Here is a 254618-nt window from a genome sequence, read left to right as displayed (position 1 = left end):
AGATAGATAGATAGATAGATAGATAGATAGATAGATAGATAGATAGATAGATAGATAGATAGATAGATAGATAGATAGATAGATAGATAGATAGATAGATAGATAGATAGATAGATAGATAGATAGATAGATAGATAGATAGATAGATAGATAGATAGATAGATAGATAGATAGATAGATAGGTAGGTAGGTAGATAGATTTTAGCATATAAACGAGAAATTCGACCCTATTCTGCGCGGCGTGTGACGAAAGACGACTAATCTCACCTCACTCTACGTGACTTTTCTCACCCAATTCTGAAGAGTCACTTCGTGTGACGCCCATTTAACCGCAATGGGGAATCTCACCTCACCCGAGTCGACTCTCAGAATAGGGTGAGAAAAGTCACGTAAAGTGAGGTGAGATTAGTCGTCTCACGTCACACGCCGCGGAGAATAGGGCCGATTGAGAATGCGAAAAAACTACACGTAATATAAATAATCAACACATTGAGATGGATTTAAGCAAAATAAATCTCATAAACACAAAAACGCAAAAAATATAGCATTAAGCTTGCGGTCGTTGCAATCAAACCTTCTTCGTGCATGTTTTTGATTTGATTTATTCTATACTCGATAGAAGTAATAATTTCTAAGAAGAACCTTCCCTGGAAGGTGCCCCTATTTTCACCCAGAAGCCCAAAACCTTTCTCTCTTGTTCTTTTCGTTTTAGTGCAATGACGATTGCAAACGCTATCGTCAGGTGCTATGCCAAGATCACCGAGGCAAGGAAAGTAGCGAATGCCCACAGAACCAGAAACCACCCGAAGTGGAATCGTGTTGCCATTTCAGATGGAGGATTACTAACTGGAAGCCTGTAATTATTCTTTTTTGCCTATTTTTCACTCTCGATTTTTGTCCCCCCCACCTCCTCCATACCATCCAGTGTCGCACCAAACCTAATCGCTTACCCGTTTGTTCTCTCGTGTCCACATTTTCTCTTGTTCCCGCTTTTTAGTGTAACGTGACGTGCGGTGGGGGCGACGACCGGCGAGCGCGTCTGTATGCGTTTATTCCCGAAATCCATCGACAATCCGCATCCGGTGAAGACCGGCCGCAAGGTTGATGCCAAAAACTGTGCTCTCGTGAAGATCCCATCGGCCAAGAAGCTTGTACGCAAATGCAGGCCCTGTCAGTTCCGTTGGGAGGTATCCCCGTGGTCAAAGGTGGGCACCGTTTTATTGTTTGATTACTATTGTTAATTCCCTCGTTTTTTATGACTGCCCCCTTTGTGCACCCATACCGGATATTTTAAATATTTGAATATTCTGAAGCAATGCTAATTCTGTTTTTCTCCTTTTTGCCTCTCATATGCCCAAAAATCACTCGAATTCGCCATTTCATCTTTCACCCAATCATTCATATTTTTGTATCATTTAAATGTTATCATGTCGCGGTCACATTCGCGTCCGCACCCACCTGCTGATGCTTCTATGCTGTTGATGCTGATGCTGCTGCTGCCACTACTACCATTTTGTCTGTCCACCGTATAAAACTATTGGCGGCCATTTCCGTCCCCACGCAGTGTTCGGTCGGCTGCGGTTCAGGACTGGCGACTCGCAATGTCACCTGTAGCAACGGTCGAAGCACGGCCAACGTTTGCGACGTGAAGCACAAGCCAAGTAACGTGAAACCATGCGAAACGCACAGTTTCTGCCGCTGGAGCACCGGACGATGGAACAGAGTAGGTTGACCGTATTCAACGTGGTGTCAATTGTGATCGTTATACCTCTGTACCACAGCTATCTTTTGTCTAACAACCTGCCCGGTATTGAACTAACCCAAACTTCCTACATTGCAGTGTAAATGCGACGGCTTCCAGCGACGCAGCGTCAAGTGCTACGACGAGCTGACCAAGACCGAATCGAACCGATGTCCCGAGCCTAGACCACCGCAGAAGAAAAAGTGCTTTCCTACGCCAAACTGTCGGCCGCGGTATAGCAAATCGATCAGTTTCACCTGTCAGGATGTACAGCGAAACCGGCGAACGAGGATGGATGGAGAGTACATGTTGCACGTGAAGGACAGACCGGTAACCATCTACTGTCACAATATGACGTCGCACGCGCCAACCGAGTATCTCACGCTGAAGTCAGGTATGTTCTTATATTTGTAGTTTTTATAACTGTTCGCTCACGAGGCGACAGGACACACGCCACAAAAAAATATTCACTATGGATTTTGTTCTACCTTTACCAACGCGGCAACAGAAACAGCATAGTGAATATTTTTTGTTGCTTGTGTCCTGTCGTGTCCTGTGTCCTCGTGAGCGAACAGCTTAATACTGGACACAGCTTTGATACCATTAAAATGAAAATAAACAATATGACATCGTATCAATCACATGGAGTGACAATTTATTTTCTGTGTTCGCTCGAATAACCAATAACTTTGCCAACACCGCCCGGATCTTTTTCTCGAGCTCGACCTATGTCATTAGCCACCAATATCTGAGGTCTTCTGCTACCTCGGCGACAGTTTACGCGAGTGTAATGCTCGGTCGCCCGATAAGTAGTGCAAAACCCATATGCCTCGTATCTCGTTTTCCGACGTGTCTCCTCCACCCCGAGAGAGGGCAAAACCGGCATCATAGTGCCGACCGTCGACGATTTGCAAACGGCGAAATTTTATGGGAAAAGATTCGAATCGGGTAATCGGTGCACTTCTTGTCACAAGCAGGAACCCATGCCATAGCGTGTGTCTCCCTCTCGAAGGATGAGTTGTGCCTTTCAGGCCAGAGCTAATAGATATAAGATTTTATGGTCACCGCAACATATTTATTTCATGGACTTGTTGACTTTTCTCGGTGAAAATGAAAACTCCAAATTTTCCCATTACCACACGTAACGTTTCGGCTTACGATGGCTGAAGAGCAGTAAGCCGAAACGTTACGTGTGGTAATGGGAAAATTTGGAGTTTTCATTTTCACCGAGAAAAGTTAACAAGTCCATGAAATAAACAGAGCTAATAGAGTCTAAAATCAGTATAGTTCGCCAGCGAACAAGGTACGTCCCCCTACTCCCTCTTTTTGGCCTACCTTTCGTTCTTGGAAAAAAAGTACATATCCTTCCGAATAGAAGAGTTGAATCTCCCAAAGGCCACCAGTCATCGCCAACCAGTCCATCGATCCAGCATAATGCCACAACCTCTTTCTCCGTTCTGGAAACTGAAAACCCCATTTAGTAGATCACTCCCCGGATACATGAATTCCTGGGACCGTATAGACCAGCCTATCCTATTATTGAGAGCTGATTGCGAGTCAGGAACAACGCCTCCCCATCGATCCCTTCCCTTGCCCTGAAATCGACACAGACAGTGCTTGATACAGATTCAAGAAACCTGGTGAGCGCAAAAAGGAACAAAGGAGTCCAGATATGTATTGAGAAGCCAGTACTTGTATATCCTTACAGAAGTTGGACCAACTCATAGGCGGTTAAATGGTGGAGATCATCATCCACCCAACCATCAACATAGTGCAGAGCGTCATCTACGACCATTGCACAAAAGATGCAGAAGAAGCTAGACTCCTGCAAGAGGTGAAGACTCAGAGGGTTCGTGCATACCGTATACCAAAAAATCCCCTTTTCCCGCGCCGCCATCGACTTGAGAAGTGCCGGAGACACCCGATGAGTCCTCGACAGTTGCTGGAGCGGAGAACTCGGGGCCTCCCCGGGTAAGTTCCATCAACCCCCACAACCCGACTGGACCCATTCATCGCACTCTACCGCCGGTAGAGTCTACGGTACAAAATCAGCCGCATCAACGAAAAACTCCAGCGTCAACAACGAAACTATCAGATTCCAATCTGCCTGCCTTACTCACCATGTGTTAAAAAACCCACTTCACTGCGTCGCCCCCTATTCAAGAGGAGCCGGAGACATACAACGAGTCCTCAATGTGTAGTTGCTGACGCGGTGAACCCGTGTCTCTCCCGGGTAACTTCCCATCTTCTTAGAATCCACCAGGACTCTATTCTTGCCTCTACCCTTTCTAGAGAAGCACCAGCAACAGGCTAAAGGTACATCCACGGTAGAACCCGCAACCCGTCCTACCAACTTCTACAATATCCACCGTAATGGGTTCCAGCAGCAGACCTGAATGGAACAGTTGCTCCATCTCTAGCCCAGATGCACCACCCGACGGAATAAACTGCACACTGGCCATCCAACGGCCTGAGAGAAAACCTAGGTGACCTCCAATGTATGATGACCCGCCTCTGCCTTGCCATCTAATAGACACACATAAAAAGCAATACGAATCCATCACCGTGGTTCGGTCACCAACACACTTGGGAGTCCGCCAAAGCGTCAGAACCTGTACCAGACGATCCGCCTAGAAACCAAAACTGACTTGCCATCTGAATCGGTGATATTGAACACCGACCTGATTGTGGTCGCCAGAAAGATCAACTGTCCCGTAAGATACACGGTGGAATTTCTATATATCCCCCTGTAAGCAATGTCGGAAAAAAAAATTGCGGAAATGAGCTACAGACCTAGTTCAACCCCATCACACAGCGTTGGGTTGAAGAAGGTGTTACCACCGCGGTAACACCATCATTGAGGTAGTTGAAGACAGCAATGCGGTGACGCTACATGACGGTAGTATAACTTATAAACGAGGTCGACAGACATCCACCTCAGACTTACCCATATATTTTAGCTCCATCGCCAGAGCCTGCTGATGGTCAGTTGTACACCGACTATGAAAACAACGATCACTTCTCCATTATAATCTCTCATAATCGGATGCCACCATTGCCCTCCACGGCATCATCGTTGGGTTTACGATCGGGCGGATTAGCTCACCTGCGAAGATAACGGTTTAGATGCCCTCGATCGAAATCGCGATCAGTCGCCGGAAGAGCTTGTAGAAGTCATGAACCAAGCTGTAGAACATACACCTTTCACTAGCGGTGACTACCGGCGGATCCCGGATCTTTGAGCTCTTAAAAGCTAGTCTCTTGATCACAATCGATGAAATGAGAGATCGGCGGATTTTTCCCGTCTCAAGAATCAGACAGGGAGCTTCCTTCCTTGGAGCTTGGAATACGTTCCGCTTCGTAGACTACGGAACTGTGAAGAAGGGTGAACGCTCCAAGCGACAAAAGAAAACAAAACGAATTTACATTATCGCTCAGAGGATCCACGATAGTTGAGTCAGCCGAAATTGCAGATGAAATCGCCTTCTTCAAACTGAAGAGGACCGACGACGAAAACGAACCCAGATTAAAACAGACCTTTTTCCGGCGTGGAAATCGCCATTGCGCTAAGTACAGAACAGGGCAATTCTGCGGGGGTGGAAACCGTTGACTATCCTTTGTTATAGCATCTACCCCCTGGTAGATGGCGGGCCTCAGATAACTGAAGAACTGCCCTCACGATCCCCATCCCGAAGAAATGTACCGGAATTTGCAGTCCGAATGATTCTCGACCACAGTCCCCTCTATTGCATAGGGAAAACGATGGAAGAGATGATAAACGGATACCTGATGACCCTCCTCGTGGTACAAGATCTTCTCCATCATCGTTAGTTTTTTTTTATTTTATTAACAGATTAAGGCCGAAGTGGCCTGTGCCGTATACAAAAGATTCCTCCATTCCACTAGGAGGCCAGGGCTAGGAGTTACTGGGCAGGAAGCTAAGGACCGCAAGTGGGGTCTATTTTATGCCTTCAGGTACAAGAGGCTTACGCACTGCCCAGTCATTGTCGACCATATCATCGTTAGTTCGCATTTCTAAATGAACTCGGTACACCTAAGCTACTTCGGCGCAATAGTACGCGGAGTAATAGCCAACGGTTTGCATGCGGACATCGCCATTCTAGATCTCACTAGTGCCTACAACACGGTATGGCACGAAGAAGTGCCCCAAAGTTTCAAGATAGGTATAGGAAAAAACCAATCAGACCTATTTTGAGAAGCTAACGGGGTCTCCCAAGCCACATTGCTGGCAGTCACACTTGGTTGGCCCCTCTTCGCCACGGTTTGGAAAGGCATATTCGCCGACGATATAATACTTATGTTGGAAAAACAACCGCTCATACAACACTGAAGCTGCAGGCCGCCGTAAATGCCGTTGGCCGGTGAGGTGACTCTTTGTTATCAAGGCACTAGAAATAGGGGAGTCCAAGCATCATTACGCCCAAGCCATCGAGCAATCCTGTGATCCCTTGACCACCATATGCTGGGTTCCCGTGAATAGCGGAATTCGATGCTGTGACGAGGTCCCGTCATCCGGCATTCTAAAGGTATTCAAGGCGAAGGTCTCTGAGCACTTTGCCACTTACTGGAGGAACCTCAAAACTACCCTCGGAAGGTAAAAGGAGATCTCGAAATGTGAACAGACCATGAAAACCGAATAAAACAAAGAGCCCCCTCCCGCCTCCTTAGACTCACACCATCACCCGCTTCGAATGTGCACGACTTGTGACACAAGACTCACGGTGGATCCCTTATTTCCAAGCGGCCGGGACTTGGAAAACCTGCGACGACACCATAACCTGCCGTCCTCGTTTCGGGACTCAGTACACGAAGAGGCACTACTCACTGAAGATGCCAATCTTCTCTAATCCAGACAAGGCTGATTGCGAGTGTGTTGACCTCAAACCATCGCTCAGCAGGCCCTCGATCATACCCAGACCGAGCTGTTGTTGTTTATTAGCGACACATTACTTGTGGACAAGTTTGGCATTTTCAAGAATACATTAACAGTAAGAAGTATGTTCAGAATAGTTTCGCTTGAAAAACCTAATCAATATCAATACCCCAGTAGAGATATTTACAGGGTCAATGAAATTGAAGATGGAAAATGATTGAGCAGCAGGGCTGTTTGAAAAAATGATGCAACTAACAACTGCGGTTTGAACAAAGGAGCGCATGATTTGAAATTTAGCAGCTCTTGTTGTATGATGTTGGCGCATGTTTGATTGCGAACGCTTCTGCCGCGAAGACTCTGCATTGCGTTGGAAGACCAACCGATTGTTGAAGATATCCTCCAAATACTTCCGTGCCTATTGCATTGTAGCCTTACAAGCCATCCGTGTAGACGATTGTTGATCTGATGAAACGGCTTGCCAGGGCCCAGGAGAACCTGAACAGCAGACCGAACAATTTCTCCATCTTCTCCATCTTTCAAACGTTTCTTGATGTCACACACTATTTGGGGCTTGGATTCATAGCATCTTCGTGCAGATCAACGCGTACGAGTGGAAATGTTTGGAAGAGTGATTCCGACCACCTTGTGCGGAAGCTCGATTGACCAAAGGAAGGTCGGCATTATCGCTGCTTTTTTCCTGCATACGAATAGACAATCGGACTATAGTTTGAAGAACGAGTATATCAAACGGTAAGGTCTCTGCTTCTGCCAATATAGCTAGGATTAGACTCGTGGCGTATGCACCGTATGCAAACCTTACTGTATGCAGCTACAATAGTTTGGACGACGGCATCTCCTCCTCTGCCTACGAGTCCCATGCCGTAGAGAAGTCGCGAATTAACAATTGCGTACCCGATTTGTAATATAGAAGCGCGTTGCTTGTAGCTTGATACCGATCACATCATCTTCAAGATATACAATCTAGATTTACATGCCTTCTTCGTCCACTGCAGTACACTGTGAAGTTGAGTGATCAGTCAAGAGTAACTTCGAAGATTTTGTAGTCATGTTTGTGTTGGAACGGCTACACCATCTACCTTTATCGCCTGCATGGGCTCACGGTGAGTGGAAGGGCTGCAATAGAAGATGCTGGAACACATTCCGACCACTTAACGACGGCTTTTACTGCGGACTAAGTTTTCGATGGAACGACTGGTCTTTCTTCCTCCTATACTAGCAGGATATCATCGGAATTCAGGACTACGCGGAAGATAGGTTGAATAGCCACGAGAAACAGCGTACCTAAGAGCGCTGGGCCCTGTGGCATACCAGCTTCCAGCGTATGCGCGGGTGATACATCCCCCTTCGTAATATCCTGAAATCTTCGTTCTCTGAGAAAACTGTTCAGTATGTTGATCATCTACCACGTATCTTCCATTGCTGCAGTGTTCGTAGATTGCCTTATCTCCAGGGGGTGTCGTAAGCCCTGAACATGTCAAGCGAAGCACTGTCGCTCCAACTCCGCAAAGTACACACCAAAAAAATCTGAATTTTATCGTTGACACAATTCAACAAACCGTAATTTACGAAATGACGGAACATTGCCGTATTCCGTTTAATTTTACATGAAACATATACTTTACATGCGCAATGACATAAAATTACACTTCCTACCATTCAGAACAAACGCTGTATGACGAGTAAAATTACATGATTTACGAAATTAAACGTCATGTAAAATTAAAATCAAACGTAAAACTAAAACATTTTTGATGCTCGTATATGTCAGGGTCAGGAGACGTAAATTTACACTATATTTTCTAGGTGTGTATGTGTCAGTAATTCGACCAGATCTTATGGCATGTTGTCGTTTGTCGAGACATCCATTTGATTCTAGTTCGGTGGTCAACTGTTGGTTGACTATTCGTCGAAACCCTTCGCCATAGAGCTCGTTAAGATGATAGGGCGAAATGTAGCTGGACCCGCGTCACTCCAGTTTGTCTTTAGAATTAGTACGACGATTTTCAACATGGTAATTTTTAACTGTCAATGGCAGACGCTGAAACATTGGATAACTGATACAGTCCGGACCTGAAGAGTCATTTCATCCTCTTTCGAGTGCCCACAGCAACTCATTCAGAGTAAAGTTGAATTGACTGTGTAGCGCCATTTGCGTCGTCGACCGTCGTTTGGGATCAGGTAGGACGTGCTGCGACTTTACCGCGACAGTTTGCTGCACTTAATTCCGTGCTGATCTTTGTGCCTGCCTTCGCGCGGACGAGTGTTTCACCCCTACACTGCTCGAACCTCTTTTGTCGAGTAACAGGACCGCGCTTTCGCTGCTTGGAAAATGTCAAATTCACGTCGCGCGATTTCACACGGGACCTGATTGCATCAGTTTGCCACTTTTTCGTCGACGCGACCTCGCGGTTTCACTCCTCCGGACCCTTTTTTACGGATCGAATTGCGGACTATATACTCGCACAGCCCGGAATTGTGAAGCGCAGGTTGCGCAGTTTCACGCCGGGACCTGGTTGCACCAACGGGCAATTTAAGTCTCTTTTTTGTCGACCCAGCCAACCGGTTTCACTCCCGATACCTTATTTTTCACGGATCGTGTTGCGGACACGTCCGCACTCTCGCACAGCCAGGAAAGAAGGAAAGAGAAGCTTTCAACGAACACGCGGTTCTTTTTTGATTTTTTTCCCGTCTCTTTCGTTGACGTTTTCGAACCATTGTTGCCAAACATTGACTTTTGCGCGCAATGTGCATTTGCCTTCAGTCATGATTTCTATGGCACGTTCTCTTTAAATACCTCATATTGCACCAAATTTAACTTAAATAATTATTAACGTACCATAGTCTTCAGCAGCAGGATGTAGGTGTTGCCGACAAAATCTGTTGGAAATACTCGATTGTCCACTTTTGTGGCGCTATTAGGCTCGATCCATACTCAGTGATCAGCTGTTTAAACTCGATGATGTTGGTTCGAAGTCCCCGAATTGAAGTGCGAAAAATCTGCTGTATTACCTTACTTGCCGTTCAGGCTAGAGCCTTGTTGTCTCTTGCTGTATGCTTCTGCCGTCTCCACTCCATTCGGTCCATTGTTGCTTGTCGCCAGTCTCGCAGTCTTCGAAGGGTCCGCAGGACGCCCTCTATCTGGTCGATCTATCGTGCTCGCTGTGTGCCCGTCTCCTTGTTCCTGTAGGATCGCCCTCAAGAACCATCTTCACCAGGTCATCGTCCGACATTCATACGACGTGTCCAGCCCACCGTAAACGTCCTATCCTGCTGGCTTTAGCTTTCAGTCTGAGGTACGATTGCGACATCGCCTCAAAGTTCCATGCCATTATGTCAATCTCGTCGGCGAAGCTAAGAAGCGGGACGGACTTCCTGAAGATCGTGCCACTCGTGTATATCCCCACTCTCCTTATTACACCTTCTAACGCAACGTTGAACAGCAGGCACGATAGACCATCCCCTTGCCATAACCCTCTTCGAGATTCAAAGGGACTCGAGAGTGTCCCTGATACTCGAACAACGCACATGACTAGATCCATCGTCGCTTTGACTAATCGTGGTAGCTTATCCGGAAAACCGTACTCGTGCATTATCTGCCATAGCTGATCTCGATCGATTGTGTCATACGTCGATTTGAAATCGATGAACAAATGATTTGTGGGGGCACGTTGTATTCGCGGCCCTTCTGCAGAACCTGCCGAATCGCGAATATTTGGTCCGTGTTGGCGCGGGAACCCATGAATCCCGCTTGGTAGTGCCCCACGAACTAGGGAGAGGACTTTGCAGACGGCACTAAGTAGTACGATCGCGTGGTAGTTGCAGCAATCTAACTTGTCACCCTTTTTGTAGATTGGACAAACGACACCCTCCATTCACTCCTCCGGAAGTCTCCTCTTCCCAAATTTTGGCGATTACCCAGTGCAGCGCTCTAGTCAGTGTTTCACCATTTTTTTTGTAATAACTCGCTGGGTAGTTGATCTACACCGGCAGCTTTGTTGTTTTACAGCCGACCGATCTCCTCCTTGACTTCTTGTAGACCAGGGGCCGGCAGCCTATCGTCTTCTGCGCGTGCTCCAAGATCCGTTGCCATACCGCCTTCGTCCTCTACTGCTTCACCGTTAAGGTGCTCGTCATAGTACTGCTTCCACCTCTCAATCACCTCACACTCGTTCGTAAAAAGGTTGCCGTCTAAGTCCCTGCTTGCGGAACGTAGCCTTTGCGCAAACTATTCAGCTTCTCGTAGAACTTCCGTGTGTCGTTTACGCGCTTCGCGATCTCGTTCCTCCTGTTGGCGCTTCTTTCTCCGGAGAACCGAGGTTTGCATGTTCAGTGCTTGTTTATATCGCTCCATTGTCTCATTTCGTGCTGCAGCATCCTCCCCCGTGCTGCATTCTTCTCCTCTATTAACTGCTTACATTCGTCATCGAACCAGTCATTTCCTCGATTCGGAATCGTTGTACCTGGTGCCGCTATAGCAGTACTTCCTATGGCGGAACGGATCTCTCTCCAGCCATCTTCAAGAGTAGCTGCGCCCAGCTATTCTTCCGTAGGTTGTGCTGTTTCCAGTCGCTGTGCGTAGGCTTGGGCTACCCCGGCGTCCCGAAGTTGCGCGATGTTGGGCCTTGGCGTCTGACTAAGACGAGTGTTGTACACCGTCGAGAGTTTTGAGCGCATGCATCTGCAACTAGGTAATGGTCCGAATTCACACTGCGATAGGTACGAACGTTGGTGATATCAGAGAAGAATCGCCCGTGATCGATTTGGTTTGGTCAGGTGATCTCCAGGTGGCTTTGTGGATATCTTTGCGGGGGAACAAGGTACTTCGGACTACCATGCCATGGGAGGCTGCGAAGTTCACGCATCGTTGGCCGTTGTCATTTGATACGGTATGCAAGCTGTTTGGCCCGATTACCGGTCTAAACATTATCTCTCGTTCCACCTGAGCGTTCATATCACCGATGACGATTGTCACGTCCCGTTGCGAACAGCCGTCGTACACCTCCTCCAGCTTCGTATAGAACGCTTCGTGCTCGTCGTCAGGTCTCCAATCGTGTGGGCAGTGTACGTTGATGATGCTGTAGTTGAAGAAACGGCCTGTGATCCTCAACTTACACATCATTGCGTTGATCGGAGTTCATTCAATCACGCGTTGACGTTTCCTACCCAGCACTACAAAGCCGGTTCCCAGCTCGTTGGTGGTGCCACAGCTCTGTCAGAAAGTAGCCGCCCGATGCCCGCTTCTCCATACCTTTTTTCCTGTCAAGCAAAGTTCCTGCAGTGCTACGACTTCAAAGTTGCGTGGTTGGAGTTCGTCGTAGATTATTCTGTCGAAAACTGGAAAGCAGAGTGACCTGCAGTTCCATGTTCCGAGTTTCCAGTCGTAGTTTTTATTTCGTCGCGTAGGTCTTTGCCGATTGTTCCGATTCGTATTTTCTTCTGCATTGTTCGTAACGGTTAGTATTCCAGAGCGGCTTGTTGGAGCTTCCCCAACCTCCTGCCTCGCCGGAGGACCATCGTGTCAGCTCTGTTTAGAGTCCCACGCTGACACGAGGACGATACATCAGCCGCCCCTTACATGGAGAACAGACGTTTGCAAAAGTGGAAACGTCATCTGTAAGAGAACTGTATTAGATATAATCATCTAATGACAGTGAGCTAGTAACAAACGATCAATTCATAAATTGATCGTTTCATAATAGATTATGTTATAATATTGATAGTATAGAAAACTGTCCGCAATCCATTTTCCATTCCGTTATCTGAATAAAACTCCAGTTGTTATACATATCAACCATAGTTATAATAGTGTTATTGTTTTGTTATGCTTTTCTGATCGGGTTGCCCAGTCATTTACCAATCCTGGAAGACACCGCAGTGTGATTCCCAGGCAGTGCGGATATTCCACTTCTCTGCTCTTCCTGTTTGCTGTGTTGGAAGGTAATACTCGTTTGACCTATTCCCCACAGCGAGAGTGGCTGGTGCTTTTGTATTAGTTGCGATTGGCCGGGGAAGTGAAATTCCCTACAAAACCGCTACAAGAGTAAAAAAAATTACAGCGTAACGTGAACGGCTCTGTACAGTGGTGCGCATTATCATTGCAAATCTAGCCAAACATGTCAAATGGTCCTAAGTGAAAATAACAGTTTCTCTTTGTTTTCTTTCTCTTTCGCTAATAACTCGTCCATTTATACGTTTGTTCATTAACTCTTAGCATAATATGCTAGTCGAAATCCGCGTTCTTGATATATCCTGAAACAATATTGAAAAGTTTTATGCTGACGACATAATAATCGAAAGAGAAAGTAAACAAAGAGAGGCTCTCATTTGCACTTAGGACCATTTTACATGTTTGTCGATAAATGTGAGTTTATTTTGGTAATATTCCAATCAACCAGCGCTGAATTGATACCCTGACTAGTTTCAGAAGGAATCACTTTTAACTCATTGGGTAATAAAAAGCGATATATGTCGAGCAATCGCTTTGATTCACATTTCAATTTGATTCCTGCGAATAGTCATATGTTCCTTGAAGTCTACTACCAGGTCATTAAAAATCTCAGGGTCAAACGCTAGCCAGAGGTGGTTACCCTACAAGTCTGCACCCGTGAACTACCATTGTACGCAAGTTTGCACACAAGGCTATAGATAATGCTGGCCGATTGAAGCGTCGGCTAGTAGCAAGTTACTATTTGCTTATGTCATTTCAAAATACGTTATAATTCTTGGACACATTGAAAACTTTACTTATGTCGTTTTCGTTTTTGACTGTGCACTATACCGGTGTAGTCGGTGCTACACTCATTCAAACTTGGGTGAAATCAGTCTGTCTCTTTTTTTGCACTACACCGGTTTAGCACCAGGAAAAAACGAAAACGCCATTAGTTTTCAGTGTTATAAGCTAGAAAGTTTTTTTTTCGAAGAACATGTAAATATTCAAATGAAATAATGGGAGATAATAGATTGAAATGAAGCCTCATAAACTCAATTACTCATTGAATTCGGACTTACAGGTCCGATCGAGAACTACGCCGTCTACATCAACAAGCGAGCCTCGAATGCTGGCATCTGTTCGCCCTCCTCGTCGGACTGGGACGACGACAGTATAAGCTACGGAGCGACACACTACCGCAGGATTCGGTTAAACATTCACACACTGCAGGTGCTGACGGATGACAATCGATTCACGGAACGTTCCGGGAAACCCCAACCGTATGGTTCGGCTGGCGATTGCTATAGTAACACCGGCCGCTGTCCACAAGGCGACCTGTCGATCAACCTGGAGAACACCCCGTTCCGAATACGTCCCCGAACACAGTGGGAAACAAAAGGCGTGAACGCGGTAATTCATTTCCTAATACCGGTAAGTAGAATCTCAGAATAGTAAGATTGTAGGAACTAATTCTTTATTTATTATTTTCAGTTGGAAGCACCGTACAAAAAAGTGCGAGCGCGATGTGGTGGTTACTGTGGTACCTGCTCGGTATCCAGAAGTAGTGGACTGTTCCTAGAATTGGTATAAGATACTATACGCAAATTGCGCGTGCCAGTCAAATGTTTCATCCTCCTTATTATATTGCATCATTTACCACAACACATTGCGAAACGAAGATTCTATTATACAAATGCATTTTATTTTAATTGAAACAACACATTAAAACGACGATCAGAGCTGCCACTGACAAAACACACTATCTAGTGCCAACATACACACACACTTCATTATAAGCAAGAAAGAGTATTTATTGAAGTTGTTTTGGACATCAGCATTAATTGTGCATTAGATTTAAGGAACATGCTTTTTCAAAGTTTGATACTTTTGAAAAAGTTTTTACTGTGCTGAAAAGCGAAACAGCGCGTCAGACATTTTACGCGTTGCGCAGGACCAACGCAGGTGATCAATGTGGTTTGAAAATGAGCAAAGGCAGTGCTGCCAGCCGAATAGCAACTAAAGACTGACGGAAGGTTGGAGCTTATTTAAACGAGTAATTTACTACGGCTGCGGTAGTGGCGACGGCTAGCTAACATTTGCTCCACCAGTTGATTTCCGCGAGATCCGCACAAAACTGCCTGTTTCATTGCTCTGTTTTATCGAGCAAATTGTGACAGAGCGGACGCTTTTGATATTATTATACCAGTAAGAGTTAGTGTAACCCGTCTTATTTAGTCATCAATTTTTGTGTGCTTCCGTGTTAGTTTAGTCGACCGCTTGCGAAACGAACATTATCCAGGTTCTCTTTGAAAACAGTTGTGTCAAAATGTGCCTCAGAACGAAATGAAAAAAGTGCAATCGAGCCGTTTAGGAGTTCACCAAAGTACAAAATTTTTGGAATCTCAATGCGAGTCTTCTGGAAGACTTAAACTACGAACGAAAAATACTCAACTATAGCATTAAACAAACCGAGAAAATTCGCAACCTACAACTAATTCAACCAATCTCAAATTAATAGTATTATAACAACCTCCTAAATGTGGTGCGTTATTTTTTTTAAACTTGTACTAGAATAGAGCAATCAATTCAGAAAGTGTTCAATCGAAAACAAAGCATTGAATGAGCCACTTTGTGTGGATAATCGGACCCCTTGGATCAGAAAAGTTGGCTAATGTTCTAAAAAAGCTATCAAGTTTTTTGTCCTAGAAACCAGCACAAATTGTTTAGGGAATCGGACCTAGGTTTAGTGAAACAAGTCGACAATCTGCCGCCGCGTCAACGTTAACAATTTGAAAGAAGAAAAAAACATCTACAAGGAAGCATCAAACTGCCATATTTAGGTGTAATGTTACATCCCACTTAGCCCCTCATCCCAACTCAATTTTTAGATGTCGTAATATTGTAAACATAAAAATGCCACCGCCGAAAGTAATTGAAACTATGTTGTTACTAAGATAAAGCTATATACTAAAACTATTTTAGCGTGTAAGTAAACGGAGGAAAACCAACTAAGCAGTGTTAAAATAAGCTATAAAAAGGGATTATAACCACTAGAGGGCACATACCTTTGACTTTGACATTAATTACCCCAGGTACACGTATGTCAAAGTAATTGGTAACAATACGCAAGAGTGAGAGCACACTAGTAGTTATAATCTCTTCTTACGTAGACGATGAAAATTGATTATTTTTATCCAGTCGTCTTGGTAAGAGATTATTTTGCAAGCGAACTCAGAAGTCGTTGTTCAAAAATGTAATGCGATATGAATAAATTTGAACGCATGTTCTTACATTGTACAAATCCCAATACTGGGCAAAAGTATCATGAAGCAAACTCAGCATGTCCATTATTGATTAGAGCTAACTCACATCTTCAACAACAACGCCTAATGCCGGGATCAAACTATTAGAGCAGCTGAGTAGATAGCTTTACTTTCGTGTATGTATTTGATAAAAAAGCGAAAAACTCCGCTGTGTTAGTAAACTGTACCCTGTAACTGTAACTGTAAATAAAACAAATAATATGATGTAATCGGAGACACGCTTAGTAAGTTCTGTTTCATTTCACAAAAAAGGGCAAACCCCAGAATATCGATAATCCCATGATGTGAAACTGCCCCCTAGTGTTGCGCGAAAGCGACCGAGCACAAAATTCAACTGTGAAAAATCAATGGTATTTTTGTTGAAACAAATTGTTTAGGCGAAATATTTATTTATTGATAAATTACAAACTAGATAATGTTAGCTAATAAATAGTAGCACACTTGACGGTGCTTTTGTGTAATTGTTTGCCATACATTTTTTTTAAAAAAAAGGAAAATGCTACACCACTGCTATATTTGCATTGTAAGGCGTATTTACCTATAAGCATTACGCTTTTTTGTCGAATGATTACGACTTACAATCTGCAGAAAACAGATTAAACAAAATAAGTAAAGAGAAGAAAAAGTATAGCCCAACTCCTCCTACGGTAATGTTAAATGTTATGGAAATTTGAGAAAAAAATAAATACTGTCAATACAACGTCAAGTGTTTTATTTTGTGCAATCCGAATCCGAGCAGCTCTCTATTTTAGTTTGGGCTTCCAGCAAGTGATACCAAACAGCAATCCGTTTTTCAGTCAAATAAAGCTGAACAGATAAACTTGTCAATCTGGTAGCCCTGCTTTTACACTGCAAATAATCTGCACATTGAACTTTAAAACACTTAATTTTCCCGCAATTGGTTTTACACTTAGATTTCAAGTGTCAGACACTTAACAACACACTTCTTTGACAGCACATTAATTCCAACAGATACCACAGTTAAGTTTTGAATGGAGCATTCGAATCAAGTGTTTAGCAAATGGTTATTGAATGTAATCCACATAATAATCAAGTTTGTTTTAACTTGAATGCTATAAAATTCTTTTTAAAAGGCATATGAATAAATGTTAGTTTTCAACTGGGAACATCTTTATTATGTATGGTTGATATGAGGCCTGATACATTAAAGAGTTTACAGATTGATTCAATATTTTTCATTTGAATACCATCGTGCGGGGCTACTTTGGATATGTGGGGCTACTTTGCACACTTTAGTTGTTCAATATAACAAACTAACAGACGTGCTTTTATTAGTTTCATTATTCTTTCGACATTTGAGCCATGTCTTTTAACTATGTTGCATATGCCTTTTGTCATTTTTCTTAACATTGTTTAACAAACAAACAAAGCACTTCAAGGGTCTTTAAAAGTGATTGGAGGCTCATAAAGTCTCATTTTACCTTTTTTATCTCGACAAAATAGAAAATCTTAAGTGTTCTGTCTGAGACCACATACTGATTTTCGGAAAGAAGACAAAAATGTTGAAAAATGGCGTTTCCGTTTATTTCTAGTACGTCAGGATCGGTTTTTATGAGCATTTTAATGTTTTTGTGCCTTTAAAAAAGTTGTTTTTAACCCTAGAACGTTGCTCTTGCGTTTTCCACCCTAGAACGTTGCACTGGGGTACAAACGTACCCCACGCGTTTGATCGCAATTTTCGTAGGTAAAAATGCAAGAAAAATAAATGTATAATACATTATTTTCCTTGTTTTTTAATCGCGAAAACAGTTATGTAAGCGAAAGTACAGAATTTATTGAATCAATGACACATAAATTGGTTTGTACAAAAAAAACCAATTTAATCCACCTAGCAGTGAGATGAGACATTTCTTACACATATCACTGTTGGATCATTCATTAGTTTACAGAACTCATGCGAAGTAGTAAATCAAAATTATAAAATACACGAATCAAATTATATTAGCTTAATTAATGAAAATTTAGACTATATTTAGAAATAAGTATAAAATTAATAGAATGAATTGACTCAAACTAACAAATTGAATGAAATAAATAAATGGAATGACTGAACCTGAAATGAATAAAATTAAAGATATGAACAAAATGAATTAAATGAATCAATTTAATTTAAGGGTTCAAATTAATAAAATGAATGGAATGAACAAAGAAAATAAAATGAATAAAAAATAAATTAAATGAATAAATGAAACAAACGAACCAAATAAACAAAATGAAGTGAATTGACAAAATGAATAAAAAAGAAGAAAATGTATTGATTGAAATGATGAATTAATCGATGTTGTAAGGTTATACATTAATAGAAAAAATAAATTGCGTCAAAAGAATTATTTGGATGAAATGAACAAAACTGAAAAAATAGTCAGGTTAATAAAATGTTCTTCATTTTAAACAAAATGTATGAACTGGGAAAATGAATAGAATGCATTGAATGAAAACAGTGAATAAAATAAGTGAAATGAATGATATGACTAAAATGCACGAAATGAATAAACTGATCAGAGTGAATCCAAATGATGAAACGAATAAAGTAGATTAAATGAACGCAGATGAACAAAATTTCTAGGGCTTCTATCCTTTTTTTGTTTTAGTCTTTTCGTTTTCACGCTTCTTTACTTGACGGCGTCGTGATTATTTAGTGTTTCAACATTATTGATAGACCTTAATTAGTTATCAGAAACCTGGAACGTTCAATTTGCTTTGGAAATCAAAGTTAACTTTTTGGTCATATATTCCCGAAAAATATTGTGCAGAATAGAATTTGCTGGTCCAGTAATTTAACGCGCAATTGAATATAGTAAAGTGAGACAAGGTCACATGACACATTCTTTCGTGACGTTTACAACGATTTGACGAATCTTCATTCGACAAATATGTCATAACTTTATCAAATGAACGCCTACATCAAAACTTATTACAGATTCGGAAAGTAGACAAAATCTCACGAAAGCCCTTTGAACATAGAGCAAAAGATGGAGAATGCGATTCATAAAAGAGACAAGTAGATATTTCAAAGTTTTCATTTGAACTAAAATAAAGACTGTGAAGTGTCTAGGCTATGCCGATAGCATAAAAGGCGTGCATTCAGTAGATTATAATGCAGTCTCTTTCCAGTCATCCTTATAGTTTGCGTATTGTTTCGTTCGGAATTCTCGTTCAGGCAATATGGATAAATAAGCCCTGGACAATCCATTACTGTGAAAAAGAAATGGTTCAAACTGTCCGGATGGCAAAAATGTAGTCAGATCAACTATCTGTCCAATGCATAAACTCTGATTGTAATCCTCGTTAATTTACTTGTACAATATGGAAAACTCGAACGAAACGTGTGCTGAATTATCCAATGCCTCACTACTAATTGTGACTTCCATTGAAATTTCAATTGAAGTGTACTCAGTATAGAGCAGATATGGACGACGATAAGTTAGAAGACACCTTGTACTTGCATCCCCCATTGAGAGTGGGGACTTTGGGAGACTTCTTTTCCCGGATCTAATTCGTGGATATTTTTGGGCTTTGGTCCGTTATTTTTCATGAAAGTTCATACCAATATAATGTATGTGCATTTTCAATAATAACATCACAAAAAGGTGTTCTTAGTTTTCACATGACATATTTGAGCATATGTTTTATTCAAAATTCAATAGAGATACGAAGAGTTGAAATATCGCACGTGGAATGTCCCACCTCCCATTCAAGTCACATATTTTTCTGAGATAACCATGAATTTCCTTTATTATAGTGTTTATACAAGCTTTGAATAGAACTGAATTAAATTTGAGTTGATGTAGTTTTCGATGGTCACCTGTCTACCCATAGTGCAACGTTTCGAAATACCAATATCACCTTGAAAATAGTTATAGTTTTCCCATAAGGCAAATATTTTGCAAATTTTCTCGGACTACAAATATTTTATTTGACATGTAGGATGTATTATTAAACTTGTTTCCGCGAGTCTCTTTTACACTAAAATGCAAAGAAAATAATAGGGTAACAGACAAAAAATAGTTTTGTTTTCTCAAACCTTCACAATTACATCGCACACATGAAATCAGCTTGAATATTAATAAAGATTAGCAGAGAATCTTATCACACAACTTAGAAATGGATAGAGAAATAGCAAGATAGATGTGGTTCGTGAAAGTTGTCACCAACATGAAGAAAGAGAGAGAGAGAGAGAGAGAGAGAGAGAGAGAGAGGGAGAGAAAGAGAGAGTGAGATAGAGATGGGGAGGGCATGTGAGGCCATGCCAGACCTTATTTTTATAGGTATATTATGCGATATATTGATTCCTTACATCCTTATTAGAAATAATGTAAGTAGTAATTTTTGCACCATAACCAATATAATCTAAATTTTGCAAAGAGCTAAATTTTTGCTAGACTTTTGGGATTCAAAAATACAGTTTCTTTCGGTGATGCCACGAGTATAATTGTATGAGAAGTCTTATCTCATTACTAGGTGAATTACTTGATGAACTGTATAATTATATACCATCCAATATTTACTTCACGATTGAACGCAACGCTTAATCCAAGGGATAAATACATGAACTTAGAACTCTAGAAAAAAAATCACTATGAACGCATTATTTTGTTTTTGAAGTGAACTTACATATTGCTTTTTGAGAAATAGTTCAATTATTATATAGGTAATTCACAAAATGCTTTCATAATCGAATTCCTTGAATCACGTAGATGTGTTTTCATACCCCGATGTTCAAAATCGGTTTAGTTTTACCCCTAAAACACCAGTAAAGAAATACTCTGTACTTAACGATCTCGTTTTCAGTTGGTGAAAATTGATAAGCGAGGAATAAAAACACAAAATGTTTAATATCTCCGCCGTTTGAAAACGGATTTTGACAATCTATAGCTTGTTGGAAAGGTCATTTCATAAGCTTTTCGTTTCTGTTTAGTTTGTGCGATATAATTGCCTTGTTCAAAAGTTATTCGCTTCAAGCCAGCCCTGTTTTGACAAAACTACCCATATCTCAGAAAGTAAACAACATATCGAAAAACAAAAATAATAGTGTCAAATGGGAGCGTTAGGCCTTTCATTTGAAACTAGTTTTATTAAGATCGGTTCAGCCATTGCTGAGATAATTACATGACATTTTGTACATACATACATACATACACACATACACACACACATATATATACAGACATTGTCTCAATTTGTCGAACTGAGTCAATTGGTATATGAAACTCGGCCCTCCGGGCCTCGGAAAAAGTTTTCAAAGTTTGAGCGAATCCTATACATTTCTTTTGTAAGAAATGTAAAAAAGTGAAAAAATTGCGGTTTTAACTTTTTTTTACAAAAATTACTATAATTTTGCGAATTTTCAACCGATTTGAAAAAAATTAAGTGATTCTAAAAGTTGAAAGAATGGTATAGAAACGGTATAAAATGGAATTTCGATATTTTTGAAAAAGCGCAATTATTTGGAAGAGTGAAATATAAAAAAATGTAAAAATGCAAACAAAATAAATGAATAATACACTAGGGGCAGATCACTTGTGATGCATTTTTAAAAATCAGCGAAATTAAGTGCATTTATTTCCATCAAAATAGAAATTCATAATGCATTTTGCGTTGCTTGCAATGTCTTTTGAGTTGCGTGTAAGACGTCAAAACCCTACGAAAAAACTAGCCCTACATTCCACAAAGCGTCGAACTGCAAATTTACTATAATTTTGCGAATTTTCAACCGATTTGAAAAAAATTAAATGATTCTAAAAGTTGAAAGAATGATATAGAAACGACATAAAGTGGAATTTCGACAATTTTGAAAAGGTGCAATTATTTGGAAGAATGAAAGTAAAAACATCGGGGTGGAAATTGAAATGATAAAAATATTTCTGACCAGTAATACCTTGGTAACACACAACGTTACGGTTACAGCAGTTACTGTGGGCTATACTTGTGAGCCATTGTTTTAAAAAATTTAACAATAAAACAATAAAAATTAGCAAAAATGATAATGATTTTTTTCTACTTCATAATTAAATTAAATAAATGATTAAAAACGAATTTATAATACTAATTGTTACTTACGTAGTAAAACAACCCGTATTTAAACTGGTATTGTCACGAGTCACATTTCCACTGACAGCACGAAACCTGACGAAACGCTAACGGCAACCGTACACTGGGGTACAAATGTACCCCACGCCAACTTTGACACATGCTTCCACGAAGGCTATAAGCAAACTGGCTCTACCACCTTTTCCTACTCTTACTAGGAACTCTATATTGAATATTGGTTAGGATCCCAGGTCGGTAAATGCCGAATTCTCGTCTTCACACGGCTCCAAAGCAGGCATGGGGTACATTTGTACCCCAGTGCAACGTTCTAGGATTAAAATTGAGTAATAAGAAGAAAAAAAATATTACTCTATGGTGTATTGATTCATTCATTACTCATGAACATGATTTTTTTAGAAAACCAATTACTTATAATTTTGACTTTCAAACAAAAAGAATAATAAAATATAGCTTATTAATGGATTGATCTATACAAAATCATTTACCGTCTAATACTTTTTTATTAACTTAACTTGTAATGCAAAAATGTCAAAATCATTTTGATCGGGTTTCATGCTTTAAACGATTCACTGTGGCATAATCTCAAAAAGCACAGTGGCGAAAGTTTTTGCAAAGTTTACCAAAGCTGCCAATTGTACAGCAATGGCGCTCCCATCACAAAGCAAACTAACTGTTATACACAAAGCATGCTAACTGATATAAATCGCACTATATGTTCGCTTATGAATGTTCGAATCCAAACTACTGTTTCGTGATTGCAGCGATGTTCAAGTGAGCACGGCCAATAGAAGAATCTACTCGAAGCTTCTGTGGCTGCGACGCACAGTGGGACCAATCCAAAAAAGATGGGACAAAACCTATTTAAGGCCTTAGATGTTATTTTAGAGCCAGCATTTCTTTGTAGGATATATTCAAAATATTATCCTGCAACTTTTAAAAAGAAAATTTTTTGGTTGGACTAAAGTAGAATACCCGAGCAAAAAAAAATTTCAAGAAATTTTCATAGAGGGTCGATGTACTCGACAAAGTTGTAGAACATTATGTTTTGAATAACTTCTTCTAAGATACCACAGACATCAGACCTCATTTTTGAGGTAAAATTGTTGTTTTTTGTAAATATGACCAAAAAATCAATTTCTCGACTTTTTCATGCTAAAAACCTCAACTGATTGATTTAATACTTTCTATAAACTTGCTGGTATCACTAAAATAGAACTTTTTGTTGAAGGAACTAATAACGTAAAATCAATTTTTTGGCTTCTAAAACTATTTTTCATATGAATTTGCTGTTTTTTCATCAAAGATTTTTGTTTTTTTTGTGCACTTTTGTGCAGCCAAAATTTGGCTATTCCGATACTATATTATTCCTAGAATACATTTAATACTTTTTGCATGGAAAAGTCGAAAAACTGAGTTTTTAGTCATATTTACAAAAAACAACAATTTTGCCTCAAAAATGAGGTCTGATGTCTGTGGTATCTTAGAAGAAGTTATTCAAAACATAATGTTCTACAACTTTGTCGAAGACATCGACCCTCAAAAAAAAAAATTTGAAAAATTTTTTTGCTCGGGTGCTCAAAAATTTTATATTTAAAAAGTTGCAGAATAATATTGTGAACATATCCTAAGAAGAAATGCTGGCTCTAAAATGACATCTAAGGCCTCAAATAGGTTTTGTCCCACCTTTTTTGGATTGGTCCCACTGTGCGACGCTACTGTGCATGCTAGCAAGGAACTGACCAATATATATATACACTAAAGGCGCTGAATCCCTCTGGATAAAGACTCGCCATCTCTATCTTATTCTTTATCAGTAAGTGTCATTCCAATCGAGCACGAGACCTGTCATAAGCCCTCATTCCGAAGAAAATCGCTTCGAATCCTTCTGGAACGAGGGCCATTGACAGATCTCGTGCTCGAGTGGAACGACACTGACAGATAAATGGTAAACAAACGATTGGCGTGTCGAGTCTTTATCCAGAGGGATTCAGCGTCGTTAATATACACTAAGAAACAAAAATATGCATAGTTAGCATACTTTCTCTTCCCTTCTCTTTTCTTCTGCTGTGATTTTTATGCATTTTCATGCATATACTTCTAGTAAGCATTCAATGAGTGGATAGACCAAATATGTCCAATGCATAAAATTTACAGCAGAACAAACGAGAGGCAGATAGAAAAGTATGCTATCGATGCATAAATAAAATTCTGCGTGTACACCTAACGACACTAAATCCCTCTGGATAAAGACTCGACACGTCTATCGTTTGTTTAGCATTTCTAGAGAAAATTTTCAATAGGACGTAAGTAACATTTGTTTACTTTCTCTTTCATTTATTACCACGTCATTACCACACTTTACACTTATTTTCCAGTACATATCGATAGCCGTCGGTTTTTACTAGAATATTATGCAAAGAGTAGAGTAGTAAATGTTGAAATAGCCGAGTAATGAACAGAAAAGAAAGACCCCAAAGAGAATCTATCATTATTACTTACGTCCTATTTTAAATTTTCTCTAGATTTATCTGTCAGTGTCATTCCAATCGAGCATGAGACCTGTCAATGGCCCTCGTTCCAGAAGGATTCGAAGCGATTTTCTTCGGGTTGAGGGTAGGGGTAGGCTGTGGTTATCAAATCACATATATTTTTCTCGTACCCAACATCTCGCCTCAGTCCAGCACTTTGGAGCCCGTTTTTTGGATACTTCGCTCCAAAAAGAGAATATAGGGTAAGCGGTTACGCATGTCTCGTGTACTAGTCGTTGGCATATTTGTAAAAGGCATTATGTATTGCTGTTTACCCGTGATAATCAGGTCCGGTCCAGCTGATGTTGGGTACGAAATACTTGCTAGACAGCGTCCCCCTGATTGAGGGCTATTAACAGATCTCGTGCTGGATTGGAATGACACTTACAGATAAATAATATGAATAAGATAGAGATGGCGAGTCTTTATCCAGAGGGCTTCAGCGTCTTTATATACACTCAGAAAATCTTGTATCGATGATCGAACTTTTTTGGTTGTCTTAAGGTAGGGTTACCAAATAGACTGAGAGCAAATTAAGGACATCCCTGCCAAATGTTATGCCAGTGACTAATTTTTCAGCGGTTGAACTGGGATGTTGAATTTCAATCGAGATCTAAATAATTTAATACAGGGTGATTCGTCGTTTTTTTAATCTAGTAAAAAAATTGAAAATTGAGTGAATCGCGGATTGTTTATTTGTCAATCGAAAGAACATTTTTTGCCATTTATTGTTTGAAAACAATTTCTTTTAAATGTTGACCATGTTGGCGCTTCAGATAGTCCATTCGACTGGTCCAGTTTTTGATGACGGATTCGAGTATTTCAAGTATCTGGTTAATTACTCGAGTAATGTTGGTTTTCAATGCTTGGAGATGTCACCGCCGCTATGTTTTCTTCATTGCGTGCTAGATGTGGTCGATTTGTTCCAATGACAAGCACTACAACGCTTACTTTTTGGTTATATAGCGAATAGTTGAGTCAGTTGGCCGATGATGTCGACCATACTATGGTCGGAGTTCACTAAACACATTTCCCACAGATCGCTGATTTTCGAAATATAGTTGAAGTATAGTAATTTGAATATGGTGAGCCAGTGTAAGTCGTTCTATTAGGAAATGGCAAGCAATGCTATACTATAATAGCATGATAGTTTGCAGTAAGTACCCGTTAACTACTAGAAAATGCCCTGTTAAAAAACTTCATGTTGCACAACCCTGTATATGCCAAGGTTCGAGACTAAAATTAAGGACATTTGAAGTAAAATAAGGACGCTTTCCAAAAACCTCGGAAATAAGGACATGTGCTTTAAAATAAGGACGGTTGGTAACCCTACTTAAGGGGTTACACCACTGTAGAACACGAAAATATTGACATATTTCGGAATTTTTCTAGACGCTATAAAGAGGTGAATCGGAACGTTGCAATATGGGATTTATAGAACTAGTTGTGAAGTACATGCAAAGAACATATATTTTTCAAGCAGGCATTGTAATTCTCTCTCACTCACGCGAGAAGTAGCTTATCCGATGTCCAACTTTTCCGAGATAAGATGAGTCGCAAAATTCTCCGTCTCCACAAATAGCGTGAGAATGATTTTCCGGATAAAATTTATTTGACTTTTTCCTTCTCACCGGAGAAGGTGATAAATTTTTAATTTCGTGGAAATCAATTAAAACGTCAAAAAATACATTTAATTACAAAGAAAAGCGGCAAAGAAGTATGATAAACTTGTTTTTTCGTGTTTTGGAATAACGACAGCAAAGCAGCGAACGCAAAAAGGATACTGTGATAAACTCATTCACTCATTCTCCGGCTGTTTTATTTATCCGGAGAAATAACAAGTTGTATTTATCCGGAGAAGTTGTGTGAGTGCCAATAACTTTTCGTGTGAAAATGTGAGTTTTTATTGTCGCAGTAGCAAACTATCCGGGCGCATGTACTCATATGAGCGATAAATACAATGCCTGTTTTCAAGTGATTTCGTCACAAGATCTCCCGTAACTTTTTACCTAGTGCTTAAAACTAAAGTTTTTGCGGTTCCTTAACAACCTTAATAACAATACAAGGCGACGTACGTAGGATTTTTTCAATAATTTATTTTTTTGCGAAATGGCACGGTTTTACATTTCTTATAAAAGAAATGTATAGAATTCGCTCAAACTTTCAAGATTTTTTTAGTAAAAAATCGTTTAAAATGTCATAAAAATTGAAGAGTTGTGTACATGATACAACCACGGTGACATTGAAAATGCATTTTTTTCAAGAGCGTCCGTATCTTCAGTAAAAACAGGTTACGGTACATGCTAACTTACCGCCGATTCCATATGTAAACCCAATCCCGTAAACATAATTTATTAGTTTCCCTCCAACAATAGCAAAATCATAAATTCTAGTACAACACCATGCTCTCTGCTATGCTTTTAATCCAATCGATTATTTCAATTAATCAATTATCTCTTAGAATTAATCGATTACAATTAGCAACCTTGTGAAATATAATCGTTTCACTCAGTGCTCTACTGAGGATAAACACACGCTTTCTGAATTCAATTTTTGGTTTTGCAACGAATAAGAAATATTTGGCTACCAAAGATTACTTTAATTTAACCTTTTTAAAACAAAAATTCTAAAACTGTTCTAACGTAAACCGCCGTTCACCCACCAACATCTTCAACACACTCCCGTATTTCCGTTGACGCAAACCCAATTAAGTTTGCCCGTGTTTTAAACTTACAGAAACGTGCCGATGCCTTAGTGCCAAAAACACATCACGCATATCCGAAATATAAAACGTGTGTACCAATAGTATCATTGCCCTACGGACGCACCAAATACCAAAGACATTTGACGTCTCATTAACCGAACACGCGCACAATCAAAAATAATTTGTCTCCGTTGTCCCAGTCCCAACGCAAACTCACAAGCGATATACAAACACGTCGCCCCCTACAGTATTCAAACCAAAGGTCACCCTACCCACCCACATTGCAAATCATCGTGTATACACGACTCGAACTTATCGCACCCATTTCTTTACTGTGTTCAATTGCGCAATTGCGTGTATCGCGTGCTTTTCACCGTGCTGTGCGATTTGAAACTTTGTGTACACGAATTAGTTCGTCTATGCAAAGTTTGATATGCCATCACTGCCATTTCCTTATCGAATCGTCCGGACATTATTGTCGAAGTCCTGCTCGTGCGAAAATCGAGCAACGACTGACGCAAACGAACACGCGGTACCTCTATAAATAGTCTCCAGTATCTGATTGAGTTGCTTAGGTGCTCCCTATTGACGGCTCTGCCCGGGATAGATTGACTGATGTATGGGAGTTTTCACGTTTTCTGAGATATATTCATTTTTGCTTGTTTTTCAATAGTGTGCTATTGAAATACTAAAAACAATATAGCAATAAAACATAATTTCAGTTAATTCCGAATTGTTTGGTAATAAACAGACGGAAATCCGTTCATAAATAACAAAGTTATTAGCGTTCAAAATAGTGACGCAAAAAACGTGACATAGTTTGATTTTAGATTTTAGAAAGACACCTTGCCCCAGATAGTGCAGTAAGACATTTTCAATGTCAAAATCGACACGAAATTATTATTTAGAAAACACGAAACTACTGTAAAAATTTCAAAAGGATAGAAAATCAATTGACCGAGTTACCTTTCCGGCCTGCTCCAAGAATGTGGTTTCGAGAAAAATGCTGTTAAAGTTTTCAGTGCGCTCGGAATATATATAGGCGGCATTGCGGCAGAATTGAAAATTAGAACATTTAGCTATTATCATCGCCTGCGGTTTTTTGTTATATTGTTTTCAAGACCCTAAAGTACATTTTGGACCAATAAAAAAATTTTGATTTTTTTTTAAATTCTACAGTGTCAAACTTCAGTAAAGATCTGTTTATATCACGCCCCTTGGTGAATTTTAGGCTGATAAAACGGGGACATTGACAAAATCGGGACATATATTTTTCTTTCTTTTTAAGAAACCAAAGCTCTTAAAATATTTTTCTTTGCTCCCTAGATATAGCCTCATAACCTTTCCTAACAATTTAGCTTAAAATTTCCTTAAGGGGGTATGACAGTGCAAAATCTAAAGAAATTTTTTTTTTTTTGATATTTCGGATCTCTAGGATAAGAAAAATATGCTCAAGAAAGGATTGGTTGGGTGGTTCGTCTGCTAGAACCCATCAAACTACCAACTATCAATTTTCATATGGGCTGATAAAATCGTTTCAAAAAGCTGATAAAATCGGGTAGGATAAAATCGGGTTTTCATCGTAGTAGTAATGACCATGAAATTAGTAATACTAACTCCTGCATCGTAAAATATACTTCTTTTATTTTGATTTTAGAATCCTGATTGGTGAAAATGGGTTCAGTCATCACCGAATGACCGATGTGGGGCTCTATTCTCATAGTCACGTTCACGTCACCTAGTGACTAGAAGAAAATTTCCGTCGCACTAAAATATGAAGTTCAAACGATCGAAAGCAGATTAATTTATCTATAATTAAATGTTACAACATATTGATGCGCTATAACAGCAGATATTTGTGAACGCATCTCTGATATTTAATGAGAAATTAATTTGTTTCTTGTAATTCGAAAACTGGCTTAATTTAATTTTTTTTGCGTCATTTTCAGATTCAGTGCACGATTTTAAATCGGAAGCGGAGGCCTTAGAAAGGGGTAATTATCACACGAGCATCATTAACTCTGGTCACTAATGGCTAATATTTAATATTCATTCCACCTCGGTATAATCACATCGATTCCTCTCTCCCTGCGAATCAAACACTCGGTCCGCGTGCATTTCGCGAGAGCTAACAACAGCCACTTACTGGCGAAATATTCACACAACCAGCGATGCCAACCTTCCAGTTTAAACTGGATTCTTCCAGTTTTTTTTACAACATCCAGTCAAACAGACAATCGGAAAAATCTTCCAGTTTTTTGAAATTTTAGCCAGTTTTATCCAGTTTTTTTAATATTCATTTATTTTGTTTTCTTTCTAACAAATTGTAACTCGATTCACAGAATTTTCAAGCAAGCGATGGGATGATGCAGAGTGCCGCAGAATAAGATTTAAATCCACCGTGACCTGAACTCTTTTTATACTACTTGTGAGTAAAACGGTACAAGAATGTACATTTTGATACGATTTCAAATGAATTTTACTCAAACATAAAGGTGGCAGTACATTGTGTCAAATATTTACATGAACATTTGTTGTATTCGCAGCTAGTTGCTATACTATCGTAAGAAAGGATTAAGCGCATTCTCAAGTTTAGTAAAGGGTCTTAAATTTACGATTTTGTGGATTTTGTGTAGATTGAAAATCTTCAAAACAGTAAAATTCGACTGTAACTATTAGAATTACATTCAAATTCAGATGTTTTAATATTTTTTAAAATTTGGACAACAATATCAAAAACTGACTCAAATTTTCAATAAAAGGTTTGGAACATACGTGTTTACTTAAAATTACGTTCATTGAATCGTTGACTTAAACATAACAAGAGTATAGTAGGTTTTTTCGAGCATCCAGTTTTTTTTTCCAGTTTTTTTTCTAGAAAGGTTCCAGTTTTTTTGAAAAAAATGTTGGCAACGCTGCACACAACCATCGCGAGTGCTCGCAGTCTCACCAGCTAAATTAGTATCGGTCAGTCGCAGGCGCACTCCCGTTCGAATAGCATGTTAGACCGATCAGTACGCGTTCGTTGAAATGCGGTGTGAAAGCTCACGAGTTGCAAAGGTTTTATTTATAAGTGCCATACTATAACTATCGACCCATTTCATACGGTCATTCCTGTCACATGCGAGAAAAATTTAACCGGAATATTAAGTGAATTTTAATGGGCTGCTTCGGAATTCGCAACATTGTTGTAGTGACCTTTAGGAGAGAACGAAAATAAACCTCAAACTGTCAGTGTGTAAAAAATTGTGTAACAAACCCAGAATAAAACATAGAAATTTCGTCTCAACGAAATGATGTTTGTAACTAGAATGACCCGTCATGTTTCACTAAAACGAAACCAAAAAAACTGAGGATCAATTTTACGAGTTTAACCTCAAATTCGTCGTCGAGTGCCATGGACGCCGCAATTTCATCAGCTGTGGTGGTCTGATAGTGATTCAGTGTGTGTTTTGTGTATGGTTTCCGAAGTTTCACTACACCTGCCTTCATACTCAGACGTTCCGTCAATCAGCTTATTTTGATTGCGTACGTCGCGACGCCAGAATAGTATCGTCACCATCAAAACGGGGGAGGTCCAAGCGTAGTCCCGTTCGACACACAGTTTGCGAAACGATCCGTTACATAACTTGAATTACACGGTGCAAGTGCTGTATGGTAAGTTGCTGCTCAATTAGAAAATCGATTGGTTTCTATTCAAAAGTAAGTTCTTATCGATTTTCACGGTCAAATCGCATGATATCACAAGCTTGCACGATACGGCGTCGTCATCGTAGGAGCGCACGCGACGAAGTGACGAGAGAAAGCGCGAGAGTGAATAAATCGATATAGGTGTAGTAATGAATTGTGCTCTCGTCTAACGCCTGAGTGTGAGGAGATATGAATGGGATCACACTCGGGCTAATAGGGGTAAAATGTTTGTTTTTATTGCAATTCACTTTCGGTAGTCACTTTGAGATATATCATGCCCGAATAGAAACTAACAAAAGTATTATTTTAAAAGTTTATATTATATTGAAATAAATTACTGTAGATGAATTAAAAAACTTTTTACATTTCTTATAAAAGAAATGTATAGAATTCGCTCAAACTTTCAAGATTTTTTCCGAGGCCCGGAGAGCCGAGTCTTATATACCAATCGACTCAGCTCGACGATTTGGGACAATGTCTCTGTGTGTGTGTGTGTATGTAACGGACAAATTCTCATTCGTGTTTCTCAGCAATGGCTGAACCGATCTTATCCAAACCAACTTTAAACGAAAGAACTAAAAAACAGTATGAACGCTATTAATTTGTTTTTGATTCTGGTGTTTAGTTTCCAAGATATGAATGTTTGAATGCGTAAAAATGGCGTTTTTTGCAGTTTTTTTAAATTATCTGCCGAAATTGACAATATAGATAACCAATTTATATGTTTTTAGATAGCTTCAACGAACACCTTTCGAACAAGCTATAGATTGTTGAAATCGGACTATTATCAAAAGAGATATTTAACATTAAATGCGGACGAAAGATTTTTATCATTTCCCATTGCCAGAAATATGACCAAAAACATGTAATCTATTATTAACGCCAAAACGGCTTATTTTAGGTCAATAATATCTTCGGAGAATTTAATGGAGGTAATATGCCCTTTCTTTTGGTATTGTGCTTTTGCTGATTAATCCCCCTATGAGTGAGATATTTTCACAAATTTTCTTGGAAGTGATTATATCGAAATTATGTCTTCAGCAAATTTGTAGCTCTTACTTTTGCGAATAACTTTACTAAAGACTTTAAATATCTATTTTGAATACTTTAAAAGTTATGGCTTGTTGTTTGTTGATTACTCTTTGTCGCCTATTTATTGTTCAATATAGTAATAATCCATTGAAATAAGCTAAACATTATTTCGATAAAACGAATTTTGTATTTCATTTTTCTATCAACAACCGCTAGAAATAATCACCGAACACTTCCAAGTTGTCTGGAAGGAACTTGATAACTTATCAGTGCAAAAATGTTCATTTGTGCGAACCTTCTGACTGCAATTTTTCTAACTTATGACCATCGGATCGATCTGAAACATATCGGAAAATGAAAAGCGAAATAAATAACTCCAAGCAACGGCGTAGCCAAGAGAAGGTTTTGGGGTTTAACACCATACAACCCCCCCCCCCTCACCACACCCAAAAAAATATTGGATTGAAGTTGAAAATTTATTGATGCTGACTGATTTAATTCAATATTACAATAACAATTATCTGATATGTAGATTGATAACCTGTTGTTGTAAACGTCATGAGGACTTTTGATAAATTGTCGGAATGGGGTCCTGATATGTAACTGATCTATTGGTCTTGATTTCAGAGTTGTCTAATAGCATCAATATCAAATTCCTGCCTGAAAACATTCCAATAGAAAATTCCAGAGTTCATAATCCTCAGATTTATTTTCAAATTGAGCTCGTTTTTGTAGAAATGTACTGTAATAAGGGTCTTTATTTAATAGGAAGCGAAGTTGAAATTGATTTAATGTCTATGAAACATAGAACTGCTCACCAAAAAAATGCATAACTTTCAACATTTGCTAAAAATGTTTTTGCCTTTCTCATTCACTCTAAAATCGTCAATCTAATCCCGACCCGAAGAGCCGAGTGTCATATGCCAATCGAATGAGATCGTCGAGATCGGAAAATGTCTGTGTGTATGTGGAAAAAAATGTGACCTCTGTTTCTCAGAGATGGTTTGACCGAGTTGCACAAATCAAATGAAAGGTACTACCTTCCCATCAGCTGCTATTGAATTTTTTATTGATTGGACTTCCGGTTCCGGAGTTACGAGTTGAAGAGTGCAATCACACAGCAAATTCCCATATAAACTGAAATGAAAAATTTTCAAAATCAAATTTGTATTTTTGATGCCAAATGACTAAAATGCATGAAACATTGAGAAGTTTGACAAAAATTTACTTCTTTGGACTTTGGTACATTTTTGCCTTTCTCATATAGAAAGGTTATGCAATCACTCTAAAAAGCGACAATCATACCGGCCCGGAGGGAGTATGCAGTGAGGGGTTGCTACTTTAAAATTAAAACTAGTTTAAAATTTCTTAACAAGTTGAAAATTTTCCGCAGGACCTGGACCTCCCGGACCTTTCTCCATGATCCGCCGCTGGTTTCAAGCGATGTTTCAGTATCACATAGTATCTCAAGATCGTGGCTGTCGATCCATTGTATGTATGTGCAAATCGTACTGAACATGTAATATTCATTTCCACCATTGTATTGAACATAACCAGCCATGGAATCGTATTCTGGACAAGTGAGACGAGCACAATTGCACCACTAGGTGGATTAGGACAGGTTTTTTTGGGAATGCGTCGAGTTGAGACGAAAACGTATTATGATTAATAACGAGGACAACACTTTGCGAATGCAGAGAGAAATTTATGAAAAAAAACGATTTCCATTCGATTCTAGCAGGTTCTGATCGATTTTGATGAGCATTTGATTTTTGTTGTATGACCAATCATATGTATAGGTCAAATGTTTAAAAACAGTAATTTAAGGTCAAGATAGCATCATTTTGAAACCGCCAATTTCGGAGGTTTAGTATCTTCAATGAGTTTTACAAACGTTAAACAGCGCATCTTTTGATAAAATAATAATATATCGTCCAAGAAGTATTTATGGTGAATTTTCTCAGGTTAATATTCATGACTACAATAAAGTCTCAACAAATTCGCTAAAGACACGAACTCTGCTACTATTTTCTGAAAAATTAATTCTGCATAATTTTAAAACTTCAAAAATTACGGTTTCGTAATTATGCCGTTTGGATAGTATGATCGATTTTCACCAAACCGCCACCAAACCGAATTTCTGGCTACGCCGCTGACTTCAAGTAAGTAGAAACAAAGTCGTTCTACACTCGTTCACAAGAAACTTCTTCGAATGCTGAATATCTATTATAATACATTAAAACCCCGATTTTATCAGCCAAATATGAACATATGTTTGATGGGCTCTAGCGGACGAACAAGACTGAATTCGAGTAAATCCTTTCTTGAGCATGTTTTCCTTATTATGAAGATGGAATTATGCAAAAATAAAAAGTTCATCCTAATCAGAAATAGTTATCAGACTGCATCAAGGGACGGGAAGAATATTTTAACAGCTTCTGTTTATTATAAAGAAAAAAAATTGCCCTCTTTAGTCAATGTCCCCATTTTGTCAGCCTAAAATACGCCACGAGACTGATAAAAATGGGTCTTTATGGTATGTATTATTCACTGTGTTTCATATTAATAGGTACATTTCATTTTTGGAGATTTTTTTATTGCATCGAACTACAACAATTTTTAGGTAGTTTTCGAAGGGGTTATTTTATAGACTTCTTCCAAAATTTGGCGAACCTATTCCAATTCGTATACCAATTAATTGGTATACTTAAGGGTTTATATGTTGCAGATAGAGAAAATACTGAAATTTTCAACTTTTTTCCTACACAATATTACGAAAGCTTATTAAACCATTTTTTCTAATAAGTTTGTGAAAATTATAAACTATTTGAATTTTTTTAATAGTTTTATTTTTTATTTAACCGTGATTTTTTAATAAATAGTGACCATCGCTTCACAACGTAGTCTATTTTTCATGGCTTGCGGTGAACACGATCGAATTGCTGAACTGAAAATTATGGAACAGAAATTAATTTTTAGTATTTTTTACAGATTTAACTCGCCGCGCAGATAGCTCTGAATTAGACCCGCTGGTGCCCTAAGACGATTTCGCTAGATTTTCAGACCACTGTTCACCCAGTGCATTAACGCAAGTGACGAAAGGTTTTCGAAAAGTTTCGTGAAAATGAAACTTCCAGTAATGATGATGATTTTCCCAAATGGTTTGTTTTCTAGAGGTTTTTATTTGTTCTTTGGCATTAGGATGGTTCACTTGATAGAAAATGATCATAGTTTCGATCTATCAAAAGCCAAAATACTCGAGCATGATAACAGAATCCAAGCACTTCAGATTCTGGAAATGTGCCACATTTTATGCGACGGCTCAACAATTAATTTCAGAACCGACACAAATAATTTGAATGCAGCATATTCTGGTGTACTGCACTCGCTCTCACATCAAACATAGCCATCACTCACTCTCTCACTGTTGGTGGTTTCGCATCTATCAAACCTTATTCGTTTCTACTTCCATCTGTTCCGTATTGAGATAATGTATACAACACACACTTTTGGCCTTTTGAAACATTTCACTACTCAGTCTGCTTGGGATGTGCGCGGGGTTCTTCTGTGTAAGTTTTCAGCAAATCGTAGAAAATTACCGTTTAAAATTGAATTTCAAATCAAATCAAATTTCTGATCATGCAGTGTAGATTTGCGTTCTGTGTTTCCTGTTTAAATGTCCAAAATAACTTGACTAAGATAATACTGTTACCGTTGTAATTTGTGTAAAATGTGAATATTGGATGTTTTTGTAATGATTGTCAAATATTGTAGTTTTGCCCTGAAGATGAAGGCGTAGACCTTCGAAACGTTGGTATTTGACGAAATATAGATATTGTCGTATGAAAACCGTGACCAAAAGCCATCTCTTCATATTAGGAATAGCGATAATAATTCAAATCAAGGATACTACTGGGAAGTCACCTTTAGAAAAAGTCGATGTTGAAGTAAAATTTGAAACTATGCACGCATGCACTTCAGAGATAGCGCTAGCAGTTTAGAGGCGAAACTGTTATTTTCGTATTTTTTAGGATTATCAAGCTGATATCAGCTGTAAATAGTAACAATGATCGCTATTGAAAAAACACGGACGAAATCGGTGGTGTAGAACGGTAGATATTGTAAAAAACGTAAGGGCGATACTTCAATGCTGATAGGTGGGACCGAAAAAGTAAACAATCGCCAAAGGGGTGATACTATCATTTTGTCAATTTCAATAGCAAAAACATTTTAATTTAATAATTACATAATAATACAAATACTTTATGAAATTTTGGGTTTCGATCACTGAATCATGTAATCTAGGATGTAAAAAACACAATAGTTCTTAAATAGGAAATAAAACCAAGTCTGGAAATATTCACTGTAGATTTTCTTTGAATGGTGTCACTGCTAGTATAGCTTTTTTTCAAGAAAAAACGTTGATTTCTTAGTTCTCAGTCGCGTTGGAAATTTGAGTAAAGTATAAACTTCAAATCGATTCAAAAAAAAAATTTGATTTTTTTGGCTCAGTACAATATACATAACCCCTTTAGGAAAATTCAGTTTTCCCACCACACTGCATTGATTGAGGAATTTAGATATTTTATTAACAGAGCATTAGCAATAATTCGTTTGTATGTCTATTTTATGGGCCATTCTTTTCGCTTTCCCATTGATTTGCTTTGAGATTTCTAGCACTGATGTTGTCCTATGCTGATTTGAGCGATTCTCTGAGTCCTGCCACTATCCCATGTAGTATGTGTTATCAAAAACATCGCGAAGCATCAAGTTCTAAATGTTCTCAAACGATGTAATATCCGAAGAGAGTGATAAGAGTTATAAGAAATGTCTCATCACACTGTTAGGTGGATTAAAAGCGTTTTTTCTATATTGTAGCGTATCAGACTACAAATTACTGTACCGCCACAGTGAAAATTAATTATGGTATTGTCATTGTACATTTCTATTCGGGTGACCATGAGCATGATAACCATACAATTTGTAGTTACTACTCCGCTATTGACCAGAAAAAGCGAAGTTGGCCAGAGCAGTGATTCTCAACCTGAGGTCTGCGGACCCCTAGGGGGCGCGAAGTCGTCGATAGCAGTCCGCGAAGAAAAATATATTTTCCAAGTGGATATAGAAATTTCAAGTCTTGCTTCCTAACAGACTGAAAATAATATATTGATAGCATATAAAATCGATGTTTTACGATGTTTTTTGGGTCCGTGGTACGAGAAAGGTTGAGAACCACTGGGCCAGAGAATCAACGAATGGAGCCGTGTGCCCGTATCAAGAGATTTATACATCTGAAACCAATAACGGTGACAGACACGTCCTTACACTCGTTGGGGAAGGAAAGGAATGTTAGTGTGGCAACCTTTGTCATTCATTCATTTATTTAGTTCAACATCAATTTCATGATAACACTGAATCAACAATTTGCAATATTCGATTTGTAGCTGCAGCCCTCCAACGTCGGTCACGCCCAACACACGCCAAATCACGTTCCACCTGGTCCGCCCATCGCGCTCTCTGCGCTCCTCACCTTCTTCTACCAACCGCATCATTAGCGAACACCATCTTTGCAGCATTGTTGTCCGGCATTCTTGCAACATGCCCTGCCCACCGCATCCTTCCAGTTTTGGCCAACTTTTGGATACTGGGATCGCCATGGAGTGCAGCAAGCTCTTGGTTCGTCCTTCGCCGTCACACACCGTTCTCCTGCACACCACCGAATATCGTCCTTAGCACCCGTCGCTCTAAAACTCGTAGCGCTTGCAGGTCCTCCTCGAGCATGGTCCAAGTCTCGTACCCGTAGAGAACCACCGGTCTTATAAGCGTTTTGTACATGGTGCATTTGATGCGGGGGTGAATCTTTCTTGACCGCAGTTTCTTCTGGAGCCCATAGTAGGCCCGACTTCCACTGATGATGCGTCTTCGGATTTCACGGCTCACGTTATTGTCGGCCGTTAATAAGGATCTTAGGTAGACAAAATCCTCTACTACCTCGAGGGTATCCCCGTCGATCGTAACGCTGTTTCCCATCCGGATCCTGTCGTTTTCGGTTCCGCCTACCAACATATACTATGTCTTGGACGCATTTACCACCAGTCCGAATTTCGCTGCTTCGCGTTTCAGGCGGGTGTATAGGTCTGCCACCGTTTCGAATGTTCGGGCGATAATGTCCAATGTCGTCAGCGAAGCACACAAATTGGCCGGATTTCGTGAAGACCGTGCTCCGGCTGTTAAGCCCGGCTCGTCGCATCACACCTTCCAGAGCGATGTTGAATAGTCGACACGAGAGTCCATCACCTTGTCTCAGTCCCCGTCGAGATTCGAATGGACTGGAAAGTTCACCCGAAATCCTTACGCTGTTTTGTACACCGTCCATCGTTGCTTTGATCAGTTGAGTCAGCTTCCCGACAGTAAGTGTCTCTTACCACGTTAATGCGGAGCTCTGGCGTGGCGGACCTATTTTCTCGCGCAACTCGTAGGTCTTAATATGAGTCTTTGCAATAATAATAATAAAAAAGTATGCGATAAGGAGGCGGAAGCGTTTACGGCGCTGAACCCCTTTGCCAAAGGGGGTCTGGCGAGGTCTCCCCCAACAGGGGCTGGCAACGGAGCGAAGGTGGCCGCAAATAACGGCACCGAAGGTGAAATGGATGTGGTAGGAGATAATACCACCAGCACGCTTGGCGGACCACTACCTGCGATGCAGGAAGTGGTCAAGCAGCTGGATAGTATTATCGAATTCACAAGCGGGAGGAGTAACATCAGCAAGGAACTAAAACAGAACCTGCTGATGCTTCGTCAGGCTGTTCGAGTCGCAAGACAAGAACAAGTAGCCTACATGAAGAGGTTGACGGAAAGAGAGAAGGCCGATCGCGGTATCCAAACCGAGGCCTTCTCCTTCCACGGCGGAGCGACGATGGCGCAGGAGGCGATAGATTTCGCCTTATCGGCCACCAAACGCTTAATGGAGGGGGAGACTGCGAAGCGGCCTAGGCCTAATGTAGGCACGCGCAGCAATGCCAAACGACGGGCAACCAACAAGGCCAAACGTCGCTTGGGAGGTGCGGATCCGGGTGCGAAGGATGTGACCAGCCATTAATACCGACTAAACTCCATTGGGCTCCGCCATCCATCCCCAGGAACTACCTTTCGGCATTACTTCTGGGGGGATGGCCGTACTTAGCGTACACTCTCACTCGTGCCTTACATTCTCGCACACTCGCTCCCATCTCGGCATGGGTAGACCATACCTTCGTCTATCATCCGCCAATTCACTCACTCTAACTCCTCGCCTGCTGCTCGGCGCTCCATGCTCTCTGCAGCCGGCAGGCAATCTGAGTGGTGGCAGTCGAAACTGCGTTCCACTTCTCTACCGCTTGGCACATCCCCTGTACAAGGGTATCAGGGGTTGTGTCCAAGCCGCAGACGCCTAGCATAGCGCCTCTTTCGACGTCAAAGCGGGGACATACGAATAGTACGTGCTCCGCAGTTTCGTCGACACCTGGGCTGTCTGGGCAGACTGGGGCCTCAGCGTGCCCAAACCTGTGGAGGTACTGTCGGAAACAGCCATGGCCTGACAGGAATTGTGTCAGATGGAAGTGAACTTCCCCATGGGGTCTTCCCACCCAGCTAGATATGTTGGGTATCAGCCGGTGGGTCCACCTACCTCTCGACGAGTTGTCCCATTCGCGTTGCCATCTGACGACCGAGGTCACCCTGGCACGCTCACGGACTCCCCTATTGCCACGCAATTCGAAACAATCTTCGTCTTCCCGGATGACCAGCCCGACTGGCATCATACCCGCTATCACGCAGGATGCATCATGTGATACCGTGCGGTAGGCAGATATCACTCTAAGACACATCAAGCGATAGGTGCTCTCCAATTTGCGACGGTAACTGGTTACTCCCAGTGCCCTCGCCCAGGACGGTCCACCGTACCTAAGAATAGATACGGCGACACCGGCCAGTAGCCTGCGTCTACTGGCGCACACCTTGGAGCTGTTGGACGCCGATGGGTCGCCAGGCGGCTTCCCGGCCTTCGGCAACAGTACCAGCTTCTGCCTTTTCCATCTATCCGGAAAACGGCACTCGTCAAGGCATCTCTGCATAGCCAACCTGAACATGTTCGGGTTCGCCATGATTGCTGACTTGAGAGCGCTGTTTGGAACTCCATCAGGCCCTGGAGCTTTATTCACCGCTAGAGAATTAGCAACTGCAAGTAGCTTTTCGTTCGTCACCGGGGCCACCATGTCGTCCGTACCCGCCGTGCCTTGCGGCGCTGGGGGCCAGGGACTTATGGTTCGGGACGGGAAGAGTACTTCGATAATTCTCGCCAACCGTTCTGGCGACCGTTCAGGAGGTGAGGAGCCCCCTTTGGTCTTTGCCATCACGATCCTGTAGGCATCGCCCCACGGATTCACGTTGGCCTCCTCGCACAATTTGTCAAAACACGCTCTCTTGCTGCGCTTGATGGCCTTGTTAAGGGCCGATTTCGCAGCACGAAACACTTCACGTCGTTCCACTCTACCCTCCTCAGTGCGGGCTCGCTGCATCCTACGTCTAGCTTGTAGGCAAGCTGACCGTAGGGCTGCGATCTCAGCACTCCACCAATATACCGAGCGTCTGCCATTTCTTGGCAGGGTCTTCCTCGGCATAGTGGCGTCGCACGCGCGTGATAGAACAGCTACCAGCGCATCCCCGCTTAGACTGTCGGTGTTGGCCTCCAGTTCCAGGGCCGCGGTGAAAACTTCGCTGTCGAAGTGATTGGTCTTCCACCCGCGTACCTGACAGGGATTACCCGCCCTAGAATGCTGCACACCAAAGTTGATCCTGAAGCGTATTGCTAGGTGATCACTATGGGTGTAGCCTTCGTCTACCCTCCAGTCCATGTCTGGGACCAAACTTGGACTGGCAAACGTTACGTCAATCCACGACTCGACCCCATTCCTACGGAATGTGCTAGCGGAACCATCATTGACTAGCACTGCGTCGAGTTTCGCAAGCGCCTCCAGAAGTGCTTGGCCCCTACCATTTGTATAGCGGCTGCCCCACTCCACCGCCCAAGCGTTGAAGTCACCCGCTATGACAAACGGCTTTCGTCCCACCATGTCAGACGAGAGCCTATCGATCATCTGGTTGAACTGTTCTATTGGCCACATAGGTGGGGCATAGCAGCTACAATAGAACACACCATTGATCTTGGTAATCGCGACACCCTCCGCAGAGGACTGTACTACCTCCTGGACCGGGAACCGACCCGTTGCACAGATTGCCGCCATTCCAGACCCGTCCGCCACCCAGTTGCCGTTGTCGGCAGGGACGTTGTACGGGTCGGATAGAAGGGCGACATCTGTCCCCGACTCCAATATCGACTGCCACAGTAACTGCTGTTTGTATCGTTCCACATTCTGTCGGGTTCCATGCTGCAGCATGACCGCTCGCGCTGCATTCTTCTCCTCCAAAACCGCTCTGCACTCCTCGTCGAACCAATCGTTCCGTCGTCTCCGTTCCTCATACCCGACAATGTCCTCAGTTACGTTGTTGATGGCTGCTTTTACTGTTATCCAGCAGTCCTCTAGAGAGGCCACGTCGAGCTCTCCCTCGTCCGGCAACGCTGCCTCGAGGTGCTGTGCGTATGCAGTGGCGACATCTGGTTGCTTCAGTCGCTCCAGATCGTACCGAGGCGGCCGTCGGTACCGTACATGATTAATGACGGATAGTTTTGGGCGCAATTTAACCATCACCAGGTAGTGGTCAGTGTCGATGTTAGCGCCACGATAGGTCCTGACGTCGATAATGTCGGAGAAGTGCCGTCCATTGATCAGGACGTGGTCGATTTGCGATACCGTCTGTAGCGGTGATCTCCAGGTGTAACGATAAGGAAGGCTGTGCTGGAAGAAGGTGCAACGAATGGCCATGTTCTTGGAGGCGGCGAAATCAATAAGTCGAAGGCCGTTCTCATTCGTCAGCTGGTGAGCGCTGAACTTTCCAATCGTCGGTCTGAATTCGTCCTCCTGGCCTACCTGAGCGTTTAAGTCCCCAATGATGATCTTGATGTCGTGGCTTGGGCAGCGGTCGTATTCTCGTTCGAGCTACGCGTAGAAACCGTCTTTGTCATCATATCGGTGCTTCCGGAGTTTATTATGCTGATGTTGAAGAAACGGCCCTTGATCCTCAACCTGCACATTCTTTCGTCGATCGGCCACCAACCGATCACGCGCCTTTGCATATCGCCCATCACAATAAAAGCTGTCCCTAGCTCATGTGTTTTGTCGCAGCTCTGGTAGATGGTATGATTACCTCTAAACGTTCGCACCATGGATCCTGTCCAACACACCTCCTGCAGCGCTACGATTTCGAACCCGCGGTCTTTGAGAACATCGGCGAGTACGCGGATGCTCCCGATGGAGTTGAGAGATCTGCAGTTCCACGTTCCGAGCTTCCAATCGCTAGTCCCTTTTCGTCGCAGTGGTCGTCGCCATTCTTATCTTGTTGACTTTTCGCTGCAATTGGTTTTTTTTTGCGACTGGCTCGCAGGGCCTGACACCAACCCCCTAACTTTCCGGAGTGGACCATAGTGCACAGTTGAGCTTAGAGTCGTTCACTGGCACTCGGACGATGATCAGCCGCCCCTAACATGGAGAACAACGCTGTTTTGAGCCGCTGTTCCTAGAGATCAGTCGCTCAGGCGCACAGGCTTGCAGCAGCAAGCCCCCCCCCCCCCCCCCCCTTCCCTGTGAGCCTACGACCAAAGTTCCGCCCGGGGTTGGCAACCATTGTCATGAAGACCTAAAATATACGTCATGTTTGCCACGGGAAGGAATTTTTGTCGATCGGATTGGGTAAAAAGTGGATAAGTGAGATGATCTACACAACTCTCATAAGTGGTTTCATGTGTTTAATGCTCTAGGCAGCCGGCTGCCGATAATTTATGATAGATTAATGCCTTACAAAGCTACAAAATCAACGAACATTTCAAATGTCATGTGACAAAACTGCGCAATTTTGAAAATAATAAAATGTAGACTACTATTTATTTGCAATAGAATACGATCAGAGAAAATAGTTGCATAATTTTCCTTTGTTTTGATAACTTATAACAAATCTAAATCTATTTCTTTCTCTAGCCACAGTGATGTTTTGAAGATTTGACAACGAAATCAATTCATGAAAAATTATTTATTGTTTTACTATTACATATCTTTCGAGCAACCCTAATACAACCAATCTAAGTTCGGAGTCAACAAGCAAGTTCAAGAACGCAATACATTAAACAGTTAATCAACCTAGCGTGGTAAGTGCGCGGACGGGATGTTGGTGAAAGTATTCTGTTTGTTTCTTGTTATTCAACGACATTTGCCTATGTGTGTATACATAACTAGGAACACCGCGAAAGATTGCCTGTTGAAGGAACCGCGACACTCGATTATTTTCATACCCGATAGAAAATCGAAACCAAACTTATTTGAAAAAAAAAATTAAAACAAACTATTTGTTTGGAACTGACTACCGACAATCGCTAAAACGTACTGGCTCTCAATACTTGAAAAGTATGGAAGTTGTCTAGAGAGTCCAATCAATTTTGAGATACACTATCAAAAAAGCCCAACATAGCACTAGTAACACGAACATCTATTAATTTTTATGAACTAAGCTTGTAATCGAAAACAAATAAGTGACCTTTAGGTGTATTTTTAATTGAGAAGTTATCGAAAAATAAATGCTGGCGTGAAAAATCCCACGACTAAATAAGCTCTCAGATCAGTGGCTTTGCGTTAAGCAATTTTAAACCTTCCGTTTCGAGACAATGCCGGTTCAGTACCATTCATTTCATGTAAGCGATCTCATACTTATCCGGCACAGTGCCTGAATGTTGGCACCCGTGCACGATACTGAAGCAGTGTAAATAGTGCTTAACACAGGCCTGTTATTCTTCGATTCGTTTTATACAAATGTATTTCCCATTAAACTTTTTTGTTTACGGGGTCAACGGACAGCACAGCGAATTGCAAATTCGATTTTTGGTTTGGTTGCGAGATAAACTGTGCCAAAATTGGACAACCAACACACATTTCAGACAAATCAACGTCGGTTCTAGGGAGGAGAGGATTGCATTTTGTACACGTTTGGATTGAAGAGTGTGTTTGTCATTACCTCTTTTACACTCTATAAATCGTATTTATTTTATCAGGTTGAAAGCAGCGTCGACTCAACTAAACCGCTTCTGAGTAGCTCTGAATAATAGTATATATCATAATCATAATAATAAAAAAAAGTTAAAAGAAATTACTTCAAGCAGTGGAAATTATTTTAACCACATCCGTTCCATCGACTCATTCGTTAATATTTAGCCAGCGACTCAAAAAAATATTCAGTCTAGCTAGTTACTCAAAAAAATATTCAAAAACTATCTATAATTTATGGGTGCCCGACGTTTGGCATAATTACGTTAGGCATGAGTGCGTTGGTCATATATATGGTAGGCATAAGTACGTTAGGCATAATGGACGTTTGACATAATGTACGTTAGGCATAATGGACGATAGGCATAATTCACAAAAATATAAAAATAATCGCAAGGCTTTCGTTATTACAGAGATTTCAACCTTACGCTTGTTTTTTTCGTGTTAGAAAAAAGAGAGGCTCTAAAATGAAAAATGCCATGCGAGATATGTATCCCTTTGTATTTGTATTTGTATTTGTCATATATACACCAACAGGCAATTCAAAGCCCCAATGATGTCTTAATGCTAAACTTATGGCTAACAGTCAAATCGTTACAAACTTAATAAAAAAATAATACAGTAAAAATAATAACAATACAGTGAAAAAATATAAAAAACAGCAATGAAGGAATCAGCCGAAATTAACGGGTCCGTTAAAGGTTTTGGAAAATCGTAGACGTAGAGTTGGGCGAGACAAATTAAAGTCGAAAGCCGATGCGACTCGGTTGAAGATCCGTTGTAGACCAGTAATGGCTCCGTGCATGCTATAATTAGTGCGTCGAAATGGCAATCTGAGCATAAGGTTGTTACGCGTTGTTCGAGGTGCGACATTTATATTAATTTGTTCCAAGATGGTTGGGCAATCCAGATGACCTCGCAAAGTATCAGCAACGAGCAAAGCCCTTGCTGTATTCCTTCGAACAAGCAGGGGTTCCAAACTAATCAGCTGGCACCGGTTTTCGTAACTTGGCAGACGGATGGGGTCTCTCCACGGCAACCTACGAAGCGCAAAACGTAAAAAGCGTCGTTGCACGGACTCAATTCTGTCGACACCGTTGTTATAGTTTGGGCTCCAAACTTCGCAACAGTACTCCAGGATTGACCGCGACAAAGAGCAGTACAGCGATTTGAGACAATAAATGTCCGTAAATTTTTTCGCAATCCTGAAGATGCATCCCAGCATTCGAGATGCTTTGCTAACTGTATATGAGACATGTTGTTTAAACGTGAGTTGCGAATCTAGTATCACTCCTAGATCCTTCACCTAACTAACGCGTTCGATTTCAGTATCCAGTAGACGGTAATTAAAACAAACCGGGTCTTTTTTTTCGTGAGAACGATATCACCGAGCACTTCTTTGGATTTACACATATACGGTTCGTGTTACACCAGTCAGCGAAGGTTTCAAACTGTCGTTGCAGTAATCGACAATCTTAAGTAGAGCGGATGAGAAGAAACATCTTGAGATCGTCTGCGAAGGACAGGCGTGGAGTCTTCAGAACTAGATGGACGTCGTTGAAGTAAAGCAGAAACCTCAGCGGTCCCAAGTGACTTCCCTGGGGTACTCCTGACGTAGAAGTAAATGTGGGTGCCTGACAATCTCCAATGACAACCACTATTTCTCGACCTGAAAGGTAGGATCGAAATAACTGCAACAAACTACCGTTAATTCCAAATCTCTCCATTTTAGCGATTGTTATGTCATGGTTCACTTTGTCAAAAGCGGCAGATAGGTCTGTGTAGATAACATCGGTTTGAGCGCGACGTTCCATACTCTCTGTTATGTATGATGTTAGGCAAAGCAGGTTGGTTGTTGTCGAACGCCCAGACGTGAAGCCATGTTGATCGTCACTTAGGTACTGCTTGTAGTGCGCCTGAAGAGGTTCCATAATCACCAGCTCGAACAACTTCGAGACAGCACTCAATGAAGTAATTCCACGGTAATTATTGACGTCTCGCTTATTACCCTTTTTATGGACTGGGAACATGTTCGCGGACTTCCAGCAGGATGGAAAAATGCCATCGGCAATAGATGCTCTAAAGATGCGAAGAAGAGGAGTCGCTAAAACGTCAATGTGCCTTTTCAAAAGTACTGAAGGGAAGCCATCGGGTCCCGGATTGAAAGACGATTTTAACCGAGAACAAGCTCTGGTAATCATTGTTTCATTGACATCGATAGCACTTAGAGTTTGGCTCACGACCGGAACTTGACTAACAGCAAGTTCAATTTAATCAACTGTTAAGGCCTCATCTGTGAACACATTCGCGAATTTCTCCGAGAAAAGTCTGCACATATCTTGGGATGTGGTAGCTGTGCGGCCGTTGAAAGTCATAGATGACGGCAATCCGGATTCCTTGCGCTGCTCATTCACATATTTCCAGAAACGTTTTGGGTGCGACTTGAGATTACGCTGAATGTTTTGCTGATATCGAAAGAAACAATCTTGACTAGATCGTTTATAAGCATGGTTGAGACTGGCGTAATAGTTTCTAAGTGAGATTGTGCGATACTTGGTAAACCTCCACAGAGCAGCTCTCTTAAGCAAAGATCAAGGTGGCGGTTATTCTCGTTGGCAATAGGATTAATTTGTAGCAACGTGGCTGAGCTGTAGCTGTCAAGAAGCCTCGCCGCCCCTGAGTGAAGAACGGAGTGATCGGAGTCCGGGTAAAGAAATCCATTGCGGGAAGATTTCCACGAAATGCTGGGGAGATTGAAATCTCCTAGTATGATGATCTCATTAACCGATTTAGCGTCTTCGAGGATGGTAAAAACTGAGCTGCAGTGTGCGTCAACATATTCGATATCACGGACTCGGTCGGGTGGGACGTACAACGCACACAAGTACAACTTACGGTCACCAAGCTCGATTATCGTCCAGACCTGCTCGAGGCAATCTCAGCAAGTCTTCTCAACAACTCGTGCTTTCAAGCTGCGATGAACGGCTACTAATACACCACCTCCAGTAGATTTACGGCTATTTCTAAGGTTCCGATCGCAACGAAAAACCTCATATCCAGTACCGAACACCTGACTGGAAAGTGTGTCATCGTTTAACCACGTTTCGACGAAGACGATGAAGGGCTCGACTGTGATGGGGGGACTAAGGGCTTCCTCAGGACTGGTGGCAAGTGTGCGTCCCGGTGACCGGGAAAACGGGAAACCGAGGGTTGTACTCAATGCAGTAGGGCTAGGTACCACTCGCGAACGGCAGCGGGTCGCTGGCATGAAAGGCGGCGTCTGATACCGATAGGAGCTTTGGGCAATTGACGGTCAGTTGCCGCAGTATGAAGTTTGGAAGACCCTTTTTCCACTCCCGCACACAGGGTAGTTTTTTTTCTATTTCGTCGCTGTTGTGCTATCTTATGACAAACGCCATTTAGGGGTTAACTGAGTTAGATATGCCACATTACTTGTCTAAAAAATCTCTACAAAGTGGCGTTTACAGAATTTTGACATTCTGCTTGGTTACTGAGATATAGCGAGAAACGTACTGAGAAATTTTTAATTTTTTGCTTCAAATGACTGTGTCTGGGGATTGGCTCTAATTATCTTTATGTATGAGATGTTTTTATAAGTAAAACTATCTGATAAACACAATGGCATAATCATTTTCGAAACAAAAATGCACGAACTGTGAGAAAAATGCAATTTAAGTTTTAAACTAGAAATATAGCATATTTGGCAACACTGTAACCAAAAATAGCTATTTTTTCTAGATGCCCTGACTCATTTCCTTCAAAATGCATCACACCGATTGTTTATAGACCAAATGAAGCCAAAGATATGAATAAAAGTTAATAATTGATGATTTTTTTCTATGTTAAATTTTCCATGCACGATTATGACATGCCATACAAATTTTGTCATCACCTATGACACGTGTGAGACCGACTTTTGTTTACATTTTTAAAGAAAACTCGCAATGTAGTTAACCGATTTTCGTAATATTTGAGAGATTCTTTGAATTGTTTATACCATTTATAAGTTTCAAGATATTCAATCTCAAACTTTAAAAATCGTTTTTCTCGAAATGTACAAAATGGCGCTTGTCATAAGATAGCACAACAGCGACGATTTTCCTTGCGAGTGTAGTTTTTTTCCTATTTTTCCGTGGACGAAATGAAGAAAGTATCCCTTCATTTAAGTGAACAGTTTTGGTACAAGCACATTTCAAGCATCCTAGGGCCGATTTGTTCACCCTCGCTTAACGCTTAAGCCAGTTTTACGGGTACTGGTGATCCTGGTTTAAAAGTTAAGTGAAGGTGAAGAAATCGGCGCTTAAATGTATTACCAACACAGTTGTAACCAAATATTTAAAAAAGCAAAATAATGAACAAACATTAAGTTTTGGAACCAATGAAAATTATGTGCAACATCAGCATTAGGGTATGGATTTTATGTTTGTGATGATACTACCCTTTTCGTCACAGTACACGAAAAAACTCTCCCTCATAGCATAAAGTTTCCGTAGTAAATCTTCAGAACTAAATTTCAGATCTTGAAACAAAATAACAGTGTTCAATGCGGGCGGTTATTTTGAAACTAATTTGGTGAAGATCGGTCCAGCCATTCCTTTGAAAAACGACTGAGTTTAGACAGATGTTATCCTAAGTCGTCAAACTGAGATGATGGGTATATAAGACACATCTTTCTGGGCCTTGGAAAAGTTCTTCAATGTTTGAAGAAATTCTATACCTTTCTTTAATAAGAAAGGTAAACACACGATGAAATGCAAGATCTAATAATCTCGAGATTGACAATACAAAAATCTTAAATTTTCCACCACCACTCAAAGTCCACTTATCAGCAGACAGTTTCTCCCGTCACTATCAGTGCTGTTTGATATTGAAAACAAAAGCGTGATCGCAATCTCCGGAAACAGCAGACGAGAACCGAAAGTCCAACTCGGCGGCAATAAAATGTTAATTGATGGAAAGTGGCAATTCATCCTCATCAACAGGCAATCTAGTTTGCGTACTGTTTTGGCGCCGAGCCTCTGCCAACGTTGCTCAACTTTGAAATAGTTTGTAGACATTTGTAAAATATGCTGCCTGCCAGTGCCAAAAGATTTTATGCCTCGTTGAGGTTGGACATTTGTCAAGTTGATGCCGTTTAATGAATGGTAATTTATAATATCTAGTTGTTCAAATATTTTCATGTTTGGCTCGAGCAAAGGTTATTCTGCGTGCAAGGGAGTTCTTACGCCACACCTTCATGACAATGACATGTTACGTAGCGTTCTATCTGACTCATCCTCCCCCATATGTCACATGTCACAATCTGTCATACCCCCTCTCCCCTAAAAGTGGTACGTAATTTGTAGATGGTCCCATACACGAAAAAGGCAGAACAGAGGTATTTTTGTGCTATTTTGGAATTAACATTGCTGCTCACCTGTCTATTTCTTCGCGGCTTTTCAGATGACACTTTGTGCCGAACTTGCTTATTTATTCACTTAATGGTCATACAATTAATCACAGATAACAGTCTAAGGGAGGAAGTGACGCGTATGCCTCAGGCTAATGTAGTTATGGAGATATAATTAAACATATAGAATCAAAAGATGATACGACGACAGATTACATTCGCACACAATTAGCTGATAAGAGTTTTAAAGATGAACTACAAGGACATTTTCATTCTTTCCGCCTATTTGCATTGATGCAATTCACGATTTAGTATTGATTCATAATAGAATGGAGTGCGAATATATAGGTTTTTGGCAATTCTATTTTTATGCTTCGTTATTTAACTGACCCTATAGTAAAGTGACATTTAAGGACTTGCATAAATTTTCAAAAGAAATTAAAAAGGAAATAAAAATACATTTCAACACTAAAAATTGAGCTTTAAAACTAAAAATCGTTTTGCAAAAAATGAAGTTGACAACTTTTTATCTCAAAATAGACAGTTCATTTAACATCAAATCGCCTGTGAGCATTTGGGTAACATTAAGAAGGAAAAAATGTTGACCTTCCGTCCATATTTTTTCATTTTTCCATTTCTAAAATGTAAACTCAGACAATGATCTACGTGTCAATTTCTGTGGCAGGTCTTACCATTATTCAGTTATATACGTATTTCACGTGATTTCACTGAAACTGTTTGGGTGTCGTCCAATCATCATACAATTAATCACAGATAACATCCCAGGAGATGATGTAGCATGAATTCTTCAGTCTATTGTAGATGTTACAGATATAATTATATATATATTCAAGAGATGGTGGGATTGCAGGTAACATTCGTGCACACATTGCTGATAAGGATTTTATTGATGACCTACAAGACCATTTTCCTTGTTTGTATGTACACACAATTAGTCAATCCACGATTCAAGAGGCTGTAGTTTACTATAAACCTGATAACACGTTTAGGGATCATTTATAGATTATGTAACGCTGTTGTGGGAGGACAGGGTCTAGCAAATTGTGGCATATGGGAGAGGGCCGTAAGCTAGATCGTAATATATTTATACTGAAGAAAAAATCAAAGGTACTAAGTGGAAGAAATTTATAATAAATAAATGACACGAAGCGGTCAATTTTGAGCAAATTCGTGTAAATTCTGTAACATCCCTTATCTGTATCAAGTTTCTGGTTAAAGCCAAGAATCGAGCCAGCCGCGAATACAGATAGGGCAGCTGACCCAATAGTTGTGATAGTGATGAAAATTTGTTGTTTTTAATCATATAAATAACGTTAGGACAGCAATATCAGTTTATAAAATTCATATTTCTAATATTACTTAGAATACTACAAGAATTTATGCAGTAATAGTATCAAATATCTGCATAAAATGCTTTTTCTTTGCGGACTACATAACGACGGTAGCGCGCTATTTCTAGCTAGCAGTAGTAGTTTTTTCTAAGCGTATAACTAAGTGAAAACAAAACCGAACGTGTATATTTTTACATATACTTTCTAACAAGAAGTTAAACTGTACTTTCCAATATCATACGGTATTGTTTTGACTATTCTTTCACACAGAAACGTGTATTACAACTATTGGGTCAAGATAACCTACCATGTCGGTATAGTTGTAATAGTAGAGCCAGTGTTTTACTAAGTACATAACTAAGTGAAAACAAAACCCACAATGCATATTTTTACGTATGCATTATAATACTAAGCTAAACTGTGTTTTCTAATATCAAAAAGTATAGTTTTGGCTATTTTTTCCCATAAAACGTGTATTACAACTATTGGGCCAATACGGTCTGCCATGTCGGTACAGTTGTAATAGTAGTAGTTTTATTTCTAACTGCAAAACTAAGTAAAAACAAAACACAACATGTATATTTTTACATATGCATATTAATAAGTTAAACTGAACTTTCCAGTATAAAAAATAGCTTTGGCAATTTGTTCTCATAAAAACGCGCAACTATTGGGTCAAATCAGCCATGTTGTCATGTTGGTATAGTTGTGTTACCTGTTGCATTAGTTGTTCTACCATTTCCGTTCATCTCTCACTCCAACTACCACTGATATGAGAATGAAATTAACTTGACACTTGTGTTTCTTTCTATTTCCACATACATACATAGTTTGGGAGTATGCAACATCTTTTTTTCATCCAATATATTGGGGTCGTTTTAACGAGTTTGACAACTTCAAAGTGACAAGTGAAAATGAAACTGATGAATTCACTTGGTTCCCGGGAATTCAGATTTCTCCCCCGGTTCCGGTATGGGGACACTAGTTATGAAATTCAATGGAATACTGGCCAAATTGGTATAAAAATTGTTGCAATTGTTACAAAAATCTGTTACTCATCGCTATGGGACCATATGATACTTTAACCTCGGAGCGGCCACCTACGGCCCCATGGGAACCTACTCCGGAATGTCCGTTTCGGGCTCAAATCATTAAATGATTTCAGGACCCTAAGATGCGGTCCTCTGAGGCAATTCCATGGATTTTGATATGCCAGTATTCCATTGAAATTCACAAATGATATTCCAATACTGGAACATCCCTCCAAAAATTCTACATCCCGGCAACCATATCAATTTATTCGGTTCATTTTCACAGAGTCTAAAAGTAGATGGGTTCCTGAATCCAAAGCATCTAAAATAGTCAAAATCGGTTAGAAAATGTCTTAGTTATGATCATTTCAGTTTTGTAGGTACCCAGGAACCCTTGTCGGCCTGTTACGGGGTAAAAAAAATCTAGAAGTCCTTCCTCAGGCCCCCGTTTTCCGCAATTATTCCCCAAAAAACTAAGCTTGGGGACATTCTAAGATTTCACTAAATACCAATCCCCAGCTTGGAGAAGAACACTGGAATTTCATGGATTGAAATATGAAAAGGTATCCGTGTACCCTGTCGGACACATTACTGTAAAACCAGAAATCTGAAAATAAATTTATAATTTGTTATACTATTTATACTATTATACTATTAAAATTTTATAATGTTTAATGTTCGAATCATTATATTTTTTTTAAAATGGTACGAACTAACTCATGTAGATAAGCGAAAACAGATATTACAACTATAGGAACACAGACTTACAATTTTAGGAACACTATCACAACTATGGAGTCTTACACAGCGTTTCCTTTTGTTTAATATTTTGCAAAAAGTAGAGGTTTAACTTACATGTATGGATTTTCTTTAACTGTAGAATTGAAAACTCTTTAATATAAATACAAATACAGAGCATATATAAGTAAATTTGAGTTAGTTTACTTTTAAAATTACATAGGCATTGGCATAGTTCATCCACTATTGGGTCATCTCCCCTAATGCGTTTTATTGCCTACTCTGTTAAGCAATTATTGCCTGGTAAACAGGCATCTAGAAACTCCGAACACCTTAAATCTCGCACGAATACCAGTGCAGATTTGAGTAATGCTTTCTATCCCTTGTGACACTTGTGGAGTCCGCTGTCATCTTGTATTTCATCACAGGCAGTCCGTATTATCGGTGGAATGATCCCCATCTATGGGCGGAAGGAGACCAGGGGGATACGGAAAACACCGTATCCTGCTGCCATTTGGCCCAGCATTCGACGGAATAAAGAAGATGGTCTCACAGACTCATACCAGTTCTTTTGACCCGAATATGTAGGGGGCATGGAGAAGTACCATTCTGCCCGACGCAGTTCTTATCATAGTTATTTAAAACAGAACTATCATCGGTCCAGACACGCGAAATACCCGCTTTGTCCGGAGTGCGTAAATGTCGAGGAAACAACGAAGCATGTTGTCCTTGTCTGTCCTAGATTTGTAGCAGAACGGAGAGAGAAACCTTCGGTTAGCGTAGAGAATATCATGATTGAGATGCGTCCAGATAAGCGCACATGGGAAGCCGTCAGCAGAGCAGTGACACTAATACTGTCGGAACGTCAAGGACAGTAGCGAAACGAACAGCAAGTTAGCAACGCCAACTAGCAGGAGAATATGATCAAGTAAGTACCGCGTCGGTGAAAAAAAAACTGCGAGGGTGGCTGTGAAGCGATGTAAGTCAAGTTGGTCGGCATCTTCGGATCGGTTCACGTCTCGAAATGTTCCGGCATTAGCAATTAGGTGTCTGAAAAAGATCGCACTCGAGGAACTCTCCATCGAAGTAGGGTAGATCGACCGCCACGGGCTACCAGGGTAAATTGCGACTAAGCTGAGATAAAAAAAAGCAAAACCGTGATACTACATTCCGTTGCGGAACTTGACCTGTTATCTTGACAAACTTCGTAGCCGATTCTTAATGTTCAGGATAATTGCAGGGCTATTGCTACGATCCTGCACTAAATATTCTGAGCACCAGTATGGAGAGCTGGAAGCTAAAAGGTTTAAATAAACGGACATCCGTATCGGGAGAAATTTGGCCGGGGAACTCTCAGAGGGATTAGGGTAGATTTACTGCCGAGGACTACTCGAATAGATCGTGACAAAGCAAGGAGCTAAATGATTCAAAGAAACAGACCGATGGCTCAACGAACGCAAAAGGGCCAAGGAGTTCTAGGGAAGAAGAGGAGCAAAAGTACTCCGTTATCGATCTGACTAGCTGAAGTTGTACAGGGAATCAGTAGATGATTACCCGATCAGAAGGAAATAACACAATTATAACTCATGCTGATATTTTGTTACGAAAAAATTCCTATCAAATTTTGTTATAAAGTAGAAACCGTTAGGTGTTAAAATAACAAAAATTCTAACAAAAAATTCTCTACGAATATCACATTTATAACAAACGTTGATAGCAATATAACACGATCATAACAACTTGAGATAGCCTAATTAAACCCAACATAGGGTATTACTTATTGTATAATTTCAACGATTTTAGCGTTCACATCTAAAAATAGAATACGAGAAAAATAAAGCATACATTAGGGCGCTTTTTGCTTGGGAGCAAAAAGCTTCATGCACCAAAAGCTTTTATAGCATTGCCAAATGATTGCATACTTGCTGGCTGATTTGTATAGTGAATATATGACACGCAGATTATTTATTTGTCGATATTGCCGCTTTGAACCTGGGTATTCCGAGTTTGATGGGAAAATTTCCTGTATGAACCAACGACGTTGTTTTCGGCTGATGTTTAATGTTAGCATAATATTCCACGCATCCGTCTAGGGCAAAACGATTATAGATGTATAGGACGTTTCCAGAACGCACACATTGAACTTTGCCCAAGCCTAAGTGCTGATTGTTTTCCTGAGTGTCATACGCTTTGTTTTTATTCAGTTTTACTCACTAATACAGCTGCCTATATGATGATAGAGTGAATAGCTTTATAATATCTTTTCAGATTAGGAAAGAGGAGCTGTTTTTAGATTCTAAATAGTGCGCTTTGGCGCTTCTCTTGTACGTTAACGTGTTTTACATGGTTTTACATTTCTTACAAAAGAAATGTATAGGATTTTTAGAAATAATGTCGATGCGACATGGTAACATTGAGCGGATATTTTACGTACATTACTTTACGGAGCATACGACAAATCTTTTTTAGGATTCCGCATAGATTCAAAGCAACAAATGAGTTTTGAGGTTTCAAAATAAGTCTCTTTTGGGGATTTGTTATTGGCATTTTTGATATGGGGAAGACTAAACAAAACAGTATAATTATCTCGCACCTAATAAATTGCTAGAAATGCAAATCATTCACGGAAGTTATATTTATCAACTGCAAATATAACAGATACATGAGAAAATTCGAGAAATTGTAGATGCTTCTTCGATGGGACCAATTCTTGAATATTTCATGTTTTTTTTCTGTTACACATTTTCTTCCAAATCTGATTAAATTTTAAGGAGGAAATTAACAAAAATTTTGCATTGAAGTTTTTAGATATTTACAGGATTATCGAAAACGCATTCAAATCACTTGTTAGTGCAACCATTAAATATCAAACTCATCTTACGGGTAATGAAAAGATTTAATACTCAAGTAAACTCAAACACTTTTTATGCGGAGGATTAAATAAAAAAGTCACGATAGTTTAGAAATTTAAAAAACGCACGAACTAAAAACCCACAAACTGGATAAGTTTGGAGTGTTCAAAAAAACCCGTCATCTTTTAATCCAACTGCAACCAAGTAAGTCAATCAAACACATTGCTGACACGTTCTCCGACCACTTGCATCTAAAACTATCTATACTCAATACGCGGAATTTTGAAAATCCATGTGGAAAACGCAAATCAAAAATCAAAACCTTCGAAAATTCGTTTTAAAAAGTTGAATTACGATGCATAAAAAGAGACTTCAGTGTATAAGCAAATAGACTGTCATTTGTGTAACCGTTAGTGTTCAAAGATAATTGTGAAAGAATATATAACTTACTGTAATATCATCGTGGTATGCGTACATAAATATCATATTATTAATTCAATGATAGCACCAGAAGATATAATCTTGATATAAGTTTTCTTGCATTCCTGATCGGTATATCATAAAGATAACACAGAGAGTAATAAATATCAACATGAGATATAAATTTGATAGCTTTCTGTTATGATGTTCTGATCGGGTATGCTTAGGAATAGTGAAACACCTTTCAATGTGAAACTCCTGGTAATCCTACAGTGCTTTTATTGATCAATACCGGCACCGACCAGGCCCGAACGTAGATCGCGGAAAGAAAGGGAAGGAATGTTAGTCCGATACTTGCTTTTGCTAGAGGCCGTACATACTACTGCGCACTCCACAAGTATCACGGGAGGAGGAGATATTTGTTAGTAAGTATAGATGTTGGATTTTACATCTTCTTTACCGACGCCAGAGAGGTAACTCCACTATCTGGACTAGATGTCGATCCATCAACTCATGGACCGGGGACCACCGGCTTTACTTCCCTTCCGAAGGAAGACGTGATCACGGATTTTTTCACCTCAGACCAATATCAACGACCTTGGTTGGGATTGAACTCGGACCAACTGGAATGAGTGGCGGTCATGCTTACCACTCAACTATCGGCGCCGTCCCTTTTAATAGATGATAGACAAACAGAGACAAAAAGCCGATTTTTTCGAAATAACATCAAATTTCAACGTTTCATGCATTTTAACCCTTGTGGAGGCAAACTGAAATCCTAACGTTCAATGGTTTTTCGAGTGTTTTTAAAGCTAAGACTAAAAATGATGTCTTGTCACGTTGAGAAACGTTTTATGGCATTTTATAGCAAAAATAATAATTTTCAATGTGTATTATGACAATTTACGATTTTGAGAGATTACGCACAGGTGCAAATGAAATGACGAGCAAAGTTTTGCTCCTATAAACGCATGTTTCAATCTATTTTTACTTTGTCATATTTCAATATTTTCAGATGGAAATTACAGCTTCATGTGCTGATATATTGACACTATATGACACATTGATAGCTGGCTATGTTATAAAACATTATGCAATTAAGTGTTAATTGGACATAGTACAAAAATTTGCAATTCTGTTCTTAAATGTAATTTTATGCGAAGCAAAACTATGAGGATATGTTTGATTGAACTACTCATAACTTAGCGAGCAGGCGTGCCCTGTTCTGCGTTTGCTCGGGAAAAAATATATGATGCAGACTCTACCGTTCGTCTGCATGTATGTGGTTTAAACAATATAGAATATAAATTAGTCAAAACTATCTGAAAATATCTGAAAACACTGAAATGTATTCATCAAAACTAATTTTTGTATGCAAATTAAGACAATTATTTGCATTACAGTATGCACGATTGATAGTAAAATACACAGCTAGCCTGATAGGCCCACCTTGCTTTTTTGTAAGTAAAAAAATACTGTTCATATATGATATTTCCATAATACCCTATTTTCCAGTGCATTTTAAAGTCAGTTAAAGAAATTTTCATGCACAAGCCTTCACTAAATACACAGCTTTTTATAACTAAAAATCGTTAGCCGCCGGGCCTGGGAGACCCGCTTGCCTTTTTTAAGGGTTAAAAGATTAAAAGATCACTACAATAACATTTCCAAAACTTCTTAAAAGGAGATAAGGTATCATCATTAGGTTCTTTACTGACACAGTTAACCTCACTTTTCTTAACGGTTCACTAGTACTGTTTACACATGGACTTAGAAAATTTATGTGGACTTGATTCGATAAAAGAAAATGGCAAATTCAATGTAAACAGTACAAGCGAACTGTCAAAAATGAACACACGAGTTCATTTGGGACGTCACCGTAAAGTATTCAATTGATTGATCTTCAAGTTGCTCACGTCACTTAAGGTTACAAATCGTACTGAATATTTTTAGATTGAACGTCACATGGTATAGTTGAAGTTTCATATATTGAATACTTCACAGTGACGTCACAAATGAACTCAGTGTTCATTTTTGACAGTTTACTTGTACTGTTTACATGGACTTAGAAAAATTCTTTGCTGTTTGCTTTGAGCGAATCTAGTCCTCCACAAAAATTTTTTAAGTCCTTGTAAACAGTACTAGTCAACTGCCAAGAAAAGTGAGGTTAACTATATCAGTAAAGAACCTAATTATTAGTGTGCCCGTATGGATACCCGCTATTGATGCATACGAAAAGAAAGAAAGAATATCTCCAACATAAAGATCTCTATTTCAGGGATAGCGACGCTAAGAATCCTTTCTGATTGGGGCTTGAACACACAAATATTGGTTAATGAGATCGGTATCTTACATTCTGTAGTGAAACAACAGGACATTTGCAATGCATTCACATCATAGAGTATAGAAGTCTAAATAAAAATCCGTTCCATTTAGGACATCTATCGTAGTGAAAAACGAATTCCTGCTTTTTGACCCGGATGGATTGTTTATTTAGTGTGTGAATAGTTCAATAGCCAATACGAGAGACGTGAAAAAATTCTGCTCACTCACATTTAAAACCTTACGTGCTCAAATGGAATGAACCATGGAATAAAGAATTCCTTCTTATCAACACGAAAAGCGTCATTAGTATATCAAGCCGACAGTTGGAGATGCTACAGAAATTGAAAAGAAACGGCCAATTTCTAAGTAAACGGAACAGGCTGTTTTAAAAAAGATTTTATTTTAATTGACGGGTGCTTTCATTGTCAATGGATCATAAATGGATTTTCATCTTAAAATAAAGGGGTTTTGCTATACATATTTGCAAGCTGATTCTGATCACTATAGAAATAGAGGAAGTAGCGGATATTTCAAGAAGGTAGTTTTATTTTAACTAAAAGTGTTTACCGCTATTATTGAACGAATGTGTTATTATTTCGTCGCTGTTGTGCTATCTTATGACAAACGCCATTTTGGGGGTAAACTGAGTTAGATATGCCACATAACTTGTTTGAAAAATCTCTACAAAGTGGCGTTTTCAGAATTTTGAAATTCTACTTTATGACTTAGATATAGCGAGAAACATGATGAGAAATTGTGAGTTTTTTGCTTCAAATAACTGTATCTAGGGATTTGCTCAAGTTATATTAAAGTTTTAGATGTTTTTATGTGTGAAAATGTCTGAGGAACACAATGGCATAAACATTTTTAAAAGAAAATTACACGAGTTGTTAGAAAAACACAGTTTCAGTTTTAAACTGGAAATAAAGGATATTTGGCAACACTGTAACCAAAAATATTGCTTTTGTGAAAGTGAATATGGTAACTTGTGTGAAAGAGTGCGTAAACATCAATCGGTTAAATCGTGTGAAATACTTTACTTTTCGTTGAAAACTTTGTGGGCGCCTATTGCTAATCGAAATATCATTCAGATAAGTATAGTGTGTAGTCATACAGACTATTATTGCTCTGTGATTTTCAGATTTCATTTCGCTGCGGCTGGCTTTATAAGCTTGCCCGCAGTGGAAGACGCAGTGTTATATTGTTCTTTGGTATTGTCCCGCTTCCCCAGCTGTAGTTTAATTTGCCTATAATGAGCGGCCTGTGTGCAAAGTGTACGAGCACGGTGAGTCTCGCCGAAGGCCTGGTTGTATGTCTTTTTGGCGGTGATAAATATCATCAAAAATGTTCCGGGCTAACAAAGGCCATGGTAAATTGGGTGGCTGATAATGCAAGTCTTTGCTACAAGTGTGCGAAGTGTTTATCAGATCAGTCTTCTGGTGTGCAGGATGTTAGTTCGATATCCATTGAGTTGAATAAGAAGATGGAACAATTCGCTTCCATTTTTGAGTCTCTCACTGATGCCCGAAAAAACATCGATGCACAGATAAAAATCGCAGTAGAAAACGGAATAGAAAAACTGATCAGGTCTTTCAACAACTCTCTCGAGAGTAAATTGGCTAGCTTGGAAAACAGTGTTGCCAAAAAGTTGGAAGATTTGAAAAGTTGTTTAAATGAAAATGTTAAGCGTGAAATTGAATTAGTTGGAATGAACAGAAAGAGGAATTTTAGTAATAGGAAGGTTCATTCTGAATCTGACGGGAATCCCAGTAGAAAACGAAAAATTTTGACGAATAAAGAAGATGAACCGATGTTAATTGAAATAGACGATGATGGAAATAATGACGAGGTTTTTGATAAAAATAGTAGAATTACTTACGCGAATGTTTTGTCGAGAGCTACTGGGACGAATAAAATTAGAACTAGAAGTCAAACGAAACGTAAGGCTCGCCCGGTCATTGTGATTAAACCAGTCGAGCCGTTGCAATCGAGTGACGACACGAGGAATGAATTAAAAAATAAATTAGATCCAAAGGTGCACAAAATTAGCAACTTTAAAAACGGTAAAGATGGCTCGATTATTGTGGAGTGTGCAACTCGGGATAATATTGAATCGGTGAAAGAAAACATTGTAAGCAATCTGGGTGAAAAGTATAATGCTGTTATACCGATACCCGGTAAACCGAAGTTGAAAATAATGGGGATGAGTGATCGATACTCTGAGGAAGTTTTCGTTGACTTATTAAAGAATCAGAATGAGGGCATTCCGGTCGATTTTGTTAAAGTTGTTGCCAATTTTGAAAATCCACGCTTCAAATATAACAAATACAATGTTATAATTGAAGTTGATAAGAACACTTATAGCGGCCTGATGTCAGCCCGTACGGTGAACATTGGTTGGGATAGGTGTTCTGTTTTAGAGGCCTTTAACGTGCTGCGCTGCTTCAACTGTGGAGAATTTGGTCATAAGAGTACGGGATGCGTTAATAAAGAAACGTGCTCCAGATGTAATGGAGCACATAGAACATCTGAATGCTCGTCAACTGATTTTAAATGTGTAAATTGTATAAAAAAGAATAGTGAACGCAAAATGAATTTGGACGTAAACCATGCGGCATTTAGTAAGCAGTGTTCAGTATATCGGAGACTGCTAGAATCGAAAAAAAGCAACATTTTGTTGAGTGAATAGCAACTAACAAACGGGAGGCTGTCTGAAATATTATGTTTAAATATAGCTGGGTTGTCTACAAACTTTGTTGCAATGCGACATCTTGTAGAAAACAAACGTCCATTGTTGGTTTTTCTATCAGAAACACATGTTGTTAATGCTGATGCATTTGATCAGTATAGCATTCCGGGTTATAAAGTTGCTTTTTGCCTATCTCATTCCAGACATACCGGTGGAGTTGCTATTTACGCCAAAGAATCGATTAAATTCAACGTTCGGTTAAACGAAGCAGTTGATAATAATTGGTTCTTGGGTATATCAGTTGAAAGAGGCATGTAGATGGGAAACTTTGCAGTAGTATACCATTCTCCTAGTTCTAGCGATCGACGATTTTTAGAAATTTTAGAAAACTGGTGGGAGAATTTCGTTGATTTAAGCAAACTTAATGTAATTTCGGGCGATTTCAATATTGATTGGCTCAACGATCAAAATTCGAATCAGTTGAAGCAGTTGGCAGAGTTTTTCAATTTCAAGCAAACGGTTAGTGAGTTTACAAGAATTTCCAGACACAGTAGAACATTGATAGATCACGTGTATTCCAATTTTGATGGGGTTCATTCGTATGTAGAGGCCGATTGTAAAATTTCAGATCATGAGACAATTTCAATTTTGCTGGAGAGTGAACCCAACCGTGAGGAGGATAAAGTTAAAATTAAGTGCTGGAAAAGATATTCGAAACAAGCCATGTCTCAACTGGTTTCGAGAAGCCTGGATTTTACGGAATTGAATGGAAATTTGGATAACAAGGCAGCTGTTCTAACTAATGTGTTAAAAGAGTGTACAAATAGTTTAGTTTCTCAAAAGTATATTAATTTAAATAACTCGAACAGCTGGTACTCTTTAGATCTTTTGCGCCTGAAACGTAAAAGGGATAAAAAGTACAAGAAATTTTGCAGAATTAATAGTGAACGTCTTTGGAATCAGTACACACACGCGCGAAATATTTATTCACGAGCTTTGAAAAAGACCAAATGTGAGTACATTCAAAGGAAGATCGATCAACATCAAAACAACAGCAAAGAGTTATGGAAAGTCCTAAAGAATTTAATTAAACCTAAACCTAGTTCCTCGCAGTCCATAACTTTTAACGGGGTAGAAGAACAATCTGAGCAAATAATAGCTGAAAAATTGAACAGTTATTTCGTTAACAGTGTGCAACTGATCAATCAAAGTATTGAGCTGGTCAGTGAACCTGCGGAAATAACACAGCCGATTAATATTAACTGTAGATTTGATGGATTTCACCCAATCACTTTTGAACAATTGAAAGATATTTGTTTTTCTTTGGGAAAATCGGCTGGTATCGATAATGTCAATGCAAAAGTGATACAGGATTGCTTTCATGTCATCGGACACGATCTGCTGGACCTTGTAAATGAATCGCTACAAACTGGGCACGTGCCGACAGTTTGGAAGGAATCACTTGTGATTCCTATTCCCAAAGTTACTGGGACGGATAAAGCCGAAGAGTACCGCCCCATTAACATGTTGCACACATTAGAGAAAATTTTAGAACTTGTTGTTAAGGGCCAGCTGATGAGTTATTTGAATAATAATAATTTGCTAATTCCGGAGCAATCGGGATACCGAGAGGGACACTCTTGCGAAACCGCTTTGAATCTAGTGTTAGCAAAATGGAAAGAGAAAATCGAGGTTAAAGAGACTATTTTTGCTGTATTTTTGGATTTGAAACGCGCTTTTGAGACAATTTCGAGACCATTACTTTTGAAAACTTTAGAGCGATTGGGTATCGGAGGGATAGCGCATAAGTGGTTTGAAAATTATTTATGTGATAGAACTCAGAAAACTAGTTTTAACGATTTTGTATCTAGTCCTCTCGGCAATCCTCTTGGAGTGCCGCAAGGTAGTGTCTTAGGTCCTATTTTATTTATTATGTATATAAATGACATGAGGCGAGTTTTACGATTTTGTGACTTAAATTTGTTTGCTGACGACACTGTTCTGTTCATTGCAGCTAAGGATATAGATGAAGCCGTGGCGCATTTGAACGAAGATTTGCATTCCCTTGCTCGTTGGTTAAAATTTAAACAATTAAAGTTAAATGTTGCTAAAACAAAATATATGATCATCTCTTCGGCTAATACTAGGCCTGACGTTAACGTTGAAATAAATGGTGAGACTATTGATCGCGTTAGTGAATTAAAATATCTTGGAATAATCATTGATGACAAGTTAACCTTTAAGTCTCACATCGACAATGTCATCAAAAAGATTGCTAAAAAGTATGGTATATTGTGTCGTCTGAAAAATGATTTAACAATTAGTAGTAAAATTTTATTATATAAATCTATTGTTTCACCACATATTGACTTCTGCCCATCCATTTTGTTTCTTGCCAATCAAACACAAATATTGAGGTTACAGCGATTGCAAAATAGAATCATGCGATTAATATTAAAATGTAACAGATACACTTCCTCTAGTTTCATGCTAAGCGCATTACAATGGCTCTCTGTGAAGCAAAGAATTTATTACTTGACAATGGTGTTCATTTTTAAAATTATTAATGGAATGCTGCCTCGATATTTGTGTGATCGAATTGAAAGAGGAAGTGATGTGCATAGGTACAACACTAGAAACGCGTCGGATCCAAGAACACCAAACTTTTTATTTAGTAGATCACAGAACTCCTTGTTGTACAAAGGAATAAGTTTTTTCAATTCGATGCCTAGGCATATTAAACGTGCAGCAACATTAGCGGAGTTCAAAACACTATGTATTTCACACGTAAAATCTGCTTTGTAGACAGATTTTTTGAATTTTTATATTTTGGAGTTATTTGAATAACTATGTAATACCACGAAGATTGTATTTTTTTTCTCTTCTATTATTTGCATTTAGTCACACTAAGTTATTATATTCGCTATGATGATGATGGATTTTTGTTACTTGTTTATTAAAGTTATTAAAAAATAATGAGATGTCTACAAAAGTCTGAGCCACGCGCGCGCTAAGCAGACAGAGACTAACTTGAAATCGAACATGGTGACCAGCACTAAAAGCTCATCGGGTTGAATCGAAGCTTTTAGACTTTTGTTGTGATCAGGGTCTGATTTGATGATGGAGTTGTGTTGACTTTGCTCGACAATAGAGTTAAGTTCGGTTATTGCTGCGATAGTGGTAATAACGGAGTTAGCTCGTTGAGTATGGGGCTTGATGACTCCTTCTGATAACTACTAGATATCAGGTTCAATTCCTGATCAATCAAGGATGTTCTCTGATAGGAGTATCCCTTGATTGCCTTGGGTTAATGGTAGGAAACTTTCAATAAAGGGGTCTGATGTGGATGATATAACTCGACCGGACTCTGCACTGCCACTAGGCTCGTCACTGCTCACCTTAGCAGGTGGTAGTACCGATGTCTTGGTCAGGCGGGAGGAGTCTTACAGAGCATTATCGGAAATGGAAGCTATTGGGTTCAATTCCCGATTCTATCAATTATCTTCCCGGAATGGAAATTTTCTTGATGGACCCTGGTTGTTGGCGGAATATTCGAAATGTATCTGGTTACGTTCTTTTGAAGGAAAGCTATGTCTGCAAATTGAACCAGTCCGTTTCTTTTTGTTAACTGGTTTTGTTATGGATCAAAATATTAATTATCTTTTAGATAAATCGTTCAGCTCACACCTTTGTGGGGGTATGAGGTGGGACCATCATCATCATCATCATCATCAATAACAATTTTTTCTAGATTCCCTGACTCATTTCCTTCAAAATGCATTTCACCGATTGTTTATAGACCATATGAATGCAAAGATATGAATAAAAGTTAAAAATTGATGCTTTTTTTCTATGGAAAATTTTCCATGCACAATTATGACACGCCATACAAATTTTGCCATCACTACACGCCTACGACACATGTGAGTGCGACTTTTGTTTACATTTATAGTGAAAACTCGCAACATAGTCAACCGATCTTCGTAATATTTGAGAGATTAATGCAGAATAGATAGAAGCATCAATTGTCTTCTTAGGATTGTTTATACCATTTATAAGTTTCAAGATATTCAATCTCAAACTTAAAAAATCGTTTTTCTCGAAATGTGCTAAATGGCGCTTGTCATAAGATAGCACAACAGCGACGATTTAGTGTATAAAAAAACCTGGTACAATCACTGCATAACTGTGTTGACAAACTTCATATTACCATTATCTTATATTCTTCATTCAAAATCAAGAGGTGCGATATATGTTGAGAATAGACTCTGCTGCTAAAATAGGCACAACATCCTATAAAACTGACACTAGAATGTAGCAATTCAGAAGAGCAAATAATATCAGCTGCAAATAAATTGAACATGGAATGTGAATGTTACCTGCACTCAAACTAGAAACAACTTTATTGTGTTCCGTGTTGCCGAAAACAACTGAAATCTGTTTATATGAACCGTATGCCAGCCACAAAAATACAAAAAGCATCAACATTATTCAAAGTAGGTTGAACACGGACGAAACAAAACCACCCCCGCACCTTAATTACTGGAAGCAAAAATAGATTTGTCGGCCCTACAGTTTGGCGTGCTTCGTTCGCTTACGATTCGGAAGTTTCTGAATATTATAGGGTAAAGTAACTATTTTCACCATATTAGGGAAGGTGCCTCACTGTTTTCTTCATTACTCGTTTTCCAATCGATGGATGGGTATAAATTAGCATCAACAGCTTTGCTTAGTTGTTAGGAACCAATATAAAAACACTCACAATACAATAATGGTCAGTAAAATGATCGTGTTTGAGCGCAACGAAAACCCGAATCGAGTGCCCGAATTATCGCTATACCATTTGACCCGATGCGTTGAACAAAGATGGCCGACACTGCTCTAACCAAGGGCTTCAAATAGATAGGGTGATATAAACATGGCGAAAATAAGCTCATTACTCTACCACGGAACAGGTCGCCAACACACACGTGTGTACCTATTTAACAAAATGTTTTAATTTGGAATCTGCATAGCTTTTGACTAGTGCTAGTGTTCGTTAACTACCTTGCGGGCGATCTCTATATTGACAATTTTCTTCGCCAACCCAATATCTCCGTGAGATTTGACGATAGTTGTTTTGTTCAATCGAACTTCAAATCATCGTATCATAGTTTCGTTTAACGAAAAATAAAAGTAGCATAGCGTTGTTGGCAAAATGATTGCCTTGTACGCAGCTCATCTGGGTTTAATACCCAAACCCACACAAAGGGTTAAAGACTCGAAAAAAGCGATGAATGACATTAAAAAAAATAAAAACTTTTAACACTACAGTGAAATCTGACATCTGAGTTGATATAAGACAACCGTTAAATATTTCCATTTCGATGTATCATCTTTCCCAGATAATAACGATAAGTGGAATGTCCAATTCGGACTGATCTATGATCAACAGACAGGCAGCGGATTATTTCAGCCGCGCAACACGTGAAATTTGTGTCAACAGTCACCAGGGCATTAAGCGGCTATCTTCACGTCAATATGTACATCAATACTTGTCTCATTGCATGTCTAGCAATTTGCAATAAGACCATGATAAGACGTCCTTTGTTTTCACCCAACGAACTTATCCACGCTGTCGTTGCCAAGCCGTCCTTCAGTGATGAACTTTTTCGGGGAGCTCCGGCCATGCTCCGAGTGAAAAGTTGCGAATTAGTCGATTGGAAGCTATAGTAAAGAACACAAATTGGAAACCAATTAATTTGTCTCTGTATTTTTTTCTCTCAATTCCAGACAACCGGCAAACATGGCTTCGTTCGGCGTGTGGGACTACGCGGTGCTTGTCGTCGTGCTGCTAGTATCCGCCGGCATCGGCGTGTACTACAGGTTCTCCGGTGGAAAACAGAAAACTACTACGGTAAGCGTTTTCGATGTTTTCTGATTGTTCAAAATTTTGCACCCGATTAAACGTGTGTACCCTCGATCAAAATCAAGCGCATGCTGCTTCAGTTTATTGGGTTGTAATTGTTTTTGCATCAATAAATCAACATTCCGTGGTGAGTTCGCCGAAATACCACCGCAATCATGCAACGAAGAGTAAAGTTGGACCGAAATGTGCTCGAAGGGGGTCATTTGTGGTGCCGTTTCGTTTTTGGTTGTTTTCTTTTGTGAAACTGATTCGCTAAACACGTATGACTCGGAACGATGAGAAACTAAGGAAATAGAAATATCGGCTGATGATCGCGTGATATCTGAACCCCACCTTTAATTATAAGCATCGTTTTTTTTTGCCTGGGCCGTCTTTGGACTTTGGAGCCCCTGGAATTGAAACATTTTACGGCTAGGTAGTGATGCTTTTCAGTGAATTTCTGAATATCGAAGTCAAACCAATATATTTCAAGTTTTTTAGTTTTTCTATTTACATTTTATTTTGGAGGTTTCAAACCGTTAAATTTACATTATAGGACAAAATTTAAAATTTTCAAATTGTATCATATTTCAATTATGATAAAGATTGGAAGAAAGCGTTGGTTTTCTATGCTGAGCTGTGTTGCAAAATGAACTGAAAAGTGACTAACTATGAGTAGAAAATGCAAGTATTAAGAAAATTAGATGTGAAGTTTATCGCACATAAAAAAACTTTCTAATACAGTAATGTTTCGATTATATCACGGTCGTTCTGTATTTTAGCGTGATATATTTGAAGCGTGATATATTCAAAACAAAACAAAAAATCATATCATTGATTGGAAGAAATATATGATGTCATTGGTAAAATGCCATAATTCCCTGATGTGGGCCATATTTTGTACCCGTTTGTGGACCGCCTTGAAAAATTAGTATTTAAAATTGTCATTATGCGCAACAGTTATTTCCCATGTGTCCATTGTGGAGCTGACTTGGATATGTCAGATGATTGAAATCTTGGATGATTCATCTAGTGCCAAATTTCTGTTTATCAGAGAGTCAGATAATAAAGGATCATAAACTGGGAATCTGCAGAGGGATCACTATTCCTTTGTCGCCCTCGATCCTAACCTCAATCGTGTGTCGTTCTGCTAAATGAGTTTCCGGTCGTTATTTACAACCAAACTACTCTTCCAAAGACTCTATACCTCTTTATTTCCTTCGCAAAACTGTCCAAACGTGACTTTAAGGTGAAGCGATGCCAAAATCACAACAAAGATTCGGTTATGGTCGGCTATGTCCGGGTTACGTTCAGCACATGTGTGCGGCTAGAACATACTATACCGATAGGAGATGGCACGTACACAAGCGTATTGTTCAGCAATCAGCTGACTGATTTTTGTACCACGTGTTTAATTTGTTTAGAAAAATAAAAAGGTGCAAATTTCCCAAACGAATCAAAGTTCCGTGAAGAGAATCTATTCATCTGCATGTGCTAACATGCTTACATGCAGTGATACAATTTCTATCCAATCTGAGATAAGATACCTATTTAAGTTACAAGCGATTTTGTCTTGTGAGCCAATGCAATGTTTTGATTTTGACGATGAAATAAAAAGAAGAAGAAGCAGAAACGACAGCAGCCATTTTAGCTGCCACCTTGTGACTCTATTCAGTATGTCCTTAACTTCTTCTATCAAAAAACCTTCTTCGCCTTCCTCTATTTACTTCTCGATAAACATATGATTACGGCGTAAAAGCCAACTGTCAAAATTCTATTTAAGGAGAAATTCCAAAAAAAATCGTTACTGGTCGAACACCGTTCATAGCACTAAATGCAAGAAAAAACTTTTCTCTTTTTTACTCCCAACATCTGTTATTGGCGAGCGACCGTTTGTCAGGAATTTTCATTCAAAGTGAATTTTGACAGTTGGCTTTTACGCCGTTATCATATGTTGGTCGAGACTTTTACTAATCTGACATCTTCAAATTTTCTTCAAATCATCTATCTCTTCCAAGAGGGTGACGTGACGTCATATTTTCGTAGCCAACATAAGAACTTTGCTTGTAACGAAATTAATTCTAAATACGAACGAGGAGCACTTTAGTTTACATCAAATCAGTTAACGTGTTCATTGTTTTCTTTTGTTTACTGCTACTATTGTTTGTTGATGACATTTTAAGCGATTTTGACGTTGTCAAACTGACCCCCATCGATCGGTGGAAAAACGATGTTGCCTATTGTCAAACTCTGTATGTAGAGATAGGGATGCCAGTTACCTGATCTCTTCCCTTCAGAGAGAAAGATGGGAACATTTGACACTTTTGAGTGTATTAGTATTATACTTGCAAAATTAAGCATGGCGGTCGGGTCCTTGAAGTAAACATCAACATCCGAACGAGCATCATGATTCTTTGGCGCACGATGAAGAGGGAGAAAAGGCCGAGCTTCACTTCGGATCTATCGATTAGAAAACTTATGGACACTTTTTACCTCGAAAAAAACGATGAAATTAACTATTGCCGAACCGAAACGAAACTTATGGCAATAGAAGGGCCCGCTACGTCAACTGTTTGTGCTTTTCTTCTTCATATCCTCTTGTTTTTTAGGCTTCATCAAAGAAAAATGACAACCGCACTCACACACAGAAAAAAATGTGCACACCTGTATCCATCTTGATCATGACCTCCCAGTAATGTTCAGCCGGAAATGAACTGGAATTCTGGCTGGTTCCAGTTCGTCCACGGGCTCCAGTGACACAACCGATTCTAACTAGAATCGGTCGTGTCACTGGAGCCGGAATACGAACTGGAACCAGCCAGAATTCCGGTTCATTTCCGGCTGAGCTTAACTGGGCTATATCGTTCACTTGTGGCCGTGCTGCCAGAGTAGGGGAAAGAGACTAACAGTGGAACTATGAAAACGTATTGTTTTCATAGTTCCACTGTTACCCTCTTTCCCCTACACCCAAAACGTACCCGGTAAGATTCGCTTACATTAATGCAATAAATACGAGCGAAAATTGCTAGCGTTCTGGTAATGTGCGAAAATTGCAAGAAGCTTTCTTGCATGCAATGCAAGAAACAGAAAATGCGAATTTTGCCTATGTATTAGCGATGTATGTGTATTGGTGACCAATATGAGTTAGAAAAAAGACTGTTGGCATTGAAAAATGAACCCCGCACAAACAGATCGCTAAGCAATGCTTTATCCACCCAACCATACTATCAGATAGTAATAAGTGGATAAAAATCATATATAAACTATTGGATGATTTCGCGATTAATGAAAAAAGTAAAACACGCAGCCAGATTTGAGAACTCACGTCCTTGCGCATCATAGCGCTAACTATAAGCACTGATCTGTCCTTACACATAAGAACAAGACGTTAAAACTCGTACAATTGTCACATCCGCAATTTGATGCCGTCTCGTGTGTAATGAATAAATTACAAAACTGCGTTTGATGATGTTGGTGAGGAATGAATAAAAAGTAGACGGAAAATAAAAACTCGCCGTGCGTTGCTATACCAACCAGCATAGGCATGTGAATGTGGTGGTAATCCTTTGACAGTGTGTTTGAAGAAACGTATGTACGTAAAGCGAGAGATGAAGTGATTTTATATGCTTGCAACAATTGCAAGCGTCTTTAACTGCAAAATTGCAAGCGATGCTAACATTATTTGCAAGTGATTGTCGCTTGCAATTATTGCAAGAGATTTTTGTTTTGGGTGTACTTTGCGGTGCTGTTCCCAACACTACGGTTAATACCTCCATAATCAAAGTAAAAAATCTCTGCTCTTATTTGAGTACTATGGCTCTGGAAATTTCTTTCAGTTTACCAGTGAATATAAAAAATAAGATAAGTGGTATACTTTTTTAATTGGAGCTAGTATGAAAACAAATGAGATAAAAATATCCAAATTCAATAAACCAAACACATAGGAATAAGAAGAGATAAGTGTATGACGTCAAAGAACTAACTAAAACGTTCAAATCACAGAGAACAGACGCCCATCTTCATCATCCATCTTGTGTAAAATTCCCTAACGGTTTCGAAGGTAGTTGGGATACTTCCACCAGGTGCGCTACTGTCGTCATGTTTTTAGTGGCTAGTTTGACTGAATTGACAGCGGTTAAACCTTTACCTAGTCAAACCAATCTGGAACCGATTCGGACTTCTGAACGGATTCAGTGTGGCTTCCATCTCAAATGCATCAACCGATTGAGTCGGAATCGGTTGTTTTCTTTTAGACAGAACCCATTCAGGAAATCGAACCGGTTCCGGAATGGATTTGACGGATAGTTGGGATAAGTTGGTATGGCGGCGCTAGTGTTTTAACGTATATTCATTCAAAGCTTTACACACATTTTATTAACATATATGTTCGATCATGGATGTCTGTTCTCTATGTTCAAATGAATAATCTGAATAATTAAGATGATGAATATTTAAGTTTTTGAGAAATTATCAAAAACTCGATGAAAACGCAAATTTCAAAACACTTCACTTCCGAAAGGTTACTAAAACTCGTTAACTGAATGATACAAGCACTTCGTTCAATTAATAAAATTCTCGCATTTCCACTGGAAATAAAAGATTGGAAATACAAAATATACGATTTTGATTAAGGGCTATTTAAGACAAACAAGTTGTTCACAGAAAAAGTTCAATAACTCTGTAACGGTTGAGATGCGATGGACGTAACTGTGCACAATTTTTTTCTATTTCTTTTCCTGTACCATGAATATCTCGCAATCACGTTACATTAATATTGAATTAAAAATACACCAAGCGCCTTAAAATTTTTGCATATCTGATCACGGGAAATGCCGCCACGAGTTCCTGATTGTAGTCCACTAGGACGTGACAACAGTCTTTTATCTTTCTCCTGACAAAACACAAGTCTAGAGGCCGTGCGGCATCCAGCAAATTGAAGTATCTCGGCCAAGAATTGATCCAATGGGTTCCTGCTCCCATGTCGTAAGAGGCGAATGGAAACAGAGACCCTCAACGAAAGTTATTTCTCCGTGCCGAGAACTGAATGGCTGTCAGAACTATAATATGCCAGTTTCACACAGAGTATTATTGGTCCAACCCTTATTGTGTCAAGAGAATCTCTGACTCAGTGGACGTGTTCTTCGCAAATCGTGGGATTCAATGGATGGTCATGTCCCTAATACTTCGCTAATTCGCTATGGTATCTTCTAATTGCTGTACAATATGTGCTGGTGATGAAATACGTAATACTCTGATCGAAAATGTTTAGAGTATGTAAGTAGGAGTTTGCCCACTACTTGGGTTCTAATCTTACCTGCCTGGCAGACTCTTGGTGACAGGGCGGCCTAGATGCTTCTACCAAGAACTTCGAATTTTTGTACCACGAACAAAAGTTGGTGGGGCTGCTCCAGCAGCGACCCTCGACTATAAGGTAGGGAGATGAGCTTAGTTTTCTGTTAATTGGAAACGGAACGTTGGAACGTTTACGAAGAATCAACAGAATCAATCTTGCTTCCCGCAAGGAATCCTAGAAGACACCCCAGGATGTTTCCCAGGCGGAGCTGTTGTCTTGTCCTATCTGCTTACCTTTTCGTTGGGTGTCAGCTGTGGAGGAGAGCAAGGCTCGTTCTGCTGATCCTCTACAGCGAGAGGGGAGGGTGCGGCGGATCATTGACGGTTAGCCGGGGAAGCCTTTTTATTAAGCCACCCCGATGGCGATCCAGCACGACACAGCACTTGTCTAACAACTAAGTTCTGAACTGTAGCGGGTAATCTTTCTTCCGCTCGACACTAAAATGCACTTTCACGAAATCAATATTAATTCGAAAAAAAGGTCACGACAAACAAAACACGCCTTACCGGTGGTCTCCTACTATCTAATATCTCGAAGTCCGCCTTCCACAAGGGTTAAACAAACCAACTCGTCTTCCATCACTGTCTCCGCCGATGCTTTTTGAGTAACGAATTCAGCGCTCGTTTTCGGCAGCAGGAGGAAAATTATGGCTTAACTAAACCCTAACATTAGTTCACAAACAACCCATAAAAACTACACCTATCTAAGCCAGAGTGTATGTAAGGAGAGTGAAGACAACTGTCATGATTATCCGTCAGTGAAATTCCAAACGAACAAACGACCTGTCAAAATACATGAATTTGACTCGTTTGGAATGACACTGACAAATAATAATTGTTCCAATTTTGACAGTGTCGTCACTCTCCTTATGCACTCAGATCTAAGCCTACAAAATCGTTCACAAACACAAATACCTGCAAAGTTCCAGAGAGAATAGGGAGAGAGGCGAATAGTGAAAATCAGTCAAAACGGCAACACTCCCGTTATGATGATTTCAACAATAGCATTTTGGCAACAGCTTCCACAGTCAGCACAATGACTCCCTATAATATTTCGGAAAGAAATCGTATGGTGATCGTTGGATTTGATTTGCAAATGATGTCCATTTCGAATCAAAGAGGTAAAATAATTGTAAAGCTTTACCAAAATACATATACTCTAGAATGCATCTTATAATCACAATTTGACTGAATTCTGACGAAAAGTTATGTTTCTTTTTTGATGGATGTACAATACTTATCTCCTCCAACTCAGGCATGAGTAATGTTTATTTACTTTGCACTTCTTCTTCTTCGCTTCTGTTTGGCTTGTTTGTGAAACAAAGCCCAAAATGGCACAGCATATAAAGCTATATTGCCAGTTAATTTTCGTTTATAGTCCAATGGACTTTACTTTCTGTGACTAACCGACGATAAACTCGCAGCGCCACAAAATTGGTCCACCACAGCACGAGTAATTCGCCCAATCAAGGTGGAAAAAGCGAATTATCTAGCACTCAGTGAAAACCAACATGTCGACACGTTGAAATTTTCACCGGAAGTGATTTACTTTGCACGATTGGTCTACACCTAAGAGAAGAGACGACAACAGGCTTCTTGCTCTTCTTAATTTTATCTACCAGGCCCTGTCCACGGCTCACAGAAAGCAGGCTTGCAATTCCGCGAATTGACAGTTTTCGGTGACGTCAGAGAAATCGTTGAGATAAACAAACGGATTTCTCGAAAGTTGTTAATTGACAATATTTGAGCTCTTACGGTGGAAAAAATAGTGTGCAATGGATTTTTGACAATTTTTGACGTTAATTACGCCATAATTACACTAGACACAGTGGATAATCAGTGCATCTATGTGCTTATTAGCGTAAATCGGGAATTTGGATGCATGCCATAGAAAACATATCCCACCGTAATTTTATGATCATAGCAAAGGTTTTGGACATCCGCATAGCTTCCTTGTGATTTACCAGGTGCCGATCATTCGTTAGCAGCAAACAATATATCCATATTAAATTTGCAAAAGGGCGAATAAGATTTGTAAACAAACTTTTATTTTGATGATTTCTCTTAATTTACTATAATTTCAAAGCAGAAAACAATTGAAATTACTTCTACGAACGGTAAAAATTTACATTAACGCATATTTTTCATAAAATTCCACTCTGCAGCAGACTAATGAGCGAAACAAGTTTGTTTACAAAAACAGTTTCGCCCTTTTGACGAATTAGTATTGATATGAGTATCATGTAATTGTTTTCGCCGACGATTTCTATGACGCGCTCGTCAAATGTTTACACTCTAACGAGCTAGCCTAGTATATGTAAGCCGTGGCCTTGTCATAATTCCAAAGACAACAAGCATCCATCGTTGCCAGATTCCATTTGCATGTTTTTTCACAATTGCTGAAAATAATTGTACCTCAAATATCGACCATCTGTCAAGAATTCACAATACTAGCTACATTTAAAAATTGAATTTTATATTTACTCGTGTCTCTCTTAACAATAGACGTAGTTATATCGTCATTCAGAGTATTTATTCAATTTGCATGAAATGTTCATGTGTTTCATACACAGTAGCCAAAATAGATTCAGCAGCACTGTTTTTCATTCCGTTTGAAAATATTATGAACGCTCTTGACTGGCAAAACGACCAATCAGAAGCTGGTTCAATATTGAGGTTAGGACTGGATCAAATTGGCTACGCGATTGTCTTCTCTTCTCTTAGGTCTACACAATAAGGTATTTTTGGCTTCACACTATTCGTCTCTTTCTCTATTCTCTTTGCAAAGTTCTACGAAAATTTGTGAACGAACAAAGCACGACGTTTGGTGTTTATGTTGTCCTAGCACTACACTGTGAAGTGAGTGTAATCAAAATTAGGTATTTTCCCACCCAGTGCTAAATTGTCACCCTAACGGGTCACAAATAGCAAACATTAATCTTCAACGTGAAATGACCCGTGCATGTATACTTGCGAATAATGCAATTGACGCGTTTTATCACCGACCTCACAACTTGCGATATTTGTGCTGTCACATGTAATATGACAGTTATACGTCATAAACAAGAAATACGTCTGTTCAGCATTTTTACCGCGTTATGAATCATCACCGTCTCATGATTTCAAACCAGTTGTATGATACTGCGACAGAAATTGGTTTCCACTCATAATCGGCAGCGATGCAAATGCCCATCACAAAATTTTGGCAGCTCAAATATCAAGTTAAGAAGGAATGACGGAATACTCAAGCAGCACAAATCTTCATATACTCAATGTATGGAATCGGTCAACATTTACACGATCTGGCAGAGAAAAGGTTTTAGACATGACTCTCCGCTCTGACAGTATTACATGAGTTGGCAAGCTCACTGTACGTGTTCGAACCATCGTTATCTGACCATAAACACATCATATGTGATCATATAAACATCTCCCTAGATATCGTCACATATCGTTATCCCAGATCTACGAACTGGAGACTCTACGAAAAGGGATTCGAGACTAGGTTGTAAATCTCCAAGTCTCAAGTCCAACCAAGGCTAGTAGATTAAATAATTTACTTTCGAGATCGAAAGACTTTAGTCAGCTTCAATTTTGGACACACACACTTTCCCAGCTGTTCGGATCCATCACCGAAGACTGCCCCTGAGTTTTTTCAGGTAGTCCTGATTCTTAAGCATTTACTCATAAAATTGTGACAACCAAATCGATCAAATGGGCATCCGTAGCAGTCACTGTGAAAAGATGGAATCATTCCAATTTTACTATTCCAGATGGAAACATTCCAGGTCCACAACATTGTAAGCGATTTTTCGCAAAAGCAATTAAGAATAGGAGTTTTTCTTGACATTGAAGTTGCTTGTGACAACGTGTCTTTCGTATTCATTTTGGAAGCAGTACGAGGTCATGGAGTACCTTCATATATCACGAACTGGATACACGCAATGCTTAGCAACCGACGCATGTGCTCATCGTTAAGACATGTAGATATTAGGAAACTGAATGCTTGCTGATGTCCCCAAGGTGGTGTACTGTCACCACTTTTGAGGAAGCTTATCGCCAGTGGCTTGTTGAAGAAACTTGAAGAGCTTAAGTTTCCGACATAGGGTTTCACCGATGATTATCACATAAAGGGCGAACACGAAATTATTGCGACACATTCAACAGGGCATAACTTTTTTACCATTTGGTAAAAATCAACCAAATTTTGCACACTTTCTCATTGATGTATATTGTTTACATGCTGTCAAACCCGAGGTCGTGTTTTTCATTTCAAAGAAAATGGAGGCGAACCAACGCGAGTCGAGAGAACAAATTCTTTCCAAACACCTGGAATTTCCTGACCTGTCGCATCGGCAGTTGGGAAAAATGTTGAACATTCACCATTCAACCGTCTCCAGAGTGTTAAAGCGGTTCCAGGAGCGGTTGACGTTGGACCACGGCAAAGGAGCTGGAAGACCGGGACCGGAGAACAAAAAGACGGAGGGAAAGGTGAAGCGGATGATTAAAGCAAATCCCAACGTCTCAAGCCGTGATTTGGCTAAAAAGATCGACATGTCGCAGAGCTACGTCCAGAATGCAAAGAAGAGAGCTGGACTACATACATACAAGGTACAGAACTTCCCAAGCCGCGATGAGCGGCAACAATCGACGGCTAAAACTCGGGCACGGAAGCTCTACGAGAAGATGCTGGCAAAATATGGCTGCTGTGTGATGGACGACGAAACGTATATAAAAGCCGATTTTAAGCAAATTCCGGGGTTGGAGTTTTTCACCGGTAAGAGCAAGTTCTATGTGGACGACAAATTTAAGAAGAAGAAAATTTCGAAGTTCGCCTCCAAATATATCATTTGGCAGGCCATCTGCTCTTGCGGACTGAGGGGTGAGCCTTTCGTGACAAAGGGCACAGTATATGGCGAGATCTACAGTTCTGAGTGCCTCGAGAAGCGCCTTTTGCCGTTCTTGCAGCAGCACGACGAAGCTCCGCTATTTTGGCCAGTTTTGGCATCATGCCACTATTCTAAACGTGTCCTGGAGTGGTATGAGGCCAATTTTGTCCATTTTGTTCCAAAGAACATGAATCCGCCAAACTGTCCGGAGCTGCGCCCGGTAGAGCAGTACTGGGCAATGATGAAGCGGAAACTTCGGAAGAGCAAAAAGACAGTCAAAGACGAGAAGGACATGTAAAGAAAATGGAAAACAAACTGAGAAACTGGTACCGGATGACATTGTAAAGACTTTGATGGAGGGCATCAAGCGAAAATGCGTACAATTTTACACTCAAGGCTCCATTGATTAACTTTTCTTTTGATTTTTGAAGTAAATATATGTATAAAACTACCCTAAAATTTTGGTTTGATTTTAAACATTATAAAAAAATTGGCATGACATTTTCGGTGCCGCAATAATTTCGTGTTCGCACTTTAGTGATCACCGGCAGTATTTGCATTAACACATTTTTGATTGGATACAACAAGCCTTATTTATTATTGACTAATGGTGTCTTCATGTTGGACTACAAATTAATCCAAATAAAAAATCAAGAGTGCTTTTCACGCAACGAAGGATTACAACCGAAGGTCGTCCGTTGCGGTTTTTGACTCTGGAATTACTATTCCAGATGATGTTAAGTACGTTGGGGTAATTCTTGAATCAAAACTCAGTTCGTCTGCTCTCATTGATTTCATAATCAAGAGTGCTTGTTTGGTCTTCGGTCAATGCAGACAGGCTTTCAGAAAATCATGAGGACTCAAATCCAATCCCATTTATTGAATCTACACGACAACTCTTAGACCAGTACTAGCATATTTACGAATGCTTTGTGTGGTGGCAAAATGGAGAGGGTACCACAATGTTTGTTGAAGGGTATAGCTGGTGCTGATATCTACTGTCGTGAAATGAGATTAGACCAATTCCGTTCGTTTGGTAGATACTGTACCGTATTCCAAGTAGAAATTTTCGCCATTCTGCATGGCTTACAAGTACCATTTCAACAGGAAATTTGCGATAAAAGGATTTATTTTTGCTCTGACAGTCAGGCTGCTTTCGAAGCACTTAGTTCGGTAGATTCAAGATCGAAGTTAGTAATCGCATGTCGAACTCAAATCGAAGAACTTAGCATTTCAAAAGCTATCTACCTTCCATAAGTCCCGTGTCATTCCGGTATTACTATTATTAATAATCAGGGTTGCTCATTCATCACCGACATTGACCGACATTAAATTCGACATACCGAATTACTTTAGCGATTTCAGTCTGCTTCCTCATCTCGTACAGATCAGAAGCCAAAAAGCGACCTGCTTGCGAACAGCACACAAACAAAAAATACTACCCGCGCCGCGCCGCTCTAACGTGTACGTGTAGCATATAGACACAGGAAAGTTCCGTTGCAGCTAACTGCGAGTGAAATGAGTGAACAACAAAATAAATTTCGCCCATTACGGGAGAACACAATCGCGATTGATTTTTCGCAAACCCGTCTTAGACCTTCAGTGCGCGAGGTGGAACAATTGGTCAAGGTGAAAATGGAACTTGATCTTACAGAGATATCACACGTCCAGCTTCACCACACCAGGAATGTAGTACTAATAACGTTCAACTCCTCAGCCGAGGCAGAAAGGTTCGTAGCAAAGAACAACATGCAACATGACGTCGAATATGAAAACGTCAAAACCAAGATCCCCGTGTATATGGACCTTGATCTAACGGAAATTCGCCTCCATGATCTGGCACCTCGTACTAGCACGGATTATATTAAAAGATTCATGTCGAAGTATGGAGAAGTGGAATCCGTCTCTAACGACACTTGGAGAAACTTTTTCCCTGGCATTCTCAACGGTGTTCGGGTTGTGCGAATGCGGCTGTACCAACCTATACCATCTTACTTGACTTTCGAGGGCAGATCATCTCAAGGTGTTAACTACATACAAAGAACCCTATGCACATACCCTGGGCAGGTGCCCACGTGTCAGTTCTGTAATCAGACTGCACACTACGGTAAGCCATGCGCCAAAACAACTAAAAAAAACTCATCTTCAGCCACCACTACCAAACAGCCTTCAACATTTGCTGATACACAACAAACAGCCGGCCAACAAATGAATGTCGGACCAACAATATTCCACGGCATCCCAAAGCCAATACTCACCGTACGCAGGGATGAAATAAACAAGAAAGAAGACGGCTATATCAAAGTCACTCGAAAACACAAAAAGCACCAAAAATCTAACAGCGACAACCATTCTAGTGATGACGATATGGACACAAACACAAGCGAGGGGGAAGGCAGACAGACTGATCAGCAAGCAGCAGAAGGTACACCCGACCATCGCTCACCACCGAGAAAGAAAGTCAACACAAGAAACGGAAAGCAGTGCACCCAGGATAGTCGACAAAAATAATGTTCGATGGTTTATATATATTTTGATATCTATTTTGAATGAAATTTTGAATTTGTAATTTTTGAAATGTACATTATTTTCAAAAAGGCGAATGACCCTCGAGGTTAAAGCCTTAATAAATAAACAAACAAACAAACTTTAGCGATTTTCTTTTAATTTCTACTTTTCAGGAATATCTCCTAGCCGATCGGAACATGTCCATCTGGCCCGTATCCTTCAGCTTGATGGCGAGCTTCATGTCAGCCATCACCTTACTGGGAGTGTCCAACGAAAACTACCAATTCGGAACTCAGTTTGTGGTGATCAATATATCGTACGGTTTGGCTACCCCGATTGCAGCCTACCTGTTTCTACCGGTGTTCTTCAAGCTGGAAGCGAGTAGTGCCTATGAGGTATGTTTACCCAGCTCTGTTTCGTTAAAGTTATGCTATATGTTACCTCAATTATTTTGCAGTATCTGGAGTTACGTTTCGGCAAGAAGACTCGACTGGTGGCCTCGTTTGCGTATCTACTGCAAATGATCCTATATATGGGTATCGCGGTGTATGCCCCGGCGCTGGCGCTCGAAGCAGTCACCGGATTGCCCCAAACCTACTCTATCCTGACGATCGGAATCATATGCACATTCTACTCGACAATAGGCGGTATGAAGGCAGTACTTTTCACCGATCTGTTCCAGTCGTTTTTAATGTTTGCCGCGATCTTCGCGGTAATAATCTGCGCAGGGATCGATGCCGGTGGGTTGGGGAAAATTTGGGAAACTGCGGAAAGGGATGGTCGGCTGGAATTTTGGAAGTGAGTATAGTAAACACTAGTCATCTTCAATTACCCTTCAATTGTTTTGCAGTTTTGATCCAGATCCAACGACCCGTCACACTTGGTGGTCTCTAACTATCGGTGGTATGTTCACCTACCTGTCACTGTACGCAGTCAATCAGACTCAAGTTCAGCGACTAAAAACCGTCAAGGATCTTAAAACAGCCCAGCGCGCACTATGGCTGAACTGGCCAATACTCTCGTTGCTGAGTTTGACAACCTCTTTTAGTGGCCTTGCTATTTACTACTACTACAGTACCTGTGACCCACTGAAGCAGGGTCGAATAACGGTACGGGACCAAACAATGCCCCTTTTCGTGGTGGATGCCATGGGAAACATTCCTGGCCTACCGGGACTTTTTGTATCGGGAATTTTTTCCGCTAGTTTATCGACCGTTTCGGCCGCCCTCAACTCACTGGCCGCGGTAACTCTGGAGGACTATCTGAAACCGATTTATGCAAAGGTCATGAAACGTTCGCTGCCCGACATGCAGTCCAGTTTCCCGACCAAGGTAATGGCCGCAATATACGGAGTTGTATGTTTAGCAGTCGCTTTCATCGCCCAGTTCATGGGTGGCGTTCTACAGGCTTCGTTGACAATCTTCGGCGTCGTTGGTGGACCGCTGTTTGCTCTGTTCACCATGGGGATGTTTACCAAGCGGGCGAATCAAAGAGTAAAACAACAAGATCAATTATATCTTCTCGAATACTATCATTCGAATTTTCACAGGGAGTCATCACTGGACTACTGATAGGTATTTCGTTTTCACTCTGGATCGGATTTGGCCAACCGAAACCACCTCTCAAGATGTTAGACTTTTCGGTAGAAGACTGCAGCCGTTTCGGTGGCTATAATTCCACCACGATCTCACCCATGGTAATGGCACAGCGAGTAGACCGATCTGATGATTCAGACTATTTCTACTTATACCGTTTGTCGTACCTGTGGTCGGTTGTTCTGGGTTACATAGTAACGTTCGTAGTCGGCTATAGCACTAGTTTACTACTGCGATGGCTCGGTCACCAAGGAGCGGAACGGATCTACCTAGACAACGATAAAATCTACATCAATACGGATCTATTCTCGCCTCCGGTGGCGAAACGCATGAAGCGAACACTCGCGAAACACATTGAGAATGGAGGCGACGTAATGATTAACACACATAACCGCGTACAATTGAAAACACCTCTCATTTCTTTTTTTTGTTCAATTCCAGATCGAAATCACCAAACGAAACGGCAACACAAAATCTGAGTTCAGTCGCCTTTAAAAGCAACATTGACCAGTTGTGATCGGGTCATAACAAATCGTTTCAAAGCATGTATTCAACGAAAACGAATGACTGGTGCATTTGTGTGTGATCTCCATTCAGCCTCTCATCATCCCCTTTCACATCGATATCAGCTCAATGTCGGCACGCAACTTAAAGTGAATTTACAAATATGTGCAGCAGTTTAAGCGCCAACCAGCGAAAGCTACGATAAGGATCAAACTAATGTCTTCCAGAAAAGTAGTTACAATAAAATTTGCCAGAGTTATTGTTAGTTATAGGCACAAACTGAAGTTTACTTAAGGGTTTTCCTAGGATATAATGGTTTCTAATTTGTTGTTACTATATGATATTAGTTGCCAATAGACACAAGTGAGAGAGCTTATTCTATAATTAGCTCAGTCAGCTTTGTTTAAGAAAGTGATGTAGGTATATTGAAAAGAGCAAAGATAATAAATATTGGATATACATGTGAAAAACATATGTAGTTTAATTTAAAATCAGTGTAGCAACTTTGCTAGATTTAGCCGATAAGTCCAGAGACCTCGAAGCTGAGTCTGATTTCAAGTAGTAGTTCGTAGATTTTTGAAAGAAATTGTGGTTAAAACCTCGCCTTCTTGAGAATAATTCACGCTTCAAAAATACAAATCCATTTACAATTCAATATAGATAAATAAATAAATTATCGAATATTATATCTATCGACTATCCTGGGCGCACTGCTTTTCGCTTCTTGTGTTAATTTTCTTTCTTGATGGTGAGCAATGGCCAAGTTTACCCTCTTTCATTTGCTGATCACTCCGTCTGCCTTCTCCCTCTGTTGTGTTTGTGTCCATGTCGACGTTTTCACTTTTCGAGGTGCACCCTCACACTACATGCTACGACTCACGAATTCCGATGGCCTGCGACGACTAGTGGTTCACTCCCTGACGGCCACGCCGTTCAAACTTTCCAACGTTATATTTCTCCGTCTGAGCCAACGTGCTTCCACCGCTCCTAGCGGTTACTCGTCGGATGCCCGAGTCTGATCGTCGACATTGCTTCCTACCCAGTGGAACTTGAACCAAAGCGATCCACCAACAAAACCCTCTGGTGAGGGTTTTTAGGTGCTTAGTTTCTGGTTACCGCCTCTCGTGGCCTTGATGTAAAGCCACGCGTACTGTGAATACTCGCGTCCCATCCCGGATTTGTGTCGCGTGTTCGCCGTTCTTGTCCTGCGTTCAGCAACTGTGACTACACGGTGTGCTATTGGTTGCCGTGAGCCGTCTTTGAGTCGGTCAACGCTTTGCAGCTTTTTCGTCTGTATCTATGCTCTCACCGGCGCTAGCATTCCGACGGAGTTTTACTGACGAGTGTTCTCTGGCCTTCGCTGGGTGTCGTTTTGGCCGCTTTTCCGGTTTTAAATTTGACGAGTACAATTATGCAGCACCTTCTTTAGTGCTCGAAAACCTACAGTGTCCGTCGATTGGGTTTAATGCCAGTTCCCAGCGGATTCGATACTGGAAGGTGTCCGTGGTGAACCACGCGATACTTAACCCCACTTTTAAGTCGCTCGCAAAACTTGCTCTTTTTTTTCTTCTGTCCGTCTCTCCAACGGAAGCGCGGTTTTAACAGCTTTTGCAAGCAATTTTGTGGCAAGCGGAATGTTTTCAAGCTATTTTTCGTGTTGTGCTGATATCGGTTAGCTCTATTTTACACACTTAACGTATACTGACTAATTTAATGCATACTGCGGGGAAATTAATAGCCTAAGCGACGTTTGCCCAATACAAATGTAACAACGGGTCTGTCAAAAGTCAACCGCAATTGTGTTCTCCCGTAATGGGCGAATTTTATTTTGTTGTTCATTCATTTCACTCCCAGTTAAGGGTAACGGAACTTTGTTGTGTCTATATGCTGTGTTTTATGTTTGCATGCTTTTCGCAAGCGATGCGTTTTCTAATATGTACGAGATGAGACTATAGGCAAACTGACCTAAAATGGTCTTGCTGTTGAGATGAACAGAAATGGATCTGCAATAGATTTAAAATGAACATGAAAGTCTTGAAATATACCTTAAATGGACAAAACTGGACCTTAAATGGACATGCAATGGATCACGAGTGGAACCCTGCATAAATGCATACCATATGCCAACTATTGCATCAAACGTTTCAAAAACATTTTCAATATGGTTCGTTCAACAATAGAATAACCATTGCCTGGTGTAATATCGAACATAACCAGTGTCGACCATACAAACTACGGGTTGTTAAGAACGTTCACCATGCCAAAACGTGCTGTTTTCCATATAAATTTTGACAACATTCCATTCAAGAACCATACAGAATATGGTGACAGGAATATTTTAGATCTAGCGATGCATAAAATATTAGCTGGAAAAAAACTTCTTCCCTTCGCATTTCAATTCTATCGATTGATGAAAGTTTTGTTTCGTTACACGCCATCTTCTTAAGAAAGCTTCGTTGACACTAAGTGGACTGACGCTTTATCCAATTAAGCTATCGCCGTAACATTGTAAGACAGGGATTTTTTACCATTTTAAACTACAGATTTTTGGAGCAGCGAAAATAGATATACGAATAACAAAGTCCACCAGAGCAATATTAACCACTTGCACAAAAGTAAAATGTAGTATAAAAATCTCCAATATAGGATACACGGAAGGTATTGGGAATGGTAACTAAATTGAGTATGGTAGTATAATAATTCTAGTATAATGGTGGAATATATCAGTAGTATTCCCAATATGGTGAGTATTATATGAATAGCTTGGAAATGGTTCCAAAGATTTCTGGAATGGTATTTATTTATACGGGACAGAGTTGGTCTTAAAATGGATCTGAAAAGAAATTGAGTTAGAGCATGACGCTGGTTATGAGGCTTTTTGTTTGAAAGCAACGAACAACGCGGAGGAATTTGGCCCAGTTATGCCTTTTTGAACCGTTTTCTTCACCCACGCTAAACTTCAAATTAAAATGTAGGCGTGCAAATCGGCCCTTAATATGTGTTCGAACACAACTTTTCGCCAGCTTCAACGATCTATTAAAATATATACTTTAGTTTAATGGTATAGTCACCGCATATGGCGCCATCGATTTACGCGCAAAGTATGTCCCCCACCACAGTTGAAAATTTGTTCCCGAGCAATAAGTATAGCCTACTTGCAAATGAGTGTTTTGGCACCGTATAAACAATGGAGTTGGTGTTCTGGTAAAACGAACGGAACAAAACATAAAGAGATTTCTTCATATGTCTAGTCTGTTTGACTACTGTTAGTTTGCAATTAATACTTTCTACCTTATCAAGAATAATAATCAAAATGAAAATTTCACCACAGATTACAGACATTCTATGCTACTGTTTGCTACACAAGTTTGATAGTCGCACTCCACCTGCATTGCATTGATCACAGGTTCAATATTTCTATTACAGGTTCAATATTTCGATTCGAAACTGCAACCGGTTTATATGACTATGACGGCTATATTGAAATCTTTATATGATCAGCTGTCAATTCAGCCAAGCTCAGTGACGTATCTGATGGTGTTATTCCAATACCCCGGATACGGTCGTTTTAACGCGTCATCAACACTCGGGATGGACGTCTATCCTCCGCACTATTGCTTTTTTCGCAGATTACAAATTCAAAAAGAATATATTTTCTCTGGGAGTCCTGTACAAATTTAAACAACTGAGAAGAAATTTTTCTTCACAGAGGTGTTCTGGAAGGTATTGTTGATTTTACTACTCGGTTTACCAACTTTGACTTGATTTATGGAAACGGCTTCGCAATCTAAATGTATGAAAAAGGATAATTGCACTGATTAATATCAACTTCACACAAGAACGATCAAAAAATTCGTGAAATCCACTAAATCTAAGTCGCATCGGAAAAAACATCAGAACATCCATCATGCACTCAAACACTGCCATTGAGCGTTTAGTCACCCACTTATAATTTATTTCGAATGAGAGTGTATGAATTATGCTTCCGCCGATCTACACTACAAGAGCCTCTATAACATAAACATTCAAATAAAGTAAACACGACGGCTAGCATAGCTCTAGCTACAGGTGATATCTTCAGAAGTGCATTTGTCCTCTAATCGTAAGTTTTCGGTCTATATTAGACTTATTAGAACAATAAAATCTTCTTTTTTCAGCCATGGGAAATAAACAAGTAAAACAACACTTCGAAAATGCGCAAAAAACCGGAGTGCTAAAAATTTCTCAAATGCGACTCAATGAGTTCCCATCTGCTTTGAAGTCATTTCCGAACCCCAATGTAATGAGGACATTGGATCTTTCGGAGAATCGTTTCGTTGAGCTGCCTGATGACATCGGAAAATTCATCAATTTGAAACATCTAAACGTAAGCGGAAACAAACTAGTCTCATTGTCAGACATGCTCGGAGTGCTCGAAAAATTGGAAACCTTTAATGCGATGAACAACTTCATTGAAAGGTTGCCTGCCCAGCTGGGTCAATGTAAAAACATGAAGCAAGTCATTCTTAGTAATAATCAAATTTGTGAATTCCCCACAATGCTTTGTGGTTTGAAACATTTGGATTTATTGGATTTGTCACGAAATAAAATTACAACTATACCCGCGGCTGTAAGCAGCCTGCAAGTGACGGAATTGAACGTAAACCAGAATCAAATTTCCGACGTTTCTGACAGTATCGCGCTGTGTCCTAGGTTAAAAACGTTACGGATCGAGGAAAATTGTTTACAAGCGAACGCTGCTCTATCAAAGATTTTAAAAGAGTCACAGATATGTAATTTATCTGTAGATGGCAATCTATTCGGTCCGAAAGCATTCGCTGAACTGGATGGCTACGAGGCTTATATGGAGCGTTATACAGCAGCTAGAAAGAAAATTTGTTAAAGTTGTAATTTGTTCATTGAGGGCTTTAAACTGGTGGTCATTCGCCCGCCGATTTTGAGATTAAGGTATTGAATAAATAAATTATTGTAACCCAAGGTCGCTATAAATAAGTTCCTAGCATGCGTCAAAATTTAGTGATAGTGAACAGATCCTATAAAACGTGGTAATGCTAAGACCTTATACGGGCTTTGATTGTAATCTAGTTTTTTTTTTGTTTTCTGTGCATATTTCACAAATACAATCAGCCACACTAGTCGCTCTGGAAATTTAAATATTTAAGAAAATACAAGATACATTATTTTGCTTATAATTTTAGGTGTCCAGTTGATTTCTAGAAGTTTCGAAGGTCTTCGGTCTAAACCATGCAAAGTTTATTGTTCCATACAAGTTGGCCAACTTAGATAAGGGATCATTCCAAGCTTATGTCACGCAAAAATTACGGAGCCAGTGTAATGTTTTTTTTTCTTTTATGGGCAACTAGGGCCGAGGATGGTGCCTAGCGAATTTTATACATCCTTAACCTGATAGACAAGACTATAGAACCTTGAACACAAGCCACTAAATGATAGGTTCTGCGTTTGAAATGTGGGCCCTATACTCACAGTCACGTCACCTAGTGATTAGAAGGAAATTTCCTTACACCAAGTGACGTGACTGTGAGAATAGGGCCCGTAGTTCCCCGGTTGCCAGACGACTACCTGTAAATATTGCATGCAACTTTGTATGTATAATTGTATGTCCTAATGTGTCGTGTGTACGTGGAAGGTGTGGGTTTTAGCGTTCGAGTCAAGAGGTGCTTATCTGTCAGAGTGGGTGTGGGTGTTCACTATTTGCATAATAGCGTGTGGATGTCTTTTTCGCGATTTTAATTGTGTTTGGACCTGATTCACGAGGTCTTTTGGGTGATTTATTATGAGTGCGTATAGTTGTGTGTATGAGTCATTTTTTATTGTATAGTTTTTTAGGGTTCCTATGTGCCAGAGCATTTGTACTATTACGTATTTTTGCATGTTCATACGTGCGCATGTGTGTACTTTTGTTAACAGCAGTAATAGAGTTAACACTATGCCATATATCTTCTTAAAGGAGAGAAAACTTAACTGAAAACTATCTTTTATCCACTAAGAAGAAAATAATTTTAAACAACAGTTTTGCGTTGAGGACACAAAACCTATAACTAAATTAGTCGAACCGCAAATTCCATTACCAATTTAATAATAATAATAATAATAATTACTAGTATGTAAATGGGTTGATTAAGGGTAATTATAGTATGCTGGTATAAGCTGCTTTGTGTACAAAAGACATGTAATAATTGGAACTTCAATTTTAAAGTTATGTTTTGAGATTTGATCTACTGGTTCTACTAGAGCTATGGAGCTGGATTCTGAGAAAGACTTCTTGTCAAAATCCCTCACTACAATTGCAGACGGGGTGGGAAATGTCACCTACTAAAACACTGCTTAAGGGGTTACATACCTTTTTGTGCGAAAAATGTCAAGAAAGTTTGAATTTACCTAAAGGCGTAAAGCAATGATTTCATTACATCAACCCTATAGTATTTTGATAGTACATTTTTCAGTAAAAAAAACAAGCATAAGTTTATAAAAATATATTGATAATTTGTGGAGTTATGGCGTTTTCCTCGAAACCCTTTTTTATTTAAGAGGTTTGTGATGATCAAAATAGAAGACCAATAGATCAACTAAAATCCCAAAATTCAAAAAAAATCATTAGTATACTGCCGTAATACACATAACAGTCCCACCTGCATAGGAAATCCATAGCAAATGGGACTGTTATGCGGATCACGGCAGCATAGGACTGTTTCTCGTACCTTAACGATTAGTTCAATAAATAATAATTTTTTCCTGCCATCGGGAACGATTTTCCAAGAAAATCGGTGGTTTAAGCTCTGGCTGCTACTCCGTTATCGATCGAGTCTAGCTGAAGTTGCACAGAGAATAAGTAGATAATTATGCTTGGGAGTAGCGAAACATCTTTCAATGTGCAACTCCTGGTAATCCTAAAGTGTTTTTGATCAATACCGGCGCCGGCCAGGCCCGAACGTAGATCGCGGAAGGAAAGGGAAGGAATGGTTAGTCCGATACTTGCTTTTGCTACACTGAGAAACAAAAATATGCAAAGTTAGCATATTTTTTATTCCTGTCTCTTTTCTTCTGCTGTGATTTTTATGCATTTTCATGCTTATACTTCTAGTAAGCATTCAATGAGTGGATAGACCGAATATGTCCAATGCATAAAATTTACAGCAGAAGAAACGAGAGGCAGATAGATAAGTATGCTAACGATGCATAAAATAAAATTCTGCGTGTAGAGGCCCGTATATACTACTGCGCACTCCACAAGTATCACGGGTGGAGGATATTTTTGTTAGTAAGAGAGTATAGAAGTTGGATCTACTTCTTCTTTACCGACGTCAGAGAGGTGATCCCACTACCTGAACTAGATATCGATCCACCAATTTCATGAACCGGGGACCAACGGCTTTACTTCCCTTCCGAAGCAAGACGTGACCACAGATTTTTTCACCTCAGAAAAATCTCAACGACCTCGGCTGGAATTGAACCCAGGCCAACTGGAATGAGTGGCGGTCACGCTTACCACTCAACCACCGGAGCTGTCAGTGGTTTAAGCACTGAGAACTGACATACAAGTAGAGTTTTCAACTTGTGTAAGAAATTAAACTGTCGCTTTGAAATGACAACAGCAAGTAGCCACTTTCCACTGGTCGGCGCTTCGATCGGCCAGCAATCGCTATACGGGACTTGTATGCAAACTTGGATACAACGGTGACTCACGCATGCAAACCTGTATACGATGGTGATTTTCAACGCATTTTCATTTGATTTTTTACACAGGTTTTTCGGAAAAGTTTCTTCTAGCTTATATGTCTGTTCTCTGTGGTTTAAGCTCTAAAAATTGTATTGAAAAATTCTCATCTACGAAACAAAAATTTATGCATAAAAAAGGAATCGTTAAGATGCGAGAAAAATTCATTACGATCAATTGAAAAAACAATTGAAGAAAATCGGTTGAGTGGTTTTCGGTAATAGTGATCACGGAAAACCTATTTTTGGAAAAACGACATTTCGAGATAATCGAGTTTAAAATTTCAAGTTGCCACTGCTCTTGGTAGACGAAGCGCGTTTGGAACGGCTGTAACTTTCAATCTATTTCTCGGATCTCTATTAAAATTTGGGAAAATATTCTCAAAGAGTTGTACTTCCAGATAAAGTAATAAAAATTTCCACGATTTTTTGAAAAATAAAAAGGTATGTAACACCTTCAAGCCAATTGCAGCGGACCATTAATCCGAATGTGATATTGAGCGTACGGTTTAGATGTGCGGGTCTAAGGACTTCACGATTGCTTGTATCATCACGACGGACACGAGCTTTTGTATGTTAACATGTTCGATCCCGTGGGTCGCGTGGACGTTAATATGTCGCGTGAGCCACCGTGTATGTAACTTCGCGAGTATGAATTCTATTTTACAACCGTGTCCCCATTCGCATATACGCGTGTACTCCTGAATGATCGCATGGACTAATATTGTAGAAGAAAACAACAAATGTAAAATGAGATCGAAGTACTTGAACTCGCCTAGGATATTAAAAAACACATTAGAATGCCATCAAATAAATTTTGTCGGATTATGCTGACCGGGAATGGAAGATTTACGTGCGTCGGTTAATTAATCGAAACTTCCCGAATGAATCGAATCAGATGCTCTAATTGAACACCGGAAAAAGTGACCTGAGTCCTAGGGAGGATAAAACTGCACGCGAGACTATAAATTACCCACAATTTCATCATATATGCCAGTTGTACACCCATTTCCTGACTCAGTTTTAACAACATTATCATACGTATCGACAATGGAGAGAGAGAACCAAATCAAACGTACCGCCCTGCACCAACTCGCACCAGCTCACTACAAACACTCGCGTTATCGTGCTCGTCCAGGTCGTCATTGGCAACGTTTTCTTGCTACTCGCAGTCAGATATTCTGGTTCTTTTGGGTAGCTATTGTGCATCAGTCTTCTTCGGTGTTCACTTCATTGTTAATTGTACTGGTTATTGGTTTGCAGGTTAAAGGTGCGATCATTGCAGAATATTTGTTACTGTCAGATCCGCAGATAATGGTTTTCAGGCCCCTTTTTTGTTCTAGTAGATGTACTTAGCTGCGTCTGCGTAAAACGTTTCGTAGTGTAGCCTCCAACTGCGGAATTGACACGTAGGAATCTGCCCTGGGTACGTGACTAGCGTTGTCTGATTACACATCCCGTTTTCGGTTGATCAGCATAAAATGGTTATGTACAAAGGGATTGGTTTGATCCGACGCTTCCTAGCCAAATCTGGCCAAAATAGCGAAGCTTCGTCGTGCTGCTGCAAGAACGGCAAAAGGCGCTTCTCGAGGCACTCAGATTTGTAGATCTCGTCATTTACTGTGCCCTTTGTCACGAAAGGCTCACTCCTCAGTCCGCAAGAGCAGATGGCCTGCCAAATGAGATATTTGGAGGCGAACTTCGACATTTTCTTCTTCTTAAATTTGTCGTCCACATAGAACTTGCTCTTGCCGGTGAAAAACTCCAACCCCGGAATTTGCTTAAAATCGGCTTTTATATACGTTTCGTCGTCCATCACACAGCAGCCATATTTTGTCAGCATCTTCTCGTAGAGCTTCCGTGCCCGAGTTTTAGTCGTCGATTGTTGCCGCTCATCGCGGTTTGGGATATTCTGTACCTTGTATGTATGTAGTCCAGCTCTCTTCTTTGCATTCTGCGACATGCCGATCTTTTTAGCCAATCACGGCTTGAGACGTTGGGATTTGCTTTAATCATCCGCTTCACCTTTCGCTCCGTCTTTTTGTTCTCCGGTCCCGGTTTTCTTCCAGCTCCTTTGCAGTGGTCCAACGTCAACCGCTCCTGGAACCGCTTCAACACTCTGGAGACGGTTGAATGGTGAATGTTCAACATTTTTCCCAACGGCCGGTGCGACAGGTCAGGAAATTTCAGGTGTTTGGAAAGAATTTGTTCTCTCGACTCGCGTTGGTTCACCTCCATTTTCGTTGAATCGAAAAACACGACTTCGAGTTTGACAGCATGTAAACAATACACATCAATGAGAAAGTGTGCAGAATTTGGTTGATTTTTACCCAATGGTAAAAAAGTTATGCCCTGTTGAATGTGTCGCAATAATTTCGTGTTCGCCCTTTATTAACCGAAAAAGGCGGAAAAAGACTATCTATACGCATCTAACCATTGCTATGCTTCGTGAATATGAAGAAGAGAGGGTATACATCAGCAAGTGGGTAATTCTTCGGCAAAGCTGATCATCGAGCTGTTAACCATTACGATCTCGGGTGCATTTTTCTTGTGTCGCGCCCCTCGCACGAACACTGTTATGAACACCCGGAAAGAAGTTCCACCAAATATCAGCCAGCTGTCACGGAGTCGACTTCTCCGTCTTTTGACATGTATTTACTTTTCACGATGTGAGGGGTGTACGATTCCCACCAACTATTGATTTTTGTGAGTTAATGGTTAGATTTAGCTGAATAGTATGTTCAGAAGAATTGTAGTACATAATACGAGTTATATTTTGGTTAGAAAATTTTAGTTCCACCAGTTACCGCATAGAGGGCGCCAACACTAACTTGTCAACGAAAAGAGATAGAATATCGAGATGTTCGGAAGAATTACTGAAAAATGTTTGTTCTACAACTTTGTAGAAGACATCTAATTTCTATCTCTTTCCGTTGAAAAGTTAGTGTTGGCGCCCTCTATGCGGTCACAGGTGGAACTAAAATTTTCTAACCAAAACATAACTCGTATCACATACTACAATTCTTCTGAACATACTATTCAGCTAAATCTAACCATTAACTCACAAAAATCAATAGTTGGTGGGAATCGAGTACCGATACACAACCATGCACTGCTAGGCCCCATGCAAAACTGACTCAGACATCACTTCGTTAAAAGTTTAATAACTTTTCTAACAAAGCCGGATTGACTAGCACTCTTCGACAAAGTTGGAGACAATTAAATTATTTTTCTTATTTTCACTTACAGTGACAATGCGATGCATACAGTGCCACCTAGCGGCGAAAATGCGCGCTAGTGGGTTTTCTGCATGTAAACTGTCGAAAACTCCCATAGAAACTTCGGACACGTTGGTCCAGTAGCTAGACTTGTCCGATTTGCTTCAAATTTGGAGCAAGTACTCCTGGTGGGACTAGGAATCGACTCAGGGGTGGGCCGATAGGGGTCATTTTTTTCTTGTCACTCTAACCTACATGCGCGGCGTAGTAGCCCTTTCTCAACAGATGGCGGATTCGGTCAACAGGAATCTGCAGACCGGCACCAAACGAACGGCATTTTGGTTTCCCCTTCGCCTTTCCTCCTTTATCGCATGCAGACCTAGCGAGCGTATGTGTGTATGTAGCCAGCATGAATGTAACATACGAATGATACCGCACTTGCAAATGACCCCCGGTTTGGAACTTGGTTCAGTTTACGTTCGAAGCCAAATGGGCTGGCCATCGAAAGAAATCAGATTACTTCCATCGCCAAAGAGGTGAAGCTTTGAACAAAAACTGTTGAAGATTTACGGCTCAGTGCATGAAATCAGCGGGAACCTATCAGGAATGCGCTTCAGTCAGAAAATTTAAACTTGGTTTTCCCGTGTATGTGTGTGTATGCTAAACCTGACTCGGAGGAGTTGGATGTATATCGCCCCTCAAAGTTTCTGCCATTTTCGTAATGAAGCATATTCGCATCAACGATTTCATTTTCCACTTCTTCCTTAGGTGAAAGATCGTCATATAAGCTGTGGGAGAACTCAAATTCATTTATTTCTAAACTGATGGGTCGCCACGATTTTTCGGCATACGAGTCCGTGGCACTACTTTCCCTTTCAACGAAAGATTCGCTTCTGAGCGCATCTTTAGTTTTCATAGCCCTTTCACCCCCCCCCCACCGTTGAATTTCTCCATCAGTTCCGTGGTCCGACGAATTCGAACCCATTTCATACCTTCGGTTAGATTCGATACACCAAATCGTTTAAATTGGTGAGTTCCTAAAATGTAGCTACTCACCAATCGGCGTCGTGTCACTTTTTTTCGATAAAACCAATAAAACAGAAAAATACGAACAAGAAGAACAAATAAATGACGCTATCCTGTTGCCATAAGTTTTGTTTCGGTTTAGTCATAATTATTTTTTAACGATGGTCGATATAAAGTGTCCCTACGTGATAGAATCGGAAGATCCGAGGTGAAGCTCAGCCTTTTCTCTCGTCGTGCGCCAAAGAATCAGGATGCGCGTCTAGATACCTATGGTGGCACTAAAAACTGGATTCTAACCGCACTACGCATTTACTATTTTCCTTTAAAATACTTCTCATAGGCATAGTTCAACTGGTCTATCTGTGACAGTACCATCTCTATCACTTGAAGTACATGTTTTTTGACAGCTCGCAGTTTTAGGATCACTCGCACTTTGAAAGTGCGGAGTCCAGGCTAGTGGGAAGTGCGCCATTTCCTTCTTGGTATTGTACTGCCCTTTGAGAAGATGCTTCAATCGCTCTAAACAGCTCGATGATAATGAAACAAATCTGTAGCGGATCTATATTTAAAACTTTTCATCATTTAAGTGCTCGGGTGGTGCACCATATTGACGGCTCTGACCGAGATGAGCTAAAAAATTTCACAATTTCCGAGTAGTTTTCGAAAGATGTTTCAAAACAGTTTTTCGTTATTAATGCATGTCGTACATACTCCAAAATTTAATTCAACGTTGCTGAACATATTTTTGACAAAATGATGAAGCCATTAATTCATTCCATACAATACAGCAAATGATATAAACGTTCCAAACCATACACGACATTTCTTCCGACACTTTCCACTCTTGTCCACGATTAGGCTCAAAAATGTAGTTGTTTGTGTCTACGTGGTATATGAATGACCTCTAGAGAGAAAGCGGATTAATTGACACTCAGGCAGTAGTTGGCAATGTAGACAATGGTTCTCTAGCAAGAGAGTTCACGCGCAATAAAAATCGTGTGCACAAGATGCAACGGCCACAATCTAAATACAGTGAAGACCCGTTTTTATCAGCCCCTTGGTGAATTTTAAGCTGATAAAACGGGGACATTGACAAAATCGGGACATATATTTTTCTTTCTTTTTAAAAAAACCGAAGCTCTTAAAATATTCTTCTTTAGTCCCCAACCCTCCCGCAACTTGACGTTTAGCCTAAGTTGCTTGAAACCACCGTGTTTCGAATGATGTCGCCACCATAGAACGCCGTCCACTAATTGCGATACTGTAAATTTCTATGCCAGAAAATAATTTCGTGACGTCTTTTACGAACTTGTTTTCTTTATTTACATTCGGAAGAGATAATCAAGATGATCATTTCAAAACAGTGTAATGATTTAAGATAAATACAAACAAGTTAAGGATTACAAATTGTGCCGAATGTAAAATATAAAACGCCTGATTTGATTTGAGTGCGCTTCTAGTGTGAACTTTTTCCTCTCCCATTGCCCTTGAAATATCTTTCGCATATGACAATTCTCGAAAGTTTGTCGTTAAATTTTTTTTAAATACATTTAGCTTTGTGATTATCATTTTTCACTTCGCATTTAACAAAGGCAGGATTGACTTTGACTGTTTATTTCTGACAGTATAGCATCTAACTGATAGGTGCTGCGACATGTACGATGCAAAGGTTTCCACGAAATTCAGAAGTGATGACAGTTCATTTTTTATCGGAGAGGGAGCAAAACAGTCCAGTATCATTGTGTGTGTTTTTTACATCGCAATACAAATATTACTACCTAATATCATAAGACTATTTTTTTATTTCAATTATAGAGGTTTTAACCTTAAGGTCATTCGCCTCTTCGGGTTAGAAAAATTTCTTAGGAAAAATTTCTAACCCTATGTGCGGGGTCGGGACTCGAACCCAGGTGCGCTGCGTACAAGGCAATCGATTTACCAATACGCTACGCCCATTCCCCTTATCTTAAGACTAAATAAAGGTGCTCACTAACTAGTATAAGCGCCGCTTGTTTGTATGCTGATGATTCCAAAAAATCATGAATCATTTAAAAATAATGCATCGGAATAAAGATGCATTTTTATAACAAAACAACACCAAACGCCCAAAAAGTCTTCAAAAAATGAATTATCGAAAGTAAAAAAAAATTGAACAAGAAAATTTTCACTGTGAACAAGTTTACGCTTTTTTTAGAAATTGTTCTTGAATAAAAATTGATCCGCCATTTTAGACCCACAGACCCAAATAAAGTGGTTTCAACGATTTGTATACGAGCTGTCAAGTTGTTCCCCCTCTGTTAGTCCCTAAACCTTTCCTGATTATCAAGGTTAAATTTCCCTTAAGGGGGTCTGACAGTGCAAAATTCAAAAAAAATTGCAAATTTCGGAAAAATAAAAAAAAATATGCTCAAGAAAGGATTCACTCGAATTCAGCTTGGTTCGTCTGCTAGAGCTCATCAAACGACCAACTATCAATTTTCATATGAGGCTGATAAAATCGGGTCTTCACTATAATTGTTTTTCTGCGAAGACTGTAAATTCAACAACTTCTATTTCGATAGACTGCGTTGACGAATGTTGAGGAATGCTAATGTGTAATGTAATTGAAAAACTTTATATTAGAATAGGAAAGGTCAGATCAGGTGCCCTCTCTCTTTCTTCTAGTTGAAACCAACCATTCATATTTCAGACACAATCTGATCGGCAAATATTTTCTAATTTACAAACAAATCACATTCCCGAATTTAAATATAACTAAATTAGCATTCGATCCCAAAATTGTTCCCTTTATGAATCATTGAACCTCTATTTCGCAGATAAGTATGTAGGTTGCAGGCAGACGGAATGACTTCGCACGCAAGAATTCAACAGTAGAATGTGTAAAGAACTTGAATATTGGAATAAAGAAAACACAATAATGGGTCTCCACCCATCTCGGTCGACCCGCCAGACACAGCGGAAACAAGTGGCAAGAATTGTCCCGCGAATACGCAACCAGGTGCCAGTCAATAGACACTTATATGTATACGAAAAACGTGCTTTCATTAGCGCCTATACTGTTTAGTTCACATTGCATTATTCACGAAAAAACGCGTCGTTCCTTCCCACCCCGCGGATGAATTGCAAAAAGATGACCCGATAGCGGCGTTTAGTTCTAATCGATCGAATTGATTCATGTGCAAGACGAAACGGAACGGGGGCTCAAAAAGAACAACGCCGTGGATGTTATAAAACATGTTTGGCGATACTGAAACTTGTTAGTCTGTCGCGATTTTAAGACGCGCGTGGTGTGTGACGTCCTTAAGACGGTTGTAAAATCGCTTACAACTCCAGTAAAGGTCCGATTACAATGCCGACGTTTAGACGCTGCCTTCTAGTGGCTGTGGTATCATCTTGGTCGCTGGTCTTTGGGCAGTTTTACAGTATAAATTTAGGCCCGGATGAAGACACGCTACTGGCTCAACCCGTACCATCGCCCCCGACCGGTGGACCCGTGCAGGAAGTGAGACCTAAAATCACACCGTTGGACGCGATGATCGATAAAACGAACCATCTCGGATTCCGCGTTTTGTATTTACACTCGAAGGGGAATAAGAACAACATTGCCTTCTCGCCATGTGCTTTGGCTAGTATTTTGGTTGCGCTGTACGAGGGTGCCGATGGGAAGAGTGCCTCCGAAATACACGAGAATCTAGTGCTGCCGTATGATAAGGACATTCTACGGGTAGGCTATCGGGACATTCATCGCAGGTTGAGGAGTTATTTCTATCGAAAGGAAAACCTGCTCAGCGGGCTTAGTTTGAGCAGTGAAAATATTACCATACGGTAAGTGCACTTTATATTCATCTCACTTAGAATAATTCGATATTTTAAGGAATTGTAATCAAAGACAGAAGAAGATATTATTAAATATATCAAAGTAAAACAATCATTTTTATGTGAAATTTGATACAATCCTACGTACACTATCTCAATTATCAATCCGTTCAAAATTGTAATTTTGTTTTGGCTGAATGATATTTTTTCATGTTATTAGTTCTTTAACTTTTGAAGTTTATAAAATTGAACATTTTTCAGTCTCTGATAACTCGGAAACGATTCAATGTATCGAAAAAAATATTAAATAAAAATAGTTGCGGAAATCGTTTACATATAATAATGTTTTTTGAGGTTGTGCAATATCTTATTCATTCGTTTAGCTACAAGCGCAGACGAAGTTTGCTAAAATTTTACTGGAAGTTTTTAGTTTTAATTAAATCCAAAAATATTCCCCCTTTAAATGTTGAGCAGACACCTTAAAGTGTATCGAAATGCTTCGAATTACCAGCTAAATCATTGCAAGTAAATAAATTCTGCTTGGGCAATAATAATGTTTGATCTGAATGTGATATAAATAAAATAGCGAACAAGTGGAAGAAAGGAATAATATTACTCAATTTATTATAATAAATTTGTGATACTACGATTTTTCAGTAAATAACATATATCACTGGAAACACATACATTTTCGAAATAGTTATAAGTATAGAGCTAGGGCTCCCCATCAGAAGCACTCACTATTCTCTATTCGGTTCAGATATGTGCAGGCGTAGGGACTTCACCATCGCGGGTATTGTCGTGAAATGCTCGAGCGTTTATGTATAGGCGTTTATATGTCGCGTTTGCTAGCGTGAATGTAACTTCACGTGTATAAAATCGATTTTATAATTGTGTGTCAATTCGCATATTCGCGTGTGTTCTGCGCGAATCTGATACTTAATTTTCGATGTACGGTTCAGATGTTGGAAAAGAGTGAGTTCTTCCACATCACTAGATTTACAATTTTGTATTGGTCCCACTGAAGGAATGGACCTAGGCTGCTGAGACCGAAATAAGAGATTTCCGGACGTGACCGAGGCATTATCGCGCGAACATGGCCTTTTGTTAGTTCCCGTTAGAAATTGCGTTTATAAATTTATTAGCACTAAGCCATTCACTTAATCACCGGGGTGTTTTCAAGTTTTCGAGATCACGGGCGTATGTGTGCGTGAATGATCGCGAAGATCTTAAACGTTTGTATGTTAACGTGCTGAAAGCTAGAAGAGTAAGATTCCTCATATCACTAAAGTTCCCGGTCATGTCGCCATGAAACGTGTTGTTTAGCGGGTATGAGCCTCATTTTTCAATTGGTACAACTGAAGACATGGACATTTGCTACTAGAGCTGAGGGTAAGCTAGTTTCGGACGTGGCCGATTTATGATCGCGCGAACGCACGAGTTTGTAGGTCCACGCTATGAGTTTATAAGTGCTAAAATGTTCACTCATACACCGGTTTGTTTTCATGTTTGTGAGATCGCGGGCGTAGTTTTGCGTGGACGAAGCTCAAGTGTTCGTATGATAACGTGCTTGTCGCGTCTGCTAGCGTGTATGTAACTTCGAGTAGTTAACCCATTCATGCCCATGTTATTTGTGGACAACAACGTTTTTAAACAGCTATAACTTTTGATTGAGGCAAGATTTGCTCACAAAAACAAGTAAAGCTAATAAATGTGATTATTGTCTTTCATTTGAGTACTAACAGGTTACAAGGATCAGCTCTAACCCAGTAAACGAAATGGCGGCTAGGCGTGTTAAAATATATGCTGGCGAGCGGTAGGCTATTGAAACATTGTTCTAGGCAACCCGCCGTAACTCGCCAGCAACCCACCCTGATAGTGTGGGAAAACTGAAGTTATTGCAGTTAGTCTGATTGCATTCCATAGGAGCAGTGCTGCCAGGGACAGTTTACGTTGACGACGAAAAATGAATTTTTCATATATCTTCGTTTTGTTGCAATATTATTGAAAACTGACGAAACTTATCAATTTAGAGTGCCTTTGGCTACGTTTTCCCCACAAGTGGAGTATTGTAAATATTCTAGGAGAATTGTATTGAGCATTGGAAGGTAAAAATTGAGCAGCTTCTAGCACTGCGAGGGAAGCATCTATCCTTATAAAAAATGGCTTTTCGTGTTTCTTGACCACACCGTTTTCGAGGAAAACTAGTTTTAAAATCCTACATGCACTAGAAAAAAGTTGGGCATGAAAGGGTTAAATTCGATTTTTTAATCGTGTGGGAATTCGCCAGTGCTAGTTAGTGAAGAGATAAATTTGAAGCACAAAAACGCAAAACTTAAGTTAGGTTTTGTGCACTTAATGCGTAAAATGGTTCAATAAAATTTTCTCTTTTGGGAATATATTGCATAACACCCGGCGTTTGGATATTCAACCAAAAGACAAAAGTTCGTTTTTGCTATTTCGTCAGCCAAACAGAGCTTCTATATTTGCTTCCCGGGACATCACACGGGACAAGTTGCTTTAGGCGTTCACATATGTCATGTGAACTGTTTAGATTTGTTTTTGTGTCCAACTAGTGCAAATTTGTGTACTAGTTAAGATATATCGTCTAACTAGACACGCTGATGGTGCTAGTCACTGACGAGATGAATTCGAAACACAAAAAAGCAAAACTTAATTTAAGTTAGGTCTTGTGCGCAAAAAGTTTAATGCAATCATCCCTTTCAGGAAGATATTGCATGTGTGGATAATTGCAATTGCCTGTTCGCGTTTGTGATCAGGTTAGTGTTATCGCGAAGGCCATGGGCGTTTATACGTTTTAGCATGAGAGTGATTGTGAGTGTATATGAGAGAATATCGTCGCTGTTGTGCTATCTTATGACAAGCGCGATTTTGGGGTAAACTGAATTAGTTATTCCACATTACTTGTCTATAAAATCTCTACACAGTGGCGTTTTCAAAATTTTCACATTCTGCTTGGTTACTGAGATATTGCTGGGAAATTTTTAATGTTTTGCTTCAAATCACTGTGTCTGGGGATTGGCTCAAATTATCTTGATGTATATAATATATAATGTGCAAAACTATCTGAGAAACACAATGGCATAATCATTTTCAAAACAAAAATGCACGAAATGTGAACAAAATGCAATTTAAGTTTTAAACAGGAAATATACCATATTTGGCAGCACTGTAACCAAAAATAACTATTTTTTCTAGATTCACTAGCTCATTTCCTTCAAAATGCATCTCACCGATTGTTTATAGACCGAATGAAACCAAAGATATGAATAAAAGTTGATATTTTTTTTCTATGGAAAATTTTCCATGCAGTATGGAAAAACGCTTTTAATCCACCTAACATTGTGATGAGACATTTCTTATAACTCTCATTACTCTTTTCGGATATTATATCTATTGGGAACATTTAGAATATGATTTCTCGCGATGTTTTTGATAACACATACTTCATGAGACAGTGACAAGACTCAGAGAAATACTCAAATCAGCATGCGAAAAATCTGAAAGGCTAAACAAAATCAAGGATAAAGCGAAAAAATGGCCTATAAAATAGACTGAAAAATTAATTATTACTAATGCTGTATTAATAAAATATCTATGTTCTTCAATCAATGTATTACGTAGGGAACACTGATTTTTCCTAAAAGGGCCAAGAAAAACGTTTCATATATTTGAAGTACATACCCTCAATAGCGTTTACTAAAATTTTCAACCCGACTGAGAGCTAAAATTGCTGCTCTTGATATCACGCTACCTCAGAAGTGCATGCGTGCATACTTCAAATTTTATTTCGATATCAGTTTTTTCGAAAAGTGACCTCACATTGAGCAAAATTTTTCGAATGGCACGTGCCCCCCATTCAACCCGAAAGTGTTCCAGTAGAAAAGCGTTGGCATATCTTTCGACATTTCGAGGATTGTATTTTTTGCTAAATTGTTCATGGCTCTCCACGCTAGTCAAGAAAATCGTTCTCAACAATCGAAATTTCACTTTCCAAATCGTGAATCATCAGATATATTTTGCCAAGATGGCGTGCCCCCTTAACCATTGGACTGGAGCCGCCTACAGAGCACTTGACAATCTGTAACTGTATAAGTGTGTTCAACGATTTGTTTTCCTCCACCTGTCATTGGTGGAGGAAAACAAATCGAAATTAGCTTTTAGGTCGTATTATTTTCATCATGGAAACTGACCATTGTCCCTTATCTTACTTGCAAACTGGATTGTCCCTTATCTTACTTGCAATAATATTCGTCGAAGTAAAATGAGCCGCACATATAATTTCGGTGCGTTTGCCAGATAAGTGCAAGAACTGCTTCCATTTATGAAACACTGGATAGCCAGACGAGGGAACTTTGAAAAAGGTGGTAGAACTTCCGGATGCTCCAAAATAGTTCAGACACGCGGGAACAGCACACGGCGATTAAAACTATTCAAGTGACCCAAGATTTTTGCAGTTATATCTTTGATAGATTTCTATAACTTACCTAATGTGGTTTTGCCATTTTGGGTACCGTTTTGAAGATATTAGAGAAATTTTCTTAAAAACTAAAAAAATCCATGTATTTTGACGGATGCCAAATTTCCCGTCATCATCATTTTTACATGCGTGCCATCTGTGGGTCAATCACGCTTTGATTCGCCTATATCGCAAGCCATGAAAAATAAACTGCATTAGGCAATCCATGAGACGTTTCTGATCAGCTGATTATTTCTTGTTTACTTCTTCTGACGTTACTCCGAGGGGTGCGACGTCCGACAATATCGTTGATTCGGTCCAACATCAAACGAATCGGACTAACGAACGATGCTTGTCGGACGAGTTTTTCTGTCCCCAGGAGTAGACTTGTTGACAGAACCCACCGCTGAATTGTCAAACAAACGTCTAGTGGATTGCCTAATTGTGGAGCGAAGGTTCATTAAAAGAATTCAAATTTTCAAATACTTTATAATATTCACAACCTTATTAGTGAAAGTTTTTTCAATAAGTTTTTGTAACATTGAATACACACCAAAAAATAAAGAAATTTAAACGACTTGTAAATCAATACGAATGTAAACATACAGAGCTTGAATCAAAAATTTGATAGAAAATTAAGTTGAATTCGATGCGCTCAATGGAAACATCAAAAAGCATATGATTTTAACACTTTCATTCGTGCAATATTACATGTCATTTATTTTACAGCAATATTGGATCAAAATACATTAAAGTGCATTTGTATTCGGTTCAATGAAACTGTAATCTTCAATCAACGTGTAAAATTATAATAAAATTCATTGAAGAAAGCACGACAAGTTGTGTGTATTTGTGGTGGAACTTAATTTTACATTTATATTCATGCTCCTAATATGTGCATGAAAATAAATTTAAAATAACAAAAAAAAATTTTGTGTGTGTATGACGAAAATTCCTGTACTATCTCGAACCGCAACATATACAAACCCTCAAATGTAGCGATTAATTTAAGATACCCTTGGGAGTAGTTTCGCCAAATTTCAATGTGGGACACAGTGAATAATAAATGTAGTGAATACCCGTATTTATCATCCTCATAGTGTACCTTAGGCTGAGGAAATGGAAACATTGACTAAATCTGGACATATTTTTTCTTTCTTTACAATAAACCGAAGCTGTTAAAATATTCTCTTTTAGTACCGTGATTCTAACCATTACTAATTATTTGGTATAAATTTCCCTTAAAGGATTCTTCTAGCGTAAAATTCAAAAAAGATTGAATATTCCATTTTTGCATCTTTAACATAAGGAAAATATGTTGAAGAATGTATTTACTTGAATTCAGCCATTTTCGTCTGCTAGAGCCCATCAAACATTTTCATATGAGGTCGACAAAATGGGGGGCTGCTAAAATCGGGCCTTCACTATATTATAATACAGAGGCAGTATTCAAAGAAATTTGTTGTGGACGAGTGTAGAATGACTTTGATTCTACTTACTTGAAGTCAGCGGCTTTGCCAAAAGTTCGGTTTGGTGGAAGTTTGGTGAAAATGTAACTTACTGTTAAAATGACATAGTTCCGAAATTGTCATCTTTCAAGTTTTAAAACTTCGAAGAAGTTTCTTACTATAGAACAGCTCATCTTCTGATATAATATTTTGAGTGTTTAATTTTTTAGAAGTAATTTATAGAGAAATAATTCAACAAAAACAAATAGTAATAGACTTCGTATTATTAGCAAATTAGTTGAGTCCGTCATTCAGAATAATTTTGTTGAAGGTTTGAATACTACGTGTAAGGAGTATATCGAACTAAAAATTAATATTTACTAAATTCGTAAATCTAGTTTTTTTTCACAATAACTTTTTATTATGAGCCTCACAAATTCAAACCCTGGATAAAATGTAAATTTTATTGTTAATGAAAAGTAGAAAAGATTTATTATAAACAGTAATATTATATTAACTTATTTTAAAGGTTTTCTGTCAATGTAGTCACTTTAATGTTTTACCAAAGAAATATAAACAAAGAAAAATCTTCTAAGAAACGCAGAGTATACAAGGTTAGGAAAATGAGATCAAAATTTGGTGCCACATTAAAAAAAATCTGAAACTGAGACCAAAATAAAATTTCAATTTATTTATCAATTTATCAATTTATCAAAATACGAATTCTACTAGTTGTAATTTTGATGTTCGACTTTGCTCGGGAAGGCAGTCGGAATTTTCGTCGCTGATACATTGATGCGCACTTATTTGTGTGCCTTATTCGACTTTTGTTAGTCGAACGAGTGATCAGCATATGGATGCGCGGTCAGACGGTGTGGTAAGAAGAATCTAGTTTACCTTGCTCATGTATCAGGAATCAGAAAAAAAAATGGCTCGATTGGCACGTTTCCAATGATATTCGGAGATTTGTGCCTTGCCATATAGTCTGGCCATTGAGATGGCAAGGAAAAAAGAAGAGGTAGAGGTAGAAAAATGGAAAATGACACCCAAAGGAATAATGAACCCTACTGATAACGCTTGCAGCTCTTTGCCCCATTGGGTTAGGAACAATAACATATCCTTGAGTTTTAGCTTCTCTAGAAAGGATATTCTATGTAAGGGGAACCAAAAAATCCGGATATGCAATTCCTTTACTGCAAGGCAGTTAGTTCAGCAATCCAGTATGTGCCCTGACCAGAATACTGCAATTGAGTTTGAAAACATGCAACAAATTCATTTTCACATTCACATCCGAAGCTAATCTTTTTGTTTGAGCGCCTGCTAGCAAGCTATGCCTATAATTGCCATGTTCGGATGCAACCCAAGAACGAATCGTGTGCTTTAACCATAAGCAAAACTAACCAGTTGAGTAGTTCATCTTCGTCTAACGAGTATCCACACAACTTTTTGAAACTAATAACTTCGCTATTCGGTTTCTCGTATAACTCGATGCGAACCTCTTAGTATAATGCCTTTATTAATGAGTTTGTTTTATTCACGAAATACCCGTAAAACCTAGTCGCCAGGCCCCCATTGTTCAGGTCTCAGTTCGTTGAATTGCGATTACTATATGTAACGATATCTAGGCAGACGGTTAAATGATCAAATATGATGTATTCATGATCAGATAACAGCGATTCGAACTAGTTCGGTACGAGCCAGTTTGCTAACTCATGCTTACTACTGTCACAGCAGAGGGTTACATCTAACACCTCTTCCCTACCAGATCGTGCAAATGTTGAGCGATTTTATCTTTTGATTATAGGCAAATTTGTGCTGCTTACGTATTCCGTCAATTCAGCGCCTCTCATATCTGAGCTGCCATAAATTGTGTGGTATGCATCACTGCCGATTATGAGGCCACAGCATGATACAACCCTTTTGAAATTGTCAAAAAGGGACGATTTTGTATGCGGCAAAAATAGACGTAATATTAAACTATAACAGCATAAATATCGCGAATTGTAAGGTTGGATAAAAGACATGCTCGATAGCACAATTTTCAAGTATACATGCACGAGTCATTTCACGTGGATAAATTCTTGGCTAATAGACTTTCTTTAGGCTGGTTTGGTCTGAAGAAAGATAATAGACTGTCAACCTCCTATTGAACCACAACCACTAAACTCTCATCAAATATAAATAAAACCAATTAGCATTTGGATTGTTCTATGCTATATTTCTCCCTAATGAAAAAATCACTGCCGCTAGAAGAATAACTGTCCCATATGTATAGGGGCTAAGGCGAGAATGATTTAAAACCATATCTATAACTAAACTGCCCATAATCGCAAATCAATCCCATGTTGTATGGGAATTCCTACCTACGTGGGACTGACTTGCGATTATAGGCAGTTAGGGAATTTGCGTTTTGACTTCATCTTATCAGAATCCGACACTAACTTAGCGACAGGATTATGCTAGCGTCCGATTGACGCTACCTGCAAAAACGAAAACACGTTTCAGGTCATACTCCTAGTCCTGTGTGATGGAGTTTGCTCAGAAACACTGAAACTGATTGATTTTTATGAAGATCTAATACACGGTGTGGAAAAAACTGCTTTTTTCGTTATCGATTTTTGCCCATTCTCTGTCCAACCTTAATGTCGTCTTCTGATGAGCCGAATTCGAAACCCAAATTCCATAACTAATTAGAATTGAGAAGTCACATTAGTATAGTTTCCGCATCAGAACTATTTATTTTATGATTACCTACTCAACAAAAACACTATTTCCTTTCAGCCCGGAGTACGAGTCCATTCTCAAATTCTACGGCTACGATCTGGAAAACATTCCCGAAATGAAAATGCAAACTACCACAACAACCGCGACTCCTCCCACCTACCCAGACTCAATGGACATGAGCACCTTTACTAGTGACTATGAAATGACATCCAGCAGTGAGGAGAACCAATCCACCACCGAATCCGCACCAACAACCGTTGAATTATCCATGGGAACTTCGGAGCAGGTAGAAGAACAAGAAGAGCGCGAGGAGGAAGAATCAACAACTGCAGAAGAGAAAGAAACGACTGTAGAAGTGGAAAAAACGACTGTACAAGCAAAAGAAACGACCGTAGAAGTGATACAAACAACTGAAGGTGAGACGGAAACAAGCACTACTACCGAACAGGCGAACGAAACAGAATCTACAACCGAAAGTGAGACATCGGAGGCTAGTACTACCGACGAGCAGTCAGAAGCAACACCGACAGAAGAATCCTCCGAAGGTGGGGAGAAACGTCGTCGAAATCTGCGGAAACGTGGCCAAAAATCAAACCAAATGGCGCGTCGCCAGTCTCATCCTAACCTTCGAAAAAGGATCTTACGAAGTAAGCGTAACCCGGAAGAGATTGATGTGATAGGTCATCAACGCTTTCTGCAAAACTTTTTGCTCCAAGATGTTACGACATCATCGCCGTTCGCAGCATTTCCCGCCTTCTCGGAACGCGTCAATCAATTTCAGCAGGATCGGCTGCTCGATGATACTATCGAACACAACTTTTTTCTAAGCGAAGTGGAAACGGTCAAGGTGCCATACAAAATTTACAACACAATACTCAAGTATGCTTATATTGAGCGGTTGCACTCAACGGTTTTGGAACTTGAATTAGATTCCGATGACTACAAGCTGATTATTATCCTGCCAGATTACGAGTTCGGATTAGGAAATTTAATGAAGTTGCTGCAGATTGGGGAGAATGTTCCTAACCTGAGGGATATCGTCAAGCAGATGACGCCATCGTGGGTAAAAACAATCGTTCCTAAATTCACTCTGAAAGGAAATATTATCCTAACTAGTGATCTTCAGAATGTAAGTAGCTTTCCACAGTTTTAAAACAAACAAATACTTGTTTGATTAAGCATTTTTATCCCAAGCAGATGGGTATCAACGACATTTTCGAACCAACGCGTGCCGATTTCACGCCCATGACGGAAGATTCTTTGATCTACGCCAAACACATCGAACAGTCGATCAACATCAACATCCGAACGCAGTCGCTACAGCAACTCAAAAGTAATTATCGCATATTTCTTTCGATTTCTTTAGCTATGGTAGTACTTACTCGCCTATTGTTCATGCTTGAACTAACCCAGTAATTGATATGGCACTCCGATCCCCCATCGTGCGGAACCGAACGGGGTCCGTCGAAATGTCTCGCTTATTGGGAATTAATTCGGAAGCACATACATCTAACACATTATGTAATTCAACGATTAACCCTTTCATGCCCATGTTGTTCATAAACAACAATTTTAAACAAGTGTTCCTCTTGGTTTTGCAAGATTTGTTCACAAAAACAAATTAGGCTAAGAACTGGGGCTATCACCCACTAACTCTTGATGAATAAAGTTCATAGGGGAAAGTGAAGCAAAATGAGCACCTGGTTGAAGGCCAATCTATCTGTAGCAAAACAAAGCGCAATTTAAAATACCCCTTTATTAGTAAAATGAAACATATTATTCACATGCAGTTATAACACGTGTTGAATAATTTTCAATAACTTTGAAAATAATCGTGGGTAAGGGTCGGCGCTTTGCTTATCACCGACTACTCGTGCCAACTATGCTATGCGGCATAGCATAGTTGGCAAGATACTTTAAATTTTAAACGGGACGAGTTGAGCACTCCGCTTTTTTAGCCCTTAAATACATACTGTTGCCATTTGAATTCTGTGATATAAAGGCTCAACAAGAGGTAATTACCGTATTCATGCCGAAAAATGAGTACCAAAGAAAAATGAGTTTCGTGCATTTAAGGGTTAATTATTTATCAACTATTTTCGATTTCTCTGTAGTAAAGTAGAAAACGTAATATATTCAATCAAATTTGAAATTTACTTCCCTTAATTCGTTATATTTTCAGGATTCACATCACTGTACAAGAATCCAATCGAACTGGCCATCAACTACCCATTTCTCTTCTGTATTCTGGACAAAGAAATGGACTTGGCTCTCATAACCGGTCGAATATTGAACCCACTAAATTCCCGAATCCATTAAAGAATTTAATTTATTGCACATAAACATTCATAGACCAACAATCCTTGTAGTTTTATTATGTGTTGTGCTTCAATTACCGGAAGCAATACGTAAGTAAAGAATAATAAATTATAAAGCACTTACATCTAACTGTCAGCTCGCTGAACCAGAATTCCCATTTCGTAGACTCGTTTGCGAATCTCCGGGCACCGGCAGAACCCGTTGTTGGAACCTTCACAGTACTGAAAATAGTGCTTGAGATTAAACATTCCTCCAAGTAAAATATCGCATCGTACCTGAAACAGTTCGAGAATTGATCGCGCCTTTAGATTGAATAGCTTAAGCTGCATTCTAAGAAACTCTGCTTCCACCATACTGAGGGACAGCGAACATGTCAGGTAAGCCAATTCCATGTTCTCCTCATCAATGTCCGAACATTGTTCCAGTAGAGCCAGTTCAACCTCGTTAAAGGGAGTTTCCGGCATAATAGCGGAGGAAATCGAGACACCACTTTCCAGTCGTTCCGATGAGTTTGGAACATCGGTAGCTATCTGCAGTACCGGAGGGACTTGTTCATGTGACACTACGACCGGTGGTGCAGCGGGAACCACTGTAGATAACACCGGAGTCTCATTTTCTCTACATTCTTCATCCACAATTGAGTTACTACATACCCAGGGTATTGCAACCATTGGAATGTCACTGGGCGTTTGAAGCATCTCGTCGATTTTCTGAACGTCTGGTTCTTCTACCTTCATGCCAAAACTGGTCAAAATTTCCTCTAAAATGGTCACACACATTTTATAGTGAGGCCAATCAAATTTACCGATATTAAACACTTACCTAAAATTACACATGAGATGGCCGGTGTGGTTTGCAAATAGTTTGCCATTATTGCGGAGAACCTGTTTTATTAGACTAGAAACTTTTTCACCGTCAGTTTCTTAACGTTCAACAAACACGATTGAAAACCCTCAGCAACGAACAATCTTCATTCGCGCACTTCTGTGAACTTACCTACCAAAAAGCTCACCTACCAAAAAGCTCACCTACCAAAAAGCTCCCCTACTAAAAAAGCTCACTGAATACAGACTTCCACCTTAAAAGTGCTTTATAGATAAAGCTCACAGCCTGGTGGCGGGAATCGGAACTACTGGAGTTGCCATAATTATCGAGCAAATAAACTGTTTTTAAATTTTGCATAAGAAACACAAAATGACTAACAACCACATATTGTTTAGTCAATTGCCCATACTTTTAGCTATCTCCTGGTGCATTGTTTATTCCAGGTAAAGGCCTAGTGCCGAGAAATTAATTTTTTAGTAGAAATTTAATCTACCAAAAACCTTATTTACTAAAAAGCTTCCTTACCAAAAAGTTAACTTGTCGTACTGAATGATATTGGTTCACAGACATGGGGGCGAGAAATTGATTTTAATATTAATTAATAGTAGAAAAATATTCCACCTACCGAAAAGCTTATAACTACCTACCAAAAAGTTCGTCTGCTAAAAAGCTTCTTTATTAAAATTTTACCTGTATGCCACATGTATCCGCACCCTGGTGACTCAAAGTTAAACATCGCTAATGTAATGATACGCGTGTGAATCAGTTCTCATCATTCGTTGGATGGTAGAGTTGGATTTAGATGTCCGATTTTTGGTTAGGTATAATAGAAAAACTTGTTTTAATCCACCTAGCGGTGCAATTGTGCCTTTCTCAATCATGAACATGAGAATTTTTGCGTTATTTATATTCATTATAAGCTTCCAAATGTATATATTACATTTTTATTATACACGACATGACAACTATATACAAGAATAGAAATCATTATTCGAGTTCTAAAACTTTGTAAAAGAAAAAACAGCCACGGTAATATTGAATTGATAAAAGGTGCGAAATCGGCAAAGTCCCAAAAAGTCGATTTTTACAAAAAAAAATTTCGAGATAACATAAAATCTCGACGTTTCATGCATTTTGAAGATGTTTGGCATCAAAAATACGAATTCGATTTCTGAAATTTCATTTGAAAAAAAAATTGAGTTCCGGCTTATATGGGAATTTCATATGTGACCGAACGATTTAGTCTATATTTCCGGACCCATATAAGCGATCCTTACGAAATTTTATTGACATCTGTGGGGATATTATAGCTATCATTTGGGACTAAGTTTGTGAAAATCGGCCCAACCATTTCCGGGAAACTGATGTGAATTCGTCAATTTTGAAAGATGGCAGCTTTTCCCGGGCACTTCCACCGTCTATGGTGGTCAATGTAGTCAACGAAAGTTTGGTTGGCCGTCGGTGACCTAGAACAGCAAATTGAAGTTGTTTGAGACATTTTAGCGAAATTTTTACCTTTTTTGCTTTCATCGGAGTATCGGTTTGAAGCGCAATTTGCTATGTGATCGCACGCCACAACCTGTAACTCCGGAAGTCGGATCGGGATGAAATTAAATAGTCATTTACGGGGACGCAATACCTTTCATTTGAGACCAAGTTTAGTTGAATCGGTCTAGCCATCTCCGAGAAACCGATGTGACTGTTATTCTGAATTTAGATACTTCCGCCGGGGTTGTGGTCATATTTTGGAAAATTTTTCACCTTTATACATTCATTGCAGAATTTATTAAAATCGACATTTTCTGTGTGTTCGTACTCATCACCCTGTAATTCCGGAACAGGAAGTCGGATCCATCAGAAATTCAATAGCAATCTATGGGAACGTTGCACCTTTCATTTGGGACTAAGTTTGTGAAAATCGGTTCAGCCATCTCTGAGAAAAGATGGTGAGTGAAAGGTTGGTGAGAAAAGTTGGTTACTGTTGAGTGATTGTAATTATGATAATCGTTCAATTCCAGTTTATACCAAATTTAATCTCATAAAGAACCACAAGTGGATAAAATGTTTCGATGTCTTCGGAATACAGCAACCCTTTATTAGAATTAATAGAACTTCTCGATCTAGTGTATGTTGCAGAGGCGCATATAGTGTACCTAACCCTCTTCTTCTCTTCGTGCCGTTTGCTGCCGGTACTGTTGCAAGCCTTTCCTTGCTTGAACTCAAATCATCGGAAAAGTATTTATAGAGCGAATCTGAATGACTATGTTCAATTCGTAATCCCACGATTGATCTAAAGTTTCCAATGGATCTGTTTAAAATGTTAAAAAATATGATCATGAATGAAAGACTTATAAAAACGTAAGTTTATGGTATTTCAGAACCTTCTACTTTTAGCTATCTCCTGGTATAGTGGCAATTCTAGGAAAAGCCCGGGTGCTGCGAAATTAATTTATTAATAGAAATATAATTTATCTATCAAAAAGCTCACCTACCAAAAAGTTTGCTTGTCATACTGAATGATATTGGCTCAAATATTTTTAATTTTGTGTGAGCCACAAAAATTGACCACCAACCGGATATCATCTAGCCGATTGCACATACTTTTAGCTATCTCCTGGTATAGTTGGTTATTCCAGGAAAAGCCCGGGTGCTGAGAAATTAATTTATTAGTAGAAATATAATTTATCTACCAAAAAGCTTCCTTACCAAAAAGTTTGCTTGTCATACTGAATGATATTGGCTCAAATATTTTTAATTTTGTGTGAGCCACAAAAATTGACCACCAACCGGATATCGTCTAGTCGATTGCACATACTTTCAGCTATCTCCTGGTATAGTTGGTTATTCCAGGAAAAGCCCGGGTGCTGAGAAATTAATTTATTAGTAGAAATATAATTTATCTACCAAAAAGCTCACCTACCAAAAAGTTTGCTTGTCATGCTGAATGATATTGGCTCAAATATTTTTAATTTTGTGTGAGCCACAAAAATTGACCACCAACCGGATATCGTCTAGCCGATTGCACATACTTTTAGCTATCTCCTGGTATAGTTGGTTATTCCAGGAAAAGCCCGGGTACTGAGAAATTAATTTATTAGTAGAAATATAATTTATCTACCAAAAAGCTTCCTTACCAAAAAGTTTGCTTGTCATACTGAATGATATTGGCTCAAATATTTTTTATTTTGTGTGAGCCACAAAAATTGACCACCAACCGGATATCGTCTAGTCGATTGCACATACTTTCAGCTATCTCCTGGTATAGTTGGTTATTCCAGGAAAAGCCCGGGTGCTGAGAAATTAATTTATTAGTAGAAATATAATTTATCTACCAAAAAGCTCATCTACCAAAAAGCTCACCTACCAAAAAGTTTGCATGTCATGCTGAATGATATTGGCTCAAATATTTTTAATTTTGAGTGAGCCACAAAAATTGACCACCAACCGGATATCATCTAGCCGATTGCACATACTTTTAGCTATCTCCTGGTATAGTTGGTTATTCCAGGAAAAGCCCGGGTGCTGAGAAATTAATTTATTAGTAGAAATATAATTTATCTACCAAAAAGCTCATCTACCAAAAAGCTCACCTACCAAAAAGTTTGCATGTCATGCTGAATGATATTGGCTCAAATATTTTTAATTTTGAGTGAGCCACAAAAATTGACCACCAACCGGATATCATCTAGCCGATTGCACATACTTTTAGCTATCTCCTGGTATAGTTGGTTATTCCAGGAAAAGCCCGGGTACTGAGAAATTAATTTATTAGTAGAAATATAATTTATCTACCAAAAAGCTTCCTTACCAAAAAGTTTGCTTGTCATACTGAATGATATTGGCTCAAATATTTTTTTATTTTGTGTGAGCCACAAAAATTGACCACCAACCGGATATCATCTAGCCGATTGCACATACTTTCAGCTATCTCCTGGTATAGTTGGTTATTCCAGGAAAAGCCCGGGTACTGAGAAATTAATTTATTAGTAGAAATATAATTTATCTACCAAAAAGCTTCCTTACCAAAAAGTTTGCTTGTCATACTGAATGATATTGGCTCAAATATTTTTAATTTTGTGTGAGCCACAAAAATTGACCACCAACCGGATATCATCTAGCCGATTGCACATACTTTCAGCTATCTCCTGGTATAGTTGGTTATTCCAGGAAAAGCCCGGGTGCTGAGAAATTAATTTATTAGTAGAAATATAATTTATCTACCAAAAAGCTTCCTTACCAAAAAGTTTGCTTGTCATACTGAATGATATTGGCTCAAATATTTTTAATTTTGTGTGAGCCACAAAAATTGACCACCAACCGGATATCGTCTAGTCGATTGCACATACTTTCAGCTATCTCCTGGTATAGTTGGTTATTCCAGGAAAAGCCCGGGTGCTGAGAAATTAATTTATTAGTAGAAATATAATTTATCTACCAAAAAGCTCATCTACCAAAAAGCTCACCTACCAAAAAGTTTGCATGTCATGCTGAATGATATTGGCTCAAATATTTTTAATTTTGAGTGAGCCACAAAAATTGACCACCAACCGGATATCATCTAGCCGATTGCACATACTTTTAGCTATCTCCTGGTATAGTTGGTTATTCCAGGAAAAGCCCGGGTACTGAGAAATTAATTTATTAGTAGAAATATAATTTATCTACCAAAAAGCTTCCTTACCAAAAAGTTTGCTTGTCATACTGAATGATATTGGCTCAAATATTTTTTTATTTTGTGTGAGCCACAAAAATTGACCACCAACCGGATATCATCTAGCCGATTGCACATACTTTCAGCTATCTCCTGGTATAGTTGGTTATTCCAGGAAAAGCCCGGGTACTGAGAAATTAATTTATTAGTAGAAATATAATTTATCTACCAAAAAGCTTCCTTACCAAAAAGTTTGCTTGTCATACTGAATGATATTGGCTCAAATATTTTTAATTTTGTGTGAGCCACAAAAATTGACCACCAACCGGATATCGTCTAGTCGATTGCACATACTTTCAGCTATCTCCTGGTATAGTTGGTTATTCCAGGAAAAGCCCGGGTGCTGAGAAATTAATTTATTAGTAGAAATATAATTTATCTACCAAAAAGCTCATCTACCAAAAAGCTCATCTACCAAAAAGCTCACCTACCAAAAAGTTTGCATGTCATGCTGAATGATATTGGCTCAAATATTTTTAATTTTGAGTGAGCCACAAAAATTGACCACCAACCGGATATCATCTAGCCGATTGCACATACTTTCAGCTATCTCCTGGTATAGTTGGTTATTCCAGGAAAAGCCCGGGTGCTGAGAAATTAATTTATTAGTAGAAATATAATTTATCTACCAAAAAGCTCACCTACCAAAAAGTTTGCATGTCATGCTGAATGATATTGGCTCAAATATTTTTAATTTTGAGTGAGCCACAAAAATTGACCACCAACCGGATATCATCTAGCCGATTGCACATACTTTCAGCTATCTCCTGGTATAGTTGGTTATTCCAGGAAAAGCCCGGGTGCTGAGAAATTAATTTATTAGTAGAAATATAATTTATCTACCAAAAAGCTCATCTACCAAAAAGCTCACCTACCAAAAAGTTTGCTTGTCATACTGAATGATATTGGCTCAAATATTTTTAATTTTGTGTGAGCCACAAAAATTGACCACCTAACGGATATCATCTAGCCGATTGCACATACTTTTAGCTATCTCCTGGTATAGTTGGTTATTCCAGGAAAAGCCCGGGTACTGAGAAATTAATTTATTAGTAGAAATATAATTTATCTACCAAAAAGCTTCCTTACCAAAAAGTTTGCTTGTCATACTGAATGATATTGGCTCAAATATTTTTTATTTTGTGTGAGCCACAAAAATTGACCACCAACCGGATATCGTCTAGTCGATTGCACATACTTTCAGCTATCTCCTGGTATAGTTGGTTATTCCAGGAAAAGCCCGGGTGCTGAGAAATTAATTTATTAGTAGAAATATAATTTATCTACCAAAAAGCTCATCTACCAAAAAGCTCACCTACCAAAAAGTTTGCATGTCATGCTGAATGATATTGGCTCAAATATTTTTTTATTTTGTGTGAGCCACAAAAATTGACCACCAACCGGATATCATCTAGCCGATTGCACATACTTTCAGCTATCTCCTGGTATAGTTGGTTATTCCAGGAAAAGCCCGGGTGCTGAGAAATTAATTTATTAGTAGAAATATAATTTATCTACCAAAAAGCTCATCTACCAAAAAGCTTCCTTACGAAAAAGTTTGCTTGTCATACTGAATGATATTGGCTCAAATATTTTTAATTTTGTGTGAGCCACAAAAATTGACCACCAACCGGATATCATCTAGTCGATTGCACATACTTTCAGCTATCTCCTGGTATAGTTGGTTATTCCAGGAAAAGCCCGGGTGCTGAGAAATTAATTTATTAGTAGAAATATAATTTATCTACCAAAAAGCTCATCTACCAAAAAGCTTCCTTACGAAAAAGTTTGCTTGTCATACTGAATGATATTGGCTCAAATATTTTTAATTTTGTGTGAGCCACAAAAATTGACCACCAACCGGATATCATCTAGTCGATTGCACATACTTTCAGCTATCTCCTGGTCAGAGTTACCAATAATCGAAGCTATTTTTTGAAGGCTGACAATGAACCTGATGCGACTCGCGGTGAATAGAAAAAATATTCATTCAAATATCCATGTTATTCATTCAGTTGAATATCGTACAATATATTCATTTCGCTAATTATCAAGGAAAATGTTTTCAGATGCCGGTAAACCATATGAAACAACAATCATCATCGCTTACATTATGCCAGGGCCTACTTTGATGCGTTTGATTCGTTGCTGCACGGTCGCTTCGTGTAATAATCGGAGACGAATGAAAATCTGCATGGATGAATGGGTGGTTTGTTCGTTTGACGTTTTCAGCTGCGTCACTGAATATTGAAAATGAATGCGGCTGAACATGATCAATTTTCATTCAATGAATTTGAATATTTTTAACTCTGCTCCTGGTATAGTTGGTTATTCCAGGAAAAGCCCGGGTGCTGAGAAATTAATTTATTAGTAGAAATATAATTTATCTACCAAAAAGCTCATCTACCAAAAAGCTTCCTTACGAAAAAGTTTGCTTGTCATACTGAATGATATTGGCTCAAATATTTTTAATTTTGTGTGAGCCACAAAAATTGACCACCGACCGGATATCATCTAGCCGATTGCACATACTTTTAGTTATCTCCTGGTATTGTTGGTTATTCCAGGAAAAGCCCGGGTGCTGAGAAATTAATTTATTAGTAGAAATATAATTTATCTACCAAAAAGCTTCCTTACGAAAAAGTTTGCTTGTCATTCTGAATGATATTGGCTCAAATATTTTTAATTTTGTGTGAGCCACAAAAATTGACCACCAACCGGATATCGTCTAGTCGATTGCACATACTTTCAGCTATCTCCTGGTATAGTTGGTTATTCCAGGAAAAGCCCGGGTGCTGAGAAATTAATTTATTAGTAGAAATATAATTTATCTACCAAAAAGCTCATCTACCAAAAAGCTCACCTACCAAAAAATTTGCTTGTCATACTGAATGATATTGGCTCAAATATTTTTAATTTTGTGTGAGCCACAAAAATTGACCACCAACCGGATATCATCTAGTCGATTGCACATACTTTCAGCTATCTCCTGGTATAGTTGGTTATTCCAGGAAAAGCCCGGGTGCTGAGAAATTAATTTATTAGTAGAAATATAATTTATCTACCAAAAAGCTTCCTTACGAAAAAGTTTGCTTGTCATACTGAATGATATTGGCTCAAATATTTTTAATTTTGTGTGAGCCACAAAAAATGACCACCAACCGGATATCGTCTAGTCGATTGCACATACTTTCAGCTATCTCCTGGTATAGTTGGTTATTCCAGGAAAAGCCCGGGTGCTGAGAAATTGATTTTAATATTAATTGAGTAGAAATATATTCCACTTACTAAAAAGCTAATCTATAGAAAAGCTTCCATAATGAAAAGTTTACCTATCATACTACACGTATCCGCACCCTGGTGGCGGTGACTGCGTTCGCTAGCTTCTAGTACAGCATGTTGCTCTTAAAGTTATATATCGCTAATACAGTGTTACTTGAGTGGATCAGTTCTCATCATTCGTCGTCTGTCTGAGGAAGAGAGATGATGGTAACCAGGGTTATCATATTCACAGACTTGTCTGTAACGTTACAGATTTTTGGCATTTTGAAGGAAATTTCACAGATTTCCAGATATTTGAAAATATTGCGATTTTTCACAGATTTTCTGGAAATTCATCACAGATTTTTTTCTGTTTTGGTCATCACAGATGGTAAAGATTGTTTTGACCGAAACACAGATTCCAATGTGGCATCCCTGGTGGTAACCCAGATTCTGAAGCCATATAGAAGGTTGGAATCGATCGTCTCCGTCTGTATAATGATGGGTTGTATTGTTGTAATTTTGCGAAAGGATCGACATAACGCGATTAATTAATGTTATTCCCGTTATCCGATTGAAATGTACATAGTTATTACGTTTTTTTCTTCTTTACTCGTTCAATATTTTATCAATACTCTAGTTAAGCTTTATAAGAGACACAAAATTACCATTAACATTGTGATATCTGACGTTTAAAATACGCACATTGAGATCACACATGTTTACACTACCGCCCTCCCCTCAGGCCAAGAAGCGGTTTGTTTGCCAACCAATTCGTTGTGTAAAAGTTGTGTTTGCCTCCCAATTTAAACAGAAAAGCGGCGCAACCTGCTGGATAAGTCTATAGGGAAGTGCCACACGAGCGTTGAGAAAATTTTCCTTCAAAATGTATGAAGTTTTACGTCTCCAGCGTAAGGTACGCATTGTTCCCATAACTTCAACATAAATTGATGCTTGAAATAAGAAACAGTGTATAAGGCATTTGGATCAGCCGGGAAAGCAGTTGTTTCTGACATTCTCCTTGTACCTACATTGACTTAACTTTTTGCTGAAACTTTTCAAAATGAAGAAGACAGTTGCATTCGAATATCTTTTGGGAGCGAAAAACGCATAACTGCAGCCAGTGTTGCTCGGCATGAAACAAGTGGAAAATTACCTCACCGAAAACACGCGAAATCCTTCTAATAAATTATTAATTGTCTTTAATTCTAATTATAAGGTGTCTTGAATGGGCTTCCATTCGTCATGAAAACATCTCGTCGCTGTTGTGCTATCTTATGACAAGCGCCATTTAGCACATTTCGAGAAAAACGATTTTTAAAGTTTGAGATTGAATATCTTGAGACTTGTAAATGCTATAAACAATCCAAAGAAGACAATTGATGCTTCTATCTATTCTGCATTTATCTCTCAAATATTACGAAGATCGGTTGACTATGTTGCGAGTTTTTACTATGAATGTAAACAAAAGTCGCACTCACACGTGTCATAGGCGTGTATTGATGATAAAAATTGTATGACGTGTCATAATCGTGCATAGAAAATTTGAGCCAATATCATTCAGAATGACAAGCAAACTTTTTGGTAGGTGAGCTTTTTGGTAGATGAGCTTTTTGGTAGATAAATTATATTTCTACTAATAAATTAATTTCTCAGCACCCGGGCTTTTCCTGGAATAACCAACTATACCAGGAGATAGCTGAAAGTATGTGCAATCGACTAGACGATATCCGGTTGGTGGTCAATTTTTGTGGCTCACACAAAATTAAAAATATTTGAGCCAATATCATTCAGTATGACAAGCAAACTTTTTGGTAGGTGAGCTTTTTGGTAGATAAATTATATTTCTACTAATAAATTAATTTCTCAGCACCCGGGCTTTTCCTGGAATAACCAACTATACCAGGAGATAGCTGAAAGTATGTGCAATCGACTAGATGATATCCGGTTGGTGGTCAATTTTTGTGGCTCACACAAAATTAAAAATATTTGAGCCAATATCATTCAGTATGACAAGCAAACTTTTTCGTAAGGAAGCTTTTTGGTAGATGAGCTTTTTGGTAGATAAATTATATTTCTACTAATAAATTAATTTCTCAGCACCCGGGCTTTTCCTGGAATAACCAACTATACCAGGAGATAGCTAAAAGTATGTGCAATCGACTAGATGATATCCGGTTGGTGGTCAATTTTTGTGGCTCACACAAAATTAAAAATATTTGAGCCAATATCATTCAGTATGACAAGCAAACTTTTTGGTAGGTGAGCTTTTTGGTAGATGAGCTTTTTGGTAGATAAATTATATTTCTACTAATAAATTAATTTCTCAGCACCCGGGCTTTTCCTGGAATAACCAACTATACCAGGAGATAGCTGAAAGTATGTGCAATCGACTAGATGATATCCGGTTGGTGGTCAATTTTTGTGGCTCACACAAAATTAAAAATATTTGAGCCAATATCATTCAGAATGACAAGCAAACTTTTTCGTAAGGAAGCTTTTTGGTAGATAAATTATATTTCTACTAATAAATTAATTTCTCAGCACCCGGGCTTTTCCTGGAATAACCAACAATACCAGGAGATAACTAAAAGTATGTGCAATCGGCTAGATGATATCCGGTCGGTGGTCAATTTTTGTGGCTCACACAAAATTAAAAATATTTGAGCCAATATCATTCAGTATGACAAGCAAACTTTTTGGTAGGTGAGCTTTTTGGTAGATGAGCTTTTTGGTAGATAAATTATATTTCTACTAATAAATTAATTTCTCAGCACCCGGGCTTTTCCTGGAATAACCAACTATACCAGGAGATAGCTGAAAGTATGTGCAATCGACTAGACGATATCCGGTTGGTGGTCAATTTTTGTGGCTCACACAAAATTAAAAATATTTGAGCCAATATCATTCAGAATGACAAGCAAACTTTTTCGTAAGGAAGCTTTTTGGTAGATAAATTATATTTCTACTAATAAATTAATTTCTCAGCACCCGGGCTTTTCCTGGAATAACCAACAATACCAGGAGATAACTAAAAGTATGTGCAATCGGCTAGATGATATCCGGTCGGTGGTCAATTTTTGTGGCTCACACAAAATTAAAAATATTTGAGCCAATATCATTCAGTATGACAAGCAAACTTTTTCGTAAGGAAGCTTTTTGGTAGATAAATTATATTTCTACTAATAAATTAATTTCTCAGCACCCGGGCTTTTCCTGGAATAACCAACTATACCAGGAGATAGCTGAAAGTATGTGCAATCGACTAGATAATATCCGGTTGGTGGTCAATTTTTGTGGCTCACACAAAATTAAAAATATTTGAGCCAATATCATTCAGAATGACAAGCAAACTTTTTCGTAAGGAAGCTTTTTGGTAGATAAATTATATTTCTACTAATAAATTAATTTCTCAGCACCCGGGCTTTTCCTGGAATAACCAACAATACCAGGAGATAACTAAAAGTATGTGCAATCGGCTAGATGATATCCGGTCGGTGGTCAATTTTTGTGGCTCACACAAAATTAAAAATATTTGAGCCAATATCATTCAGTATGACAAGCAAACTTTTTGGTAGGTGAGCTTTTTGGTAGATGAGCTTTTTGGTAGATAAATTATATTTCTACTAATAAATTAATTTCTCAGCATCCGGGCTTTTCCCGGAATAACCAACTATACCAGGAGATAGCTGAAAGTATGTGCAATCGACTAGACGATATCCGGTTGGTGGTCAATTTTTGTGGCTCACACAAAATTAAAAATATTTGAGCCAATATCATTCAGTATGACAAGCAATCTTTTTGGTAGGTGAGCTTTTTGGTAGATAAATTATATTTCTACTAATAAATTAATTTCTCAGCACCCGGGCTTTTCCTGGAATAACCAACTATACCAGGAGATAGCTGAAAGTATGTGCAATCGACTAGACGATATCCGGTTGGTGGTCAATTTTTGTGGCTCACACAAAATTAAAAATATTTGAGCCAATATCATTCAGTATGACAAGCAAACTTTTTGGTAAGGAAGCTTTTTGGTAGATAAATTATATTTCTACTAATAAATTAATTTCTCAGCACCCGGGCTTTTCCTGGAATAACCAACTATACCAGGAGATAGCTGAAAGTATGTGCAATCGGCTAGATGATATCCGGTTGGTGGTCAATTTTTGTGGCTCACACAAAATTAAAAATATTTGAGCCAATATCATTCAGTATGACAAGCAAACTTTTTGGTAAGGAAGCTTTTTGGTAGATAAATTATATTTCTACTAATAAATTAATTTCTCAGTACCCGGGCTTTTCCTGGAATAACCAACTATACCAGGAGATAGCTGAAAGTATGTGCAATCGGCTAGATGATATCCGGTTGGTGGTCAATTTTTGTGGCTCACACAAAATAAAAAAATATTTGAGCCAATATCATTCAGTATGACAAGCAAACTTTTTGGTAAGGAAGCTTTTTGGTAGATAAATTATATTTCTACTAATAAATTAATTTCTCAGTACCCGGGCTTTTCCTGGAATAACCAACTATACCAGGAGATAGCTAAAAGTATGTGCAATCGGCTAGATGATATCCGGTTGGTGGTCAATTTTTGTGGCTCACTCAAAATTAAAAATATTTGAGCCAATATCATTCAGCATGACATGCAAACTTTTTGGTAGGTGAGCTTTTTGGTAGATGAGCTTTTTGGTAGATAAATTATGTTTCTACTAATAAATTAATTTCTCAGCACCCGGGCTTTTCCTGGAATAACCAACTATACCAGGAGATAGCTAAAAGTATGTGCAATCGGCTAGATGATATCCGGTTGGTGGTCAATTTTTGTGGCTCACTCAAAATTAAAAATATTTGAGCCAATATCATTCAGCATGACATGCAAACTTTTTGGTAGGTGAGCTTTTTGGTAGATGAGCTTTTTGGTAGATAAATTATATTTCTACTAATAAATTAATTTCTCAGCACCCGGGCTTTTCCTGGAATAACCAACTATACCAGGAGATAGCTGAAAGTATGTGCAATCGACTAGACGATATCCGGTTGGTGGTCAATTTTTGTGGCTCACACAAAATTAAAAATATTTGAGCCAATATCATTCAGTATGACAAGCAAACTTTTTGGTAAGGAAGCTTTTTGGTAGATAAATTATATTTCTACTAATAAATTAATTTCTCAGCACCCGGGCTTTTCCTGGAATAACCAACTATACCAGGAGATAGCTGAAAGTATGTGCAATCGGCTAGATGATATCCGGTTGGTGGTCAATTTTTGTGGCTCACACAAAATTAAAAATATTTGAGCCAATATCATTCAGTATGACAAGCAAACTTTTTGGTAAGGAAGCTTTTTGGTAGATAAATTATATTTCTACTAATAAATTAATTTCTCAGTACCCGGGCTTTTCCTGGAATAACCAACTATACCAGGAGATAGCTGAAAGTATGTGCAATCGGCTAGATGATATCCGGTTGGTGGTCAATTTTTGTGGCTCACACAAAATAAAAAAATATTTGAGCCAATATCATTCAGCATGACATGCAAACTTTTTGGTAGGTGAGCTTTTTGGTAGATGAGCTTTTTGGTAGATAAATTATATTTCTACTAATAAATTAATTTCTCAGCACCCGGGCTTTTCCTGGAATAACCAACTATACCAGGAGATAGCTGAAAGTATGTGCAATCGACTAGACGATATCCGGTTGGTGGTCAATTTTTGTGGCTCACACAAAATAAAAAATATTTGAGCCAATATCATTCAGTATGACAAGCAAACTTTTTGGTAAGGAAGCTTTTTGGTAGATAAATTATATTTCTACTAATAAATTAATTTCTCAGTACCCGGGCTTTTCCTGGAATAACCAACTATACCAGGAGATAGCTAAAAGTATGTGCAATCGGCTAGACGATATCCGGTTGGTGGTCAATTTTTGTGGCTCACACAAAATTAAAAATATTTGAGCCAATATCATTCAGCATGACAAGCAAACTTTTTGGTAGGTGAGCTTTTTGGTAGATAAATTATATTTCTACTAATAAATTAATTTCTCAGCACCCGGGCTTTTCCTGGAATAACCAACTATACCAGGAGATAGCTGAAAGTATGTGCAATCGACTAGACGATATCCGGTTGGTGGTCAATTTTTGTGGCTCACACAAAATTAAAAATATTTGAGCCAATATCATTCAGTATGACAAGCAAACTTTTTGGTAAGGAAGCTTTTTGGTAGATAAATTATATTTCTACTAATAAATTAATTTCTCAGCACCCGGGCTTTTCCTGGAATAACCAACTATACCAGGAGATAGCTAAAAGTATGTGCAATCGGCTAGATGATATCCGGTTGGTGGTCAATTTTTGTGGCTCACACAAAATTAAAAATATTTGAGCCAATATCATTCAGTATGACAAGCAAACTTTTTGGTAGGTGAGCTTTTTGGTAGATGAGCTTTTTGGTAGATAAATTATATTTCTACTAATAAATTAATTTCTCAGCACCCGGGCTTTTCCTGGAATAACCAACTATACCAGGAGATAGCTGAAAGTATGTGCAATCGACTAGACGATATCCGGTTGGTGGTCAATTTTTGTGGCTCACACAAAATTAAAAATATTTGAGCCAATATCATTCAGTATGACAAGCAAACTTTTTGGTAGGTGAGCTTTTTGGTAGATGAGCTTTTTGGTAGATAAATTATATTTCTACTAATAAATTAATTTCTCAGTACCCGGGCTTTTCCTGGAATAACCAACTATACCAGGAGATAGCTAAAAGTATGTGCAATCGGCTAGACGATATCCGGTTGGTGGTCAATTTTTGTGGCTCACACAAAATTAAAAATATTTGAGCCAATATCATTCAGCATGACAAGCAAACTTTTTGGTAGGTGAGCTTTTTGGTAGATGAGCTTTTTGGTAGATAAATTATATTTCTACTAATAAATTAATTTCTCAGCACCCGGGCTTTTCCTGGAATAACCAACTATACCAGGAGATAGCTGAAAGTATGTGCAATCGACTAGACGATATCCGGTTGGTGGTCAATTTTTGTGGCTCACACAAAATTAAAAATATTTGAGCCAATATCATTCAGTATGACAAGCAAACTTTTTGGTAAGGAAGCTTTTTGGTAGATAAATTATATTTCTACTAATAAATTAATTTCTCAGTACCCGGGCTTTTCCTGGAATAACCAACTATACCAGGAGATAGCTAAAAGTATGTGCAATCGGCTAGATGATATCCGGTTGGTGGTCAATTTTTGTGGCTCACACAAAATTAAAAATATTTGAGCCAATATCATTCAGTATGACAAGCAAACTTTTTGGTAGGTGAGCTTTTTGGTAGATGAGCTTTTTGGTAGATAAATTATATTTCTACTAATAAATTAATTTCTCAGCACCCGGGCTTTTCCTGGAATAACCAACTATACCAGGAGATAGCTGAAAGTATGTGCAATCGACTAGACGATATCCGTTAGGTGGTCAATTTTTGTGGCTCACACAAAATTAAAAATATTTGAGCCAATATCATTCAGTATGACAAGCAAACTTTTTGGTAGGTGAGCTTTTTGGTAGATGAGCTTTTTGGTAGATAAATTATATTTCTACTAATAAATTAATTTCTCAGCACCCGGGCTTTTCCTGGAATAACCAACTATACCAGGAGATAGCTAAAAGTATGTGCAATCGGCTAGATGATATCCGGTTGGTGGTCAATTTTTGTGGCTCACACAAAATTAAAAATATTTGAGCCAATATCATTCAGTATGACAAGCAAACTTTTTGGTAGGTGAGCTTTTTGATAGATAAATTATATTTCTATTAATAAATTAATTTCGCAGCACCCGGGCTTTTCCTAGAATTGCCACTATACCAGGAGATAGCTAAAAGTAGAAGGTTCTGAAATACCATAAACTTACGTTTTTATAAGTCTTTCATTCATGATCATATTTTTTAACATTTTAAACAGATCCATTGGAAACTTTAGATCAATCGTGGGATTACGAATTGAACATAGTCATTCAGATTCGCTCTATAAATACTTTTCCGATGATTTGAGTTCAAGCAAGGAAAGGCTTGCAACAGTACCGGCAGCAAACGGCACGAAGAGAAGAAGAGGGTTAGGTACACTATATGCGCCTCTGCAACATACACTAGATCGAGAAGTTCTATTAATTCTAATAAAGGGTTGCTGTATTCCGAAGACATCGAAACATTTTATCCACTTGTGGTTCTTTATGAGATTAAATTTGGTATAAACTGGAATTGAACGATTATCATAATTACAATCACTCAACAGTAACCAACTTTTCTCACCAACCTTTCACTCACCATCTTTTCTCAGAGATGGCTGAACCGATTTTCACAAACTTAGTCCCAAATGAAAGGTGCAACGTTCCCATAGATTGCTATTGAATTTCTGATGGATCCGACTTCCTGTTCCGGAATTACAGGGTGATGAGTACGAACACACAGAAAATGTCGATTTTAATAAATTCTGCAATGAATGTATAAAGGTGAAAATTTTTCCAAAATATGACCACAACCCCGGCGGAAGTATCTAAATTCAGAATAACAGTCACATCGGTTTCTCGGAGATGGCTAGACCGATTCAACTAAACTTGGTCTCAAATGAAAGGTATTGCGTCCCCGTAAATGACTATTTAATTTCATCCCGATCCGACTTCCGGAGTTACAGGTTGTGGCGTGCGATCACATAGCAAATTGCGCTTCAAACCGATACTCCGATGAAAGCAAAAAAGGTAAAAATTTCGCTAAAATGTCTCAAACAACTTCAATTTGCTGTTCTAGGTCACCGACGACCAACCAAACTTTCGTTGACTACATTGACCACCATAGACGGTGGAAGTGCCCGGGAAAAGCTGCCATCTTTCAAAATTGACGAATTCACATCAGTTTCCCGGAAATGGTTGGGCCGATTTTCACAAACTTAGTCCCAAATGATAGCTATAATATCCCCACAGATGTCAATAAAATTTCGTAAGGATCGCTTATATGGGTCCGGAAATATAGACTAAATCGTTCGGTCACATATGAAATTCCCATATAAGCCGGAACTCAATTTTTTTTTCAAATGAAATTTCAGAAATCGAATTCGTATTTTTGATGCCAAACATCTTCAAAATGCATGAAACGTCGAGATTTTATGTTATCTCGAAATTTTTTTTTGTAAAAATCGACTTTTTGGGACTTTGCCGATTTCGCACCTTTTATCAATTCAATATTACCGTGGCTGTTTTTTCTTTTACAAAGTTTTAGAACTCGAATAATGATTTCTATTCTTGTATATAGTTGTCATGTCGTGTATAATAAAAATGTAATATATACATTTGGAAGCTTATAATGAATATAAATAACGCAAAAATTCTCATGTTCATGATTGAGAAAGGCACAATTGCACCGCTAGGTGGATTAAAACAAGTTTTTCTATTATACCTAACCAAAAATCGGACATCTAAATCCAACTCTACCATCCAACGAATGATGAGAACTGATTCACACGCGTATCATTACATTAGCGATGTTTAACTTTGAGTCACCAGGGTGCGGATACATGTGGCATACAGGTAAAATTTTAATAAAGAAGCTTTTTAGCAGACGAACTTTTTGGTAGGTAGTTATAAGCTTTTCGGTAGGTGGAATATTTTTCTACTATTAATTAATATTAAAATCAATTTCTCGCCCCCATGTCTGTGAACCAATATCATTCAGTACGACAAGTTAACTTTTTGGTAAGGAAGCTTTTTAGTAAATAAGCTTTTTGGTAGATTAAATTTCTACTAAAAAATTAATTTCTCGGCACTAGGCCTTTACCTGGAATAAACAATGCACCAGGAGATAGCTAAAAGTATGGGCAATTGACTAAACAATATGTGGTTGTTAGTCATTTTGTGTTTCTTATGCAAAATTTAAAAACAGTTTATTTGCTCGATAATTATGGCAACTCCAGTAGTTCCGATTCCCGCCACCAGGCTGTGAGCTTTATCTATAAAGCACTTTTAAGGTGGAAGTCTGTATTCAGTGAGCTTTTTTAGTAGGGGAGCTTTTTGGTAGGTGAGCTTTTTGGTAGGTAAGTTCACAGAAGTCATTCGCGCGCATCTGGACAAAAACTCCCTTCGAAAAATATTCAACATCAAAAAATAGGTCGTTACATTGGGGCCCTATGAAAAATTTCCTTTCAGTTTGATACGCGAGTGACGCTCGAAACCGCGTAACAACAGGTGGTTGTCAGAATTTTTTTGTTAAAATATCCACAATCCAACGCACCGTTGATTGGCTGTCAAATCGTGAACTGTCAACAAACTGACACAACACGGATTTTTCATTCGATATTAAAATTTTCAATAAGCGCTAATGTTATTCTGTAATCATTATTCGTGAATAATTGAGTTTTTACTATTTTGAACTAAAAGAATAGTGAATATAATCATCAGCTGCAATTTACTAGGTAATATTTGTTGAAGTGTCTTTGGTTTAGGAGCAGTTCGATCAGAACACTGATGACATCAATATTGTTTGCCTATACGTTCCCGACAACAGAAAAAATAGTAACAACAAAGGAAACAATTACAGCACATCTTTACTAGCCCAAAATTCTTACGGGGGTGTGATGACTGAAAAGCTGTTAAAAGTTGGCCAGCGAATCGAAGTCGCCGGCAAAGATGTACGGGGCTCGATTGCCTACGTAGGAATGACCTCATTTGCGAATGGCAAATGGGTTGGCGTCATACTCGATGAACCGAAGGGGAAAAATAACGGATCGATTAGGAATATGACGTACTTTACGGTAAGGAAATGCAATTTCTAAACCATTTCAGGGGATCAGCATTCATAACCAGAAAACCTATTTTAGTGCGAGGAAAACTATGGCATGTTCGTTCGTCCCACGCAGCTAGTATTTTTGGACGACGCTGGCAATCCGATCGAAAGCGGGGAGGTGCAAACACCCGAGGAAAAGCCACGGTCGCGGTTAAGCAGGTGGGTTAATGTTTAAATGCATGGCAAAATAACGTAACTTATCCTATTTAATAATAAGTAAAAACTAATATTTCCTCCTAATCTAGTACAAACTTCTGTAACTCCCATATTTATAATTCTTTCATTCTTTTCTCATATTAAATATTACTCAATTGTGTGCTGTTGAATATTCATTATTTGGTTGATTTCTATGTATTCTCTGCTATCTTATTTGATGAATCGTTTACTACTCTATTGTCAAATTTGAACCCAAATAATCTATCGCCCTTCGTGCGCTAGTGCTAAGCGTGTCCTCTCTAAACCGAAGTAAGTGTTCAGCAGTTTGGTTTTTCTATCACCAGCTTTTCGCGAGCGGCCAAATTGAATCATTGCCATTCCACTGTCATTTTAGACGATAGCCAGCATCTGCAACAGTCCGTCCAATCAGTTCCTCTGGAGCATAACGCATCTAGCTAGATCGCACATCTTGCATTGCCACTGTACAAGTGATTAGAATTTTGTGTTGTTGTTTTTCCTGTTCTGTTTATATCATTTCGTTTTCTGCTGTTTTTATTTATCATGTAGCATATAGTAAACGCATTTTCAGCCTAAAATGTTGACTAAGACTTCTGTACGATGTTTACCTAATTCGTATATACTTTTCGTACATGCTAACACACATAACGTAGTGCCGGATCTGTTCGGTCGCTAGCGTCTATGCCCGGCTCGACGACCTCTTTTGCAGCGAAACCAACTGCGTAAGTTTTTCTTTCCAAATAGGTACTCGCTTGAAACATATTTCGCTCGTTTCATTGCTAGTAATTCCTAATTACTATTCATCGTTAGGTTTAAAGCTCAACATAATACGATATTATGCTGTCTCCGGAACAGCAACCTCATAAATTCTTTTTTTTAAGTCGAATATAATGACACTAAATTCATTTTAAATGGGGAACCGTCAAGCTAGCAGCTATAGTTGTTTTTTTTAAGTGTGACTGTGTTCCACTGAAGACTTCCCAACAGCTGCCAATTCTGCGTTTAGAACTCCTGGCAGCAATTCTTGTGGCGAGATTGTCACGAACTATCAAGAAGATTCACAACTTGTCAGATCAGTAGAGTGGTGTGCTGGATCGACGCAGAAGTGGTGTTGTCTTGGATTCGGTCGGATCAGCGCCGCTATAAGCAATTTATCGGTTTTCGCATTTGCGAAATGCTTAGCATGACTAAGCTGACAGATTGGCGATGGGGGGTTCCTACGTGATTGAATGTAGCGGATCTGTGGTAAAAGTATCGAGATGCACCCCAACAGCCCGTGGGTAACTTCGGGTTCATTTGGTATCGAGATGCACTCAACTGACTTCGGGTTCATTTGATGCTGCACGACGTAAAAGTGGTACAGGCTATCGTGGACGCCAATCGCTTTTCTAAATGGACAGTGCTGGTGAGGCGATTGCGTACGTAATCCTGCTCACGTCTAACTGTGGACGAATGAGTAAAAGGCTGTCAGTACGTCTGGCGCTACAGCCAAGCAAGTGCGAGAAGGCGAAACTGTGGCTGATGAAGATGGTACAGGTTTTATCGATGAGTTGAAAGTACTGGTTAGGAACAAAGATCGTCCGGTGAGCCAATAGCTGGCGATTTAGAAGTCCAGTCTTCTCTACAAACTTACTCAGCTGATTGATAAAAACGGATTGATTCGAATGGAGGGAGAGCTGAGAAAGCAGAGCAGCATAGAACCACGCAGCTGACTTGTTCAGCATTACCACGAGAAGAGCGGTTAAGTATACCGACAGGCAGCGAAGAGCGAGCTGAAGCAGCTGTTCTCCATTTCGCAGCAGTCTGGAAGGTGTCGTCGTCTTGCGTATGGTGTAAGTTTTGAAGTCGAACTCTAGTTCCACAAATGGTTCCGCTACCAGTGCCGCGGCTAACATCGAATCTTCGCCCCTTTAGCTACACGGATGTCGATGATTTGGGACCATTTGATGTTACTGTAGGACACCGAACGGAGAAGAGATGGATCGCACTGTTCACCTGCTTGATAACCCGCGCAGTGCACCTGGAGGTAGCCTGCGGACCGATTACGCGGTCGCGCTTGATGGCGATTCACTGGTTCATTGGTGGCTGAGGTTGGCCGATGGAGTTCCTGCCCGACAATAGGACGAACTTCCTAGGGACCAGGAAGGAACTGGTAAGAATTGTCTAAGATATGCAAGAAGGTGTCAGGCCATTTGGCATAAAGCCATTTGGCATAAGCCCGTTTGGCATACAGTCGATTGGCATAAAAGTCATTTGGCATAACGTCAACTGGCATAATGGCCATTTGGCATAATGACCATTTGGCATAATGACCATTTGGCATAATGACCATTTGGCATAACGTGCGTTTGGCATAATAGTCATTTGGCATAAGGGTGATTTGGCATGAACATGGGTAGAAAGCGAAGTGGCGTAGCCACATTAGGCGGCTGCAAGTCTTTTTTTTAATTTATTTATAGTGTCGGAAGCGCAAGAACTTTGCAAGCAAACCTGTAATCCACTCGTTTGCCCGGATTACTCAAACATAGGGGCTATAGCTAGTTTAAGTCCGACTGAGCGGCAGCGAAGTCGGACAGCACGGACGGAAAGCGATGTGGCGTAGCCACATTAGGCGGCGGCAAGTATTTTATTAATTTATTTATAGTGATTTTTTTTGATTTTGTGAAAAGTATTCGTTTCAGTGCAGTGATTATGCCAAATAACCATTATGCTAAATGGCCTGTATGCCAAATGGCCATTATACCAAATGACTATGCCAAATGACTTTTATGCCTAATGACCTTATGCCAAAGGACCTTATGCCAAATGACTTTATGTCAAATGGGGTATAATCATGCAAGAAGATTGTGTGGATCTGCTGACTAGTGCGAGAACGAAGTGGACGTTCAATCCCCCGCTTGGCTCCTCACGTGAGAGGCGTACGGGATGATCTCGTTCACTCGGTTATGGAGGCAATCGTGGCGCTTGATGAGGGGAGACGGTTGAAGGACGAAATTCTCCAGACGGTAATTGTTGAGGCGGAAGACATAATAAACTTACGTCCGCTAACGTACGTGTCCCAACAGACTGAAAAAGCGGAGGCCCTCAACTCAAACCACTTTTTGCGGGGGCTCTCCCCAAATCAGCTTTGCGTGAATCTTCCCCCAACTTATCCAGCACTAGCGCTTCGAGATGCGTTCTAGCGTTCGTACCAGTTGGCCAGCATTATATGGGAACGTTAGGTCTAAGAGTACATTTCTTCAAGTGGTTCGGTGAGCCGAGACCGTTAAGAGTAGGAGAATTGGTTTAGAATAGTCGAAGGTAACAACCGGATGCGCTGGTTCCGCGGAGGGATAGAGGAGGTTATCGCGTCCGGCGATCGACGAATACGCCAGCTCTGGAGACGCACCAACAGTTGATGATATAGGCGAGCAACAACAAACTGACCGTGATGGAGTTTGGTAACTCTGAACCGGAAGCGAACTCCGGGGGTTCACACGGTTACAGACCAAGGAATGTTCTGACCTAGGATAGGACCCGCCAGCTGACTTCTTCTTATATTTTGCTAATCCCTGTTGAAAACGACACACCCCTCCCGACCAATGCACAGTGGTCCAGGAAGCGAAATTAGCGGGAAACAATTAATTACGCTTTCATCTTTAGATTTAGAGATTTGGTGTCTTAGAAACATTTATTGTGTGTGATAAATTGCATCTTTTCGCTGAAACGGTTTTAGGGTGGTCCTTAAAATGTCAAAGTTGTAGAAATTATTTCACATTCTAGTTGAGATAAAATGATACTTTCTTCTGAAACATTCTAGAACAATCAATTCTGAGCAACTTTGTTGAAGATTCTAACTTTGTATCTCAAACAGTTTTTCTTTTATAGTGAGCTCCATGTCATAACTTCGGGTGTCTCTCAAAAAACAGTTTTCTCCGTACAGTTTTTTAGTAAGATTTTTCTCACAAAAGTACTCTTCTGTGTACTTTTAGAGCATGATTAGGGGCATGCTGAAGGAAGAAATTTTTTATCTTGTCTGGTTCAAAAGTTATGCATAATTTTCACTGAAAAATACGCCCTTTTCAAATGTCGATATCCCAAAAGGAGGCAAACGAAAATTTATAATTTTGATTGCATTTGAAAGGTTGTACTTATATTAAAAAATTGGAGAACGCTTTTTTGTTTTGCTTAAATAAACCAAAATTACGTAGAAGCATTTTTAATGACAAAAATAAAAAAAAGTTATAGCAAAAAACTGTTTAAGAGGGTATGTCGCATGTACATCTGTTTCACTTTACAACTTTTTTCCCTGAAGAGATGGACATTTTGTATCTTCAACAAATTTTCCCCAAAATAGTTCCTCTACAAACTTTCCATAGACATCTTACCATTTAAATAATTAATGAAAAAGTTTTTTTTTCATTTTAGTATATATCCCCTTAAATAAAAAATTGCCACCATTATATAAAAGTGCCCCAAAAAAATGAAACCTTTCCGAAGACTTTGAAGTTGAACTAATGGTTTCATCTCAAACGGCAATGTCCGGCTTTTTTTGATTTCGTCCCACTGTGCACCGCTGGAAAAATCTTCATGAAAATCAATCATTATTAATCTACCAATGATTCATTTTCATAAAGATTTTTCCAACGGTGCACAGTGGGACGAAATCAAAAAAAAGTCGGACATTGACGTTTGAGATGAAACCATTAGTTCAACTTCAAAGTCTTCGGAAAAAACTGCTTTTTTCGATTTCCAAGATGACCGCTTATTGAAGCGCTCTCAATTGAATCTTTAAGGGGTTACACCACAGTAGAGACACGAAAAAATAAGCATATTTCAGATTTTTTTCTAGACGCAATTAAGAGGTGCATCGAGACCTTGTTAAATGGTATTTATAGTACTAGCTGCCAAGCATAAAAAATATTTTTTTCGAATACATTTGTCACAAGATGGCGGCCGTGCAACTTTTTCCGGTAGACACCTCTTTTTGGAAATGGTCCACGACCGGAAACCTATCTCCCGCCATTTTAACCTAGAACTTAAAACTACTTTTTCCACTTTTCCAGAACATTTTAGACCAATAAAACACATTTCGATTTTTTTATTGCTACAGTGGTATAACCCCTTAAGTAATATTAAAATTGTTGGAGACAACTAAACTGGAACGATGGCAACTCTGTCCTGTCATCCACTCTCTGCGCTAGGCTCTCTAGTGACAGTCTTGCTGTCACTCCGAGATGTCGCCATCGCAGTCTATAGAGAACAGTTGCGCAAAGAGTGAAGTCAAAAAAGCCTACCTATCGAGCACAATTGGAATACATCTCTGATACCTCTGCAGCAAAGTTGGATTCTAATTTTGCTCGATAGGTAGACTTTTTTCGGCTTCACTTTCTGCACACTCTTTGCGTATCTTTATACTAGGGCCTTTATTTCTGCACACTCTTTGCGTACCTTTATACTAGGGCCTTTAGTCGCCATAAGCGGAAACCACTTTTTAACCAGTCATCATTAACCAGTCAGTCAACTTGTTCAGTCCGTTGAGCACATGCTCTTTATTTTAACCATTCGTTATTTAAAGTATTTTATGTAGTCTGTACGCGAGTGTCCTTTTTATTTATTCAACAAGGCTCCCGACCTGCCCCGCGCACAGGGCTACAACAGTGGCGACGAGTATATTAGCGGATATTTGGTGAAATTTCGATTCACGAAAAGTAACCTCAAAATTCCGTCACCCCCGTGTAAAAAACGGAGAAGAAGCATGGAGAATGGTCAAATTCCACATGATAATGACCGGGAGCAGGTCCCACCAACAGCAGATCAGCTCATCGTGCAGTTCATGCACCTGATGCAGCAACAGCAGTTTCAACACCAGCAGCTAATGGCACAGTTTCTCCAGCGGGCAGCAGCAAAACGACGAGCAGCAGCAAGCATTTTTCCGGAGTGCAGTTTCATCTATCCACGTACAAGTACCACCCAACCCAGAGCAAATTGTTGACTCTTTGGCAGACAACGTGAAAGAATTTCGCTACGACGCTGACAATAGCGTCACGTTTGCGGCTTGGTACAGCCGGCATAAAGATTTATTCGAGAAAGATGCCGCTCGTTTGGACGACGAAACGAAAGTCAGGTTACTGCTGCGAAAGCTGGGCGCAGTTGAACACGAAAGGTATGTTTCTTTTATTCTACCCAAACTTCCGAACGAACACACCTTTGCCCAATCAGTAGCGAAGCTGAAAAATTTATTTGGGTCGAAAGAGTCAGTAATAAGCAGGCGGTATAGAACTTGCAAATCGCCAAGCACCCGACTGAAGATCATATTGCTTTCGCTTGCCGTGTTAATAAATCCTGCGTTGAGTTTGAGCTGGGAAAGCTATCGGAAGAGCACTTTAAATGCTTGGCCTACGTTTGCGGACTGAAAGCAGAAAGCGATGCAGAAACCCGTTCGCGGCTGCTTTCCAGGATTGAGGAAAACAATGGCGTCACGTTGGAGCAGCTAGCGGAAGAATGCCAGCGTCTTCTTAACCTCAAACATGACAATGCTATGATCGAGTAAGCCACATGTTTCGGTCAAGTAAATGTCATTAAGCAGCGATCTTGTAATAAACGGTTCAATAAACGGGATCAGCCATCTTCGAAGCGTGCTGCAAACGACACGAGAAAAAAAACCTGATGCACCGTGTTGGTTTTGCGGTGCATTTCACTACACAGATCTGGAAGAAAATTGGCAGCCCATGTTTGTCACCAGCAACAGTAAAAGCCAAAGCAGCATCTGGAAACATTTTGCCACTTGATGGTGAATTTAACTGTGACATCACTATCGGCGAAAACACACGCACGCAGATAATTTGTGTCACCGAGAAAACACTACACCTGCTTGGATCTGATTTAGTCGATAGTTTTAATTTGTGGATACTTTTTGCTGCCAAGTTACTAGTATCCCGTCCACCAGTGCAACTTTCAAAGCTACTTACCCAAAAGTGTTCAGCGAAAAGCTCGGGTTATGCAACCGGACCAAAATTAAATTTGAGGTAAAAGAACAGTGCAAGCCTGTTTTTTGTGCTAAGCGTCCAGGTGGCGTATGCAATGTACAGCGCAGTTGACCAGGAACTGGACAGGGTGGAAAAACTCAATATCATCACACCGGTCGATTATTCAGAATGGGCAGCGCCGATCTTCGTATAGTGCGCAAAGCAAATGGCAACATCCAAATTTGCAGAGACTATTCAACAGGTCTAAACTCCGCTTTGCAGCCTCATCAGTATCCACTGCCACTCCCGGAAGACATCTTTGCCAAGCTGGCTAACTGCAAAATATTCAGCCAGATTGATCTTTCGGACGCTTCTCTACAGGTGGAAATCGATGAACAGTACCGTCATTTGCTGACAATTAACACACACCGTGGTCTTTACCACTACAACCGCCTTCCACCTGGTGTAAAGGTAGCACCTGGAGCTTTTCAGCAGCGCATCGATACCATGCTAGCCGGCCTTAAGAGCACTTCTGTTTATCTCGATGACGTCATCGTTGGCGGCGAAACACAAGAGGAGCACGACCGTAATTTGGAAGCGGTTCTTCACCGGATTCAGGATTTTGGTTTTACCATCAGAGCCGAAAAGTGCAGCTTCAGTAAGCAACAGATACGCTATTTGGGCCAAATATTCGACCGACGTGGATTACAACCTGATCCAGTAAAAGTTGAAGCAATAACCAAGCTACCTCCTCCCACGGACGTTTCAGGTGTTCGCTCTTTCCTTGGGACAATCAATTATTACGGCAAGTTTGTGCCCAATATGCGACAGTTGTGCTATTCGCTCGACAACTTGCTGAAGTTGGAGACAAAGTTCGTCTGGAATCAGGAGTACCAGCAAGCGTTCGAGCGATTCAAACACATTCTCTCCTCGGGACTTCTGCTGACACACTACGATCCGGAACAGGACATTATAGTATCAGCTGACGCATCATCCGTTGGCCTCGGAGCAACCATCAGTCACAAATTCCCCGATGGGTCCATCAAGGTTGTTCAGCATGCTTCCAGAGCACTCACGAACGCGGAACAAAACTACAGCCAGCCCGATCGCGAAGGTTTAGCAATCATTTTTGCAGTCATCAAATTCCACAAAATGATTTTCGGTAGGAAATTCCGTCTACAAACCGACCACACTCCGCTGCTTCGAATTTTTGGTTCTAAGAAGGGCATACCGGTATATACGACAAACCGGTTGCAACGTTTCGCCCTCAATCTGCTATTGTACGATTTCGACATTGAGTACGTGCCAACCGACAAGTTTGGCAACGCTGACGTGTTATCTCGTCTAATCAACCAGCACGTTAAGCCAGAGGAAGATTACGTCATTGCGAGCATTATCCTCGAAAAAGATGTAAGGTCAGTAGCCGCTGATACTGTTAATATATTATCTCTCAGTTTTAGAGTCGTAGCACAGAGTACCCAAGCTGATGCACTGCTTCGCAAAGGCTTCCGGTACATCCAAGACGGTTGGCCTTCATCAAAAGCCGTCGATCCGGAGCTTAAGCGGTTTCACTCCAGGCAGGAGTCACTTACTGTGGTCGATGGGTGTATTCTGTTTGCTGAACGACTCGTCATTCCATCGCCGTATCGAAAACGATGCTTGGACCAGCTTCATAGTGGACATCCGGTCATGCAGCGGATGAAAGCAATCGCCAGAAGCAACTGGCCCTCCATAGATGATGATATCATTGGTTATGTAAAGGCGTGTCAGCATTGCGCATCCGTTTCCAGGTCCCCTCCTTGCGCTGCTCCCGTACCGTGGCCGAAAACATCCGGCCCATGGCAGCGTGTTCACGTAGATTTTGCCGATCCCTTCGAAGGCGAATATTACCTCATCGCAGTGGATTCGTACTCCGAGTGGCCGGAGATTGTGCAAACCAGAAAAATCACCTCTACAGCTACAATCAGTATCCTGTCCTTTTTGCTCGACTTGGTATGCCAGTGACTCTAGTGTCTGACAACGGTACCCAATTTACGAGTGCGGAATTTGCTGAGTTTTGCACTATCAACGGTATCGAGCACATCACGACAGCCCCCTTTCATCCACAATCCAACGGCCAAGCTGAGCGTTTTGTGGACACTTTCAAAAGCTCCGTCAAAAAATCCGAGAGGGGAGAGGATCAATTACTGATGCGTTGGATACCTTCTTGCTCGCTTATAGAAGCACACCTAACCGTTCGGCTCCTGAAGCCAAATCTCCATCTGAACTTTTGTTCGGTTGCAAGATCCGAACCTGTCTCGAACTACTTTGGCCGCCCCCTGCGACTGAAACAAAGCCAATCGAGAAGCAGCACAGCCAGTTGAGATTTTTCAGTCGGAATGATCCAGTATTTGCCAAAATATATGCAAGAAACAGTTGGAAATGATCTCCAGGTGTGATAGTCGAAAGAATTGGTGACGTGATGTACAAAATCTGGGTGAAGGACCGTCGAATGCTACGTTCGCATATTAATCAACTCCGTAGTCGAACTGTAACCTGATCAACCACCGACATAGTAGGACAGCAAACCAGATATGCTCAGTTACCTTTGGATATTCTGTTGGACGTGTGGAAGCTGCCGAACTTACCAACTGATACAACATCGCAGTCATCGTCGACGCTGCAGCCAACCACCTCACAATGTGCATCGTCGACACCTCGTTGTGATCAGTCGCCTGAATAGGTGGTTAGTTCATCACTTTCTCCACTGTCTTCGTCATCACATGCAACATCTTCCGAATTTGAGTCAGCTGTTGAAGCAGATCCGGTGGCAGCACTACCACGCCGATCTTCGAGAGCTCGAAGAGCGCCGCAGTGGTTTGGCCCGTACCACCTTTATTAAGAGGGGAGATGTTGGAGACAACTAAACTGGAGCGATGGCAACTCTGCCCTGTCATCCGCCACTCCCTAGTGACAGTCTTGCTGTCACTCCGAGATGCCGCCATAAGTAGAAACCACTTTTTAACCAGTCATCATTAACCAGTCAGTCATAAGTCAGTCAACTTGTTCAGTCCGTTGAGCACATGCTCTTTATTTTAACCATTCGTTATTAAAAGTATTTTATGTAGTCTGTACGCGAGTGTCCTTTTTATTTATTCAACAAGGCTCCCGACCTGCCCCGCGCACAGGGCTACAACAAAAATATACAACCGATAACCTCTTCTTACAAAAAACAGCACTATACCAAGAGAAGCAAAGCACCCTCGATTACCAAGGCGTTCTCTGTTAAACATTACGAGGGAAGTTAGTACATCTGGAACCATGCGAAACTCACGAGTTCGTCATCTCAATCAGTCTCTGATCGTATTTGATGATTTTAATCATCTTTATCGAGGCTAGATAACACATTTTTTGAAGATGTATAAAAATGCCTCTAGAATTCCAACACTACTTTGATTACAAGCTATCGTAGCTCACCACAACAATCATTTTCGGCTTCCTTGTTTTCGGAAAAACAAGTATTTAGTACTAATTTGGGTATTAGTTTACATATATCGTCTAACTAGACACCCAGATGGTGCTAGTTACTGATGAGATGAATTCGAAACACAAAAAAAAACAAAACTTAATTAAAGTATGTATGTGTTTTGTATATAATTACTTCAATGTACTTTTTGTGCCAATCGAATCTATCATAACTTCAACATACTCACGATAACCATTCTGAAAACATTTTCTATCATTGCATAATAGTAAACATTATCATTTTCATGGTGTTAACTCTATATTTTTCTCTCATCGCTGTACCCCACCCAAAACGATGTCCTACTAACTACACCCATATCACGACTGACCCCACCACCATTGATTGATCAAATAACCCCCCTATCCCTGGACCCCGGCCTGATTGGAACATTGGTCAACGAACTGTACTGAGCCCAGTGTACGCCGTAAGTCACCCGTCAAGCAGCCCCAGTCGAAGCGTGCCTCCATGACCATGACACTCTCATCGTCCAGGTTAATCTTTTTGTATAAAATTTCAGTCCTTGGATGTGTTTTTCGTTATCGTTACTACATGTATGGTTTCAAACGACAGGCTTCTAGTCCCGAATTATCCTATCTCAAGCACACAGGACGATTCTGGATTAGGTCAGCCATAATGGTATCAGTTCCTGCCTTTTGCTCTGTGCACGTGTTCAACTGTAAATACAACGAACAACTCCAAGCTCGTTTCATTTTGATTCCTCATTTGTGTATTATACCTTGTTCGCTTCGTCAAAATCACGCGTATTTTCCCGCAGTTTATTGCGAGATACACTGTTGTGTTTGTTTGCAAAGTTGTACCCTGCCAAAGCAGAATAATTTTATTGCTCCATTCTTTCCCAACAGTTCTCGTTTATCGTTGAACCGCAGCAGCAGCTCCTTGGGTTCCAAAACTCAGCTAACATCACCAGGAAATGATCGACCTGGCGGCGGTTCCGGTATGTCCTCGATCCCTACGCCGGTGTCATCGATCCCAACGATGATGAAGACAGGCGATCGCTACGACTCGCTACACAAATCGCACATCAGTCCACCAGAATCACTACAAACCTCCAAGCGTGCTTCGTTCGTTGAAACCGGTTTCGTCGAGACGCTAAAGCCCCAGTTTACCCCAGGTCAGTCACTGACATCCCCTTCGCCGGCTCCCTCCACCGAAGATCGCATTCACTTGCTACAACTACAGCAGGAGATTGAAGACATGAAGATGCAAAACAAGGACCTGGTGGAGAAACTTGAGACGCTTAAGTTACGCCGTACCGAGGACAAAGAGCGTCTTCGCGAGTTTGACAAGATGAAAACCCAGTATGAACAACTGGTGGAGTTCAAAAGTAAAATCATGGAAGCACATTCGCAGTTACAGCGTGACTATCAACGGGCCAAGCAGGATGCCAAGGATGCACTTGAAGCACGTGATTTACACATTGAAGAAATGGCTGAACTGTCGGAAAATGTGGAATTGATCACGCTCGATAAAGAGATGGCCGAGGAAAAGGCAGACACATTGGCACTCGAGCTGGAAACGGCTAAAGAGAGAATAGAAGAATTGACTTTGGATTTCGAGATTTTGAAAACGGAGATGCAAGAAAAATATGCCAATAGTGGTACGATTGGAGATGGCGCCGGAACTGGAACGTCTACGTACGAGTTCAAGCAGCTGGAGCAGCACAATGTGAGACTGCGGGAGACGTTGGTACGTTTGAGAGATCTTTCCGCGCATGAAAAGCATGAGATTCAAAAGTTGGAGAAAGAATTGGAAACCAAGAAATCAGAAGTCGCCGAATTACAACGTACCAAAGAGAAGCTCTCGGGGAAGATTGATGAATTGGAAGCTCAAGTCAGTGATCTCCAGGAACAGGTTGATGCTGCTCTAGGAGCTGAGGAAATGGTTGAACAGTTAGCTGAAAAGAAGATGGAGCTGGAGGACAAAGTTAAGGCTCTCGAGGAAGAGGTAGCAGAACTTGAAGCTTTGGAAGAGGTACACGAACAACTGGTGGAAAGTAATCATGAGTTGGAGATGGATATGCGCGAGGAATTGGATATGGCTCACGCAGCTAAACGTGAAGCCGTTCGCGAGAAGGAAGCAGTTCTGGAGACTATAGTCGATCGCGATCAAACCATTCTTAAATTCCGGGAACTTGTTCAACGGCTGAATGATCAATGTCAAGAATTACGCGAGAAACTTAATCAGGAATCTAGTAAGGTGGTTAAAGATACAATCACGGAAACGATCGACTTTAAGCAAATGTTTGCCGAGTCTAAGGCCTTCACAAGGGCAATCGATTTGCAGCTGCGTCAGATCGAGCTAACCCAGGCGAATGAACACGCCAAATACCTGACCGCCTTTATGCCGGAAGTATTCATGGCACGTGGTGGTGACCACGATGCTATCCTCGTAATTTTGCTGGTGTCACGTATCGTATTCAAATCCGGCATCATTGTCAGTCAGGCTAGGGAACGTTTCTCAGCGGTTTCACAAATCGACCGCACTGCAATCGTCAGTGGTCACGAAGTGTACCAGTTTAGATTCCGTTCGCGACTGCTGCACCACGTGCACAATTTGCAAACCATAATGCACCAGTTCCTGTACGGCTTGACGGCCTGTCAGCCGGACACGCTGCTAAAGATCGGATCCTCGCTGCCGGAAATGCAAGCCCAGGAGAAAATGGTTGACGAAATTGTGGATCTGCTCAAGGCCAATCAACTGGACGAAAACTCGTCGACCGATAGTGAGTTTGTTTTCGATTTCAAACAAAAATTGTGTAAATAATATGTTTATTCTGTTAGATCTTGAGAAATGCGTCACCTTCTTTAATGCAATGTACTTGGTGCTGCTGTCCGGTGAAGACCTACTGAACGAAACTCAGATTGTACGGGACTGCACTGCTTCTATCTCGGCTGCTTGTGATTCGATCTTAACCGATGCGGCCGTGATGAAAACGCTGATTCAGGTGAGTGTGAATTTATAACTTGTTCTGTTATATGAATTTCAAATAATATTAGCGAAAGGATAACAAAATGGATACTGTACGCTGGGTGTCCATTCCTACTACAATTTATTTGTAATAAACAAATGGAATATTATGTAGCACTATCAATTCAATCTTCAAAACGACGTGAGTTCAAATGAATATCATGTGGAACACAATTTCTGCTTGTAAAGTAGTTTAAAAAATTATTGTTTAGCCAAATTTATGGTTCATTCCTGGGATCTTTCAACTTGAATGCCGCATTCATATACAACGGCACAAAAGGTTTAAATTTATCATATTATTAACCAAATTCAACTTCACAGGGCGGCGATGAAACCAGCGACTCCGGCCTCCTCATGCAATATATCGTCCAGAACGTGGAATCGGTGAAGCAGCAACTCAAACTGGTCAAGCGCCGCTTGCCCCAGGATGTCAGCGTTACCAAGTGTAATCTGTCGATGAACACGTTACAGAATCTGAAGAAAACCGCAGAATCGCTAAACAGGCTGATGAGCGTTATGTTCTTCAGTGCCAAGGAAGTCATCCAGATGGTGACAGCCGACTCGGAAACGGAAGTGTCGGTATCTCACGAGAAACTGTGGGACATCATGTCCAACGCTTGCGAAAGGATCTACGAACAGGACGATTTGGGTCCTTCGCAAAACATTCGCACAGTGTTGAGTAAAACTAGCACGGACATGAGTCAGCTGGCCCAGTACTTGCTGGATCATGAGTACGAAATTATGTCCGGAGCGACCCCGAAACCAGAGGAGAAACCGGTAGCTCCAATCATTCTCCGTGCACAAGCCGTTAAGAAACAGTTGGAAGAAACCAAGACACTAACAGCCACGCTCGAAAACCGCGAGGCTGAAATCCGGCAGCTTAAGCTGGCTGCCAAACTTAAACAAAACGAGCTATCGGAAATGCAAATTCGGAAAGATTTGGCCGAGAAAAAACTATCGGTGCTACAGCAAGATCACGAAGCGAACGCAGCTCGTCTACAGAAACAGTACGACGAAGTCTGCCAGCGCTTGAAGCAGTATGTTTTTGAATTCAATATACATCAAACACATTTTATCGATTTAGTTTGATTTCAGGAAAGAAAAAGAGTTCGAAGACACAATGGACCATCTGCAGAACGACATCGATTCTTTGGAAAATGAAAGAACCAGTCTTCGCGATAAACTTAAATCGTACAGCTCGAAGAAGGGTGATCTTAAGACAACAACTGCTCTTGGTAACGTAGTTTAAGCCTATCCAATCATAACACATAATAAAACTAACATTTGATGTTTCAGACATTTCCGCAAGCTCTCCATACATCGCCCAGGAGCTTTCGTTGCTCAAGAAAGCCTTCAAGGAGGAACGCTCGGAACGGCTGAAGGTACAGGCAAACGAGTACAAGAAAATCCTGTCCAACCTGGAACCACTGCACGTGCCGCAACCGAAAGATGAACGCATCGAAGAGCTGGAGAAAGCAGTTACCAAAGTTAAGCATGATTGGATCATGTCGCTGGTGCGAGGAGCCGAGATACCTGCTACTCGAACTGCACACGGCAATATTTCCAAGACTATTATCGATCATGAGAATCAACAGAAACGGGACCAGCGAGAAATTAAATCGAAAGCCGAACAGTTGGCTTTTGAGATCATGAACGAATACCTCAGCCGGAACCCGCACCGTGCTACCCGCGGGGACTTTGCAGTGTTCCCTTCGACGGAGTTGGCAACCGCTTTCAAGGCAAATATTAAAGTATAAATGATTCGCTTCATACTTAGGTAAGTCAAGCAATGGCGGCAAGTCTAGTTGCTTACTTACCCGGCTGGCTGTAATACTGATATTTTATATACTTAGTTAACAATTCGAAGGCATCAGTTCTGCATCAACGATGTCTTCTGCGACAGTTATTCTTATTCCATTAGTCATGTTCGTTCTGAAAATACAATCCAATCCATGCTTTACGTATTTATTTTATCCAATGCAACGCATAAATTATATAGCAATCATAACGTAAAATATATAACGTTTCGAGAAAAATCTTTGTTTTATCTCATTTTAACCGACCTCCAGGACCATATAGAATGTATTTAAGCTTTTATTAAAAGTAAAATCTTAATTATCGTCGAACTCTGATCGGTGCTGGGTATTTCGTTGAGCATCAATGTTCGGGCATGATAAACACGTTGGTGCTGATTAATACCATCGTATTGTCACCGGAATACGTGGATAGCCTTAACTTTCCAACTGACTAAAATTTCATGCAGAATCGAATGCTTGAATGCAGAGGAAATATAAATTCCTTCACCAACCAAAGCATTCATTTGTTATTATGTGGATGGTTTAAAGGCAGAAGTTGGCATCTTCTACATTTTCGAGCATAAGTGAACTGCTTAATCTATATCTGCTGCACTTTTGCCAAAAATTTCATTCATCGCAGCGGGCATGAATTGATTTTCGTTTCCTTTCAAGTTCACGCAGGGATGTCAATTTTTTAAGCTCTGATCCGAGCACTCTATGGTCTGATTTCTTCGACGCATATGCCTCATAATCGGACTGAGCAACCGGGAGTATCAGCGAATTGTGTAGAGCAAGTTTTGTGCGCGTCTTTAGCTAACTTAGCAAAACATATAAAGACCTATTCGCAACGGCAATACATTTTTTTACCTCTAGGCTAGCATCGTTATTTATTTACTGTCTCATTTTTTATCTGACCGGTGTTGGTTGATTCACTTCAGAAGCAGACCTCGAAGGCCCATAATCTTCTCGTACGTTTTTCACCTGACTTCAGTTATCTCACTTTATAATTTAGCAAAATTATATGGTATACAGCATTACAAAAATATTTTAACTCAATCTTATAAACTCCTAAGAATATTTTTGAAACCAAAAGCAGAAAATTTTTTGAAACCGGAAGCAGAAAAATCAAATTAGTCATACACACTATTAAAAATAACTTTACATATCGCCCTTGTGGGTTCTGACCGTACACAGTGCTCTGAAAGTCTAGTATTAACCCATTATATCCTAGCGTATGAAATTTCATACGCAGAACTATCCATCGTTTAACGCGTATTTACTGCAAAATTTTGGCACCCAACTGATTTATTATTGCACTAATGGGATCATTGCACCTCATATTTCATTGTGAAACAAGACAACTGCCATTTTTTATAATTTTGTTTACATTTTTGAACCGTGTATAGTTGGGGCAAATGGCGGCTGAAAAGTAAGCAATACATTTAATTGAATTTTATTGTTGGAATTCGTGCTAATAATTCCATTATGTGACAAAACGTTCCTACAGGTGTAAAAGAAGTGTTGTTTATCAGAAAATCCGAAGAAATATGTCAAACAACTTAAAATTTGTTGTTTTTATTTAGGCGTACGAATTTTTTTGCACGAGGTATTTTCATTCTCAAAACTATTTTAAGCGGTGATTTTATTTTTCCCATAATCTTTGATACATTTTTTGGTGGAATTGAAGATATCACTGCATTTGACTCATTTTTTGAAACCCCTGGGTTATAATGGGTTAAAAAGATGTGATCTAAGGTTTCTAGGGGGTACAGTAATATTCATTTGTGAGAGAATATCTTGGGCTTAAATTTGGCCAGTGAATATTTGCCCAACAATTACCGCTATGAATGTATTTGGCCTTTTGGCCAGAGTTTCCTGAACAGCACAATGTAGAATAGTTTGAGAACATCAGCGTATATAAGTTCGCACCCTAGGGGTTTAAGATACAAACGTCATTGAAGAAAAAATAAAAGAAACGGTCCGAGATTGCTCCCTTGAGGTGCACCCGACAAGTTGATGAAGCTATCTGATTCGTTACTTCCTTATTTCACAGACAGAAAACGATCTACGAGGTAAATCATAACTCGTAGATCGCAGCGTAGCGTCCCTGTAAAATATGATGGAGCGCCCAGCCGCTCGATCTTTGCCAGAAGAAGAGAGTAGTGTACACGATCGAAAGCAGCTTTAAGATCAATGTATACAGTGTCTACCTGTGATCCATTTGTTGATGTTTTTAATGTAGTACGAAGCAAATTGGGCTAGATTGGTGGTCTGTCTGCAAAAAAACCATGGTGGTCCTTCGATGTGTATGCTTCGGTATCAAGAAAGAGCGTATTTTCTACTACACAGTAGGCCTGCACATCTTTTCAGTATAATATAAACACACTCGAGATCGCGAACAAGTTACAGATGCCGCTGGGAGTGTTTGTTAGATGTTTCATTTGCGAGAATTTACAAAAGATCAAAATTGTTTTGGGTCTCGTTTCAGGTTGGATTGGGTTCGTACTACGTGGCAGGAAATCATCTATTTGTAGCTGTTACTGGCTAGAGTGAACTCCCTTTTTTGTAATGGGGTTTTGTCGCCTGGTGTAATGTCGAAGCGTGACTGCTCGCAATCTTTTCAGTTTACGTAGCTGCCCGTTGAACCATGGTGGTTTCGGTCGTGCAGGCACATGTATTTTTAAAAGCGGTATCAGTAACTGCGAAAGCTTTCTACGGCTACATCCACATCGATCGCGAAATTTCAAAAAGTCGAGTCCAGTCGATTGTCCGTAGTTAGTTAGGAAATCTTGAGAAGTCAGTCTTGGGAAAATTTAACTCCCCAACATCTTCCATCTCGACATAAAGAACCAGCTGGGGACAAATCTGCGTTACAAGAAGAGGAGGATGATGTGCATCTGAAGCAAATAACGGCTCAAGTGCATCCGAAACGGTGCAGTTCATTGAAGCTTCTTAATTCATAAACATGAGGTCCAGGATTCGATTTCGCCTATTATTCACTGTACACATTTGTAACATGTTCTATACATACATTCCATCCAATAAGGTAGTACTCTCCCTAGAAAACGTTGATTCAGACGCTTCTGAATAACTTCTACATAACTTGCGGAATCGGGGGGAATATATACTACAACCACACAGATGTTGGCATCGGGACTACGAATATTTACCCAGAGTTGTTCGAGATTGTGAGTTTATGTTTGGATGAGAGTCGGTTCGAGACCGCAATGAGCACACCACCGACACGTTTTTCCCTGCACACTGTTGGGATCGGAATCATTACGGTATACCAAGGACTCTGACCCAAATAATTGAAGCGAGTTGATTTGATCATATAGTCACGTTCCGGTCAGGACAATAATATTATGATCGACAACTGAGGCGCCGACGAATAGCTCATCAATCTTTGTGCGTGGTTCTCTCACGTTCTGGTAGTAGATTTTAAGATGTCACTGCAAGTAGCCTCCTGACGGTGGAAAATCAAGCGGCGGTGGTGGAAGCAAATGCCTGTAATGTGGGGTGGGTTTTCAACGGAGGTAGCATTTGTATGTCCTACTTCGAAGTTTCATGTTCTTCGAATTGGTCTGACTTGTTTCGAGATGTCCCACATCAGATTGCATCACGGACGCTATAGAAAATTACGTAGGGGTCCGATCCAAACATTCAGACAATAAAATATAACGCATTAGTAAGCTCTTAGCACCTTTACTGCCCATAACAGCATAAGAGTCCCATGTTGAAAAACAGCAAGCCGAGATAAACGCTGTTCAAGATTATCCCATCCATTGAGCCAAATGGATGGGACAACCATGTTTTGGTATTTCTTTTTGATATTTTCTGAACAAACCCGGTAATCTTATTTGTGCAGTGTGATTTAGTGGTGATACAGAATACAATCCAACGGATAACTCATTTTCGACAAAAATCCACATGGGACTCTTATGCGTTTATGGGCAGTTTATTTTATTCAACTTCAATACCATAACCGTACATTCGCACCATACGCTTAACTCCACTCATTAGGTTCTATACAACGTCTGGCCGCAACTTCCTCTATACGGAAAGTCACTTTTTCTTCATGTCTTCCTCAGGTTTGACCTCCTTGGGATGCTTCCGTAGCGCCTGTTTCATATTTATCCATAAATTTGGCTTCGTACCACTCCAAAACATCATTTAAATAGTGACATGAAGCTAGATCCGGCGAAAAGATCGTAGGGCCCCCGTGTTGCTTCAACAGAGGAAGTATACGCTTCTGTAGACACTCCATGAGGAAGATTTTTTTACAGTCCCAGTAGTCAAAAAAAACGGTGCACAGATCGCTTGTCAAATCATGTATTTATTGGCAAACTGTAAAAGTTTCTACTTCCCTACTTCCTCCGGAAGATCAAACTTGTGCTAGGCGGTGAAGAACAGTAGCTGCCGGAAGTCCGCCTTGACGATAAGTCTCATCATCCATAATGAGACAATCAGATTTCGTCAGCATCTGGGAGTACAGTATCCGGACCCGTGACGTTTCCACCATATTTTGGCGTTCGTCACGATTCGGGATCTTCTGCACTTTGTACTCCCGGTCATGGGCTCTCTGAACGAAAGACTTGGACAGATTCAACTTTTTGGCAACATCCCTGACCGAAGCATTCACTGATAAAAATCCAAACGTTAATTCTATTTGCTTCAAACCACTTAAAATCCAAATGAAGAAGAAATGCTAATGTTATCTCGTGCACACATACCTTCTATGTGGTAACTGTATAAACTATGTATGCACACACATAAATTGCTGTACAAAGGATATGTGAACCGCATCCAACAAAACTTACGACGAAATTCGAAGGGATTTTGGGGTTATGTTAAAACGAAAAGAAAAAAAAACGGGTCTTCCGTCTAGGATGGTCTACAATGGCGAAGTAGCGACTACAACGGAGGAAAAATGATCCCTATTTGCCAGCTACTTCTCAAGTGTCTTCACGACTGATGTGCCATCTGCCATCGAGCTCGAAAACGCGACCCGTGATGTTCCCATTGGTGCGGTGGATATGGATGTATTCACTATTTCAGTACAATCGGTTCTCTTAGCAATACGGAAAACGAAATCGTCTTATACTCCAGAATAAAAAGCTATGCCGTCTGCTGTTCTAAAAAAAATGTTCCGATATTTTAGTGATCCCACTGACGCACCTTTTCAATGTGTCGCTTCAGCAGGAAAAATTTCCCGATGATTGGAAGTGTTCAGTTACACAAGAAAAATGACAAAAGCAACATTTTGAACTACCGGGGAATCACTTCGCTGAGAGTCGAGTCAAAAATCTTCGAATCGCTTATCAACGAGGTGCTGTTTTTTGCTAGTAAACATTACATAAGCACTTATCAGCACGAATCGGTTGAGACGAATTTAGTTAGCATCACATCGTTTTTGCATAGAAAACATATCCAGGAAACTCCATACTGACACGGTCTAGACAGATCTTAAGGCCGCTTTCGACACAGTTAACCATGAGATACTGCTAGCAAAGCTTGATAAACTAGGATGTACCTCGAGATTCTGCGACTGGCTTCGATCCCACCTTGTACACCGCGAGGTCGTTGTGCAAATCGGTAACAACATGTCAGAATCATTTTGTAATAGTTCCGGAGTTCCTCAAGGTAGTACACTAGGTCCATTACTATTTTCATTGTTCGTGAATGATGCGGTCTTCGTTCTAATGCGTGGAGGGAAACTGTTTTTCGCTGATGACTTGAAGATGTTTCTGGTGATAAGGAATGAGGCCGATTTCCGTGTCTCATTGATACATTTTACAATTGATGTCAAAGAAACATGCTGATCCTTTGTGTTACGAAATGTTTTGTCATCAGTTTTCATCGTACAAGGGACATGCTTAATTTCAACTACAACATTGCTGGAACTCAGCTGCAACGCGTTGACCACCAGATCTAGGTGTTATTCTCGATGAAAGGCTAACCACAGATAACAGACGTTTAGGCTCGATTTGAATCGTGTGTAAATACCCGCTACTGAAATTCAGAATAAATCAGACGTCTGAAACACGTTTGGCAAACGTTTGTATATGACGCAGTGATCGATACAATGCAGTTAGAGTACAGCTGTCAAACACGTGTAACAAACAGTTGCGCAGATGGCAATAGTGAAACACGGATTTCCAACGTTTATCAATTTGAAAGTTTACACAGGTTTTTGAAGAAATTTTGTTCTAGCCTAAACGTCTGTTATCTGTGGGCTAACTTATACCAATCACCTGTCAGCGACTATCGACAAAGCAAATCGACTGCTAGGTTTTATGTTCAAAATTTCCAGAGAATTCCAGAGTCCTCTGTGTTTCAAGGCTGTTATTGCTCACTGGTACGCTCGCAGTTGGAATTTTTTGTGTCTAACTAGTGCTAATTTGGGTACTAGTTTAGATACATCGTCCAACTAGACACCCAGCTGGTGCTGGTTACTGACGAGATGAAATCGAAACACTAAATTTAAACTTAATTTAAGTTTGGTCTTGTGCCCTTAATGCGCAAATTGGTTGAATCCAATTTTCCCTTTTGGGAATTAAAGCAACCCCTTAAGCACTATTTACACTTATCCGATCCGATTCAGTGCCGTGCTCGGACACCAATATTTTGTTTGTTATACATTTAAATACGAACAGGCACACTTCTCTGGCACAGTACCGTGCCGGACAAGCGTGAAATGCTCGAATTTGAATTGTATATAAAAGAATATTGGCGTCCGTGCACGATACTAAACCGTCACTGAATCGGATCAGAAAGGTGTGTGTTGGGGTGCACCCCTTGGTGCATCAACAGTCTATCTATAATCAACTGTAATACAGACGTAAACGGAAAATAGGAAGAAAAATTTTCACTTCACGTGACGAAATAAATAAATTTTTGTACTTACGTTTTCCTGAAAACTCCTCCGGTGTATCTGTTCTCGGGCTCCGGTTATCGGTTCAAGTGCTCTGCAATCTATGTACGGTCAGCTTATTCGCATTTCGTGACAATTTGTTCCTTCGAGCCAGATTATGGAACAATCCGCCGCGGAAAAGTTGCATTCGCAACGGTAGGTTATGTTTGCAAAAGTTAGATAGGAGTATCCGTCGTGCGTGATATGCAAATGCTAAAAACCTTCGGTCTGGGACGTACATGAAAGGCGACAAAAGCTCATGGAACTTGCCGGAAACTTCGAAGCCGTTCAAACTGCGATTAAGGAGCACACAGAGCATTTGGAGGATATAGCGTCGATCTTTAATTACCATCTCCAAATCGAAGAGGTGTATTTCCAAATAAAGAATATTTACAGTCAATAGTTGTAATCAGGAAAATGCATCGGTGTTCAGCTCCAAATCGGGTGCACCGAATAACGGTCTGCGAGACGAAATTCGAGCACTTTTGGAAATACAGATAGCGGCACTTTGTCGTCAGAATAAGCCAGCAGTCTTAGATCAAGCAGACCAGCAGGAGCTACAACGGAATGTAAAGCTGTCAAAAGGATAGCAAGCAGCCGAAATGATAGCAAGCAACCGCTAAAGAAGCGTAGCGAGAATCTGTCAAGTAAACAAGAGGAACAAGAAACGGAAATCGTCAACAGTGATTACGGTATTTAATTAGCAAGGGACTGTAACTTGTTACGGCCGGTTCCGACAGCATGAAGTAACAAGTTACTTTACGCTTGTCCGGACATGCCGTAGACTCAGGTGATTCGCCTTTCTAATGCCAAAAGATCTTGACGCCAGCAGACAAAAAGCTAAGTCACCGGTAAGCTCTAAACTTGCATATATGATCCTTCCACGCTTTTCTAAACTTTCTCCTTTCAACTCCTTGCTCTCCCTTGAGTACTATGGCTCTTAATATTGAAAAATATACTTCACCTTTCAGTCCCTTGCTAATTGAATGCCGTAACAACTGTTGACAAATTGACTCAATAGGTCGTTAACAAAAATAGTAAAAATAAAACGTCAACAGTGAACCGTTTGTTTTCGCACTGCTACCCACGATGGTGGCTAATGTTAGGGGAATTAATGGGAAGTTGCAGGAGGGAAGAATTCTAATCGATTCCGGATCTCAACCATCGCTTATCACCGAGACCTGTACCGAGTGCCTTGGACTTAAGCGTATGAATGCTACTGTGGAAGTCACAGGTGTCGATGGGAAAGTAGTCGGAACCACCGCCGGCATGGTCAAGCTCGTGATTTCATCGCGTATCGATGAGAAAGCAAAGCTCGCCACTCAAGCGTACGTTATGGGGAAGTTGACAGAAACTCTGCTGTACCAACAATTTAACGCATCAAATATGCCGTATTAGGAGGGTCTTAAACTAGCTGATCCGCAATTCAACATACCAAGCTCACTAGACATCATACTGGGAGCAGAGGTCTTCCTGTCCATACTTCAAGTGGGACAGATCAAGGATAACAACTGGTATTCATGTGACACAGCGTTTCATTTTCCAACAACCTGCGTCGGAATGTTGACATCGATCGCACTCTGCGACTATTCTGGGAAGACAAAGAACTTCCAAATTCAAAGCTTAGGACATAGGAAGTTAGTCAGGGTCATCGAACATTTCGATTCGACTGTCACACGTTCGAAGGAGGGTCGCTTTATTGTCAGATTACGACTAGACAATTCAAAGCTTTAGAATCACTAGCCGCAGATACCAAACGCATCATTGCCATTGAACGCAGATTTTAAAGGGATGCAAACTTGAAGGAGAGATACGCAGCGTTCATGAACGAGTATCGAAAATTGGGTTACATGGAAACGGATCCTGACTATACCCAGTCTTGTTACTTGCCACATCACGGGATCGTGAAAGAGGATAGCTTTACGACCAAATTCCGAGTCGTTTTTGATGGTTCTTGTACCACGACTTCCGGAGTAGCGCTCAACGACATACTACTGAATGCACCCAACGGTAATGCAGACATACTCGAAGCACTATTGAGGTTCAGGTCATATCCGGTGGTATTTGCAGCGGATGTTGAAAAAATGTACCGCCAAGTGTTGGTGTATTCCGAGGACACATTGTCGCATTGTCTGGACAGGTTCATCAGATAAACCGATTCAGCACTTTTGTTTACTCACGGTGGAAGAATTAAAGAATTCTGGATTCCTTGCGATGTCAGAGCTGAAGAAGGCAGCAGAAGCATACGAACCGCAGTATCCAGTTGCGACGGAGCGGATCAGGTATCACACCTATGTCGAGATTCTACATAGCGCAGGACTCAGCGAGACAAACTCAATAACGATCCTGCCCAGTGCCAGCAAACTAACTACCATTACCAAAAGCGCCACCACTGAAAAAAAACAAATTCCGATGAAAACGGCTTTAAAACAGCGGCCCATTAGAACATAAAACAAATTATCACCCTTTTTCTTGTTTACGACGAATTCAGCATTCGTTCGAAAAAGGTTTGTATTCCCGTTTACGACAGCAAAATCAAATGGGCTTGCTATTCGTTCGAATCGCTTTCGAACGAATCTCGCATTCATCGTAAACAAGAATAAGGGTGTATAATCTCCAACCGTAAACAGCATGAAAGCAGTACCGATGACGACACGAACGTAAACGACACGGGAAGATAATGCAGACGGACACACCACCAAGTTGCAGAGGACAACACAGCTAATGTATTATCGCCTAGAAAAAGGGTCTCAACACTCAGCAGCAAGCTGCGTTTACAAGACTCAACGGATAAGCAGTATCTTGTGTTGTTTTATTTTTGCATCTTGTAGAAACACGAAAGATCCACAGCTCAGTTATGCTAACTCATTAAGTCTTAAAAATAAACAAAAAAAAAATAAAGCTTAAAATGAAATTCCACCGCATTTTTTCGATTTGAAACATTTGAAAAAATGGGAAGTGATTAGCCAAATGTTAGGGAACAATCGCTCCAACCGATGTAATAGTTTAGAGTAAAATATAGGGAAAATATATTTTTGATGAATAATAAATACAAGTTTTCGATGGTTATTTTAGTTATAAAAACTTTATTTCATCGTCTCATACATCATTTGTTAATTCGTTTACCATCGCTCATTCACGATTTCACTGCTAATTTTATTCTAGTTTTTGATGCTCTCGAACTCACTTTCCTGTGCTGCAATATGGTTCCTATATTATTTATTTATCTGAAATGAATCACGCACACTTACATACAATCAGTCGATGGTGAGAAAGGAAAAGATTCCAGCAAGAAACTAGGAAAATTCTTGACTTCAGACTTTCTCAAAAAATAAACGATCATTACGTGGTTTGTGACAGTCACAGTTGGTTTGTAATGCCCGAAGGTGATTCTACTACAAATGAAAGCGAATCTTTTTTTTCACGGGCTACCTTAGCAGAGAATTAAGACAACAATAAATTAGACAAATCAACGTCTTGCTCGTAAATGTAGTTCTTAGTGTTGTTCTTTAAATTAACTTTTTTTTTGTTTCTTTCCCATCTGAAAAATGAGATGAGAATCTAACGCGCTTATTACACGAACATTCGATCCCGTTTTCCACTCGCTCATACTGTCGGAATTCTTGCTACAGTATTCTTTATCTCAAATACTATGAATAGTATTGAGGGCACTCCCTAACGGACCTCTACCATACCCTTTTTTGCCATGTTGATCGAGTGGTGAAGGGGGGCTAACAAACTAGTACGAAGGACTAATAGACTACGCTATACACGAAATAGCCGCTCACAGTTCATCCTTGAGATCATCATCATCTCCAGCCGCTGGTGGTGGCGCACCTCCACTACTGGCGTACAGTTTGGCAATGATCGGCTGAACGACATCCTCAAGCTCCTTCTTCTGTTTTTTGTAGTCCTCCGCTTCGGCGTCCTGGTTCTCGTCGAGCCATTTGATCTTTTCATCAATCACTTCCTCCATCTTGCTCTTGTCGTCATCGGAAAGCTTTGCGCCCAATTTATCCTTATCCCCAATTTGATTCTTCAGACTGTAGGCATAGCTTTCCAGCTCATTACGAGCTTCGACACGTTCCTTCAGTTTCTTATCATCATCAGCGAAGCGCTCGGCATCCTTGATCATACGGTCGATGTCATCCGGAGTCAGTCGGTTCTGATCGTTAGTGATGACGATCTTTTCCCGATTACCAGTTCCCTTATCCTCGGCCGAAACCTGCAGAATACCGTTGGCATCGATTTCGAAGGACACCTCAATCTGTGGGATACCTCGTGGAGCCGGTGGAATGCCAGTCAAATCGAATTTACCCAACAAATGATTATCCTTGGTCATTGGACGTTCACCTTCGTACACTTGAATGGTGACAGTGTGCTGATTGTCCGAGGCAGTGGAGAAGATTTGAGACTTCTTCGTTGGGATGACAGTGTTGCGAGGGATCAATTTGGTCATGACACCTCCGACGGTTTCGATACCCATAGTCAATGGGTTGACGTCCAATAGAACGATGGCTTCCGTATCCTGTTCGCCGGATAGTACACCAGCCTGAACAGCAGCTCCATAAGCGACGGCTTCATCGGGATTGATACCACGGGATGGTTCCTTGCCGTTGAAAAATTCTTTAACCAACTGTTGAACCTTAGGAATACGGGTTGAACCTCCGACCAGGACAATCTCATCAACGTCTTTCTTATTCATGTCAGCATCTTCCAGAACCTTCTGTACAGGCTTCATGGTGGAACGGAACAGATCCATGTTCAACTCCTCGAACTTGGCACGGGTCAAGGTCTCGCTGAAATCATCACCCTCATAGAACGACTCGATCTCCACGCGGACCTGGTGGCTGGAAGACAAAGCACGCTTGGCTTTCTCGACTTCACGACGCAGCTTCTGAACAGCTCGAACATCCTTGCGAATATCTTTGCCTCGCTTCTTCTTGTACAGCTTGATGAAGTGATCCATTACACGCTGATCAAAATCTTCGCCTCCCAAATGCGTATCTCCGTTGGTAGCGACGACTTCAAACACACCGTTATCAATTGTTAGCAGGGATACATCGAAGGTTCCGCCACCCAGATCAAACACCAGCACGTTCTTTTCGCCATCCTTTTTGTCCAGGCCGTAGGCAATAGCAGCAGCCGTAGGTTCATTGATGATACGCATTACATTCAGCCCGGCGATAACACCGGCATCCTTGGTAGCCTGACGCTGAGCATCGTTGAAGTAAGCCGGCACGGTAACAACAGCATGGGTAACTTTCTTGCCCAAATAAGCTTCGGCAGTTTCCTTCATCTTACCCAACACCATCGCAGAAATTTCCTCCGGAGCAAACACCTTCTCACCCTGACTAGTGGACACCTTGATGTGTGGTTTGGAGTTCTTCTCCACTACCTTGAACGGCAGCAGTTTGATATCCTGCTGAACGGTCGAATCGGTAAAGTCACGTCCAATCAGTCGCTTAGCATCAAACACGGTGTTCTCCGGATTGGTGGTCAGCTGGTTCTTGGCGGCATCACCAATCAGCCGTTCACCGTCGGCAGTGAAGGCCACATAGGACGGAGTGATTCGATTACCCTGATCGTTGGCAATGATTTCGACGCGTCCGTTCTTGTACACACCCACGCAGGAGTACGTGGTTCCCAGATCGATACCGACGACTGTTCCGTAATCTTGTTCCTTCTTCTCTTCTGCGGCGGTGCAGCTTAGCACGGCCAGGGCGGCCACCAGGGCCAACGGTATTAGCAGCTTCATTGTGGGGACTCTGGAAGGAAAGACGGGTTGAAAATGTTTATTAAACATGTGCAGGTTTATTGGGATTACGTTTGAAAGTGGGTTTTGCCCGTACGGTGTTATTTGATGTCTGCTTTCAAAGAAAAAAAACCCGATAGTGTTGAATTCTGAATCAGGTTCGCGATATGAATGTTATACCAGGTGCACTAGTCATAAGTTTTAAAATTTAGAGACAAGTCACCTGTGCAGTTATGGTTTCTACACACATACAAAGTTGTAATTGTAATTTTATTGAATACGGTTTTCTGTTGCTTTGCACCTAGTATCAGGACAAGTTCAAATAAAAAGTTCAAATACAAATTTGTCGATTTAGGCCCAATCTTTGTCAGTTTATAAACGGTTAATTTTGCATATCTTCGTCGATTTCTAACACCATAGCAACTACAAAAGAAATCAAAGAACAATAAATAAAAATTAAAGGAATAAGAAGTCAGTAAGCAGAAGCGATGCGTGAATAAAAATGGGCCACGTCAGACGTTCTCTCGGGATGTGTTACGTCTCTCCATTTTTACCACGGTCACCGCTATAATCTCTATGGTCTGTGAACACTATAGAAACTCGTGGTATTTGAACATTGAAATAAAAGGAAAAATGCTGTTCAAATTAATACTCAGTTCCAGACAAGTCCCTTTATATGACAACTTGTCGAAGATATGTGCCACATGTAACAGTACCGTTAGTTTTTTCGACGCCTATTTAGCACTAAAAGGTGTGACCCACATCTGACTTTTCCTCGGTTACCAAGGCTCAAATCAACCGCGTAAAATCACAATAGTGCAAACACGATTTCACTTTTTACGGTATAGAAGAGTATTTACACAATTTTTGACTTTCCAGAAATAAACCGCACCAGTAAAATCTTTCTAAAAAAATCCTGTTACCTTTCCAAGCTCTCGATTGAAACAGAAAAGACAGACATACGAGACTGCATATAACTGGTCATCGGAGAGTCCAAGCAACGACCGGGAGAGAAGAACACGTCAAGCTTTTTCGCTCACGAATCATTTTTGCAAATGTAGTAGTGAAATCGCTGCCATGTTAAACAAGTCGATATCTAATCCAGGGGAGAACGTCGTTTATTTATCGAATGAAAGCTGATTTTGAAATAATCATCAACCAATGTTGGATATTAATAAAATGAAATCATAAAACTATGGACATGTTATTACTGTTCCGAAATGATTTAATATAAATTTACAACTTGTAATTTGTTGTTTCTCGTGGCAGTTAATTGTACTAACAAAAAATGATGGCAAAATTCAAGTTCTTTACAACACAAATTCACGTATTCGTAATGTATATGGCTAAAATAAAAAGCTGCCACGGATCACAATATTGGTTTGCATCCGACATTTACTAGATTAAGTATAAACATTCACGGCCAATTTCTTCACTGGATGAAAACCGGTTTTCGCTGACAACCAGTTTTCAGGTTGCTGGTAATCAATTAGCCCAAAACTGGTTTTCATCCAAGTGAAGAAATTGGCCGTCATAGTTTTCAATTATAAGCTCAGAAATCAACCACGCCAGTAACTGGATATAAGTTATTTTAGTCGTCCTTGCGCATAAAAATTCTTCCCGGACCGGCTTTTTTTTAAATCGAAATCTAGTCATCTACGCTAATGACTTCTTTCTTTTATCCTTTTGGTTTATTCGTAAGCTTATCCAGTCAAGTGTTTTGAATATATATGGTAAATATAAAACTGTTGATTCTCTATGCCGATCCACAATTATTATGGTGAAAAATTTATTATTGTATGCTTTACGAATTGCACCGAAATCAGGAAAAACACCTGAGAGGAGAAATTAAAGCTCGGCAGTTCAATATTCTACCAAATAGAAAATTAATCATGATTCCAATCGTAAAATTTCATTCTGACTACTGATATTTTATAAATGTTTATTCATTTATAAATAACTGACAGATTCACTTATATTTCCCGAGGGTCTGCTTCGAAGAGAAGCAAAGGCATAAGATTATTGGTGGTAAACTCTTTAAAAAGCTCAGAAAGCTTGAAAGTGGTAACTTTATATTCAGATTAATTTGTTTCAATTTAGTTTTCATGTCTTTTGATAGCCATGCAGTATTTACATCATGTCGATTCTACCAATCGTAAAATCAAAACTCTAATTTAACGTATGTAAATACCTTATCTGGTATCATCTTGTGTTTTCACGTCATTTTGCAGTTTGACAAAACCATAATAATTGACGACATAATTTGATGTTGGAAAATCTCTGAGAACGAGCATTGGAAATCCCTCGATATTTCCACGTCTTTTCGAAAAGGTCCTCTAGCTATCGGATACAACTCGATACCTATATCTCGCACACGAAAGCAGTCATAAAAAAGTGAGATACATTCATGCGCACAAATACTTTTCTCAGTTGAGGGAAATTTTCTAGAAACAAATTATCCCGTAGGAAAATTCTCGAAAACACCACTAGATTCGACTGATAATAGAATAATTCGAGTCCGATTCAGAACCAAAACTTTACACCTTTTAAAGACAAAACACTGATTTACAACACGCATGTTAATTATACCACTTACATTCCACAGCACAGCCTCGTTTTATGCGTTTACTCTATATCACAATAATCACAGAAGCTTCGTATTTTCCAAAAATCCGAACTTGGAAGACGACAAATCCCGTTAGTTTACGTCCCTTTGCACTATATATGAGAACCTTCTCTTTAATTATTCCTCCGGTAACTTCTACTTGTTTGAACAATACTTTCAAATAACGCTCTTCACTTTTCTGTTGTTCGAATGATACTACACAGTTCGGTCGCTCCGGCAAATAAATAAATCCCCCCGTCTCTCTGGGTACAGCCGTAGCGTAGCCGGTTTTCGTGGACCAATCCGAGCGCACCACGACCGGCTCAAATGTGAGTGCGTGGTGTACATTTTTTTTGAGAGAGAAGAGAGAACATTCAAGAAGAAGATTATCAATGAACGTCTGATATGAATGGATTTGCCGAGGGCTGAGGTGAATACTATTTTGGTTAGGTGAACGGTGAAACACCAATACGTTAGCTATAGTGCAATGTTCGCTGTTATTGCATCGCACAATATTCTTTAAAGATGGCCACGTAATTGTTTGGCACATTAAATTGTTGAGCAATAAATTAAATGCTAGGCAACCGCATCGGTTTTCAACACAAATTTCTGTTTTTTCTCTAATCAACCCGAGAATGATAAACATTACGCGAGAATCGATGAAGAGAAAACTTCTGATTAGCCTCTTCGTCGATATAATCGAGAATCCCAGTAAGAATGAAGGCTTTCTAGAAAAAGTCCGGCCAATAGCGGACCCTACACGTGCAGAAATATTATCAATAAATCGTTTATTGATCAATATATTGTTCGTGTAAGGGCATCTTGAAAATATTGATCATGTAGAAATCAAATGGGATTGACATATTGAAGCAGTCTTGACAATATTTTTATTGACAATATTGTCGTCCCGTGTAGGGTCCGCTAATGGAAAGTCAACGCCCAACGAATTTGTAATCGCTGGAGCGATTTTCCGAAAAGGAACTTGGAAAATTATTAAAAATATTCTAGGATTCAATTGAGATAAATTAAATTATAATTTGTAAAGCATGCATATCGCTTTTAACACTAGTCGTAATTCTATTTCATTCGGTTTGGATATTGTCAATCAAAACATTAATGTATCAATAATATTAAATTTAAATTTTCTGCTCGTACATGCAAAAAAAATCAGTAAAAATTAACAAATTTTGCTTTTAAATGACAATTTTCCCGTTTGATATAGTGATAAACAAGATTCAGGATTGATTCAATCAATTCTGTTGCTTGAAATTACCAACAAATTAATTTGTTGGCTTTTCCATAGTTTCAACAAATATTTCGTTTGCAACAACAAAACCATGATAAGTTTAACTGAAGTTCGAAGAAACAAAAACAATTCTTCGGTATTTTGGGAGAGAACAACTCAAATTCAGTTGAAATACAAAGATTCGGTTGGTTTAAAAAAAGGGATCAATTAGATCTAACAAATTTTATTTTAATTCAACAATGTTTCTATTTAAAATGCAAACAGAAATATTTGTTGAACTAAACCAAATACATGCTTTCGAGAAACGCCCATTTCAGTTTGAAACAGTTCTTTGTCACGTTTTAGATTCAACAAAACGTTGCGTTGATTCAAAAAGGCATGATTTTTCTGCGCGCGTTCGGGGTTCGCTTAAGGTCCATTAGAGACCTTACATAAATTACGTAACGCTTTTAGGGGGAGAGGGGGTACGAAGAATTGTGACATGTGGTGACATAGAGGGGAGGGAAGTAAGCTAGAACGTTACGTAACATGTTTTTACTGAAGAAAAAGAATTATTTTAAGGAATTTGTTACGTAATGAGGGAGGGGGATAAATAAATTTGTAACAATTTGTTACATGGGCAAAGGGGTAGTCAATTTTTGGCAATTTTTGAGTTACATAATTTATGGATGGCCCCTAATGGAACCGTACTGCTACCATTCATGCATAAAAGCAGATCTGATACTGAATACAGATTTTCAAAACACAGTACATCACTTTTATAAAAATTTTGATTAAAAAAAAGACATTTTTATCGATCCTAATGCGTAAGATAACACAATCTGAAAGATCACAAAATCGATTTTTTCGGAAGGTTGCCCACTAGACCGCTTAGAAGAACAAAAAACAACCTATCATTGGGCCGATTCCTTGTTCCACCAGCAGTCTTTGCTCCAAGCTTGAATCAAATCGGACAAGCCTAACTATCGGACCAACGTGTTCGAAATTTGCAAGGAATTTTTCAAAAATTGACATAGAACAAGCGCACTAAGTTACATTTTCACCGCCAGGTGACACTGTATGCCAGAGCTTAAAAAATTGACATCGCTGCCTGAACTTGAAAGAAAACGAAATTCAATTCATGCCCGCTGCGACGAATGAAATTTTTGGTTCGTTTCCATTGTTCGTTCGTTCGGTTTCAGAAGCAAAGTGAATTTTATTTCTATGCTAGCTCTGAGAGGGATTATTGATCAAAAGTGCATCAGATATAGATTACGCAGTTCACTTATGCTCGATAGTGTAGATGATGCTAACTTCTGCCTTCAAACTGTCGACATAAAAACAAATGAATGCTTTGGTTGGTGAATGAATTTATATTTCCTCTGCACTCAAGCATTCAATTCTGCATGAAATTTCAGTCAGTTGAAAAGTGAATGAATGAGGGAATCTGAATGTCGGTTTCGGTAAATGCAAGCAGAAATAAGTAACTGATTTTGAAATTTCGTAACACTGTACAGTGTATGCATTAGTTTATCATAACAAGTGAAAAAGACAGATAATTTTATTATCAACAACTTTGAGAAAGTCTGCAAATCAATCTAACTTCCTTAGGAGAAGTTATTAAACTTTTAATGAAGTAATGTCTGAGCCAGTTTGCATTAGATCTAACAACACATAGACTTATCCAGTTGCATAGGTATTGTGCCGTTTTGACGTTTGAATTGGGAGGAAAACAAATCATTTACACGGTGCATTGGGAGGAAAACAAATCGCTTCTGGGCTTAAGGGAAGGACGGTAGTATAAAAATGCGAGACCTCAGTGTGCGTAATTTAAAAGTCAGATATCTCAAAGCCGATGAGATGATTCCCTAGAACTTTATTATCGTTACAGTTGAAACCTGGAAAATCGAACCAGCGATAATCGTTCTCCTCTTGTTTAGTGCTAATCTATGATGTCGGAAGTTGCAGGCTGTACATCGCATCATTGTACGAATAACGAGCACTGCTTCCGACGTGATTCCATTGTTTAGAACCAGAGAAAATACGATTGTCGCTGGTTGGATTTTCCGATTTTCCAGTTTTCAACTGCAACCAGAATATTTTAAGTAGAATAGGTTCAATATAGTGGTCCCGTTTCAAACGATCGGCGATGGCAACTGTCGGGATCGAGCTCACTTGGCATATTTTGGAAGACCTATAGTTTGCAAGAACTACTGCGACATCTTCCGGGAGTCGATGAAGTCCCACATGTTCAGTTGATCCACCTGTATATGATGTAGCAATCAGATGTCTCGACAGCTACTTCGAACCATTTCGTCGTAAAACCTATGAGCGTCACTTGTTTTATCAAATCGTACAAGGAAAAGAAGAACGGTTTGCCGATTTTGTGATACGCCTCCGCAAGCAGATTGCTAGATGTATTTTGTATTTGATGTAGCTAAGCCCCGATCGTTCAAAGTTGCGTTTCTGAAGAACTGCGTGTAAAACTTCTCCGAAGAGATCGTACTCTGGAGAATATAGTAGCATTAGGATCAAGCATAGCGGAATCTTCAGAATAGTTGAGGAATTTTCACAATCAGTCGAATGACATTAACGCTATATCATACATCGCTACCGGAACAGGCAGCCTCAAAATGCCAGATTCACGGCCCGAATCGTAGTATCCGTGAATTGTCATCGAACGATCGTTTCATATGCTACAGCTGCGGGCGACGAGGACACATACAGGGGAGTAGTGAATGTCCAGGGATGTTCTAATTGTGGGAAAGAAGGCCACTGATGGGCGAATAGATGTTACTCTGGTGGTCAGACTCAGAAACGTCGTCAAGATTTTGAAGTTTCTGGACCCAAGATGAAGCGGATCCGAGCAGTGACAGACGAATCTTACAAGGAACAAGGAAGGGGTTACATTTTTACGCGATGGGTAGGAATGTATTGGTTTTCAGAATCGGTGGAGTAGAGGTACCGATGAATATCGATTCTGGAGCAGATGCCAATATCCTAACTAAAATAGTTTGGGAACAACTAAAGGAAGCCGGTGTAGAAGTCCAAGAAATGTCGACGGACGTAGATCGAAGTATGCTTCAACAGAACCGATGATGTTCAGTGCTACGATTGAAGCTGCATCCCACAAGACATATGTTCACGAAAATCTGCGGAGTAATAATGGAGATCTCGATCGATGAAAATGTTAAACCGGTGCAATATCGTCATATCGTCGATCACCTATTGCAATGGGGTAGGAAACTGAGAAAAAAAAACTTCGCTCAATGCTTAAACAAGACATTATCAAGCAAGTAAAAGGGCCATCTCCTTGGGACTCTCCCATGGATCCGATCATGAAAGACTCAGTGAGATTCGCCTCTGCATTAGTGCATTGATTTGAGACAAGCGAATCAAGCGGTACTTCGAGAAATCTGTAAATGGAGCTGTGCGTTTTTCGAAAATTGATATAAAGCGGGCATACCACCAGATCGAAATCTCAAAGCGAACAAGGCCAATAACGACCTTCATTACTAAATACGGACTGTTCAGGTTGACTGATTTTGAATAAATTACTTAAGCGGACCCTACACGGGCAGAAATATTGACAATAAATCATATATTGATCAATATATTGATTGTGTAAAGTGAACCCTACACGAGACCGGAATATTGTCAATAAAGATATTAACAATACAGCATCAATACGTCAATTCCTTTAGAATTCTACAGGATCCATATTTTCAAAAAGGCTTCACATGATCAATATATTGATCAATAAATGGTTTATTGAGAATAATTCTGCTCGCGTAGGGTCCGCTTAAGGTAATCTTGAATATATTGATTCTGTAGAATTTAAATGGGATTGATGGATTGAAGTAGTCTTGTCAATATATTTATTTATTATTTATTATTTATTATTTATTATTTATTATTTATTATTTATTATTTATTATTTATTATTTATTATTTATTATTTATTATTTATTATTTATTATTTATTATTTATTATTTATTATTTATTATTTATTATTTATTATTATCATATCAAGCAGCGTAAGACTATTGTCTTTTTATTGCTACAAAGCTATTTTCTGGTAAATTTGTGTGTGATTCAATCGTCGAAAGGAACATCTTATACTAAATTTTCTAACTACCTAATTGAAATACTATTTACATTCCTTCTTAAACTTAAACACTGATTTTTCATCTTTCATTAAAAATGGCAAAGAATTCCACAGATAAACACCTCGCACCAAGAAAGAACTCGCGTATTGCGCTGTTGAATGGGCTAGAATAATGAAATTTCTAACGCGAGTACTTTGAAACGGTCTAAGTTTTTCAAACAAATAGCGCGGATTTTTCGATACAATGATTCTATGTAAAAGTATGCAGGATCGAGCTTTAATGAATGCATAGAAGGAATAGCCAATCAATGTATGTTGTAAATGGGTGACACGATCTGTCCACTTCAGGTTGTAAACAAATCTTACACAAGCATTCAATGCTACTCTAAGCCTATTTTGAGTAAGGGCAGATATATTGGGAAGCAGAAAATCACAGGATATGAAATGTGGCAAAATGTAACTTTTAAATAACTTAAGTTTAGTTTTATGGGTTAGCAGTTTGGCCACAGACTAACAGACATAATACTCAAAAACACAGCTTCGCCCGCTTTAACGGTCATTTCTCGACAAACATATCGACGTCAACATTTCATAAGGCATTATATACAATATGCTCATGTTGAGAAAATGGCGTCTGAAAAATTACCTCGTACTTTATATTCCCATTTATGAACAGGAGCTTGATTAAGAACCAAACAACTCACTGCCGTGTTAAATTAACCACTTTTTCCGAATAATATAACAGATTTGTTAAAAAAAATTGTATTTTGAACGTTTTTTGTAGATAAATGTTTTGGTCCCTTTTGAAACATCGCACTGGTTTTGTGCCCTCTCCCATAATCCCTTTTCGGGTGAGCCCTTTTGTTTACATCAAATGATTATGTGACGTTTATTTTGATCCCTTTCTTGGTGTTGCGATGTTTTTGTTCCCTTTTGACTGGCTGTGGTCCACTAGGAGGTTGATAACTTTATTATCTTTCTCCGGACAAAACCAGCCTAGAGGACGCGTGGCATCCGGCGGGTTGAAGTATGTCAGCTATGGAAATAACTGTCAAATTCATTCCCAAAGGTGGCTGCGTCACTTATGAGGAGGCGAAGAGCTTTAGACCGATCAGTCTGACCTCCTTCCTTCTCAAATCAGTGGAACGTTTAATCGACCACTACATTCGGGATGGTAGCTTGGGCGAGCACCCGCTGCATGCAATGCAACATGCATATCAGCGGGGGAAGTCTACTACCACCCTGTTACACAATGTTGTCTACAACATTGAAAAAGCTTTTTCACAAAAGCTATCAAGTTTAGGAATTTTTCTCGATATTGAAGGTGCTTTTGACAACGTGTCTTTCGAATCCATTTTGGAAGCAGCACGAGATCATGGAGTACCTTCATATATCACGAACTGGATACACGCAATGCTTAGCAACCGACATCTGTGCTCATCGTTAAGACAAGTAGAGATGAGGAAACTGAGTGTCTGCGGATGTCCTCAAGGTGGTGTGCTGTCACCACTTCTATGGAACCTTGTCGCCGATAGCTTGTTGAGAAAACTAAATGAGCTTGGGTTTCCGACGTATGGTTTCGCCGATGATTATCATATAATGATCACCGGTATTTGCATTAACACAATTTTGATTTGATGCAACAAGCCTTATGTGTTGTTGAGCGGTGGTGTCCAACGGATAGTCCAACATGAAGGACTATCAGTTAATCCAAATAAAACCTCAATGGTGCTTTTCACGCAACGAAGGATTACAACCGGAGCTCGTCCATTGCAGTTTTTTGACTCTGAAATTATTGTCGAAGATCAAGTTAAGTACGTTGGGGTAATTCTCGACTCAAAACTTAATTGGACAGCTCACATCGATTTCAGGATCAAGAAAGCTTGCATGGCCTTTGGCCAATGTAGACGGGCTTTCGGCAAATCTTGGGGACTCAAACCCAAGTACATTCAGTGGATCTACACAACAATTGTTAGACCAATACTGGCATACGGGTGCCTTGTTTGGTGGCAGAAGGGAGAAGTCATGACAATCCAATCAAAGTTAAACCATCTTCAGAGGATGGTCTTGATGGCGATGACTGGTGCGTTTTCGACAACACCTACTGCTGCTCTCGAGGCACTCTTGAACATAAAACCACTACATGTGTTTCTGAAACAAGAAGCACTTTCTTGTGCATACCGTCTTAAGGTTATTGCGCTCTGGAACAGTAACCCAATAGATCGTGTAACTAGCCACACAAGATTGTGGCCCCAAATGGTTACTTGGGATGAATATACACTTGCTCCCAGTGACCTTACACTCACATGTAGTTTTCCTTCTAAAACTTTCAATGTGAGAATTCCTCTTCGTGAGGAATGGCTGTCTGGCTGGATGGAGCGACAACTTGAAGAATACGTGGTTTGTTATACGGACGGTTCTTTGTTGGAGGGCCGAGCCGGTGCTGGTGTCTATTGTCATGAGATGAGATTAAACCAATCTCATTCGCTTGGTAGATACTGTACCGTATTCCAAGCAGAAATCTTTGCGATTCTGTGTGGCGTACAATCCGCACTTCAACAGGGAATTTGCGGTAAAAGAATCTATTTTTGCTCTGACAGTCAGGCTGCCCTGACAGCACTTAGTTCGGCAGATTCGAGATCGAAATTAGTAATCGCATGTCGAACTCAAATCGAAGAACTTAGCATTTCAAATGCTATCTACCTTCTATGGGTACCCGGTCATTCCGGTATTACTGGGAATGAATGGGCGGACGAATTGGCTAGAGCTGGCGCTGCGACTGATTTCGTTGGTCCAGAACCAGTTCTACCACTGTTAATAAGTTGGATAAAGCACAAGATTCGCTCTTGGGCTGCATTCGAACATGCCAACCATTGGCGTAGCTTGCAAACTTGTGTTCAAACAAAGGCTTTTCTGCCGGATGTGAGTCTGAAAATGTCAAGAAATTTGTTGCATTTTTCCAAGCACAACTGCAGTATTCTGGTCAGGGCACTGACTGGACATTGCAAACTCAATTATCACATGGCTACTATTCAGCGCGCTGAGTATTATTCATGTGATCTTTGTGAATCCGATTACGGAACATCATATCATTTGATATGAAATTGCCCTGTATTAATGCAATTGCGCATCCGGATTTTTGGTTCTACATACATAGATGAACCTATGTACAGAGAGCTGAAATTTAAGGATATGCTTTTGTTCCTTACCCAGTGTGGTAAAGAGCTATTGTTTTTTAGCCGTATTTGAATGACAATATCTCTTCGGGGGTGTTGTCGTTCTGTTATCTCAATATCCCCTCGGGGGTGTTGATATATCCGCTAACTGTTTGAGTAGAGGTTCTAAATCCCTCCGGGGGTTGGAAGTTTTATTGCTGCTGTTGTAGCACCTGCAGATCGTTCAGCATCACTCCAGGGGTGCAGAATGCTCTGTTTTAATTGTTCTGTGTCGTTGTTTTCCTTACCCCTAACATTACCACTTCCCCAATCCTTCCCATCAGGAAAATGATGAAAAGACGATTCTTGGCAAGGCACAAATCTCCGATCAACATGGGGAACGTGCCATTTGAGCCAGACGCTACTGATTCCTGATGTGACGTTTATTTTGATCCCTTTTTTGGTGTTGCGATGTTTTTGTTCCCTTTTCAAGTATAGTCTTTTTCATTAAGAAAAGGGCTCATAAACAAATTTTTCCGTTCTGTTGTTTGGTGTATATGAACCGTTAATTTTTGAGGGGAAGTGAAAGGGAACATAAGTAAAACAAGTTATTTTGCTTATGTGCCTTTTCGATAATCCATTATTTCGCCAACAGCCAGGTCTCAGAATCGGCTTATTCAAGGTATGTATAAAGCTTTGTTAGTGTTCATTTGAAGTAAGTATTAACCGGAATTGTTTACGTTTTGTTTATCGGCCCATTTGAAATGTTCTCGTCGATATGATTACGGCCTAAAAGCCAACTGTCAAAATCCAGTTTTAATGGAAATTCCGGACAAACCGTTACTAGCTGAACACAGTTCACAACAGTTTATGAAAGAGAAAACTTTTCTCTTTCGTTTACTACCAACATCTGTGATTGGCATGTAACGGTTTGTCCGGAATTTCCATTCAAAGTGGTCTATCCCCCATATGAACAAGCATATGGGGGATAGACCCCTAATGAAAAATTGTTCGCAAATCTGAGGGGTAACCCACCAGTAAATGAGTGTTTGGGACTGTGAATAAAAGGTGGAGCTAGTGTTCTGGGAAAATTGTCGGATCGATGTTTTTTGAGGGAATTCCTGCATAGTATTATGTCTGTTAGTCTGTGGTTTGGCTTTTAAATTTATAGTGCGAATGCATGCGTTTATTTTGCCGCACTGGTTCAAAATATGTTTATCCCACTGGAAATTGTTTTGAATTGTATAGCCCAGGCTAGTTGCTTGTTCAACGAATCGAATTGGAGCATCGCCTAGATTCAAACATGGTAGCGATGCGTCATGGTTACGTGCAATCAAAATGGCATTTGTTTTACCAGCATTTAGCTTTAACGAGTTTTTTAAGGCCCAGTGGTTCATTTATGATGTTGCTGATCTCAGTGACGGAAAGATTACTACAGTTCAAATAGAGCTGGACATCATCTGCGAACAAATGCACCGAGCAGTACTTTATCACTCCGGGCAGGTCATTAATATACAAGCTAAATAAAATTGGACCTAATACGGAGCCCTGAGGTGCCCCCGAAAACGCTGGCAAAAATTTCAAAATACTATTGTTTGAAAAAAAAAACGGCTTGGTAGCGATTGCTAAGATATGAATGGACTAATCTTGTAGCGTTTCCTGCAAAATTGAACAGTGATTGCAATTTTCGACATAATGTGACATGAGATATGGTGTCAAATGCTTTGGAAAAATCCAGCAAAATTAAAACAACTTTTCCATTTCTACCAATTACAACTCCTATATCGTCACACACCTTCAAGATAGCCGTCTTTGTGCTATGACTAGGGCGGTATCCAGACTGATAAGTTGAAATTAAATTCCCTTCTTGCAAGTAATCACACATTTGCTTCTTCAAAATACGTTCAAATACTTTCGACAAGGTGCATAAAATACTTATGGGTCTCAAATTGTCAAGGGAGATTAAATTAGCTCGTTTCTTGAGTGGGATTATTTTGGATCTTTTCCATGCATCAGGGAATATAGTAGTCGATATTATAGTGTTGAAAATGTACGCTAGTGGTTTCAAAACGAATGGAAGAGTCAATTTTATTAACTTTATTGGAACCTCATCGAGACCAACAGCATTAGAAGTAACATCGTAAACAGCGTTTATAATTTCATATTCTTGAATATTACAAAATTGAAAACCACCCTCATTGGGCTCACACCTAAATGAGCGACCTGGTACTTCGGAAGAAAAATTATTTGTAAAAGAATTGTTAATCTCATCTGCACTGAAAGTGTTTTCTATGTTTCTATAGTGTGTCGAAATACCCATTTCTTTAATCTTTTTCCAGAAGTGTTTAGGTGGCAAGTCTGCATTGATATGAAAATTGTAGTAATCCTGTTTTGCCTTGACAACTAGTTTATTAACTGTGTTCCGCATTTGTTTAAAGACGAGAAAATCGTCATTCTGTTTTGATCGTTTCCACTGTTTATAGCAAAGATCACGATCGATTATGGCTCATTGAATACCTATGTTAAACCGAGGATTGTGATTACAAACACCTTTCTTAATTTTCCGCAAAGGAATGCAGTTATCGTGAATTAAATTCATACAATTGCTGAACAAGTTGACCAACATATTGGGATCGTTTATTGAATAAAAACTGTCCCCCAAATATTTTTTTTTAAATTGTAAATGCATCTGTTCACATCTCTAAATATTGTCAGATTGATTGTCAAAGTAAATTTGACATGAGATTTAGACGTTCAGATGCTTTTCAGTTGGACAATGGTCCAACTAGCGGAGGTCCAACTAAAAAGCGGTCCAGTTAAAAATGTCCAACCAGCGAATCACGACTGTAGTTGGGTTTATACTTCAAGAAGACTGTCATTTTTGTGTTGACTCGTTTCTCGGCACTGGATTTGAAAGTCCGCGGGGTCCATTTGAAACACACAGGGTTCCAAATCACGTGACGCGTTTCACGAACTGTAAACTAGCTTTTATTTTGATGTGTTTAACTGGTGCTCAAGTGGTAAAAACGTTTAGATTTATTGCGGAAAAAAACGATGCCGAAGAAACATGATCGCTGATTTTTGAGAATGCATCACAAGTGATCTGTCCCTATCACTTGTGATGCATTCACAAAAATCAGTGAAATTAAATGCGTTTCTCTCCATCAAAATAGAAATCCATCATGTATTTTTTTTAGTTAGACCAGAGATTAATTGAGACGGCGGACTCACGAGTCTTCCGTGGCTCAAGAGGTACTAACTCCGGTAGTACTAGACGGTCCCTCGAAATGTCAAACAGAAAACGCGTTGATCATCGAGGATGCTTTGCTTTTCTTTGCTACGTGTTTTACAAATTACAAAATATACATCATAGAAACAGAGCATTCGAAACGTATCTGATCCTACTGGCTTCAGACACGACACAGTTTTCAAGAGGTTTTTATTAGTTTTTTCACATAAAACATGTAAATAATAAACGATAGTAAATAATGCGATATACTTATAATTAGGTACCTTTTAAAGTTATTGTTGTGGACTTTTTCGGTACCGTGTATAAATTTTGACAGCGACGATCCACTTTTCATGGTGTTTCTTTTGGTGATTCCGCTACCAACGGAAAAAAAGGAAAAGAAAACGCCATCATCGTGAACGCCGTGAAATGCGAAGAGCTTTTGTTGTTGATTGCTTACCAAAATGTGAAATTACAGTGTTGAGTCGTTTTTGGAACTTGATTTTCTTAGCTAGTTTGATAACATCCAGTGCTGGCTACTAGTTACGATAGTTAAGAAGTGAAAATTCATCCCAAAATGTCCGAATTAAACTCAAGGTAAGTCGTGAATATTGGGCTTTCTTACACCACTCAAATGTTTTCATCTTGTGGACTTATGCTGATTGTTACGCTAGTGTTAGTGACATGATCGGAAGGGATGAAAAGTTTTTTTTTGCGTTATCCTTTTTCGTGGATATAATTTACACAATACATTGAATAAAAATATGTTATCATAAGAGTCCGCGGCCCTTACACATTCAATATTATACTTGCCGTACTTGAAATAAAAAACGGTTCCCGTGGGGTCTTAGCTGTACGTGTGCGTGTGTATATTATGCGGTAGATTAGTTTTGACACCGTTGTTTCGTTTCATTCTGGCTCGGCATTTACCATAGCCACTACCACTAGCGTCGCCGCGAGCCACGGTGTAGTATTGTAGAAGGTGGAAATACGACACGTCCCACTACGCAGCTCAGCTACTCAGTTTGATTGTGGATGTCTTCAGCAGAAGAGCAGTCGGGTCGCGATTCAGAAAGAAAAGTGTTTTCGGCATTCGAAACCGTATCGCGGATAGCTGACCTTAATGGTGTTCTTCGACGGAAGTTGCAGGGAGATGAAATCGCCCCATGACTGGTTCAATGAAATCAAACAGAGCGAGAAGTGAAGTATCGTTTCAAGCCTCCCGATTTGGTTCAGTATTGATTGGTTCTGGTCAGCTCGACCTTGTTGGGGGAAAATATACTGAATCAGGGTAGTTAAGAAAATTCCCGACGAACAGTGATTCGAGAAAATGCCCGAGTTGAGGTGGCATCTGGAAAAGAAAAATTCAAGATAGTGAAACTGTTGGAAGAGATTAATCAGTAACTAATTGTGCAGTCTCCGTCGACGAATGGAGAAAATCGATAATTTAACCTCTGACAGTGTATCTGTGGCGTAAAGGGCAACGCAGTTGCTATTAGGGGAAATCGAGATTATTCCGGTGGTAATCTGAAAGATTGGGGGATGAATAATTTAATGAGATTTTTGATATTTCAGAAAAGTTGCGCAATTAGGTATTGTACGCCAGTTAGCGCTGTCTAAAAAGGAGTGTAAGATATGTATATGCACCATATGCCTGTGGTTTTTTGCATAAAATGCTATGGCGGTCGGCAGAGGCAATTTATGGATTAGAAAGCGAAGTCAATGCTTCCTGTAATATGAACATTGCAGTTAACGATGACGGTCAAGCGGTTGTTAGACCGATTGGCGTACCGTTTGTTGCACGGTATTTATATGAGTTGATACATAAATACCTTCCATTGATTTCATCGGAAGAAGCGGGTCATAAACCTGGGATGATGCATTGGTAATCATATAGTGTTATCTACGAAGGACTGCTACATAAGTGGATTGCCAGCAGTCGTTTGGATGAATTGCATACAAATCGAATCTGTATGTGTTAATATAGAATTTACTGTACACATTCTATTATTGCCGGCAAATTACTAACAAACGCACTGATAAGAGCGTCGGTGTTAAATCAATTTTTCGAACCAGATCATAGTTTGTTTTTTTTTGAGTGTATAGCGTAGGGAAACTTGTTTACAAGAGGTTTATTTAAATACCTGTATTTAAATTTAGGTTCGTGTTCTCATTTGCGCTGACTGGCATATTGGACATTGTAGTACATACATGAAAGAACCCGTTTTTTTCCTTTCATGTCTCACTCACCACACTTGAACCACTTCAATGCAGTTGGTACTTGGACGTTTTTTCAGCATCTATCATATCATAAACCGTCTTCGTAGTATTCAGGAACGGGATTCGTGTGATTACTTCGAATAGAGCATATCTGTCTAACGGGATATACTTTTTCTCTGATGCGTTGGGCATGGAGGAAGGAATTACAAGAATGCAAAACGTTTTTTTTTATAAATAGATTGTTTATTTTTCCAACGGAAATGAATCAGCATACGGCTGAAAATTTCCTTGTTGAAGCAAATGATAATAATTATGTTTAATCGCACCCGGTGTGTGCTGTGTTAACAGCAAGAAATGAAACATAAATTTTTAAGAATTACTCAGAGTGAAAGTAGAGCGGAGATGTCATTTTGGATCCAATCGAATCTGTCAATCAGAACAGTTGTTAAATGTTGCGGGCATGTGAATCAATAAATAATGTATTACAATGGACCATTACACGATGACGACATCAAATAAAAAAATCACAGCTCAGCGACCTTGTTTACACGGTGTTAGCTTTTAACCCTTAAACAGGCACGAAGTCTCAGAGGCCCGAAAGCTTGTGATTCTCTGGTTTGAATGAAATAGGAATGGTTCGAGCGTCTTCAGGTTTTCTTTTCTCTCACTGATAAATTGACAAAAAAGGTTTTAATTTTCACTGGGTATTAGAGGCGAAGCTTTTGTTTAAGGGTTAAAAGCGATTTGAACCGAGTTCCACGCACTGTGGTCGGTTAAAAACTGGCTTTCTAAACCGGCAAAAAGTGTGGTTAACATATTCAACCAATGTTCTATGTTGACTTCAAACTGTTAACGAAAAAACAAGGTTCCTTGAAAGAAAAGGTGCAATGCAAATTTTTCAGTGCATTTAAAGCGCTTTTCATAAGCAAATAACATCTACTTTATTTTATTCCATCGTGATCAGGAAATGCTTCTTACCAATTTTCACGGGCTATAATTTGCTATTTTTAATTTGTTGTAGGTTTCTTGAAAAACCTGCGATTGATTTGTTTCTCAAATTTGTAAAATGCGACTTATCCCCTGCGCTTTACAACACGGAATACTTCTTGGTCTAATTGCAACGGTAGATTGTTCTGAAACTATAAATAAAATCAAAACAAACTGTTACTGAATTCTTAGTGATGTTTTATTTATAGTGTATCGACAGTCGGTGTCCCTGATGGTGATCCTGAACTTGACTAGCATAATGTATACAATTGAGACTTTTTATGCGGGTATAACTTAGAAAATCCGCATATTACATGGAAATTTTGCATTAAAAAAAACGACTACCTAAAAATATGAGAACAAACCAAAAATCAGAATGCGTGTCGACTGATTTTCTCTCTGCTTTTTTTCATCGATCCTGGCACCAACACCGCAACAACAAGTAACGCCGGTACAGTAGCCAAGGTCGCCCTGTCTGCCAAAGTCGAGTGCATACTGGGACACAACAGTCAGAGTGGCACTATAGATTACCTCAATCCCCAAACCAAAGCTTAAGGCCTTTGCTACCAGCATTTATCAGTCGTCCCGGTATTGTGCGCGGGAATGGTGAAGGGGTATAATTGTGAACTATCATTATCGGCAAGTATACCTCATGTTCGAACACTTCAAGCGCTGATTCCTTTCACGCTTCATGCTTAATGTAGCCAACATCTCGTGTGCTGTTGTCGGTCCGTTACGGCTCTCTGCATTACACCTTTAGAGTTCAACGTATGCTAGGATGCGCTGCAGTTAGTATTAGGGAAGCCCTTGATCTCCCCGTCGTAGTCGAGCCTTCGTAGCCAGTTGAAAGCAGCAAGCACAAATAATTATCTTACTTGTCATGCATTTTTGCGGCTAAACAAAGTTTAGGGGAATTGTGGGAAAAACCGACACTGTGGGTAAAACCGACACCCCACAACTTTTCCTAGAAATCAAATTTTTATTCATTTCATAATGATACATTATGATTAGTACGTTTATGTAGAGCATTTGAAGAAAAATTGGATTTACGTTAGTGCGCCGAATGTCATAAAAATAAACAAAACATACGACAGCAGCGTTCATACTCGTCTGGATGTAAAATATCGTTGGTAGATTTTAAGGTTTTACCCAAACAAAAGCTTTTCAAATCACCCCATTTTTCAGTAGCTATTATTATCGGCCTTTCCTATGATCAACTAGGTGCATTGAACACGAGTTTGAAAAATTCAATATTTTTAATTGCTTTTATAAAAAAATGTGCGCTGTTGGGGTAAAACCGACACCCTTTGGTTAGGATAAAACCGACACGCTGTTAAGATGGTTGTGTTTACTTGCGATTCATAACAAAAGGCTGGGGATCTTTGTGACACTTCAATTACACTATTAGCACACTATAGTAATAGCTGAAATGCACAGAAATACTTTTATTGTGTTTATTTCCTATAAGTCTCTTTAAACATCAAAAATTGGAATTTTTGCTTATCTAATTCTGTCGAAGCTTTTGCTATTTCTCCAAAAAGCTCATCAAACCGAATTTCTAGAGTTTTCTTGGTTTGTCATAGACGAACTTTATCACAATGAGACAATGATATTATGTATACCCCAATAGATCGCTGATAATCAGAGTCCGAAAAATCAAATCTGAAAAAGATAGTTTTACTAAGAAATGTGTGTGTGTCACTTATAAGTGAATGAATCCAATTAGCAGAACGTAGAACGCTTGCAAATCTTCTCTTTCGAAATAAAATGACACTGGAGATTGCAATGATGTGCGCAAGGATTATTTGGAAATACTCATATCAATAAATAATCCTATAGCATAAAATACTCTTATTTATAGTACTACGCTTTCGAACTTTCTTCCCCTCACTACACGATGAAGCAATAAAAAGCACATATTTTGCATCATACATGCTCACACTTTATTAATCACGAATATATCTAATTTTTAATAAAAATAAAGATTTTAATAAAGTGGAGAGAAAATAAATTAAAGGGGGTGTCGATCTTACCCCTATAGGGTGTCGGTTTTCCCCTTAGTGCCTACAAAAAGTCACTTTGTTTTCCAAGTTTTACAACCAATAATTTTTAATGAAATTAATTTTTCGAAGCGCTGAAAAAATTAAGTCTTGTTAAGAATTTTCTGAAGAAGAATTGTGCATTAAAATTATAATTTTATTGGTTTTGTGGCAACTTAGAAAAAGTGTTAAGCTTAAGGTGTCGGTTTTAACCATAATTCCCCTATGTCGTTTTTTATGAGGTAAACTTTGTCACATTCTACTTCTACTGCTGTCAAAATGTTGGATCTTAGAATTTGAACTGGCGCAGTTACAGGCTGGCGCAAAAAAGGCATTAGATAATTCACATATTCTCACGAAATGTTGGGCGAGTAATGGCGTTTTCATTCAATGCATGTTTTCATTCTCCTCCTATTATTGCACCAAGCGAACATGCTAAAACGAATGACTCGACTCAAAATAGACCCTGGCACCAATTAAGCGATAGTAATTATTGTTTTATGTGTAGCAATATTTGAAAACTTTTTTATTGTTAATTAGCAAATACTTTTTTGAGGGTGAATGGAGAACAGTGAGTCTATGTAAGGTATGCAAACTTGGCTCAATGGAACTACATATAGAAGCTACTCTTGGATATCACATACATTTGGAGCAACATCAGATGTTTCTTCAAACTGTTCTCAACCCCTATTCGGCAACTTTCACGCCGCCACCCGCGTTACGGCTTGGTAAGGCCAAACTGTCGAAGGGGGTCAATTAAGACTATCTGGCGTATTCTTGATGGTCACATCATTAGCGTTTCTGCGCGAGAATCGACAGACAGCCTTAGTTGGTTATAGGGTCAGGGAATATGTTTAACGTGATAAATAATGTCTTTTTCGCTTCAGATAGTTGATATTCGAGCCAGTAGAACTTCTTGAGCGTCTCATATTCAAGTTCCAACGAAAATTGAGGATTCGATGAGACGGTCGACCGACGGCGTCGAAATGCCGCAGCGGTAAGCAAGTTTTACAAGAAGGAATGAGACACTTATTACTGCCATTGAAATGAGATTTGTAAGCAGCACTAACAAACATCTAATTTTAGGAACTGTACGAGATGGCGCTGCGCATGTGGCCTACGACTGGCACGGTCCATTCTCATTGGTTCGGAAATCTTCTTGGCTGGCTGGTAGATATGTGCTCCTACTTGCAAGTTGATCAATTCAGGTATGGGGCTAGTTTAGGAAAGGAGTGCAGGACTGGCACCTAAGGGATAGTTAATTATTCAGGACTTAATTATTTAACTCGACCAAGCACACCGGCTCTCAGAAATGATAAGCAGCCCTTTCGTGTCGGTGTGGTCTGTTCGAGTCGAACCAGCCGGACAATAGGTTCGGGCAAACTTTATGGGGAATAGTGGATGAATATTTCTTATGTCCTTTATGGGCAGAGATTCTTTTTGCGAAGCCCTAAAATACCTTCAGTCGTCTAGCTACTCAACATAATGATAATAAAAAAAATTGAAGATTTTCCTGGTTCATAATGTAATGAGTACGTACATTGACTAGAACAGGGATAATCGAATTCTGTTAAAAGATAGATATGAAACAGAACAGTTGTTTTTACACTTTATTAGACAAGCATGACAGTGGTGTTGCAACATGATAATTCAATCTGATGCAACAACCATTTAAACAATCATTAATACACACTTGCACAGAAAGAATAACTGGTAGAATAGCTGGAGGGTATTTAGTATTCGTTGACATTACAGCCCTCTCTGATTTACTTAATAGTTGATTGATCCGCTTCAGACCTAGGGGAGCCAAGAGAAGAAGACAGAAGCGGAATCAATGCGAAGTTCTATTTGCATCATAGACGAATTAGCACACGTTGTCGCGAGCAGGATACTTTGGACTAGACAAAATAGAGGACTTGACGTTACACACTTCGAGACAAACAGGCCGAGACAAATTTAGTCCTACTCCCGAAGACCGTTGTTTACTTGGCATACAGTTGCTAATTCGTCCGATTTTGAAAATTTTGTCTCGCGGGACGGACCAAGATCCCTTAAGCTATAAGCTGCAGTCCTATCAGTGCGCTAAAAAAAGATATTACACAAATATTTCCATAGAACTATTATTGATAAAAGAAAACAATATTTCACATATAGCGTTATTATGATGTCGCTATTTTATAGAATATAAAAATAGGAGAGATTTTGATTTGGCAGAAGGGCTCTTAGCAGACATTTCGCATAACGATTATTTGGCATAATGGACATTTGAATTATTTTTATTTCCAGGGTATCATTTAGAACAATTTCTAATGTGCGCCGTTTGATATAACGGACATTTGGCACAATTATTTTTTATCTCCAGAGTAACGGTCATAGCATAATTTTTATTTTGCATAAAGTGAGCGTCATTTGGCATAACGGACTTTTGACATTATTTTGAGTAGAGCACACTGAAGGTCATTTGACATATATTCTTATCTTCGAGGAAAAAACATAACTAGAAACTGTGCGAGAAGTGAGGTGATTTGGCAAAATCTTGAGCCGTGCTACTGCTGATGGTACTTACTTTTAGGTTCTTGGATTTTCAGGTACTTTAATTTAGCATAATTGGTCGTTTGGCATAGCTATATTTACATTCTATAACATTACCCCCAAAAACCATTTCCCAGAAAATAGAATGTCGACACTTTTTTCCTTGAAATACATTTTACAAAAAGTACCAATTCCCGGAAAATTTATCTACAGAAAAAACCAGAAAAAATTTTCCCAGAAAGAACCAAAATCCCGAAAACTTTTTGTCAGAAAGTACGTAAACCAGTTGACCAAAAATTCTAAATTTTTCAACAAAGTTCGAGTTATTTTAAGAATTTTCAAAGTACTCAAAGTGCTATTCGGCAAAAGTTTGTCTTTGGTTTAGTAGTTCTTCAATGGCGGAACGTGTGAAGTGTTGGAATAAAGAGAGGGAGGAGGTTTAAAACATTTTCCAATATGAAACTTTTGAAGCTTAGTATGAAGCATCTGGTTTGGCAAGCTATCTGCAACTGTGACTTGAAAAGTTGTATTCTTGTAACCGGGACCATGAACCAGGAAAGTTTGTCTTCATTTACTTTATTCATAACTGACCATCATATGAATGGGCTCAATGAAATGCTTGAAATTGGATACATTAATCGTAGCCACTAGTTCGAAAGAAAGTGTTTGAGTATATCGGGCGGACAAGAATTTCACAAATTTACTTGCAAGATTTATTTGCATACAGATTCAAAAAACTGCTCATGTTTGAAAGTAAACCGAGCATACGCGAAGATCACAGGTTTGCTTGCAAAGGGCCGCCGCTTCCGACGACTAATCTTCAGCAGCTTTACATTATTTCAGTGCCTTGAGTTAAGTAATGCGCAAAGCTTTGACTTCAACACATGACCTTACATACTATTATTTTAAAATCCACCAACAAGTGCTAAACACGGTTTCATATTATTCTATTCTAGGAAGAGAGGAAGGGTAAACTAATGGTAAATGGATTCTATAGTTTAAAAGTAACTAAGAGTCTCCGTTAGGGGCTCTCAAAAACATTTGAGTTGTAGGATGGTTGCTGTTTTTAGAAGCAATAACCATACCGTCCTACACAATAAACGTAATAACCATGATTCGAATTCGATTTATGTAGAAGAAATTTCGTATCGAAATGCACTGAAACGAAAAACTGACATCAGTTTGCCTTTTGAAATCTCACGTTCTAAAAACTTTGCCTAATGAAATTTTGTCTTTTGAAATTTCGCCTTCCAGAAAGTTTGCCTTATGAGATTGCGTCTTTTGGTTTTTCAGCCTTTTATATTCGGCTTTATGTATATTGGGCCTTATAATTTCCAGCCATGCATTCTCGACCCTATTAACCTAATAAATTCAAACTTCGAAAAATTTTCGAGGGTGAGCAGGAGCACCTCCTTAAATTCCATAAAAAGTTGGAATATAATTTCCAAGGTATCCAGGAAGGTCAATTCGTGTACTGTGTACTAGTTTTCGTTCAAATGGGTGGATTCACTATCATCGTTTAGATGTTATTTTATATGCGCTGTAGCCTCAGCGTGTGTACCCCATATGGCATAATGGACGTTTGGCATAATGCTTATTGAGAGATAGAGCATAATGGACATATGGCATAATACCTATTGGGGATTGAAGGACACAGAAATTACGATTTATACCTTTTTGTAAAGAGAAAAAATTTTGGTATTTCAGACTTTCAGCTGGAGTTTCGGGGCTTTTTGTCAATTTTTTTTATTTCGATTATAGCGGTTTTAACCTTAAGGTCATTCGCCTCTTCGGGTTAGAAAAATCTCTTATGAAAAATTTCTAACCCTATGTGCGGGGTTGGGACTCGAACCCAGGTGCGCTGCGTACAAGGCAATCGATTTACCAACTACGCTACGCCCACCCCCTCCCAAAAATTCTTCCCCATTCTTAATAACTCCCTCACCCAGGTTGAGGGGGTTTGATGGTATCGCGATCATCATCAAGCATATTGCATACATAAGTGCTACCGAACCTCTCACAGACAATTGCTTTAAGATGTTTATTGCATTACGCCTCGAAAGTGGCGCATCGATGAAACCGAGAGGGCTTATGGGCCTTTTTATGTTTGGAGCGTTTAGCTGTCAAAAAACGAATCCAATCGAACATTGCCTATCCTTATAACATTGGACGTGTTGCCACACAACGCCGGGGCATACCTTGCCAAAAATGCTGTTTTTCTCTCCGCAGTTCTCTTACTAGAGTTTTTCTACTCGCAACCACTAGCCTGTGCGCGCTGACGTGGCCGGTTGGCGGGTCGACGTTGATTGACTTTTGCAGTCGGCTGTGTTTGATGACCTTATTGCACAGCTTAATGTCAGTGTTGGTGGAGGGGCTCACAGTGTGTCCATTTATCGGTCGTCTTCGTCATCGTGCACAGGCTCATTAAATGAATTTAATAAATTAATAAATACATAAGTAGAAATCTATTTATTTATTTATTTATTTATTTTCGTCAAGCATATGTAGACTACAAAGAATGGTTTTACAATAATCGGTGACGAATGAAAATCTGCATGGATGAATGGGCGGTTTGTTCGTTTGACGTTTTCAGCTGCGTCAATGAATATTGAAAATGAATGCGGCTGAATATGATCAATTTTCATTCAATGAATTTGAATATTTTTAACTCGGTACTACACCGTTCTTGAGCAGAACCAATTGAGATTGCAAAATGTTCAATGAAGCAACATGCTTGGGAATAACATGATGAGTCACATTGTGCAATCTATATTGATCATTGCATACTGATTAATACTGACGCCGGCCACGTCCGAATGCAGATCTACTGGGAAAGGAAGGAATGTTAGTCCGATGCATGCCGCTGCTAGAGGCCGAGGAATCCTCTGCACCACCACATGTATCACGGGAAGGGGAGAGTTGTTAGTAAGTGTGCCAATAGCGTTGCCATGTAATAATTGCTCTGGGCAGCCGGCTGCCGAGTATTTGGGAAATTTATCTGTTGTCATATTAATACGATTGGCCAAATAAGTAACTTGAACACCGCATATCTGACTACGAGGAGCACTGCTTATATTTTTATAAATCGGTAACGTTCATGTTCCTATCATGCGACGAATTTTTATTAGTTGTCGCTTTGTAGTAATTGTAGTTTATAGTACTGTACTGTTGATTGTATGTCTATTTATGTATGTGTTCGTCTGATTATTTGTGTCAGGGAATAGATACAGAACTGGCGTATATGATAAAATAGTGGGTAATCTTCCCGGTGTTCAATTTGTGCATTCGATTCTATTCATTCGGGAAGGTCGGATTGGATAAATTAAGGTACAATTAATTTACTGACGCACTTGAATCATCCATTCCCGTTTAGCATAGCATGATGAAGCTATCAGAATGCAATTGTTGTTAATGGTAAATAAATAACATTTGCTGCATTTAGACGAGTTAAAGTAGATTGATTGCATGTTACATGTGTTTTTCTCTTCTACTTCGGTTTCTTTTGTACTTCTATAAGTTTGCTTTTCCATTACACATGTATACCAAAATAGTATCGGTCAATTTATACACTTCTAATCAGTCTCTGCATCCAGGGATGGAATGCGCCCCAGAGCAAATAAACAGAAGAATAAAAACGCTCTTCGCACTTTTCATGTCTGCATTCTACTTCATGGCTTCACATCTAAAAGAGCAGAAATAAAGAGGCTCTTTAGTGTGCACTCTTGGTCGCACGCGCACGGAAGCAGAGAAGGCAACCAAAAAACATTTTTAAAATGTTCTTCCGATCAATCTTTATCTGAACTGTAGTTTGGTTCGCCTTTCTCCCTGTTTGCCAGTGACGGGAGGCACAAAAAACTGGCTCTTCAAGGTTACTTTTTGAACGAAATTGTGCAGTTCTTGGTGCACAGATCTTTCTCTTTTTCGTTTTTCGTTTGCGGGCGTTCCGCACATTGCAGTGTTTTTGCTCTTCTCTATTTTTCATCGGTGTATTTCGCTCGTTGTGCATATTGTGTGAGCAAATAACAAGCCCGTTCGCATCTTTTTTCTGTATTCGGTATATTATGGTTCCTTTTATTACTATATCTTTATACTATACTCTATACTCATATAGGTACAAACGTACAAACGCTCGTGACCTTCGTGATAAGACAACTCTGGTCATAAACGCAACCATGCAATTGTAATGATCTACATAAACATTCGTCCATGATTTCGCCAACATTAAAACACCCGGGTAGTTAAGTAAACGTTGTAACAAACGCGGTCTCAACCATTAACCCCCACCACTCGCGCGACAATTAAACGGTCACGTCCGGAAGTCTAACCTCGGTCCTAGTAGCCTAGACTCATGACTTCAGTTGGACTGGAGCCACGGTCGGAGTAATATGGGTTTGCCCTTTTTCTGGTTAGCGAATCTATGGAAATGGATATTTGGTTCTTCGCAGACCGTGGGATTGAAGTTAAATTAGTTTCCAGTATGATCGTACAACACATCAGCATAGTTGAGTTGCGGAAATGCACAATGAATTCTTCTGTTCTAGCAATCTATCGTGATTTATTTTGTTTCACGGAGTCGTACGCGATGTTCGAATACACATGTAGATGATCAATCCCCTAGTTGATAAATAACGGATCGTTGCTTGAACATCTGGTCCATTCTCGATCGTTCTTATCGGAAGCAAACAAGCGCAGTTTGCTGAACAAGACATACTCCGTCGACTGTATTAAGAAGTGGCACTCCACAATTGGCGTAATCAAGTATGCGAAATTTCTTGAGCCCATTTGACTAGTCCTGATACTTGTTTTCATTTCATCCCAATCACCTTGTGTATTATTGCTTCAAATTAGTCAGGCGCTTTCGACTTTCAGAAAGCCAACACGACCCACATTTTTAACATAATTTGTCCCCAGGTTAGCTCTAACTTTTAATTCTTCGTTTGCTGAATTCTTGCATGGTTCAGTTACCCGTTCGTCTAACCTCTGGAACCGGTGTGGCTGCACAACCTAATTTTACCACCACAATTCGGTCCTTCGAAGGTTGAGATTGTATGCGGCTACGAGAACGTTAATATCCAAGTGTTCTTCAGAATATTTCTCCGTGTAAAATATCATATCCCATTCCTCAAGTTGAGGACAGTTTGAGTTGTCTTTGGTTCTTGCCGTTGGTAGTTGAGTGAAATCCTAAAATTTGAACTTCATCTGCGTCGTGCAGATACGGTCAGTCACTAATCGACCACGACCATCATCAACTTAATACACACATTTTGCACATCTATTGGAAATAGGACGATTTGTGCTAATTCCATCAGTGTGTAACCTTTCCAAACACAACTGTTCGCTTCGGACTGGTGCGGTGGTTATCTTTTTTAGCCGGCGTCCCTTATCACCTATTTTTGTTGGGTGATTTATCAACAGTGCAGTGAGTCACTTTGGTTATGCAACTATTTTTGCCACTCTTATTTTAGTGCAATTATGTAATAGTCTTCATTTTATTATTTTCAAAGTTGGACATATTTTGTCGCATAAAATTTTACACGACACGATAAAAACCACGAAAAATTCGTCGCGTGATAGGAACATGAACATTACGGATTTATAAAAATGTAAGCAGTGCTCCTCATAGTCAGATATGCGGAGTTCAAGTTACTTATTTGGCCAATCGTATTAATATGACAAAAGATAAATTTCCCTAATACTCGGCAGCCGGCTGCCCAGAGCAATTATTACATGGCAACGCTATTGGCACACTTACTAACAACTCTCCCCTTCCCGTGATACATGTGGTGATACAGAGTGATACAGAGGATTCCTCAGCCTCTAGCAGCGGCATGTATCGGACTAACATTCCTTCCTTTCCCAGAAGATTTGCATTCGGACGTAGCCGGCGTCGGTATTGATCAGCATGCAATGATCAATATAGATTGCACAATATGACTCATCATATTATTCCCAAGCATGTTGCTTCATTGAACATTTTGCAATCTCGATTAGTTCTGCTCAATAACGGTGAGTTAAAAATATTCAAATTCATTGAATGAAAATGGATCATATTCAGCCGCATTCATTTTCAATATTCATTGACGCAGCTGAAAACGTCAAACGAACAAACCGCCCATTCATCCATGCAGATTTTCATTCGTCACCGATTATTACACGATGCGACCGTGCAGCAACGAATCATCATCATCAAAGTAAGCCCTGACATAATGTAAGCGGTGATGATTGTTGTTTCATATGCTTTACCGGCATTTGAAAACATTTTCCTAGATAATTAGTGAAATGAATATATTGTACGATATTCAACTGAATGAATAACATGGATCTATTAAGCCTATGCTTATCCGGAGCTAAAATGTTCACAAATCTCATTCTGACGATTCGGACTCGTGGGCGTTAGCATGCACATTAATTACCACTGAATCGGTTAAGTGGGCAATTGGCAGCTTTGCTCCATACACATCGCCTGGAAAAGATGGAATCTTTCCTGTTCGGCTGCAAAAAGGATTCGATATTCTCAAACATTTCTTCAAAAAGATTATGCTTACCGGGTATATGCTGAAAGCATGGCGATAAATAACTTAAATTCTCAATGGTGGGCGCTCTAGCTATAAAGAGCCAAGCGTTTAGGTGTATCAGCTTAAGTTCTTCTAAAAGTTTTGGGAACGCAACAAAGATCGCACCCAGTGCCACGAAACCAACTGCTATTATCAACAGCAAAGTAACGATTGCACCTAATGCCTCCAAAACAACAGCCAGCATCGACAATAAAGAAGTAAATGTCGACGATGACGGAGCAACAATAACAGAAAACAAGTGTGTGCAGCTGGCTTCGTTGTTCCGTTTTCATTTAAACCAATATCGGGATTAGGAATTTTTGAAGATGTCTTTTTGGAATATGTCTTGGTGGTATATTTACTTCGGCTGCCACATATCCTCTAGGTTGAATTTGTCTAGAACATAATAATACACCTCTTGTCCTCGCTTCCACATAATATAAATATATGAGTGTAGTGCTGGTCTCATAAGTTGAGACAGTATTGAGCTGTATAAATGCTATCGAACACTGAAGGTAATTTATATGAAGAAACTCAATTTATCATTATTTTTGAACGCCGCAAAACCCAAATGAATTACTTTTCTTAATCTTATACAAGGTAAACTGTGGACATGGACAGTGTTGAATGGATATTAAGCTTAAGATTAACATTGACTGTTGGAAACACTGGACTCCGACGACGGTGCTGGCGAACCCAGCGTGAGAAGAAACCTTGCTAGTGTGAAAGATTAGAGAGAAGACAGGTAGTTTGAAGAAGTAGAAGTAGAAAATGAATAGAAGGAAAAGGACGCTATTAGCACGTGAAATATTAAATTAACTTAAATCTAGATTTCGGAAACTTTATTTCCTTTTGTAGAACAACAAATCTGTAAGTATGCGATTAACGTTTAAAAACAGTTACCGATTGGTATTAATTGCATTAATTTAGAGCTAGACAGTACCATCAGCACAGTTTGCTACGTTGAGGATCGGTAGTGCGGGTGGACCAAAAAACTATAATTTGTAACTATGATTACTGAAATCTTTACTCAAACCAACTAATACGATATTTGAATTTGCAGTTGAGCTGAATTAAACCGAGCTGCTACAAAAATTGTGTTTAGCCACTCATCCGAACACCTAACCAACAAACTCAAAAATTATAACCTCAACCAGGATGCCGGAAGGTGAATGCAACAAGTGCGATGGTTCGGACACCGAGGAAATGGTCAGTTGCGATGACTGCCAGGCTTGGTTCCACTTTGAATGTGTGGGTGAGTCCCCCGGAGTAGAGGAAAGGCCTTTCCAATGTGAAAAATGTGCGGCTAAGAAGGACCAAATGGCGAAGAAGGCAGGGAAACCCGATCCTAATATGCCTCTCAAGAACGCTTCCTTTCAACCGCCGGATGCCACCGATCAATTGACCTCCGTCGAGGGCCATATGTCCACCATACCGCAGGGAAAGAGAGGTAGTTTCCCAACAAGCAAAATGGCTGTCGTAGATGACGGAAAACCGTCCGCAAATGAGTCCGCGACGGTTGAGTCCCGCATGCAACTCGCATTACTTCGGTTGGAGCAAAAAATGGCCCAGGAAGAGGAAGAGTTGGCAATCGCCAAGGCAATCCGCAAAAGGCAGATCGAATGTGAGCGGATTTTGGCGGAGAGGCAACTGCAACAGGAGAAGGAACTGAACGAATTGAAGCTGGTTCAGGAACGTGCGATGCTTGAGAAGCGGCTGACAGAACAGGAGGAGTATCGAAGGCGACAGAACGAGCTACGGAAAGAATTCGAGCGTCGCAGTTCTTCTCTATCGTTAGATGCTCATGAATACCATGCAGCTAGCGATTATAGGCTAGAGAAAACACTTCCTGACATGGAAATAGAATCGAAGCTCGGAGAAGTACCAAAAATTCGGCCGTCATTTATGACTGATGGAGAAACCCCTAAGCGCCCCCCGCAGATAAAACCACTAACTCTAAATACTGACCCACCTGAGTCCAATTCTGAGGGAGAAGTAGAGAGCACTGTCTCTTCACACGAGGACGACGACGCTTCGCTACGAGAGAAGCGAACGGAGACAGGGTCTCGATTCGAACGGGGGCCAACAAGAGCTCAACGATCGGCACGCCAAGTGCTGTCCAAAAAACTCCCAGTATTTAGTGGCAAATCAGAGGAGTGGCCACTATTCTACAGCAGCTTCGTCAATTCAACAGAAGCTTGTGGTTTCACCGAGGTAGAGAACCTTATCAGGCTGCAGGAATGCCTTAAAGGACCAGCTTTAGAATCAGTTCGCAGTAGATTGCTGCTGCCAGCTGGGGTGCCTCAGGTAATAGCTACACTTCGAATGCTTTATGGTCGTCCGGAGCAACTCATTTATTCGCTGCAGCAGAAGGTCAGACGAACAGATCCGCCAAGAGCCGACAAGCTCGACACGTTTATTCCGTTCGGAATGGCCGTACAGGAATTGTGCGATCATTTGGAGGCTGCAGATTCTAAGGATCATCTAGTCAATCCTTCCTTGATCCAGGAAATGGTAGACAAACTCCCGGCGCCTACGAAACGAGAATGGGTACAGTATAAACGATTCTCTGAGAAAGTGACACTCCGTACATTCGCCGAGTTCATTTCAATCATTGTCAAAGAAGCAAGTGAGGTTACCCTTGTCGTTGAGTCCAGGTTACCAAGCTACAGCCGAACGGAAAAGCCACGGGCAAGAGAGCGAGCATTTGTTCATACCCATTTTCTAGATCAGAAAGGAACATCGCCTAGTGCATCGAAGCCCTTCCCCATATGTCGCATATGTGAGAAAGATGGCCACCGCATTCGAAATTGCGATGAGTTTCGTCGTATGAAACCGCAACAACGGCTCGCGGCTATACAAAATTGGAGGCTGTGTGAACGATGCCTAAACGAGCACGAAGGCTGGTGTAAGTTTAAAATTACTTGCAACGTAGGTAGTTGCCGTCATCATCACCATCCGTTGGCTCATCGTGAAGTATATAGCAATACCAACCTACCGAGCTCTGCGATGCTAGCTAACAGCAGCGCGGGCCAGCACCATGCGCATCTCGCCTCTAAACTTACAGTCATCTTCAGAATAGTTCCGGTAACGATACACATCGGGTCGAAATCAGTAACTACCTGTGCATATCTGGACGAGGGTTCAGACATGACATTGATCGAAGACAGCTTGGTGCGTGAGCTCGGTGCAGTCGGTAAACCACAACCATTAACCCTAAAATGGACGGGCAACATCGTTCGTCAAGAACCAGCTTCGCAGTGCTTGTCATTGAAGATTCAAGGAGGCACTGAAGGGCGTTTGCTCCATCTAGCTGATGCACACACAGTAAAAAAACTTTATTTACCACAACAGACGGTTAACTTCAAGGAGGTGATAGACCAGTATCAGCATCTTCGTGGACTTTGCGCAGAAGAACAAGTCGGGGAAGAACCACGCCTGCTGATTGGGCTCAACAATATTTACTTGTTTGCACCTTTAGAATCGCGGATAGGGGGAGTGGATGAACCGATTGCGGTGCGCTCATACTTAGGCTGGACGATATATGGACCAAAACGAGTCACTCCTGCACGAGGTTTTCTCGCCGCCCACGGTGGCTTAACAAATCAACAACTGCACGACCAAATGCGGGAATATTTTGCCACTGAGGACTGTGGAGCTGTTGCCGAACCGATGCTCGAGTCAGAAGCAGATCGACGAGCGAAACTGATCCTGCAGAACACGACTGTCCGCATCGGAGACCGTTTCGAAACAGGCCTTCTGTGGAGGAGCGATGACTGTCACCTTCCCGATAACTATCAGATGGCATTCAAGCGCCTATGCAGTCTCGAGCGTCGCCTGAAAAAGAATCCAGTCTTGGAGGAAGCAGTAAAACAACAGATCGAAAGTTATCAGGAGAAGCAGTACGCACATGTAGCTACCCAAGCCGAGCTAAGAGAGGCTGATCCAACTAGAATCTGGTACTTGCCACTGAATGTGGTTTTAAATCCCAAAAAGCAAAATAAGGTACGCCTTGTGTGGGATGCAGCCGCCCAAGTAAATGGAGTGTCGCTCAACTCACAGTTACTCGCGGGTCCGGATCTGCTAACGCCATTACCAGCAGTAGTTCAGCTGTTCCGTCAGTTACCAGTGGCTTTCGTCGGCGACATCTGCGAGATGTACCATCAGTTGCGGATTAGAAAGGAAGATAAGCACTCACAACGCTTTTTGTATCGGACCGACCCAGCGGCGCCTCCAGACGTGTTCCTGATGGACGTGGCTACGTTCGGGTCTGCATGCTCGCCAGCATCGGCGCAGTATGTAAAAAATCTCAATGCGAGTCAACATGCTGACCTATTTCCTGCAGCCGCCAAAGCGATAGTCTGTAATCACTACGTGGACGACTATTTAGATAGTGTTTCGACCGAGGAAGAAGCTATTGAGCGAGCAAAGCAGGTGCGGCAAGTGCACTCCAAGGCAGGCTTCGTAATTCGCAATTGGGTTTCCAATTCCGAAAAATTCATGCGGGAAATGGGAGAAACTAAGCACGGTGAGAAAATTGCGCTACACCAAAGCACCAGTGCTGGAGCCGAACGAGTATTGGGTATAGTGTGGTATCCAAAAGAGGACGTTTTTAGGTTCTCGATAACAATTCGTGACGATTTAATGCCCTATCTCACTACTCATGAGCGTCCGACAAAACGAATCGCTCTCAGCTGCATTATGAGCTTGTTCGACCCATTGGGATTACTGGCGCTATTTACAATCCATGGGAAAATCATCATCCAGGACCTTTGGCGACTTGGTTACGACTGGGACGACAAAATCGACGACGGAAGCTACAAAAAATGGACGCAGTGGAGATTGTTATTGCCCCAAATTGAGCAAGTATCCATTCCTCGTTGCTATCTACAGGGTGCACCACCTGAAGCTTACGGTTCACTGCAACTACACGTATTCGTGGATGCTAGCGAGCAGGCGTATGGTTGCGTCGCATACTTTCGGCTGGTGACGGAAGACGGGGTGAAGTGTGCGCTGGTAATGGCCAAAACGAAAGTGGCATCTCTGAAGCAGATATCGATACCCCGCATGGAGCTCAACGCGGCGGTGTTGGGGGCACGTATGCTGAACAGGGTCTGTGCGAATCACGAGCTGAAAGTCACAAAGCGTGTAATTTGGTCGGATTCAAGGACAGTTTTATCGTGGATCCGCTCCGAGCAACGCAAGTACAAACCCTTCGTGGCATTTCGCATAGGAGAGATCCTGCAAGAAACGAAGCTTGACGAGTGGCGCTGGATTCCAACGAAGCTGAACATTGCTGACCTACTCACTAAGTGGGGAAATGGGCCTTGTCTAGAATCGATGGGACCCTGGTTTTGCGGACCTTACCTTATTTGCGGTCCTGAGGATTTGTGGCCTGCTCAACCTCTACCACCGCCGGATACGACGGAAGAACTCAGGATGTCGCATTTGTATCATACCGCTGTTATTTCTGAACCATTGATCGAAGTCTCACGTATCTCTCGATGGAATGTGCTGTTGCGCACAGCCTGCTGTGTTATTCGATTTATATCAAACTGCCGACGTAAGGTGCAGCGGATGCCAATTGAGGTGATAGACGTACCGGCGAATATGCTGCGATCTGTTGTGAAGCATCATGATTCAGTACACGTCCCATTGAAACAGACCGAATACGAGAAAGCTGAACACATATTATGGAAACAGGCGCAAAGTGAGTACTATGCGGACGAAATAGCTACCTTGCAGCGAAATAGAGAGCTTCCCAAAGAAAAATGGTTGCCCATAGAGAAGTCAAGCGCTTTGTACCACCTCGAGCCATTTCTGGACGAATTTAACGTATTGCGCGTCAGTGGGCGAATAGAAGCAGCAGAGTATGTGCCATATGATACGCGGTTCCCAATCATTTTGCCGAGAAAACATCCGATTACGGAACGTGTAATTGAACATTATCATCAGCGCTATGGCCACTGCTACAGGGAGACGGTCGTAAATGAACTTCGCCAACGGTTCCACATTTCAACAATACGAGCATCCGTGTCTGGAGTAATGAAGCGATGTCAGGAGTGCAAGATCCGAAAGTGCAAACCCATAATACCCAAAATGGCCCCGCTACCGGTCGAGCGACTTACACCGTATTGTAAACCTTTCAGCTACGTTGGCTTAGATTACTTCGGACCGATAGACGTCACGGTTGGAAGACGAGTGGAGAAACGCTGGGTGGCGCTTTTCACGTGCCTTATCACGCGTGCAATCCACCTGGAGGTGGCACACCGTCTAAATAGTGATTCATGCATCATGGCTATTCGACGGTTTGTACTGCGAAGAGGACCACCGATCACTATCTTCTCGGATAATGGCACTAATTTCAAGGCAGCAAATAAGGAACTAAAAGAGCAGATCAGCCGTATTGACACTACATGTGCAAACGTGTTCACGAACGCCCGCACCCGCTGGAGTTTCAATCCACCCTCCGCCCCGCATATGGGGGGCATATGGGAACGCATGGTACGCTCCGCAAAATCAACTATGCAAGCGCTGAACGCGGATCATCGGATGAATGATGAGATTTTGCTTACCGTGATCGCAGAAACCGAAGAGATCATCAACTCCAGACCGCTGGTGTATATGCCAGAAGAATCGCCCCATTCTGAAGCCCTCACGCCGAACCATTTCATCCGAGGCAGATCATCCGGTTTACAAAATCTAGCCATCGTACCAACTGACCTAGCAGATGCCCTTCGTAGCACTTACAAGCGTTCGCAGTACGTGTCGGATGACCTATGGAAGCGATGGATAAAAGAGTACCTACCTTCGCTGAACCTACGAACCAAATGGTTGGAAGAGAGCAAGCCTTTGGAACCTGGAAGGCTAGTCTTCATAGTTGATGATAATGGCCGAAACGGATGGGTACGTGGTGTAGTGGTGAAGGTTTTCCCCGGCAAGGATGGGCGAATAAGGCAAGCTACGGTACGCACAGCACACGGAGAGTATCGGCGACCAGTGGCGAAATTGGCGCTCATTGAGATGGAGTCTTCGGGTAAATCTGACCAGAAAGCTGGTTCTGGACAAGGTTTACGGGAGGGGGAACTGTTGGAAACACTGGACTCCGACGACGGTGCTGGCGAACCCAGCGTGAGAAGAAACCTTGCTAGTGTGAAAGATTAGAGAGAAGACAGGTAGTTTGAAGAAGTAGAAGTAGAAAATGAATAGAAGGAAAAGGACGCTATTAGCACGTGAAATATTAAATTAACTTAAATCTAGATTTCGGAAACTTTATTTCCTTTTGTAGAACAACAAATCTGTAAGTATGCGATTAACGTTTAAAAACAGTTACCGATTGGTATTAATTGCATTAATTTAGAGCTAGACAGTACCATCAGCACAGTTTGCTACGTTGAGGATCGGTAGTGCGGGTGGACCAAAAAACTATAATTTGTAACTATGATTACTGAAATCTTTACTCAAACCAACTATTTTTGAATTTGCAGTTGAGCTGAATTAAACCGAGCTGCTACAAAAATTGTGTTTAGCCACTCATCCGAACACCTAACCAACATTGACATCGTCATTGGAAATGACAAACGGCCTTGAATACCCCGATAAAGGAGCCGTGACCATTTATATAACAAGTTTTCCATGCCTCAGTTTCATGTGTCCCAAAATATTTCACTATTTTTTTCAATATGACAAAATTAACTTCTAATGGTTCCCTTTTATGTTCTTTCCCTAGAGTTCCTATTCGTTTATCCGACATCGATAACCTGCTTCAAGACAGCATCTTCGAGTCATCGAATGGAGCCAGATTGGTTGAGTATATTAAGAAGAAACGAACGGGTGGCCGTATGCGATTGCACAACATTTTCGAGCAGGTTGCCGCAACAGTGGTAAGCATCTAATTGTTAGCTGTGGTTCATACTGAAGAACTTGTAATGCTAAATTGTTCATCGTTGCAGAAACGGCCACAATTCAATTTTGACGGTAATACGTCGGAACCGCATCCGTTGCCCAACACGCCAGAAGATGTTATTCCATGCACTCAGAATGAAGATGCAATGGAAGGTCCCTCAGCGTCTACTGAGTTTGTTCCAGTCACACAAGCGGAAAAGAATGAAAATGAAATACCTGCAGTGACCCAGAACGGAAATGAAGCTCCTCAAGCACTTCCAGTCACAGATATTGTTGCTGAGAATGATATAGAACTTGCTGGCAGAACTATACCCAAATCACCTGCAATCAGTCTAGCTCGTCAGGTTATGATAAACCAGTATCACCGCACAAATGCTGCCAAGTGTGAGCTGCTAAAACAGCTAGCTTGCAGCACCCCAAAGCCCGATGGGCATGATGCGCTAAGTCGAATATCAACCTTCACTACATCGATCTCACCCATTTCGGAACGGGATTCCCCTATAACTCCGATCATCAACGATCCGATTCCCACAGCTGCGCCGAACGATCTAGTGCCAGAAGTGGAAGTACCTATAGTAGTACCAGAAGAACTACCTGTAGCTGCTGAAGTCGAGCAGATACTTGCACCATGCTCTCAAGCTCTCCCAGGTCCTAGTACCCCGGTGAAAGTAATCGTAGTACGCACTCCAGTAGACACTGTACAATTGACAGCATTAGAAACAGATGCAGCCCCATTACCGGATGTAATTATTCCGGAGACTCCCAGTCCACCGAAAGACCCTCCCGAATCTCCCAAGGCAGCTCCTCAGCAGCCAATGCAGCCGCGAAGACTCAGCACCACCTTCAATGTTCTGGAAAATGGTCGATCTGAACAAGTCAATGATGATATCATGACGTCTGACGAAAGTGTGCCAATCGATGCGAGTGTACATGACGATTCCATGTCGCCGAATACTAGTTGCAACGTTTCTATGCCGAGAAGTATTCTCAAAGATGCTGACGTATCACTGCGGAAGCGACACTCATTCAGAGTATCATTTTCCAAACAGTTGGTAGAGCAACGAGAGATTTCTCCTGCACCATCCATACCGGAAGCCTACTATTCTCATTCCGACGAGGAATCCAATGAAAGTGATTTCGATGAAGCTGATTTTGAGGTCGTTGATGAGGTGTTCAGCGATGAAAGCGGCGAATGTGATGGAGATGATGTTGATCAACAACGTGCAGATATGGAGGAAATTCGAGCAAATTTGGAAAAAAGTTTTGCTGATGTACCTGAGCGGCCAGGATCACCAATCATCAATGTGGTCGATGAGGAGCCTGCCAATTGGTTCGGTGCGGTGACACCAAGACAGGAAGATGTGCACAAAGGCTCACTGCTACCTCCGGAGACAGTAAGAAAAGACGACAAAACAGATTTGCAGCTGGTAGATATTATTACCGACTGGGACGACGAGGAGGATGATGACACTGAACATGACTCTGGAACTACTTCGGAAGAGATACCAGAAACGCAGCTCACTCCGCCACGCTCAAATACAAATAAGACCAACCGAGATGCGATGGACATCAGCTCAAGTAACATGGAAGTATCAGCGGAACGTTTGGTAGAGCTACCGTCACCACCTGTTACACAGAATGAAGATATTCCTTCTACACCACTTGGACCCTTAACCCCACCATCGCAGTTCACAGACTCCGCCAAACGCCGATTTATAGAAGAAAATGATGAAGTTGTTATCACTCGCCTGCAGAGTGAACTGCCAGACTCACAGCAATCTACCGAAGAACCAGAGAAGGTTGTAAACAAGACATTTGAGAAGGTATCGGATACACTAGTAGAAATTGCACATTCTTTCCGCGGTCAAACTACTGTACCACCGTCTGTCGTAGTGGACGTCACATCAACAGAACCCATCGATCGGAAAGCCATTGCTCAACCAAAGAAAGGTCGAAAAACGGCGACTATAACGGACCCTGCCACAACAGATTATTTCAAAAATTTGGAGCTTACGTTTGCCAAACCTATGCCTCCGATTCCAAAGAGCACGCAATCTGTAACCGCATCAAAGCGTAAGCTATACGTTGCGCCAGAATCTAAGGATGGGTGCTCTCCGATAGCCGAAGTGATGTCCAACGGACACAGAGAGACGTCTCCAGAGCTTCGTAATTTCAATGTGGTGGTTCGGAAACTGGACGTGCAGCAATATCTGCCGATTCCTATCGATGTGAACTGCAGACAACAGAACGGTCTACAGAAGGATGATATAATGCAAGTGGCGAATGAAAAACAGCAACAAGCCCAAGAAAACACTAAAACACAACCGATCGCCACGGATACAACGCAGGATCAATCTCCAACTGATGACGATAAACACAAAGCCGATGAAGGCAAACTAATGAACGGTGTCTCTAAGAAGGGTCGAACCAAAGCGAAACAGTTGACACCAGAGACGGATGAACAATTAAACGACCAGAAGAACGTGCTTGCCAAAAGCAGTGAGGCTCCTAAAAACGATAAAAATCGTACGGCGCACAATAAAAAAGCCAAACAAACGAAACATAAAATATCAACTGATAATAAGCCAGTTGAGCAAATACCAGAAGCTAAATCGAGCATCGAACTGGAGACGATCGAGGAAGCGAATGACGTGTCTGTAGAAGAGGAAGAACTGACGATTGAGACAAAGCAGACTCGCGCCAAAGCCAAACAAATGGCAGCGGAGACTACCGAGCAAGTGGACAAACAAGTGGAGAATGATGTAAATCGCGTGGTAAACGATCAGCAGAGGAATATTGTGGATAAGACAGATGAGCCAATGCAAACAAATGAGTCGAGCATCGAGCTGGAGGCAAACGATATGTCTGTAGAGAACGCTGAGCCGATGGATGCGGAAACAACCGAGCAACCGGACGTGCTGGAGAGTGTAGATGCCAAATGCGACGAATCAACCGAACAAATGTCATTCCAATCGAGTAGTGAGCTGGGAATGGATGTGGAGGCGAACGACATATCTGCAGTAGAAGCAGAAGAAGAAGAAGAATTGATGATTGGGAAGACTAAAATTACTCGATCTAAAGCAAAACAGATGGCAGTGGAAACAGCTGAGCAACAGGTTGAACAGGAAAACGTCGGTGCCAAATGCAACGGGTTAATCCCTAGCGACTTGAATCTAAAACCGAAAAATCAAAAACACGAACAAACTCAGCAAAAGATAACACCTGAGAATAACCCAGTTCAGCAAGTACCAGCGAAATCGAGCGTCAATCGGAAAGTGGAATCGAGGCCTGAAAGCATACCTGTAGGAGGAGAAGAAGAAGAGCAGGTGATTGAGAAGACCAAGAATATTCGAACCAAAGTAAAACAGGCAGCTCAGCAACCGGTTGAGCAAAAGAACGGTGCCAAATGCAACGAACCAGCTGAGATCGCTGTGAATCTAGCGGCAAAAACTAAAGGCAAGTTTTCGCTACAGAGGAAGAATGAGGATATGCCAGTTAAGCAAGTGTCAGTTGAATTGGGCATTGGTCAGCGGGTGGATACAGGCTTGGAGAACATGCCTGGAGAAGAAGAAGTTCCGACAATTGATAGGATTAAGAAGACTCGCTCCAAAGCGAAACAGTTGACATCCGAAACAGCTAAGCAGCCGATCGAACAGGTCAACGATGATGCCAAAAGCGTTGAACTGGAAAAGGAGGTAAAAGCGAACAGCATACCTACAGAAGAAGAAGAACCGCTGGTGAATAAGCCCAAGAATACTCGATCCAGAGTTAGGCGTTTGACAACAGAGACTGCTGAGCAACCGGTTGAGCAGGATAACGTCATTACCAAAGGCGTCGACTCAATTGAAAATGAGGTGAATCGTGTGTCGAAAAATAAACCAGTCCAAGAAAAGAGCAAGGTAGTTGAGCCAGCAGAATCGAGAAGCGATGAACCGGTAATAGACAAGCCTGCAGTAGAAGAAGATCAAATGGTTAAGAAGACCAAGACTACTCGATCCAAAGTTAGACGCTTGGCAACAGAGACTGCTGAGCAACCGGTTGAGCAGGATAACGTCATTACCAAAGGCGTCGACTCAATTGAAAATGAGTTGAATCGTGTGTCGAAAAATAAACCAGTCCAAGAAAAGACCAAGGTAGTTGAGCCAGTAGAATCGAGAAGCGATCAACCGGTAATAGACACGTCTGCAGTAGAAGAAGATCAAATGATTAAGAAGACCAAGACTACTCGATCCAAAGTTAGGCGCTTGACAACAGAGACTGCTGAGCAACCGGTTCAGCAGGATAACGTCATTACCAAAGGCGTCGACTCAATTGAAAATGAGGTGAATCATGTATCGAAAAATAAACCAGTCCAAGAGAAGACCAAGGTAGTTGAGCCAGCAGAATCGAGAAGCGATCAACCGGTAATAGACAAGCCTGCAGTAGAAGAAGATCAAATGATTAAGAAGACCAAGACTACTCGATCCAAAGTTAGACGTTTGACAACAGAGACTGCTGAGCAACCGGTTGAGCAAGATAACATTACCATAGGCGTCGACTCAATTGAAAACGAGGTGAAACGTGTGTTGAAAAATAAACAAAAACCAATTCAACAAAAGATTGAGGGCAAGGCAATTGAGAAAGTGCCAGTAGAATCGAGAAACGATCAGACGCCTGTAGAAGAAGAAGCTCAGATAGTCGAGAAGACCAAGAATACTCGATCCAAAGTTAGGCGCTTGACAATAGAAACTGCTGAGCAACCGGTTGAGCAGGCGAACGTTAGTGCCCAAATCGATGGACCTACTGAGAACGATCAAAATCACGTGACTAAGCATAAAACCAAGCCTAAGATACAGAAAAAGAATGAGGATAAACCGGCTAAGCAAATCACAGCAAATGAACCGTACATCGAGTTGGAAACGGATGCGGCAGCGAACGACACAACTGCAGAAGAAAGTGAACCGGTGATCGATAAGGCCAAGAATACCAGATCCAAAGTTAAACACGTGCCAGCAGAGACTGTTGGGCAATCAGTGCAGCAGAATAACTTTGCGTCAACCGAGAATGCTGTGTCGAAAAATAAGAAACACAAACAAACGCAACAAAAGATAACCCTTGAGGATAAGACAGTTGAGCAAGTACCAGCAAAACCAAACATCGTTCAGAGGGACGAAATGAGGCCTGAAGAAATGTCTGAAGAAGAAGAAGAAGAATCGATGGTTAGTACGCCCAAGACGACTCGATCCAAAGCTAAACAGATGGCTGCAGCTTGTTCACAGCAATCCGTGGAGCACGTACCAATTGAGGACGATATAAACCACGTAGAAAAAAATAAGAAAGGTAAACCAACCCAACAAAAAGCAGTAGAAAGTAATCCAGTTGAACGATCAAGAAGACCAGAGTCAAGAATAGTAAATAACAAAAATAAAGTTGCCGAAACAGGGGATAAAGCGAACTACAATACAAATCGACCTCTAAGAGCTAAAAAGCAAACACAGGCAGATCGTTCCGCTTCTGCACATCCGGACGAGCAGGCCTCCGAAGGGCATTTAGAAAGTGAGTCATTGCAAACGAAACGTGCCCAAACGAAGTCCGTAGGACCGGTTTCTTCGATTTATTCGCGGCGAAGCTCTTCGTTCTCAGAATCCGAGCCGGAGGCGGATCCGCACAGCTCCGCCGATCGCACGATTTTGATCGAGATCGATGAAAATGTCAGCGATACCAGTTGCCCGTCAGATCTAGAAGAAAGCACAATCGACCAAACGTCCAGTCCGGTCTTGGAGCGGAGGGAGTCGAAAGATGACACATTGCTCGAATCATCAATTAGAGAACAGCAAAATCAGGTACAGTGTAATAGATTGTATATAAAATTTTCTATAGCACATATTTTGATTCTTCTAAAATACGGGGCATTAACACGCTTAAGACAGTGCTATAAGCAACTACAACCTGACTGAAAATCGATCATCGTTACATGTTTCTGGTTGGTTAGAATATTTGAGGACGTTTTTTCGTTATTCCTTTCTCCGACACCTTTTCATTTTTCTCTGAAGTACTCAGTTTATCATCAAATTCAGTATCATATTGTAACTGACGGCATCGTCCATATATGTACCAGATGGGTAATCTAGGGGAAGAGACAGTGTACGAGAAACTACGTGTTGTCATGATTGCGTTACTCTTTTCACTTGGACGCCATTATCATAACAAAGCAACAAATTTCAGGTATCCTCTGCCACAGTCGGACTGTTGCAGTCAGTGGTTATCAGTCGTCCCAGTCGTGTGTGCGAGACGGATAAAAGAGTCAAACCGACCACAAACGTCATACTAATCTGCACTGAACACATCAAGCACTTTCTTCTCCCCTTCCTGTAATTTGCTACCTCAACATGTAGCAACACGCTTAATCTCGTCGACAATCATTTTGAGCTATTTTTGAATCGTTACAAAAATAACTTCATAAACATGAATTTCACATCAATATTTATTGACATACACAATAAATGTTTATAGTGCAGGATGGATCCTTCATACACCCTAACATAATCTATTCCTGCGATTTTTTCAATTTTATATTCTAGCTGTTAGTAATTTATAGACATAATTTATAAATACTTGGCAGTGGTCCGAACCTGTACATTGCCTCTCGGACTATCTCGTTCTTCTTGTCGCCAATCACAAACTTAACATTCCACCAGGACGCATCTTTCTCGTTCTCAGGTCTCGTTTCGTAAGCGCAATGAACGTTGATGGTGCTGTAGTTGGAGATACGGCCTTTGATCCTCACTAGAGATGGGCAAACCGGTTCAGTTTGCTGAGTGAACTACATCCGATTGCTTTCTGTAATTTTCTCTTCCCAAGAAAGGTGCTAGCCTTCAGCATAGCTTCTTTGTGATCTATCAGGTGCCGATCACGCATTAGCAACAAAACGAATATTAATTTAATCTACTTGTTTTTGCTAACGATTTCGATGACACCCGCTATTCCGGATGTTTACGCTCTAATGAGCTAGCCTAGTTTATGTAAGCCGAGGTTTGACTGTCGTATTACCAACCAGCTCAGTTGTAGTAGCGAAGAATTGTTTGCGCCGTCGGTCTCTAGTGAAAACAATTTAATTATTTGTGCGAAAAAATAGTCGCCCTGGTAAGGGCGGTTTTTTATTGTTTCGGAATGAAATTTGCCTTTAACTTGCGCAACATTTCCTGCCAGCTCCAATAGTTCGATGGCAAGATAATCATTGCTGACAGTTAGATGGGTGCTTCGGCACCGACAGGCTCGGTGTAGTGTCTCTTTCTCAGCAAGCGATGGACAGGAAACTGGAGACCGGCATGAACCAATCGGGACTCTTGCTTTTCTTTTACTTTTCCTCCTATACCGCGACAAGACGAGCATATGGTGCCAGTACGGGGGTTACACATAAATGATTTTGCACTCCCATACGACCCCCGGTTTTGTACTTTGTTTAGTTTGCGTTCAAAGCCAAATGGGCAGGCCATCGAGTGAAAGCAGTTTATTTTCATCATCGAAGAGAAGAGGATTTGAAACTGTTCAAGATTTGCGGCTCGGTGCATGTAATTAGCGATAACTAATCAGGAATGAGCTTCAGTCAAATAATTTAAAATCGGTTTTTCCGTGCGTGTATGCTAATTTTGACCAGTCGAAAATAAATGTACTAGTGGGGGATGAAAAGATTTTCTTGGTTTACGGTTTGATAGCGCTGATAAGGGCTAATTAGTTTTCCAAAGAAAATGTTCTCTGGGTGGCAGATGTAATTAGCGGGAACTAATCAAGAACGAGCACCGGTCTGGTGTTTTAAAATCGTTTTTTCGGTGGGCAAACGAAAAGATTTTCAAATTTAATTTTTTGAGTGGTTTGATAGCGCTGATAAGGACTAATTTGTTGCCAAAGAAAATAATCGCCGGGTAGGAGAATTTTGGTAAAATTTTTCCTTGTGCATGGAGCTGCACAAATTAATCTACGGAGATGAATGCTAATATTCACCTACTCTCCCGGTGTTGACATACAGTCTGCGGACATCTGACTTGCTGAAACCGCTGAAATCACTATTCTTTCTAATCAAGATTTCTGGCTCGGTGTATGAAATTAGCGGGAACCAAGAACAAACGAGCTTCGGTCGGCTTTAAAATCGATTTTTTTATGTTTGTATGCTACCTTCCACCCATAGGAAATCAAAATGATGCCTCTGATAGTAGCACCCAACGATACAAACCAAGCGTGTACAGCTCACGAATATTTCTTTCTCGGTATTGTACAGCCCTTCGTTCGCCCCAAGCAACCAAATACGAATGATAATAGAAACAAATCTGTAGCAGACCTATATTTAAAACTTTTCATCATTTTATTGTTCGGTTGGTGCACCATATTGACGGCTCTGTCCGAGATGGGCTGAAAATTTTTACTTTTACCCAGCCGTTTTTGGAAGATTTTCCAAAACACTATTTTTCCGATGATAATGCATGGCTTACATATTCTTAAATTTACTACAACATTGCTAGACATATTTTCGACAAAATACCTAAGAAATTGGTTAAATCCATTTAGTAGAACAAAAGATGTAAGCGTTCAAAAGTTAACATGTTTTTTCTTCCGAAATTTTGGAGGCCCTATATTGAAAGGTAAATCGTTAGTCACGACAAAAATCAAGAAACACAGCTGCTTACTTTCTAGCCTCCGAAAGCGGGGTATCCCTTAAGAAGCCTTAATATGTTTACAATTTATCACGATAATTTAAAAAAAAATCTTGGTCAAATGTCCCTAGGCCTTGATAAAATAACCCCCAAGTGTGAAAACTTCACGAAAAACGGTTTAAGTAAAACTTCAATAACTTTTGGAACAGTAAAGATAAAGTTCTCTAAAAATCATGAATATTTAAAACACTTTTGTTTATTATATTTCAATGAAATTGTGAGTGTGTTTTACTGAAACCCTGGCCAAGTCGTCCAATGTTTCCCTTATGAAGGCGTCGAGGCGGAGCAAAATTAGGAAAAGTTTCGTCGAATACAGGGCTATTGAGAAACCGAACCGGCAAAAATAATGTCCAAATGCGGGTTTGAAAGCTGTCAGATGGTTGAATATGAATTGGTTTATGCAATCAAGTTACCCGGTAAGCTATTGATCTTGCAAAAAATCAGGTAAACTCGTAGAGCATATATTAAATGTCATAGATCTGCAGAGAGGCCTGGCTGACAAAACCTATGTACCCATGTGTCTAGTCTGAACGAGGCTATCAGGTTAAATAAAATTCTCTCAAAATCGAAAGATTTTCAGGTGGACTCCCTAAAAACCAGAGATCGTCGCTGACAAGTGGTCGAAATTTGGCAATCGAAACCATTCAATAATTTTAACCATAGCACGGATCGCATAACACCATGGAATTGAGGTTCCCTGTTAGGTGGGTTTTTACCAGCGGAACAGGTAGTCCGTAGTGTAATTCTTAGCCGGTTGAAACAACCACTGCCAACACTACACGGTTTATCTAGGCTGTTCGGAGAAAGAAGCTGACATTGAAGGACAGTTTCCATAGATGACCAAAAAGCCACCTGCCTTAAGGGACTCCAGATTTGTTCGTAAATTGAAAGGGGGACACAAGAACCAAGCTGCGCACGTAGGACTCCGTCACACAAGTCAGAACCCAGCCATTTTACGAAATTCCGTGATGTTCTCTGCAGGAATATTGTAGTTTTTCCTCGTTTCAAAATGCCGAATTTGTGCATGAGAGCACAACGCCTAATTTAGAAATGTTGGATTTCGGTGTTTCGAATTCATTTCGTCTGTAACTGACACCAATTTGAGACCAGCTAGATGCTTAATCCCATCAACCAATTGGCACTAGATAGACACTAAGTCCGAACAGTTCACTCAACCTTTGAGAACGCCTAGAAAGCAACAGGCTGATTCCATGTGATGTCTCGGAAAGTAAACACAAAATCTCTGGTTTGCTGACGAATAAGCGAAAGCGAATTTTGTTTTCTACCCTGTAATCTACACACCTGCATCATGCGAAATTTTTTAATCAGTGTAACAAAAACAGGGCGAAACACCGAAATCCAATATTTCTAAGTGAGATGTTGTGCCTTCATGCGCAAATTTTACCGTATTAGGGACCATTCATAAATTACGTAACGCTTTTAGGGGGGGGGGGGGGGAGGGGGTACGACAAGTTGTGACAAGTTGTGACATAGGGGGGAGGGGGTGTTAACTAGATCGTTACGAAACATGTTTTCATTGAAGAAAAAAAATTTTTTCTTGGAATCAGTTACGTAACAGGGGAGGGGGGGATGGAAAAATTTGTGACAATTTGTTACATAGGGGGAGGGGGGAGTCAATTTTAGGCATTTTTTGCGTTACGTAATTTATGGTTGGTCCCTTATGTTTTAGCAGTTGTAACCAGAAAGGACGCCACTAAACTCTGTAAAATCCTTTTTCAGCAAAAAAAAAACTATGATCAAATATCTCTTTTACAGTCCCGCGAATCACCTGAATCGGACTTTGCCGGTTTCGAAACCGATAAAATATACCCGTCAAAAAGGAATCACCGAGGAAAACCTAAAACAAACGCCACGGTTACAGCAACGGATAAGGCGTTAAACGAAACTTATGTTGAGGTGCCGCAGAAGAAACAAAAACTTCGCACTTTATCCGGCGAATCGTCTGAACCTGACGAAAAACCCGCGGATGAAAGTTGCTCGGCTCCTCTATTGGAGCCGCTAGGCAGTGGTCTGCCGTGCAATGCGAATGATGTTCTTGGCGACGTTCCACCTGTGCTCATTCCAATGGTTCGTCTACCCCGGTTAAGAATAGAAGAATATTATTACAGGAATCGAAATGAATCGCAAGAGGAGAAAATGTCTACGGACGAAACAGAGAAACCAGAAAAAACGAACGAAACAGAAAAGCGAGAAAAAGCTAAGCCAAAACCGATTCCACGTTATCTACGCGATTACAATGATGATCTGGACATAACGTGGCGACCGAGCAAAGCTAAAAAGGATAAGGCTAACGTAAATCGACAGCAGTTGGATCAGGGCGGAGATAGTGGCCATGGTAGTGACGAAGAAGAACCCGTACGTCGCAGTGGCCGGAATCGTCGTATTGCAGCGCAAGTTCTCTTGACCAATCCGCTGGTTAAATCAGCTTTCGATGTGCCCAACTACAGACCGTTATCGATTGATGAGATAGTCAAAGCCGAGGTTTTGGCACTGGAAATTAAGCAGAAAGAAAAATACCGATGGAGGAAGCCGCGCAAGGCGCCGGTGCCAACGTCTAAAGAAACTGACCTTAGTACCGATACAACGGCAGCTGCAAATCGAAAGAGGGTGCAAAATGCCCCTCCAGAAGGGTCGCTTGAGCAGACGGCTCCGAAGAAAAATCGTCCTGATGCGACCGTGGAAGTGGAAACATCTGCTTCTACAACTGTAAGTGTTAATTTGTTATCAATTAATGCACAAAAATCTAATTATCTTTGGTTTTTAATTACCGCAGAATAATACGGAAAAGAGCAGCAACAATGACATTATCAGTGAAACCGATTCCATGGCTCGCGATAAACTAAAGGCTGAATGCTGGATAATGAAACTGATGGCAGGAGAGCATGGACCAACTGATCGCCTACCAGTCGATCCGATAGCCGGAGGCGTTATGCATTTCACTTTGGACCATCTGAACTTCCAGGAGCGCAATGGAATCCAGTATTCATTTTTTGCTTATTCCGAGCACGAGAACTGCGGTTTTCTACGATTCTCAGTTGGTGCGGTTAAAAAGTTGACAAAAACGGCCAACTTTCAGCTGGTAAGTCATGGTTGAAGCAATTTTGAAGTGACCGGAGGCTTAGATTTTACTTCGTTGCAGAAATTTCTGATTCTCAGAGGAGAGCTCCAGTTCCAAGTAAATGGAAAAGAAATGCTTACGAAAGGAGGCGATTTTCTTGTGCTTCCTGAGAGTAGGTTTTTCTAAAATATAAAAAATAACACTAGTTTAATAAATCATTACCTTTTTTATTCCAGATTCGAAATACAGCATAAAAAATGGTGAAGAGATTTCTCTCGTGTTTATGATCAAGGTTCCGACGATGTAATGTCTGCCTAGTATACATCACGTACAAGAAATCGTTTATTTTACAGCTTAGGAAATAGCCATTTAGACAGATTTTTTTATGAGTATGGTAAAGTTTTTGTATACAAGATTCCATAATCTTTGTATAGAAATTTCAAACCCGTAACTAGTACCATGGTAAAATGCATTGGATGTATATTTTTATTTAGTTTATTTCGTGCTTTTCGCAGTATAACTAATAGAATAAAAGAACTGCCATGTCTCTTGATCCAAACAAGGTTTGCTTATCTTAAATTGCACTATCACTTCACTTATACCTACAACCGCTACGCGTATTTATAACGTCAATATAGCCGGCGAGATGCGATGTACGACGAATTGAAACATTGCACTACACTAATTCAACATAGCTCTCAAAGGTGCGGTCCGAAGAACCACCATCACGAAGTGTCGCATGCTTCTTGGCTTCGCAAACAACGTATTGATCGCAGTGTAGTCGAAGAGACATTTTTGCTTTTTATAAGCGAGGTTGCGAGAATCCGGCTGACTACAAATATAAACTCTGACAAGGAAAATAACATGGTAGCTGGTTGAGAGTGAGACAGTCCGAACGGTGTTTATCCCAAGGTGGATGGGGTATGGTACGTGTCGTCGAATTCATACATCTTGGAACACTAGTGAAATGTGATAAAGATGTTAGCCGCGAGGTTAAAAGGCATGTTTCGGCTGCGAATAGGGTGTTGGTGTTAGTCGCTCTTTAGTTTACATAGTCAACTAAAGTACGTTGCCTGCAGACGTGGACAAAACTTGCTCTATACAAATTGCTGATACTCTTTTGCACTGTACGGCCATGAGGCATAGATGTTGGAGGAAGCTCGCTGTTTTGAGAGAAGAAATAGAGAAGGACGCATAAACCACGAACTGTACCGAGTACACAACTGATATCGGAAAGCTGATTAAACACGGTAGGTTACAGTGGGCTGGACACGATGATGTTGATTATAAATTATTTAGTTAGTGGCGATATCACAATAATAAAAACAATAATATTTTCTTTCCGCTAAAGATCACAAAATAATTGAGATGTTTGATGACACCTACGAGGTATGTTGCAACCGGTCGGAAATAGATTGTTTGAGGGCACGAGAGGATTTACATGCTTGCATATGTTAGCTTTCCGGAATCTATGATTTTTCTGCCAACATTTGCCTGAAATTGAAAGTCAGCGCGCAGACGATCCGATTTGATGAGGTGACTGACAGAGGTGGGTAAGAAAACCAACCGGTACGTACAGTCACTGGTATGGTGCTCAAAGTCTCAACACGTGTAAACGAGCGATCCACATCGTGTGCGGTTTTGATTTCGTTCACACGGTAAACGAAATGACAACCTCGACCGAGTGTCGGTTTTGAAAACCAAACCGAGTCACTCAGCACCGTTTACATGTGTGCACGATTTTCAACTGGTGTTAATGTATTCTAAACAGCGGTATCGGTTCGGCTTTAGAAAACCGAACCTGGTTTTTTTCTGTACGCGGTGCTTCGGTTGAAAGAAGAGGCAGTAAATTCATGTGCAGTGCTGCCGAATAAACAACTGAACAACTGAATTGAATAAGGTTAGTTGTTGAGAGTCGATGGGGCAATATCGAAATGTCAGGTTCTGGGCGATTGTTAACGTTTCACAATTGATGTTCTTTACCATATTAAAAACCAAGAAACGGACACGAAATTCAAAATGGCTACCTTTCTTGGCGAATAATCGTATGAAACCGATAAATGTAGATATTTTTGATTCGGGAAAGTCGTTGATGCTAATGTAACAATGTTGAAATTGAAATTAATGACTTCAAAGAAATCAATAAAAACAATGAAATCAATACAAACAATGATTTCAATGCGATCAATGCAATCAATGCGATCATTCAAATCAATCAAATCATTGAAATTAATGCACTCAATACAATCAATTAAGTCAATGAAAACAATGAAAGCTATGAAATCAATCAAATTGAAAACAATCAATCAAATCAATCAAATCAATAAATCAAATCAATCAAATCAATCAAATCAATCAAATCAATCAAATCAAATCAATTAAATCAATCAAATCAATCAAATCAAATAAATCAATCAAATCAATCAAATCAATCAAATCCATCAAATCAATCAAATCAATCAAATCAATCAAATCAATCAAATCTATCAAATCAATCAAATCAATCAAATCAATCAAATCATTCAAATCAATCAAATCAATCAAATCAATCAAATCAATCAAATCAATCAATCAAATCAATCAAATCAATCAAATCAATCAAATCAATCAAATCAATCAAATCAATCAAATCAATCAAATCAATCAAATTAATCAAATCAATCAAATCAATCAAATCAATCAATTTTCGATGTCTGCTGACCACATTCTTTCAAAAGACACCCACATTGATGGTGGTTCTCACTATTTTGTGGTAACCGGAAGTCGCCATCTTGGATTTCAAAATGGCGCTAATGGTCAATTTTCGGTGTCTGCTGACCATATCCTTTCAAATGACACCCATATTGATGGTGGTTCTCACTATTTTGTGGTTACCGGAAGTCGCCATCTTGGATTCCACATGACGCCAATGGTCAATTTTCGGTGTCTGCTGACCATATCCTTTCAAATGACACCCATATTGATGGTGGTTCTCACTATTTTTTGGTAACCGGAAGTCGCCATCTTGGATTTCAAAATGGCGGTAATGGTCGATTTTCGGTTCTGCTGACCATATTTTTAAAAATGACACCCATATTGATGGTGGTTCTCACTATTTTGTGGTAATCGGAAGTCGCCATCTTGGATTTCAAATGGCGCCAATGGTCAATTTTCAGTGTCTACTGACCATATCCTTTCAAATGACACCCATATTGATGGTGGTTCTCATTATTTTGTGGTAACCGGAAGTCGCCATCTTGGATTTCAAAATGGCGCTAATGGCCAATTTTCGGTGTCTGCTGACCATATCCTTTCAAATGACATCCATATTGATGGTGGTTCTCACTACTTTGTGGTAACCGGAAGTCGCCATCTTGGATTCCAAATGGCGCCAATGGTCAATTTTCGGTGTCTGCTGACCATATCCTTTCAAATGACACCCATATTGATGGTGGATCTCACTATTTTGTGGTAACCGGAAGTCGCCATCTTGGATTTCAAAATGGCGGTAGTGGTCAATTTTCGGTGTCTGCTGACCATATCCTTTCAAATGACACCCATATTGATGGTGGTTCTCACTATTTTGTGGTAACCGGAAGTCGTCATCTTGGATTTCAAAATGGCGCTAATGGTCAATTTTCGGTGTCTGCTGACCATATCCTTTCAAATGACACCCATATTGATGGTGGTTCTCACTATTTTGTGGTAACCAGAAGTCGCCATCTTGGATTTTAAAATGGAGGTAATGGTCAATTTTCGGTGTCTGCTGACCATATCCTTTCACTATTTTGTGGTAACCGGAAGTCGCTATCTTGGATTCCACATGACGCCAATGGTCAATTTTCGGTGTCTGCTGACCATATCCTTTCAAATGACACCCATATTGATTGTGGTTCTCACTATTTTTGGTAACCGGAAGTCGCCATCTTGGATTTCAAAATGGCGCTAATGGTCAATTTTCGGTGTCTGCTGACCATATCCTTTCAAATGACACCCATATTGATGGTGGTTCTCATTATTTTGTGGTAACCGGAAGTCGCCATCTTGGATTCCACATGACGCCAATGGTCAATTTTCGTTGTCTGCTGACCATATCCTTTCAAATGACACCCATATTGATGGTGGTTCTCACTATTTTTTGATAACCGGAAGTCGCCATCTTGGATTTCAAAACGGCGGTAATGGTCGATTTTCGGTTCTGCTGACTATATTTTTAAAAGTGACACCCATATTGATGGTGGTTCTCACTATTTTGTGGTAACCGGAAGTCGCCATCTTAGATTTCAAATGGCGCCAATGGTCAATTTTCAGTGTCTACTGACCATATCCTTTCAAATGACACCCATATTGATGGTGGTTCTCATTATTTTGTGGTAACCGGAAGTCGCCATCTTGGATTTCAAAATGGCGCTAATGGCCAATTTTCGGTGTCTGCTGACCATATCCTTTCAAATGACATCCATATTGATGGTGGTTCTCACTACTTTGTGGTAACCGGAAGTCGCCATCTTGGATTCCAAATGGCGCCAATGGTCAATTTTCGGTGTCTGCTAACCATATCCTTTCAAATGACACCCATATTGATGGTGGATCTCACTATTTTGTGGTAACCGGAAGTCGCCATCTTGGATTTCAAAATGGCGGTAATGGTTGATTTTCGGTTCTGCTGACCATATTTTTAAAAATGACACCCATATTGATGGTGGTTCTCACTATTTTGTGGTAACCGGAGGTCGCCATCTTGGATTTCAAATGGCGCCAATGGTCAATTTTCAGTGTCTACTGACCATATCCTTTCAAATGACACCCATATTGATGGTGGTTCTCATTATTTTGTGGTAACCGGAAGTCGCCATCTTGGATTTCAAAATGGCGCTAATGGCCAATTTTCGGTGTCTGCTGACCATATCCTTTCAAATGACATCCATATTGATGGTGGTTCTCACTACTTTGTGGTAACCGGAAGTCGCCATCTTGGATTCCAAATGGCGCCAATGGTCAATTTTCGGTGTCTGCTGACCATATCCTTTCAAATGACACCCATATTGATGGTGGATCTCACTATTTTGTGGTAACCGGAAGTCGCCATCTTGGATTTCAAAATGGCGGTAGTGGTCATTTTTCGGTGTCTGCTGACCATATCCTTTCAAATGACACCCATATTGATGGTGGTTCTCACTATTTTGTGGTAACCGGAAGTCGCCATCTTGGATTCCAAATGGCGCCAATGGACAATTTTCGGTGTCTGCTGACCATATCCTTTCAAATGACACCCATATTGATGGTGGTTCTCACTATTTTGTGGTAACCAGAAGTCGCCATCTTGGATTTTAAAATGGAGGTAATGGTCAATTTTCAGTGTCTGCTGACCTATACGGATCCAAAATCTTACGATTTCTGTTCACAAGTCCGAATAAGAAATATTCTGAACACCTGTTATGAACCTATGTATTATTTTCGTACCGCAAAAATGGGTTAATATTCTATACCATTCTTGCTCTGAAAATTTTGTCGAACAATTTTTGCGCTAAATGATATTTGACCCGCTTTGCCTGAAGTTTTGATAAATATACCATTTCGGATCTAAGGGAATATTTTAACCCACTTTTGCTCTGAACAAAATTTTAATCCACTCTTGCTCTCAGTCTCTCATATAAAAATAGCAAAGGCTAATAAACTTCCTTTTACTTTCGATTTTGGGGCAGTTCCCCATACCAAACATACCCATATTGCAATGTTCCTGATGATAAATCATCATGAAAATGCCGTAATATTGAGTTAAGGTAAGTCATTTATTTTCTTCCAAAACGACGAGGAACATTTTTGTTGTACATGGAAGATGTCTCAGAACAATTTTTCAATTACCGAAAAAATACCTGACATTATATCTAAAATAAATATGCACTGAATTTCTAATAAAAATGCTGGCAGCACTAGCATAGCCGATAAACATCAACCCGAATACACAACCGCAACACAGCCGAAGTTTGGTTTCGGTATTCTCGTGTTTCGTTCCATACTCGTGCACCGGTAAACGAAAATCAAAACCAAACCACGGTGCTGTGTAAACGAAACTCGGTTTGGTTTTCGTGTCTCGTTGAAACACAACCAGCGCACAGTGGTCCAGATCGCTAATTTAGGAGGAATTTTTACTTTCTGACAAACCTGTATAATTTAGCCGTATCATGTCTTAGGATGAATTTGTGTACTTTAGAAGATGCTTCTTTTTATTGGAATAGTTATTAGGGTGGTTCTAATTTATCTAAAATACGAAAATAAACTTTTTACTGATGAAAGATAGAGCTCCACAGTCTTCCACAAAGTTGTAAAGTAACTTATTTTGAATAAATTTGTTGAACATATTAAAGCTCTATCTCTTTTAGTTTTTGTTATACAAGAAATTTAAAAAAAAGATTAGGGTGTTCCTGAAAAAAACGTTTTTTTAGTATAACTTTCGTATCTTTTACTTTTTGTTAACACAACCTTTGAACAGCTTATTGAAAACTTCAAGCCGAGTATTTTTCTCCAAGACACCGAAGGTCTAACTTTTTTCTTTAAAAAGTTATGGACACTTTTCGTTAAAAAAATAGCCTATTTCAAGGCTCAATATCGCTGATGCGGGCACCTAAAATTGAATTCTGTTTCCGCCACATGAAAGACCATACTTATTAGTATATTTGAGCAAAAATTGGCGAATACGATATTTTTTTAAAATTTGCAATTTAGATTTAAAGTTTGTAGTTTTGCAGGTTCAACGCATTAAAGCATTTACACACATATCGTTGTATTATGAAAAAAGCCACTTTCAAATATCATTCTCTCATCGCAGCAAGCTTTGCATAAGTGAAACGACTGTCAAAAAAGGTTTCTGATTTTATTCGTTTTAAATAAAACTAGTAAATATGGATATTAGTCGAAGAGAGTTGGCGAATTTGCTTATTGCTGGTAAAAAGACAGATGAACTGCTTAAGTTCATTACAAGTAGTAATCCAAATGTAAAATTGAGACTTGTTAGTGCTCGGAAGAAAATAAAAATCTTCATGTTGGAATTTAGAAGGTTGTGGATTCGGAGTAAGCGCACGCAAATTCGGTTTGAGCTGGAAAATTTTGTGTGGCTTGAAGGAAAGCTAAGATTCGAAGTCGAAGGTAAAGGTAAAGGCCGAAAGAGGAAACCATTTTCCGAAATATGTCGCAGAGCCAAAATAAAAAGATTAGGAAAGTTGCGCGATAAGTATTCCACGGAAGAACTTGGTTTAGCGTCAGCCGTCAACGCTAATTCTACTGGTTTCCGTTTAGTTGGCAGACAAATCGAACGATTGTCGAAAAGTCCCGTCAGATCTACCGTAGAGAATTTAGGATCTATGGCTGTCCCGATTGCAGAAGCGTTTACTGCGGAGGAGGCACTTAGATTTATTTGTGAAAATGATTTTTCTAAGGCGCAGTACCAAAACATACGCAGCTCAGTTATGCAGAAGGGTTTGGACATTTATCCCGCGTATAATAAAATAGTAGAAGAAAAGAAACTATGCTATCCGATCGGTATGTACTATTCTCAAAGATTCGTCCCTGAATCAACAATTTTTTTCAGGAATTTCTGTTCAGCCTTCTTGTACGTATGTTCCCCTTCAAGCTCTTGTTAACCATACCGTGGAACGACTCATCTCGTTTCTGAATATTGGAGTTCTACCACTGCATCCTGAGGATAATACGTTTGTTATCTTTAAGTGGGGCTGCGATGGAAGCAGCAACCATTCCCGGTAGGCAACATTATTTTTCTTCTAAACTTTGACTGACAGTCTCTTTTCCACTTGAACATAGATACAAGCAAATGTGCGTTGACGAAGATGAAAATGGAGAACTATTCGAGTATAACGATTCGCATATATTTGCTCTATGTATAGTACCTTTACGTGTAGTTAGTCGCCGGAAAGATGAGTCAAGAGATTGCATTCTTTGGAATAATGATTTTCCATCTTCAGTATCCCTGTGCCGACCAGTAAAATTAATTTTCAAGAAGGAAAATCCTGAACTAACAAAGGATGAAGTTGCCGCGATGAACAAGCAAATCGATGAATTAGTCCCGACTATAGTAAATGTTAATATGCGCAAGATTCCGATTAGTTCAAGCTTCATATTTTCCATGGTTGATACGAAGGTAGTGAATGACGTAACAGGCACACCGTCTCAAGCGTGTTATATATGCAAACGCTCCGGAAAGCGATTGAATGATCCTTTACTGGAAGCCAGCGATCCACCGGATAGTTTATATGTTTTTTCACCTTTACATGCATTAATACGAGCAATGGAGTTACTATCGAATATTGCTTACCGTTTAGCTCTAGCAAAACCGCGTTGGCGCGTAGGCAAAAATACCAGCGAGCTTAAGGAACGACAAATAAAAATTCGACAAGCGTTACGTGACCGTTTAGGTCTTCGTATTAGCGAACCTTTGCCAGGTGGCGGAAATTCTAACGATGGTAACACAGCTCGAAAATTTTTCAGAAACCGAGATGTCGTTGCAGAAGAAACCGGGTTGGACGAAATGTTGCTAGAACGTACGTATGTGCTATTAACAATCATCAACAGCAAATTGGGAATTAACGCGGATGCTTACCGGAGTTACGCCGAAGATACACGATTGCTTTATGTACGCCTGTATGGTTGGTACGCTCTCTCACCAACCGTGCATAAACTCCTGGTCCATGGAGGAAGCATTATTCAACATAACATGCTGCCAGTAGGTATGTGCAGTGAAGAAGTTCAAGAAACCAGGAATAAAAGTATTCGCAGATTCCGAGAATTCCACGCACGCAAATTCGATCGACTCGTCAATCTTGATGACGTTTTCAAGAGACTTCTTGTTTCATCAGATCCTATAATTTCTCTTAAATGTAAACGTCGAATTCAACGAGCACCGCTGGATATACCTGAAAATGCAATGCATCTACTTTTGAATTAATTGGCATTGAATAAATTCTCCTTATATAAATCATAAATTATTGTCATAGCCAAATTATTTTTAATGAACACATTCTGTATTGTTGATATGTAAGCAAAACAGAAAAGGAAATACAAAGGCTTTAGGCAATTTCTTTTATGTCGCTATGCGATAAAATTTAAAACTTTGGTTAGTAAATTTAAAATTACATGCTTAAAAAAAATAATATTTTCCAATTTTTGCTCAAATATACTTAAAAGTATGTTCTTTTCTATGGTTCAATCCGAACTTACTTTTATTTGCCCCAATCAGAGATAATGACATTTGAAAAAGGGCTATTTATGAGCGAAAAGTTTCCATAACTTTTGAAAGTATAAAGTTAGACTTTCAGAGTTATGAAAAAACGTGGATTGAAGTTTTCTAAAAGCTGTTCAAAGGTTGTTTTAACAAAATATAAAATTTCTTTCGAACATTAACAAGTCTCAATTTTACATTTGGATTACTACTTGTAATGAACTTAAGCAGTTCATCTGTCTTTTTACCAGCAATAAGCAAATTCGCCAACTCTCTTCGACTAATATCCATATTTACTAGTTTTATTTAAAACGAATAAAATCAGAAACCTTTTTTGACAGTCGTTTCACTTATGCAAAGCTTGCTGCGATGAGAGAATGATATTTGAAAGTGGCTTTTTTCATAATACAACGATATGTGTGTAAATGCTTTAATGCGTTGAACCTGCAAAACTACAAACTTTAAATCTAAATTGCAAATTTTAAAAAAATATCGTATTCGCCAATTTTTGCTCAAATATACTAATAAGTATGGTCTTTCATGTGGCGGAAACAGAATTCAATTTTAGGTGCCCGCATCAGCGATATTGAGCCTTGAAATAGGCTATTTTTTTAACGAAAAGTGGCCATAACTTTTTAAAGAAAAAAGTTAGACCTTCGGTGTCTTGGAGAAAAATACTCGGCTTGAAGTTTTCAATAAGCTGTTCAAAGGTTGTGTTAACAAAAAGTAAAAGATACGAAAGTTATACTAAAAAACGTTTTTTTCAGGAACACCCTAATCTTTTTTTTAAATTTCTTGTATAACAAAAACTAAAAGAGATAGAGCTTTAATATGTTCAACAAATTTATTCAAAATAAGTTACTTTACAACTTTGTGGAAGACTGTGGAGCTCTATCTTTCATCAGTAAAAAGTTCATTTTCGTATTTTAGATAAATTAGAACCACCCTAATAACTATTCCAATAAAAAGAAGCATCTTCTAAAGTACACAAATTCATCCTAAGACATGATACGGCTAAATTATACAGGTTTGTCAGAAAGTAAAAATTCCTCCTAAATTAGCGATCTGGACCACTGTGCAGCGGTAAGACCGCACACGATGTAAAGGAAACACAAAATCGTGTGAAAATTTGGTTTACCGCACCGGTACTAAACCGGTTTTTCCCCACCTCTGGTGACTGATTGAAGTTACCGAAGCGCTAGATTAGCTGAGCAGTGGCAAGCTAAAGTTGGTGTAGCGAAGGTACGGATATAGATCGTAACTTTCCAAAGGTTTGATAGAACGCTTAGCACTAGTGAAACGAGGTATGTAAGTATTATTAGTATTTATATCGAATCCTAAGTCTACAAACTGGGACCTCTTTTTGGAAAACTTAGCGACTAAATTTCATGGATATTTTCCAACAATTAGTCAACTAGACGACTTAGATGACGTCGTGGATACGACAAACTCATTCATATTAGCATCCTACGAAGAAGCTTGTCCACTTCGTACTGTTAAATCGACTAGGGGAACCCCTTGGTGGAGGGCTGAGCTTGATAGAATGAAGAAAGTTATGAGAAGAGCGTGGAACCGGCGTCAGCGTGATGACTCCAGGGCTTTCAGGTCAGCTCGTAGTGCATATAAGAAATGTCTTAGATCTGCAGAACGGGCTGGCTGGCAAAGCCTATGCACTAATGTCTCTAGTCTGAACGAGGCTAGCAGATTAAATAAAATTCTCTCCAAATCGAATGATTTTCAGATGAACTCCTTGAAAACCAGAGATGGTGTTTATGTGACAGACGAAAAAGATGTTCTTAATTGTCTCTTCGACACACACTTTCCAGGTTGTATCGATCCGGAGTTGATCAATGTTCACAGATCTCATTCTGGTGATTCGGACTCGTGGGCGCTAGCACGCACATTGGTTTCCACTGAATCGGTCAAGTGGGCAGTTGACAGCTTTGCTCCATACAAATCACCCGGAAAAGATGGAATACTTCCCGTGCTACTGCAAAAGGGATTTGATATTCTTAAACATGTCTTGAAAAAGATTTTGCTTTCCAGTCTTGCTACCGGGTATATCCCGAAAGCATGGCGAGAAATAACTGTTAGATTTATTCCCAAAGGGGGGCGCTCAAGCTATGAAGAAGCCAAGAGTTTTAGGCCTATCAGCTTAAGTTCTTTTCTTCTGAAAGCTTTGGAACGGATAATCGATCATCACATCAGGAACGTTAGTTTAGTTGAATATCCTCTGCACAAAATGCAACATGCATATCAGTGTGGGAAATCCACGATCACTCTGCTTCACGATGTTGTTTACAACATTGAGAAAGCCTTCTCGCTCAAGCAATCTAGCTTGGGTGTATTCCTAGATATTGAGGGTGCTTTTGACAATGTGTCCTTCCAGTCTATTCTGGAAGCGACGCGCGGTCATGGGATACCTGCATGTATCTCAGGTTGGATAAACGCAATGCTTAGTAACCGCATACTTTGCTCGTCACTGCGACAGGCTGAGATACGGAAGTTGAGTATTTGCGGTTGTCCTCAGGGCGGCGTTCTGTCACCTTTGTTATGGAACTTAGTAGCTGACGGCTTGTTGAAGAAACTCAATGAGCTTGGATTTCCAACCTACGGGTTTGCTGACGATTACCAAATACTAATTACTGGATTTTGCATCGGAACAATCTTTGACTTAATGCAACAGGCATTAAGAGCTGTCGAACAGTGGTGTCGACAAGTTAAACTATCAGTTAACCCAAGCAAAACTTCAATGGTTCTTTTCACGAAGAAGCGAATAACAACCGGGGTTCGTCCCTTGCAGTTCTTTGATTCTGAGCTGCTGTGTGCAGATCAAGTCAAATACGTTGGAGTCATATTGGATTCCAAACTGAATTGGTCTGCTCACATTGAGTTCAGAGTCAAGAAAGCGTGCATGGCCTTCGGGCAGTGCAGACGAACTTTTAGAAAGACCTGGGGTCTCAAACCTAAATACATCTATTGGATTTACACGACAATTGTACGTCCAATACTGTCATACGGATGCCTTGTGTGGTGGCAGAGGGGAGAGGTGGTGACAGTCCAGTCAAAGCTAAACCATCTGCAAAGAATGGCGCTCATGGCGTTGACTGGTGCTTTCACCACGACTCCGACTGCTGCTCTTGAGGCACTTCTAAATATCAAACCATTACACATACACTTAAAACAAGAAGCACTATCATGTGCATACAGACTGCAGGTTACTGGGCTTTGGAACAGTAATCATGTTGATCTTGCTACCAGTCATACACGATTGTGGTCACAAATGGTTACATGGGGTGAAGATATTCTTGCTCCCAGCGATATTACACTCACTTGTAGTTTTCCTTACAGGACATTCCATGTTAAGATTCCCTCTCGAGAGGAGTGGTTGTCTGGCTTTATGGAAAGACAACAACAAACGCAAGTGGTTTGTTACACTGACGGTTCTCTGATGGAGGGACGTGCTGGTGCTGGTGTCTACTGTCGTGAAATGAGACTGGAACAATCTCACTCACTAGGTAGATACTGTACTGTATTCCAAGCAGAAATCTTTGCGATTATGTGCGGGGTGCAATCGGCCCTTCAACTGAGTTTGTCCGGCAGAGTTATAAACTTCTGCTCCGATAGTCAGGCTGCAATCAAGGCCCTTAGCTCAGACAAATCCCGGTCCAAGCTAGTGATCGCGTGCCGAACCCAAATCGAAGAACTAAGCATTGTCAACACTATCTACCTTGTCTGGGTGCCCGGACATTGCGGTATTACAGGAAATGAATGGGCTGACGAATTGGCCAGGGCAGGTTCAGCGATTGACTTCGTTGGTCCTGAGCCCGCGCTGCCAATTTCGACAAGTTGGATAAGGGAAAAAATACGGTCCTGGGCTTCGTCCGAGCACCGCAATTATTGGAGAAATCTACAAACGTGTCGCCAAACAAAGGCGTTTCTAGAACAACCATGCCCAGTGGTTTCGAAAAATCTCTTACATTTTTCGAAGCTCCACTGCGGCATGCTGACCAGGGCTTTAACCGGCCACTGCAAACTCAATTATCACATGGCAACTATTCAGCGCGCTGAGTCTTTTTCATGTGATCTTTGTGAATCCGACTACGGAACTTCATATCATCTGATATGCAACTGCCCAGCGCTAGCGCAATTGCGATTACGAGTCTTCAGCCGTCCTTATATAGACGAAACCATGTTTGGTCGACTGAAACTCAGAGACATACTAAAGTTTCTTATCCAATGTGGTAAAGAGCTTTAGGCTTATTCGCAGGCAAGTTGAACTACTTGTGAGTTTAATTTACCTGTTGTTTATTTTTTGTTTTGTGCTGTTTTTCCCACCCTTCCAAGTCTACTTCCCCACACCTCCTTGTCCTTTCCTTCCGCTCAGGAAATGATGAAAACACACGGCAAGGCACAAATCCCCGACTATGTACGGGGAACGTGCCATCTGAGCCAATATATTCTGATTCCTGATATATCGAATATGCGACAGTTGATGATGTAGGTTGGTGTGGGGTCTGTGGCCTTCGACTGGCATGGTCCATTCTCTTTGGTTCGGATGTTTTCATGTCTGACTGGTAGATGTGTGTCCCTACGTATTGAGAATTCACTTGTATGAGAGTATTCTGTTATTTGTAGACTGTTTTAACCATCGCTTCAATTGGAGTTCGCGGAAGAAGTCGGCCAGAGCAAAACCTACATAAATTTACTTGATTATTTCCTCCGCCCACTTGCCGTGTGAATTGAACAAAGAAAAATTAAATAATAGTTTAATTTCGCTGTCCTCGTCTACTCGTTGATCGAGTGAATACGAGAGAGCGAGAGTAAACAAGCGCATCGTCGTTACCGATAAGCACCCGACGTCATTACCATCGTCAGCATCATCACACACACTGAATGATGGCTGCGTGAGTTACAGTGATGCCAGTTTTGTGGAATGTTCCAATTTTTGTCGTGCAACATTTTCGAGCGCTAAGTGAAGTATGATCCAACATTAGTGAACAATTCCAAGACGATTATGAGAACAGCGAAGAGGAAACATCGCAAGTAAAACATCAACAGCCGCAACTACTACCGACTACCCATAGAAAGTGACAAGTAGGAATCTGTCGCCTACAGTCCAATTGAATTGATGTTTATACCAAACGTATGCTCTTTCGAGTCGGATTTAACGGTTCTCGAGTGTCATACCGATAGTGTTATATAGACAGACCACTGGAAGGAAAGTAACCGACCAATGAAAGCGAGAAAAGTTATTCCGCAAAAGAAGTTAAAAGACGTAAGTTAAATGTCGACCGAACATTTACCACCACTATCCGACGATCAGTTTCCTGGCCTCAACAACGAACAACAGAATGGAAATGGCAATAATAAGGAATATGCCAATGTAACGCTGGCGTCATTGCACGGTTTACATTAATTTCTTGCCAACGACACCAGTCACGGAAGAAGGTACTTCGAATTCAAGAAGCTCTCGACAACCAGGAATTGAGAATCCTGCATTTGAAAGTGTTTTTGACCAATCTTCATTCAACTTAGTACAAGTTCTCCACTTGCCGCAATTAAATTACCCCTGGCGACTCAATGCCCCTCCACACAATTGTGTACGTGCAATTCGAGCAGCTGTACTACAGAACATCAGTGGAATTGGAATCTCGCATCATGCAGCATCAAGCTAGCCCGACACCACAAGTGGTAGTTAACCAACAATCACGGAAGGTATCTATTCCAACGTTCGACGGAGACTACACCGCATGACCGAAGTTCATAGCCATGGTCCAAGGTGATTCCGACATAATCAAGCTGTATCACCTGGACGAGGCTTTGGTAGGCACAGCAGCTGGCGTTTTAGATGCGACGACAATAAGTCATGGAAACTACGTTCAAGTTCGGAGGATTTTGACAGAGAGGTGCGAGAACAAGCGTGTAATTCTTGAAATCCATCTCTGGAGGCAAGAGTATTAAAACAACCCGAAATTATTATTGAACACTTCGACATATTTGGGTAAGTAATCAGCAACTTCTAGCCAGAAAAATACCGCTGAAAAGAAACTAAGAGAACTACGTCGCTCGGCCAGTCAAAATAAAGCACCACTTATACGCGTCTCATCAGGGGAACAATTTCTAAATACCGACCGTCCTGTAGCGCTTCAGAAGTGGAAGTGAAGAGGGTTCAGATTATGAAGCAACCCTTACTTGGAGTAATAAGCAAAAAAAGACCTTAAAACTACCGAACGAACGCCTCGTGGTTCGGGCACCAGTGAAAAGTACGGTGTCGAGATTGGCTAATAGGAGTAAGCTACGTGAAAAGGAATGCTTTCGCTGCCTCGGCCAAGCAAAAAGGAACCGTGACATTGGCCGTTCTCGGTATAGAGGATAAGTCGAACGAGCCAAGCCCGTCTCTATAGCTAATCGACAAGGAGAACGAAGCAGGATGAACAAAGCTTACTTCTGGGAAGGGCACTGCCGAGACTTCCGGGATCGCTTGAGGCGAGCAAGTCGATCCGGCGGTAATTCGACACCGTCGCTAGAGAGCTTCCAACGAATGAGCCTTGCTCACCTCCGCTGCTGAAGCAGCCAACAAAAACTGCAGGTGAAAGCGGCCTTTGTGATCCTGGCTGGTCGAAAGCGGCAAGAAACCGCCAAACATTCCGCCAACAAAAGCATCCAGCAAAGGTAGCAGAACACAATGAGGAGAGAGGTGCAAAAAAGTCGGTAAATAGAATATTATTTTGTTTTCTTCGTTTCTATTGTATTCGCATTGTATCCGAAATTCTGGTGGAAGCATCTTGGCCGCCCTGTCAGCAAGGGTCCGCCAGGCAAATAAACAAGAACCCAAGTAGTGGGGAAATCCGCTACAGAGGAAAGAGCGCATCGCTTTGACCAGCGCTACTGACATCATAACGACCTTGCTCTCTGCGATTGTGGCTATATCTAGCGCTGGCAGCACAGTGCGTGGCAAGTGGTGTGGCGAAACGGATGGCCACTGTGGTCCAATGCATCAAAACTCGAGGTACGTGACGTTTGTTAGGCCAACACCTCGTAATATAGGGTCAGCAGGGTTGGAACCGCCAAGCACATGACGCTAAGGGGGTTATTCTGACGGTCACTTTCGGTGAGGTGACACAAATCTCACGTGACTAAGGTGGTCGGAAATTTTCAAGTCATCTCACTTAAAGTGAGAGATGTCACCAAGGTGACAAATTTTGTCACATTAGGTGACTAAGGGAATATGGAAAGTGACTAATGGGGGTGACTTTTGGAATAAGAAAAAAACGATGCAACTGAGGTGAGGCGGTTAATAATTTGAATTTTGATTGTCGGTTTTATTTTTTACATTTTAGCAACTCTGTAAAGCTGTTGGAAATTTGTAATGAAGTATGAGTTTCTATAATTTTATTAACCATTGGAATTAATTTAACCAGTTGTTTGTGACTCTGGTATATGAAATATTTTTGAGATTGGAGCGACTAATGGAACTCTGCTGCACAGCGATTTTTTGATTAATATTTGCATCAGAGGGAATGTTTTAAAGGTTTGGAGTTATCCTCCTCCGCTATATTATTCTGAGCTACGATAACGACCATAAAAGCACTGATGAAATAGAAGATGACAACAACATAGCTATTGGTTTTTTAGAAGTAATAATTGTCAAACAAAAAGTCATTTTTATTAGACACGACTTGTGTGACAAATTTGTTTTTGGATATCATTTTGGGATAAACATAGAAGCTTTTTCATTTTGTAACATATATTTTATTTAGGCCATCAATCAATATAGATGATTGGGAATGCGCCTTTACTTGGTATTGAAAGTCAATTGAAGAGATGTTTTGATGGGATCTAAAAGCATGTTCCATTACGGCATAGATCATCTTTTAAGAGTATCTAGTTCCAGGGGAAAATAAACTCATCGTTACATGTAAGTTCTTATTCGTTACATGTAAGATGTTGGTTATTTGTGTTACTGTTTGTGGGTTCGCGGCTGCTCTCATCACGCGGGGATAGTCGTTGCGATTCCGGAAGTGGCCTGTTTAATTCCCATCGCTTGGTATTGACGTTCTGGGGTGGGAATGGAAAGCCTCTTTTTGGTTTTCGGGCATCGTGCACGTAATTTGTTGTTAGAAGGTTTTGGGATCTGGATATATCCGCTTACTTCTGTTAATGAGTGGTTGTTTTCACGCGGTGTTATCTAGTGATAGAAGTAGATTGACGTTACATCTTCTGCTGCGGCGGGCTATCGAGGCGCGCGATTGTCTTTTATGTTTAGAGTGTTAAGCTAAGATTGCCCGACACACGGCCTATGTAGCCCGCGACGACGGCCTTGAAAGAGGTTCAGAACTAGGACTGATTAGGGCGAGCCAGGCAACTTCTATGTTGCTCCTTATATAGTTCACCGGCAACTTAAGTCCATGCTAGCTAGTCTATGAAATTATTGTGTTACATAAGCATGCATGAAATATATTTTTCATAGTCTACTATTGATTCAGAAGTTCAAAAATTCAATATCCCATCATATGTATTTCGGAAATTGTGTTCCTATTGAAAATAATGAAAAAATAATAACTACTAACAAATTGAAAACATTATTATGACGGACATAGTATATCCATAATTGGTGTAATTACTCTATATGGTCATTGTCGCATTTTTCAGAAGTATCATGAACATAAATTGTTGCGGGGGTCCTATGGAATTTTAGTCGAACCCTTTGGGAGAAAGCGTTTTTATGAAAATCTACGACCGATTAAGTAAATAGATACTTTATTTCAAACATTCTATATTGACTGACTGAATATTTTACGCTTATAATTTAAATATTGATTTTGGGAAGGACTATTGAAACGATTTGAACAGTTGTTAACATTTAGTAAATATATGGTGGGCTCTCCTCACCCATTGGGATTGCATTTTACTACCATTGCGATCAATTACAGTGGCCCGGTACGATAATTGAGGAAATTATGTTTCCCGTTAAATCTGGTAGAAGAATCATGTCTTTTCGCATAATTGGGCGCAGCGAGCTTTAGCGTGAGTTTGCAGAAAACAATTTCATGCACTTACTATGTTTCTTGGCAAATAGGATTTTCTGGCAGGAATATTTTTAGAATTATGGATAAATCGGTTTCTGAGATTTCGTGGTGGCCGCGTTAGAACTTTTCAACGCATGCACGCATTTTCAGAATACCTTTATAAAAAAAATGTCATATTGGGGGTGGGCGTAGCGTATTGGTAAATCGATTGCCTTGTACGCAGCGCACCTGGGTTCGAGTCCCGACCCCGCACATAGGGTTAGAAATTTTTCATAAGAGATTTTTCTAACCCGAAGAGGCGAATGACCTTAAGGTTAAAACCTCTATAATCAAAATAAAAAAAAAATCTCATATTGTGGTAAGAATGTGTAATCCCGATTGAGCTTCATTGCATTGTAAATGCTATAATAAGGGGCCGATTAGTGCAAATGTATAATCGTGGGTGAATGGAGAACAGTGAGTCTAATGATGTAAGGTATGAAAACTATGTTCAATGGAACTATTCAAGTCAGTCTTGTATCACATACATTTGGAGCAACATCAGATGTTGCTTCAAGATGTTCTCAACCCCGATTTGGCAGCTTTCACGCCGCCACCCACGTTACGGCTTGGTAAGGCTAAACTGGTGTCGAAAGGGGTCAATTAAGGCTGTCTGACGTATTCTTGATGGTCACATCATTACCGTTTCATGCCTTTGTTGATTTTAAAATTAGGGAATATGTATGAATTGACATATATCTTTTTTTCTTCAGATAGTTGATATTTACGCCTCCTGAGTTCCAAAGAAAATGGCGGATTCGATGACTGGAACTGCACCATTTTTGCACTTTCTAGCAGAAGTGCAGAAAATTGGGTATGTTCCATTGACACTTCTGCTAGAAAGTGCAAAACCAGTGCACTCCACTACACCGGTGCGCATCAATCGAAAATCCTATATGTAAGTTTTAAAAGAGGAAGTGAGACACTACCCCTGAAATGTAATCTGTAAGTAGCACTAACATACAAGGTGCGGAAAACTCGCTCACCGCCATGAGCGTACATGAATTTGTTTCCTTATACATCGTCGGGGGTTTACGCTCTCGTTAAAAAGATACAGACCCACACAACTCGTTCCGCATCACACCGTATGCGATTACGAAGAGAGAGAGAATCGGAAATCGCAAAATTTTTTAACGCGTTCCGCATTGCCGATGCAGTGAGGTAATGAGTGCCATCGAACATATTCGGCAGCGAACATGTTCGTTCGGAAAAATGATCCAAATCTTCGTGCGCAATCCTGAAACTAAACGATTGAAATATATGGCTGGCCTGAAAATATCGGTAGGAGTCAGTGTCCGCCTGGACACCGCACGGAGTGGCAGTTTCTGCTGTGTAGGTTCAACTCGCAGTCATTTCCTTGCTGCGTGTTAATTCTATCATGCGCATGTTATCGCTCGAGTTGAACTCTACCATTGTATGTACAAATGCCGTACTTACGATGTAGACAAGATGTGTGGTAATGTACATTGGTTTAGATTTGTTTGGATTTAGTTTAATTTTCAATGTTCAGGCGCGTTCGGCTCCTTCCATGCGCTCCATTGAGAGGAAACTTAGATTTGTCTTCTTTTCTATGCCAATAAATAATCTCGAAAGTTGTGCGTTTTATAGCGTATCATTGCGCGAATATAGCTCACTACTTCCGGTGATATGCATTTGCATAAAATTGACAAAATATCGATTGTCGCTGATCAATTTTCTTGTTTTTAACTGTAATGATAATATCTTTTGCTTCAATCATATGATTATCCACGTTTAGGTGGTTTTGGCTTGAGACGAAGCTGGCCCAGGTTATAACTCAAATTGTTGTTAAAATAAATTAAGTGATAACAGTTTCGGTTGAAACCTGACTCAGTTTCGAGATCAAACAAAAACACATTCGTGCTAGGGCATACGAGTCCGGTGCATAAAGTTCATACCTTTTTGTGTGTATGAAATTAGGTGTGAATAAACAGATAGAAAGGGAATCATATGTATCAACTAATAACAATATAATAAAATATGATAGATAAATCGAAATTTTAAAAACAGTTTGCCAAGCGAAATTTTCACTGAAATGCTGTTAAGTTTATTAAGTTTCTTGGAACTAATAATTGGAATGAAGAATCTGGCGGAGTAACTATTGGTGTTTGTTTCAGGCAAGATTTGTTCACAAAAATAGATAAGGCTAGTAACTAGGACTATAACCATTCATGTATGCGCTTACAGTTGTATTATCTATAGCATTGCAGTTATTGATATTAGTCTGAAAGGATTCCGCTAGAGCAGTGCTGCCAGGGACATTTTCAGTTAGCAGTGAAAATGATATTTGTATAGATATTTTCGTTATATTGCATTATTATTGAAAACTGATAAAAACATATAAATGTGAACAATCTTTGTCTATCTTTCCTATGCTATGGGCTATTGAACAATTGGGCAGGTCATTGCGCTCTGATAGAAGCATCACTCTTGATAATCAGAGGTTTTTGATATTTCTTGATACAAACAAACCAAAAAAAAAAGTTTAGCATAAAAGGTTTCGAGTGATCGGTGTGAATGAATTTGTTTATAGACATCATTAAAAAACCGGAGATGGAAAACGTGTGCAACTTTCGTAGCCATATATTTTTCCAATCATGATAACTGGCCAACAACATTTCGATCCGCCTCAAATTGTTTAAAATCACAGTATTTTCAAATCGATTGGAATTTCTGAATCGGACAAGATCAGTTGAGTTTGAATCTAATATTAATAGTAGACCCCATGTTATATAATACTTTCAGAGAAAATTGGTTAAATCTCACGGTATAAAGATACTTTCCTAAGATTCAAATTTGAAAAATGTTACATGGTTAATTTTACGAAGATGCGAATTTTAATCCTGGTCGCAATTCTATGATTGTGAGTATTGTGTGAATTATATTAGAATTTAAACTAAACTGTTCTCATTAGGGTCTGATCCAAAAAAATGTGAAAAGCCTTCAGACAGCACAGAAAAGCTCTTAGGAAAACTTGGAGTCTCAAACCGAATTACATCTTTGAGTTTATATAAAAAATTGTATGTTTAATAATGTTCTTGTGTGGTGTCAGATGGAAGAAGTGATAACAATCCTGTAAAAGCTTAGCTATCTGCTGAGAATGGTGTCCATTGCGATAACTGGGGCACTTACGATACAGAACTGCGTAGAACTGAAGAACTTATAAATACTATCAATTTGGACAGTCTTCGGCTATATTTTCCAAGCAACTGGATTTTTGCAAAGATTCTAGGGGAATTCTATTGTGCGTCGGCAAGTAAACATTGAGTAGTAGCTTATTATTGAAAGAGAAGCACATACCGCAGAGAACAGGCGTCCATCTTTAGCGTTTAACTTGTGTAAAAATCACTAACGTTGTCGAAGCTAATTGGGATATCTCCACCCGGTGCGTTACTGTCGTCATGTTTTTGATGACCGAGTTCGATAGATTGAAAATCGAATTGTAATGCCTGAAGATATTTAGGTTTGAAGAAAACCATTTTTGTTGTAAAAATCACTTTCAACTGTCCAAACAAAAGGTTCTTTTGAAAATTTTCTCCAGAAATAGTCTTATTATCCAGTGTAGCGCATTCCTCTGTATTTGACTCCTAAAGTGCACAGACTTTGGGTCTTACTATAAAAATTGATTCCGTCAGACACTAGTTACACGGTTACCAGTTATATTATACATAAATAATACATTTCTATGCATTGTAATCAATAAATATAACACGTGTAGCATGAAATATAGTTAACCCTTAAATGCATAACGCTGTTTTAAAACAATATGTGTGTGTGTGTTAACCATCCTATCTCCCACTAGCTGGTAGTGATTTACAGAAAAAAGATGTTTGCATGTATTTAAATATTCATGCAAATAACTTGATTCACGGATTTAGGAAGGTGTTAGCTCAATTGACTTTCCGATGACCCATTTCGTGTACAGTGCCAGACATGTTCCGAGGTCATCGTTCCATCAACTAGCCCCGCCTTACTGTAATGTTTGTATCAATTGGATTGTAACATTACAGTAAGACTTTCGATTCCATTTAAGCAGGAAATCGACGCGTATTTAGTATATTGGTTCAATTTGTATATATAACATAACAAATGTGTACTAAAACACTTACCATTTTTGCAATTTTTTACCTTCATTTCTATCTCCCATTTACGTTTCCTTTGACTCTCATCCACATTTCTTGAATTCCTGCTTATTTAAGAAAGAAAAGGGGACATAATAAAAAAACCGATAGACTCCGTGTTTTCCTCAGCGCTTTCGTTTCTCTTAGTATGGTGTCACTGCCTGTTGGACTTGTGTAAGTTGTTCCATTGGAGATCTCCAAGGGGCTGAAATTGGAGGAAGATCTGACTTCTATCCAGAAGTATCAGTTTTTCACATTAATAGATTATATGTGTGCACTACAAAACAATCCCGTGTATAATGCAACCATTTTTGAACATTTATATGTACATATACACACATATACACATACACACAAACACACATAACAAAATAATGAAATTTGAACGACATGTAAATCAATACGAATGTAAACATACAAAGCTTGAATTAAAAATTTGATTGACAATTAATGGGAACATCAAAAAGCGTATGATTTTACACTTTCGTTCGTGTAATATTACATGTCATTTATTTTACAGCAATATTAGATTAAAAATACATTAAAGTGCATTGGTATCCAGTTTAATGCAACTGTAATCTTCAATCAACGTGTAAAACTATAATGAAATTTGTCGAAGAAAGTACGATAGTTTGTGTGTATTTGTGGTGGAACGCAATTTTACATTTATATTCATGCTCCAAATATGTGCATGAAAACAAATTCAAAATTACAAAATATTTTTTTCTGTGCATATATACATACATAGATACACACATGTATACATAAAATTATACACATACATTCATACACACATACATATACAAATACCTACATACATATACGCATTGTAATACATATATACATCCATACACACATATACACAATTTCATACATATACTCGAGTTGAAGGAGGACCCCACGATTAACAGCTCAACTATACAAGAGATTATTACTACATCACTGGGAGAAAGGGCAGAAGTTAAAGTCTTAAGCCAGGACTGTGAACAAGCTGAAAGGTGCACTGAAGCTGCATTTTAACCTGGGCGAGTTGCACATGACGATCCGGTTAACTAAGGAGACACGGTACCGTACCGAAATGGTAGGGTATAAACAATAGTGTTCTATGCAAATCACTTCACACTAATTGGAGGTTTGTTTTCCTCCAGCTGTCATATATAAAACTGTCAGCCAATTTAAACGTTAGAAATAGCTCTCGTAAAGTATTTATAATGGTGTTGAAAAGCTCTACTTTGCCTTAAAACTTATTCGGGGGACGTACAATTCCGGTTGGTTATATTCCAACATGAAAATAATCCGACCGAATAGTTATTTTCGATTTGTTTTCCTCCATCTATGACAGGTGGAGGAAAACAACCATTGAACACACTAATACAGTTACAGATTGTCAAGTACTCTATACAAATCCTATCAAGCAGCAAGTGTCACCCCAGCCAAGCAAGGGCCCAAAAAGCACCGCTATGTAACCTATCATCTACCACCTCACACACGAAATCAACCGACAAATGAGTACCGAAAAATATAGCCAACTACAGCGGCACAATCATCAAATCATCAAAAAGTCGCAAGAAAATGATTCCAGAGAACACTATGCTGAAGCATACACTACCAAGCAGGCATGTCCAAATACGCCACGGCACCGCGTGCTGCATTTTAACACCACAACCGAGTGTATTGAAAGGAGCACCCCAAGCCAGAGTGCTCGATACGAAGCACCGATGCACGATAAACGAAGCACCTGTGTCGGTGGCGGTGTTACATTTTCGATCCGGTGCTTGGATGCTTCGGAAAACACTCGGGCTGGGTGCTTTGAAATTTCTGAAGCACCGGAGCCGAGCGCTTTCAACTTCGGATAACACCTCGGAAACTCTTTGACTTTGCACCCGTATCAAAGCGAGAATGTTTAAGTCCGCTAGCATATGCACAAAAAGAAAGAAAAAAAAGATTTTTCGGTGCGACGGAATAAAAGAGAACAGAAAATATACTTCTATAATCACGGCAGTTTGATTTTTAGTTAGATATGTAATTATAAAATATCCAAAGTCGATGCAAGTATAGATCGCGGTTAGTGGATTTTTTTTTAATTTTGCGTCTTGGAAATACTAGTCAATGAAAATTCTATTTCTTTATCTTCTTGCAAATGTATATCTAATTGAAAGCAAAAGATAGGAACTTTGCCATCGATAAACATGTTTTTTATTTTTTTTTTATGATCCCAATCTATACGGATAACGCACATATGGTGCTTAGCTCAATTTGAATCTATTCCTATTGGCGCCATTTAGTTGGTATTTCTATACAACTCAATCTTATTATGGCGTTAGAATTGGGCACATGTTTCGAATTTTCGATCAATCAATCACAAGTATTTCACAGCATTTGGATAATTTTTATTATACGAAACTTTGGTACAAATTTTTATATATTCTATCTATTGCTGGTCGTAATAATAAAGTATTGAGTCATTTCGTGTCGCAAACTCTATTACAATATTTAGCTAAAATAGTGATGAACTGCCTCATAGTGCTTTTTAGGCTGACAAAATGGAGACACTGAAAAAATCAGTTTATCCGGTGATGCTATTACCTGTAAGTCGATTATTCTGGGAAAGTGAATGGGTTACCAGGTTGTTTTGAAAAAAGAATTAATTTCAATTAGAATGTCAAATTACAGTACTAGTTTTATCATTGCGGTAATAAAACGTATTTTCAGAGGAGCTAACCTCATATAAAATTGTGGCCCTTCGCTAAAACAAGGTCATGTATGATCATGTTTCTCAAATATTTTATATTCATTCCAAGCACCTCGGCCTGGTAAGTTAAAAGGGAGAGAGGCTTTGCTTTACTCTAAGGGACCATTCATAAATTACGTAACGCATTTAGGGGGGGAGGGGGTACGACAAGTTGTGACATAGGGGGGAGGGGGTGTTAACTACATCGTCACGTAACATGTTTTCATCGAAGAAAAAAAAAATTTCTTGGAATTTGTTTCGTAACAGGGGAGGGGGGATGGAGAAATTTGTGACAATTTGTTACATAGGGGGAGGGGGGAGTCAATTTTGGGCAATTTTTGCGTTACGTAATTTATTAATGGTCCCTTAATGGAACTGGAATTGTTCATATCATTTGTAGCAAGTTACCTACTGCAGAGAACTTCAATTTTCAAAATTACTTGAAACACGTTATCGTATGTAAAGGCGTTAGGGCACAATCGAGTGCGCCCATACGATTTATTGCCGCATTATACGTCATTGCCAGTGCCATTACAAAACTTCTAACTCAGCACAATGCAAAGAAATGAATTTTGGCCGGAGTTCATTACGTTTCTGGCACATCCAACGGCGTCCGTGTGTTGACGTGCCGTTTGGTTCGCTGTACTTATAGACTTATAGAGAATTAATTTAGAAAAATCTACGTTATCATAAATATCGCTAGCTAGTGTCCTAGTCCTTATCAGTTCTTCGATAGTTATACTATATAAGCTATATTCATCATTCCGCATGTAAACTCAATAAAACAAAGACAAATTTAGTTGACAAGATGGTAAGTGATCACCTAAACCACATTCTGAAGACTAGATTTTTGTCTTGCTATATTCTGCATTTTTAATAATTGATCCGATACCTTGTCCTTTTTATATCTATTCTGCTTTAAGGTATACAAAAACCAGCTTCAAATGGGTTTTTACAATTTGCTGGGCAAAATTTAATTTCTGCATGCATTTTAGATGCATAATTTTTTTTTGGCTCTCTAAGGAGATTTCAATTCTTGCATAGTATAGTGGGAAAGTAGACTTACCAATCATAGAGAGAATAACTGTACTGGAAACAGTGATCGACGTAAGGATATGCGATGATGTTTGCTGATATGGTCGGGCATCTATCATCGACATAACTTTATAGTCCGTCGGAGATGGCAAACATGAGTTGGAAAGTTTGTGTAAACTAAAAGCATATTGACCACCAGACCATCCAGTACAATATTGGTCAATGAAGCTATGCTTTGTGTAAGCACTACGCACAGGAGGAGACTCCTCTCACTTGAACGTTGAGAAGTTAGCTAAAGCATGTAACACCACAACAACAACGAACAGCTCTTTAATTTACTTTACTTTTTTAGTAGTTGAAAAATTAATTGACTTACACCAGAAAATCGAATAACAGACAAATGATTTCCCGGATAACGCGACCTGTAATGCATTAAATACACCTTAAGTTTGTTTGAGAATTCATGCACAAATAGCTATACAAAACTGAAATATATCATGAACCCGTTAACAATATATTAAATAAATGAAAAGCAACTGAAAAGACAAATCACACCTTGGAATTTTCCAAATTGAATAGAGCCAAATTGATACATTTACATTTACCATATTTTATTTTAGATTCGATTACCCGGGGTAAGATTTTTTAAATCCCCGGATATTCGAATCTGACCTGTTTATTATTTGGAATAAATTTCCCTTATTCCACAGCAAAATAAAAAAAAAATATGTGTGCATACTTTGCATCTATAAGATGTGAACAACATTCTTAAGAAATGATACTTGAATTTGCCTTGGTTCGTCAATAGACCATCGGTATAATTTGTGTTGAGTTTGTGTAAGTCATAGAAATTTAAACGCGTATGTAAATGATATGTTCCCACGCGAGTTGACTTTATTCGCTTGCATATTATCATATGATAAGTTGTTTCTTTTTACTTTTACTGTAAATTTTGACAAATGAACAGTATATTTGATTGAATTTATTAGAATGATAAAATACGATAATTTGTATTGAACAAAAACCAAGATATAAAAATTGTAATACAAACTAGTTGGATCCACTCACATTTGCCGGAAAGGTAGACTGAAAATATTGGTCCTAAAGTTTTTGTTTAATTCATACACGGCACTCATGAAATCATTTGACGGTAGCTGAAGCCGCCACTTTAGAAATTTTACTAAAATACTACAATTTCATGTTTGATTTTACCTATGCCGAAACCAAAGAGAATTTCCATAGATTTTAAATATTGATCTAAGTTGTTCCATTGGAGATCTCCAAGGGGCTGAAATTGGAGGAAGATCTGACTTCTATCCAGAAGTATCAGTTTTTCACATTAATAGATTATATGTGTGCACTACAAAACAATCCCGTGTATAATGCAACCATTTTTGAACATTTATATGTACATATACACACATATACACATACACACAAACACACATAACAAAATAATGAAATTTGAACGACATGTAAATCAATACGAATGTAAACATACAAAGCTTGAATTAAAAATTTGATTGACAATTAATGGGAACATCAAAAAGCGTATGATTTTACACTTTCGTTCGTGTAATATTACATGTCATTTATTTTACAGCAATATTAGATTAAAAATACATTAAAGTGCATTGGTATCCAGTTTAATGCAACTGTAATCTTCAATCAACGTGTAAAACTATAATGAAATTTGTCGAAGAAAGTACGATAGTTTGTGTGTATTTGTGGTGGAACGCAATTTTACATTTATATTCATGCTCCAAATATGTGCATGAAAACAAATTCAAAATTACAAAATATTTTTTTCTGTGCATATATACATACATAGATACACACATGTATACATAAAATTATACACATACATTCATACACACATACATATACAAATACCTACATACATATACGCATTGTAATACATATATACATCCATACACACATATACACAATTTCATACATATACTCGAGTTGAAGGAGGACCCCACGATTAACAGCTCAACTATACAAGAGATTATTACTACATCACTGGGAGAAAGGGCAGAAGTTAAAGTCTTAAGCCAGGACTGTGAACAAGCTGAAAGGTGCACTGAAGCTGCATTTTAACCTGGGCGAGTTGCACATGACGATCCGGTTAACTAAGGAGACACGGTACCGTACCGAAATGGTAGGGTATAAACAATAGTGTTCTATGCAAATCACTTCACACTAATTGGAGGTTTGTTTTCCTCCAGCTGTCATATATAAAACTGTCAGCCAATTTAAACGTTAGAAATAGCTCTCGTAAAGTATTTATAATGGTGTTGAAAAGCTCTACTTTGCCTTAAAACTTATTCGGGGGACGTACAATTCCGGTTGGTTATATTCCAACATGAAAATAATCCGACCGAATAGTTATTTTCGATTTGTTTTCCTCCATCTATGACAGGTGGAGGAAAACAACCATTGAACACACTAATACAGTTACAGATTGTCAAGTACTCTATACAAATCCTATCAAGCAGCAAGTGTCACCCCAGCCAAGCAAGGGCCCAAAAAGCACCGCTATGTAACCTATCATCTACCACCTCACACACGAAATCAACCGACAAATGAGTACCGAAAAATATAGCCAACTACAGCGGCACAATCATCAAATCATCAAAAAGTCGCAAGAAAATGATTCCAGAGAACACTATGCTGAAGCATACACTACCAAGCAGGCATGTCCAAATACGCCACGGCACCGCGTGCTGCATTTTAACACCACAACCGAGTGTATTGAAAGGAGCACCCCAAGCCAGAGTGCTCGATACGAAGCACCGATGCACGATAAACGAAGCACCTGTGTCGGTGGCGGTGTTACATTTTCGATCCGGTGCTTGGATGCTTCGGAAAACACTCGGGCTGGGTGCTTTGAAATTTCTGAAGCACCGGAGCCGAGCGCTTTCAACTTCGGATAACACCTCGGAAACTCTTTGACTTTGCACCCGTATCAAAGCGAGAATGTTTAAGTCCGCTAGCATATGCACAAAAAGAAAGAAAAAAAAGATTTTTCGGTGCGACGGAATAAAAGAGAACAGAAAATATACTTCTATAATCACGGCAGTTTGATTTTTAGTTAGATATGTAATTATAAAATATCCAAAGTCGATGCAAGTATAGATCGCGGTTAGTGGATTTTTTTTTAATTTTGCGTCTTGGAAATACTAGTCAATGAAAATTCTATTTCTTTATCTTCTTGCAAATGTATATCTAATTGAAAGCAAAAGATAGGAACTTTGCCATCGATAAACATGTTTTTTATTTTTTTTTTATGATCCCAATCTATACGGATAACGCACATATGGTGCTTAGCTCAATTTGAATCTATTCCTATTGGCGCCATTTAGTTGGTATTTCTATACAACTCAATCTTATTATGGCGTTAGAATTGGGCACATGTTTCGAATTTTCGATCAATCAATCACAAGTATTTCACAGCATTTGGATAATTTTTATTATACGAAACTTTGGTACAAATTTTTATATATTCTATCTATTGCTGGTCGTAATAATAAAGTATTGAGTCATTTCGTGTCGCAAACTCTATTACAATATTTAGCTAAAATAGTGATGAACTGCCTCATAGTGCTTTTTAGGCTGACAAAATGGAGACACTGAAAAAATCAGTTTATCCGGTGATGCTATTACCTGTAAGTCGATTATTCTGGGAAAGTGAATGGGTTACCAGGTTGTTTTGAAAAAAGAATTAATTTCAATTAGAATGTCAAATTACAGTACTAGTTTTATCATTGCGGTAATAAAACGTATTTTCAGAGGAGCTAACCTCATATAAAATTGTGGCCCTTCGCTAAAACAAGGTCATGTATGATCATGTTTCTCAAATATTTTATATTCATTCCAAGCACCTCGGCCTGGTAAGTTAAAAGGGAGAGAGGCTTTGCTTTACTCTAAGGGACCATTCATAAATTACGTAACGCATTTAGGGGGGGAGGGGGTACGACAAGTTGTGACATAGGGGGGAGGGGGTGTTAACTACATCGTCACGTAACATGTTTTCATCGAAGAAAAAAAAAATTTCTTGGAATTTGTTTCGTAACAGGGGAGGGGGGATGGAGAAATTTGTGACAATTTGTTACATAGGGGGAGGGGGGAGTCAATTTTGGGCAATTTTTGCGTTACGTAATTTATTAATGGTCCCTTAATGGAACTGGAATTGTTCATATCATTTGTAGCAAGTTACCTACTGCAGAGAACTTCAATTTTCAAAATTACTTGAAACACGTTATCGTATGTAAAGGCGTTAGGGCACAATCGAGTGCGCCCATACGATTTATTGCCGCATTATACGTCATTGCCAGTGCCATTACAAAACTTCTAACTCAGCACAATGCAAAGAAATGAATTTTGGCCGGAGTTCATTACGTTTCTGGCACATCCAACGGCGTCCGTGTGTTGACGTGCCGTTTGGTTCGCTGTACTTATAGACTTATAGAGAATTAATTTAGAAAAATCTACGTTATCATAAATATCGCTAGCTAGTGTCCTAGTCCTTATCAGTTCTTCGATAGTTATACTATATAAGCTATATTCATCATTCCGCATGTAAACTCAATAAAACAAAGACAAATTTAGTTGACAAGATGGTAAGTGATCACCTAAACCACATTCTGAAGACTAGATTTTTGTCTTGCTATATTCTGCATTTTTAATAATTGATCCGATACCTTGTCCTTTTTATATCTATTCTGCTTTAAGGTATACAAAAACCAGCTTCAAATGGGTTTTTACAATTTGCTGGGCAAAATTTAATTTCTGCATGCATTTTAGATGCATAATTTTTTTTTGGCTCTCTAAGGAGATTTCAATTCTTGCATAGTATAGTGGGAAAGTAGACTTACCAATCATAGAGAGAATAACTGTACTGGAAACAGTGATCGACGTAAGGATATGCGATGATGTTTGCTGATATGGTCGGGCATCTATCATCGACATAACTTTATAGTCCGTCGGAGATGGCAAACATGAGTTGGAAAGTTTGTGTAAACTAAAAGCATATTGACCACCAGACCATCCAGTACAATATTGGTCAATGAAGCTATGCTTTGTGTAAGCACTACGCACAGGAGGAGACTCCTCTCACTTGAACGTTGAGAAGTTAGCTAAAGCATGTAACACCACAACAACAACGAACAGCTCTTTAATTTACTTTACTTTTTTAGTAGTTGAAAAATTAATTGACTTACACCAGAAAATCGAATAACAGACAAATGATTTCCCGGATAACGCGACCTGTAATGCATTAAATACACCTTAAGTTTGTTTGAGAATTCATGCACAAATAGCTATACAAAACTGAAATATATCATGAACCCGTTAACAATATATTAAATAAATGAAAAGCAACTGAAAAGACAAATCACACCTTGGAATTTTCCAAATTGAATAGAGCCAAATTGATACATTTACATTTACCATATTTTATTTTAGATTCGATTACCCGGGGTAAGATTTTTTAAATCCCCGGATATTCGAATCTGACCTGTTTATTATTTGGAATAAATTTCCCTTATTCCACAGCAAAATAAAAAAAAAATATGTGTGCATACTTTGCATCTATAAGATGTGAACAACATTCTTAAGAAATGATACTTGAATTTGCCTTGGTTCGTCAATAGACCATCGGTATAATTTGTGTTGAGTTTGTGTAAGTCATAGAAATTTAAACGCGTATGTAAATGATATGTTCCCACGCGAGTTGACTTTATTCGCTTGCATATTATCATATGATAAGTTGTTTCTTTTTACTTTTACTGTAAATTTTGACAAATGAACAGTATATTTGATTGAATTTATTAGAATGATAAAATACGATAATTTGTATTGAACAAAAACCAAGATATAAAAATTGTAATACAAACTAGTTGGATCCACTCACATTTGCCGGAAAGGTAGACTGAAAATATTGGTCCTAAAGTTTTTGTTTAATTCATACACGGCACTCATGAAATCATTTGACGGTAGCTGAAGCCGCCACTTTAGAAATTTTACTAAAATACTACAATTTCATGTTTGATTTTACCTATGCCGAAACCAAAGAGAATTTCCATAGATTTTAAATATTGATCTTTGTACCTAGAGTTAAAAACTAATATGTTTTCTCAATCAGTGACATATTCACTTTCCAGACTGATGGCTGGAAACATAATTTCTTTTTGAAATTATGACTAAAGCTGAATACTTTACAGGATACTTAACGACCTTGACTTATACTACATTTTCAGAAATCATAGTTTTATTAATTTTATAATGACGGGACATTATTTTGAGCATTTCGAGACAAATAAAAAAAATACAACCGTCAAACTGGGAACTTGCAACACTTCTGACTTCCTCTGCTAATGTAAATTTGGCGGTAATAATAATTTTAACAATTTGGAGTCAAAAGTCTTAAAATTATGCAAAACATATGAAAGGTGTTGACCGAATAAAAATATTTAAAATCAACATTTTTTCTATCACGCTTTCCAATTTGCTTTTCAATTTAATTTAGGCGCATATGTATTTCCATACCTGAATAAAATTTTCAAACTGAGCTATCTAGTACTAAGTTTCGGAAAACTTTGACACTTTAGTCTTTCAATGATACTTTTAGTAATACAAATGTGGAGTTTACAATCCAATCGCTATTAATCGTTAAATAGATAGTCTCAATATTAAATTTTTTAGTTTTTAGAAGAGAATTTTCTCTTATTTTTAAAGCATACAAATGACCGGACTATATTTAAATTTCGAAGTGCAGAAAAATCTTTTTAATTTTGATACTGAATAAAGGTCAGTTATGGTCTTCAGACGTAATACTCGGCCTGAGGTTGTTTGATGTAAGAGTTGGCTAAGATGTACAATTCGACTCCAGTACCAATGCCATTTTTGAATCCATTCATTTATCCAATTATAATTCCTACTTGCATACCAACTTAATCCTTCCTTACTGTATAATGCATTACAGATTCTTCACAAAGTACCAAGCTCGTTCATGCATATGAACGCACCAAATTGCTTTGAGCCACTTACCAAGCGACAGCAATAGCGCGGCTATAATCGCTACCGAAATATAAGCTGCCGTGTTTTACGAACTTAAAAACACTCGGTACGGTGCCAGCCGATGCCAGAAACACCTCGGTTGCGGTGCCTGCCGATGTGAGATGCACCTCGGTTACGGTGCCTACCGAAGTCAGAAACACTCGGGTCGGTGCTTTGCCGAAGCAACGAGCACGGTGGTTAAATATCAAGCGCTGGCACCGACACCGGTGCCTTGGTATCGGCGACCGGTGTCTGCTGTTGAGCGCCGGTACGGCGTGCCAACTTCAATGCTCTTAGTGGCGTGTTTATTGGTAGAAGTGCCCACCGTGCAGCACCGTTCGGTGCTTTTGCCATGCCTGCTACCAAGCAACTAGCGGAAGGAAAAGTGAAAGAGAACGTCCCGCCAGACTGAGCAGTGTGTACCCTTCCCAGAGTCGACAAGTCGGGACACGAAAGGGCTGGGTGTGTGTGTGTTGCTACACCACACGGAAGGACTGGATGACTGCAAGATGCACGATACACATCGTCACTGATGCTACACACACCCACATGCGCAACGTACACAAAATACAACTTGACACATACATCAATCCAAAACCTTCATCGATTGAGCCGAGGGGCTATCGATGTTAATCCCTCTGTTGAAACAACTCGTGCTGATGCGGTGTTGAAAATGTTAATGAGAGATATATAGATGTTAATATAAGATAGGTATAAAAAATTGTACTTATCGTTTTGCTGGTACTTGATGTAGCCAATTATCATCGTTGATAGAGCCGATAGACATCGGATGTCAACACAGTCGCATGTATGGCATATGTTTCGAATTCCAGATTCCGGAATACAAACCAGAAATTCTTGTGAGTCGCCCCTCACACAAGTTTGCTTTGTCGATCCTGCATTGTCGTCACACACTTTCCAAAAATGATAAGTTAATGCACAAAACGGGAGTATTTAAGTTGAACTCCATTTTCCGCATGCGCAAGGGTCTTCCTCCCGCACAATCAAATACCACTTCACCGTCGAAGGTCGCTTTAACACACGATAAAACGGATAAACTAACGGAGACAAAAAACGAGACAACTATCGCGCCGCCGTGTTGCCAGTCCTCTAATCGAAATTAGGGAAAAAACGCTGTTTTAAAACAATATTACGCAAAACATCTCAAAATTATCACAGCAATGTATTAAAACTAGGAAACAATTTTCACAAAATTTAAAAAAAAAATATTTGCACCTTAGAGGGTAACATGACTACCATGTTTGGAAATAAAGTAAAATGTGATATCAATTGATACAAAAAATATCTATTGCACATTTTTAAAAGACCTATTATGTACAACGATAATGTTGCCAAAAACGGAGCCCATTTGTTGCCAAAATCTTAGTGTACCGAAAAGGGAGCATGCAAAAATCGGAACGTGCCAAAAACGCAATCTTACTGTACTATCATTGAACAGCCTCCAAGAAACATAAAAAACACATATCGTCAATACTTCCTCCATTCCATTACACGTTGAAAAACCTTGTCAATACGCTTCAGTATTGACAAAACAACTGAACGTGTAAGGGCCGCTAATACGGAACACAAACAAGATCAAACATTCTTTACTAGTATATATGATGATTGACAGCAGAAATAACAAAAAGCGCCACAAAAAGCATAAGCAATCAAAACATCGGGAAAACAATATTTAGAACAGATCCATTCTTGACCGCTCATCATGCCGAATTGGATCCACATGACATCACTGTGAACAGCCTAGTGAAAGAAACCGATTTCGCGCACCCCGGCTTGGCCACAAAGTCAACTTACTGTACTATCATACTACAAATTATGCAAAACATCAAACTGTCTTGAAAAGAAAAACTATAAAGTCTGGCTCTTAAGCGTTCAATAATTCATTGTGGTATAACAAAGTTGGATTGATGATGTGCATCAAAAATATTGAACGCGTAAAGTCATTCATTTATACCTATGTGGAATATGAATGATATACAAAGGGACAATCTGCTCGCTTAGCAAATTACAAACGCGCACATGCACTCGACTGACACTACACCACTCCATCGATACAAAACACCGCGGCAGCGTCAATGCAAACAATCGCAAGCACCGATCCCGCTCGCATGCGGTGGGAATTGAATCGATTTTCGATTTAGGCGAACATAGATCGCGATCCAAATTTTTGAGGAAGAATCGCATTGCCGAACGGATCCGATCATCATTGTTCGGATACAATTCCGAACATGTATCGGAAAGAACCTAAATCGCAGCGATCCAAGGTGAGCGTAAGAGAGAAAAAATACGAACATGTGAGATACCATATTCACTTGGCTCTGGCCGATCGGGCGCTCAACAGATGCACACTCATAAACAAGAAAAACAGAATAAAGCATCGGAGGTGGGTGAGTGCGCATGAGCCTTGAGTGAGCGTAAAACGATGCGATTCTTCCTATCCTTGCTAACATACATTATTATTCCAGCTCAAACAGTTCAGGGACTGTACGGGGTGGCGCTAGGCCTGTGACCTTCGACTGGTATGGTCCATTCTCATTGGTTCGAATGTCTTCATGGCTGGTTGGTATACGTGTGCTTCTACTTACAAATGGATATATATTTTCCCTTGGATGGAGGGATATGTGGATCCTGTTGGTTATTGACTTTGACCTTGGGTACAGGTTAGTTCGGGCAAGGAGTACAGGAATGGTACCTAAGAAATAGTCAATTATTCAGGACTTTTTTATGATCATTTAGCTCGACCAAGAACAACGGCTCTTAGAAATGGTAAGCAACCCTTTCGGGTCGATGCGGTTTGTTTAAGTTGAACCAGATCGACATTCGTTTCGAGAAATATTTATATGGAATCGTGGACAAATATTTCTCATGTCCTTTATGGGCAGAGATTCTTATTGTGAAACCCTAAAGGAACTTTTCCCGTCTGGCTACTCAGCATATTGATGATAGAAAAAATTGAGGATCGTAACAAATATGAATATTGACTGGAACAGGGATGATCAAATTCTATATGCATGTGTGCTTATGTGTGGATGTGCATAGGAGGAACAGCTCGATTGCACACTGATACATAACAATAACATTAGTGCAAACGTATAGACAATATTGTGCAATGGTTCAATCACCGTCCAATGCTTATGCTTATGGTTACTTAGGTTCCTTGCTGTGTTCTGTGCTTGCCATAGAGATAGAAAGTACATGCAATTGCTTAGTGGGAACGCAATTCGTGTACTGTAAGTATATCTCTGTTGACATATATCAGTGGCAACAACTTTTTCGTTTTGCATATTTTACTTAAGGTGAAGCGATGCCAAAATCACAACAAAGGTTCGGTTATGTTCGGCTTACGTTACAACATCTGTGTGCAGCTAGAGCGTACTATACCGGTAGGAGATGGAATGCACACAAGTGTATCGTTCAGTAATCAGCTGGCTGATTTTTTACCGCGTATTTCATTTGTTTTGAAAAACGAAAAGGTACAAATTTCTCAAACGAATCAAAATTCCGTGAAGAGAATCTATTCATCTGCTTATGCTAACATGCGTACATACAGTGATACAATCTCTAAGCAATCTGAGCTAAGACATTCAAGTTTCAATCGATTTTGTCTTGCACGCCAATGCAATGTTTTGATTTTGACGATGAAATAAAAAGAAGCAGAATCGACGGCAGCCATTTTAGCTGCCACCTTGTGACTCTGTTCAGGATGTCCTTAACTGCACATTTTGGTGTACCCTAATAAAAAAAAAAATTATACACGAACTTTAACCCATATAATCCAACGATTCCACATATTGTTTGGATTATACCCTGAAGATGTTTATTAGGGTAGCCAATACAACAAAACAAACAATAGTGAGAATTACGCATTGAATCCGCTTAGGTCTCTTCCTAATTTTCTAAACGCGTTTTGTGTCCTTGGTTTGAAACGGATCAATCGACTGTTTATGAATGCGGTAAAAATACTCACCATTACATTATTCTGACTACCTGGACAGGTGAAGACATTTCAAAGTTTCACAAAAAGAATCCCTGCACATAAAGAATTTGGGTAATACTTATTCGTGATTCCCCATAAAGTTTTCTCGAACCGAATGTCCACCTGGTTCGCCTTGAACAGATCACAACGACACCGACCCGAAAAGGCTACTCAGCATTTCTAGAAGCTGCTGTACTTGGTCGAGCTAAATAATCTTTCCTGATTTAGATTCATACCAAAGGTCAAAAGACTAGCAATGACAACTAGCAGGATCCACATGTCCCCCACCCAAGTGAATTGATCTATTCACTTGCACACATCTACCAAAACCAGCCAAGAAGACTACCGAACCAATGAGAATAGACTATGCCAGTCGAACGCCACAGGTTCAGCGCCATCTCGTACAGTTCCTGAAATTATATATGTATTAGTGCTACTTACAGATTTCATTTCAGTGGTAGTAAGTGTCTCAGTCCCTCTTGTAAAACTCGCTTACTGCTCCTCATCTCTTCCGGCATTTCATCGAAACCTCAATTTCCTTCGTAACTCGTATATGAGACGCTCAAGGAGCTTTGCTGGCGCAAAAAAAGACGTTATATATCACTTTATTCCCCACATTCCCTAATCTTATAATCAACAAAGGCTGTCTGCCAATTCTAATGCAGAAACGCTAATTATGTGACCATCAAGAATACGTCAGCATAAGCATAAGAGATCGCCCGTAGTTGCTACTCCGTTATTGACCAGAACCAAATTAGGTTGCAAAATGTTCATTGGAACAACATGCTTGGGAATAACATGATGAGCCACATTGTACAATCTATTCTGATCCCTGCATGCTGATCAATACCGACGCCGGCCACGTCCGAATGCAGATCTTCTGGGAAAGGAAGGAATGTTAGTCCGATACATGTTGCTACTAGAGACCGAGGAATCCTCTGCATCTCCACATGTATCACGGGATGGGGAGAGTTGTTAGTAAGTGTGCCAATAGCGTTATCATGTAATAATTGCTCTGGGCAGCTGGCTGCCGAGAATTTGGGAAATTTATCATTTGTTGTATTAATACGATTAGCAAAATAAGCAACTTGAACTCCGGATAGCCGGCTATAAGGAGCACTGCTTATATTTTTTAATAATATTCAATCACACAACGAATTTTTTCGTGGTTTCCATCGTGTCGGTGCTGATTTTACCCGGCGATCGTTTGAATAAAATGAGGAATCTTATACAGAAGGTTCATCATAATCTTCCACAGGTATCGCGGAGTTGGTGGTTTGGAAGGGAATAGGGTCTAGGATTCGCTCCAAGCAAGCGATGTGACCTGTATAGCATAGTTTATTAGGTAGTAGTTCAGTTAGTTTGCGAGAACACGATCGCTCGAAAAATAAGATCTACCGAGAGTATCCTATGTTTTCTAAACAAAAGCAATTTCACATCCACACAGCCGATCGTGGGAGTATTGCCTAGAAAAGCTAATCTTATCTGTGTAATGGGCCGGATCACTATTTATTGCGACATTATTTAGACTAGTTTCGCTATTCCTTCTCTATGATATATTTTTGGGTTGCAAACTACCGAGTGATTAAACGTTATACAGACAGAGAGTTATGATAGCTCTAGATGTTATAAATCAACGAAAGTATTTCTTATTTTTAATATCGGATTGTTTGTGAAATACACGCATACGAACGATTATATCGAACATTGAAGGGAAATACAGAGGATCGTTAACCTGATGCACGGACTTGTTACCAATAACGGAACTTGAAATTAGATTCATTAAAACAGACGCGGCGAATTTTCAGTACGTATTGACCCGCGATCATCGATACTAGTCAAATTAAAGTCTTATTGGCGCTGATTTCCGGACAACTTTTACGGTATTGTTTTCTCGGCTAGATCGCATACTCTCATTCTGCTACTATCGGCAGAAGGCTGATAGCTCCCAGTCTATGGACCAAATGTCATTAATAGACTTAGACTCGCGTGGAGGCATGCGATAGAATTGAAAGCTAAGCAATGAAAATGACAGCAAAACACTTATTCTTCGTGTTGACATAACTGAAGGTAATTGCCAACCGCTCCCCGATCCCTCTCGCGAATTGTCAATGCTTAAACATTATACATGATTGAAGTCATCATTCCACTCAATTAAGGCCATGTGTTTTCCCAAAGCACATTGAATGCTCTGTGAATCAGTTCCCCCGTTGGTAAAACAAACCCTAAAGAAACATAAAAATTAGTTTGCTCATGTATGATCAAATTCAAAACCAATTGCTTTAAATTAGCAATCGCTCACAATCATAGATCACGAACTATATTAGAGTGGTTCTTTATTAACAATTGATGAAAATAGGACATTATTATACGGTTCTAGATAAACATTTTTGGTCTCACCAAAAGAATCTGTTTGTCGTTCGCCATAACAGACCAGACGGTGTATTCCCGACGAAATAACAGATCCCCAATCAATAGATTTCTCAAGCAGCAAAACCGCCCAAATAAAAAAAAATATACACAAACTTTAACCCATATAGTACAACGATTCCACATATTATTTGGATGATACCCTGAACAGGTCGTTAGGTTCTTAAATCTTACGTTGTTTATTAGGATGTGCACCCATTCAATTGCACCCCGTGTTTAATCACTCTACCAAATAGAATTTGGGCTGGATGAGATCAAACTATCATCGAAGAAATCAGCAGGGATGTCAGGCTAACGACCACATTAGTAACATCAAAGAAAAAAAGTACTGATTAGGTGTTGAATGATACCTTTTAATGTGTAGTTATTACATATCAACCTGGTGTACATGGAACTGCGAATGAAATAAGATTTATATATTCGTAAGAACGCAGAAAAATTTATTTTCGAATTTCTGTGTTCAATGAAACAGTAATTACGAAACCTGGCATTCGAAAAAGAACTTCATGGTAGAGTAGATTAGTCATAACATTATTATTAAGCTTATTCTGCATTACGACGGATCAGTTTTCGAACGAATGTGATTCGCATTCTCAATATAACGACACGAGTCGGATTAAATCGAACCGCAATCGTTCAAAAAATCAAACCGTCTTAATACACAATAAGCTTGTTTAACTTTATACTTTTTAACGATTCATGCCGTTCTTTGATAATGCTACCAGTGCTTTTTACAAATACAAACTTATTAGTGAGCGTTTTCGTATTAGTTTTTTAAATTAACAAAACTACTACAAATAGTTGTAATATGTTATGCAATTGCTTTAAAAAGCAACAAATACGACAAATACCAGACAATCATAATATAAACGGATTTAATGTTTTTTTCACCGTCGTCATCTCTCTTTTTTTTTTCTTCACTTTGTTGTCACCTAAAACGACTAACAGAATGCGGTGACACACCAGAATAGCGTGACAGAGAGTCACGTGAGTGACTCGTCTCACCTTAGGTGACTTCGGTGATCGCGCGAGTGAGAAAAAGTGTCACCTCACCTAAAGTGACCTTCGGAATAACCCCCTAAGTACAGGGTTTAGTAGTCGATTGGATGGTGGACACTCGGTTTGTCACGAACATTTTCCAACGGGCCGCATACGATTGCAGCCAGTTGAGAACTATCGTCGAATCAACCCATAAGAAAACTTCTCATGATGTCTTAAGGGACATCACCGCCTCATACAGCACAATTCTAAGCGAACACGAATTCCTGCAGCGGATTCTGACCGAACACAGCGGCATACACCGTAGGCCGTCTCTGAGTCGAATGGTTCCGGTCTTGATCTACGACACGAATCTGGGAATGCGAATTGTGGAGATTGCATCTAGCGTACTGTAAAACTCCTTCCATTCGCTTTGAAGATTCGGAGGTAGAGGGCGGTCCCATTTAAAAGAATCTCCTGCGTAGGTTTTTAAAGTCCTCAGGTGCTGCATAATGAGCTACACTACCGTGATTGTCGGATTTACCAGTCCTAGAGGGTCGAAGATCTGCGCGCTGTTGAACATCCCAACAAACAACGATAGCTCAAGAAGCCTTTGATACGAGAAAATAAGCTAAACAGGAACAGTTGAACCCTAGTAACAATTGAGGTTTTACTTCTTCCCAATCATAAAACTTAGCTTGCATTTGTAGCGTGCTATTAAACTTCAATTTTTCTTAGGAAGCCATTATCCAGCGAAATTGTTTGTTGGTATGACCTTCTGTTTGGTCAGAACGGCTGTTGGTAACGATAATGCGACCTTGAAGCGCATCGTATCGGACTTCGGTTCCCATACGAGTCCTAATGTGGACACGGATTATTCATCCTGGAGAAGAGGCAGAGACAGCAGAGCGCGGTCAAATACTTCGGAGGGATTGGATGCTCACTTCTTTAGCTGGCGTTTCTCGTTGAAGGCGGATAAGATATCTTCGGCTCCCGGCAATCATCGACGCTAAAGCCCAGCCTCACAGCATCTACGACGGCAGTGTACCTTTCGTCTTAGTCCTGTGTAACTCGTTGAAGGGTGTGAGTTGAAGTGAAATGGAACAGTCATCACGAGATCTCAATGCTTTGTTGGCTTCGCGGATGACTACGACATCATTGCGTTGATCGCAGAGCAGTGGACAAGACATGTGTGACTTTTAAAAGGGATGATGATTGAACCGACTATAAATTCTGACAAAACGAGGTACATGGTAGCTGGTAGAGAACGAGGCACTCCGTGGGGTTTGGGTTCCGAGGTGCAAATCGATGGGGTATGGTACATGATTATCGAGGAATTCATATGCATATCTTGGTGCACTAGTGACATGTGATAACGATGATAGATAAAAGCCCGTGTTGCGGCTTCGAATATGATTTTCTATAACGTATGTCGTAGTTTACAGATGTACACAAAACTTGAGTTATACAAATCGCTGATACTCCTTGTACTTGGTGTGTTTGAGAGAAAAGTTCTGCAGCACAGTAGAAAATGGAGAATGGGTCAGACGCAAGAATCACGAGATGTACGAAGTTTACAAACATGCTGACATCGGACAAACAGATAAAACACGGCACACTACAGTGGGTTGGAAATGTAGCGCGAATACCGGAAGCGGAACTGCGTGGCAGTGTGCAATCGAGAAAGATGCGCTGAGGCCGTCTTTCAAGGAGACTGAATAATGGAGATCCAAGTTCGAGTATGCTGGATATCTTAAATACTCGTTTTGTTCGGCCTCAGCGATGATGACATTGGCACCACAAATTATATACGAGAACATTCAACACAAGTGGAACTCTTCAGAATTTCTCATTGTTTACTTGATCAGAAAAAGAGAGACAGGTCATTTTTGTTGCTGTTTTATTTTCTTCACACGGGATCTGTTCCTTACTATAACAAACAAAAAAAACCAAAGCAGACAAATGGTATATTGTCCAGCACACCTTTAATTTCTACAACATCCTAGCGCCTAGTATGAATTCTACTCAACGAATTCTGTTATTAAACGAAGTAAATGCAGACTAGCAGCTGATTCCTTACTTGAGTGATCAGAATAACGACGAATTATCTACTGCTATGTTTCGTGTTCAGCAAGAACCGAGCATTTTGACGTTAACTTAAACTCGAGAATCTCGTACTCTGGGATGTTTTTCCCTTCTCCTAGATTCTTCCGATCGCTAACGACGGATTCGCTTAATCAATAGGATATTTTGAATAAACCAAAATAAAACAAACCGTAACAGAATTGAGGTAAGTAATGTAAAAGCCTTCAATTGCCCTTAATCTTATTTGTAGTCATACGGCAGACGAAGGTGTACATCTTGGGAAAGTAGAAGATGGCCAGATAAATCATTCCCAGATAGGACACAATCAAGAACGTAAGAAACAGGTCAAAGACTGCCGGCTTGACGTTATAGATATTTAGTACAGCGTCCCGATCATCGTACAGCATGAAGTCGGGCTCTCGAGCATCGGGTTTTTCATATGTGAGCCTCACATTCTTGAGGTACTTTTCAAAGGCATACTTGAGATCGTTGTTTTGCTGGCTTGAACGTATATGCAACCATGGTCGGATAATTTCCTTCGAGATGGCCATCGAACCGCTGAAAATTTCACCGTCGTTCACAGCACTGTCTCCTGGTAGGTTGTAAATGTAACTGGCTAGTGTTTCGGCTAGAATTTTGACATTAGTTTCCAGCTTATCCAGCTGTTCTTCCCCGGATTCGTCCTCAAAGATTGTGTTACGCAGTGGATCCTTGTGAGACTGGAAACAGCAGAAATTATTAGAAGGTCAAGCATACAATTTTATTCTAAAAGACTACCTTTAAATTGGACACAGTGAATGCAGGCATCCGCTTCATGCTGAAACGTTCATGTTCCCACGCTAACAACGTGTCTGCAAGATTAATCTTCTTGTGTACCCCTTCGACGGTGATATTTCCGTAGCGTTGCGCTACAGATTTCAGGATTCTATAGAAACCATTCATAGATGTTCCTTCTTTCGGTGGTTTCGAAACATGCATGAATATGTTGTCATTGGTCCTGCCGATCGAGTCCAAACAGATGACAAACTCTGCTTGCTGAATTTGTACATTTTCATCTAAGTTGCTATCGAGCCACTTCTTCATGCCTTGGAAGTTCAGTAAATTTCCAGATTCGGAAACTAGAAACATGAGTCTATATTTCGGGATACTGGCATGCAGTTTACTGAATAGCTCAATCAAGGTAAGCAACACGGCAACGTCCGCATTTTTCAAAGGCCCGTTCACCAAACCAAACGTATCCAGGTGGGCAGTCAAAATGATCAACGGAAGCTTATTTTCGCTATCCATCGACTTGGTGGTATGTTTAGTAGGAGTCAGTTCACCCTGGATAATCGGTATTTTCGATTGCTTGTTTGGGCTGTTGCTCGTACCGGTCACAGCGATTTGGTAACCATTGGCGGAAATCGAACCCAAAATTTCACTGATGGCCGATTCACGCTGCTTAGAAGACTGTTGTTGAGTCAAACTCGTTGCTTTCGTCACATCGTTGATAATCTCGTTCAGCTTTAAACTGTAGCGTGAGAAGTAGACTGGAATCGAAATCTCTTGCAGCATCATTGCCTGTTCCAGCAGGTGAATGTGCTGTGTTGAGAGAAGTTGAAAGATGTTAGATTGAAAACAGAAATATAAGTACAATCATCTGCTAGCATTCATACAGGACAACATATACACATACATTATACAGTATCGAAACTATTTTAATTTGATGGGATCAGGTTGGGGTGACGTTAAAAAAAGCACAGCTAAGAATCGATTCGACAAATAATCTATTCTAATTCAGAATAAATCGGCTAGTACAACTACTTTATGAGAACGGGTTATATTTTTGTCTGGTATTTTGCTTTTAGGTTTGAAACCGAGTCGGATTCAGCTAAGTATAAACATCAATATCGACAGAAGCACTCGGTTGTTAAATTTACCTGTTTCTCTTCCAGACTCAGCGACGAGACATCCTCTGGAAGCAAAATCACTAAACCACCTGCTTTGGCACGAATCTCACGGAACTGATCAATCGTCATGTCCTGGAAGCGGGTGATCACGCAATGCCTAAAGGTTTGCCATGTATACAAAGATTTCGCTTCCATATTCAAAGCAGACCCACGACAACCTGTAAAAAATGTCGTTTAATCTAATTAACATTCAATTAACTTTTTCCTCCCGTATTTCCCCATCATGCACTATAAAATGGAAGAAAAGCTATAACCTCAATAATATAAGATCAACCTTCAAACTGTAAGATAAAGCACGTCCAAAAGTGCTCTATTCCTTGCTTACTTACCGTAGGGAACACCATGTACATCATATTGAGACATCCGTTGGACACCGAACTCGCTGGCGGCGAGCACCGGATTCGACGAGCAAATGATTAAAATCGGTAATGTGATTAGCAGGTAGTAGGGTAACCCACCGCGGAGAAAATCGGCGAAATTATCCGCATCCTCGAACATATTTACTCAGGTACTTTGTTTTCCTGAAAGATCAAGCACTTTCGAATTCGTCCGTCGCCACCGTGAGGAATTCTGGTGGAATAAACTATTACGATTTTATTCTGCACAGAAGGGTTAATGGTGAAAAATATGTAGGTACTACCATTCACTAAATAGCTCGACCCTTAACTAGATTAAACGAAAGGAGAATGGTGACTGATGAATGGTGTGATGACTGATAGCGATATGTGAATGCGGGTTGAAAAGAAAATAAGCTAAAAACACGAATGACAATCGTAGGGGAATATATATTTTCGGCAGGGCACCAACTCAAACGAGGGATTTAGTAAATAATTCAGTTTTTGAAATGCCCGTTGCTTTTTCTAAACTTAACTGAAGCGATAACGGATATTTACGGATACATAAGCAATAAAATTAAAACGTTTTGCAAAATTCACCACTTTGTGAAAAATGGGGGGGTGCCTCCAGAGATTTTTACTCAACAGTTTATTCATTATATATTTTGGAAAACAAAATTTGTAACAGATCCTGTGTTTTTCGAAAAAAAATACCATCTAATTTACCTTCATCAATTGTATGAAAGTTTTTTGTAATAACTCTTCGTCCAATCAAACCATTGTGATTGTATTATAATTGACTCAGTATAAACTATGCGCGATAGTTCATTTATCGCTTCATTGAAGATCTGTCGTTGTTCACGTAGAGTAAAACCATTTCTTTCGCTTCTGTAAGTATCCATTCGACAATCATTACATATTTGCAATCCATTTTTTTAAATTTTAATTTATCCGTATTAACGGAAAGATACTTCTAACATTTCAATACATTCGTGATTCGTTGGTTGGGCCACAGCCTATGTCCAACTAACGAATTTAATTCGCTAGTTGGACCGATTGACAAATGTCAAAAACTCTCCAAAAAGACATTAGTAGTGTAAAAGATTGTTAGATAGATTTGTCAAATTCAATTTGACATGAGATTTTGACATTCAGATGCTTTTTAGTTGCACGCATATCCTCAGCTACTAGTATCTCCATCCGACATTGGTACTACATCATTCCGACCAGCGATGCCAGATTTACAGACATGTCTGTATTTTACAGACTTTTGATGTCTCCTACAGACGTAGCCAGAGATCTACAGACTTTTAAAAGGGTAATAGTGTTTAGTAAAATTGCACTAGAATAACTGTTTTCGAATACGAGTGATTCCTTCACAATAGAATTCTACTTTCAATCTATTTTTAAAGTAAAATTTTAAAGAAACTAGGATATACACAACCATCTACAGACTTTTACAGACATTTTAGTTATTCTTCTACAGACATTTCAAAAAAACATGTGGCATCGCTGATTCCGACATCTCTCACCTACTTTTACTCATTTTTGACAAGGTACGGCTTTTTCACAAATGAGTAGATTTGACGCGTTTCCAGGGTGGCCAGATAGAATTCCTTAATATCGGTAGGGTCACTAAAAGTTTATCGGTAGTTATCGGTAGACCGGGTTGTTCCACGCCCCGGCCGCCATGCTTAATTTTGCTACTATAAAACTAATACACTCAAAAGTGCGTGTCAAATGTTTCCACCTTTCTCTCCATCTTAGGTCCAGCTAGCGGAGGTCCAACTAAAAAGCGGTCTAGTTAAAAAGTGTCCAACTAGCGAATCACGACTGTATAACGTTTCAAAATTTTCTGCAAGAATTTTACTCGATTTTTTAAACGTGAATATTTGCCGTTGCACTGAATGGAAAAATAAAATTATTACGCTATCTGATTGGAAATATGTTTTATCAATCAATTTTATATTCAATTCCGTAGGATGTACAATTACTAAAAATAACGAATAATGGATTTTATGAAAGAAGTATTTATCTGATCCATGATTGGTCTATACAATTCGCTCAAATAGCAAGCGTTGCTAGGACTGCCACTTTTTCATCGAATGGACCGCGACACGTATAAAAAGGGAACATAAGAAAAATTCGTTAGTTTGTGTTCCGACCGTTGTAAGCGTAGCAGTTGCTACGTTTCATGTCAACTCGCATTCTTCGGTAGTAGGTAGCACATTCCATGACTGCCGCCAGGCGCTGATAGCATTTCATTCGAATGATGCACTGGCGTGCCAGTTTCATGCATACACGAAAGATACACAGAAAAAGCAGAAAGCTCTTTCTTTTGGAGCTGAATAAATGGATTCGCGATGGGGTGATTTGGTGCGAGAGAGCCGCGCTAAAGAACACCACAGCGCGGGTTCCAGAGTGCAATATGATGCATACAATGAAGTTATAACTAGCGTGTGCTCTTTAATATGTTTTTTTCTGGCAAGCGGCAGTGCGGGTGCGATTGACGATTAGATAATCACTGGTTGTTTCGTTGTGTAAAGCAGATGGTGTTGGCTTATTGGATGCTGATATTATGATTTTCTGTTGATGATTTGATACAAGTTACTTCGGAAAGTTTATTTACGAGCTTATAGAGCATTTTTACACTACCGGGGGTAACTTAAAATACTCGGTCCTCGGAGCAAACAGAGAAAAAGTTTAGCGTATCATCATGCTATAAACACAGTTAAATAATGATCCGTAAAACCAGATTAATTGTATCCACATTAAGCCCGGTTTATTTTATGTGCGGCAATGTGCATTTTCCTTATTTTGTTTGCGAATATCGCGGCTACACAAGTGAAAGGCGCTATTAAAGGTCATGTCCTGGTACTGAGTTCGTTGTCGATTATCATACGTTACAATTGCAGGGTTATTGTGAAAATTCCACTCTAAGATACTTGCTTTGTTAAGGTTTAACAGCCTAAAGTGTATTCTACTTCACTCCGGTTATGTCTCTGACATTACCCACTTATCTTTTTTATGTTTCAAATTGTCTGGAAAAATCTGGAAAAATTCTCCACAGTGTGGATTGTATAAAAATAAATCTGTGTCTGGACGACGCATACATATCTGGAAGAATCTAGATAAATCTGGACGGTTGGCACCCCTGAAACCAACCGTCATTACCAACAGCTAAGTAACAACGATTACACCATATGCCTCCAAATTAACAACCAACACCATCAATAAAGAATACCGATGGAAATGGATTTGCATCAGTGACTCGTAAGTACACGAAACAAAAAAGAAAATCCGACCGTGAGAATCGTGATTGCATTACCGATGACGACATGGATGTTAGCAAAAATGTGAGACAAGACGGGCCGAATGACCTCCAAGGTTGCAGCTAATGTTTCACCGCCATGGAAGAGGATCTCAACACGCAGCAGCAAGCTGCGGCAACAAGACCCGATAGGCAGGCATAAACATCATAAAAGTCCCCCGGGTCACATTGCATTGAGCCGTGTCAAATAACCAGGAAGGAAAAAAAATATGCGAAACAACAAGCTTTGCCGGCTACTCTCTACATTGAATAGCAACTACGCCAAGAAACGGATGAAAAGGTTAATTGCAGGAGTTATGGCAGAAATGTTTTTCCATACATTGTTCAATATATTGCGGTCATAGCTTAGTCGTATCTAGTCCAGATAGTGAAGTCACCTCTCTGGCGTCGGTAAAGGAGAAGTAGATCCAACTTCTATACTCTCTATACGCAAAAGTATCGTCCTCTTATGATACTTGTGAAGTGCGCAGTAGTATATACGGCCTCTAGCAAAAGCAAGTATCGGACTAACCATTCCTTCCTTTTCCTTCCGCGATCTACGTTCACCAGTAAAGCAATACTCTTTATGTAACGGTCTCATTTTGCACTATAGAGGGATTCCATGAGAAACCGGCCGACAGCAAAATATGACCACAGAGAACAGACATCCATGATCGAACAAAAATATTGAAAAAACGTGTGTAAACATTTGAATTAAAATACGATAAACACTAGCGCTGCCACACCAACCTATCCCAACTATCCGTCAAATCGATTCCGGAACCGGTTCGAAATCCTGGATGGATTCAGTATGGAATCTAGCTCAAAGAAAACAACTGATTCCGACTCTATCGGTTCCGGACTAGTTTGACTGGGTAGAGGAATAACCGCTGTCAATTCTGTCGAACTCAGCCACAAAAAACATGACGACAGTAGCGCACCTGGTTTAGATATCCAAACTACCTTCGAAACCGTTAGAGATTTTACACAAGTTGAATGCTGAAGAAGGACGTCTGTTCTCTGTGATATGACCATCGTCGATTCGAACGAAACTTTGCAAGTGTGTTCACTGTATCAATCTCCATGATATTCTCTGGCAATTGCAATATTTTGATACAAGAGCAATTTTTCAAAAGGGCGTAAACGTTTCTACGTGTATGAATTTCAAAAAATTTTTGTTCGATTACTGTATTTTATACAGCAAAACTCTCTGAGAACATGTTACAGGGAATGAATACTTCTGTCTGTCAAAAATATACACTGAAAAAAATGTTATTTTTCAAAAAAACAAAAATTTATGATAAAAATTTAAATGGCGAAAAAACCCATTTTTTAAATTTTTTTATATTTTGTTACCAAAAACCTAAAGAGAAAAGAAACATTTTGAATGTGATTGCATGATGGAGAAAAAATCGGTAAAAAAGTTTTTCTAACAATAACTTCGTACGTTTTTAAATTTCATACTAATTGACATACAAAATTCTAATTTTATTACAGAATATAATTCTAAGTACCATTTAAAATCAAAATGCATTTAACAAAAATCTTCCAAAATGCGATAGTTTTCGAGATATTTGAAATTTTGCTCCTTCAAAGCAATTAATTCGTGTAATTATTCGTGTAATTACACGAATTAATTGTTTTTGAAGGAGCAAAATTTCAAATATCTCGAAATCTATCGCATTTTGGAAGATTTTTACTAAATGCATTTTGATTTTATATGGTGCTTAGAATTATATTCTGTAATAAAATTACAATTTTATATGTCAATTAGTATGGAATTTAAAAACATGTACGAAGTTATTGTT

The 254618-nt window shown here is 39.7% G+C and overlaps 10 protein-coding genes across 22 annotated transcripts in view; 7 read left to right on the top strand and 3 right to left on the bottom strand.

Moving 5' to 3' along the window:
- LOC131685016 (A disintegrin and metalloproteinase with thrombospondin motifs 9) overlaps positions 1-16608 on the top strand; it is an 811665-nt gene extending 795057 nt beyond the window's left edge. Inside the window, 7 exon segments of the mRNA XM_058968345.1 lie at positions 713-856; positions 998-1023; positions 1025-1205; positions 1565-1723; positions 1841-2135; positions 13667-14016; positions 14077-16608. Coding sequence (XP_058824328.1) covers positions 713-856; positions 998-1023; positions 1025-1205; positions 1565-1723; positions 1841-2135; positions 13667-14016; positions 14077-14175 — 1254 coding nt within the window. The 3' untranslated portion in view covers positions 14176-16608.
- A 13562-nt stretch (positions 16609-30170) lies between these two features.
- On the top strand, positions 30171-82141 carry LOC131685013 (putative sodium-dependent multivitamin transporter). 2 transcript variants are annotated; one of them, XM_058968341.1, is made up of 7 exons: positions 30171-30869; positions 66709-66832; positions 79746-79967; positions 80030-80370; positions 80423-81065; positions 81122-81538; positions 81609-82141. In XM_058968341.1, exons 2-7 carry the CDS (start codon positions 66722-66724, stop codon positions 81660-81662), a joined length of 1788 nt encoding a protein of 595 aa, XP_058824324.1. In that variant the 5' UTR covers positions 30171-30869; positions 66709-66721; the 3' UTR covers positions 81663-82141. The 2 variants fall into 2 exon arrangements, with proteins under 2 accessions (XP_058824324.1, XP_058824325.1); XM_058968342.1 differs by lacking the exon at positions 30171-30869 and adding an exon at positions 66513-66647.
- A 3553-nt stretch (positions 82142-85694) lies between these two features.
- On the top strand, positions 85695-86663 carry LOC131685005 (leucine-rich repeat-containing protein 57). The gene is made up of 2 exons (XM_058968335.1): positions 85695-85773; positions 85829-86663. Exon 2 carries the CDS (start codon positions 85831-85833, stop codon positions 86551-86553), a length of 723 nt encoding a protein of 240 aa, XP_058824318.1. The 5' UTR covers positions 85695-85773; positions 85829-85830; the 3' UTR covers positions 86554-86663.
- A 10267-nt stretch (positions 86664-96930) lies between these two features.
- LOC131684999 (uncharacterized) lies at positions 96931-108458 on the top strand. Its single transcript, XM_058968327.1, has 4 exons — positions 96931-97474; positions 106175-107246; positions 107315-107450; positions 108300-108458. Exons 1-4 carry the CDS (start codon positions 96999-97001, stop codon positions 108434-108436), a joined length of 1821 nt encoding a protein of 606 aa, XP_058824310.1. The 5' UTR covers positions 96931-96998; the 3' UTR covers positions 108437-108458.
- On the bottom strand, positions 108429-109403 carry LOC131685008 (uncharacterized). The gene is made up of 3 exons (XM_058968337.1): positions 109259-109403; positions 108712-109196; positions 108429-108657 (listed from the first exon to the last, which is right to left on the bottom strand). Exons 1-3 carry the CDS (start codon positions 109305-109307, stop codon positions 108562-108564), a joined length of 630 nt encoding a protein of 209 aa, XP_058824320.1. The 5' UTR covers positions 109308-109403; the 3' UTR covers positions 108429-108561.
- Positions 109404-127547: 18144 nt separating this feature from the next.
- LOC131684995 (dynactin subunit 1) lies at positions 127548-143723 on the top strand. 7 transcript variants are annotated; one of them, XM_058968310.1, is made up of 11 exons: positions 127548-127702; positions 127828-128041; positions 128108-128232; positions 128512-128538; positions 128901-128969; positions 139116-139190; positions 139563-141442; positions 141501-141664; positions 142009-142724; positions 142783-142922; positions 142984-143723. In XM_058968310.1, exons 2-11 carry the CDS (start codon positions 127865-127867, stop codon positions 143442-143444), a joined length of 3834 nt encoding a protein of 1277 aa, XP_058824293.1. In that variant the 5' UTR covers positions 127548-127702; positions 127828-127864; the 3' UTR covers positions 143445-143723. The 7 variants fall into 7 exon arrangements, with proteins under 7 accessions (XP_058824293.1, XP_058824292.1, XP_058824294.1 ...); XM_058968309.1 differs by having other exon boundaries at positions 127795-128041; XM_058968311.1 differs by lacking the exon at positions 128512-128538 and having other exon boundaries at positions 127795-128041.
- Positions 143724-153452: 9729 nt separating this feature from the next.
- On the bottom strand, positions 153453-159005 carry LOC131684998 (endoplasmic reticulum chaperone BiP). Of its 4 annotated transcripts, none has more exons than XM_058968324.1 (2): positions 158748-159005; positions 153453-156164 (listed from the first exon to the last, which is right to left on the bottom strand). In XM_058968324.1, the coding sequence occupies exon 2, from the start codon at positions 156152-156154 to the stop codon at positions 154181-154183; it is 1974 nt and encodes a 657-aa protein (XP_058824307.1). In that variant the 5' UTR covers positions 156155-156164; positions 158748-159005; the 3' UTR covers positions 153453-154180. The 4 variants fall into 4 exon arrangements, with proteins under 4 accessions (XP_058824307.1, XP_058824305.1, XP_058824309.1 ...); XM_058968322.1 differs by lacking the exon at positions 158748-159005 and adding an exon at positions 157075-157150; XM_058968326.1 differs by lacking the exon at positions 158748-159005 and adding an exon at positions 156868-157007.
- An 11869-nt stretch (positions 159006-170874) lies between these two features.
- LOC131684993 (uncharacterized) lies at positions 170875-204975 on the top strand. 2 transcript variants are annotated; one of them, XM_058968308.1, is made up of 7 exons: positions 170875-171071; positions 192536-192689; positions 192759-198533; positions 203175-204125; positions 204193-204498; positions 204559-204649; positions 204714-204975. In XM_058968308.1, the coding sequence occupies exons 1-7, from the start codon at positions 171052-171054 to the stop codon at positions 204782-204784; spliced, it is 7368 nt and encodes a 2455-aa protein (XP_058824291.1). In that variant the 5' UTR covers positions 170875-171051; the 3' UTR covers positions 204785-204975. The 2 variants fall into 2 exon arrangements, with proteins under 2 accessions (XP_058824291.1, XP_058824290.1); XM_058968307.1 differs by lacking the exon at positions 170875-171071 and adding an exon at positions 171514-171674.
- On the top strand, positions 190596-192360 carry LOC131685002 (uncharacterized). The gene is made up of 3 exons (XM_058968331.1): positions 190596-192106; positions 192167-192240; positions 192294-192360. Exon 1 carries the CDS (start codon positions 190852-190854, stop codon positions 191968-191970), a length of 1119 nt encoding a protein of 372 aa, XP_058824314.1. The 5' UTR covers positions 190596-190851; the 3' UTR covers positions 191971-192106; positions 192167-192240; positions 192294-192360.
- Positions 204976-247014: 42039 nt separating the features above from the next.
- LOC131685000 (BOS complex subunit ncln) lies at positions 247015-249887 on the bottom strand. 2 transcript variants are annotated; one of them, XM_058968329.1, is made up of 5 exons: positions 249806-249887; positions 249495-249735; positions 249136-249323; positions 247994-248797; positions 247015-247935 (listed from the first exon to the last, which is right to left on the bottom strand). In XM_058968329.1, the coding sequence occupies exons 2-5, from the start codon at positions 249661-249663 to the stop codon at positions 247441-247443; spliced, it is 1656 nt and encodes a 551-aa protein (XP_058824312.1). In that variant the 5' UTR covers positions 249664-249735; positions 249806-249887; the 3' UTR covers positions 247015-247440. The 2 variants fall into 2 exon arrangements, with proteins under 2 accessions (XP_058824312.1, XP_058824311.1); XM_058968328.1 differs by having other exon boundaries at positions 249495-249873.
- Between the last annotated feature and the right edge of the window lie 4731 nt (positions 249888-254618).

Source organism: Topomyia yanbarensis, chromosome 2 (assembly GCF_030247195.1).
Source record: "Topomyia yanbarensis strain Yona2022 chromosome 2, ASM3024719v1, whole genome shotgun sequence".
NCBI lineage: Eukaryota > Metazoa > Arthropoda > Insecta > Diptera > Culicidae > Topomyia > Topomyia yanbarensis.
This window is presented reverse-complemented; position numbering and strand designations above follow the sequence as displayed.

Bases quoted from the DNA above. Each gene is read 5' to 3' on its own strand.
- LOC131685013 (XM_058968341.1), top strand. From the start codon at position 66,722: ATGGCTTCGTTCGGCGTGTGGGACTACGCGGTGCTTGTCGTCGTGCTG. The intron at 66,833-79,745 runs GTAAGCGTTTTC...TCTACTTTTCAG, and splicing joins GAAAACAGAAAACTACTACG to GAATATCTCCTAGCCGATCG. The intron at 80,371-80,422 runs GTGAGTATAGTA...ATTGTTTTGCAG, and splicing joins GGTCGGCTGGAATTTTGGAA to TTTTGATCCAGATCCAACGA.
- LOC131685005 (XM_058968335.1), top strand. From the start codon at position 85,831: ATGGGAAATAAACAAGTAAAACAACACTTCGAAAATGCGCAAAAAACC.
- LOC131684999 (XM_058968327.1), top strand. From the start codon at position 96,999: ATGCCGACGTTTAGACGCTGCCTTCTAGTGGCTGTGGTATCATCTTGG. The intron at 97,475-106,174 runs GTAAGTGCACTT...ATTTCCTTTCAG, and splicing joins AGTGAAAATATTACCATACG to CCCGGAGTACGAGTCCATTC. The intron at 107,247-107,314 runs GTAAGTAGCTTT...TATCCCAAGCAG, and splicing joins TAACTAGTGATCTTCAGAAT to ATGGGTATCAACGACATTTT.
- LOC131685008 (XM_058968337.1), bottom strand. From the start codon at position 109,307: ATGGCAAACTATTTGCAAACCACACCGGCCATCTCATGTGTAATTTTA. The intron at 109,197-109,258 runs GTAAGTGTTTAA...TGACCATTTTAG, and splicing joins CATCTCATGTGTAATTTTAG to AGGAAATTTTGACCAGTTTT. The intron at 108,658-108,711 runs GTACGATGCGAT...CACTATTTTCAG, and splicing joins CAATTCTCGAACTGTTTCAG to TACTGTGAAGGTTCCAACAA.
- LOC131684995 (XM_058968310.1), top strand. From the start codon at position 127,865: ATGACTGAAAAGCTGTTAAAAGTTGGCCAGCGAATCGAAGTCGCCGGC. The intron at 139,191-139,562 runs GTTAATCTTTTT...CTTTCCCAACAG, and splicing joins ATGACACTCTCATCGTCCAG to TTCTCGTTTATCGTTGAACC. The intron at 141,443-141,500 runs GTGAGTTTGTTT...TTATTCTGTTAG, and splicing joins CGAAAACTCGTCGACCGATA to ATCTTGAGAAATGCGTCACC.
- LOC131684998 (XM_058968322.1), bottom strand. From the start codon at position 157,136: ATGACCAGTTATATGCAGTCTCGTATGTCTGTCTTTTCTGTTTCAATC. The intron at 156,165-157,074 runs GTAACAGGATTT...CTTTCCTTCCAG, and splicing joins TCAATCGAGAGCTTGGAAAG to AGTCCCCACAATGAAGCTGC.
- LOC131684993 (XM_058968307.1), top strand. From the start codon at position 171,598: ATGGTGTTCTTCGACGGAAGTTGCAGGGAGATGAAATCGCCCCATGAC. The intron at 204,126-204,192 runs GTAAGTGTTAAT...TAATTACCGCAG, and splicing joins AAACATCTGCTTCTACAACT to AATAATACGGAAAAGAGCAG. The intron at 204,499-204,558 runs GTAAGTCATGGT...ACTTCGTTGCAG, and splicing joins AAACGGCCAACTTTCAGCTG to AAATTTCTGATTCTCAGAGG.
- LOC131685002 (XM_058968331.1), top strand. From the start codon at position 190,852: ATGAAGCGATGTCAGGAGTGCAAGATCCGAAAGTGCAAACCCATAATA.
- LOC131685000 (XM_058968329.1), bottom strand. From the start codon at position 249,663: ATGTTCGAGGATGCGGATAATTTCGCCGATTTTCTCCGCGGTGGGTTA. The intron at 248,798-249,135 runs GTAAATTTAACA...CTCTCAACACAG, and splicing joins TGAGTCTGGAAGAGAAACAG to CACATTCACCTGCTGGAACA. The intron at 247,936-247,993 runs GTAGTCTTTTAG...TGCTGTTTCCAG, and splicing joins TCACTGTGTCCAATTTAAAG to TCTCACAAGGATCCACTGCG.